Here is a 233926-nt window from a genome sequence, read left to right on the forward strand (position 1 = left end):
AAGTTGTTTTGAAAAAAAAAAAAGGAAGGTTTGCACCAGGTGGTAGAAACCTTTAATGCCCAGCTAAAGATTCGGGTTATTTTCTAGCAATTCATAATAAAATCATTGCTGATAAAACCATGTCCTTTAGTGATGCTGAGAAAGGGGACACAGCATTGCCCAGCCCTCGAGGTGGGTCTGTTCCTCTCAAGGAATAAATATGTATTTGAACCATGAATTCCTGTTTCCCAGGGAATGTCTTACAATCATGTGCGGCAATTCAGAATGCCTGAGAAGTGTTCGTGTTTTGTTTTCTTAAATCCAGCCATTTAGTATTTACTTCTTGTTTATGACTGTAATTTGAACCTTATTTTAGGAGAATGTACCTAATAAAAGCGAGGTATTTATTTACTTTTCTATCTAGGTAATGAAGCATATATGTGTATACTTTGGAGGAAGTGAAGCAGATGAGCTGGTATTTATCGAGGGCCATATACACCACCCAGTATGTAGGTAGCTTTGTTCGTGCTATCCCAGTCAGTCCTCACAAACAGCTCTTACAAACAAGCAGTGGTTATCTTCTTTTATAGGTAAGAAAATTGAGGTTTTGAGGGGTCACATCCAAGTGACATTGCTAGTAATTGTCAAGGGGGAAATCCAAACGTGCGTCTCTCTACTTGTATGAGAATTGCCAGTCATTCGTAGTATTTTTCTTTAAGCTCTCAAAAGTCGACAGTGAAGGGATTGCTGTGCTCTTCATATATAGAAACTTAAGGCCAGGAGGTAAAAAATGGTGTGGATGGAGAGCAGTTACCAGTGATATTTGCTAGCCTGCAAAAATAAGAACAGAAAATGGGCCAAGAGGAAGATTCCTTATAGCCAGGCAGAAATGTCTGCTAGAATATGTAGGAAAGAATCACAGCATCATAGGACTTGAGTAAATGTGAGCCTGAGGGAAGATTGGTAGCAATGATTTTATCAGAGTGAGTCATCTGACAGCTCTAATCAGAATCACCCCCTTTATTATAGCTTAGGTCATCCATGTGCCTATTTCTAGAAAAGACTGAATCAAGACAAGTGAAACATACCTGAAGATCCTGGCCTGAACATTGTAATTGACCTGGCAAGAAAGTGAGCTTCAGATTTGACAGCTCAGTAGTGGTGGTGGTGGTGGTGCTGTTAGAAGTACTTAACAGTCTGTGTTTTCCTTCTACAGCATTTTCCAAACTTCCACAATTCCTGGAGGGGGAGGAAATCGAAAATATGTCTTCAGGGATCTTGAGGCATGAGCTGAAGTGATTGGGAATTTTTTTTGAAATCTCTTCTTTTATCTTTAGGCAATCTTCATTTTCATATTTATTTGTTTTAATTGAAATTACTTCTTTTGCTGGGTAAATATTTCCTTACCCCCATCCTAAATCACCCAGTGGAATTGATGGTTTGGGAAAATGTGCTTATTTCACTGGCCTGGCATCTCCCGCCTCTGCACCGGGTGGGTGCCCCTTGTGAGAAGCACCACCTCCCAGGGTTTGAGCTCCCACAGAGGCTTTACCGGTAGCACACGGGGCTGCCGCACCCCTGTTGACTCCCCACCCCTGTGACTCCCTCACTTCTGGTTCCTCCCTATTTATCACACTGTCATGGTCTCTTTCTTTCACTTGGTTGGCATGACTTTATTTTAAGGGCTTTATCTCTTGATGTGTCCAACAGTTTTATTTTTAGAATTTCTTTTTTTTGTCTTACCAGGGGAATGTAACCAAATATCTATCTATCTATCTGAGTCTTGCAGGTACATATTTTTTCCTCACGATGCTGCTTGCTATTTCACTTAAGGCACAGTTGCTGCAGATATGACATGACAGAGGGCAGGCTTAGCCTGGGTGTTGTTTGTGGCCAGTCTCTTCTGGCACTGAGTCAGCATGAAGGCCCAGCTCTGTGTGTGTGGAGCTGGGGGTGGGATGGGGGAGCAAATTGTCATCTCTGTCTCTTGGATAAGAGGGAATGAGAGCAGGTCAGCACGTACGGAAACTAATTTCAGGTCGCGAGCAAGTGCCAGCTTTATGATTGTTATATATATTGTATTTTTTAGTGATTCCCAGTTGATTTCCAGCTTTTGTTACAACCTTGACAAGAGTTCAGTGCTTTTTGGTAATTTAACAGCAGCAAAGATTTCCTTTGTAAAGCATTTTTATACCTAAATGTTATATGAAAAGAATTATTGCTGATTTACTGATACTAAAGACTTGGTTCACGTTAAGCCCTCGAGTCCTTTGTTTAGGGTGTCATTTGTGTCCAACCTGCTTTCTTCTCCTGAAACTCTATTGTCTACCTTGAACTGATCTAATCTTGCTTGATCCCATGTTTCCCCACTATCCCTCTGCAGAGCACCTTTTGTACCAAATGCAATTGCATTCCTGTCTTTTGAATGACATCTGCTACAAAAATAGCTTTTTACATAGGCCTTGTAGATTTCAAAATCTTTTCTTTTTAAACTAACGGTCTTTATATCTTCGGAACTATTCTATGAGATAGACAGCTTGGGGATTGTTATTACTCACTTTTTGAATGAAAAAAGAAGATACCAGTGGTCGTGACTTGCAACTTCATGCCAAAGCCCCAGGTCTCTGGGGTTTCAATCTGCTGAACCATTCTGCTTCAGTACCCTAGTTTCTAGAAACATTTCCAGTTTTCCCAAAAGTGGGAATAATTTATTATGTAGGTTGAGTTGTCTACAGAGAAGATAGCTCTAAGATATTTCAGGTTTGTTTTTTTTTTAAGTTTTAAAATTAGGGAAGAAACAATGAGTTTTCTGAATTTCCAAATAGGACTGGTTCCTATATTAGATAGGTTAAATATGTTTACTTCCTGAGAACAAAGTGGACTGAATCAGAGAAGATAGTGTGTGGCTAAGTTTTCATTTTTCTCTTTATTTCTGGGACTAGTATTTTATCTCCTCTTTGTTGAAATATTGTGAGAAAGTCATGGGTGGAAGAGTCACACTTTGTGGTGCTTAGTAGGAATTTCTGTGTTCATGAGGTTTCTTAAAGGTAGTATTAGAGGTCCTCTAGCTATGTGAGAGTTTTTGAAAATCTAATAGAAATGGTAGATTTCCATGTGGTAAATCCATGGATCTTAAAATGTCAAGCTTCTTTACTTTCGGCTGGAATTTCATGCACCTGATTAGAATCCCTGTTTGGCAGCACATGGGCATGACTGATTAATTTTTTTGAGGGTTGTCATTTGTTTGTAGACAAGGAGTCCGTGAGGAGAGAATATAATCAAGTGACTGGTCTCCTAGTCTCCAGATAGTTGGGAGTCTGAGATTTGTGCTGCAGTGATGGAAGATGTCCACCAGGTGGCACCAAGGATTTGCTTAACTGTTGGCTCCCCAGCTAGTTAGTGACTGGACCACCTGAAGCCCATTTAAACTTCTCCCCCACCTTGTAAACTATGGCTCAGTTGCAGCTGCACCCTCAGTTCTGGTCCCTGACTTCCCCTGCACCCACCCCCTCAGCGCTGCTGCTGCTGCTCTGTATCGGCGTCTCACGACACTGTGGGTGTTGACTCTTCCCCTGGATGGGAAGCTTCTTGAGAGCAGCGCCAAATGAATTTACTTTAAAGCTTATTCCTTTCGGTATTTCCAGCAGTGCCGGGCACAGGACCTCTGAGTTGCAGTGTTGAGTTAACATCTGTTGGTGATCTGTGGGCTAGTTGTGACCCTCCATCGCGTTCACTTTCAGTATGTTTTTTTGTCTTGAAGGGCATGTTTATTTTCCCAGCCGCATAAATGACTTGCTGGAGGGGGTTGTGTAGTTTCATAAACCTTACTCTAAACTGCACCCTGACCAACCACTTTCACTAACTTCCAAGGCAGTTATAGAGATCATTCCTGTGGAATGATGGGTCTTCCCGCAGCCCTGCAGTTGGCCTTGGCGGTGGGACTTCCCTGCGTGTTAGGCAGCAGATGGCCTCGGAGTTGTTAGGCTGTGCGCCGTGTAGGTAGGAGCTTGGGAAAAGCAGAAGAGAATCCTCTGTAGCTCTCATCCCTCTGCCTTATCGGGGCTCCCAGCGGGGCCTCCCACAGCAAGCAGGTTTGGCCTGGGAGGGAGGCCTCTTGCCGAGGAAGGGCGGGCCCGGGAGGAGCAGTAGTACCACAACATATTGTAGTTGGATTGTGTCATTTTATTGGAGACCATTAAGGAAGTGGACGTTCATTTTTTTCTCTTCCAGAAAACAGATAATGGCTTCTAAGCCAATTGGAAGGAAATTTGAAAAGGTTTCATAACAGTGTTATTTCATTATTGCAGCCAACCTACACAGGCAACCAAGTTGTTTTCAGGCCTGACCCTGGCTCTGGCTTTTTCGTTGTGTGGATACCTTTCCAAAGTGTTTGATTTGATGACACATTCAGGGGTTCTGTGTTTGATAGCAGACCCAAGAGTGTGCAGAACTCTGAGCAAACAGCATTTACATTTACCTAATGTAATTTAAAAAATGAGCCACAGTCTAGGTGATACTGGAGATGGTAATACTGATGTGGTGTGTCTGGGTGCTTCTTTGTTTAGCTCCCTAGTGAATTTGATAAACCAAGGCCATATTTTTATTTCTAGAGCTGGGAGTTCCCCAAGCTGGCCGTTTTGACCTTTGAATGTTAGGAGCCCCAAAAGTTCTGATTATGAGACAAGGAAAAGGCAACAGCTTTTCTTGTCCATTAAAAAACCCAGGACCCACTCCTGGCATTCCTTTGTCCTACAAACAGAGCAGAGAATGGGACCCCTGCTCTTTGGGGTGGTGTTACTTTAAAGACAATCAGAATCTACCTGTTAAATGCTCGTCTTCTCTGTGAGTCTGTGTTTTGGTTTATTATCACCTTTGGCAGTTGAATTTAAATCCACTGGGGGTGGGGTGGGGTAGTTTGTAAGTACATTTTCAGAAATGCATCTAAAAGTCTTTTCAGGAAAAATTTGGGACCTGCTAGTGCAAATTAACATCGCTAATACAGCTGCTTTGTTTTTAGGTGATCGGCGAGGACAATGTGGCGGTGCCCTCCCACCTCTGCACGGTGATCCTGGTGCGCAGAAGCCCGAGGTCTACTGAGCCCCTGGCACTAGGGGCTTCATGGTGCCCAGCGAGGCCATTGACTTCCAGCCCCAATTAAGTGAGCTCCAGGTGAGCCTGCAGGAGCTGGAGAAGTTGTCAGGACTGGTGTTTTTCCCTCATCTGGATGGAAATAGTGACATCAGGAACATCTGCTTGGTGGACACCTGTAAGCTCCTGGATTTCAGGAAGTTCACTCTGAGCGCAAGAAAGATTCAGGGAGCCCGATCGGTACTCAGACTGGAAAATCCTTTCATGGAAAATTTGCGGAACGCAGGCATTGAACCCAATGAGGACTTCATGACTCACTGCAAAAAGAAGCTGGAAGAACTCAAAGCTCAGAGCAGTCAGGAGTCCTGGAAAGAAAGCCCTCGTAGTTCACCTCTCAGAAGTGTGATGTTGTCTGTAACGAAGCAGGTGCAGCCTCTTTGAGATACTATGTTTTAGAGGCTCTGCTTTAAAATGATGGAATCCTAAATTTCAGACTAAATTTTTCCCCAAAAGATCAAAGATGTCAAATGTTTTGGTGGGTATTTTATTTGATGTGGGAAACTAAGGAAACTGTTAACACCTGCAGATCACGGGCTGGTCTTGTGTCAAGTTAACAGGAGGGCTGTGTCTGCGGGATGACGCTGTGTGCGTGTCCCTCTGGATGTATTGTATGTGAAGGCGTTATATTTTCTGCCTCCAGATCATACAGTGTCTTTGATTTATCTGCTCAGCCTTCTTGGAACCCAATATTGTATGTGTTCTTTCCCTGGGACTTGAGCTGGTCTTAGAGATGGCTTTTAGATATCCCCTATGCATTGTCCTGACCACGTGTATCATACATTTGTTTCTTGTTCCTCCCCTTATGGGCCTGCTGTTCCTCCTCTTCCGTCAACTACATTTTCTGCTCACTTAGTATGTTCTATATACTAAGCTCAGTACTTTACATGTATTATCCTACAACTACCCCCTGAGGGAAATACCACTATCCTCATTTTACCCAAGAGGAAATTGAGGCTTAGAGAGCTGAAGTATTTTGCCCAAGGTTCATCTTGCCAAAGAATTAATCCACAAGGAATGGGCACACAACATGGGGTACATTAAAATCTTCCCTGACACAGAGGCTTTTGACTCAGAAAGACATATGTCCTGAGTGATGCAAGGGGTGTCTGTCTGTGATCCTGGGGCCTGCTTGGTAAGAGGGGTCTGGTTTCTTGTCTGCCATCAAGCCAAAGGGACTTTAATGTCCTCTGACTTGAACCCTCCTTAGTTCTTTGGGAAGAAACAGTCACAGGTATTTGAAGGTTAAAGGTCAGTGCTTTTTGGGGTTTATCAGAGTCCCTATTTGCCTTCAGAAATGCAATTCTTCTAGTGTCTGGCTGGTGCCAAATCGATGTGTTCCCTGCTTTGCAGATGGGCTTTTTGTTCTAGAGATTGAGGAACCTTAGAAGGGTCTGTGCCCACAGATTCACCAGCCTGTGGCCCACTCACCTTTGTGCCAGCTTGCCTACCTGGATGGCATACATAGGGCTGGTGGTTGGCCCAAAGACCCAAAGACAGTTACCTCTGGGGGAAACAGTGGCTGTTTTCTGAGCCAGATCTCTAGATTTGGGTTTATGTGGAATCCTTTCATGGGCTGTCATAAGTGTAGGCAGTAAAATATCTTAAAATAGGGCACAGGAAGTTGTCTGACTGTGTCCTATCACTGCTGTCTTTCCAAGTGCTGTTACTAGAACAGTTTTCATGGTGCTTTCTGTTTGTCTCTAACAGACATGCCAAGGCTTTAAGATAAAGGTAAGATAATAATGATTGACAGTATTCTGCTTTATTTGGGTAAAAAAGAAAGAAGTTGGGGGGTCAGAACACCGCAGCCCAATTAATACCTGCCTGTTTTATCCCCCTGCTCCCCATTAGCTTGTGCCAGTCTTTTTCTTCTCAGGAAGAAAGAGCCAAAATGTCAATGTGACCAAAAAATCTGTTACTTTTTCTCCTTCTTGAAGAGGTGACAGTGGGGTCTGGGTGTTTTTCCAGGAGCCCGAGGGCGGCTCTGTGGGAGAGGTCCTACCGCCCGTCTCCAGAGGTGAATCCCCGTCCGCTGTCCCCCGGGCCTGTCACTACGTTCTCCTCTGACCTGAATTTCCAGCAGCCTTGGGGTTATTCCCATGCTGTTCTCACTCCTGTGTCACCACCTCAATGGTAGAGAATCTTGATTTTTAGATCAATAAATTAAAGTGTCTTAACATGTTTTTAGTTCCTATGAAAAATGCTACCTGGTCATTGTGAAAAAAAAGAGATAACTACTTATAACAAAAAAAGAAGTCTCCCAGTCCTCATTTTTATATGTAAAAGTTTTGTTGATATACGACAAGTGATGCTTGAATTGTTGTCTCAATATTTCTACTAAGAGTCCCTCCAAAACAAACTTTGAAATGTAAACACTGGGTAGAGCTCAGGACTTTCCTCTGGATCAGGTCACTTCCGCCTCCCCCGCGGGACTGTTGAGTACTTGGACTCAGACGCGGCAGACCCCTAGGCCTCCCCCCAGCATCAGGTGTGTCCCTCTGGTCAAAGAAGCACCTCATTACTGACCTGAGCCAATCACCATCCAGCCGGGCCCTCTCCGGGTCCTGCCGCAGTCTCAGGCTGCACCTGGGACTCTGCCTTCCACTCTGTTTATGCTCAGGGAGCCCCTGGTCGGAGGGAGGCTGCCGAGGGAGAAGGACCAGGCTTCGGGGGCTCTGCTGCTGGGATCCCCCTCTGGGGACGAGGGACTCACTCTCTAATCTCTCTCCATCTGCAGTAACATCTTTATTTCAAGACTTCAGGCTCTTTGGTTCATGGATTGAGACTATTTCGCTTATATCGTATGCAGCAAAGGGGGACCTTCCACAATTGGCAAAGGTAGGATGGGTGTGCTAGCCCCTTAAATATCTGTTAGTGTTTCTGCCCTTGTGCCTCAATCTTCAAACGACTGAAAACCTCTGTCCCTCCTTCAGGACTTAGAATAGAGCCAGCAGGAGATACAGAGTCTAATCTTGAGGGAATGAATGGCTTCCTACAGAGCTGGGTTCAGCCTGCAGCCCTGCTCTTGGAGTGACTGTGAGTACTACCATGTCGCCTGTGTTGCCTGCCTTGATCGTGAGTCCATAAATGTCATTGGCTTTACCATGATGAATCTCAAATTACCCGTCAGCGACCTGTCCCTGACCCCTAGGGTCTGCTGTTCTGTTCCCTGCTAACTCCCTACCACGTCCACCCTGTGTGCCCTTCCCCTTTCTGGGCCCTCACTCTCCTCCCTGAGCCTCTAATTCATTCTGGTGGAGTTGGTCAGGGGTGGCGTCACATCGACCATGGAACCCCTGCTCTTGCCCACACCCATGCCCAGCTTCTTCGTCTGGCCTGCTTTTCTGGATGTCGTCATGGAGATGGTCTATCAGGGGATCCAGTGCTGCTTTTCCAGTCCAGCCGCACCTCCAGGGACCAACCCTCAGGTCATCAGAGGGCCGAGTGGGATGTACCACACTGTATAATTTGGGGCAAGGGGAGATGGGGTGCTTGGATGGGCTTCTCTTCCATGTTCCTGAACTTGACAATTCAGCCAAGGGCTGGTCCACCCTGAGTGCACAGCACCTCTAGGGGTCACTGTGGCCTAATGCCACACCACTGGGACCTCACCCCAACACAGAGCCTCAGTAGGCAGGCTCCAAGCTCTCAGGCTGGATGGGACAGGAGGGGTCATCTCTTCCAGTGCGCCTCATGTTTGGCTCACGTCAGAGAAGCCTAGAGAGTTTAATTTTTCCCCTCAATTTTATTTTGAATAATTTCAAGCTTTCAGAAAAGTTGAAAGTGCAACGAATGTCCTCTCCCTCCATACTGTGTCTCATTTGCATTCTTGTCTTGAACCATTTAAAAGTAATTCATTGTCTAAAAAAATGTAAGTTGTAGACACTTCACTTTTTTTTTCTGTTTATTTTTTTCTTTTTCCTTTTTTTCTTTTTGGCTGCGTTGGGTCTTCGTTGCTGCGCGCAGGCTTTCTCTAGTTGTGGCAAGTGGGGGCTACTATTCATTGCGGTGCGCAGGCTTCTCATTGTGGTGGCTTCTCTTGTTGCGGAGCACGGGCTCTAGGCACACGGGCTTCAGTAGTTGTGGCTCGCCGGCTCTAGAGCGCAGGCTTAGTAGTTGTGGCGCACAGGCTTAGTTGCTCCACGGCATGTGGGATCTTCCCAGACCAGGGCTCGAACCCATGTCCCCTGCATTGGCAGGTGGATTCTTAACCACTGTGCCACCAGAGAAGCCCTTTGCTGCTTTTTTACTTTATTTTTTTAAACTGAAGTATAGTTGACTTACAATGTTAATTTCTGCTGTAAGCAAAGTGATTCAGTTATACATATATACATTCTTTTTTAAAATATTCCTTTCCATTATGGTTTACCATAGGATATTGAACGCAGTTCTCTGTGCTATACAGTAGGACCTTGTTATTTATCCATCCTGTATATAATAGCTTACATCTGCTAACCCCAAACTCCCACTCCATCCTTCCCCCAGCCTGTGTGCCCTTGGCAACCACAAGTCTGTTCTCTATGTCTGTGAGTCTGTTTCATAGGTAGGTTCATTTGTACCATATTTTAGATTCCACATATAAATGATATCATGTGATGTTTGTCTTTCTCTGTCTGTCTTACTTCACTTACTGTGATCATCTCTAGGTCCATCTGTGTTGCTGCAAATGGCATTATTTCATTCTTTTTTATGGCTGAGTAATATTTCATTGTCTATATGTGCCACATCTTCTTTATCCATTCATCTGTCGATGGACATTTAGGTTGTTTCCATGTCTCGGCTATTGTAAATAGTGCACAGCACTTCACTTTTTCATACTTCAGCCTGAATTACCTAAGCAAAAAGACATTCCCCTATTTCCAAAGTAACTATTATCACATCTAAGAAAATTATCAAGATTTCGATATCGTCTAATAAACAATCTCAATTAGAATTTGCCTGCGTGTTCCCAAAATGTTTTTTATACTTTTTTGAAACATCCAGGCTTCAATCAAGGTTCCTATATTATATTTTGTTAATTATGTCTAGTCTCTCCATCTGGAATAGTCTGCCTGGTGAGCTTCAAAAGAATAGTAGATTCTCCAACCCCACACTTGAAGATTTTGATTCAGTAGATCTGATGTGAAGCTGGAATCTATATTTTCTAAACAAGCAACACTGGCAACCCTGAGGAGCAACCAGGATTTGGAACCAGACCATGCCCTTCTTTGCTCCCACCCTCCCCCAAGGCACACATTCCTTAGACAGACGTCTTCTGGCAAGCAGGTGGTCTTTGAGCTTGACCTTGTGACTATCAAGGGAAAACTTTCTCCTATCCCATTGGGCCCCCAGGTGCCCAATTTTCTTTACAGAAGAGCTGCATAACATTAAGCTGAAACCTTCCCCTGTAACTCCTGCTCATCAATGACAGGCCCCTAACCGCCTTTCCAGGCTACACAGAACTGGCTGGCACCTACTTTCACCTGATAGCCCTTTAGAGATAAGGTGCTCCTAATGACATCAGGGCATCTCATTTCATGCCCAGGCATTCATGGATTTCAGACCCTTCACCACGGTTTCACATGTCTTCCTGGTGTGGCGGCCACGTCTGGACAAAGCATTCAGGGTGAGGTGATAGCAGTGCTGAATGGAGGTGGGGGACTGACACCCCACTTTTCTCACTATACCACTGGTTCACGTGGGACTCGCTCCAACTAACAGCTTCGGGTCTTTTCCACATGATCTACTGTCAAATCACTTTCTCATCATGTGCTCACATAGTCAATTTTTGGAACACAAATATGGCATTTTATGTATGCCCAACTATTAAGATTCCACTTGATTATAGCTCCTACCCATCTTCAGGCGAGTTCACATTCTCGATGATCCTGATTTGGCTATCTGACATGTTAGCTATGCCTCCCAGCTTTGAGACTGTAGATTGGAAAAACAAGCCTTCAATGTGTCCGTTAAAAACATTGAAGGAGACAGAGCCAAGGAAGGTCCCTTTGGTAAAAAATTCATTTTGCATGGCAACCTGCTTCACATACCCATGCAGCAAGTTTCATATGATAATAATGGGCTCTGATATTTTCAGAACTTACGTTCAATTCTCTTCTATGTCTTTAAAAAAACCAAACACTAAATTGATTGCACAATGCAGAAATAGGTCTCCATGAAAATTTGCCTGTGAGTCACTCTGGGACAGGGAGATTGCCCACTGCACCTCTGGGTGCACACAGCACGGCTGGGCCAGTGCTTTGGACACCTGTGCTGTGCAGGGAGATGGCCCAACCCATCTTCCCACTTACACATCTAATGTTTGGCCTCCACCCTGCCAGGCTGTTGCCGTCATTTTACTTTGCTTTGTAGTTCAGTCATTCATCATTTACTTGTCTTTGCCCTCCAAGGCCTGCTAACTTCCTGGAGGCAGGCAGATTGCAGAGTTGACTCCTTTCTGGGGCCTCCAGAGGGTTCTGTAAACAGCACGTGCCCAAGACGTGTTATGGAGTTACCAGCAAGGCAGAAATGTTGAGCTCAGCCTGCTTGAGTCTCACTGTGCTCATGGTCCCTGTGAGGGAACCCAGGAAGGCTGAGGACTAGGGCCTGGCTGGGGGGCCAGTCCCCCTGCAGGGAACAGAGAGACCGGCCTCTGAGACGATGACTTCTCAGAGGAGGGAGGAAGGCATGTGCATTGTTCTGGCTGTGAGCTTGTGGGCAGGCGCTGCGTGGAGCAGGGCCCTTTGCCTGGGATGACCGCCGGCCTGCTGAGCACTGCTTCCAGCCGGCTGGAGCTCCCCGGGCGCTTTCCCCACTCACTTTTCATCAGGATCCACAGGGTCTGGTCCTGAGGCCGCCCGTCCCAGTGGGAAGATGGGAGCAAGGAGGTGCCCGTCAGAGTGTGCTGAGCAGGGCTTTTGTGTGTTTGGCCCAGAGAGAAGCGGAGTTAAATTCAGGTCTTCCAGCTGTGTGCAGGTGTGGAACCCTGCCCTCTCCCCTGCCCCCAGCCAGGATCTTGGAATTATTTCTCTCCTCTCCCTCCCCCAGCCCCAGTTCCTCGACAGGCACAGGATGAACCGCCATGCCCCTGGTGATGCCAGGGCTCATTTCTTCCCAAATGTCTTCTAAGGCTGGGGACAGTGGCAGACAGTGGCCTTGAATTTGCCAGGCCTCCCCAGCAGCTCCGAGGCCTTGGCACATCTGGGGCCCAGCTGGCTCTCTCTTAGCCCACTAGGCAGGACACATATTTTAGTTCCCACCACCTCCCATGATGGGCCCCTGACTTCTCCCCCGGCCTCCTGATTTCTGTGCTGTGTGCCCCCTCTGTCCTCTCTGCCAGCCTCCTGATTTCTGTGCTGTGTGCCCCCTCTCTCCTCTCTGCCAGCCTCCTGATTTCTGTGCTGTGTGCCCCCTCTCTCCTCTCTGCCCCTCCCTGCCCCGCACTGCAGAGGGAGCCTTCAACCTCTCGCTGTCATTGCCATTCAGACACGGGCCGAGACCTTGGATCTTCTCCAAGGTCAGTGGAGTCCAGGACAGTGTGACGTGTCTGTGTCCTCTTTCCCCATATGAGGCTGAAACTTGAATAGACTGGTATTCCTCAGGGGTAAGTGTGCCCCGACGCCTCCTTCACTGTGGCCCTGGGACCCTTCCTCCGGGGTCCCTGGCTGAGGCTCAGAGCCTTACAAGCTCTGGTCTAGGGTCAGAACCTAGCTCTGCTCCTCTGCATACTTGCAATATGATTTCAGGTAAGTGGCACCCCCTTACGCCTAGTTCCCTGTGTGCAACTTGAGGTTGGACCAGACACTCTCCAGGGTCCCTCTGCGTTCGGTGTTCTGACTGTCCAGGGCACAGCACTCCTTCTCAGAACGCAGCCTGCAGGGGTGCTTTGCGGGGAGACATGCAGGGGCAGCCTGGAGGCGCGGGGGATAGTGGGCTGAGGGGCCTCAGAGGAGGCGTGAAATGAGGGAGAGGCAGAGCAGGCCGGTGTGGACAGCCCTGTCCCAGCCCTATCTCCCGTCCGCGACACCCTCTCCACACCCCAGCCCCGATAAGCGGGTGTGAGCCACGGCCGCCTTGTGACAGGTCCTTCAGCGGGGAGGGGATGGCACGGGTCCAGGCCTCTGCTGAATCCAGACGTCAGCGCCTCCCTCCCCCACCCCCTCTTCCCTGCTGGGCTGGACAGGCCCAAGCAGCCCCATCCTCCCTGACACTCGGCCAGCGAGGTTCAGCCTCCTCAGGGGTGCAGGGAGCAGACCTCCCTCAGTCCTTTCTGGCAAAGAGCCGAGGAGGACGGCCACCCCTGCCAAGCTGCTTCTGCAGTGACCGTGGGGCTGGGGCCTGGCTGGTCCTCTCGTCTCCTGCCCTCACCCCATCTCCTCCAGTCCCTGTGGCCATCAGCTTTCAGTCATCCCCCCTCAACTCTGACTTTGGGGCCACTATTCCATCGGGGCCCACCTTCTTTCCTCCAAGGCCCCAGCCAGTGTCCACCACCAGCAGGCCAAGGCCAGAAACCCCTAATTTCTGGGTTTGTGGGCCTAGGGGTCTGAGAAGAAGAGACACTGAGCTTGGAGCTCTCAGGAAGGGGAAGGGAAAGGCAAACAGGCTGGGCTAGAGGCTGCAGGACACCCCCGGAAGGAGGGTCTTTGCCCCCAAGCCTAAGGCACTCAACTCGGAGCCTCCTTCTGCTTTCTCAGAGGCTCGTGAACGTGTTCAGAGCTGAAGATTGCTTTGATTCTCAGGCTGCCACCATTGTGCATCAGGCAGCCCATCCATGTGCATTTGGGTGTAAAGACGTGCGTGTCCTCTGTGTCTGTTCCCGTCCCCGGGTTCCGTTCTCAGCCTCTGCACAGCTTATGAGGCATCAAGGCCCACTGGCTAAGAGCACAGACTCTGGACCCAGGCAGATTGGCCTGGGGTCAGATCTCAGCTCTGCCATCTTAACTGCTCTGTGCCTCAGTTCCCCCATCTGCAAAAGGAAGATGACAATGTGGACGATAGTACCACATACCTTGTAGGACTCTTGCAAGTATCAAATGAGTTACGATAGTACTGCATACCTTGTAGGACTCTGGCAAGTATCAAATGAGTTACTACTTGTAAAGTATTTGAACAGCGCCTGCCACAGAGTAAGCACCATGGAGTTGTTGGCCATTATTATTATTTGCGTAAATTTTACTTTAATGTAATTTCACATATATCCTTTATGCAGTCACCAATTATTTATATTTTGCTCATTAATTTTATAATTCTCTCTACATATATGTATGTATAATATACTGTATATTCTATATTGTATATATACTATACATAGTATATACACATACACATTTTTTTCTCTGAATCACTTGAGAGTAAGTTGAAGACATCATGCCTTTTTACCCCTAAATACTTGAGAGTGTATTGGTGAGGACAAGGATATTCTTTTACAAAATCACAACGCAGTTAACAAAATCAGGAAATTTGTTATCTAATCCACAGACCATATTCAAATTTCATCCATTGTGTCAATCACGTCTTCTTTCTATTTATTGTTTTTTCCTTGTCCAGGGCCACCTGTTGCATTTAGTTGTCATGTCCCTTTAGTCTCCTTTAATCTGGAAGAATTCCTCGGCCTTTCCTTGTGTCTCTTGAACTTGACATTTTTGAAGAGTTTAGGCCAGTTATTTTGTAGAATGACGTTGCTCAAGTTCTGTTGCTGTTTCCTCATGATTTGTTTCAGGTTATGCATTTTTGGTAAGATTACCACAAAGGGGATGTTGTATCTCTCTCAGAGTATCACATGGGGAGGCACGCAGTATCCATTTTCCCATTTGGTAGTGATGTTGTCTCCGATCACTTGGTTTAGGAGGTGTGTGCCAAATTCCCCCGCTGTTAAATTAAGAAAATTAAAGAGCAGCTGTGGGAAGATACTTTGAGACTATGTTCCTCATCAAACTTTTATCCTAATTTTCATCCATCGATGATTTGCTACTCCCTCCCTCCTTCTAAACTTACTAACTGGACCATTCAAACTGGCTCCCATGTCTTTTGACATGTATATACCAGTCTAAGCATTCTCTTACTTTCTAGGATGGTCGGGGGCTCATCTTGTATTTTTTCTCTGCTCTAGCAATGAATCAGCCATTTCAACAAGGAGTCTGATTTCCTTTGAATGGAGAATGGTATTTAGAAACCAAGACTTGGGGCTGCGTGTGCTCATTGATACTGGTGTATTATTGCTCCTACTTGACCATTTTATCATCTGTTCACTTGGATGCGAAGGTTGGGGCAGCACCAATGAAACTGCAGCTTGGAGATGGGAGGGGCAAAGGAGCAAGGTGACCTGCATAGAGTCCTCTCTCCTCTCTGGCTCTCTGAGTCCTCCTCGCCTTCTCTTTCGTTCTTTCCCTCTTCATCATGACCTCATGTCCCCCTTCTTGGTCAGAATTCCTCTGGAGATTCCAGCTGTGGGAACCTCTGAAACCATTTCCCCAGCTACGTGTGTGATATCAGAGGCAGACAACTATGTGACCTTTGTGTGTGAACAGTCAAAGGCAAAGATAATTTACAAGAAAGTTTTTGCTTAGAACAGTCTGGTGACAGGGTGATTGGGGAAGACACATTTGGAAGATTTCCACCTGGAAATATTCCTTTTTCCGGCATGAAAAGCACACAGACCCAAACCTGTGCTGCGGTTAAGGCTGGGTGCCGTTGGAGGTCTGCTCTCCAAATAAGCTTCTGCAAGGCTCAGGGGACCCGCAGGAATGGTTACATGCCCAGTGCAGCCCACTTGCCATGTCCACAGGTAGCAGGTACAGGTGCGGCTTAAAAAGAAACTGCCTGGAGTCCGGGGAAGACCACTTGGCTGGCTTTGTTAGTTATTCAAATGTAGGGTGAGTACATATCCCTGGTCCCCCACTTGGGAGTTAGTTAACTGTTTTGAGAGTATATTCAAGGCTTCCTCTCTCTGAGATCCGGGGTATGGAAAGCTGGCCTCTGGAGGAAGTGCATCAATTTACAGAAGGACCCAGAGCCTCTGGGATGGAGGAAACAGTATCCAGCTGCTACTTCCTGAGATGAGACGGGAAGGAGGTGTATTGTGGGGGAGTGGTGTGACCACAGTAAAGGTCTTGGACCGGGAGCTTCTGAAATGAAATGATCTTGGGGAAGCAGAGGTCAGGGGTAGTGACAGGATCCCAGCAAGGGCTCCCCTGTGTTTCATGGGGAAACGCTGGCTTCAGTGTGGAGTCAGGCTACTGCTGGGAGGTGCTGAGCTGGGCTTGTGCTCTCGACTGGAGACTGTGGTTATTTATCCACAGGAGTGTCACCTAGAGATGAATTAAAGTGGGGTTCCCCCCCCGGGCTCCCCGTGACTTTGAGGAATGGTACCGCCTTCTGGCAGCCTGGGCTGGATCCTGCAAGGTGTCCAAGTGTCCTCAACAGTGACATGGCAGTGCCGTCAGACCTCAACCCCAATTTTGTTTTGTAAACAATTCAAGCAGAAGGTGAAGTTCCCTCAAGAGAGGGACTGGATATGACATGTAAATTCTTGATAGGTTGATAGAAAACATTAAAAGCTGATTGAGAGTATTCCCTGCCAGTCCAGTGGTTAGGACTCTGAAGCTCTCACCGCCGAGGGCCCAGGTTTGATCCCTGGTTGGGGAACTAGATCCCACATGCTGCAACTAAGACTTCGCATGCTGCAGCTAAGAGTTCGCATGCCACAACTGAAGATCCCATACATGGCAACTAAGACCCAGCACAGCTAAATGAATAAATAAATATTAAAAAAAAAAAAGAAACAAGGGCTAAAATCTTAAAAAATAAATAAATAAAAAGGGTGAATTTGTTATGTGTAAATTATACCCCATGGAACCTGATCTAAGTATAGAAACAGTGGCTGGAGAGGATAGAAAGTACGATGGTCATTGTTGCCTCATTGCGAAAGTGACATCCGAGGAAAGAGGGGAGCCATGCACTCTCTGGGAGAAGACTGTGTCAGAGAGGGAACAGCCACTGCTGAAGCCCTCAGGTGAGGCGTGCACGGCCTGGGCAAGAGCCAGCAAGGAGCTGGTGTGGCTGAAGTGGAGTAAGAGCCGGGGTTGTAGACGGGCTCAGACAGGCCCTGGGGAGCGGGGTGCATTGAGGGGCTGCAGAGGGCTCAGGCTGTTCTCTGAGTGTGATGGGGGACACTCGGGGGTTCTGTGCAACTTGCCTTTTAATAGACACCACTGGCTGCTGTGTTGAGAACTGTCTGGGCCAGGGACCAACCAGGAGGCCTTTGTAAGAATCCAGGCAAGAGGCGTTGGTGGCTCAGACCAGCATGGCAATGGTGGTGTTGAGGAGTGGTCGGATTTGGGATATATGTTGAAGGCAGAGCCGGCAGGATTTCCTGCTGGATTGGATGTGGGGTGTGTGAGAGAGAGGAGGTAGGGATGATGCCAGGGTTTTTGGCCTGCGCAGCTGGAGCTCCAGCTGAAAACCCCATGGGGGCTGTTACCTGTCCCTGGGGCCTGTGGCTGAAGTCAAGACAGACACGGGGGAGGGCTCGGCCCTGCTCCTGGCTCTGGGGCTCGGGATGGGCTGCCCGTACTGGGTATTCCATTACCCTTTATTTATTGGCCTTATTGGCTTTTGTCATTTCCTCGTTGTCTCCTGTCTGGAGAGAAGACTATAAATGTGATGGATTGATACAGGATACAGGAGGCCCAATTATCTCTGTCGAGCCGGCCTCTCCTCTTGGTCAAGCCCTCCCCGTTCTCTGTCTTTGCAGCACCTCCCATAGCCTTGCAGGCAGAAGCAGCCTGGTCCCTGGCTGTCCAGGAAGAGGGAGTGCAGCCCAAGAGGGTGAGTGGCAGACAGACGGTCCCCAGGAGACACAGCTCCAAGAGTAAATACAGGAGGCAAGCTCAGCCCCACGGAGGCCGGGCCGGAGGACAGCGGGGTGGGAGGGCAGGACGTACCGCCGCCGGTCAGCCCACACCCGGGGAAGGGGGCTCTGCTTCGACTTGCACGCCTTTCTGGAATCCGAGCTGGCGCCTCCCTCCACTAACGCTGGGGTGATGGGGCTTTTCTCTCCGGCAGCAGGTGCCTGGCAGCTGCCCATGGATGCCAGCCCCGTGAACTGGCCTGGGAGGAAGTGCTTGTCGGAGTGGTGATTGTACGTGCTGGGCTTGGGCTTGGGCTTGGCCTGTCCCTGTCCCCTGCCCTTCAGGCTGACTTGGGACACCCACAGGAGAGCGGCGCCTTGGGTGGGGGCCCCCAGGGTCCCTCTGGGGTCCCCCCAGGATCCCCTGAGACAGAGCTTGGCAGCTGCCAGGCTTTGAGTGTCATTTCTGGACCAAATCCCTCAGCCCCCACCTCAGGCCTGTCTGCCTGCCTCTGTCCCTGGGAATGTCCTGAGGCCCCTGGCCCAGGGCGGTGGGGACAGGAAGCCTGAGGTTCCTTCTTAGGATTTCAGGCATCTCCCTGTGGTCACGCCCTGCTCGCTCCCCAACACGGACCCTGGTTACTGTGCCTTGAGTGTGCATGTGTGTGAATCCGCACCTGCCTCTCCATGTAGGCGAGGATCTCATGTAGGTGACGTCCTTCCAGAAGAACAAAGAGTGGAAGGTGGGACTGGGGGTGAGAATAGGAGCCGGGGACCTAAGAGGACAGAAGGGCAGGAAGGATTCAAATGGAGGAGAGGATCCAGGTGAACCCAGTGGACAGTGAACGGCTGGGTTGAGGGGGTGTCTCTTGTGCCAGCATTCCGGGGCTGCTCTCTGTGCCAGGCTCGGGGCGGGGGCCAGAGAGTGTGGTGCGAGCGGGCCGGCCTGGCCTTCCCCAGCCCTCAGGCAGCGCACAGGACGGTGCGCTGGAGGGGTGTGCAAGTGGGGCAGGAGACACAGTCCTGCGGCTTCCCCAGCCCATCCGCGGTGGCCTTTGGCATCTCCTAGCTCTCGGCCGCTGCCCGCTCTGTCTCCGCCTGTAGGAGTGAGTGCCTGTGCTGTCTCCCTGCCCCTCCCAGCCTCCCGGCACTGAGTCTCGAGGCCGTCAAGGCTGAGGCGGAAGAGCGGCTGGCACGGGGCAGGGAGCAGCCAGGGCCCTGGCCCCAGGGTGAGAGCTGACGTCTGTCCGGGAGCATCTCTCTCCCTGCCAAGGGCTGAGATCCTGAGCTGCATGCCTTCCTTCTGACACAGGAGCCGGCATCCGTCCCTCACGGAACCTGGACCCCAGCCTCACCCCAGAGTGGCCGGGTGACAGCTGTGGCGGTGTGGTGACCGCAAGGGCCTCTCTTGCCTCCCTCCAGATGCGCCTGACACCTCCCAGGCCAATATTTTATATTGGGGGTATAGTTGATTTACAATGTTGTGTTAGTTTATTGTCAGTTTCAGGCGTACAGCAAAGTGATTCAGTTATACATATACATATATCCATTCTTTTCCAGGTTCTTTTCCCATATAGGTTATTACAGAGTATTGAGTAGAGTTCCCTGTGCTATAAAGTAGTCCTTGTTGATTAACTATTTTATATATATTAGTGTGTATATGTCAATCCCAACTTCCTAATTTATTACCCCCACTACCTTTCCCCTTTGGCAAACATAAGTTTGTTTTTTTTATGTCTGAGTCTGTTTCTGTTTTGTAAATAAGTTCATTTGTATCAATTTTCAGATTCCACATATAAGTGATATCATATAATATTTGTCTTTCTCTGTCTGACTTACTTCACTTAGTATGATCATCTCTAGGTCCATCCATGTTGCTACAAAAGGCATTATTTCATTCTGTTTTATGGCTGAGTAATATTCCATTGTATATATACACCACATCTTCTTAATCCATTCCTCTGTTGATGGACATTTAGGTTGCTTCCATGTGTTAACTATTGTAAACAGTGCTGCTGTGAACACTGGGGTGCACGTATCTTTTTGAATTATGGTTTTCTCAGGGTATATGCCCATGAGTGGGATTGCTGGATCATATGGTAATTCTATTTTTAATTTTTTAAGGAACCTTCATACTGTTCTCCACAGTGGCTGTTACGAATTTATATTCCCAACAATCAGTGTATAGGGGTTCCCTTTTCTCCACACCCTCTCCAGCATTTATTCTTTTTAGACTTTTTAATGATGGCCATTCTGACCCGTGTGAGGTGATACCTCATTGTAGTTTTGATTTGCATTTCTCTAAAAATTACCAATGTTGAGCACCTTTTCATGTGCGTTTTGGCTATCTGAATGTCTTCTTTGGAGAAATGTCTATTTAGATTTTCTGCCCGTTTTTTGATTGGCTTTTTGTTTTTTTGATATTGAGCTGCATAAACTCTTTGTATATTTTGGAGATTAATCCCTTGGTCGCATCATTTGCAAATATTTTCTCTCATTCTCTGGGTTGTCTTTTTGTTTTATTTATGGTTTCCTTTGCTGTGCAAAAGCTTTTGAGTTTAATTGGGTCCCATTTGTTTATTTTTGTTTTTATTTTCGTTACTCTTGGAGGTGGATCCAAAAAGATACTGCTGCAAGTTATGTCAATGAGTGTTCTGCCTATGTTTTCTTCTAAGAGTTTTATGGTATCCAGTCTTACATTTAGGTATTTAATCCATTTTGAGTTTATTTGTGTTTGATGTTAGAGAATGTTCTAATTTTATTCTTTTACATGTAGCTGTCCAGTTTTCCCAGCACTTATTAAAGAGACTGTTTTTTCTCCATTGTATATTCCTGCCTCCTTTGTCATAGATTAATTAACCACAGGTGTGTGGGCTTATTTCTGGGCTTTCTGTCCTGTACCATTAATCTATATTTCTATTTTTGTGCCAGTATCATACTGTTTTGATTACTGTAGCTTTGTAGTATAGTCTGAAATCAGGGAGCCTGATCCCTCCAGCTCTGTTTTTCTTTTTCAAGATTGCTTTGGCAATGTTTTGTGTTTCCATACAAGTTTTAAGATATTTTGTCCTAGATCTGCAAAAAATGCCATTGGTAATTTGCTAAGAATTGCATTGAATCTGTAGATTGCCTTGGGTAGTGTAGTCATTTTGACAATATTTAGTCTTCCAATCCAAGGACATGGTATATCTTTCCATCTGTTTGTGTCATCTTTGATTTCTTTCATCAGTGTCTTACAGTTTTTGGAGTATGGGTCTTCTCCTCCTTAGGTAGGTTTATTCCTAGATATTTTATTCTTTTTGATGTGATGGTAAATGGGATTGTTTCCTTAATTTCTCTTTCTGATCTTTCATTCGTAGTGTATAGAAATGCAACAGATTTCTGTGTATTAATTTTGTATCCTGCAACTTTACTGAATTCATTGATGAGCTCTAGTAGTGTTCTGGTAGCATCTTTAGGATTTTCTATGTACAGTATCATGTCATCTGCAAACAGTAAGTTTTACTTCTCCTTTTGCAATTTGAATTCCTTTTATTTCTTTTTCTTCTCTGATTGCTGTGTCTAGGACTTCCAAAACTACGTTGAATAAAAGTGGCAAGAGTGGACATCCTTGTCTTGTTCCTTATCTTGGAGGAAATGCTTTCAGCTTTTCACTATTGGGTATGATGTTAGCTGTGGGTTTGTCATATATGGCGTTTATTATGTTGAGGTAAGTTCCCTCTAGGCCCACTTTCTGGAGAGTTTTTATCATAAATGGGAGTTGAATTTTGTCAAAAGCATTTTCTGCATCTGTTGAGATGATCATACGGTTTTTGTTCTTCAATTTGTTGATGTAGTGTATCACACCGATTGATTTGTGGATATTGAAAAATCCTAACATTCCTGGGATAAATCCCACTTGATCATGGTGTATGATCCTTTTAATGTATTGCTGGATTGGTTTGCTAGTGTTTTGTTAAGGAGTTTTGCAAGCAGCTGTGGGCTCAGGAAGACTTTAAGCAGCCTGTCTGCTGATGGGTGGGGCTGTATTCCCGCCCTGTTGGTTGTTTGGTCTCAGCACTGGAGCCTGCAGGCTGTTGGGTGGGGCCAGGTCTTGGTGACAAAATGGCGGCCTCTGGGAGAGCTCACACCAATGAATACTCCCAATACCTCCTCCACCAGTGTCTTTGTCCCCAGAGTGAGCCACAGGTACTCCCGCCTCCCCAGGAGACCCTCCAAGTCCATCAGGTAGGTCTGGCCCAAGCTTCTATGAAGTCACTGCTTTTTTCCTTGGGTCCCAGTGTGCATGAGACCTTGTGTACATTCTCCAAGAGCGGAGTGTCTGTTTCCCCTGGTTCTGTGGAGTTCCTGCAATCAGGCCCTGCTGGCCTTCTAAGCCAAATGCTCTGGGGACCTGACATGGGGCTTAGAACTCTCACTCCTGTGGGAGAACCACTGCGATATAATTATTTTCCAGTTTGTGGGCCACCCACACCGCGGGTATGGGATTTCATTGTATTGTGAATGCGCCTCTTCTACCATCTCGTTGTGGCTTCTTCTTTGTCTTTGGATGTAGCGTATCTTTTTGATAGGTTCCAGTCTTTTTTGTCAATGGTTGTTCAGCAGCTAATTGTGATTTTGGTGCTTTCGTGCGAGGTGGTGAGCTGAAGTCCTTCTACTCCATTGTCTTGTCTCACATACCTCTCCTCATGTTGTTTTCACTCTTTTTGCTGGAATTTCTAATACAAAATATATTTTCTTTCACCACCCAGTGTACATACAGGCACTCACCCAAGTTTTCTATGTATATCTGAAACAATAGCTTCACAAAACAACACTTATCCTAAGCACATAGCATCCACTGCTATTTTAAATTCTGATATCATTTTTAAAGAAGCTGGTCGTGGCCCACTACACTGGGACATGGTCTGCCCTTTGAAATGCCCTGGTCTGGTTGGGGAGACAATTAAACAAGTGTCACAGGAGGTTAAAGTGGACTGTCTCTGCCCCTGTTTTGACCGAGGGACCAATACCAAGGGTTTCAGGATGCCAAACCATGTGTCTTTTGTATGCAGATGGCTTACAAGGGAAATGGAGCCAGACATGGGGACCCCATAGTCACATCAAGGATAGGAAAAGGGGTCCAAGGGAACCTGTTGTGAATGGGTTTCTTGCAGAGAACTGTCATGAGTTGTTTCCAGGACCCTGTGGCCTTCTTCTGGGGGATGGCCTGTGTGTGGAGGGTGCCACCTTCTAACCCAGGCCTGCCGAGGGGGGCTTCCTGGGCCTTCTTGGAGAGCTTTGACACGGAGGACTGGGCCTTACTGGGCCTGAGAAAGCTCAAGTGGACCAGCCCTGGGACCTGGAGGGAGGGTTGTGGGCCAGCTGCTCTGGTGGTGGCCTTGGAGCACACTGCTGCCGGGGCCTGGCCGCAGGCCAGTGTGGGTGGGGCAAGTGTGCTTAGTGCTTCCTGAGGACCAGAGGCAGCAGGCAGAGAGGGCCTGTGTGAGCCTCCACGGCAGGGCTACCGGGAGGGTCCAGGGGCTTGGCAGGAAGAGGCTGGGAGTAGACTCACAGGTGCCCACAGGCAAAGGAGAGGTCACGGGACACCCAGAAGGGTGCATTCCTAGGGCTGAGGAGAGACTACAGGGAGAAGGCCCAGTAGGGAGTCTCCAGAAAGCCAGAAGATGCCCATATGAGAGTCCCCTCTAGCCGTCCAGCCACCCCATCTCCGACTGTCATAGGACTGGACACTCTCAGGATGAGACTAAGATGGCATTTACAACAGAGTGGCTGAAGGCTGCTGTTTCACCCAAGACTGAGTGGAAAAGCCCCAGCATTGGCCTGGTTTTTGCCTGGGGCCAGGGAAGATTGTCTCCACTGAATAAAGCTGAAAGGGACAGGAAGAGGCAAAAATAAAGGCTGGATTTGATGACGCTGGGGGTCACCTTTGTTTACATACCGGCTTTGCGGGTATCTGCAAAAAAAAAAAAAAAGTATGTGTATATATATATAAAACTGAACCACTTTGCTGTATACCAGAAACTAACACAATATTGTAAATTTGTAAATCAACTATGCTTCAATTAAAAAAAAATAGAACAGAGTCCAGGCCAGGTTATGTAAGCCATTTATTGGTTTGTTTTAAAAATATGTATCTTATTTACACACAAAGTTTGGTGAGAAGTGCTTGGGTAGTTCAGACAACGGCTGGCACTTGGTGCAGCCGGCGTCGTCTGTCAGCGGCCGGCCCCAGGCACCTGCCTCAGGCTCCCGGGCTGTCCCCACACACAAAACCCCAGTTGCCTTCCGGTCAGCTGGGCCTGCAGGCCGGCCGGCCTCCCAGCCTCATCCCTGTCCATGCAGCAGGCTCTGGGTGTCAGGTGCCAGGGAGGGCACACACCTCTCCAAGCCTTAAGAGCACAGCACAGAGAGCTACAAAAATAAGATTTCCACTCAGAGAAGTGTCGCTGGGACAGTTAAAAACCACATCCCACACTGGACTCAAAGGGAACACGGGAGAAGAGAAATCACTGGGATGGAAGGGGGTGGAGGCTGGGGCTGCCACCAAGGGAACTCAGGTGACAAGAAGAAACATAATACTTGTCTCGCCGGCAGTGTCCCCTTAGCTCCCCACGGCCAGCTCCCTGACGGCTCGGCGAGGTAGGTTAGGACAGCCAGCATCTGGCTTCCCAGGCTGCCCTGAGAGGCGGCCTGAGAGGTGGCCACTGGGTGGAGGGCGGCTTTGCTGGAGAGCGGATTTGGGCAGCCGAGCCCCTGCCTGCACAGGCTCCACCAGCCACCACTGTCACTCTCAGGGTGACAGTTTTCTACATTAAAAGATTTGCATATGCTAAGTAGGATTGTCAGCAGCTGAAGAGGCCCTGGGGGGGGTAATTGGACTAGAAAAAGTATTTTTCCCTGAAAAGGCCTGCTCACAAGACCTATGGGCAGCCTGGACACTGCCCCAGGAGGTCCTGCATGCGGGTGCCACCAGGACCCTGGGCTGAGCGGGAGGGGCTGGTCCAGGGTCACACTACTCCCTTTCCCAGGGGGCCTGGGGTCCATTCCCCTCCCAGGGCACAGGGACTGGGCCTGAGCCTCCTGAGGCCCCTTCTCTGCACAGGGCCCAAACGGCCCTCCCCACTCCCATGCCACTGCATCTGGAGAGGAGCTGGAGGCCACACGGGCATCCCCTCACCCCTGGGCAGAGGCAGAAAGGTCCGGAGAGGGAGCCTGGGTGATGACAACAGACTCCCTTCTCCACATGGGCCGGGGGCCCCCGCTCTGAGGGCTGTTGAGTTTCTCAGCCCTAACCCCACGGGCTCAGCCTTCTCTTCCTCGCCTGTGGGGCAGGGCCGGCCAGGCTGGGCAGCAAGGACAAGCTGGGTGGCAGGAAGTGAGTGGGGCTCCTCCCTCAGGCCCTTCGTTTAACGTTAATATTCTATCAGAGGCCACGCTCTCCAGGGAAGAAAAGCAACGTCAGTGCCGAGGACCAGCCCTGGGACCCGGGTCACTCTCTTCTGGAAGCTTGTTGTATTTGTAGAACTGACCCCAGGGTGGCCTGCATAAAAATACACGGGGAAAATGGAACCTTGGGGACAATGGAAGGCCAGGATGAGCCCCGGCTGACAAGAATCCCACCCATGGGGGCCGGGAGGAAAGGCCTGTCTCCCTTAGGCTAGGGCAGAAGAGGCTGCCTGATGCTCACCTCGGGGAGCCCGGGCCACACGTGGCCTCTGTCTGGCCTCTGTGTGTATGAGAGTGTGCACACGCATGAAGGGGAAGGGGTTCAGCCCTCTTGGCACCTTAGCCCAACCCCTGGGCAGTGAAGGCCTGTGGGACCCACACTGGATTTCACTTTTGCTTTGACAACAGAGTCCCAGCAGCTCCATAGACACTCCTGTTCAGAGTTAAGAAGAGGCGGCGGGAATTGCTGCCGATCCGTCCATGAAAAAAAGTTAGTTCTTTGTTCAAGTAAAAAAATATCAAATATAATAAATTTATGAAAGCCCGTTCACAATACATACAGTCTCAGTTTTGTATTTTGTCTCAGCAGCTGGGATGGAGTTGCTTGTCAGAGCCCCGGGGTGTTGCCTGACCAGACCCTTCCGCCAGGACTGGTACACTTGGGGCCTCTAGGGACAGGCCACCCCGAACGGCTGGCTTAGCCAAATGCTTCCAGCTGTCAGCATGGTGCACAGGACTCTGCCTTGTCGGTCCATTGGGACGAGGCTCATCTCTCATTCCTGAAGCCCAAAGCAAGGACAGATGGCCCACTGGCTGCTGGTCTGGGGCTGCATTCGGGTTTGCCATGATGCTGTGCACTGGCCCACCGGGACCCGCTCACACGACAGATTCACGGTCCCTGTCTGGGGACGGAGCGATGTCCGCGAGATCCTCGCTGGGGCTGTAGTCAGATGCCCGCGCCTGGGGGTTATCGCTGGTGGCCCTGGTGACGCTGTCGTAGGAGGGTGGGAAGGACGTGGAGGAGATGGAGGAGCTGGAGGGCGGGACAAGGCGCTGGGAGAAGTTCTCGTTCATCATGTAGGCGATGAGGCCCTCCTGCTCGGGGGCATCCTCTTCGGAGAGGCCGCTGCCGCCCGCCTGCTGGCGGAAGAGGAAGGAGGCGTGCTTCATGGAGCGCTGCAGCAGGTGCCTGCGGAAGGCCCGCTGGATGATCGAGGCCGACACCTCCTCGTGCTTGCGCCGGAGTGTGGTGGTGATGGGCTCGTATGAGATCTTGGACGGGTTGGCCGCCATGAACTTCTCCTCCATTTGGATCTTCAGGGCGTCCATCTCCCCAGACTCACCCAGGACCCTCTTGGTGAAGGCAAAGAGGATGTCCATGCAGTGGATACGGTCCCCGCTCACCATGGGCAGGTCCATATTGATGAGGCTTATCTGGTTGGGCTTGGCGATTCGGAGCGGCTCAGACAGTGCGTCAGCAAAGTCGGACAGGGCCGAATACTCAATGAACTGGGTGGCCTCCGGGTCAAACTTCTCCCAGATCTCATAGAACATGTCGAAGTCGTCCTCGCTCAGGGGCTCCGTGCTCTCCTCCGTGGCCACACTGAAGTTCTCCAGGATGATGGCGATGTACATGTTGACCACGATGAGGAAGGAGATGATGATGTAGGTGGTGAAGAAGAGGATGCCCACGGCGGGGCTCCCGCAGTTCCCCCGGGAGCCGTTGCTATTGGGCAGGTTGGGGTCGCAGTAGGGAGGCCCCGTGTTGAGGATGGGGCTGAGGAGCCCGTCCCAGCCTGCTGACGTGGTGATCTGGAAGAGGCACAGCATGCTATTGGCGAAGGTCTGGAAGTTGAACATGTCATCAATGCCAGCCTCCCACTTGACGTAGGCGAAGTTGGCCATGCCGAAGATGGAGTAGATGAACATGACCAGGAAGAGCAGCAGCCCAATGTTGAAGAGGGCGGGCAGGGACATCATGAGCGCGAAGAGCAGTGTGCGGATGCCCTTAGCCCCGCGGATCAGCCTGAGGATGCGGCCGATCCGGGCCAGGCGGATGACTCGGAAGAGCGTTGGGGAGAAGAAGTACTTCTGGATGATGTCTGAGAGCACGGTGCCTGTGGGAAACAATGCAGACTGTGGCCACCGGTGGCATTGCTGTCCTTCCTCCAGCCCAGCATCGCTGGGAGGGGTCTCTGTACAGTGAGGAGCCAGGGAGCGGAGGCCTGGGTCACCTGGGGCCTGCAAGGACCCTGCCTCCACCCACCTCTTTGAGTCTCCATTGCTGCATCTATGGTCCAGAAAAGGAGGACCCACAGTACCTGCATCTTTTGCAAAGTGCCTTCTTAGCCCTCCGTTCCTTAGTCTCCTGAGAATACCTGCAGAGCCGTACCAGGCCCATCTTCCAGATCTTGGGTTCTGAGGCCTCAGGGGACTTTCTCAGCATCTTGGTGGCCCACCTTGGACCAGAACTCGGGAACTTTTAGCTCCTTGCTACTCAAAGTGTGGTCCAAGGACCAGAAGCCTGATCTCCTGGGCACTTATCAGAAATGCAGAATCTCAGCTCTGCCCCAGATGCACTGCGTTTTAACAAGCCCAGGTGGTTTGTGTGCACACTGAAATACAAGAGGCACTGGCCAGGCAGTCGGCCCACTCCCCGCGCCTCGCTTGTCTCATCTCAGCCTCTCTGAGGTGCTTCCTATGACCCTCCCAACTCTGCTAGCTGCCAGGCCTGCCCACCCATCTCTACTGACTACTCTGGATTTGGAGTTTCAAGAAGCAGGGATGTAAGTTATAGGAGAAAGAGTGGAATACACTTGCCTCGTATTGGCCCAAGTGACCTTTCCAGACTCCTCATATGATAATAATGTCACCAGCTGACATGTGTCCAGTGTTCACTGTCAGTAGGGCACTGGGCTGAGCAATTCATACCCATCCATTTAGCCCTTCCAACAGAAGAAAGGGCTTACCCTAGGAGGTAAGCTGATACCATCATCTTCATTTTCCGGAAGAGGAAACTTATCCAAGTTACCACCTAGTCAGTGAGAAGCTGCGATTTGACTCAGACACTCTGGCTCCAAGTCGACCTGTTAACTGTGCCTCTCTGGTACATAAGCTTTGGGATCAGTAGGTGTTCCTGAGTACAGACTGCACCTCCTGGAATCTCTGAGACTGTGCCTCAAGGGCTCTGTTCCTGCTCCTGACACCCGTATTCTCTAAAGCTTCTCTCCAGTCCCACCAGGCACAATCTCGCCCTCACCCCTGCCTGGGACCTCTCGGAGCATTTCCTGACCTAACTTCCATCTTCTAACCATCTGCCCATGACTGCAGCCATAGAAGCCCCTGCTTTTGCCTCTGAGTCACTGAAGGCAGGGTCTGAACATGGCAGAAAGATGAAAGCCAGTCACCCCAAGGCAGAGGTCTGTGGAGGCAGGGTCAAGACTGGGCCCTGGGGCTTCCCTGGTGGTGCAGTGGTTGAGAATCTGCCTGCCAATGCAGGGGTCACGGGTTCGAGCCCTGGTCTGGGAAGATCCCACATGCCGCGGAGCAACTGGGCCCGTGAGCCACAACTACTGAGCCTGCACGTCTGGAGCCTGTGCTCCGCAACAAGAGAGGCCGCGATAGTGAGAGGCCCGCACACCGCGATGAAGAGTGGCCCCCGCTTGCTGCAACTAGGGAAAGCCCTCGCACAGAAACGAAGACCCAACACAGCCATAAATAAATAAATTAAAAAAAAAAAAAAAAGACTGGGCCCTGAACACAAGTGACAAAAGAAAAAAAATATTGATAAATTGGACTTAAAAATAAAAGCTTTGTGCTTCAAGAGACAACAACCAAGAAAGTGAAAAGACAACCTACAGAATGGGAGAAAATATTTGCAAATCATATATCTGATAAGGGACTGGCCTCCAGAATATATAAAGAATTCTTACAACTCAATAAAAACATAAATAAGTCAATTAAAAAATTAAGCAAAGGATTTGAAGACATTCCTCCAAGACATTTCTCTTATTATGTACCAAGATATACCAAGGAAAATGACCAATAAACACATAAAAAGATGTTCATCGTCATTAGTCATCAAGGAAATGCAAACCAAAACCTCAATAAGATATCACTTCATACCCACTAGCGTGGCTATAATTAAAAAATAAAGAAAATGACAAGTGTTGGTAAGGATGTGGAGTAATTGGAACCCTCATACATTGAGGATGGGAATGTAAAATGGCGCAGCCACTTTGGAAAACAGTTTGGCAATCCCTCAAAATTTTAGATTAGTGGTTGCCAAGGGGCTGGGGAGAGGGAAAATGGGAACTGATCGCTAAATGGGTACAGAGTCTCTTTTGGGGATGAGGAAAATATTCTAAAATTAGAGTGTGATGATGGTTGCACAGCTATGTGAATATACTAAAAAGTACTGAAGTGTACACTTGAAAGGGTGGATTTTATGTTATGTAAATTATATCTCAATAAAACTGTTATTAAAAAAAGAACTTGGGCTCTGAGGTTAAACAGATATGGGCATGTGCTATGGTCTGAATGTTTCTGTCTCCCCCTAAATTCATATGTTGAAATCCCAACTCTCAAAGATGATGGTATTAGAAGGTGGGACCTTGGGAGGTGCTTAAGTCATGAGGGTGGAGCCCACATAAATGGGATTAGTGCCCTTATAAAAGAGGCTCATGGAGCTCCCTAGCCCCTTCCACTTTGTAAGGACATGACAAGAAGGTGCAGGTTATGAACCAGGAAAAGGACCCTCACCAGAAAACATGATTATGCTGGTGCCTTAATCTTGGACTTCCAGCATCCAGAACTGTGAGAAGTAAATTTCTGTTGTTTATAAATTACCCAGTCTGGTATTTTGTTATAGCAGACTGAGTAGACTGTGTATGAATCCTGTCTCTGCTTCTCCCTAGTTGTATGATTTCCCTGCCTCAGTGCTGACTTTATAAGGTAAACTACATGAGGCAGGTGATCTCTGAAGGAGCCTGGCACATACCTGGGTGGCTAGACTCCAGAATTTTCCATCTCTAGGGATAACTTCTACTTTAGAGGGCCACCTGCCTCCCGACTCTGGAACCTCTTCCTCCTTCAGCCTAAGGGGCAGGCTTCCCTTGGGAAGGCAGGAAATCCCCCACAGGTCCCATTCCCTTTCCCAGACTCATCCTTGAAGCTCTCCAAACAGAGAGCTGTGTTCCAGGGTTCCAGGGAGGGTGGGGCCAGGAGGGGGTGCTGGGTCCTCTACCAGGTTGGCCCCTTGGCCTGATTGGGCCCTCCCAGATGTGTGTGTGAGTGTGTGTGTGTGTGTGTGTGTGTGTGTATGAGATGGGGGGAGAGGCAAGGAATGTAGAGAGAAAAGAATGCAGGAGCCTGGTGTACTTGTTATTAAGTACAGATCCAGGGCTGGAGGAGAGGGAAAGGCCTAGCCTGGGGAGGGCTTTTCTGCCCAGCTGACTTGCATACCCACCCACGATGGAGAGGATGACAACCACGAAGTCAAAGATGTTCCAGCTGTTGGTGAAGTAATAGTGGCGCAGGGCAGCCATCTTGATGATACATTCGCCTGTGAAGATGGCTACGAAGAGCAGGTTGATCTTGGTCAAGATGTTGACCTTCTCAGGGCTCTGGTCATCTGTCTCCACCATCATAGTCACCATGTTCAAGCAGATGAGAAACATGATGGTGACATCGAAGGCCTGCTTGGTCACAATGTCGAATATGAAGCCTTGGTACTTGTTCTGAAAGGAGGGGCAAAGGACGGGCTCAGTAGGGCCCTCAGACAGGCTAGCACGCCCCCATTGCTGTCTCTCAGCCCAAGCCACCTACCCTCCTACTTCACTCTCTTGGGGGAGGCCAATGCCCCCAGACAGTCATGGGAAGAGGAAGAAGTCAGGATGCTGGCCAGCCTGGCTCTCCTGCTGAAAGCTCCCTGGGCTTCCAGGCCCAGCCCTAGGCTCTCTCTTCCCTGAGACCATCTCTGATGGCTCTTCAGAAAGGGATCTCTCTTACCCCGAGTTTCCTCAGCACATCGTTCATCATGCTTCCCTTTTTGTTCCCACTGTCTGAAGGCTCAAGGTCAGATTTAAAGTTCAGTCCTAGTAATTGTCTCAGTCCTCAGGTTAACAAATTTTCCCCACTCTTTTTATGGAATTTATTTTATTTATTCTACTTGGGACTTCCCTGGCGGTCCAGTGGATTCTACTGACTGTATTTATATGTGTCTTTAATTGTAAGATTATTTTGGGGAAGAGAGACGATTATAAATAAGTGAAAACACATGCGCGTGCACACACACACACACACACGCACACACACACACACACACACACCCCTAACTTAGAACCAAGCATGGAGAACAGGAAAGTATCAGATGAAATGGATGAATTAGATGCAAAAACTGGGGCTGCCACTTACAAGCTAGTGATTTAGGTACCATTCACCTAATTAACCTCAGTACTGCCCCCATCCTGCTCCAATACACACACACACACACACACACACACACACACTTTTTTGGCCCAAGGGAGTCAGCCTAGCAGAGAACCCATCACCCCTCTGGGCCCCACCTACCAGGGAACTCTACTGCTCAGGGAGTTGCAAGGATGAGGTTATGCACGGGGGTGGGGGCAGGCTGCCCTGCGCTCCCTGGGGAAAGCCTGAAGCCCTACAGGGGAGAAGGGGGCTCACTGAGATGTTCCTGTGGGAGGGGAGTGTCCCCTGGGCTGCCATAGCTGTCTCATGCCTTCCCCTCTATCTCCATGAGACTGAGGCCCCTGTGCGTGGTTATAGGTCCCTCCTTTCCTGGACAGGCTGAGGGCCCCAGGCTGGGCCAAAAGACTGTGAAGAGGCCCTGATTGCTGGTCTTGTGGCGTGGGGCCTTCCCAGAGTCTCCTCGGCTGATCCTCCCCACTCCCACCAAATCGACAGCCTGACTCACCAAGGGCCGTGGGATGGGCTTCTGGGGCTTCTTGGAGCCCAGCTTTTTCATGGCGTTGTAGTACTTCTTCTGCTCCTCTGTCATGAAGATGTCCTGGCCCCCTAAGTGCAGAGAGACAGGTACCAGCTTCATTTTGGGGTTCTCAGAGCCCCAGCATGGAGGGCACAGGGATCTTGCCTCCTTGATGAGGGTGCCAGGGTTGCGCTCCTCTGCATTTCCTCTCCCGGGGGAGAAGAGTGTGCCTCTATCCTGCACCAGAGATTCCCCCCACCCCCGGACCTGCTTCTCCTGGGTCCCTGTCCCCATTCTCCTTGAGCTCTCTCTGACTTTGTGACTTGAAAATCCAGTCCCTACTCCCATCCTCTTCCCTGCCCAGCTCAACCACCTTGGAAGTTCTCTCTGCCCACTTGGTTTGCCTGCCACCCAATCATGGCCCCTCTGAAGGAGCTCCCGGAAGACCCTGGCCTCTGTGCAGCCCCGCCCCCGCCATTGTCCCTGATCACGGACCAGGTAAATAGACACAACCCTCACCCCAGGTTCTCTTAGGAGCCTCATCTCTCAGACTACGGCAGGCGTGGGGCCCCTTGTTACAGGCTTACAGCCCTAAGCAGGTCAATCATGGACACACCCCTCTCCCACCCTATCCCGACAGGAGCAAGAAGAGGACCATCCCCAACAGGAAGGAAAAATGGGGCCAGGAGCCAGAAAGGCTCCCAAGTCCCTGGCATCCAGCCTTGCCCTGCAGCCTGGGGAAACTGCGCTCTACATATCTTTTTCTTCTGTTGGTTGAAGTTGTCAATGATGACACCGATGAAAAGGTTCAGGGTGAAGAAAGACCCGAAGATGATGAAAATAACGAAGTAGATGTACATGTAGAGGTTGTATTCCCACTGGGGCTGCTCTTCATACTAGAGGGGAGAAACCAGATGGGAGGTCAGACAGGCGGGAATGAGGGTGGGCTGGCTGGGTGTGTCAGAGGAAGGTCACCACACAGGGTGTATGTCTGAGTGTGTGTGATGGGTGGGTGGGGATGGAGTTGAGGAGAGTGGGTGGTGGCAGGTGAGGAGGGCAGGCATGCTGGGCTCAGGGCTGGCACAGCGTCCCTGCATGGCTCCTTCCCCTGGGCCACTGGGAGGTTTGAGTATATGGGGGCATCTCTCAGCCTGCAACTGTCAGTGTGATGGGGGTGGAGCACAAGGACAAAGGAGAAACTTGATTTATGTCTCTGTTGGTTCCACCCCATCCTCCTGGGGTAAGACTTTGATCCAACTAAATTACAGTGAATTTAATTTGAAAGATATTTGTAAATTTGGGGACTCCTTGGGAGACCACACAACCTTGCCCCAGGGCCAGGCCTGGGCATTCCAGAGAGGCTCAACTCTGGGTTGACACAAGAGACCTGGCCCTTATGGGATGTAGACCCTGATTCCCTGGTGGCCAAGCAGCTGGGAACCTCGGGTGCCTGACTCAGGCAGAGAGGCCAGTGTGACAACCTACCCCCCTGGAGTCCACAGCTGCATACATGATGTCCATCCAGCCTTTAAACGTTGCCTGGAAGGAAGAAACAAGAGTGAGGAAATCATTTAATTCTGCATCTATGGAGCTACTTAGGGCTCCTGTCTGGACAGATGAGGCCAGGAAAAACCTCCTCCAAGAAGCAAGCAGTCCATCCCACCCTTTCAGCAGTATCCAAATGGCTGGGTGGTCAGGGAAAGGCCTTCTTGTTCAGGGCTGAGGACGAGGGGAAGCCAGCCAAGCAGACACCCCAAGAAGGTCATACAGTGGGGGAATAAACTTCTTGATGTTGGCCAACAGACTGCCCTTCAGATCCACATCCATTTCAGATTCTAAAATGACACAGAAGCGCACAGCAGGTATCAGGGAGAGAGAGGTGGCTCTTGGGCTCTCAGTTCTTACTTAAGGTGGACTCCAGTGCTGACCTGGCCCCCTTTGTCATGAGCCTTATGGCTTCTGCTTCATAGCTTTTCAAAGGAAGTCCCTGAAGAATCCCAACCTTCCCTCATACTTAAGGGGGTCCTTTTGCTAGTGGTGTGTTGGCAAATGGCTAACAAATGGCTTTCCAGAAGAAAAAGAAAAGCCCTGATTGTTGTGTTTGCCAACTTCTCTGTGTAAATACTCCCATCATTGCCATCCTTAAGTTGCCAACATGTCATTACTGACCACAGAGTCGGGAAGAGATGCACAGGAGCACAGCGTTTTAATATTTCCACTGTATGGATATAATAGGTGTGAATAACCTCAAGAGCATAGATGATAATAAGTGGTAATGGTGAGTTCTGATTTCGTTTCAATATCATTGAGTTAATTACAAGTTTATAAAATCTAATTTTTAATAATGGCTTGCAAAATATTGGAAAATGTAGCAATTGGCTCTGGTGAGTCCATACATGCCGGCGCTAGCATGGCACACAAGGCAGGAAAGAGGAGGCCGAATAGGACAAGGTCCTGGCACTGGCTGCACGGACTGCCCAAGTCTGGGATGCTATGATGATTCAGAAAGAGCCTGAGGGACATGCTTGGTGGTGAGACCTATTGCCTAGCGGATCTCACTTGTGTCCTTGGCAAAATCCGATCGTGTCCTGAACCTGCTTTCAGGGTATAAGCTGATCTGCACAGACTTTCCATGTCTGAGAGTTTTTATGAGTCAGGCAGGGCAGAGGGAAACCAAGGCGGCCGCAGAGAAGGCAACTGCTTCAGCTCCCTGTGCCACGGGGCCCTCACCTGTACAGAGAGGCCTGGAGATGCTGTGGGACCTGCTGGGGACCACCCAAGGTTATGAGATGCCCGTGACCGAATTCTTCCCAGCCACTGTGCGGTTCTGTCTGCAACAGAAAGGGGGCTTTCCTTCCAAGTTCTGACATTCAGAAGGGACAGTCACAGGGATGGAAGGCGCTCTGGGTTTGGCTCTAATCCTGTTCCCCACGGTGTATTTCAGGGGAGTCGTTGGAGAAAGCTATCCCTGTGATTTAAGAGGTGGGTGGAGGTGTGAGGGGATGTGCCAAGCTTCCCTCTGGTCTGGGGACTAGAGACAGGTGTCTGGGCTTTTGGTTGGGACAGCAAGAAGAACAAGCTGCAGCTTTACATGTTATGGTTCAGATTGATTTCTGTTGTCAAGGTTATTTGTATGCTGTGCATTATAATCACTGAAGCCACTGTCCTCACAAATCAATGGAAACTTTGGAAAGACTGGGGAAGGCCATGCGTGTTTAAACATCACACATCTTGCACATTAGAGATGAAAGGAAATATATTCTTTTAACAACGCAGGAGGTATCACTACCTTTTATAACAGAGGGGTGGCCAGAGTCACAATTCTGCTAATAGTTCAGTCCCTGGGTGTCTGTGGTCATTCACTTGCAATCTGTGCCTTCGTACTGCCAAACTGACTGCTGTCTGGGGAGCTGCTTCTGCCGTAGTGCTGAAGCCCCATGCCATACTTGGAGAATGTAGCATCTTCCTTAGAATGGAAAAATCTGGGGCCTTCCCAAGCAGCCAAGAATTCCCTGGAGAATCCTAAGCCTCCTTTGGGCAACATGATCCTATCGTGAGGATCCAGAGTGGCCCCACTGTCCCTCTCCTGCCCACAGCACGGGGGAAGGTGCCTGTTGCTGGACAGCCAGTGGGAGGAAGGAAGGCCCTCCCCCCCACCCACAGGACTTACCACCTGCAGAAGGGCCAGGTACCCGGCCCCCACGTTGTCAAAGTTGACTTTCACCTTGGTCCAGTACAATTCGCCAGTCACGTTGAAAGACACACAGTCGCTCTTGTTGTTCACGATGGTGTAGTTCAAGGGCAGGTCTCCCTCAGTCTGGTTGATGCATCTCCCAAACTTTCCCGCGAAGAGGTTCACGCCCATGATGCTGAAGATGAGCCAGAAGATGAGGCAGACGAGGAGGACGTTCATGATGGAGGGGATGGCGCCCACCAGGGCATTGACCACAACCTCAAGTGGGCAGAGAAGAGGCTCAGTTCCTGGGGGTGCCCAGAACACACACCCTTTTCAAGACCCCCAACCTACTGAACCTCCTGGGTACAGGTCCCTATGGGGGTGGGGAACAGTTCCTGTCCCCAGTGAAGGGGAACCCATGGCTGGAAGCTCTGGCAGGCAGTGAGGGGAGTGAGAGAGAACACACACGCCTTTTGCTTCGCACCCTAAAGTCTGACACAGCTCAGAACATCTGCCTTTCCCTTCTTGGCTCTGCCCGGAATCCATGACCTTCCAACTTAATTTTCAGCAGGGTCTCTGCTGGATGAGTCTGCCACGAGTCTGAGGAGAAAGCGCCTCTGGAGGTACACTCTCTGAGCTAAGCTTCTGGTTTCCTTTGGGGTTGCTGCTACCGGGATGGATGGGTGTTCTCCTGTAAAGTGTGCCCAGGGGACCTCCGGGTGGCACGTCTGGAGGGTGCTCTGACAGCCCTCTCATGCTGCGGCGGGAGCAGGGCTGGCAGGGCGGGTGGTGTGCGCGCTCCCTGTGCCTCTGCCCTCCCCAGGGAGGGGCTCTCTGACCCCATGGGGCCATGGCCCCATGCTCTTCATTTAAACTCACAGCACCCAGGAGAAGTATCCTTGGCAAAAATAACTGGGGACTCCACTCCAGTGAGGGACCTAGTTCTCAGCTGTCTGTGAGCCAGGAACATGTTTGCCACACAGACTAGGAGCGGAGCTGGTGTGGGGCTGGGCAGTGGATATGGTAATGCTGACACACACAAAGGAGGGGGTCGGTCCGTGGCCCCCCAGCAGGCATGATGAACCTGGGAACAGGGTGGGAAACCAACTCTCCCGTTTGCCCTTCTCTGGCTCTGTGGCCAGCAGCCACAGCAGAGGCATTCCTGGCAACTAGTGTCTCCCCCATGTCCCCTTGTCCCAGAACAAAATGTCCTTGCTCCCAAAGAGACATTTAACTTAGGTCGGATTATTCACTTGTGAATGGCTTCCCACCAGAAATAAGCAGTTTGTTTCTCCATGGATTGGGGGTGTGAGCAAAGTTCAAAACCATCAACCAAATTGGGGCTGTGTAATGGTGCCTGCTGGGTCATTGAGAGACACACAGACGTGTCTGCTAAAGTCACAGTAGAACTGTGCACATTTTGTAAAAACAAGAAACAAAAAAACCCCCACACACAAACACATGGGTTTGTTTTCTTGCTATATAAAATTGATAATGTTTTTCTTGGTGGGCTTTTCAATATGCCTTATATGTGAGCATTCTTTGGTAAAATTTGGTGACTTGAAAAAAACACAGAGGGCTCTGCACTTAGAAAATAGTGCCAAAGAGTTTACTAAGCAAATACAAACTGCTCTCTGATGGTGAGAATACAGCTGGCTCCTTCCTTGCTTCCTTCATCCTCCCTAGCACTGCCCTACTGCCTGTCATAGACAGAGGGAAGGCAGCCTGTGATGGCCACGAGGCAGGGGACAGGGACGGACACATGGAGACGGGGCACACACAGACACGAGGCCCCGCTGGAGAGCAGAAGCCGAAGGGGCCCTGGGCCGGTGGGGCTGGCTGCAGCTGAGACACCTGTGCCCCAGGCCTCACTTCCGCTCCATTATCCAGGGCTCTCTGGCCCTCGTGGAGCCCACAGGGCTGAGGGTGGCAGGCCTCGGGGGAGGTTCTCACAGCTCTCCATCTCTGAGTGCCACCAAGCCCAGCTGTACTTCCTGGAGATCCTGCACATGCTCCCACCGGGTCAGGGCCGCCTGGACAGCAAGTGGGCCTGCGGGTCCCCTTCATGGAGCCACCTCCCACTGCCCCTGTGGGAAGACCCACCCCTCTTACCCTCATGCCCTCAAATCGTGACAGGGCTCGCAGGGGTCGGAGCGCACGCAAGGTCCGCAGTGACTTGATGGGGCCCATCTCAGCAAAGCCCAGCGCGTTGGCCACCAGGCTGATCAGCGAGACCTGTGGGAGGCAGGGTGGGAGTGGAGTCACGGGGACAACTCGAGACAGTGGCAGGGCTCCTGGCCCACCAGAAACAGGCTGGGTGCGAGAGAGCCAGCAGGCCTTCCTGTGTCCAGTCTTTCTGATTCCCAGCTGGATCGTCTTCACAGGCTGTCCTGCGTTGGGCCAGCCTTCCTGCGGCCCAAGAGGCTGGGGGCGAGCCCAAGCATGTCCCAGCTTTCAGACCTTCACTGAGGGCCTGCTGTGTGCACTTCACACACACACACACAGACACACACACACACACACTCACAGACACACACACGTCTGTAATAGCCGCACTCACCCCAGGACTTGGAATGCACCTCCCAATGCTACAGATGAGAAAACTGAGTTCCAAAGCCACCCACTAGTGTGGAGGAGCAGGGCCACAAAGCCTGGGCTTTAGGTCCCATGTGCTTTCCTTCAAGTCAGATTCTTGGGCCTGCCCCGTCCCTGCCCCAAAGTAGACTCTCTGGGGAAGAAGGACTGTCCTGAGTTGAGTATGAGCAGACAGACAATCCTGGGGCATTTCCCCAAAGCTGGACCTCACAACATTCTGCCGTCTTCAAAGAAGGGAAGCTCAGATGGAGCCCCTGAGGACTGTTCTCTGCTCTCCGCTTTCTCTGCCCCGCCCTCACCGGGGCATTTCCACCCAGCGGATTTTATCCTTCTAAAGTTCCAGGGGCATACAATCCCTTCTTATGTCACTGCTGGCCGGTGATCACAGGTTAGAAGTGGCCTCCTGCCTGACCTCGCCGGCAATCACCATTACCACCACCCTAGCTCTGAGGGCAGCCTGACGGTGGCGAGGGGCCGCAGGCGGGGCCCTGACTCCCGGACCCTCCTCCCAGGCTTGGAAGCAGCAGGTTGGGAGAAGGCTGGGCAGAGGGGCTTGGAAGAGGAAGACTCCCAGCATGGACTTCTGTGCTGCCCCCACTCGGGAGAGGATGAGGGGCGTCTCTCAGGGACTTGCTGCTGAGGGCAGCCAGGTCCAGCCAGTCTCCCCGCCTAGTTCCCAGCAGGCCAGCCTTGTCTGTTGCTTCCAAAGCTCGCCCTGTCTGCTCCACCCAATCTCAGTCGATGGCAACTCCATCCTTCCAGCTGCTCAGGCCACAAGCTTTGGCATCATCCCTGCCTTCTCTCTGTCTCTCACACCCTACATCCAACCCATCAGGATTTCCTGTTGGCTCTGCCTTCAAAATATGTCAGAAGTCCAAATATTTCTCAAGGCTTCCACTGCCACCATCCTGGCCAGGCCGCCATCATCTCTCCCCTGGATCACTTCCACAACCTCCCAACCTTCTCCCTGCCTCCACTCCCCTCCCCCACCACCCTGACAGGGTGATTCTTTCATAACATGAGTCAGATGATGTCGCTCTTCTGTCCAAAGCCCTTCAACGCCTCCCCATTTCATTCTAAATAAAGGCCCATGGTTTTCAAAGGCTGCATCCGTTCTACCGCATGCAGTCTGGCCTCATCTCCTGCACTTCCCTTCCCCACTCCTCTGCTCCAGCCACTCTGGCCTCCCTGCGGTTCCTCAAGTATCCCAGGCACCCTCCTACCATAGGACCTTGGCACTGCTGTTCCAACCTCTGTTTGGAATGTTCTGCAGACATCTGCCTGGCTAACCCCAACTTCCTTCAAATGTCACCACAGTGAGCCCACTCTGGCCAGCCTGTTTAAAGTTCTAATCTCTATCTTCCTTTCTCCCTGAGTCCTGGCCCTCCTAACCCCCTTCCCTCTCTACTTCCTTTTCTCCACGTGTATACATCACCAGCGTGATATAAAGCTGGCTCACGTATTATGTTTCTGGTTCACAGTCACCTTCCTGCGTGCAGGCAGGGGTTTTGTCTGTTTTGTTCCCCAAGATCCCCAGCATCTACAATAGCACCCACATACAGTAGATGCTCAATAGTATCGAAAAAATGCATGAATTGAACATGGAAACATCTTTTTCCAGACCTTGAGGCCTGAAGTCCACCATTTCCATGAAGTGTGGGGATGGGGGGGCATGGCCAGTGTCTGGAAAGCTGGATTCCAGCACGCACTTCCTTCTCCTTGACCTTGGGCCAGGCCCTTCTCTGCTGTGAGCCTCAGTTTCCTTCTCCACAGGCTAATTCTCCAATCTTGAAAATTCCAGGCCCTTAGGCCTGGCCTCAGCGGAATTCCCCAAGGTGGCAGGTGGTGGGAGGTGGGTGGGCTTCCCCAGAAGTCTTTGCAAACTCTATCTGGCCTGCCCTGGGGGAGTCCCAAAAAGCTGCAGGAACAGCTGGGTGAGGGGGCCTCAGGGAAGAGCTGCCAGGATCCCAGGCCTTCCCCTGGCCCTTTGGCAAGGAGGCCTCAGGGGTCCTCTCCCTCATCTCAGGGAGGCTCTGAGGGCTCCAGGCTGTAAGCGCATCCTGAGCTCCCCCTGTCTCTGCCACCCCAGAACCTCTCACCCCAGAATTAGCATCAGCCACTTGGGGTGATGAAAGAGGCCTGGGCTGGAGGCCCAGCAATGTGGATCTATGTCTCCACACATACTCTAGCCCATGGAGCCATTCAAGTTTGTCCTCCCACCCAGGCCTGGACCCTGGCCAGGCCCACTGGCAGCTAAGCCCCTCCCTTTAGCCTCTGGGCCCGAAGTGGGGACCAAGCACAGGCCTAAACTCTTCTATAACTATAGGAAGGATAGCCCCTGCTGGTGGGCAGAGCTACGAGTGTCTTCTGGAAAGCTCTTCCCAGCCTGCAGATCCTGACCCACATCCTGTTGTGCGAGACCCACCACAACCAGATGATGAGTCCTCGCCTGAGCCCTTCGCCATGTTCCCTCTGCCCTTAGGGAGCACAGATCCAAGGCTGCCCCGCATCCCGAGTCTCAATTCTCACCCCGCCGTGGCTACTCTCCCACTTGACTGTGCTCAGGAGCCCCACAAGAGCCTGCACTCACCCTGCTTGGTACCCAGCAGTGTCCCGGGGCCTGGGGAACTGTGGGGCAGGGGCCTCCCATTCCATCTGCCAACTGGGTGCTCAGGGGACATGCCAACCTCCTGCCCCAGGCCCCCTGGGCACACCGGAGGTCAGGCAAGCCCTGCCAGCTGCCTGATCACCCAGGGCAGCCACCTGGAACCCCTCAGCCAGCGTTCATGCTTTCCTCCTTCTCACAGGTGACTCCACCCCCTCTCATCCTCCCCAGGTGGTACCTTCTACCTGAGCCAGGAGGATCTCCTGCCTGCCCAGCACCCTTTCCCCAATCCCGTGCCCTCTGGCCTTTGGCTCACTCCATCTCCTATACAACACCTCCTCTGTGTGTGGACATGTAGGCTCTTAACCGGTCATCTGTGTAGTGGGCCTGACAGACACTTCACAAGGTGCCGTGGTGAGGGCTGCAATACGGGCTCATCGCTCCCCCTTCTGGACGTCCTGAGAGGGTGGGACCCCACTCCTGCCCTGGCTCACACCGCTGCCAGAACTGCATTTCACTATCCCCCATGGTGAGTATAGTTTCTCCCAGAAGCCTAGGTTTCCCTGTGTCCCCAGTCGGGGGTTCTGATGGCAGAGCCCAGGTCTCCCCTCTGTGACCCCGGACTCAGGCTTCCTGCCCCTTTGTCCACCCCGTGGCACAGCCAAGATGCTCCACTTCGTCCTGCTGACTCCCGCTTCCCTGTCCTTTTGTCCTTCTGTCCCTCGGCCTCAGCTCCTTCTCACACTGGCAACGGGTGCCCCCCTCCTCTCTTCCCTTCAGGGGCCACACTTACGTCCACAATGAGGAAATCGAGCCAGCACCAGGCATTGGTGAAGTACTTCTTGAAGCCATAGGCCACCCACTTGAGCAGCATCTCCAGCACGAAGATGTAGGTGAACATCTTGTCGGCATACTCCAGCAGGACCTTGATGGTCTTCCGCTCCTCCAGGTAGATGTCCTCGAAGGCCTGCAGACCAGGGTAGACAAGGCAGACATGATATCCTGACCCAGCCAGTCCCACCCCGCACAAGCCTTCATCTCTGACAGTATCTGCTGCCCAGGAGGGCGGGGCAGAGGGGAGCCATGTCGTGGAGGGGATTCCTGAGTGTGTCCTCTGAGCCGCGTGTGCACCATTGCTGGGTTAGGAAATGATGTTATGTGGTGTGTGGACAACAAGGCAGAATGTGTAGTGAGAATGCTTCTTCCTTCACTTTAAAGAGCAAGTCTCAGTTCAGTGCTAGTGCACTGTTAAGACCTCTCTAAAACAGCTCAAGGCATGCTGCTAGAAACAACATACACTTTCCCCACCCCCTCTACTGCACTGTGTTTTTATTCAATTTACTTTGGCAATTACCTACTTTTCATAGGAAACAATATTGGTTTCCAATGACAATGATCATTCAAAGTTGCCCTTTAAAATAAATTTATTTAAACAAACAAAAAACCAGTGAATGTTCATCTAAGGCAAAATTTTAAAGAAATGATAGTAAAGGCAGTTTGTAGATATGAAGATTAGGAAACACAGGACTAGATGAAGTCAAACCTCCTGCAATCCTCAGCATCTGGGAGTCAACGTTCCTAAAATGCTAGAAGTTGTCAGTCTTTCCCCACCTCCTCACTGCTGCCTCAACCCAAATCCCCGAGCCAACAGAGAGACTCAGATGGCCCCGGCTGCCCTCTTCTAACTCCAGGCTTCTGATCTGTACCTACCCCTCCTAAGTTACCTTCCCCTATCCAGAATGTGCTCTGAGGCTCCCAGTCTAGGCAACTGAATGCGTCACTGAGGGCCCCAGGGAGCTGCCTCCACCTGTCGCTCTGGGCCTCCCTGTCTGACTGCAGGGCATCTGTGAGCTACAGTGATCCAGGGGGCCGGTGCTGTCAGCAGTCAGATTAGCAGACCACATAGCTAATCTGGTCCATGTAGATATGACAACAGGATAATTCAGGCCCCAAAATGGACTTTGGGAGTTGTTCAAGACAGAAAGTAGGCCTGTTTTTTTCTGATTATAAAAATGTATGCCTTCTATAAAAAATGAAATAATACAGAAATTATAAAAAAGAGAATAAACAACAACAAAAAAACCAAACAACCCAATCAAAAAATGGGCAGAAGACCTAAATAGACATTTCTCTAAAGAAGACATACAGATGGCCAACAGGCATATGAAAAGATGCTCAACACTGCTAATTATTAGAGAAATGCAAATCAAAACTACAATGAGGTACCACCTCACACTGGTCAGAATAGCCGTCATTAAAAAGTCCACAAATAACAAATGCTGGAGAGGGTGTGGAGAAAAGGGAATGCTGATACACTGCTGGTGGGAATGTAAGTTGGCGCAGCCACTGCGGAAAATAATACAGAGGTTCCTCAGAAAACTAAAAATAGAATTACCATATGATTCAACAATCCCACTCCTGGGTGTATATCCAGACAAAACTATAATTCAAAAAGACATATGCATCCCCTATGTTCATAGCAGCACTATTCACAATAGCTAAGACATGGAAACAACCTAAATGTCCATCAACAGAGGAATGGATAAAGAAGATGTGGTACATATGTACAATGGAATACTACTCAGCCATAAAAAAGAATGAAATCAGTCCATTTGCAGCAACATAGACGCAACTAGAGACTATCATACCAAGTGAAGTAAGTCAGAAAGAGAAAGACAAATATACGATATCACTTTTATGTGGAAACTGAAATATGACACAAATGAACCTATCTATGAAACAGAAACAGAATCACAGACATAGAGAACAGACTGGTGGTTGCCAAGGTGGGGGGATGGGTTGGGAGAGGGAAGGAGTAGGAGGTTGGGGTTAGCAGATGTAGGCTTTTATATACAGAATAGATAAACAACAAGGTCCTACTGTACAGCATAGAGAACTATATTCAATATCCTATGATAAACCATGATGGAAAAGAATATAAAAAAAAGAATGTATATATATGTATAACTGAATCACTTTGCTGCACAGCAGAAATTAACACAACATTGTAAATCACTATACTTCAATTAAAAATATTGATTAAAAAAAAGAGAATAAAAGGCATCTCCAATTTTATGACACTAAAGTAACCTCTGCTAATATTTAGGTGAACATTCTTTCAACCCTCACTATTTGTGTGTATATATTTGAGTGCACGATTTTATAAATAGGCTAAAATATTTTGCTTTGAAATTTCTTTTTCCATGAAACAATCTTTTGTGAACATTTACCTACTAAGTAATGTGAATACATACAAGATCTATCATTCTTTTTAAAGGCTGCATAATATTTCATTATTTGCATATACTACTGTTAACTTAGCCATTGTTTCCAATTTATCCCTAGTAGAAACAACATTGCAATGAGCACAGTGTCTGATTATCTTGAGCATAAATTTCTAGAATTGAGGTGCCAGGTCAAAGTTATACTTTTGGTACAGATTAGGAACAGGACCTCCAAAATGGGACACCAATTTGAGACTTCTTCCACAGTGCATGAAGGTGGCTCTTTCCGCACCACCCACACTGGTGCAGTTTCTCCTTTGTCACATTTCCCAGCCTAATGAATGAAATTTGTTTTGTTACATTTTAATTTATCTTATTACTAGTGATACTGACATCATTTCCTTGGATATTTGCAGTGTTCTCTTTATAAATTGCCTGTTCATGTCCTTTACCTATTTTTTCACTTGATGGTCTGGTTTATTTGGGGACATTAACTCTTTGTTTTATATACTTTATCCTAGTTCTGTGCCTTTAAATCTTGTTTACTTTTGTTTACCGTACTGAAGTTCTATACTTTACTTTCACTTATTATTATATCATTTAATATATTTATATCATTTGTTATGATTTTCATTTAGTAAAACCTTTGGCATCATGTTAAGAAAGTCCTTGCCAGAGACTTCCTGAACAAAATGGCAGAGTAGAAGGACTTGAGCTCACCGCCTCTCATGAAAACACCAAAATTACAACTAACTGCTGAACAACCATCGACAAAAAAAGATGGGAAACTACCAAAAAAGATACTCTACATCCAAAGACAAAGAAGAAGCCACAACGAGATGGTAAGAAGGGCACTTTTGTGATACAATCAAATCCCATACATGCCAGGTGGATGACATACAAACTGGAAAATAATTATATTGCAGAGGTTCTCCCACAGGAGTAAGAGTTCTGAATCCCACATCAGGTTCCCCCAGCCTTGGGGTCTAGCACTGGGAGGAGGAGCCCCCAGAGCATTTGGCTTTGAAGGCCAGTGGGTCTTGAGTACAGGAGCTCCACGGGACTGGAGGAAACACAGACTCCACTCTTGGAGGGTGCACACAAGGTTTCATGTGCACTGGGACCCAGGGCAAAGCAGTGACACCATAGGAGCCTGGGCCAGACCTACCTGTGGGTCTTGGAGGGTATCCTGAGGAGGCAAGTGCTGCCTGTGGTTCACTGTGGGGGCAAGGATACTGGTGGCAGAGGCCCCAAGGAATGTTCATCAGCATGAGCTCTCCCAAAGGTCAACATTTTGGCACTGAGACCTGGCCCAGCACAGCATCCTGCAGGCTCCAGTGCTGGGACGCCTCAGGCCAAACAACCAACGGGGTGGGAACAGAGCCCCACCCATCAGCAGACAGGCTGGCTAAAGATGTCCTGAGCTAACAGCTGCCCTTGACACACCCCTGCCCACCAAAGGGACAAGACTCAGCTCCACCCACCAGTGGGCAGGCACCAGTCCCTGCCACCAGGAAGCCTGCACAAGGCCCTGGACCAACTGCACCCACCAGGGGGCAAACACTGCAAGTGAGAGGATCTACAATCCTGCAGCCTGAGCAATGGAGACCACAAACACAGAAAGTCAGACAAAATGAGATGGCAGAGAAATATCTTCCAGATGAAGGAACAAGATAAAACCCCAGAAGAACAAATAAGTGAAGTGGATATAGGAAATATACCTGAAAAAGAACTCAGAGTAATGAAAGTAAAGATGATCCAAGATCTTGGACAAAGAATGGAGGCACAGACTGAGAAGATACAAGAAATGTTCAACAAGGAGCTAGAAGATTTAAAGAACAAAGAGATGAACAATACAATAATGGAAATGAAAAATACACTAGAAGGAATCAATTGAAGAATAAATGAGGCAGAAGAACAAATAAGTGAGCTGGAAGACAGAATGGTGGAAATCACTGCTGTGGAAGAGAATAAAGAAAAAAGAATGAAAAGAAATGAAGACAGTTTAAGAGACCTCTAGGACAACATTAAACATACCAACATTACAAGGATCTCAGAAGGAGAAGAGAGAGAGAAAGTGCCTGAGAAAACATTTGAAGAGATAACAGCTGAAAACTTCCCTAACATGGGGAAGGAAACAGTCACCCACGTCCAGGAAGCACAGAGAGTCCCATACAGGATAAACCCAAGGAGGAACACTCCAAGACACATATTAATCAAACAGACAAAAATTAAATACAAAGAAAAAATATAAGAGCAACAAGGGAAAAGCAACAAATAACAAACAAGGGAATCCCCATAAGGTTATCAGCTGATTTTTCAGCAGAAACTATGCAGGCCAGAAGGGAGTGGCATGATATGTTTAAAGTGATGAAAGGGAAAAACCTACAACCAAGAATACTCTACCTAGCAAGGCTCTCATTCAGATTCAATGGAAAAATCAAAAGCTTCACAGACAAGCAAAAGCTAAGAGAATTCAGCACCACCAAACCACCTTTACAACAAATGCTAAAGGAACTTCTCTAGGTGGAAAAGAAAAGGCCACAACTAGAAACAAGAAAATTAAAAATGGGAAAGCTCACTGGTAAAAGCAAACATGCAGTAAAGGTAAGAAATCATCCACACACAAATATGACATCAAAACCAGCAATTGTGAGAAGAGGAGAGTACAAATGCAGGATATTGGAAATGCATTTGAAATTAAGAGACCAGCAACTTAAAACAACCTTGTATATATACAGACTGCTATATCAAAACCTCATGGGAACCACAAATCAAAAATCTACAATGGATACACACACGAAAAAGAAAAAGGAATCCAAACACAACATTAAAGATAGTCATCAAATCACAAGAGGAGAAAACAAAAGAGGAAGGGAAGAAAAAAGACCTAAAAAAACAAAACAAAAATAATGAACAAAATGGCAATAAGAACATACATATTAATAATTATCTTAAATGTAAAAAGATTAAACGCTCCAACTAAAAGACACAGACTGCCTGAATGGATACAAAAACAAGACCCGTATATATGCTGTCTACAAGAGACCCATTTCAGATCTAGGGACACATACAGACTGAAAGTGAGGGGATGGAAAAAGGTATTCCATGCAAAGGGAAATCAAAAGAAAGCTGGAGTAGCAATACTCATATCAGACAAAATAGACTTTAAAATAAAGACTGTTAAAAGAGACAAAGAAGGACACAAAAAAATGATCAAGGGATCAATCCAAGAAGAAGATATAACAATTGTTAAGTATATATGCGCCCAAAATATATACTTACAAAAAATAGGAGCACCCCAATATATAAGGCAAATACTAACAGCCATAAAAGGAAAAATCAACAGTAACACAACAATAGTGGGGGACTTTAACACCCTACTTTCATCAATGGACGGATCATCCAGACAGAAGATCAATAAGGAAACACAGGCCTTAAATGATACATTAGACCAGATAGACTTAACTGATATTTATAGAGCATTCCATCCAGAAGCAGCAGAATACACATTCTTCTCAAGTGTACATGGAATATTCTCCAGGATTGACCATATGCTGGGCCACAAAGTGAGTCTCAGTAAATTTAAGAAAATTGGAATCATATCAAGCATCTTTTCCAAACAAAACGCTATGAGATTAGAAATCAACTACAAGAAAAAAACTGTAAAAAACACAAACATGTGGAGGCTAAACAATATGCTACTAAACAACCAATGGATCACTGGAGAAATCAAGGAGGACATCAAAAAATACCTAGAGACAAATGAAAATGAAAGCACAATGATACAAAACCTATGGGACATGGCAAAAGCAGTTCTAAGAGGAAAGTTTATAGCAATACAATCTTACCTCAGGAAACAAGAAAAATCACAAATAAACAACCTAATCTTACACCTAAAGCAACTAGAGAAGAACAAACAAAACCCAAAGTTAGTAGAAGGAAAGAAATCATAAAGATCAGAGCAGAAATAAAATAGAAACAAAGAAAACAGTAGAAAAGATCAATGAAACTAAAAGCTGGTTCTTTGAAAAGATAAACAAAATTGATAAACCTTTAGCCAGGTTTCATCAAGGGAAAAAAAGGGAGAGGACTCAAATCAATAAAATTGTAAATAAAATGAAAAAAAAAGAGAAGTTACAATGGACACCACAGAAATACAAAGGATCATAAGCGACTACTACAAGCAACTATATGCCAATAAAATGGACAACCTGGAAAAAGTGGACAAATTCTTAGAAAGGTACAATCTTCCAAGACTGAACCAGGAAGAAATAGAAAATGTGAACAGACCAATCACAAGTAATGAAATTGAAACTGTGATTAAAAAACTTCCAACAAACAAAAGTCCAGGACCAGATGGCTTCACAGGTGAATTCTATCAAACATTTAGAGAAGAATTAACACCTATCCTACTGAGACTATTTCAAACAATTGCAGAGGATAAGACACTCCCAAACTCATTCTATGAGGCCACCATTACCCTGATATCCAAAACATATGAAGATACCACAAAAAAAGAAAATTACAGGCCAATATCACTGATGAACATAGATACAAAAATCCTCAGCAAAATATTAGCAAAGCAAATCCAACAATATATTAAAAGGATCATACCCCATGATCAAGTGGGATTTATCCCAGGGGTGCAAGGATTTTTCAATATCCACAAATCAATCAGTGTGATACACCACATCAACAAATTGAAGAATAAAAACCATATGATCATCTCAACAGATGCAGAAAACGCTTTTGACAAAATTCAACACCCGTTTATGATAAAAACTCTCCAGAACATGGGCATAGAGGGAACCTACTCAACATAATAAAGTACATATATGACAAGCCCACAGCTAACATCATACTCAGTGGTGAAAAGCTGAAAACATTCCCTCTAAGATCAGGAACAAGGCAAGGATGTCCACTCTTGCCACTTTTATTCAACATAGTTTTGGAAGTCCTAGATACAGCAATCAGAGAAGAAAAAGAAATAAAAGGAAATCAAAGTGGAAAAGGCGAAGTAAAACTGTTACTGTTTGCAGATGACATGATACTATACATAGAAAATCCTAAAAATGCTACCAGAAAACTACTAGAGCTCATCAGTGAATTTGGTAAAGTTGCAGGATCTAAAATTAATATGCAGAAATCTGTTGCATTTCTATACACTAACAATGAAAGATCAGAAAGAGAAATTAAGGAAACAATCCCATTTACTATCATCTCAAAAAGAATAAAATACCTAAGAATAAACCTACCTAAGGAGGCAAAAGACCTGTACTCCCAAAACTATAAGACACTGATGAAAGAAATCGAAGATGACACAAACAGATGGAAAGATATACCATGTCCTTGGATTGGAAGAATCAATATTGTCAAAATGACTATACCACCCAAGGTACTCTACAGATTTAATGCAATCCTTATGAAATTACCAATGTTATTTATTGCAGAACTAGAAAAAATTTTTAAAAATTTGTATAGAAACACAAAAGACGCTGAATAGCCAAAGCAATCTTGAGAAAGAAAAACGGAGCTGGAGGAATCAGGTTCCCTGACTTCAGACTATACTACAAAGCTACAGTAATCAAAGCAGTATGGTACTGGCAAAAAAATAAAAATATAGATCAATGGAACAGGATAGAAAGCCCAGAAATAAGCCCACATACCTGCAGTCAATTAATCTACGACAAAGGAGCCAATACTATACAATGGAGAAAAGACAGTCTCTTCAATAAGTGGTGATGGGAAAACTGGACAGCTACATGTAAAAGGATGAAATTGTAACATTCTTTAACAAACACCATACACAAAAATAAACTCAAAGTGGATTAAAGACCTAAATGTTAGATCAAATACTATAAACTCTTAGAAGAAAACATAGGCAGAACGCTCTTTGACATAAACTGCAACAATATCTTTCTGGATCCACCTTCTAGAGTAATGAAAATAAAAACAAACACAAGCAAATGGGACCTAACTATACTCAAAAGCTTTTGCACAGCAAAGGAAACCATAAACAAAACAAAAAAGGCAATCCACAAAATGGGAGAAAATATTTGCAAACAAAGTGACCAATAATGGATTAATCTCTAAAATACACAAACAGCTCATGCAGCTCACTATCAAAAAAATAAACTCCCCAATCAAAAATGGGCAGAAGATCTAAATAGACACTTTTCCAAAGAAGACATACAGATGGCAAAATGCACATGAAAGGATGCTCAACATTACTAATTATTAGGAAATGCAAATCAAAACTACAATGAGGTATCACCTCACACCAGTCAGAATGGCCATCATCAAAAAGTCTATGAACAGTAAGTGCTGGAGAGGGTGTGGAGGAAAGGGAACCCTCCTACACTGTTGGTGGGAATGTAAATTGGTACAACCACTATGGAGAACAGTATGGAGGTTCCTTAAAAAGTAAAAATAGAACTACCATATGATCCAGCAATCCCACTCCTGGGCATATATCTGGAGAAAACCATAATTCAAAAAGATGCATGCACCCCAGTGTTCATTGCAGCACTATTTACAACAGCCAACACATGGAAGTAACCTAAATGTCCATCGACAGAGGAATGAATAAAGAAGATGTGATACATATATACAATGGAATATTACTCAGCCATAAAAAAGAATGAAATAATGCCATTGCAGCAACATGGATGGACCTGGGGATTATCATAGTCAGTGAAATCAGACAGAGAAAGACAAATATCATATGATATCACTTATATGTGGAATCTAAAAAAAATGATATAAATGAACATATTTACAAAATAGAAACAGACTCACAGACATGAAAAAACAAACTTGTGGTTGCCAAAGGGGAAAGGTTGCGGGGGTGGGGGAGGGATAAATTAGGAGTTTGGGATTGACATATACACACTACTATCTATAAAATAGATAATCAACAAGGGCCTATTGTATAGCACAGGGAACTCTACTCAATATTCTGTAATAACCTATATGGGAAAAGAATCTGAAAAAGAATGGATATACGTATATTTATAACTGAATCACTTTGCTGTACATCTGAAATGAACACAACATTGTAAATCAACTATACTCCAATACAGCATAAAAATTTAATTAAAAAAAGACTATAGGGACTTCCCTGGTGGTCCAGTGGGCAAGACTCTGTGCTCTCAATGCAGGGGGCCTGGGTTGGATCCCTGGTCCAGGAACTAGATCCTGAATGCATACCACAACTAAGAGTCTGCATGTTGCAACTAAGAGTCCATGTGCCACAATTGAGAAGTCTGCGTGCCGCAACTAAAGATCCCGCATGCCACAACAAAGATCCTGCGTGCCACACCTAAGACCTGGTGCAGCCAAAAATAAATGAATGAATGAATGAATGAATAACATTTTTAAATGTATAAAAAAATTTAAAAGACTACAAAAAATTTAAAAATGAGGTACATATGAAAAAAAAAAGAAAAGAAAAAAGCAAAAAGAAAGCCCTTGCCTATTCCAAGGCTAGAAAATAAATGATCTTCCTTTTCCTTTTCCTTTCTTCCTTCCTTCCTTCCTTCCTCCCTCCCTCCCTTCCTTCCTTCCTTTCTCGTTTCATTGTTTTATATTACAATTTTAAAAATCTAATATATTTTGGTTGGAGCAAATATATATTTTAATATTTTTTTCATAGTGACTAGTCAAGTGCCCTAACACTTTATTAAAGAACCCACTTTAAATCCACAGAGTAGAAGTCAACACTATCATCTACCACATTTCTATATTTGCTTAAATGTATTTCCAACCTCGGTGTGGTTCTACTGCTCTCTTGGTCTATTCCTGAATTAGTGTCATATGAATTTTCCTGGCCATTTTTCATAATCTTTAAGATAAACTTAAGCAATGTTTTGTCAAATTCCCTTTAAAATGTTAGAAATTTATTACTGCCTTGAGTTTAATAACTCATTAGTTTTAGGAACTAATACAGTATTTCTGCCCAAGACCAGAGTATATTTATAGTATGTTTATCTGTTTGTCTTCTTTTACACTCCTTAGGCAAGTTTAATAGTTTTCTTCATGTACCTCTTATACATTCCATGTTATATTCATTCCCAATTATTTTATGGCTACAATGCCTGGCATGTAAGGACTATTGGAGAAATGTTACTTGTGACTAAGTGGTTTCTGTTAGTATAAAACAACAGCAACAATTATTTGTATATTTGTTTTATAATTGGCCATATAATGTTTTTAATAGGTTTTAAAATTTTTCTAAGCAATCACTATCTACAAGTAATGATATATTTCTATTATTTTAAACTCATTTTATACTTGACTATATTAACTTAAATTCTTCTGTTTTTCTGATTTTTATACTGTATGTTTAATTTTCTTGATTAATTGCACTGGCTAGTACTTCAAGATTATTATTAAATAATGAAAAACAGCTAAAAGGTAGTTAAATCATCCTTTTCTTATTCCTGACTTTAATAAAAATGTTTCTAGTGCTTTACTACTAATGATGATGGAAGAAGTTAATTTGAAAGTAAGTTTTTCATTAAGTAAAGGAAATATATTTTATTTCTATTCTTACCAAAGTTTTAAAAATCAGGCATTCATTGAGACAATTATATGGTTTTTCATCTTTGTCTGACTCATGTAAATAGATTTCCTAGTAGGGCATCATTCTGACTTTTTAGGATATACCTAGCTATGACTCATTTAGTCTTTCAAATATTTTACTGGATCCTATTTGCGTGTATTTTAAGAATTTTGCATCACTATTCACTAGTATAGAGTATGAAAACTGGTCTGTGGTTTTACTTCTGGTATACTTAAGGTTTTAAAAATCAGCACTATTTAGCTTTCATAAAAAGAATTTGTAGGTTTTCCATCTTTGTTCATACCCTAGAAGATTTTAAATAGGATTGAAATTATTTTCTTCTTTGAGAATATGAAAGAATCCACTCTTGGAGATGTAAGAGATTAGACCTAGTGGTTTATTTGATTGTTTTAATTTTTGAAGGAATCAGCTTTGGAAATTTTATCAGACCTACTATTTATTTTCTAATTCATTAATTTGTGTTTTTATTTTATTAATTACTTCCTTTGCTTTATTTAAAATTTTTTTTTACATTTGTTTATTTATTTTATTTATTTTTGGCTGTGTTGGGTCTTCGTTGCTGCACAAGGGGTTTTCTCTAGTTGCGGTGAGCGGGGGGCTACTCTTGCGGTGAGCAGGCCTCTCACTGTGGTGGCTTCTCTTGTTGCTGAGCACAGGCTCTAGGCACGTGGGCTTCAGTAGTTGTGGCACATGGGCTCAGTAGTTGTGGCTCAGGGGTTCTAGAGCACAGGCTCTGTAGCTGTGGTGCATGGGCTTTGTTGCTCCATGGCATGTGGGATCTTCCTGGACCAGGGTTCGAACCCATGTCCCTTGCATTGGCAGGCGGTTTCTTAACCACTGCACCACCAGGGAAGTCCCTCCTTTGCTTTCTTTAAGATTATTTTGTTGTTGTATTTCTAATTTCTTGAGTTAATGAATTTATTCTTTCTATTTAAAAATGAAAATGGTTAAGTCTATTAATTTTACTCATTACAGCTTTGGCTGCATCCCACATGCAGTATTACTGATATTGTTATTTTCTAGTTTCTTTCCCCCTCTCCCAAGTCAAAGTTTTTTCTATACCTCTATTTTTCCTTTCTTATTTTTCTAGATTTCAGGTGGACAAAACTGATTGAACTGTAATCTTTGATTTATGACACACTGTCATCTTTGGTCCGTGAATAGTCTCTATTTATTTGCTTACTTATTAATATAACGAACACCCATGAACCCACCATGAAACTATTTTCTGTTTGATCCAAAGTTTAAGAATAACTTTTACATTTCTAAGGGTTTTTTTTTTTTAATTTTTATTTATTATGTTTATTTTTGGCTGTGTTGGGTCTTCGTTTCTGTGCGAGGGCTTTCTCCAGTTGCGGCGAGTGGGGGCCACTCTTCATCGCAGTGCGCGGGCCTCTCACTATCGCGGCCTCTCTTGTTGCGGAGCAGAGGCTCCAGACGCTCAGGCTCAGTAGTTGTGGCTCACGGGCCCAGTTGCTCCGCGGCATGTGGGATCTTCCCAGACCACGGCTCGAACCCGTGTCCCCTGCATTGGCAGGCAGATTCTCAACCACTGTGCCACCAGGGAAGCCCTAAGGGTTTGTTTTTAATCTTTCTATTTTTGCTACACTTAGCAGTCTTCTTATCTGTAAAAACAGTGCCTATCTCACAGGGTTATTATGAGAATTAAATGTATTAATGTTTGTAAAATGTTACAACAGGGCCTGGCACATAGTCAGTACTATTTAAGTGTTAGCTATTATTTTTATTATTATGTTAGATCAAATTTATTAACTATACATATTTTTTACATATCTCATTGTCTTGTTCTTTCTACTTGATTTGTCAAGTGCTAATAGAAGTGTGGTAAAATCTCACTGTACTACTGCACTGTTGCCACTTTTTTTCTGATTTTGCTTTGTATAAGTGCTATGAAATCCCAAGCAAATATATTCATAATAGTTGTATTTTTATTATAGGTTGGACCCTCTTTGTTTTATCTCAATTTTTACCTTGAATTCAACCTTGTTTAACATTAACAAACAAAAACACTCTGATTTTTGTTGTCATTGTTTGCATTTGTCTGCTATATCTTATTATTTCCTTTTACTATTTCTGAGTCACAGTGTTTCAGATTTGTCATTTGAGAACACATAGCTGAAGATTTTTTTTCTTCAGTCCATTTAGAGTCCTTTTCTTTTAAAAGATGAATTTTATCCAGTTACATTTATTATTAAAACACATGCTTGATCTTGCCTTTGCCATATTGTTTCCTGATTTAATGTTTCCTTGTTCCTTTTTTCCACCTATCTTTTGCTGTAAAATCTCTGTGTTCTTAAAAAATTTTTCCCTTCAGCAATTTCAAAGTGATACATAATCTGCTTTCTGTTAAACAAGTTTATAACTTTAAATAACACACTCCGACTTCTTTTTCTCTGTATATCATTGATGTGTGTGTGTGTTTTTTTTTTTTTTTTACAGTGCTTGGCTCTCTACCCTGATGAGATTCACCATTCGCCTGCCAAAACTCCTCCTCACTTATGTTAGGCTGAGCTTTTCCTCCACAGCCCAGACTAAATGGCTCTGGCTGCCCTTGTTTGTGGCTGTTTAAAAACAAAACTCGTTAACATATTGTCAAATCCTCCTTCTCTGAAGCCTACAGATATTTGGCTCTAGCTGCTGATGGTAAAACAGCATGTAGCCTGCAAGCCATGGCTCCAGGCCCACTCTGGAACAGGGGCAGGGCAGTACAGGGTGGGATGGGAGGCCCAGAAGTTTAGAAGTGATAGCTGCAATGTCTCCCTATGGCCTGCCCCAACAGGAGGCAGCATGTGCTGGAGGCAAACAGCGTGGGATCAGAGTGGCCCTCTCCCTCTCTATAGTCCAAAGCATTCCTTGTTAGTTGCTCACCCATGGGGTTCTAATCTCCTCAACAATATCAGGTGCTTGCTCCCTCTGGGCTAGGAAAGTTTCTGTTTGTTCTGATCACCCCTCTCTCTGCCCACCAGCACCTTTCACAACCCTCTCCAGGGCTGTTCCATCTCCTAGAAGGGCTCTGAGAAATGAGTAAGGTGCTTGGGAACCAGAGAGGGCATCCCTGGAGGGCCTCACTGCTCCTCCCGGCCTCACCAAACCTCCCTATTTTCCATAGTCCAGTTCCATCTGCTTCCTCCAGGGAGTCTTCCTGATTGCTCCAGTTCCCCCTGACCTCCCATCACCCTGAGTCATCTACTCCATTCTTACTCGACTCTCTCTCGAGCTGATCTCTGACTATCTCAAACCTGCTGAATCTGATTTCTCCAACTAGACTGGGAGCCCCTGAGGCCAGAGCCAGAGTCTCTTCCTCCTATTGCTCCTCCATGGCTCACAGGACCAGTAGATACAAGCAGAGCTTAGTAAAGATCTATTGAACAAATGGAAAGTCAAGACAAAGGACTCGGAATCTGACTCTCTTGGCTCAAATGCCACATCTGCTGCTTGTGAGTGGTGGGGCTTTGGGTGAGTTACTTAGTGTTTCTACAAAGGGTTGCTATGGGGATTAAATGTGATAATGTGTGAACTACATAGCTTGGCCTCTAGCCCTAGAAGACATGGAATGAGTGGAGCTACCAGTGTAATATCAGCCTGCATTGTTAATTGCATTGAACCAGTCTGACGGAGTGTCTGATGCTGTGTGCAGGTGGGTGTGTCATCAGGGCTTGGGTGTAGGTGACTGGTGACCTGCGACCTATGCCAGCCGTGCACTGTGATCTGGGCAAATCACTTCCCTTTGTGGAAGAAGGAGGCTTGGAGAGATGACCTCTGTGAGCCCTTTCTGCTCTGACCTCCATATGTGCTGTGGGTGTTGACAGTTTATGAGTTGGTCCTGATCTGAGGCCCTGGGGGAATGCATTTTCAACAGAGGCTCCGCCCCAGTTTCTGACCTGGTTTTCCAGCTGGAGATCTCCTTTCTCTCCCTCCCCTCCTCCTCCATACCTCCCTGCCCAATCCCCAGGAGGGTACCAGCGCTCCACTGCTGAGCAGGATCATGAAGATGATGAACGTCTCAAACCAGCTGTGCTCCACGATGTGGTAGCAGGTCTTGCGCAGTCTCCACCAGACCTTCCCTGGGGCTTGCGTGGTGTCCATGGTGCAGCAGGGACAGCGCCGGACACAGCCTTTGGGGGAGGGAGAGGAGTCAGACCCAGTCCAGGACCTGCAAATGCCCACATCTGATGGCAGAAAGTTGAATGGTTGAAAGAATGACTGAAAGAGGTTACAATGATGGGTCATGAACTGGGCAACATGGTGGGTGGGGCCACGGCAGGGGGTGGGTGGCAGGGAGGGGTGACTGTGAGTGCTGCCCGCAGGAGCCCACACTCAGCAGGTACCCTGTGGATAGGCTGGATGGACTAGGCAACCAGTAAGTAGATGAAGGGCCTGGCAGTTCTGGGCAGGGGCAAGGCAGGGGTTGGGATGAGCTCCAGCTTGTCCTGTGCTCATCTGGGAAACTCTCCCCCTGGGGGAATGTACCAGATCCCCCTGGGGTGCTGTGTCCCTGGCCTTTCTCCATGTTTGCAGTTTCTGAGCGTTGGGATGGGCAGACTCCTCACTGATAGCCCCAAACGATGTGCCACATGGAGGGCAAACCCTCATTTTATCCCCAGCAGCCCTCCGAATATACCATGGATTCATAAAAGCTCTAGATGCCAATCACCAGCACAGCCACATGCCACACCCACCTTGAATATTTACAGAGGGCCTACTATATGCCAGGTGCCGTGCCAGGGCCTGAGGGAACAGGGGGAATTAGATCCAGTCCTTGCCGCTGTGGGGACACCTGGTCATGCTACCATCCCACAAACGCAGCCGACCCACAGCTGCCTGCCCAGCACATCACAGGCATACTTGCCATGACTCATGTCACAGGCAGGTGGAGGGGCCCCCAGGGTCTCAAAGAATGGGGGAAAAATGGCAGGCACCCAGGTCAGAGTGGGGTGCAACATGGCCCTCTACCCCCAGGAGCTGCAGGTCCTCCTGCCCTGGTGGGCAGGACTGAGGCTGGGCCAGAGGCCCACCCAGGGCAGTACCTTTAGTGAAGCAGTCCTCTGGATCCTTGATGTCCTCTCCGAGGTCGGGGATCTGCTCCAGGAGGTCAGCAGTGTTGGTCATGTCTGCTGTGCTCCCCTCAGAATAACTGTTCTCATGCGTCTGTGGGCAGGACCGTGGGGTGGGGTGGGTGAGGGCATGAGTGTGGGCCGTGTAGCAGCCTCCAGCCTCAGGCCCAGAGTCTGGGGGAGCCTGGGGCTCCCAGAGTGGAGGTGACCAGACTATATCCTCCATTGCACACCTGGGGAATCTGAGCCCGGGTGGATGGGAACCTGCCATGAAGGTCACCTAGCCTGGACCTTAGGGCTCCTGAGTTTGTGATTATGGTCTACTGGTGTCTAGGGCAGGGTACAGGGGGTCGGGGGAGGGTTCTCAGAAAACCCTGGGAATGGGGAAGGCATCCAGGTGGAAGTAAAACAGACATGGGGTGCAACAGGGACACACACTGGGACATGGACACATAGTGGCAGCTCGGCACACACAGAGGAAACAGGCATGCCACACCCAGAACAGAGTCAGAGCCAGGATCATGGGCACGCACAGGTACCAGGTCAGACATGCGAAGAACAGGCCAGCAACCCAGCCCACATTTCTCACTCAATTCATGTGGGTGCTGGTGTGATGCACAGAGCCTGGAACAAGAGTGAGAAGGTGCTGGAAGCTTTCCTGCCTGGCTGTGCAGGGTTCTGCTGCCCTGATCCCGCATAACTTGATTATAGAGAGGTGTGTGCAGGTGCCCTTATGAGTGTCTGTGTGTGTCTCATGTGGGCTGCCAGTGTATAGGGGTGTTGTAGTTCTGTCCACTTCCCCTCTTTGGGCCAGTGCACCCATCTCCAGCTGCCATGAATACTGTTTAGCCAGCCCCTTCTCCAGAAAGGTGTCTTTAGCCAGGGACCTGCAATCCCTGGAAATGGCTTGGTGGTTACATCGAAGCCAGGGGTGGCTGACGCCTAGTGACCCACTGATATGGAGGACACCAAGCTGAGGCTGGAATCCAGCCAGCATGCCGTCTGGAGCTGCTTCTTTTGCCTCATCCTGCTTCTCTCACTTCCTTATGGGTCTCTCCTGAGGGCACTCCCTCAACGAAACATTAGCACAGGAAGCCAGGCTCCAGCTCTGCTTCTAGGAGCCCACCTTAATGATAAGTATGGTGGGGAAGGGGGTTCCGTAAAGGAAGGGCAGCCTTCATTTGCTTCAGATCACGTCTACATCCCCCAGTGCAACTGGCCAGCCTCATGCCACTCAAGCTCCACTCCACTTAGGGGCGAGCTGGTTTGAGTTCTTGGGCAGCCTCTGCTCTCAAAGTTGCCTTCTTTTGCCTTCCTTCCACTACTCACTCCACCGCTGTCTCAAAGTCCTCTTTAACCTTGAGGTTTGCGATAAGGAAGGGCTGGATCCTGGTGAGAATGCAGAGAGTGCTCCTGGGTGCAGGGTGGTCTCCCGTGGCTTTGAGGGTCATGCCCTTCTCCCAGCTTCGTTGAGCGCACTGAGCTGGGAAAGGCACAGTCAGAGGTCTTCATGCAGCTTTTCTTTTCAGACACTGGAGCTGTCACGCGGGAGGACAAGTTCTCAGAATCCCGCTGCAGGTGAGATGAGGGGTCCTTCTCCCAGGAAAGCCCCAGCCCACCTCGCTCTCCCTCGTTCCCACCGTGACCTGATTTGAAGAGGTGATGAAGTTACAAAACTCGTTCAAAGGTCAATGTTCTAGTACAGGAGCCCCTTCTGTCCGTGACCTTCTGCTCCTCCTATGTCTTCCTGTTCCCACAAGCCTTGGTGTGTCAGACCCTCCAGGGGGAGAAGTGTGACCTGCACAGTCAGGATGATGATTCCACCAGGCCCTCGTGCTTGCAAACTGGCCATGATCACAAAGCCTTCAGTGGGCCCATCTCATGAAAGGAACAAGGCAAAGGATAAATATCCTGTTGGAGCAAGTCACAGCTGCCGGACTGAGGGCCGAGGTCAGGCAGCAGTTCAAGGGCCCCTGAGTGCTGTATCTGAACATATGACCTCCATCTTCCTTGGTGCTTGGCAGAGCCGGGGTGGGGTGTAGTCAGCTGTGCCACAGTCCAGTTAGCTCAGGGGCTGCAAACTCAAATGCTTACAGGGCCAGGTAGGTGATGGAATGAGGGCAGGCAGGTGGGAACTGGCAAACCGGAGCGCTCTAGCCAGTGTCAAGGAGGCGGCAGTTACCACTCGTCTCCAGCAGGGCGGCTTTTCTAGCAATTTTCTTTTTCAAGAGAAGCCAGAAATGCAGATTTTTTTACATAAAAGCTTCTGGGTTTACATGTTGGTAGCAAATTCAAATTAAAACCCTTTTGTGTCCTGAAGCCCTCCGGCAGGCCTTGTGTTTGCTGCCTCTGCTTTTGTCCAGGTGAGAAGCAGCTGGAGGCTCGTGTGCCGAGAACTTGTTCTCAGAGCGCCCCACAGTCCCCTGGGATGGGCTGATTCACAAGACAAACATGTGCCAACAGGACCAAAGCACAGGAACCGAGTGAGGAGGGGGTGAACAAGCAGAAGTTTGGGGTTAGTCCTGCATCGTGGTCCTGAGGGGCTGCTTCCAGAATTTCCCCATGGCTCTGGGCCCCAAGCCGTGTCTCCCCTATCAGGACAGGGCTGCCCATGCTCCCCTCTGCAGACGGGTCTCCCACACTGGCTGTGACGGCGGCTGTGGTTCCCAGCAGCAAATGCAGGCCTGTGCCCAGGGCCTCTCACGGCCTCCAGTCCCAGCAGCAGTGCCCCACCGGCTTCAGGGACAAAGGTGTGCATTACCTCACTGCACCCTGGGGCTGGGGCCTCTGTTCTCCGCTGCTGCCGCAAGTCTGCCTGAGCTGCACTGGCCTCGGCCCCAGAGGAGGTGGTCTCTGACACCTGGCTCCAGGGCCTGGGCTCCGGGAGGGCCTCTGGGCTGCCAGACACAGGCTGGGGTTCCTGCTGAAGAGACGCCCCAGCCCATGAGCTACCAGGTCGGAGTATTTCTAGGACCCTGGCTCTGCTTCAGGCCCTGCCCATGCAGCGGGGCACTGCCTCCTGCCCTCTTCATGAGGTCTCATCTCACTGAAGACCCCTCCCTTGGGCGTCCTGAGGCTGAAGGAGGCTCCTGATAGGTTCGGGCAAAGGGCCTAAGGCTACACAAATCTCCCCCTCCTCCCACTCCTTGAAGGGTACAGCTGGGCTATGATGCCCAGGTCCCAGATGCTGGCAACTCTACTTAGGAAGGACATGCTGACTTTCCCCAGGAGTTCCCATGGCACCCCAGCTTGCTTGCTTGCTTGCTTGTGTGCCCGCACGTGTGCGCGCGCACACACACACACACACACACACACACACAGGCCCCAGGGAGCCAGGGCCAACAGGCTCAAGAGAAGGAAAGGAGGAGGAAAAGGAGGGGCAGGCAGAATTCCACTCCTGTGCTGGGAGCCTCTTGGAGCTAATTGGAAGCTGTGGTCCTGGCAACGCCAACGCTCCCCCTCCCCCAGCCGACACTGTGGCTGTCCCGCAGCCCGACTGAAAGGGCAGAAGCTGGCCTCTGGGACCACAGGGAGGCAGGAGGATGTGGAATCAAGCCTGGAGCCTCAGATCAAATTCCATGCAAGGGAACAGCTGCTCTTCTCAGCCAGACCCACCCAGTGCAGGCCCTGAGGAAGCGGCCAAGATGGGCCCAACGAAACAGCGAGAACCAGTCCTCGCTGTTTGACCTGAGACCTAGGGTGAAGCCATCTGAGCCTGGCTCAGGCCATGAGAAAACTGAGGGAGCTGGGGTGGTGGTGAGGGGTACCATCCCGTTTGTCCAGACTCTAGTCCTAAGTGTTAAAAATAACAGGTTGGGAGATAAGATAGTGCTGTCTCTGACACCTGCCATCTTAGGGATGCTTATTTTTAAATCTCAGAATTAGCCCTGGGCCTGGGAGGAGGGGAAGGGGCAGTGGGGAGGTCTGGAGGCCACATTCCTCCCTCACCAAGACATTCCACCTTGTTAGTCCTGGAGGTGACAAGGTCAGGGCAGGGTCTGGGGGCCAGGTGTCCTAGCTCTGTCCTAGACACATGAGGAACTCCTAGCAAGTCTCTCTCTTCTCTCTCTTGCTGTGCCTCAGTTTCCCTATCTGTACAATTAGCTGCCCGTGACCAGCCAGGGGACGAATGGTGGACAGCAGTCCTTCCCAAGACGCCCTCCTGGGCTGGGCTGGGCTGGGGAGAGAGGGTTGAGAGCTGGTTTCAGCACGCCTCCATGAGGCTGGTTTTTGGGGGATGGCCTGTCTTCTCCCTCCAGGCCACACCTGCTGGGGCAGATGCTCTGAGTGAGGCTGGGTCCCCTGGACAGTAGGTGCTGCACACACGGTGCGGGGGTGGGGTAGGGGATGGGGCTCACCTGCTTGCTGGACTCTTCCTCTGTGCTCAGGCTGTTCTCCTCATCCTCCTCTTGGTCATCCGTGTCTGACTCGGCCACGGCGATGGGCACACACACGGGCTCCGGATCCCCGGGTGTGCCCTGGCCTGGCCGTTGGCCTTCCTCAAACCGTGTCTCCTTGCGGGCTGGCAGCGCCTTCTCTGTCTCTGGGGGTGGTGGGAGGCTGGAGGTGGTGATGCAGCCGGGCAACTGGCCCTGCGTGGCGAGGGCCGCAGGCTTCTGAGCCCGCCGCTGCAGAAGCCCACAGCAGAAGTCCCAGGTGGTCCGCTTGATGAAGCGCAGGCCCCGCTGGATGCGGGCCAGGGCCAGCTGGAGGTTATTCATCTCCCCGTCCTCGTCAGGGGCTGTGAGGTTGTCTGCACTGAAGGAGCTGAGCAGCAAAGCCAGGAAGAGGTTCAGGACCTGTGGAGATAATGCCGTGCCCTGGGTGCTCAGCCTTGGGGCTATGATGAGCACTGCCAGAGGCAAACAGCTCGAGGCTTAAACCCTGGGCCCTAGGCTCTCATCCTAACCCCCCATACTCCTGAATATAGAGAGTTTGGCTATAAAAGGAAAGACAAATTCTCATCCTGAGGTAGGCGATAGGCCCCAGGCTGAGCAGCTGCAGCTGGTCTCCTGCTGATGCTTCAGTTGGGATACCAGCAGGAGCACTGGGCCCTGATTGGGTGCATTCTCATGGATTTCCTGGCCCGACACATGCTCAGAGAAGGTCCTCAGTCTAGGGGAAGGACAAAAGGAGGGAGAAGAGGCCAGCTGGAATCCATCTTGGCTGAGAAATGTGTGCCCACACCAGGATCAGATCTGAAGATGATTGGCCAGAAAGAAAATCCGGAAAACTGGCCCTATTTAAGCAACCTAAGCCCCTCCCTCTGAGCTTGCCTGTGTGCTCTTCCACACATACTTTGCTTTTTCCGCACTTACTTTGTTTCTTCCACACATATTTTGTTTTTTCCACATGTACTTTGCTTCTAATAAATGCTTTTATCTTTTTCAAAATCTTGGTCTCTTTGCTGAATTCTTTCTTCAAAGAAGAACTGAGGTCCTTCTTCCAGCTTTTCACTGCCAGAATCAATCCCTCCACCCAAGGACTCAGATACAGTCTGAATTGAGGGCGTTCAAACCCAGGTTTCTTGGGTGTTGGCCCAGGTTCAATGGGAGAACCATGGGTTCATCTGATGTCAAAGCCTGCAGATGGGGCCTTGCTCTCTTGGGAGTAATGGGGGACAGTGAGGTCAGGGTGAGCACAGGACCGCTCCCTGGGAAGTGGGATCCAATCTGGGATCAGCAGGGACAAGACAGAATCCCACCCAGAAGCAACCCAGGGCATCCATTCACTCACTCACCCACCCATCCATTCATTCATTCATCCATCACCCATCTGCTCTTGGGGCTTTCCTGGGAAGAGGCCTCTGCATCTGTTGGTGAAGGAGGGGCAATGATATGCCTCTGAGTTCCCCACTGAAGCTGGGTCACCACTCAAAGATCTGGGGCTCCAGCTGTGGAGCTCTCTCCACCTGTGTCCCCAGATCCGACCATGCTTTCCAGGTGAAGGACATGGGAGACTGAACAGAGAAGAGGGCGATGGCAGGAAAAGAGGCCAGGTGGCAGCCCTTGGGCGCCTGGGACTAACTGTAGGGTCAAGCTACTGAGACGGAGTTGTGTCCAGGCAGTGAGGGGTGCTTGGATGGGTGCTGCGTGCAGGATTAGACACTTGGATAGAGTGGAGGGACCTGGGGCTGGTGCCAGGGGAGGGGCTGAGACTTCAGAGGTGCCGGAACACACAGTCTCTACTTAAGTTATTTATTAGGGGTTATGGACTTGATGTCCCTAAGGGGGGTTTGAAAAATCTCTCTGTCTTTGGATGGTTCTGGACTACTGCTTGTTGTTAAACCACCCTGCAAGTGTGAAGTTTTAGCTTTTGTTAAAAAAGAGAACTTTTACTGAGTGACAAGGGACTGGGCTTGGGTCCATTTCCGTCTCAGGGAGGGTAATTGAAGATGGTGGTGGGCTCGTTCCACACAGGGGTCAGACTGGCTCATGAGCCTCACCAGGCCAACAGGACAGAGACACAATCTCCCCACCTTGGGCCTGGGTCTCCCCTCCGCAGCCACTCCTAGAAGGGAGTCCAGCTGAATGGGGGTCCCTATAGCAGGGTGGTGTGTGAAGGTGGACACCCAGTCTGAGTCCCTGCTCTGGCTTCTTACAAGCCCCTGAGACATGCTTGTCAGCAAGCTGGGAGTGAGAATTCTGGCGAAAGCAGTGGGCAAGGTTGGAGTGCCAGGCCTCAGAAACCTGCCTTTGGTTTAAACAGTAACATTCATGTGGACAGTATGGAAAGGTTAAGAAGTAGGCTCTCCTGTCCTATCTCTACAGAGAGATGATCACTTTTGACACCTGGCAGTCTCTTTTATGTCGTCACTGGAGGGGTGACACATGTGATGTGATGCAGAGCTGCTGTCTACACTGACCTCTGGCCAGGCCCCCGGCCTCTGTCCACACTGGCCCAGGCCTGGCCTGCCTCAGTTCCTGGGAGCCCACCCTGGGTTCCCCACCGCAGCCCTCGTTCACGCCTGGCTTCACAACCCCTGACCTCCAGGCATCCGGGGCCAGGCTGGGGGCAGGGCAGGGGGTGCCTGGGCAGCCTTGTCCACCCACAGAAGACGCTAGGGCCTCCCTTGCCGCCAGCTTCAGAAGTTCGGCTGCTTCCAGTGCTTTCCCTGTCAATCACACTGCTGCTCCCCAGCCCCTGCCTGATGATCACTTCCCATTTCAATGACAATCTTGCTTCCACCCACGCCCCGAAGCAGCCCAATTCCTGAGGCAGCCAGGGAGGGGGCCTCGTGGGCTGCGCTAGCTTCCCTCCTCCAGCAGCCTCTAATCTCATCCCCAGGCAGATCTGCTAGGAAATCGCAGGCTGTGTGTGCGTGAGGGCAGCTCAGCCTGGTCCTGGGCTGAAAGCTCTGTGTACTCGCATCCTCCTTGGAACACAAAGAGTCTGGCAGCCCCAGAGCTGTGCCAGGGGCTGAGCGAGGGGCACCCTGAGGGGCGGCAGGTTTGAGGGGATGGGAGGGGGGTTGCAGGGCCCGCCAAAGAACTGGGTTCCACTGGCACTGTGCACTCTGCTTCCTCTCTGGGCTCCACCTATGGAGGCTGAGGAAGACCGACCCCAACTTGGCCTGGTTAAGTCACATGGGAGGAGAAAGCAGGCAGGTCTGGAGAAGGGCTCTGGAATCTGCAGCCCACAGTACTCACATCACCTAAAACCCCTCTATAAGCCGCTGTGAGCCTGCGCTGCCCACACCATGGGCAGTGGGAGCCAGACACTGCAGGTGTGACGTTGGAGCGTGTGTGGTCCCCCTGTGTACCCAGGAAGGTGGCTGCATGTCCACAGTGGACACTGACCTCTCCCTGAACAACTGACCCCTCTCAAACTTGCCTCTTCCAAAGGCTCCTTCTCTGGCATTTAGATTTTGATCTCTCTCCACTCCAGAATTGCCCACATTGTAAAGACACAAGGCAAGATGCACTTTCCCTGGGATAGACAGGTGGCCATGGGAGCAAAGACCTGGGCTCCTCATTACAGGACAGCAGGGACTCTCAACACAGCTATTCAGGATGACATACAAGGTTCTCTCGGGCCCCACCTCACCTGGACAACCACCACCTGCCTGTGCCTGTGTTTTGCTTACCTTGCTTCTTTCCTCTCTAGCATCACCTGTCAATCAGGTCAGCGTGAAACCCCCTCCACCAGGAAGCCTTCCTTGATTTCCCCAGCTGAAGGGGCTCAGCACCCATGGGCTCCCTCTTAATGGCTCTGACCATTCTGACCAGCTTGAGCGTTATCTCAGGCCTGTTTGAACTCTCCACCTCCTCACTCTCTCAAGGTGGTGAGCAATGTCAGAGCCACATTCATCTCTGTATGCCCAACAGCATCTGGCACAATATTCTGCATGCAATGGGAGCTCAGCAAATGTTTGTTAAGCTGAATTGAACCAGGTGATAAATCACTGACAGTGAATAACTAATAAAACAATGAGTAGATGAGAAAATAATTAATTAATGGATATAAAATGAATACATAATGAATAAATAGGTAAATAGATGGGTAAATGAAAGAATGAGCAAATGAAGAGTGATGTGCATGAATGGATAGCTAAATGAGTGAGTGAGTAGATAGCTGGATGGATAAATGAGTAGATGGATGGGACTGATGAATGAGAGAACAGATGAGTGGGTTGATAGATGGATGTAGAGGTGGATGAATGAATAGAGGGATAGATGAGTGAGTGGAAAGATGGGTGATGGATGAATGAATGGATGGATGGGTGGGTGAATGAATGGATGGGTAGATAGATGGGCAAATGGATGGATGAATAGGTGTGTGCGCATGTGTGTGAATGGGGGTTGATGGATGGATGGTTGATGGATAGATGAATGGATGGGTAAGTGAATGAGTAGATGGAGGTTGATGGATGAATGGCTGGGTGAGTGAGTGTATAAATGGGTTGGGAGATTGGTAACTGAGTAGGCAGATCGATGGAAAGGTGGACAGGTGGATAGGTGAGTTGGTGGGTGGGTTATTGATGAGTGGATGGATGGCTGGATAGGTAGATGTATGAATGAGTAGAGAGATGAAAGAGTGAATGGGTAAGTAATAGATGGATTGATGATACATGGATGGATGGGTAAGTGGGTGCACAGATGGGTGAATGAATGGGTGAGTAAATAGATGGAATGATGGGTAAATGAGTAGGTGGATGGATGGGTAAATCAATGGATGGATGAGAGATTGATGGGTGGATGGATTGTTTGATAGATGGCTGAGTGAGGGAGTGGACGGATGGAAGGAAGGGTAAGTGAATGGACAGATGGATGACTGGGTGGGTGGGTAGCTGGGTAGGTGAATGGACGGGTAGGTGAGTGAGTGTGTGTGAGGCCACTGGCCAACTTACCACAAGGTTGCCGATGACCATAACAAGCAAGAAGACCAGCAGGCACAGTGACTGCCCAGACACCTCCATGCAGTCCCACATGGTCTCGATCCACTCGCCACAGAGGATGCGGAAGATGATGAGGAAGGCATGGAAGAAGTCCATCATGTGCCAGCGGGGCAGCAGACCTGAGTCGCTGATGCGGTGCCTCAGCTCTGAGTAGTTCTTGCCAAAGAGCTGCATGCCAACCACGGCGAAGATGAACACGATGATGGCCAGCACGAGCGTCAGGTTGCCCAGTGCCCCCACTGAGTTCCCGATGATCTTGATGAGTGTGTTCAGGGTGGGCCAGGACTTCGCCAGCTTGAAGACCCGCAGCTGGGGAGGGAGGGGTCCTTGTGAGGGGCTCTGGCTCCCACTGCCCATAGACACCCTCACCCCCGACAGCTCCTGCCTGAGAACCCAGGGCACCCTTAAAGGTCACCGACACCTGTTTCTCCTCGTTTGTCCAAGAGCACACACTATTGCTTCTCTCCACAGCCTGAGGGCAGCTTCATTGGGCCCTGCTCTGGGAGTCAGGTCAACAGCTCCAGACTCCTCCCCACAACCCACCCCTTCTCTCTGTCCCTACACCAGCCTCCTACCCACCTTGGTCTCACTTCCAGGAACCACCCAGTAGATGCCCCATCATGGAATGTCCCTCTTCCAGAAACTTCCTCATCAGGTATGCTTCTGGGCGAGCTCAAACCATCCCTGACTTGCCCAGTCACCTCCACCTTTCCCTCCTCTCAGTCATCACAGAGAAAGGGAGCTGGTGTTTAGCATTTATTGAACACCCACTGTGCCAGGCCTTATGTTTAGGATGGATCAGCTCATTCAGAACTCCAAATAACTACATGAGGGTGGCACTATTATTACCTCATTTGACAGATGAAGAAGCCAACCCTTAGAGGTGGAGTATCTTGTCTAGGTCCCTTGGCTCTTGGCAGTGGAGTCGGAATTAAAACCCACAGCTAGGCTTTCTATTTTGCCCCCACCAGCCTGCCTTCCTAGCCCCAAGTGAAGCCACTTCCTCCAGGAAGCCTTCCCTGACCTACCTCTAGCCCCATGCCTGGACCTCTTAGACATTTTGAACTCAAAGCATGGTCCACAGACCCATAGCTTTGACATCATCCGAGACCTACTGAATCCACATCTGCACTTTAGCAAGATCCCCAGGCAATTTGTGTGCACATTAAAGTTTCAAAAATGCAGATTCCAAAACCAGCAGGTAGAGCCTCAGCAGACTTGGTTCTACCTGTTGCTTGCCATGTGGCTTTGGGAAATTGTTTCATCTCTCTGAGTGTGGAATGGGAATGTAGTAATACTAGCTCCTCTCCTGGGATTCTATGAGGACTAAAGGGGGCATGGTGAATCATAAACGGCTTTGCAAATCATCAGGATGGATGGGCACCCCGATTGCCCCTCTGGAGGGAGGGCTATCTCCCTCTGTCTTGCCCACCTCTGTGTCCCCCACATCACCAGCACTGGGGTACGTAGCAAACAGCTGTTGGGTAGGGCATGAAAGATCACAATAGGGGTGATTGAGTGGTGACCTCGGAGGGGGTGTGGCTCAGTACCCCAGGCCCCCACCCACTCGCCCCCTGCCGGGCCCAGCCGTGTACCAGGCGGAAGGAGCGAAGCACCGACAAGTTGCCCATGCGGGACAGGCCCAGCTCCATGAGGCTGAGGATGACAATGATGCTGTCGAAGATGTTCCAGCCCTGCTGGAAGTAGTAGTAGGGGTCCAGGGCGATGATCTTGAAGGTCATCTCTGCTGTGAAGATCCCTGTGAAGACCTGGGAAGCAGCGGGAATCAGGGGTTCCCAACATTTAGGCTGGAAAAAGCCTCTGGCAGCAGGGGCTCCCTGCCTCCTGACTCTTGCTCCTGTAGGGTCCCCCTTCTGGGCTGCCAGCTCTGACTGCACCCAGAATCCCAGTGGGTGCCTGCTCAGCCATGGCCCGGTCCCTTGGGGACACCTCCAGCCCGATGCCTCCAGCCAACTCCGCTGTTTCCCAGGCATGACCCACCAGCCTGGGCCTCAGAAACAGCCAGGCCCACTGCAGGCTCTGCAGGGACTCACAGCTCTGGGAGGCACCTGGGATCAGGGGAAGCTGGGGTGGGCCTTGACACCACCCAGCTCCAGACCCCTTCCAGCCCGTGTGGCCACAGGAAGTTTCACACACGCCAAATACACACATTCCCACAAACACGCTTTCATGGCTCATGGCTTTTGCCCATGCTGTTCCCACTTCCTCCCTGTCCACATGCTGACTCTTCTCACTGTGATAACAACCAGCCACCATCTCTTGAGGCTTGACTATGTACCAAGAGCTGGGCTAGAATGCTTTGCATACGTTGTTTCTTTTAATCTGTCCAACAACCCGACGAGAAAAGTATCATTAACCCCATTTTACAGGTACAGAAACTGAGGCACTGAGAGGTTAAGTAATATGCCTGGGGTCAAGTAGCTCATAAATTTGATAACCAGATGAACTCAGTGTAGTCCTTCAAGATTTAGAGCAACCACTCTCCCTTCTAGAAATGTTCCTGAGGTGGGCAGGGGCTGGGCTTCACCTGGTTCACTGACTCATGAGTCCTGAGCAGCCCAGCTTCAGCCGGCAGAGACTCAAGGTTAAGGAGTCCATCGTGTGATGGGCCAGGCAGCCCCGACCGTGGCCTACAGCTCTGAGCTGTGTCAACTGCTATGGCAGGAGGGCGCATGGCTCTGGGAGGAGGGGATATCCCCTGAGGGTGCGGCTAGCAGGAAGTTGGTGCCTGTGTATCAGGCCTTCCTGGAGCCAGCTGGGGTAGGGGGGTGGGGTTATCCTGAGGGTGGTGAGGAGGCTCTGCATTTTCTGCAGGGGAGGCCTGAGGTCGGAGGGCCTCAGTAGCTGTGGAGGTCAGAAGCAGGGGCATGGCTGAGGCGTCTCACTGAGATCAGCACTCAGGAGTGGGGGTTACCTTGTCCTTGGCACCTGCCCTGAGGACACTCTGTGCTGAAAGGAGAGAAGGAGAGGCATCTGCACCTGTTGGTGGTCCCAGCACCGGCCCTTTCCCTTCTGCGGAAACGAGGCCCTGTGGCAGTGGGCTGGGGGGCAGGGGATTGCTGTTGGCCCAGGGAGGGCACTAGGATGGCAGGTGGGTGGGCACTTCTGCACTACCATACAGGGCACCACCCATCAGCGCAGCCCATGTGACTTCAGTGGTCCCTTTAGTGCTTGTGCCCAGAGAGAACTGTCCCTCCACCAGCTGGGGTCTTAGGGAAGGGAGAGCCCCCGAAATCCTCCAGCCTGTGCTCAAATTCCTAGGCTGCCCTCACATGTGAAGAGGCATCCTTGGGTTCCGCCGCTTTCCCTGCACCCATAACTTTTCCATCTCTCTGACCCCATCTCCCACTACTCTTCCAGCCACGCTTGCCTCCTCGCTGTCACCTCCTCAGGGCCTCTGTACCTGCTGCTCCCTTTCCCTGGATCCTCCGCTCCCCAGCCCACAGGACTCACTCCCTTCAGGTCTCTGCTTAAAAGCCACCTAATCAACTCAACAAAACTTCTTAACACTTAAAATCGGGGCCCCGCCCACGATTGTGCTTATCCTCTTCCTTGCTTTATTTTTTGTTCCCTCATATGCCACCCTGACATACTGTACGGTAGCTGTGTGTTTGTATGTTGAGTCTCCTCTGGCTAGACTGTAAACTCCACAGTAGGAGGGACCTTTCCTGTCTTACTGTACCTGGAACAGTGCCCAGCCTATAGGCGGGCCATCAATATTGGCTGAATAAGCATGCAAGTGGTTGGGCCTTAGACCTCCTGCAGCACCCAGTTCCATGTCCCTGTCTTCCTGAGGCCTTCCCTACTCAGCAACGGCCCTCACCCAGCTGCATTCCCTGCGTTGGGCTTTGCTGAGAGCCCCTAAGGGTGGGGCCTGGATTTGCCCTTCCTTGTCCCCAGCCCTCTGGTCTCCCCAGCCACTGCCTGAGGATGCCAGGGTGAGTGTGTGCTTAAGACCCACGAGTGCTAATACTCATGTCTGGGTAAAGGAGCTCAGGAAAGATCCCCCACCTCACTTTGCCCAGGTTTGCAGCTGTTCTGGCAGCAAAATAGCAGATACGAGGTGGTGTTGGAAGTCAGCAAGAAAAAGACAGCAGAGGGAGGCTCTGGGGGATTGCCTTTGGGGAGGTGATGAGCAGAAGAACCAACAGCATCACCTGGAAGATCTTCAGAAACGCAGAATCTTGAAGGCCCCAGACCTGCTGAATCCAAATCTGCATTGTGACCAGACTCACAGGTGATGTGAAGTTTGAGAAGTGCTCTTTCTGAGCAATGGTTCTTAAACTTGGTGCACTTCGAACCCCCTAAGGAGTTTTAAAAATATTGATGCCTGGGTCCCACTTCCACAGATTCGAGTTAAGTTGGACTGGAGTACCCAAGTAGCGAGAGTTTTGTCAACTTCCCAGGTGATTCTAATGTGCAGCTAAGCTTGAGAACCACTGCTTTAGAAGTACATGAATTTTGGTGTGACTCCTTCCAAAGGATCACCACTGGCATTGTCAGGACATGAGATCGAGGCTGGATGGTTTAAGACGTGCAGAGAACGGCAGCCAGACCCGAGTTCCAAAGCAGGGTCTGCCACAGTGGGATCTTGGGCCTGTTTCCCCATCTCTCTGACCCTTGAGTGTTCCCATATGTAAAATGGGGATAATAACACCATAGGTGGTTTCTAAGAGTTAGAGCTAATGGATGTCAAGTGGATACTGCTGAAAACTCCAGGCCCAGGCAGGAGCTTCAGATACAAACAGCTCTGCATGATTTATAGGCTCACTGGGATCTAGCAGGCAGGCTGTGAGTGTGGACACCCACCTCCCCTGACTCCTGGCAGGTGGTACACAGAGCCATCAGTGCTAATGGTGGCTTCCCAGGAAGTGGGAGGACTTTTGAGAAACCCCAAACTCTCCTGACCTTGGCTAATGTCTTTAATGGGATCATCCTGTACACACTGTAAACTTGCTTTTGAAACGTAACACCTTGTGAACATCCTTCCATGCCATTTAAAACATCATCTACAGCATCATTTTCTTTTTCCTTTAAAAAAAAATAGTTGTGGGATATTCCACGGTACAGATGTGCCGTAAGTAGTTTAACCATTTCTTTGTGATGGGCATTCTTTTGTCCCTATTAAAAACATTGCCAGGATTTCCCTGGTGGTCCAATGGTTAAGAATCCTCCTTCCAATGCAGGGGACGCGGGTTCGATCCCTGATTGGGGTACTAAGATCCCACATGCCTCGGGGCAACTAAGCCCATGCACCACAACTACTGAGCCTGCATGCCGCAACGAAGAGCCCTCGCGCCAAAACGAAAGATCCTGCATGCCGCAGCTAAGACCCCGCGTGCCGCAACTAAGACCTGACGCAGCCAAATAAATAAAATAAATAAAATTTAAAAAACCATTGCCATAATAAATATCCTTTCACATACATATTTTAAAACAACTTGCCCAATTATTTTCTTAGTATAAATTTCTGGAAGTGGAATTGCATAGCCAACAAGCAATTTTAGAGACTCCGACACATAACTGCTAAAAGATCCTCAGAGATCGGTTTTAACCAATTCCACGAACCACATGGGATAACTGTTTCCCTCATAAAAATGCTAATTCCTGTCCCACTAACCCTTCCAATCCAATAGGACAAAAGCCATCTTTTACTGTTGCTTTGTTGGACATTTCTTTGATTTTTGTATTTCTCCTTTTGTGAAATTGCCTGTTCATATCCTTTACTTGTTTTCCTATTAGGGTGTTTGCCTTTTCTTGGTGTTGTTTATAAAAGTGCTTTATATATTAAGGGTATTATCCCTTTGTCTACTGTGCATTGCAATTTTCTTGGTTTGTCATTTATCTTTGTCATTGTACTTTCTAAAAATTATAAAATATTTTAAGCATATAAACAAATATAGAATAATATGATGCATCCTTTGTACCCACTACCAAACTCTACCAAATATTAACATTTTGCCATATTTGCTGCAAATCTTGTTTCATTTTTCCCTCAAAATAATAGCAAAGAATTAAATAGCATTTACTATATGCCAGGTACTGTACTAGTGCTTTACATATACTGAATCACTTAATCCTCACAATAACTCTATGAGATATTATTATCTCCATTTTACAGATAGGGAAACTGAGATACAGAGAAGTTAAGTCACTGGCCCACATGATGGAACCTGACATGAACCTAAACAGCTGGCTTCTTCTGCATAGTCTTGATCACCACCTGCCATCGCAGGTAAAACCCATAGAACTACATTCACTCCGAGGTAATCACCATCCTGAATTTGATGTTTATCATTCCCATGCATGTTTTTACAGTTTTGATGCATAGTATTTTTGCATTGTTTTAAGGTTTCTATAAATGGGCCATGCCATATGTGTTCTTTTTTGCAAGTTCCTTTTATTCTTAACATCATGTTTGTGAGATTTATCCATATTGAAAGATGTACACATATTCCTTCTAATTGTGCACAGTATTTCATTGTATGAAAACACCACAATTTATTTATCCATTTTTAAGTGGAGGGATAGACATTTAGATTGATTCCAATTTTCCCTGTGACTAACAATGCAGCAAAGAGCTTTCTTGTACATGTCTCCTTGTACAGACATGTGGGACTTTCTCAAGAATATGTATATCTGAAATTAAGTTATAGGGTATGCATATCCGTGACTTATCAGATACTGTACAACTGTTCCCTGAGATGGTTGTACCAAATTGACACTCTTACAAAGTGTGAGTTCCCACTGTTTCATATCATTGCCAACACAAAGAAGTTTATTTTTGATTCTCTAATGGGTGAGAAATAGTATCTAAATGTTGATTTAATTTGCATTCCTCTGTGTTTCTTTTCATTTGTTTATAACTATCTGAATTTCCTCTTCTGTCATTTCTTCTGTCCTTTGTTGTGGTTGTGTTTTTGCCAGTGGATTGTCCCTCTTCTCTTTATTGATGTGTAAGCATTCAATGTATATTCTGGATTCCATGTCTTTCCAGTTAAATACTTTTCATAACATCAATTTCCAGTTTGGGGTAGTGATTTCACTTTGTTTACCATATCCTTTATTGTACACATATCACAAATTTTTTAACATAGGTAAATTTAGCAACCTTTTCTTTCATGGTATAAACTTTTTGTATGTTGGAGAAAGCCTTCCTAACCTCCAAATTTTAAATATTCTTCCACATTTTTATTCTAAAAGCTTTAAAATTTTATTTTGTTGCTTTTAGGTGTTGAATCCAATTCCCTGCAACTAATTAATGAATATGGTATGGGGGAGGGATCTAATTTATTTTCTTCCATAGAGATAACCATTCTGGGGACTTCCCTGATGGTCCAGTGGTTAAGACTCCATGCTTCCAGTGCTTCCACTGCCGGGGGCGTGGGTTCGATCTCTGGTCCAGGAACTAGGATTCCGCATGCCATGCAGTGCAGCCAAAAAAAAAAAAAAAAAGGAGATAACTATTCTTCCCAATCTTATTTATTGAACAGTCTGTCATTTTCCTATTGATTTATAATGCCATCTCTGTTATTTATCAAGTCTCCAAATATGCATTTCTTATTTCTGAGTTACTGATTCTGTAGTACTGGTCCATTTCTATATTGCACCAATACTATAATGTTTCAATTACTATAGCTTTATAATATATCTTTTTTTTTTAAATAAATAAATTTATTTATTTATTCATTTTTGGCTGTGTTGGTTCTTCGTTTCTGTGCGAGGGCTTTCTCCAGTTGTGGCGAGCGGGGGTCACTCTTCATCGTGGTGCGTGGGCCTCTCACTGTCTAGGCCTCTCGTTGCGGAGCACAGCTCCAGACGCACAGGCTCAGTAGTTGTGGCGCACGGGCTTAGTTGCTCCGCGGCATGTGGGATCTTCCCGGACCAGGGCTCGAACCCGTGTCCCCTGCATCGGCAGGCAGGCTCTCAACCACTGTGCCACCAGGGAAGCCCTATAATATATCTTATACATGGTAGGGTAAGCTCCTCAGTTTATTCATTAATTTGTTTGATAGACTTTATTTTTCCATATTAAATTTAGGATTGCCTTTTCAAATCCCATGGGTAAAAAAGTGTTGGGATTTTGATCAGAATTACATTAAACATCCTGGTTAATTTAGTAAGAACTGATATCTCTACAGTATTCAGAATTTCATCCATGAAAATGGTATATCTCTTCACTAATTTATTCTTTTATATTTTTCAATGGTTTTGTAATTTTTTTCATACAAAATTTACAATCTTCTGCTACATTCATTCCTAGATTCCTCACAGTTTTTATTGCTATTGAAAGTGTTAACTTTTAGAAATTACTCTCCAAATGATCATCGATGGTGGCTAGGAGCAGAATTAATTTTAGTATGTAGAGTCTGTACCTACCAACATTGCTGAACTCTCTTACTGGTTCTAATTGTCTTTCTGTAGATTTTCTTGGATTATTTCTATAGATAAAAACATAATCTGGGAAATAACATTAGATATGTTTTCCTTCCTTCTTTCTTCTTTTTCTTCTCTTACCACACTGACAAGGGCTCCAGTATAATTTGACTCGAAGCAGGGAGACGGGAACAAAGCTAGAGCTGCAGCACAGCAGTGTAAGGCACTAGGTAAGAGGATGAGCTCTAGATACAAATGGCTTGGATTTGAATCTTGGGTCTTTCACTTCCTGGCTGTGTGACCTTGGTTAAATTATTTCACCACTCTGTGCCTCTGTTACCTTATTAGTAAAATAGGGGTAATAATAATACCATCCCCCTTACTGGTTGTTATAAAAAATTAGGTGTTCAACAAGTATTAGCTATCATTACCAGGATCACTTTGTGTGTTAATTTTTCAGACATAGGTTCCAGGAACACCCAGGTATAAATTTGAACTCCAAATCTGTATAAGGCCAAATTCATAGTCACAAACTTCTGGAGGTTACTTTCCCCACCCCCTCACCCTCCTCCAGCCCTGGCTGAGACTGACAACCTTCCTTCTTTATTGTTTCCCAGGGTCAGTGTGTGGATTTTTTTTAGTTCACCATTTTACTGAACATAGGGTCATATTCTTATGGGGCTGCTCAGTTCCAAACCCTGCCTGCACTGTCCCAAACACAAGTCCTGTCCCTGCGTGTTCACAGAAATCCAAGCCCCCAAGATTACTCAAATCAGCACCCCTCCCACCCCCTAGGGCAACTACAGAATGATTTCACACGTTTACTGCTATGGTTTTAAAGTCCCTCTTTGTTTTTGGCACTTGGGGGTTTTTGTTACTTTCTCATGAACTTTACTATGCATGTCAAAGAATGTTTGCTGTATTTTTAATTGTTTCATAGTTGGAAACATCTCAGGTTTCCTTGTCCACAGTATTGCTAGCAACAGACGTTTCATTTGCCTTTTACCTTTGTTTATATGATGGGCTAAACATTAGTGAAATCTATCAATCTTCTCCTTTATGGAATTTGTCTTTAGTGACATGCTTAGAAAGGATTTTTTTCACACCCAGATTATTTACCCATGCTTATTTTTGTGGTTTTGTTTCTTTACATTTAATATTTAAACCATCTAGAATATATTAACTGCAAGACAATCAAAACCTTACATACTAGCAATAAAGCTATCCAAACAGAACAAAACAGAGCTGTAATCCAATGACATGACCTATTACTAATAAGTGAACCACAAATTTAACACAACTGCAATTCAATCACAACTTAATGCTCCAGGGAAGCCACCAGTGCTCTTCATCACCTTGACTGCTGCTCAGTCCAACCCAACGGTCACATTCCATTAGAACTGTATTCAACTGAAATCCTACGTAACCACCCTCTGAAGACCACCCAACACAAGGCAGGCACAATTGTGCCACGAGACTCCTACAGACTGAGATCTAGCTTTTCCTTCTGTTTGTATACAGAAGAAGAAAAGAAAAGCAGAATCACAGCAAAACGGACTCACATTTGTGAAAAAATTTGAATAGACCCTGTAGAGAACTATCTAGAGTTCTGGATGTGGAAAGTAATAAGGGAAGAAAATCCTCACACTCCACAGTGTAGGAGACATGCCTATCTGTGGGGGCCACCTGTGCAGCTGGGACCAAGACAGGGCTGGGTCTGCAAGAGGAGAGAGCTTGGACTGAATGACCCCCTCCCCCAACTCAACCTCAGTGATGGTCCCAGGAGCTCCTTTCAGAGGCCAGTGGGCTCTCTGCAGCCTTGCTCTAGGATCTTCTGCAGAAGGGCCGACCCTTTGTTTACCCGGACAGAGCCAGTAGGACCCTGTCCCCCAGAGTCAGGAGACAACAGCTACATGCCCAGCTATGCCATCACTATGTCACCTCTCTGGCCTCAGTTTTCCATCTTCAGAGTGAAGAGCTAGGACTTGATTTGGTGTCAAGAAGAAAAAAATCAGAATTAGAACCCAGACATTCTGACTTCCAGGGACAGTCTCCTTAATAACAACAACAAAGATAATAACCACAGCTATCATTTATTTTGAGTGCTTATTGTTTATCAAACTCCGAGCCAAGCACATTATACACATTATCTTATTCAATCCTCATTAGCTTCCTATGAAGCTGATATTGTCATACTAATTTTACATTTATTAAATTCAACAAATACTTACTGTACCAATTACTGAAACTAAGTAATTTGCTTGAGGTCACATAGTAAGAGCTGAGTCAAAATTCAAATCTGGCTCTGCCTGATTTACTCACTCCATCCATCCATCCATCCATCTATCTCTCTATCCTTCCTTTCCTCCTTCTCTCCATCCAGCCATCCATCCATCCTTTCCCTAAGAGAACTGCCTCTTTTTGCATACACTCTCCTCCTCCATTACTAACTGCCACACCTCACGTCCCCACACATTTCAGGCTCACCCTCAACTCACTTTTGTTTTCTAGCTTTTGGGCATCTTTATCCCCAACCTCTCACTCCCAATTACATCTCTCACAAAAGCTGATCCTGAGGCTCCTTCCACAAGGTCTTCCACAGTGACTCCTATCTTCAGAAGATCCTTTCGTGTTCTGAGTCCCTCCTCCCTTACCCACAAAGGCTGTGCCATCTGGCCAAGAGCCCTTCACAACACGATGCCCATTTGAGAGTCAGCTGCCAGCAGCCCTTACCAGGTTTCCGACCTGCAGCATCTCCTCAAATTCAGTTGTCATGTTGTAATGCTCCAGTGCCATGAAGAGTGTGTTAATCACGATGCACAAGGTGATGGTGAGGTCGGCGAATGGGTCCATGACCATGAACTTCACTCTCTGCTTGATGGACATCCACAGTGGACAACACTCCCAGATCAGGTAGCGCTGGGCGAAGCGATTCCAGCATGCCGGATACTTGCGGTGAGACTCCAACTCTGGGTGGGAGGGGGCGGGGCAGAGAGCCAGTGAGCTGGTTTGTTTTTGTTGACCGACTCTTATATAACTCGTGGTATTCCAGAAAAGATGTATGACCTACCCAGGATATGACAGGGCTGCTACATGACAGGGGGACAGAGAGAGGGGCAGGGAAGACTAAGGGAAAGAGTGGCCTATGTCCTGGCTCCTTACTCTGGGAATACGGGAGAAGAGGGCCACAGGGACAGAAAACCAGGATGGATGTGGGGAAAACTGGGACAAGATAGATTAGGACAGATGTGGGCTCTCTTGAGACAACACTCCCACATAGATTTGGGGACACTCAGGGGAGGTATAGGCTGAGACAACATCTGAGACAGGCAAGTTCAGATATAAGGACACCCAGGACCCTACCGGTAGGAACAGATGTGGATATCTGGGACGTATCAGGACAGATGCGGGGGGTGGGGGGGGAATGCCTGGGACAGAAGTCATATTGGACAGGAGAGGACAAATCAGGGGGGTGCCAAGTTCAGGATGGATCGGATGTGAGGTTGCCTAAAGTGGGACAGGCTTGGACAGATGTGAGATGCTTGGAATAACCTGGGGTAGATATGGGGATGGCTGGGATAAGCTAGAACAGGCATGCTTAGGATGGGATGGCCCCAGCAGACATGGGGGTGCTTGCGAGAGGACAGGATGAGACCAATGAGCACCTAGGACAGGCCAGGACAGCTGTGGGGATGCTTGGAAGAAACACAGACATGGCTCCTGAGGATGCCCAGGACAAAACAAGCTGGAACAGACGAAAAGACACCCAGGACAGGCCACAGAGACTGAAAAGTCTGGGACAACTGTGGGGATGTCCAAGGCAGGCAAAGCAGCAGGGGTGAACTTGGCTCAGGCCCGGCTAACTGTGAGGGTGCTCAGACTAGAAGCGGGGAGTGTTTGGATGACACCGGGGCTGACCTTCCAGTACGCTGGTGAGGACGCTGACTGCACTGAGGGCTCGCTGCCGCTCTCCTGGCTCCTCGAAGCCGTCCACACACGGAGCCTGGGGGTTCAGCATCTGAGGCCTGCCTGGCTCCTCCGACGGTGTGGTCTGGGTGTAACCGGGAGATATGCGTCAGCCTGGGGACGGAGGTCTGCCTGGATCTGGGGCAGCTGCCCCAGACTCAGGTTGGGGAGGTCACAGGGGGCCAGCATGGGGGTCTTGATGGGACACTGGGCGCTGGGCTTCTTTGCTCCCAACTCCCTCCCAGCTAACAACTCCCCTCTCGCCAATCATTATCTCCTTCATTCTCTTTTTTTCCTCACCATCTCTCATTAGTGGTGATTCCTGAGTGTGGACAGGAAATTACATGTACCAGGTTCTTTTAACCAGATGCTGACATATACATTAGTACATGCAAAAACAATCTGGGAGTCTTAATTGACCCCAAGCTCCCCAGAGTCAAAAAAAGCTGAAAAAAAATCCACCATGCTCTAAGGTGACATTAATGGAAGCATAAAGCACAATGCTCAGACATAGCTGGTGGGAGCTTTTGTGGAGGCAGTTTGGCTATATCGACCAAGAAAATTTTAAATTGGCTCTGCAGTTCCTTGTCTAGTAATCAAACTTCATAAATAATTATACACGTGCACCAAAAATATGTATGCGACAATGTTCACTGCAGCATTGTTTCTAATACCATAAAAACAAAGCAACTGATCAATAGGAAGAATATTAAAATCAATTATGGATACAGTCCAACTCTGGACTCTGACGCAGACAATAAGGAGAAGGAGGCTGTTACACATATGTTCCCATGGGAGCACTTCCAAGACAAACAGTTTGATGAGAAAACAAGAAAAAGATCTGGAAGATAACACACTAAATTGTTAAAGTGGCTATATCCCGGGAATGGGATTGTGTGGGAAGGGCAAGGACTTTTACTTCTGCACTGTTGGATTTGTTTTCAACGTGCTTGCGTCATTTTTGTAAGTAAAAGAACCAGGCCTACAAATGGAGATGGGGTGTGTCCTAATGAAGGGGGTGGCAGCAGACATTCCCTAGGCTTACTCAGAGCCCCCCACAGAACCAAGAGGGGCCCGCAAAGACTTCATGTCAGCATGGCCGTGCGTGACCACAGTCCGCGAGCCCAAGCTGGGGCTGATGAAGGCACTGCGCTGTTCAGCGTGCGAGAGCGAGGCTCTATAATCTGTCAGAGGGAAGATGGGCCTAGACAACGCAGGGTGGCAGAGCCAGGGCCCGGGGTGGGTACCAAAATGATCTGGGCTCAAGTTCAGGTCAGCTTTTGCGATTGGTAGGACTGCCCTGAAGTGTTGCCTAGGGAGGGAGTGAGCTCCCAGTCATTGAAGTATTCAAGCAGAGGCACCTGAGAAAGCTGAGGTAGCTGGTGGAACAGTAGTACCCTAGGTCCAATGCAACTACAAATCTGGCCAGCTTAACTCACAAGCATGTCTTAAATTCTCCCAACTTCTCTCCTTTACCATCTGTGATAGTTTGGGTTATCATTCAGCAAATATTTACCCTTTCCTCTCCCACTGTGACTGAAGCAAAATTCCCTGTCTTATTGGTGACACACTTGCTTTGGCCAAGGGAATGTTAGTGGACATGATGTGAACAGAAGCTTTGAATGTGCTTGTGCCATCCGCCTTGCTCGTGTGCTCCAGTAATCCTCCAGGAAAAGAGCTTCCCCAAGTAGCTGCCACACTTTCAGCCTGGGACAAAGACAAGGGGAGCAGCCCTGAGCCTAACCTATAGTATGGAGCCAGACCATGTGCAGTCTGAGGCAGAGCTGCCCAGCCAAGGTCAACCTAGACCAGCCAAACCATGGTCAACTTGCAGAGAAGTGAGCGTGAGAATAAAGGCTTGTTGTTAACCATTGACTTTGGGGGTAGTTTGTTACACAGCAGCATTGTGGAAATAGCTGACTGATACACTGTCCTAGTGCAAGCTGTCATCATCTCTTTCCCAAAACTACTACAACAGCCTCCTAACTGGCCTCTTCTCTCCCCTCTATTCTCTACACAGCTGAAAGGGATTCCCTTAAAAAGTAAATCAGATCATGATAATCCTCTGATCAACAACTCCCCCCCACCTTACTCAGAGTAAATCCAAACTTTTCTATAGCTTACAAGGCCCTGCATAGCCTAAATCCTAACTCCTCAAACTCATTTTATATCCTTTTCTGTTTCCATCACACCCGGCCCTGCCTGGCCCTCTCATCCCTTAAACATGTTGAGCTTATTCCTCTTCAGCGCCTTTACACTTTCTGTCCCTTCTGCCTAAAACACTATTTTTCGTGTCTGGCGCCCTAAAATCACCTTTTGGTCAATTTTAACGTCGCCTCCACATAAAGGACTTCCCTGCCTATTCTAACTAATAGCCCCCATTCCCAGCCCTCCCCCTAGCAACTTTCTATCACATGACCCTTACTGGTCCCTAGAAATATTGATCAGTTTACTCTCTGTCTTCCTGCCTACGATGCCAACTCCATGAGGTCAGAGCTCTTGACTGTTCTGTTCACTGTTATATCCTTGGAGCCTTAAACACTGGCACTCTACGCAGAGGGCTGGCACTAGATAGATATGGGTTAAATGGATAAATACTTGGCACTCAGGGGCTTGGGTTAAGTTCTAGCTCTGTTCCTAAAATGACGGGGGCAGGGAGGGGGGGGTGGGTAAGAGGGAGAAGAATCTGTTCAAGGTGCCTCCCCCACTCCCTCTGCCTTTGGGGCCAGGCGCGCATACAGACAGCAGGCAAAGTAAACCTTCACCCTCTGCCCCAAATTAAAGTGAGCTGTCTGTTGGGGCTGCCCCCTCCTGTGTTGATGAAGAAACCACTATGTGCCCGACACTGTGCTTTGTTTTCAGACTAGAACTGGGCACAGGTGTCACCAGGGACCCAGTTGAAGCAGGGAAGGCATCCCCAGGGGTCTACAGCCTGCTAATCTCTTTAACTTTTCAACATCTCCATCTTGGTTCACTAATTCCTTTAACTTTGCAGATAACCCCCTTGGCCTGCTAATCCCTTTAAGGTTATAAATGGGCCCCACAGAAGTGAGAATGGGTGAAGTCAGAGTTCCTGGTAATGAAGTGTTTGAACTTGGATTCCTCCCGACATGTGCAGTACAATGAGATGATTTTCTCCCTAATGAGATTAGGAAATTCTATTAGCGCTCCAGCTGCTGACCTGATTCCACAAGGTTGAGGCTCCAGGGCTGGACCTGCAGCAACTGGGAATCTGTGTTCTTGGGAAGCCAGACCCCCACCCTCCAGGTAATGGCCAGGTGGGTCCCCAGACCCACCCAGAAGCTATGGTCTGCCCCCAGTGCGTTCCCAGGACCCTCTCCTTGACTCCCTGCTCCAGAGGAGCATGAGGGCCCCAAGTCTTCACTCCTTCCATCCTGCTCAATAATAACAATCATAGATAATAATAATAATTATTGAACATGAGGCAAGTACTGGTCTAAGCACCAGACAGGTATTAACACTTTTAGTCCTCACCACCACCTTCTGATGTAGATATTATTTTTATTTCCACTTAACAGATGAGGAAATTGAGGCACAGAGAGATTAATTGCCTGTGCAAAGTCCCACAGCTAGAGCAAGTGCCTGAGCTGGAGCAAAACAGGCCATCTGGCTGTGAGCCCCCTCTTCAGCCTGCTTCCACCTTCCTGATCAGGTTTCCCTGTCTTGTCCTACTTCCTCAGAAGGTCTGCCCTCCTCCACCTCCTGCAGGCCTCAGGGTCTGAGACCCACATTTGCCCTTTTCCTGGGTGGACTGCTCTGAGCCCTGTGCTGGGGGCAGGGGTCAGCAAGGGTACTCGGTGACTGGTTGGGCAGACATCAGCCTGTCATGGGATAGGCTGACTGAGTGATCAAAGCTCTGACTGGCCTCTCATGATCTGGCTCTCCCTTCCCATCACCTTTCTGACAGTTGCTCCAACTCCCCTCCCCTTTACTCCCTGGTTTCCAGCCACACTGCCCTCGTGGCATTTCCTCCAATACACTAGGCATGCTTCTGCCTCAGGGCCTTTGCACTTGCTGTTCCTTAGGCCTGGAACATGTTTCCCCCAGATGATGCAATGACAGTATGTTACTACAACATTATCACCACATCAACGTACTCATGCGTGTCCTGATTGCTTTACGCATATTAGCCCATTCATCCTGGCTTCGATCCTGAGGTGGATATTTTATTTTATTTTACTATTTTATTTTATCTTTTGGCTGCACTGCGTGGCATGCGGGATCTTAGTTCCCTGAGCAGGGATCAAACCTGCGCCCCCTGCAGTGGCAGTGTGGAGTCTTAACCACTGGACCACCAGGGAAGTCCCTGAGGTGGGTATTTTAAATCCATTTTACAGACAAGAGACCTGAGGCACAGAGAAATAAAATAACTTGCTCACAGCCATCCAGCTGGTAAGCAAACCCCGTCTGTCTCCAGAATCTGGGTGCTAACCCCTCTGCTATACCACCCCTCACCTGGTTCCCCCCTCCTTGCCTCCTTCAGGTCATTGTTTAAATGCCTTGTAATAAGGGGGTTTCCCTTTCCCTCTTCCCCACTTTTGTCCTCCCACAGTACTTAGAGCTTGGGCTAATATTACTTGACATTTATCAGTTTGTAAAGTGCTGAAATATTTTGAACTTGATGAATAACTGTTGCCCAGAAGCTCAGAAGTGTTCCCTTGCCACTCTGGCCCTTCTCCAGATTGTCCATGATCTGCAACTCTCCAGGGCTCACACCTGGCACACACAGGACCTCTAGGGCACTGGTCCTGTGTCACCACAGCGTCTCAGTGCCCATGCCTTACTAGCTGCTAAGTATTTAACTGTCATCCCTGTTTATCATCATTACATACCATATATGCATACATACACATTTTTCTTCTTTCTTTAACTTTTGTCTGTCTGGAAGCTCTAGGAAGCAGAGATTTTTTGGTAGGCTTATTCACCCCCAGAGCTCAGTACACAATAGGCACTCAGTAAATACTTGGTAAGTATTTTTAGACCTGGCTCTGGTGACCAGTCTGGGAGATGGGACCTGCCTGGCACTGCATGGCGGGGCGGACTCACCGTGTCCAGGGGGCGTTCCAGCATCATAGGGCGGAGGAGGCGGCTCCCTGGGGAAGTGGCCTCAGGGTCGCCTGCCCCCAGCAAGGAGACCACCCCGTTGCAGTCCACAGTGCTGTTCCTTTTGCCATTGAGGACGTGGCTTGGAGTTGAGCTTCCGGGACTGGGTTGTCCCTGGGCACTAGGCCGGCGCAGGGGCCAAGGCACCAGCAGTGATGTGCGGTGGCTCTCACTGTCCCCGGCTGTGCTGTTTTCATCATCTGCAAAATCTGTCTCAGAACCCATGTCCCGTCGGCGGAAGGTGAAAATGCTTCCATGGCTGGAGCGTGGCTTCAAGGAGGTCCTGCTGAGGCCGTGGGTGATGCTGAGATGATTCTGAGGGCACACAGAGAGGGGGCATGACCAAGACGGTTCTTCTCGTGCTCCCAGCTTATCACTTGTGGCTTTGGCCCCAGCTCAACTTGGGGCATTGAGGGCTTTTGTCAGCCACATAGGAACTGGATGGGTTGAGCCGGGGGTGCTCAGAGGAGGGGTGCAGCGTTAGAGGCAATCCTGCATCTTCTGGGATCTCTGCTCACCTGAAGCCTGTGCCTCTGGGGCTTTGAGATTGAAGCTTATCTGGGGGAGAAGGGGGCAGGAAGGCCCCTGCAGACAGACCTGGCCCAAGCAGGGCCTGGGGCAATCAATCACGTCCCTCACTCATTTGGGCACGTCCTTGAGCTCCTGCCAATCCACACCATGGGGAGTCCCTCAGTCCCAGCCCCAATACTGGGGACTTAGCTGAGGTTGGGGATATCCTAACACCCAAACCTACCCTATCCCTCTGCCCAGGGCTCCTCCACTCTAAGAGTGGCCATGGGAAACAGGAGGGGCTGGGAGGGGGCTCAAGGAATATTCTCCTTGGGGAGCAACCGTTGGGGCTGTGACAGCACCAGGGGCCTAGCACGATGGCCTTTTCATGCCGGATCCACCCTGAAAGGGCCAGAGCCACGGCCGGGGATTACCACTGCTCGGGGACCATCCTCCGAGTCGGACTTGGGGAACCTGTCATCCCCACACTCCTCCGACCCTGAAGACATTCGTTTTCTCCTCTTGCTCCTTCTCTCGTGAGAGGTTACTGCGGCCAAAGGGGACATCTCCAAAGAGCTGCGGGACACGGTGTCCACACCCCTGATGGCGAGGGCCTGAAAAACGGTGGATGTCTTGGTCATTGAGACATGATGCAACCTCAGGCCAAGGTAGGCCAGGCAACGCTCAGCACCTCCGTTTTCCCCAACAGTTAAGTGGACTTGCCCACTCACCCCCAAATGAGTACATCATGGAGAGGTGAGCTCAGACAGACCCAGGATGTTTTGAGAAAGATCCAGATCCAGGGATGAAGAGAGCAGTGGCTGAAGTGGGCAGTTCTTGGAAGAGTGGAGGGTTGGGGCAGGTGGGAGAGGGGGTGTTGATGAGCAGAGGTAGTGACAGAACTAGAGGGCAGGGGATCTTCGAGAAGGTTCGGCTGGTCAAAATGGGTGCTGCAGGATGTGGCATGGAGCAGTGAGAAGGAAGTGGAGGTCCTTGGCCTGGTTTCTAAAAAGTCTGCTCTGCAGTTAGCCTCTGGCACCCGCCATGTGTGGAACTGTGGGGACAGCCATGGCAGCAACGCCAGTGCCCATTTTCTGAGCCTGTTCAGGCCTCCGACCTTGGATCTTCCTCACTACCCCATCAGAAGGTATCCCTTGACTAGGATAAACTATGTCTATGGACACATGGTTCTCTTCTACCCAGCATGCACTAGGCTCACGGCGACCATCTTTAGCCAGGAGCTACCACCTTTACCCACCTGGCACCACCATCACCCAGAAGACACCATGGTCATAGGGAAGAGCGTTCCTCAGCAGGTACCATACTCACAGGACCCACCTTTACTCAGCAGGCACCACTTTTACCTAGCAGGCACCTCCCCATGAACAGCCTCTGTCTTTACCCAGCAGGTGACAAATTTTTACCCAGCAGACACCACATTCACAGGAAATACCTACACCCACCAGACACTTGCTTTACCCAGCAGGCGCCAGCTTTACCCAGCATGCATCACTTACAGCCACCAGCTTTTACCCAGCAGGCACCACACTTATAGGCATCCACAATCAGGTGAAGGCTTGTTCTGGAGGCTCCTTGGCCACACTGCTCACCCACCTCATGCTCTTTCTTGAGCATCTCCATGGCTTCCTGGAATCGCTTTTCCTTCTCCTCTGTCTCAGCGATGGTGGCTTGGTTTTGCTCCTCGTAGGCCATGGCAACCACAGCCAGGATCAAGTTCACCAGGTAGAAGGAGCCCAGGAAGATGACAAGCATGAAGAAGATCATGTAGATTTTCCCTGCAGACCTCAGGGTCTGGGGGAGCAAGGGGGCGGAGGTCATCTTCACTGGGGCCCCTTCTGGGTCAAGGTCATAAATCCCAAGTTGCCCAGCCTGGCTGTGCCAGGGGTTCAAATGGCCACAGCCTGGAGAGGGGGTAGAGCATGTCCCACCTATAGAGGGAAGTGTCCTAACCTACAGAAGAGAGTGACCTGCACACAGGGGGCAGTACCCCACCCATGGAAGGAGGCAGAACATTTCAGTTGACACAAGAAGTGTCACATAGGGTGGACCAGTGTTCCACTAACAGAGCATGGAGTATCCTATATAGAGGGCTGAGTACTTGGTCACCAGCAAAATGAAAGTTTCTTTGCTTGCTGAGTCCCCATCCCTCAAATGTCCCCTGTGCCTCCTCTCTTCTGACCAGTGGGCAAGCTGCTGGGGCGCTTGTGACTAGTCATTTGTGCAGCCTGGGCCCTGGTGCTAGACACTGAGCCCGTTCCTGGCAGCTCTCTGCTGGCCCCATGCACCCACGTACCTGCTGGTACAGGCGCTCCCAGCAGTCCTGCGTCATCAGTCGGAAGAGCGCAAGGAAGGCCCAGGCGAAGGAGTCGAAGCTGGTGTAGCCGTGGTCAGGGTTCTCGCCTGCCTTCAGGCACCTGTAGCCCTCAGGACATGTCCTACGGCCAGACACACTGACTTGTCCCATGCTGTGAGGGGTCCTCTGCCCCTGAGACGCTAGCTCCACAAACCTACTGCCACACTGCGGGGTCCTGCCGCCGTGACTTTTCATGCTGTGCCTCCCACCCGGGATATCGTCTTCCTCTTTTCTCTACCCATCTGTATGCTGCTAGGCCTAAATCCAGCTCCCTCTGCCCACGTGACACACCATCCCAGCTGCTGTCTGCATTGCCTCTCCCCTCCCAGAGGAAGTGCCAAGGGCCTGGCTCAGGTTTCTTCCCTGCCTGCCTACCCCAGGGGAGTTGGGCACAGTGCAGACACACAGGGGGAGCATGCGGCTGAGGTAAACAGGATGGAGCCCAAGGCAAAGGTCAGGTGGCCGTGGGGCTGTGGGATGATTCTAGGGTGGATGGGCTGGGGCCCGGCCATGTCTGGAGGGGACAGCCTCTCTCCCAAAGAGGGAGTGATGGTCTGGAGTCACGAGTGGAGTGAGTGTGTGAGAGAGAGGATGGGGGCAAGGGGAACTTGGCAAGTAGGAGGATGCAGCCAAGGGGCCTCTGTGCCTTGCTAATGTCCTAAATTAAGAAATTAAGACTTTTTCTTTAGAGACAGGAAGGGCTCTGGAACTCCATATTCAGAGATGCGGGACTACAGCCCCGAAGAGCACCTCCCTTAGGTGAGCCTGTGTGACCCTCCCCATAACAACCTATGACAGTCACGCTGACCCAGGCGCCGGTGTGCACAAGGCCCTGGAAGCTGCACGTGGCTACTGGGCATCTCTGGGTACCACACCCGGGCTGCAGGTCCAGGCCCTGCTTGCCCTGGAGGAGAGTCTAGGCTGCCGGTGGAGGCCATACTCACTCTTGACCTGGTGGACGGATGAGGAGGGAGGAAGTGAAGACAGGAGGAGGTGGGTGCCACCCTGGGGGGCTTTGGGAAGGGAATGGAGCCAGGGTTGGGCTAGTGTGGGGCCCTGCAGGGTTTCCTGGGCTGCCCCCCAAGTCCAGTCCCATCTTCAAGGCTCTGCTTGCCTTCCCTGAAGAGCCGAACCCCCATCTCTTTCTTCACCCCTTCCCAGCTGTCACCCTGTGGAGGTGGGGGGCAGCTGCCATGGGCCTGGCAGGGAAGGGAGGCAGGGAAAGGTCTTGTTGTCCCTGGGGTCAAGGGCATAAACTGAAAGCACAGTCAGTTGAGAAAGCACTGGGAGGAGACTCCCCCAGCTGGGTGAGGTGGCCCTGCGGGGGGTGGGTGCTACGTACCCAGCGTCAGAGCTGTTCCCACACAGTAACACATCAGAGGTGCCATTCTTGAGCAAGTAGTTTTCTGGAAGAGAAGCATCCAATGGTGAGAGGCACGTGTGGCCCAGACTCCTGGGGGTTCCAAACTGCACCCTGGGCTTTGGGGAGGTAGCCACTGCTGGGGGTCTTCCGTCCGCTCCTCTGCCCTCTGCCTGACCTCTGCCCTCTGCCTGACCAGGTCTGAGGCAACTCTGGCTGATTCCCTGGACTTCCTCTGGCTCCTCCTCCGACGTTCAGCTGCCAGTGTCCCCAGGTGGACTCAGGAAATCCCCACAGGGAGCTTCCGGACCCTGCCCCAATCACTCAGGGGGCCAACCTGGGTCAAGAGAGGCCCTGAACAGGAGGCAGGGGTTTGTTCAGACATGGCTGGGGCTGGACCAGATGAGACGTAGGACATCAGTCCTGTCACCTCCACTCTGTGACCATCCATCAGTCCCCATCACTCCCCACTACCTGCCTTAGTCTTAGGCGTCAGTTCTCCAAGTGTGGTCCCCAGACCAGCAGCATCAAGCATCAACTCTGAACTGGTTAGAAAGGTAACTTCCCAGAGTTACTGACTCAGAAACTTGCAGGGTGCGGCCCAGCAGTCTGTGTTTTCCAGAGCCTTCCAGGTGACTTTGGTGTACACAAATGTTTTAGAACAGCTGCTACGTGGCCACACTGAATCACAAGCAAATTTACTCATTGAGTTTCCGTCTATTTCTTTTTTCCAAAGTGGACTGCTGGTGTATGTTAGAGGCCTTAACTTCAGAACGGCCCTCGGGGTCCTTGTGGCCTGGAATGTGGCCTCGTACCAGCATCTACCTTTGGTCTAGACTGATGGCTCCAGTCAAGAGAGGTGCTGGTCATCAGCCCGGAGGATGGAAGTGTAACCCACGGGGCAGTGAAACAACTCGAGGGGCTCACATGGCTTTGTACAATCACCGAGCTTGTCCTGGGGTGCATGGGCATGGACTTAACATCCTGACAAGGATCACTGAAGTCAAGTGACAAAGCCCATGCCAAGCAAATGGGGCCTCTACTCTGAAGCCTCACAAACTACCCCAGCTCCGTCCCCCCACCCTTTCCCAAGCAAAACCCCTCTCCCTGCTGGCAGGCTGGTCTCCTCACCATTCCTGACCCTTCAAACGTTGTAGCTGCCGTTCTCCTACCTACATCTCCATCGTTCCCACTCTTCAAGTGTTATCTCCCCATCTAGCCCGAGAAGTCAGGAGGACAGGTGCTGAATCTGCTCCTCTCCTGTCCTCTCTCCCAGAGCCCCAAAGGGCAGGGGCTGGGATCCCTGACACGCAGCCGGGTCTCTGGGGGAGCAGATAGGGCTTGGACGTCCTCAGAAGGAGGCCTGTGTGGGAGATGCTCGGCCCTGGTGGCCCCACAAAGCCCTGCCTGGGCCACAGAGCCAGTCAGCACCTGGGTCGTTGAGGTAGAGGTCCAGCGATTCCCAGACCAGGCCGTCAGCTTCCACGGAGCCGTTGGTGCCGCTGAGCACCGTGAAGTTGCGAACGCACTTGTGCCTCAGGTTGCCCATGAAGAGCTGCAGGCCGATGAGGGCGAAGACGCTGAGGCAGAAGACCGTGAGGACCATCACATCGGCCAGCTTCCTCACAGACTGGATCAGGGCCCCCACGATGGTCTTCAGGCCTGGGGGAGGCGAGGAGGAGCTCGGAGTCACCCACGGCACCCGTGCTCCCTGCTCCAGTGGACAGCGGCCAGGCCTGAGGGGTGCCGGGCCGGGGGGGCGATCATGAGGTGGGGGCAGGGGAAGGAGGCCTCTCCTGGGCTTTTCAGACCAACACCTCCCTTTCCTCTGCTGCTGAGAGTCTGTCCTGATCCCCCTGGGGCAGGAGTCCAGTCTGGCTGTGTATTTTCAGAGGGGCCTATTTCTCTTTGCTCTCCATAGCCAAATAAATGAAATAAGTATGGAGAATGCTGTCTGCTTGCGGGAGAAAACACTCAAAGCCCATCCCCCTCTGGTTGGTCCCAAGTTATGCCAGGCCTGTCCCTTTAAATGTAGTTCCTGGAAAGGAGACAGAGGGCCAGGCCCCCTCCAGGGCAATGGACAGCCTTGGCCTTGATCCTGAGATGGGGAGTGACACAGCCATTCTTGGTAGGGGAATGTGGTGTGTGCACTGGGGAGGTTGGCGGGGGGGTCTGGCTAAGGCCATGGTGGGTGACGTCCTAAGGGACCTGCTCTGGCTCAGTCCCCACTTTTGGGAAAGGCACAGGGGTACCTGTTTTGTATTTTCCTCCTCTGCCCTGTCCCCCTGGGACCCATCCCCGTCCATCCCACCCCCCAAAGCTAAGAGGCCGTGATCTGTTAGTTGCACGGCCCAGCTCCCTGCAGAAGCCAGCGCCGCACAGAAAAGCACGTGTAGACGCCTTTGGTCTGACACTTGGCTGCGGTCCTACAGCAAGTTCACAAGTTCAAGCAGAGCATTGGGAGCGAGGGGGCTTCTCTGCCAGCAGCAGGGACTCACCTCCCATCCCTCCTCCCCACCCTTCCCCACCATCAAAGCGGCCAGATCTCAGATTAAGCTCCATCCATCCATCGTCCAGCCGGTTAATGTGTTAGGAGCACCTGTGCGGCTGTGCCCACAGCTGCTGTGCCCATGACTCAGAGACAAGGAGGCAGCGATGGGCAAACACGGGAGAGGGGAGAGGAAGTCCTCCCCACAGTGCCGCCAACGCTGCTGCCTGCCCAGGGCTGGGAGGCACTCAGTGTTCTCTGTGAAATCATCCTGGCAGATGTTGGCAACTGCCTGGGCACTGGGTGGACCTTGCAGGGGTCTGGGCCCAGAGTGGTGGAGGTGGTGATGGTGGTGGCGGGGTTCATGAGCCTTCTGTAGTCCAGAACTACGCTTCATCTCTAGCAGAGCTTCTAGGACCCTCGGTGGGCATCTGGTTCTCCTCACCACGCTTGGAGACCCACCCATAGTGTGGGGCATGGTGGGGGCAGAGTGAGGGGCCGTGGGCAGCAGCTCACATACCCAAATTAAACTCTGGCTCCAAAGTATCTGTGGCCTGAATCACTCAGTTCAAGGCTCTGAAAAGCACCTCCTGATCTGTGGAGATAGTGTCCCTGGGGACAATCAGTTGGTGACCCATTCCTTTAACCATTTCTCACATTGATGAGAGTCCACTTCTGGCAAGAATGAGTCCAACCAAGTAAAGGGATTCTTTCTGAGAAGACCCAGGAAGAGATGGGTCCTGGGGGATCAAGTGGGAAATTCTCCCTCCACTGAAGTTCTAACAGGCTGGGCGAAGAGCCCTTGGAAACTAACCATTCCGATTCATTCCCATTTTAAAGGAAAGGAGACTGAGGTCTGGAGAGGGCCACGGCTATTAAGCCTCAGCTCAGGGAACGCCTCCTCAAGGGAGACTTCGGTAATGCTGACCACAACATTTTCCTAATGACCACTTTCAGGAGCTGCTGTTTGCTGCCTCACTGGGTTGCTGGCAGCTTTGAAGAGATCCAGTGGGACTCGGTTGGGGTTTGCTGGCTCCCTCCTTTAACCCCGGACTGAGAAATATTTTCCTTTGTCAGCCTTATTTTTTTAAAGTAAAACAAACTGGAACATGATTTTTCTTAATTGTCGTGGTCAGTGTGCTTATCTATCCTTGCCGGGTGTGTGCTGTGAAGTCCCCAGGGCCCTAGAGGACAGACCCTGGCCGATGACGCCTGTCACAACGTTGGGGGGGCTCCATGGGGATAGGAACAGAGTGCCCCACTCGCTACAGGCTCTTAGCAGAGGTCTGGGCCACGTGCGGGGAGTGTGCGGGCAAGTGGCTCCTGTGCTCACCCCATGGTGGGTTCAGAGCCAGGAGGAGTATTGAGGCTCAGTGTGAAAACAGCATAAGTGGGGGTTCCTCTTATTAGATAATTAGCCCCACCGGGGGAGTCTGAACTCCTTCAGGGAGCTCACAGCAGGGTCCCTGCCTCCCTGGGGGCAGCAATAGCAAATGCAGGCCAAGGGCCCAGGATCCCCGAGCTTTCCAAGTCAGGAGTGGATACAACCATCTGGCTCACCAGCTCTGACATCTCTCCAGATCGGTGACATGCAACCCGTTTCCAGCTGCCTTCTTAAAAGAAATGCCTTCTCTAGTTCTGAGTGGGGATGCACTCAGAAAAGTTTCTGGAAGGGGCCTCTGGGCTCTGAAATCATTATAAGTCTTTGAGAGTTTTCCTAGATGGATGGGGTAGACTGGCTTTCTAGAGAGGTCGTCTGGGCCTCAGAAGGTTTCCCGGGGACAATTGCCAACATGCGTCAAGGAGAATTTCTTCCCGAGGCTACCATGCACGGTTTGCTAAACCTCTACCGCACATGCAGCAAGGGCTGTTAGACGCCAAGGCCCGGTGACACCTGTCCACAGAGTACTCTCCGTTTCACAGAATGGGGCTGCGGTGTCGGCTGTGTGTGTATGACCAAAGGGGGCTCAAGGCAGGGACCGGGCACTCAGCCATGAAAGGCCATGCCTGAGCTGTCCTTTTTTACTCTGGGTGTGGTTTCCCTCACAAACAGTACTTCTAGTTTCCTTATCGGAGGATGATGCTTCAGACTGAAGCAACTCACATACAAGCTTTTAGCTATTCCAATAGTTGAGTTCAATTTGGGAAATAAACCACTACCTTGGGAAGAATTTGGGTTCAATCCAGGACCTGCCATGGAGTACTCTGTGCCCCCGGGGGTCTATGGTGGTGGGCTTTGCTGGGGTGGGCAGTCCGAAGCCCATTCTGAGGCATGGAGGGGACAGACGTGCCCACTGAAGACAGCCCCCATACCCAAGCTCTGGGAAGGGTATTCTGGGGACAGGCATATTTGAAGGGGCCTTCCCGAGGGTCGCCTTGGCTCCCAGGTAGCTGGAAAGGCCCAAGCGTGTCCCTCCAGCCTTGGCGTTTAACCTGATTTTCACCTGAAATGACTGATATAGTTTTCAGGGCCCGGAAGACTCGGAAGGTACGTAAAGCTGAGACATTGCCCAGGTCCACAAATTCAGTGGTGTATCTGTAACAAGGGAAATTCACACACAAGACAGTGACAACACGCCAGTAGGACACACAGTCAGAGGAGGGGGGTGGGGGAGACGGAGAGAGAGTCACTTGTAGCTGAGATCTGGGAGGCAAACCTGGGCATCTTACCTGGGATAACTGAAATAGTTTTTAGAGCTCTCAGGACTCTGAAAGTTCGAAGAGCCGACAAATTGCCTAGTTTTATATTTTCTGATACATACCTGTAGAATCAAATCACAGTTATTGGGAATTACAAAGCGGCACCTCAGCCCGCCCTCCCCGACCAGCCCTCTCCCTTCTCCCCCTCCCACGGGGAGGGCTGTGCATGACCCGGGGCCTCCCCCAGGTTTTCTTCCTGATCTCATCCCTCCTGCCACGGGGAACCTCAGCGAGGGTGCCTTAAGGATGTCCACAGAGCAAGCTCCCAGGCGGCTCTCTCGGTGATGGTCCTGTGAATAACCAGCGCCACGAGGTAACGACTCTGCCACGTTCTCCATGCCACTTGGGGACTATGACACGAAGCCACATGGTCGGGTCTGAGACTGGGGACACAGCAAAGAGGGAAACTCCATTTTCCAGGAGGCTCAGGCCAGGTGATATAGGAAGCAAGCGGGTTTCTGGTCCTGGTTTTGTTCTACGTCTTCTGCAGTGTCACCAGCTCGTGCCTGGCAGCTCTGATCCGTGGGACCCTGAAGTCTAGCTGAGACCGCTGCGGAGTCATGGCTGGGTGTCCAAGGGCAGCCCACTCCCTCCTTCCAACCACAAATCTCTGCGCAAGGCGTGGCTCAGGAGTCCCTGAAGTCAGGAGGTGGAGGTGACTTGAGTACTCAAAGGGAGAAGAGTTCCCAAAATGATGCTTTGGAAGATGAGATGGGAGGTTGCCCAAATATTTAGCTCTTAACTACTCACAGGCAACGGCCAACACAAGAAAAGAAAAAAGCAGGTTGAGGGGTCCTAGGGATGTGCCAGCCCCTCTCCCATGAGTCCACCCCAGTCTTGGTGTCTTCCCACGATGGCCCTGGGTCTCCACAGGAGTAGTGACCTCGGGAGGCAAGCAGCCCTCCTCAGTGTGTGTCCTGCTTGGGCCCGAGTGGTGCTCAGCAGGGTTGAGTGGCTGTGGGGCTCCCACCTGCAACTTGGACAATCGTCCATCCATAGCTTCCACAATCACAGGAGGAAAGAGTAGGTCTCTGGCTGGCAGGGACCCACCCAAGCAGAGCGTGAAGACACGTGTGGATGGGTCACATGACCAGGATGTCTGAGAGATGAATGGATAGTGTGTGACCAGGCCTGTTGGGACAGTGGCAAGTGACTTGTGATATTTAACCAAAGGTTTCATATCCAGGGTGTCAGATTTAACCAAAGGTGTCTGATGTTTGACAAAGAACAGCAGACTCAGGATGTCTGATGTTTAACCAACCGTGTCCGACCCGGTGTCTGAGTGACGTCAGTCCAGGGACACTGGGTGAGTGTCGAGGGTGGGCTGACAGTGCTGACAGACTCACTCTGCCTATCACTGTGGACCTCCAGGCCCTTCCACTCGGCTCAGAGCTTCTGAATCTGTCTTCAAGCTCTGGGGTCTGCAGGGAGGGACTTGGCAGGCTGTGCCAAGGGACTCAATGTCCTCGGGTCAGCCGGGTCCAGCTCTGACCCTGGGCTGACACCAGCTTCCTCTCCATCCACTCATGGGGCTATTCCATCTTTATGGGGTCCTGTGGACGAGGCCTGCTGCCTCCTTACTCTCCACATCCCTTCAGAGCTGGGAAGTCAGCAGACTCATTCTCAGCAGAGCTTTCCTTCTGTCTACACCAGATCCTTTCCATGGTGTGGTTTCCATTCCTTCTGCTGGACTCACTGCAGCTTGCAAATCTTTCTTGGGCGCAACAGTCAGATGCAGCTCTGTGTTCCGGGGTGCGTAGAAGTCACCTCCCTTGTTCTGGCCCATATACATCTATTGATTTAGTCGAAGCTCCCTCTCAACTTTTGATGGCTCTTCTACTTTCTGTGAGGGCTCTGACCCTCAGGCCTCTGTCCCACACTCTCCTCTCAGGCTTGGACTCTCTGTCCAGACATGGTGTGGCCATGGGACTGCCAGGTTGAACCTGGACCGTTGCCGATGTCGCTGTTACATGGAAGCCACAGTTCCAGCTTGTGCATGGCTCTGGACCCATTTCCTGCTGCTACTCCAATGCGTGTGGCCTGGGACAAAGTTTTCTTGTTCAGGACACTGGCTTCAAGGCTGTCTCTTCTGGTTACAGGGAATGGGCAGAGAACTGTGCCAACTGGAGAGGGAACCAACCGTCCCTGCTTCAGCCTCTTCTCCCTTCCAGACCCTGCCTGGCCCCTCGTGTCTCCAGTGAAGCCCTGCCCATCTCCTGCTTGGATTTAGCCTGTCTTCACCTGTCCCAGTGTAGACCCTGCCTTCCCCACCTCCTCAGGGCCCCCAGCGCTGACAATGCTTGCCCTCTGCTCAATACCTGCTGGGCATAGGAAAGCTGAGACCCCAAGGTATGTGCTTCCGGCAGCCTTCAAGGCCAGCTGTGTGGCTGAGAACAGCGTGCAGCCAGTGGTTGATTGTGGGTGAAGTCAGGTCACACGTGGGAGAGCAATACTGAGGAGGAAGAAGCCTTGACGGTGGGGCACAGGGCAGGGTGAGGACAAGGTGTGTCTGTGACCACGTCTGTGACACGGGGGCTGCCGCCTCTTTTACTTGACCCAGAACTTAGTGCCTGGCTACTTCCCATTTTGGGGCCCTAGACCCTCACCAAAGCCTCTCTTGGGGCCCTGGAGAATGGCAAGGCAGGAGAGACCCTGTATTTAGCAAAGGGCCAGCTTCAGCAGTGGCCCAGGTCAGGGTGGAGCTCTGCTCCTGCCAAGCTGGCAAAACGCTCCTCCAAGCCATTCTACTCTTTCTGCTGTGGCCAAGTGGCTGGGCAGGGGCAGACAGCTGCAGGGGTGGATCGTGGGCCCTGGCACAGAAAAAGCAGCTGGTGGTGGGTGAGAATTCCACCCCATCACACCAGCCCCAGCGCAGGAGGGAGCCTTTCGGAGGCCGAGGAACCATGAGGAAGGCAGGCCCTGGCCTTCTTCCTGCTCTGCCCCTATCTTGCTGTGCAGCCCTCCTATTCCAGGCAGACGGCCCCTCCTGGGCTGCTAGGCAGAGGTACAGACAGCACGTTAGCTACTGCAGTGATTGCCACCCTCTCCTCTCTGCCCTCCCTCCCTTCCCCTCCATGTTTGGTTTCCATAGCAACCCCAGAAGGTGGGCGGCTGCGCTAACTAGCAGGTAATGCCCAGCTCAAAGGGGGCGACAGGAAGAGCTCTGGCTGCGGGATTGCAAGTGGAGCCTGGCAGGCTTCCTGGCACCCCCCCCAACCCTCCACAATTCTAAAGTGGGTGGGGTTGGGGATCAGGTGGAAGCCTAGCCAGAAACATCAGAATAGGGGTGCTTCTCAAGGTTACGAGTTAGGAGACTTGGTTTGAGCCCCAGCGTTGCTGCTGATTCATTCTACAATTTTAGGCAAGTGGTAGGCTCTCTTTGAGCCTCAGTTTCTCCATCTGTAAAACGGAGGGTGGGATGGGGAGTTTCACTGAATAGAACTTTGTTGCCACTTAAGACTCCTCTGATTATTCTAAGAGCCCCTCATTATTGAATCATTTTGGCTATAGCAGATCACTTTTCACAGCATTACCACGGCAGTAATTCATTGTTTTCATAAGGCAGGAGCACTGTCAATCAAAGTGCCAGGCCAATCCAGCCCAGAGCACAAACCTGACATGCCAATGGACCCAGGCAGCCCCAGGGGAAGTTAGTGGACCATTTCTGTGAGACGCTCGGAAACCTGGAAGTAGTCTGGTGGCCTCTGAGGCCCCGTTCTGCTTTTTCTCCCCTGGTTCTGGTCCAGAGTGAAGGCAGGAGGGCTTGGTGAGGAAGGTACTCCTGCTCTGTGATTCCCAGTGGAGGGAGAGGTTTTCTGCGGGATTCCACGGGGATTGACTGGCATGAGACAGGACAGGAGGACTGGCTAAGGGCTGGATGGGGAGGACTCAGAGCATTTCCCACAGTCATGGGCTGATGACAAGCCAAAGCCTGGCTCCTGCCATCAGACAAGGGGCCCGGGTTGTGGGAGAGTTGCTGCCATGACACAGTTCTGCTGAGGCTCTAGGATGGGAAGGTAGGAAAGGCTCAGGCAGATGCTCTATCCTCTTGAAACCCCTTCCTGTGACTTCGAGCCCTCAGGGGCCCGTGGATCACTGCCCACCACCCCCCACCACCCCCGCCATAGGGCACCTTGGAGCCTGGGCCCGCCTTAGCCTTAGCCATCCTACTCCATTCCCATGAGTGCAAGCCCCTGTCTCTGACAGAGAATGCTCCCTCCCTCCTCACACATCAGACTTGCCTCCCAACTCTGTGTTCTCAGCTGATGATCCTGCTTCTTACCACTGAGAAAACAGAAGCAATCAGAAGAGAAATTCCTTCTCTCACTATCGGCTCTATCAATCCACCTCCACTGCCACTTGAAATTCTGCGTTCCCTGCTCTTACGGCCAACACTCCACCCAGACCCTGGATTCTTACCCCTCAGGCCAGCTCAAGGGCTTTGCTCCTGCAATTGCCCCCTTTCCTCCATCACCAACTTCCCCTCTCTCGTGGATTGTTCCCATCAACTTGCAAAGATGCCTCCCTTCTTTAAAGGTCCTCCCTTCACCCATCCTCCCCTCTGGCCATCACCTTACTTTGGGTCCTATTTTAGAGCAAACCCCACAAAGCAGATGGGTACATTTGCCTCCCCCCCGCCCCGCCCTCTTCCCACCCTCCCTCAAGCCTTCTCTAATCAGCCATGTGTCTCCCACTCCCCTGGAAGCCATCTTGTCAAGGTCAAAATCATCAACCATTTTTATGTTGTTGACTTCAACGGTCCATCTTGGTTCTCACCTTCCTCAGCCTCCTTGTGGTTTCTTTCAAGTCGAGTCACATTCGCCCACTGGTTTTCAGGATACTGCTCTCTCCTAGTTTTCCTCAGCCGTCCCTGGCGGTTCCCTCCAGTTTCTTCGCTCCATCCTCCTTTTTCGTGACTTCAGGATGTTAGAGCGTCCCAGGGTACAGTCCCCAGGCGGCTTCCCTTCCCTGGCGACACTCCCAGATGATCTCATCCGGTCTCCTGGCTTTAAATACCATCTGTATCCCGACAGCTTCTAAATTTATACCTCTGAGTGGACCTCTTTCCTGAACTCCAGGTTGGAAGATCCAGTTGCCGACTCGATATCTTACCCTGGATGCTTTCATACCTAATACATTCCAGACCGGATGTTTGATTCTTCTCCTCCCTCTGTTTTCCAGGCCAACGAATGGTCACACCAGCCACTCAGCTGCTCAAGCCAATAGTCACCCTGAGGTCTCCTGTCAGCCCTACCTTCAAATATACTTAGAATCTGACCATGTCTCTCACCTTCTCCACTGGGACCCTGGTCCCAGACACAGTCCTCTCTCTCCTGGCTACTAAAATAGCCTCTGAGCTGCTCCATCACTTCCCCCCTTATCCCTCCACAGAGTCCTGTCCACAGAGCAGCCAGGGCGATCTTCCTAGAATGTAAATCAGACTGCGTCCCTCCCTGCTTTTAACCCCCATTGGCTCCCATCACTCTTGGCTTTTATCATGGCCTGTAAGGCTGCACAATCTGTCCCCCACACCCCACTACTCTTTCCCTTGTTCACTTAGCTCTGCCCAGGCCTTAATCTACACTGGATTCAGGGCGAGTGGTAGCCTCTCTCTGAGCCTCAGTTTCCCCACCTGTAAAACAGCAGGCTGGAGTCAGCTCACAAGTAGCGTGCCTAGAAACAGGGGTTCTGATGCATGTTCTGACCACCAGGCAGAGAGCACCCCATCAGCAGGGTCTAGCTTCCCTCTTTTCCTCTCTCCTCTACTGCATGGATGAGCTCAGAGCCGCTCACATCCAAGGGTAAATAAAGACTTTGTCATGAACTGGTGGGTTCAGTGAATCTGAGAATCCTAGGAAGTGGCAGTTGAACTGAACCTCTGATACCACCCAGCTCAACACCGACCTTTCACCAGTGGGGAAACTGAGGCTCTATAAGGGTAGGGAGTATAACCCTCGTCAGCTCTGCTCTTGTCAAGGTGTGGCGCCCAGCCCTGCACACACTGGGTTCTCCACACACATCAGGCTTTCAGAAAGGGTTTGATGGCTGAGCCCCTGACCATGACTCCTGCATGGGAGGCCTGCCCTAATCACTCATCTCCACCAGAAACCAGCATCCATTGCCTGAGACATCCAGAGTGGCATGTCTCAACCCAACCCCTAAGCAAGGGTCCCTTCCCTGGCAAGGAAGTGGGGCCTCAGCTGGCATGGCTGCAGGCCTGGGGTCACATTTGCTTACTGTGTCCCTGGCATCAGTTTTCTCATCTGTAAAATGGGAGTAAGGAACCCCCATCCAGGTGACCTCTCTGGCTGGTGTGAGGACCCACTGGATCATGTCAGTGACCAGGCGTCTCACAATGTGCCAGACATTGACTGAGTGGAGATTGCAGCCATGCTGGGGCACCTGGCATAAGCTCCTGGGGATGCCCAGCCACTTCTCCAGCTCCTTTGCTCTCTTTCCTGCAGTTTAAATCACCTTGGAATCCAGGTCACTGTTCATAGTGGTCCAGAGATTTCAGGTTGTAACATTGGTTTCCCTTGACAGAAACGGCAGAGGATGCTAAACCAGAATCTTAATGAAGTCCCTTGAGCAAAGGGCTGCCACGGAGCCACAAATGAGCCAGGGGGCCTAACCAGCATGGCCGCCTGAGCTACTCTGAACCCGTCTCTCCCCACCAGGGTGAGCCGAGGGCCTCCACGCCATCTTCCTCCTGCAGAGCTGATGTTGCCTCTGCAGGGAGGCAGAGAGGGCTGGGCAGCCCCGGGGCCAGGAGTGGCGCCACGCCTGTCAGTGTGGCCGAACCCGCACAGCACAGGGGCGAGGTACTTACGCCATGATGATCACACTGAAGTCCAGCCAGTTCCATGGGTCCCGAAGGAAGGTGAACGCATGCAGGCAGAAGCCTCGAGCCAGAATTTTGACCAGACACTCAAAGGTGTAGATGGCAGTGAAGGTGTACCTGGGGAGGAGAGACCGGTGGGCTTTCTCAGGGAGGGTGAAGCCCGCAGGCCAGGTTGGCAGGAGCCCTATGCAGCTTCCCTCTCGAGGGCTCTCAGACCAGGCTCCCTGCAGAGCCCCCATGGCAGAGCTGGAGTTGGGGGCCGGAGCTTCATTCCAAACACCTGGTCAACTACTGCATCTTCCCGTTTACTCAGCGTTGTGCATGCCCATGTGAACCCTCCATCTTCTGTCTCTCGGTTGTCTTGATGTAACAAGACCCTCCACGTATCTCCCCACCCCAGCCCTGGGGGTCCAGGTACACAGGCATACGGTGGCCACTTTGGGACAGTTAGGACACTCAGTCATGGCCCCTCACTCTTGTTTGTGGCTCCTCAGTGACGGGAGGATTCTCATCCTCAACCACCTACAGGCAGGTGGGGACAGCTGTCTACCTTGGGCCTGGAAAGGGGGGTGATGTTCTAACACTTGAGGCTGGGAGGTTGCTGTTCTCTGTGTCCGGGGCCAGCTGAGCAATCCCAAATGCTCAGATGCTGGGACTGCAGCCCACAGGGCCACAGCCATGCTTGTCTCCAGGTCTCAGCAGTTGGACGCAGACCCCAGCACCGACCGTGCTGCTGGGTCCTGTGTGAACAAGGAGCGCCACCAGGCAAGCCAATTAGGTAAGAGAGGCTGTCCCCAACATTTCGCTGGTCCCCTAAAAACAGGGCCTGTTGGGTTCCACTTAGAACCTATGGGTCAGGTACGTTCATTTGGGAAGAAAGAACCAGGTACGGTTTTCTAAAACTGTGCAAATGGTTTATAGGAAGCAGGACTTAGGGAAAAGAGGCAGCAGAGTGTGGTGTTGAGGTCGGAATAGTCCTGGGCCTTTTCCCAGCAGCCACACCCCCTAGCTGCAAGGTCTGGGGTGGTTACTTCTCCAGTTCTGTCTCTCATCTCTCAAATGGGCATAGTGTCTGTACCTGCCCTATTGGGTTGTCACGAGGGTTACATGATGCTTATTGTTCCAGGATAGTGCCTGGCAGGCACTAAGTGCTCAATCAATTATTAGTAGTATTGTCTCAGAGCCTTCTCCAATACCATCAGTCCTCTTTAGGGTGGGTCAGGGAGAAACCCTCACTTGGCCAACCTGGAGAGCTTCCTCTCCTGAGGACATAACTCAAAGCATGAATTTGGCAGGACTGGAAGCAGAGAAAGAGGGAAGGGCTAGGGCAAGGACCACCCCCCCCCACCAGGTGGGTGAGTCCCTGGGCCTCTGCTGGGGTAACTTTGAGGCCAAGAGTCTGGAATGGAAAAGGCAGGGTGGGAGGGGCTGGCTGGAGAGGCCCTGAAGATACTCACTCGACATATTTGGTCCAGGGTGGAGGCTCGTGCTGGGCCATGAACACGCAGTTGGTCAGGATGGTACACATGATGAGCATGCTGAAGAGCATGGCGCAGGGTCAAGGAAAGCCGCCTGCAGGGGGCCAGACGGGCTGCCACCGCCAGGGGGTCCCGCCCCAGGTGTCGGCACCACCAGGCCAGGGCTGCCAGATCAACGAGACAGGGGCTCCCAGGGGACGCACCGGGGCTCTGCCCAGTCCTTGCCAACCCCTCCCCACTGAGGCTGGACACCTGCCCTGCTCCACAGCCCCCAACAGGGACCAGACACCTGAATTCAAACAGCAGAGTCCCTTGTAGGGCCCATGCTGGACAGAAGGTGGGTGGGGCCGGCCCCCACACCTCAGAGGTTTTTACCCATGGCCTAGTGGGAGCCCTGTCCTTGGCCACATGAGAGGGAGATGGGCGTTTATAAACAGCTCCTCAGGGGCCACAGTTTCGGGCAGAGGAAAGCCACGGTGGCAGGGCCCCGAGTTCCCTCCTCCACTTCTATGGGAGCAGCCCACGCTGACCTTTGAACTAGGACATCCGCCAAAACGTTCATGCCTTGTCCGGACACAGTGACCCGGGGGGAGGCAGGGGACCACATCTCTGGCTGCTTCCTCCTTTGCACATGCTCTTCATTCGTGGCCTCTGCTCCGCCTAGTACACTGCTTCCCTCCTTCAAGGAGTGCCTCCTCCGAGCAGCCTGCCTTGACTCCTTGCTTGCTGCACCCCCATGGCACCAGGCATCCCTCTTTTAGCACGTCTGGCTCCCTGAATGGCAGTGCCCATCTGTCCCCACCAGAAGGGGAGCTCTTCAAATGCTGGGATTGCGTCTCGGGCATCCTCTGGGCCCTTGGCCTCACACCGAACTGCTCCAGGCTTTGTCTGATCCCTGAGTCTTTTTTTTTTTTTTAATATATTTATTTATTTGTGGCTGTGTTGGGTCTTTGTTGCTGCAGGTGGGCTTTCTCTATTTCCGGTGAGCGGGGGCTACTCTTCATTGCGGTGCGCAGGCTTCTCATTGCGGTGGCTTTTCTTGTGCAGCACGGGCTCTAGGCGCACGGGTTTCAGTAGTTGTGGCACGCGATCTCAGTAGTTGTGGCTCGTGGGCTCTAGAGCTCAGGCTCAGTAGTTGTGGCGCATGGGCTTAGCTGCTCCGCCGCATGTGGGATCTTCCCAGACCAGGGCTCGAACCCGTGTCCCCTACACTGGCAGGCAGATTCTTAACCACTGCGCCACCATGATCCCTGACTCTTTGGCTCCAAGTCCCAGACACTGCTTCAGGCTGGACAAAGCTCTGACTGACCGCCATGGCCTCCCTTACCTCTACCGGACCTACAGAGGAACAAGGGCCAGACCCTGGGCCTCTTGTGGGTAGGGGCACCCCCGAGAGGCCCAGCCCAGAACAGGGACACTCTGCTGCCCCACAAATCCTCTCCCCGGCCCGAGAGAGGAAACTGGGCCTCCCTTCCCTGCAGCTGCCCCCAGGCTCACCACCTTGTCCCGGCCTCAGCCCTGCGGGCAGCAGCAGCTGCCAGCCAGGCGATTCCCACGGGAAGCCCAGGAGCTGCAGTAATTGAGCTCCGGGGGCCTGCCTTTTCCCTCCCCATTACAGTTCCACCCTTTCCCATGGCTTCGCCCAGCCTCGGGCCCGATGGGGAGCCCAATGCAGTCAGACTGGAGATGGGGCTGAGCTGGGGTACTGACTTTGGTGGGGGGCCTGCCCAGCTGGGGAGAGAGGTGGGATATCTCAAGGAATCTAGGTGAATGCCCTCCACACCTCCAGCACTCCTTCTAGGGAATCCAGGGAATCAGGCAATAGCATGTCAGACCTGGCCCCCAGTTCATAACGAATTCTCCAATTTCTCATCTGAGATCAGAGGGGTCAGGTTTTGGGACACCCACCCCAGGGTTTGGATGCTCAAACCAGAGTTGCTCAGCTCAGCGGCCAGGGCCTCAGGGAACCTCGATTCCTCCCCGGCCAGAGGGTGTCTCTCCAGACACTGAGGTCCCTCCCTCAGCTTGGTATCTGTGCATCCCTCTGCCTGGGGGAGGGTCTCCATGGCCAGGCCTAGTTCCTCTCTAGCTTTCAAGGGCAGGATCAGATACCCATCTCAGTAGCCCTTCTCCCCTACGCAGGTGCGCGTGTGCACACACACATTCCCGTTCTTCACACCCCGGCTCCCTGCCAAGGCTTTCCTCACTGGGCAGGCAGTTAACAAGCCCCTCAACCAGACTTTATTCATCCCCACAGATCCATTGCTAAACCAACTGAGGATCAGATGATTCCTGAAATATGAAAGTAATGATGCTAAGAGCAAGTATTTATTGAGCCCTTCCTAGGTGCCAGGCTCTATTCTCTGCATCTGTTAACTAATTCAATTCTCCCAAGAACGCAGGAGGTGTTCCATTTTGTCTCCATTTTGGAGATGAGGAGACTGAGGCACAGAGGTTATCTTGAAGGATGCTCTAGTAGGCAGAATAATGCCCCACCCCCCGTCAAAGACAACTACATCCTAATCCCTGGAAACTATAAACGTTAATTTATACAGCAAAAGGGACTGTGCAGATGTGATTAAATTAAGGATCTGGAGATTATCCTGGATTATCTGGGTGGGCCCAATGTCATCACAGGGTCCTTATAAGAGAAAGAGGGAGGCGTCACCATGATGCTTATGAGAAAGACTCCACCAGCTGTTGTTGACTTTGGAAATGGAAGGGGGCCAGAGCCGAGGATTTCCCGTAGCCCCCAGAAAACAGAAAAACCTAGAAAACAGACTCTCCCCTAGAGCCTCCAAAAAGGATTGCAGCCCTGCCGATACCTTGCTTTTTAGCCCAGTGAGAACTTTTTTGGACTTCTGACCCCCAGAACTATAAGGTGGTAAGTCGTGTTGTTTCAAGTGGTGAAGTTTGTGGTAGTTTGTTACCGCAGTCACAGAAAACGACTGTGGGTACAAACCACAGGGTGAAGGGCTCTGTAAAGTGTGAGCAGACGGCCATCCAGGAAGAGGAATAGAATTATTTGTCATTTTTAAGAACAAACCTCATGTGAGCACATGTGCGTGGCTCTGTGTGGGAGACAGGGAGGCCTCTTAGCCATTGAACTGCTCCAAGATAGGATATTATGAGAAACCAGACCCGCCTCTGGCTAGGCTGGCCAGGAAGGCTTCCTGGAGGAGGCATTTAGACAGGCACTGGAGGCTGGTTAGGGTTCCTCCAGCCGTCAGTCAGCTCAGCTGGTCCTGGTGAGGCTCAGAACTGGGGAGACCCCTGTCTGGGGAGCCAAGCCTCTCCCAAGCCCTCTCTCAGTGCACACACCACTCACAGCTCTCATTAGAGTAGAGAAAAGGTCACTTGGCAGACAGCAGCAGTGCAGACAGGCCGCCTTGGACCAGAGGACTTGGCAGGACACAGACAGAGGCGAATCAAGGTCTAGCATCAAGACTTAGGGAAGAACCAGAGTAGACAGCTCTTCTGAGCCCGGCTAGCCAGGGCCTAGGTCACACGGTGGGAAAAGACAAGTGCTCCCTGAATGAATTTTGGCTCTTCCAGACACAGCAATGGAGGGTGAGGTGCGCAGATTCTGGTCTCTGCCACTTGACTGCTCAAAACCCTGCCTGGCTCTCCTATCCTTGAGGACAGCCCTTCCACTATTCTCAGTCTTTCTTGTGTATGTGATCTTTTCCTACCTAGACTGAGCCTTTAGTCCATGTGACTCCACCCAAGCATCCCTGGGTCCCCCATGGAGCCACCCACACAGCCAATACCAGAGAGATAAGTCAAGTGTACTCCCGGCCAGGGCACACCTGTTTGCACTGCCTGGTGGTTTCAGGCCGATGATTGAGCTGGTTTCATGTGTGGGCAGAGGCAAAGGCCAGCTCTCCAGGGCTGAGCTCAGCTGAACATCTTCAATCCTGCCGTGTCATTGTCCCCAAACACCCACTCCCAGCCTCATAATTAAAATGCCAGCAAGGACTGCCAGCCTGGGTTGTGGGGAAAGCCTGAAACTGGGGCTGCCTGTCTTCAGATCCTAAGGAGTCAAAAAACTCCCAAAGAGAAGGGAATTAATGGTCGGGGTATTTTCATATATTTGTGCTATTAAATTAACACACACACACAAACACACACACAAGCATGTGGTTTGATTGCCCATTTGAATCTTCTAGGGGAATGTGGGAGGATTTTGTGAACAGATCCTATGCACCCAGGAAGGCAAAATGCTGCTTGCCATGAACGTGCGGCCTCTCTGAATGTGACTGCAGTGGAATTTGGCGTTCTGTTGGTTTCTTTTATTTAATCCTGGCAGGAACACACTCTGCAGGATTATAACAAAAATACTTCAGAAAAAAAATTCTACATGCCCATATTTACTTTTTAGGCAACTTCCCAGGGACGCGCTGCAAGCGTGGAGCCCAGAGCAAAGCTGAACTGAGTTATCGCGCAATCACCAGCATGTCACTGGGAATGCCTGGATTGTCGCAAGTGAGCGGGATTTCTTTCTGGAGAGCAGTGACTGCATTCCTGCCCCCTTGTAAGTTAGTCTTTGCCCCTACCACCCTGTCCAAAGGGCCTGGCACAGAACTTTGCACACTGGGGACTGAGATGTTTGAATGGCTATAGAAATGTAAGCCAACAATCAGTTTCGGTTTTGCCACATGAAGAAGTTCTAGAGATCTATGGTACAACAATGTGCCTATAGTTAATATGACTATACTGGACACTTAAAAATGATTAAGATGGTCAATTTTATGTTACATGTTTTCTACCACAATAAAAAAAAAATGTAAATGGAGAGAAAGCTCATAATTCAAAACCTGAAATCTGTGGGCATTAGAAATGCATGGTGACTGCCAATGGGCATGGGGTTTCTTTTGGGGGTGATAAAAATGTTTTGGAATTAGAAAGTGGTGATGGTTGCACAACCTTATGAATATACTAAAGTCCACTGAATGGTACACTTTAAATGGTAAATTTTATGGTATGCGAACTGTATCTTGATTGAAAAAAAGAGAAATGCATGAAGAGCTTGTAGATTTCTAGGCCTCACACTGGTGATTCTGGTCTGGAAGGGGCTAGGAATCTGCATTTTTAACAAACTTCCCAGGTGCCACTGGCAGACTGACATTTGGAAATGACTGCCTTAGAGCAGTGTGTGCAAAAATCATGGAGACCTTCCTAAAATGCGGGTTCTGGGCCCAAGTTTCAGCAATTCCTATAAGATCCTTGTGATACTGCTGCTGCTGGTTGGTGTACCACACTTTGATGGCAAGACTCAAGGACACAGAGGGGCTGCTCCCAAACCCCACAATCCAGGCCCCTCTTCTCCCTCAGTGCCCCCCAAGCCCGCTAAGGGGCGCTATTGGAGGCCAGCAGTGCGCTCCCATCCCCAGGCAGTGGAGCATCAAGGTAGCTGCTCAGAGCCCAGCACAGGGTCTCCCAGATGCTGAGCTACTTCCCTGGGGCAGCTGCCCTGGGAGACAAGGTCCACCTCAGTGACCTCAGGGCCGGCCCTGCCGGGCGGAACCAGCCCCGCACAGCCTCAATGCCACCGCTCGGTGGACCCTCTGGCCAGGCTGGGGACTGCATTGCCCCTACCGCCTCCCTGGCCTCAGCTGCCCCATGGCCCAGCTTTGCAGGAACCCTGGGACTGCAGCTGCATCCCTAGGGGCTGCGGTGGCTGCCAAACAGAGCTGGGTTGGTTAGATACCTGGAGGAGAAGCCCCAGGTGGGAGCCGGAGCGTGCTTTCAGGGACGCCACGCCCTTGGAGTGAGGCCGGAGACAGGCTCCGAGCAAGAAGGCGGCTGGCCTTTCCTCCCGCTGCACTGCTCTCTCCAGGCTATGCCCACATGCCAGCAGAAATGACAACTCCTCGTGTGGTTGTCTAATCACTCTGAGGGGACTATAAAATTCCCAAGGGGGCAAGGACAGGGTCTTATTCAGCTTGACAACCCCAGGGTGCCGGGCAAAGTGCCTGGCACCTACAGGGAGCTTGGGAACGGTTGCAGAATGGCTCAAAATTAAACCCAGGACCACCCTTGCCTCATAAAGTAGGAGGCAGCTGTGAATGGTAGGCTGCCCCTGAATATAGTCTCTCCCCACAGTGTCTGTCCACCCTAGAGATCACCTTGCTGATGCCACAGCCATGGCCTGCATGGGCTGGGAGCGGGGGGTGGTCCCTGGACATACATGTGTCTCAGGATCTCCATGAGAAAGGCAGGAGCCAGTTGGAGGGGGCTGGGGAGCGTCTGCATGCAGAAAACAAACGGGGCCCTGAGGCCCTCCGACTGGTCCCTGGGTTTGGGATCAGGCACCGGGGCACAGGTGGGCAGACAGTGGAGCCAGGAAAGAGCTACTCTCATCCCTGCCTGGACAGGAAAGGCCCCCCCGAGCAGTCAGCCTCTGTCTCGGTTACTCAGTCCCCCACTGAGCAGCTGTTTTCCTGAAGCCTCCTGCCCTGACCAGAGGTTAATGGGTAAGACCTTCGCCTTCACCTCAGAAAAGGTCCATCCGGAGGGGGAACTGAGGGGGGACCTTGGGGAGCTCTCGGGCCAACCTGCCAACCCCAAAACTAATCACACCACTGAGCCCAGCATCATTGATTCAATTAACAGGCAAGTCAGCTGCAGCTAAAGCAAAGCTGCCCAGGCCCTCACGGTGAAACACAGATGCCTCTGACTCCACAGCCAGACACCTGCCCCGCCGCCCCGAGAGGCTCCATGTGTAGGGCCCCTTTTCTGAAGTCCAGAGAACAGCCGTTTCCCTGTCCCATGCTTGGCCCGAATGGGGTCCTTCTAGGGCCCAAAGACCAGTACCCATCCCTTACCACACTGCAGCCATCCCGTAGCTCTCCTCCACAGCCTGAAGATTTTTTAGGTTGTGGTTTATATAACTTAACGCTAACTAGAGTTCTTTGAGATCCTCGGAAACTGCAAACATTTTGTCAACACCTAATCAAAAAGCAAGCGATGCCTCCCTCGAAAGAGGCCCACGTGTGAATAAACCAGAGGCCTCTTTACTGGCAAGCGTTTTTTCCTTGGCTGAGCCCCCGTGACCTGCTTGAGGTCCCAGCCGGTAGGCGGGGAGGTGCAGGCCCAGGGGGTGCAGTGGGGGAGGGGACATGTGGAGCCAAGACCAGAACCAGGGGACACTGATTGGCCTCATTTCTTCTGGGATCCTCAGTAGCTGAGCTGCTAGGATGTTTCTCTCCTGAAGAATCAGAGCCGAATCTCCCAAACTCTCATGTGCCCACGATCCCCCGGAATCTTGTTAAAATGCAGATGCAGATTCGGGGTGGGGTCCGAGAGACTGATGTCCAACCGCCCCCAGGTGACAACTGTGTGCTCATCTGAGGACCGACCGGGAATCAGCACCACCCTCAGCCCTAAACGCCCCTTCCACCACCCGCCCCCCTCCCTGTTTGGGGCCCACACAGCGGGGACAGACTGCCAAGGATATGAATGAACCAGGATCTTCATGGCCGCTCTCCGGATGGGGTGGAAGGGGCTGAGGACATACAAGGCGTTGGTGGCACTGAACCGGAAGATGGTCTTGCCTTTGTTCAGGACGATGAAGGTCTGTGGATGGAGAGCTGCTTTAGGTCGGGTGGCGGCCCCTAGGCCCTTATGGAGAGAGGCTTTTGGGGGGCAGCTGTTGGCTCAGAGCCCTAGAACTCTGGAGAAAGTGTAGGGTGAGAGGAAGAGGAGAGGGCCTGAGGGAGAGGTGGGGGGTAGGGGCAGTTGGCACATTTGGCAGGTGAGTGGACCCTTGCTGTGTCACCCACGGCTGGGGTGGGACGAGATCAAGTTTAAGGGATTGTCAGGTTGGGTGGATTTAGTTTCGTTTGAAAATTACAGTCCCAGCCAGAAGAGGCCTTTCATGATCCTAGCCGAGCTGTTATCATAGCGGAGGCCAGGACCCAGCTGATGCCCCCTCCTTCCCCTCTCCCTTCTGACCCCTCTGTGCTTCCCCACAAGGCCCACTGAGGAGTGAGGGTCTGATAAGGGAGCTGGGTCAGCAGGGAGGACTAATGGGTGAGAGTAGGGATGAGGAAAATGCAGAGCCCAGCCCAGGAGAGAGAAGCTTTCCCGGGGACCGTGTCTCCTGGAGTCCAGACACATGGCAGCCCCACCTGACCCCAGAGGACACGACCTAGTGTCTTCCTCGGGGGATCATGTGCAGCCCAGGGTAAACCCGCTCCCCACGCTTCCAGAAGATTCTATCTACACAGCACAACGGGGCATGGGAGTGGACAATGGGTGCTGGAGGCTGAGCCACGAGCACATCGAGTGGGCATTTGAGCCAGATGCCGCCCTTGAGGACAGCAGTCCATTGTCCCTGCCCTGGCTCAGCGGGTGCAGCTGAGGTGGCATAGCCTGGGGCTGTGCTTCTCCAAGGGCTGAGCTGTTGAGATAAGGTTCTATTTACTCGGGGCTGGGGAGACAAGTTGACCAGATAGATGAGGACTGAAAGTTCTGCTGTGGTGCCTGCATCACCCGGTGGGGCTGCAGGCAATGTGACTGGGGGTCAGCAAGGAGAGACGGGAGGTTAGAGACCAGAATCCTACCTGGGGCCACCACTCAAGTGTCCCCGATCACAGGGACAGGAGAGTGTCCCTGACTCCTACCAGGCTCAACTGCCACCTGCCCCCCAAAGCCCAGCCCAGCCTTGGCCTACTCTCAGCTGGGTCCCCGTGCCATGACTCCTGCCTGTCCCAGCTAACTTCAACCCCATCGCCACTTTGATGCACCACTCAAACCTTGACTCGTCCCCAGATGCAGCCTTAACCCGACCCTAATTCTCACTTCCAGCTCTGACCAACCAGGACCTAGGCCCACCCAACCTGACTAATCCCAATGTCTAGTCTAACTCTGACCCCAACCGTGGCCCCAGGCCCCCACCTTAACCCAGCTTGAGTCACTCGAACTCGGGGTGGCGGGGGGAATCGAGACCAGGTTCAAGGTCTCTTTTCCCACCTGTGCATATAGCCTGGGTGGGCTTTCCTTCCACCTACCCACTCACATGTGCCTGCACACACGGAGACAATCGGCACCTCTCCCACCCTCAGACTCCTGGTCTCCTGAATGCAGTCTCAATGCACAGTGGCACACAACTCAGACGCCTGGTGACACTGACACGCAACACTCATACCCGCCAGGTGCTCACATTCACTTCCTCAGTGCTTCCTAAGCCCTGGACCAACTGCAGTGATGTGGGCAGGAACCATCCTCCTCGGCACCCAGCCTTTTGGGGAAAGGCCTCCCCCAAATTCAAACCCGCCTTCTTCCGGCAGTGAGGCCCGAAGTGTGGGCAGCTGGGGTGGGGAGCAGGCCTCTGCAGGAGCCCTGCGTGCCTGTGGTCTGGCTGGGTGCAGGGCTGAGGCCAGGGCAGGGGACCCAGATGGGGGAATTGACCTCCTGGGTAGAAATCCACGCCTGAGGCAGCCTGAGTTACCCTGCCCTAGTGGACAAAAGCCCCTTCCTCTCCCTATACTCAGGAGGGACAAGGGCAGAACCACCCCTCCCTACCCCTCTCAGATTTCCCACTGGCCGTCATGGCCCCATCACCAGCCCACAAGGCCCAGGATGCTGCTGCCGTGGCCCCCAGCCTAAGCTGTCATTACACAGCCAGTGCCTAGCAAATTCCGTGGGGCGGGGGATGGGGGCTACATGCTGTCTCTGGTTAGGAGAGGGATCACATGCTGTGCTCCAGGGCCCAAATTGGACTCAGGGCCCGACTCCAATTCACACATACCACGGGACCGGGAGGAGTCCTCCAGGGGTGAGAATCTAACCACAGATGATTCCCAAAGTAGATACTCCACAGGGAGGCAAGATTTCAAGTGTGGCTGCCTGGTCTTTCTTTCATAGCACCAAACCATCTCAGGCTGCATGATTCTGGCCTTTTATTCCGGAACTCTAACATTAAGGTGATTGGAATATAGATCACTAATGACTCACCCTCCCAAGGCCCAGGGAAGCCAACCCCAAACAGAGCCCCGTATGGAGGCGAGGCCCTCTCGCTGCCTGCTGCGTTGACAGGGATGCTGCAGGGAGGTGGGGCGGGGGTGGGCAGCAGTCACCTTTTGGGTGCTATAGAAGGGGTCCAGGTCCTCCAGGGGCTCCCCAATGAGCTCTCGGGGTGGGTTGCCATAGAGATCCGGCAGCTTTTTGGAGGCCTGCAGGTCCAGCTGGGGCTGGGGAGCCTCCTCCTCGGGCAGCCTGTCTCGGCTCTCCTGCGAGGCGGCCGAACCTCGGGCCTGCTTCTCCGCCATGCGCTTCTCGATGGCCGCCAGAGACTCCCGGGTGAACCTGCGGAAGCTGCTGGTGCCCCGAGGTAACAGGAAGTCTGCCATCTTCTCATCCTGCTTCTGGGGCACAGGCTGTCCTCACGCTGCCTGCAGGGAAGCTGAAAGACACAGACATGGGGCTGATGCTGCGCCCACGGCCAGGGGGCAGGGTGGCCAGACCTGGGGGGAGTGGCTGGGCTGGTGGAGGGAAGGACCAGCATCTTGGCAAAGATGCTCCCCACCTCTCCACAGGCACACTTGGCGGATGCCGGCCTGGGCAAACCCAGAGCCCTCCAGGCTGCAGGGAATGCGTGGGGACCCGCAGGAGGGTCACTCCTCCCTTTCCCATCCCAGTGAGCACGTGTGAATGCAAGTAGGCACGAGTGACTGGGTCACTGGGGACCCTTCATTCTCCCCCACTCGATACAAAAGGGCACACTCACACCTGTTGGTTCCTTAACCAAGCCCACTTTGAGACACTTCTCACAACTGATGCCGACACACCCTGGGCTGAGGGGGACACTCCATGGGGCAGGAAGGGGGCCTGTCACCTTTTTATTTCAGATCTCTGGCCGGCTTGGTCCTGAACAAATGAAGGACGGAATGAAGGACGAATACGTAGAGGAGGGGCAAGGGCGTTAGGAGGTACCCACTGCTGCCCTTCCTCTCAGCTTGTCTCCTCTATAGGAAACCCTGGGACCCTAGGAGGGTGATCAGAGCCCTCCTGGGCCAAGGTCCCAACTCTGGGCTTCTTTTCCAGGCAGATCCTCGGCCTGAGTGGTGGGACCAGAGGGTGGGGGACATTCTGTCTGGTCTTCCCACAGCACCACGCACCTGCGTGGGGGAGGGTGCCCAGACTTCACCTGGGGCACGGAGGTTCCAACATCTGGCCACTGAGGGGGTATCTGGATCTGCTCACCGAGGCCCAGGCAAGTCCTGCAGGTTTTTGGAAACAGCTGGGTAACAACTTGGCAGCTGCCATCCAGATGTTGGCACCGCAGAGCTGTGTACACAACTGCCACAGAGCCCCCTGAGAGGATCTCAAAGAAATCCCCAGAGTGAGGCATCCTTCCAGAGATGGGAAACGCTGACAGAGCATCCCAGACTCCTCATGCCTCCACTCACTCCCCTCCTCCTGAGTCTGAACAAACCAGGGCCCATCTCGAGTAATAGCAGAACCAGAAAATGGTGACCGCGCTTCCGCTAGGACGTCCAGCCGGCAGCCGCATGTGACGCCAAACCGGGAGAATGTGGCCCCCGGTGGCCTCAGATGATCCAGGACCTGGTGTGAACAGGCTCTGACTCTGATACGGAGGCCAGAGAATGTGTACCCGACTGCCCCACCAAAACAGGATGTGGTCAGCGTAGCTCCTGACTGGGACGCCACTGCCACCGGGAGGGGGAGGCCGTGTCACTAATTACATCAAACCTGGGCAGGGCCAGGCACCTGTTGGAGATCTCTGCCAGGACAGAATCCCTTTCCGTCAATGACCAGCTCTGCCTTGATCTGACTCCTGGGATACATGTCACCAATGACCCCAATGAGCGGCTGCCACCCCGACCCCTGCACACACTCCGCCAAGGGCCCAGGCTCCAATCACCGTGAAGTAGGCACATGGCTAGGTAACAGGTAAACAGTGAGCAAACACAACACAGCCAGGTCTCAAAAGGGCGCCTCTGGTCCCCAGGGAGATGCAGCACGGAATGTGTGAAGGGAAGCCAGAGGAGAGAGGCCCCAGGACAGACACCGTCAGAACTACCCCATTCTTCAGCCTCTTGTTCTTCTGGTTCACTCCAGTAAAGTTAAAGGAACATCTTTGTTGAAAACAGCAGGTTGGGGCTTCCCTGGTGGCACAGTGGTTGAGAATCTGCCTGCCAATGCAGGGGACACGGGTTCGAGCCCTGGTCTGGGAAGATCCCACATGCCACGGAGCAACTGGGCCCGTGAGCCACAATTACTGAGCCTGCGTGTCTGGAGCCTCTGCTCCGCAACAAGAGAGGTCGCTATGGTGAGAGGCCGGCGCACCGCGATGAAGAGTGGTCCCCACTTGCCACAACTAGAGAAAGCCCTCGCACAGAAACGAAGACCCAACACAGTCATAAATAAATAAATAAATAAAAAGAACGTGAATTTCTAAAAAAAAAAGAAAACAGCAGGTGAAGGAGTAGGTCCCTATTTAATAAAAGCCTGTCCCTGTCTACCTCCATCTTTGCGTGAACAAAGAGAGGCGTCTGTAATACTCATCACCAAACGTGAATGGTGACTTTTTTTCCTTGGCTGGTGGAAGTTTAGGTAATTTTAAACTTTTTTCTTCGTGCTTTTCTTCAGTTTTGAATTGTTTATGATGATCTTATTTTTTCAAAAACAATAAAGTCATTATTATTTTTATTGAAAAACAAAAAACAAGGCAGCCTGGATGACAGCAGCCCCTTCCTTGCAGGGCAATCCTCTCCACTGTGAGCAATCACTAGTCCTGTAAACCAGGAAGCCTCCTCTTTTACTTGGAATTATTTCCTAAAAATAGTGTTCTCTGTCTCACTGTATCCATCTGTGTCCACATGCCTGCTAGGGTTCTGGAGACACGTGGACACCCATGGACCTAGGGCCCCTGATACATAGCGGCGTGTGTGTGTGTGTGTGTGTGGATGTGTGGGTGGGTGGTGTGTGTGTGTGTGTGTGTGTGTGTGTGTGCACGCAAGCTTGCACCTGCATATACATCTGTTCTGGTAGAGTTGCTTTTAAAATTTGTATTGAAGTCAACTGTTCATACAGATTGGTGCCCAAATCCTAAGTGTACACACAGGTGGATGAATTTCCACAATCTGAACTCAGCCAGTCACTAGCACCCAGGTCAAGAAGTAGATAATTTCCAGTCCCTCTGACTGGGGTTCCCCTCTAGTCAGCAACTGGATAACCACTCCCCCGACTGCTAACAGTCAGGAGACTAGCTTTGTTTGTCTCTGCAGCTCAGAGGAACCTAACAGACCTCTTGGAGTGATGCGGAAAAAATTCGGGGGGAACTGCATCTCATTCTCATTAACCTCTACCTGAAATTTAACATTTCCTTCCATTATGAATGTAGGCAGCAAGATGGAAGTGTTAGCGATACCTGTGACCAGTAGAAATGCAGCTATTTCCCTGTTCCATTACAGGGGCTGCAGTATCTCAAATATCATTAATGCCATGGCTACTTCAAAATTACAACACTTATTAGATATTATTATTTAATATAGTAATAACGAAGCCCCAGTGACGGGGCCCTGGGTCCTCGGAAGGGTCTTGCCCCAGCTGGTCTCCAGCAGGGCACCAGAAGCCCTGGGACTCGGCAGTTTGTGAAACCAGATTCCAGATGAAGTTCCCTGCTCCCCAGCAGCCAGGCAGCTTCAGCTTCCAAAGTAAACCTGCCAAGAGCGTCCTTTGTCTCTGGGTTCCCACAGGTGGCTCACTGTGGGTGGGTGGGATCCGTTTTCTCCCTTGTTCTCTCGATGCCTGCACCTGGCTCTGGCCCTGCCCTTCCTTCAGCAGCTCAGGGCCCACGCCCTGTTGAGGCTGAGACGGGCTGAGCCCTGGCTGCAAGCTTTCCGGTGATGCCAGGGTAAGGAGAGATCGGGGTAGATCTGAGGACACTCCAGGCTCAGGCCCAGCCATACCCCTCAGGCCTGGGAGGGCAGGCCCCCAGCTTTGCAGGGAGGACCCACTTCTGGCTGGGGAAGTGCAAGGAGCCTCTATCTCACACAGCTCCATCATGTAGGGGAGCCTGGATGAGACTTGATTCAAAGATCACACAAAGATCATACTCTTCTAGATGCCGGCACCCCATGACTCTCACCCTCACGCAGGACAGCCTCTCCACCTGCACCAGCTTCTCCACCAGAAACAGTCTCTCCATCTGTACCAGCATCTCCATCTGTACCAGCTTTTCCACCTGCACCAGCTTCTCCATCTGCAACAGTCTCTCCACCTGTAGCAGCTTCTCCACCTGCACCAGCTTCTCCACCTTCACCAGCTTCTCCACCTGCACCAGCTTCTCCATCTGCACCAGCTTCTCCATCTGTACCAGCCCTACACCTGCTCCCCAGGCTAGGACAGCTTCTTCCAGATGATCCCTCTTCTTGGGCCAGTTTCCCCTGTCCTATCAGTGTCCCTTGAGCTCTAGGGACCCCCTACTCCATCTTGTCTCAAGTTCATCAGCTTCTGTTACTGGGTGCATCTCTCCCTCAGTTCTGCTGGCTCCTGAGAGTTACTGGGAGCAAACTGTGAACCCTCCTTTTCAAACTGGCTCCTCCTGACACCGTTTCCTCTGACACTGGCCACAATTCCCCAGGTCCACCAAACATCAGGCCTCCTTCCCCAAGGCCAGGGCCCTGGGATGAGCCTCCTGGCCCCAGCTGGGACCAGTCTGATCCCATTGCCACCGGCCTCCTCCCTCTTTCCCTCCACCCACCATGTGCAGCTCCCACCACTCCTTAGTTCAGACATTGCCAAACACTGTCCATGCGCTGTGCAACGGCAGAGCCACCTCATGCTCCCCTCACTACGCCACCTCCTCCAGGACGCCCTCTCTGATTGCCCACCCACACTGACCTCCCTCCTCTGGGTCAGAAGGCTGAGCCCCACATCCAGCCCTGGATCTCTTCCTGGCCTCGGCTGCTCTCTGACACTTGGTAGCGTGGGTCTGGTGTCCCCAAACATCTTGGAAACCTGATCTTAGGGCAAGGCTGGGTCCCCCCCTCCTCTGAGTCACTGGCCTGTAGGTGTGGGAATTCACATCAGGGCGGAAATGCTGTGGGGGGAGAATATGGACTGTTCACACCAGAAACTGGACCCCCCTAGACTGTCTCATCTTTTTGTCTCCTCCTGAAAGACGATCTCCTGAATGCACAGGGCACACAGCTGGTGCTCAGTCAATGGTGGTTACAATGCCGTGACACGGGACACGACAGCCCGGCAGCCTGCAGTGCAGCCATGCGGTGCTGGGGTGGAGGAGGGACGCGCAGGGCTTCCCTGGTTTTAGCACTAAAATTCCTGCATCCCAGATGCCCTTCAGGCCTGGACAAACCAGGCCAGTTGGCCATCCCTGGGGTGAGGAGGGACCAGACTCCAGCCTAACCCCTCCTTGCAGCCCCTTCCTGCCCACTCCCCTCCCGGCTCCTGAAGGCAGTTCCTGAGTCACGTCTGGCATTTTGGTCGCCTTGGAATCAGAGCCTCTGGAACACAACAGGCGAAGAATATTCTTTGCCATGTAAATTTATTCAAAGAGGTCTGTGGAAGTGATTCCCTGGCTTCCTAGAAAATCTCTGCCGGCTTCCTCTGCTCTGGGCACCTCCTTCCCGCCCTGCAGTCCAGGTGACCTCGGGCTGGAGCACCCACCACCCTGGGCACTAGTTCCACCTGTACCCTTCCACTGCCCCTCAGTCCTGAGGGCTCAGGGAGAGGGTGTGGGTGGCCCTGAAGCAGGGGCTCACTCCCCACAGGTGTGAGGAGTATCAGGAGCCATTTCATTTCTCCCTTGAGGAGAACCCGTTGAAACTAATCAACACCCCAACCCATAGACTCATTTTAATGACTCAGTGAACATTTAATCAGCACCCACTGTGTACATGGCCCTACAAATGACTTCTTAGGATACTTTTCTTCCCTAGGTGATGGGTGCCAAATCAACAGGTGTGATGACAAGAAAAGGGGAAAAGTCATCATCAAAGGGAGTACGGTAGATTTTAAGGAAATTTCTACTCGGTCTTGTTGAGATTGGCAATGAGGAAAGGCCCTGGGCCAGAGAACCCAGCCCTGTGACCAGGTCTGCTCACCCCTCTATCTCTGGAAGACTTCCTAGTCCTATGCGGGATAGGGGCATGGTTAGGGCTGTGGCTTGGAAGCAAGACTGCCTGTGTGAACCTGGGTCCTGGCCACTTGTATGTTCTTGGGCAAGTTAACCAATGGTTCTCTACCTCAGTTTTCCCATAGGTAAAATGGGGTTAATTATAGTACCTATTTCACAGGGATGTTCTGAGGCATAAGTGTATTATTACTTGCACATGCTCGGCACACAGAAAGTGTTCAATGAGTGTCATTTGCGATAATCATTGTGGCTATTGTTGCCATTCTTTTTCTCCTAAGAAATCCAGCTCAGAAGACCCTTCTCTGAAAAACCTTGTCGCTGCCCACACCAGTCCTCCCCACCTGGCTGGCCCTTCCCTTCTCTGCGTTGCTGGCACACTGCATTCCTATACTGGCTTCATCACAGGGTAGAGTAATTTGCTTCCACATCTGCCTCTCCCTCTGGCTGTGTCCTGAGCTCCCAAAGCACAGTCTGGCCCCAAAGAGGTGCCTATAAGGACCTGGTGAATGAAGGAATTAATACATGAATGAATGAGTGCCAGATTAACCTTCCTACTGCCCAGCCACTAACCCACACTGTGACCTTGGGACAACGTTATTACCGCTCTCCCTCCCCCCCTTCTGGACCTCCGTTTCCTCAACCATGAGCTGGGGTGGGTCATCCCAGCAGCATCACTTGCTCATTATGTGCCTGGGACTGCGCTTATTCCATCCTTGTAACAATCCTAGGAAGAGGGGATGTTATTATCCCCATTGTACAGATGGGAAATCTGATGCTTCAGTCTGTCTGAAGCCAGGCCTTAAGCCTAACCACTGCATGACATTGCCTCCCACCTCTGAGGACATGGAGAGCAGGGAGGAAGGGTCAGGGCTATCTGTGGCCTGCCCACCTGGGCTGAGTATGTCTGTGATCCTCGCTCCAAAGCTAAGAGCCGGCCCATCAGCCTCCTCTGAGGCTGGTCCTCCCTCTTCGCAGCCTGTATGGCCAGATGGTCCCAGGGAGACCTGGCCAATTTCTGTCCTTGCCCGGAGTCAGCATTTTCTCTGACAGCGGTTTTCTCTCCAGCTCTCCACACCAGGTAGAGCTGCCCAGTCCCATAGGAAAGCCACTCTGCACCTGTGGCTAGCGAGCACCTGGCAGGTGGCTAGTGCCCATCCAGATGTGCTGTTGTTACATCCACACTGGTTTGGAAGGCTTAGCATGATAAAGAATGTCACCTATTTCATTATTAACTTTTAAATATCGATTAAAATTTAAACTGATCATATTTTGGATATATGTACTGGGTGAAATAAAATATATTAAAATTAGTTTCACCTGTTTCTTTTTACTTTTTAAAATGCAGCTAGTAGAAAATTTTAAATTGCATATGTGACTTGCATTTGTAACTCAAATTATATCTCTGTTGGATGGCACTGTCGTAGAGTTCCAGCTACGGGGCCCTAAACCCTTACAGAACTCCACCTGCTTTGGGGCTGGGCCTCAGGCTAGCCTGGGGGTGGGGGAGGGGAAGGAGCAGAAAACGGAGGCGAGGAGGGCTGGAAGGTGGGGATGGGTGGAAGGAGGGTTGGAGGGTGGGGATGGGTGGAGGAGAGCCACCCTGGTTTCTGGCCTTTGCTGTGGGTGGCTGTGCTGGCTCCAGCCACAGGTTGGGATGGTAGGGGGTGGGGGGAAGGGGAGGGGTCGACAGTGTGTTTCAGGCCATCCCTCCTGCCCAGGCAATTACATGCACAGTCCTGGCTCTCCCGGGGTAACCGCTTGGACAAAGGCTCAGCGGGGGTGCCAGCTGGTGCTCGCCGGCCTGTGCATTCAGGTCCCTGCTCCCAGATCAAAGGCACATTGGCACGTCCCTGTTTGTGCAGGGCCTCAGCTAACCGGCTCCCTGCAGGCTCCTCTCCTTTGAGGCTGCACAGGCATTAACCCTGTCCAGTCTGGACCCCAGAACTCGGGAAGGGGGAGAGGCATCATGAAGGGGCTTTCCTTCTCTAGTTGCCATCCCAGCCCCCAGCAATCCCGGGAAGTCCTGCAGAATCATCCCCATCCCTCCCAGAGGTGAACACACCCACCCCAGAAGCCGGGAATGCCCTCATTTACATGCATTTGCATCTCATTTATTCCAACAGTCAGGCTGAAGCCGAGGCTAATTCAGCTGACAGTAAAACCTCACCCTCTTGCTCTGCTGAAGTGATTCTCCAGGCAGGGGTGAAAAGGGGGTCCCTGAGACCAGGCCCCCTTCTGGACTGGGAGCTGATGGAAGAGCTGTATGGAGGAAGGGGCACTTTTGACCTGAGCCCTGAACTCAGCCCAAGCCTCCTTCCTGCCTTTTCATCCCCCTTCCCCATTGTAAGGATGGGGACCTGGGGGCTGGGAAGTGGCAGTTCACCCCATCATCTCATCTGAGTGTTCAGTGGTGTTTTGGTGCCAGGCCAGGGGAAACACAAATTCCCCAGGTCATGTAGGGCCCCTTCCACCCAGCACACAGCACCCCCTTCCCCCAAGCCTGAGTCTTCCTCCAAATGCCCTGTACCGCTCCATGACTAAGGGAGGTATAATGTGTTGAGCAGCTCTGAGCTGTCAGAGCTGCTTGGGCCCTGGGTCTCCTGGGTGGAGACCTGGATGATCTACTATTCTGAGACCACAGAGCCCAGAAGTTGAAGAGCTGGCTCAGTCAGCCTGGGGCACTTCTGCCCCAGACCCTGTAGAGCTACACCCACACAATACATACAGTCGGGCCAGAAAGGTGTCCACTTGTGGCCCAGGAAACACCCTCCTGGAACAGAGGTGCCTCTGAGACAGCAATCAGCATCCCAAGTCTCTCTCCAGCCCAGTTCCTTCCAAATCACCTTCCCTGGGCTGAAAAAAGGTTCCGCAGCGGAACTGCACAGACACCACGGCAACCTAGGCATTTTTGGGGCACCTACTGCGTGCACTGAAGGAGACAGAAATGCGCCCAGAGAAACCTAGGCGCCCTATGCTACAGGGTCATTTAGCCCCCAGAGGGAAAAGCCAATCCACTAATCCACAAAGTCCACATGGCAGAAGTGTCCATGACACAGTATAGCCAAATGTGCAACCCTTGTGCCCTGATACTCTTTTAAACTGAGGTATAATACATATACAAGAAAATGCACAGATTTTAGGTGTACAGCTGGATGAGTTTTAATAAATGTACACGCCTATGTAACTACCACGCCAATTAAGATGGTTACCCGCTGTCCCTTTCCAGTCAACTTTTCTGCCTTCTATCACCATAGATTAGTTTTGCCTGTTCTGGAACTTCTTATACATGGAATCATACCGTATGGGCTCTTGTGTGTCAGCTGTTCTTACTTAACATAAGGCTTTTGAGAATTTTACTTTTTATTTGTCAGTGAGTGCCATTTAAGTTACTTGTGCAATACACTGGGAACACAAGTGAACCATCTGGGGACAAGTCCTTAATTCAATCATAAAACTTGAGGGCTGGAAGGGACCTGAAGTCCAGCAGTCTCTGGGGACACTCAGCCCCAGGGGATCCTTAGGGAGTTTTTTTCTCTCCTTCCCTCAGACATTTCCTGAAATGGAAGCTCAGCAATTACACACCTAATAAGCACCCAGGCCCAGCAAGTGAGTGGGGGCTTTCCTTACGTTTCCAGTTTTGTTATCAACTAGCTGTCGCTTTATTTCACTGGCAGTCTGTGCTGCTTGTGACCCAGCACGGTGGCAGGGTCGGCGCCGCAAATGGCCGGCTGAGCTCCTGTGTCTTCTACTGCTCAAGTCTGGCCGTGGTGCGCAGGCCTCTGTCGCTCAGCCTCCCTGCACCCACACACCAGTAGGGTGTCCCTTGGGTGGGGCCCTGGGCCCAGCAGGGAATGGACCCAGGGCTGGGATTCTTCCCAGGAAAAGACCCAGAGGCAGGCAGCAGAGGGAGGGCACCTGGGCTCTGAGGGGATCTTTGGACCACTTCTGTGCTATTGGCCCAGGTTGATGAGGCTGGGACTTTGATGGCCAGGCAGGAGGTATTGATTGCGCTGGGCTGGTCCCTCTCATGGTCTGATCTCCCCCTGCCCCTCATCTTAGATCCTCCCGGGCACCTCCCAGGCCAGCCCAGAGGGAGGGATGCTAAGGTAGCCTGAGAACTGAGTTGGTACTTCAAGCCAGATTACCCTCCCTGCTCTGCTGTCTCTCTGAGAACTGCCTCTTGAGCCAGGTCCTTCCTTCACACAGGCCTTCAAGGAATCAATACCCGCCAGAAAGGTGTTTACCACCCTCCTGATGCCACGAAGAGCCTTTCTACTCTTCAAGATCCATTCCCAGAAAGCACGGGGACTACCTGGGCAAGGCCTGGGTGGGGCAGGGAGTCACTGGCTCTGGGCTTAGTGCCACTTGCATGCCTGTGTGACCTTGAGCCTATGGGGTGACCAGTACCAGCCCTTGGCCTCTCAGGGCTGTAAGGAGGGGAGTGAAAACCCTTGCAGATGACGACAGCGGGATCTCCAAGGGGGTGAGGCATCTTCTTGGGCCCACACAGACTCCGTGAGAGCAGCTTCGTCCTTCCACTCAGCTAATACCTCTGTGGGGACGTGACTTTCCACTGTCTCCCTGGGAGATTTAATCAGAAGAAAAACTGAAGGGGAGGGGCTTCCTTGGTGGCGCAGTGGTTGAGAATCTGCCTGCCAATGCAGGGGACACAGGTTCGAGCCCTGGTCTGGGAAGATCCCACATGCCGCGGTGCAACTAGGTCCGTGAGCCACAATTGCTGAGCCTTCGCGTCTGGAGCCTGTGCTCCGCAACAAGAGAGGCCGTGACAGTGAGAGGCCCGCGCACCGCGATGAAGAGTGGCCCCCACTTGCCGCAACTAGAGAAAGCCCTCACGCAGAAACGAAGACCCAACACAGCCATAAATAAATAAATAAATAAAATTAAAAAAAAAAAAAAAAAACTGAAGGGGAGAGAAAGAGAAAGAACTCCAGCCTCGGAGCATAAACATTCTTCCGAAAACAGGCCTGAAAACTTGATCTGATCCCTTTCACCTCTCCAAATGCTGTGCATCTTCCATGGCTGGGCTCCAATCCCACCTCCTCCAGGCAGCCTCCCCTGGCTGCTCTGGGCCACACTGACCTCCCACTGGGACGGCTAAGCTTCCAATGCCAACCTCACATTTACTCCTGGGCAGACCTCTCTCTGGCCTGTGGGGTAAACCTGGGAGGCTCTGAGAGTCCTCTTCTGCCAGTAAACAGAGCGAAGAATGAACAAGAGATTGACAAACTGTCCCATCAGACTCTGGTTTTAACAATCACAAGGAAATTTTCTGCTGGGCTTGGGGCACACTGGATAGCCCTCCAGGAAACAGAGTTGGAGATGGGTGGACTATGGGCATCCAAGCTCCCCAGCCCACAGCTGTGGTAACTCTGCAGGGATGGGATGAAGCAGGCATGGCAAGGGAGGTGATACGAGTTTCAGAGTCCGTAAATCAGATGGCTCCAATGCTCTGCCAGATGCAGTGGCTGCCCCCGAAAAGCCCGGTCCTGGATTTCCTCCACTATTTGAGGGCCCCAGGTCCCAGGAATTCACTTGGGGTCTCTATAAATAGCACCCATCTCATATTGATCATCATAAAAATACACAGGATGTTCCAGGACCACAGAGAGGAGAAGTGTCTAAATATAGTGTCACCCTCAGGAACCGCGGGCAGCCCGAGGTGAGTGGTGTAAGCCGTGCATAAGCAAAGGGGCAGTCCGAAGGGGCTAACGACTGAGGCGGGGAGGTGGAATGGAGGCAAGGGACCTCCCTATCTCCACCCCAGTCCCTTTGCTCCAGCACAGCAGCCAACCCTGCTCAGGAGCTTGGCCCTGCCTCAGGGCCTTTGTACTGGCATTCCCCTCTTTACAAGACATTCTTGCCCCAGATCTCCTCAGGATTGCTTCTTTCTTGTTATTCAGGTCTCAGTTTAGTCTCCTCCTTCAAGATGCCTTCCATGACCAGCCAGTCTAGCGTCACTGCCATCTCTCCATCACATCATCCTGTTTTATTTCCTTCATAGTACCGGTCACAATCTAAAATTATCTTCTGTATTTAATTGTTTCGTGGTACCCAGCCTGTCTTTCCCAACAGTATGTAAACTTCATGAGAGCAGTTATTGTATCTGAATTGTACAGCTTCTAGAATGTTCCATGACAGAGATTAGGTGCTGGATGTCCTGTCCAGGCTCTCTCTGACCACCTGAGGCTGAACTCAGCCTCAGACCTCTGCCGCAGGTCAGTCTGGGCTGGAAGAGGGCAGTGGGCATCAAATCCTGGGCTCACTTAGAAGCCTCACCACCCCTGTGACCCCTCCCTGCATCGTCCAGCCTCTCTCCACAGGCTGTCCCCTGGCTTCACCTTCTCTTCTCTGTCTCCTTTGTGGATTTAGCCACAGGACTTTTAGCCCAGGCCCTCTACTCCTGAAAACCTGCTCTAGACGACCTCATCTTATCCTCAGACACTGGCTTTCTGGAACACTTTTCTCTCCTCAGAGCAAATCTCCCTCTCCTTCCTACTCCCTGCCCCCAGCAGGAATCACAGCTCCTGCCGTCAAAATCACCCTCTCAGAGCTTCATAGGAAGAGTCATTTCACCCCAGGCCTTCCTGACCGGCCCACTGGACAAACCAGAGCAACTGAGACCCCACGGGCACACTTTCAACTCACAGACCTCTGGCCCTCCCTGTGAGGGAAAGCATCTTCCCCACAATCTCACGCACATGGACGCACTGCACGACGCACACGCCTGCAGTGTCCACTCCAGGCTCTTCCTACAGCCCTCCCTCGACCCCACCCTGCCCCCAGCTCCCCTCTATCTCCCTCTTCCCTCTTAAACCATCAAACTCTTTGAAAGAGCTGTCTACACATGCTCTCTCCACATCCTCACCTTCTGCTCACTCCTCAACCCACTCCAAACTGGATTCCATTCTCACCAATTCATTCATTCATTCATTCATTCATCAAAATCCATCTCTACCCAGCACCACGTTCTGTGGGTGCCAAGAGGAAAATTTCTGTTGTCAAGGTCACCAGCACCCTCACGGTCGCTCAGTCTAATGGACACTCTTTTTTAAATTATGCATTCTTTTTCATCTTCCCATGAACTTCTCAAAACGTATCTTCTTAACTCTCCCAGCACAAACAGGAGACTCCCGGGACGCGCACCCTCTGTGTTTCTGTGACACCTCCCACTGCTGGCTGTCCTCCTACCTCTCTGACTGCTCCTTCCCAGCCTCCGTTGCAGACTTCTCCAGCCTCAAGTGTTGGAGTGCCTCAGGGCTCCAGGCTGAACTCTCTTCTCTCCCACCCTCTTCTCCACATTAGGATCACCTGGGTGCCTTCAAGACTACTGATGCCTGGGCCTCACCTCAGAGTCAAATGAATTAGAATTTCTGGGGGTGGAGCCTGGGCATAGGTTGGTTTTGTTTAAAAAGCTTTCCCTGTGTGCCTGCAGCCTGTGCTCTGCAACAAGAGAAGCCACCGCAATGAGAAGCCCACGCACCACAACAAAGAGTGGCCCCTGCTCTCCGCAACTAGAGAAAGCCTGCGCGCAGCAACAAGGACCCAGCGCAGCCAAAAATAAATAAATAATAAATAAATAAATAAATACATTTATTTAAAAAAAGAAGCTTTCCAAGTGATGCTAATATCGCCAGGGTTGAGAACCACTAGTCTGCATTCTCACTGGAAAATCTAATTCACTGCCATGGCTCCAACAACCAGCCTCTGCGGACGATTCCAAGTTTCTACCTCCAGCCCAGATCTCCTTCCTGGAACCTGGACCCTTCCCTCCAACTGACTGCTAGATGTCGGCATCTCCCTGGAAGCACTACATGTTCAGATCAGGACCCTGAAACATCCATCACCTTCTCCTCTGTTCTGCATCAAGCTTGCCAGCGCAAACTCCACTTGCCCATCCCCCCCCACTCCCCACCGTGTGATACGGCAGCAGTGAATCTCACTTAGTGAGCAACCGATGTTGGGGATGGGAGAGTGCCATATCCCTTAACAGGGAAGGAAGTTGTATCACCTGTGTTCACCTGCCTGTCCCTCTCCTTCAACTGAAAAACTTTGGACGGCACCCATGGTCTGCCCTGGAGAGGTAGCACAGTGCAAAGCAGATATACTGACACCTGGGCTCAAACTGAAGTCCCGCTACTTAGTAGATGTGTGGCAGTGAGCAAGTTACTTAACCTTTCTGGGCCTTCAGTTTCACCACCTGCAAATTGGTCATTATTATGGTGTCTGCCTCCAGGGTTGATTCAAGGATTCAGCGAGATGAGTCTTATAAAGTGCTTAGTGCCGTGCCTGGCTGGCAGAAAGCACTCAGTGAATGTTACCTATTTTTAGTACCATTACTGAGGATAAATTCCCAATTCCTGAGCGGAGCTCCAAGGGCCCCCGTGACTGTGACCTTGGCTTTAGCTTTTGCTCTTCTCTTCCTCACACCATGGGACCCAACGGGTCACTGAACGATTGTACTGTTTCACATCTCTGTGATTTTGTACGTGATAGTCCTGATGGCTAGACTGTACATTCTCTACCTAGAAAACTCCTATTCATCCTTCAAAATCCAGCTGGAAAGTTATTTTTGTTAGATAGATACCCTTGACTCTCCTGGCCAAAGGCAATCACTCCTCTTTTGAGTGGGCTATGGGCACACACTTCTATCGTTGTACACTTTTCCAATAAGCTTCCCAAGGGTCAGCAGAAACCAGCCTCCTATGAACAGAACAGAGACTGCTATTTACCATTGTCCCAGGCTGCCCCCAGGACTCCCTTCTCCTTGGATTCCCTGAGCACCAGCCTCTTATTCTCCCCAACTCCCAGTTGTCTCTGGTACTTCCTACCACTCCTCCGAGCTCCATCTTCATGTTGAGTGAGTCAATCCTGGAAATCTTCCAGAGGGGCTTCAATCACCACTGAGTTGGGACCAAGCACCCCAAAGGCACAGCAGCTGCCCGTGCCACACTGGGCTGAATGCTAGTTTTCGGCACCCCAGGGCCACTTCCCTTTCTGCTCAGATTCTCTTTCATCAGTCCTAGGTCAATTTGGCTCTCAGAAAGTAGATCTCAAGGCATCTTCACCCCGAATGGGGCCCCCAATCCACTGACTCTCTAGGTGACCTTGGATTAGTCCTTGACCCACTCTCAGCCTCAGTTTCCCCCTGCCCCCGCACGATGTGGTGGTGATGATAGTGTTACTGAGGCTCATTTCAGCATGGGGCTGAACATCCTAGTGTAAAATCTGTGTTCCGCACTCTGGCTGTTCCCTGACCCTCCCCTCCCCTCGCTCCTGTGACTGCAGCAGGGCTTGAGCTATCAGCCCGTGCCAGCCTCATTCCACCTTCCAGCTCCATTACCACCCACTCACATGCACCTGCCCAATTCTAACTGGGAGAGGCTGAGGGCAGCAGCAGGGGCCTGGCCTCCTGATGACCTGGGCCTCTGCCGCTCAGGGTCCCTCTGGATCCTGAAGGGATGGTGGGAATCAGGGAGAGAGCGGATGTGCTGTGGCAAGCACGGTGGGGTCATGTGGAGTGCCTGTCTCCACGGGGCAGTCTGGCCTCCCAGTGGAGGTGCCTGCGTTCTCAGCAGGATGGGAGGAGACAGCTGGGGAAATGGAATGGCAGCCCAGAACCCCGAGAGGAGACTGATCCCATCACCCGCGCTGGTCTCAAAGCACTAAGGAGAGAAGATCGACTCCTGCCACAACCTCAGCCATGGCTTCCTGATTCGGGGCTGTGCACTGGCCTCCAACAGGTGTTTGCAAGGCGGGCCTAAGGCCAGGGCCTTGTGCCCAGCATCCCACCACCACCAGCACTCTCCACACCCCCATCCCCCACAAGGCTAGGCACCTCTACTTCCTTCCAGGGCGCCACCAAAGACGATCAAAAAACAAGTAGAAAACGGCCTCCAGCCTCCCGGGTCAGAGCTAGGAGGGCAAAGAACTCTCCCCATCCCAGAGCACAGATATCTCCCCTGTTGAGAGCACACGGAGATCTCTCCACTTAAGGGCTCACAGAGACCAGATGTGTCCCCGTTAGGGAGTCAAGAGGGCACAGAGATCTCTTTACGGTCGGAGCGCGCAGAGACAGGGCACACAACATAGGTCTCTCCCCCGTCAGGGTGCACATAGATCTGTCCCCGGTCAGGACCGGCAGAGATCTCACCCCAGAGAGGACACCCCCAGCGGACTGCTCCGCGGGGCCCAGAGAAAGGGGGGGGGCATAGCCCCTTCCTCCATTCCCAGCCCTGCCCGGTCAGTTCCCCCGCTCTCTACGCGCCTAGTCGCTGTTCTGACCTCGGGGTCTCTGGCCTCGGGAATCCGGGTGCCAATCCCAGACCTTCCCCGAGCTTGCGCCAGGATCGGCCGGGAAGCCGGAGCCGCAGCTCCCCCTCCCCCGGGCCCTCGACAGCGCACTGGGAAACCCGGAAGGAAAGGGAAGGGGAGGGGGCGTGCGCCGATTAGCAGACGCCCCCCGCTCCCGGGGATCCCCTCCAGCCAGGCTGCTCTGCGCCCCTTCTTCTCCCCTTCCCACCCTCGGGGGCAGAGATGGGGGAGGGAGCCTGCCTGCGGACCCGGGGCAGGGGAGGGGCGCGCAGCGGTTGGAAGCTCCAACCCTCGGGGAGGAAAGTTGGGCGGCGGCAGGCAGAGGGGGTTCCGGCCGGGCCGGGGCTGCCGGGCGCGGGGGTGCTCGCTCACCTGCTGGTCCCCCGGCGGGGGCCCCGGAACGGGCGGCTGCGGCTCGGCGCGGACTCGGCTCGGCGCGGGGCTCCGGGCACTGGGCGCAGGCTCAGCGGCCCCGGGGGCGCGATCCCCGCATCCCACGGGCGCCGCCGCCGTCGTCTCGGCTCCGCGGCTGGGCTCGGGCTCCTGGGCTCCGCGGGCGGCGCGGGCTCGAGCTGGGGGCGGGGTCGGGGGCGGGCCCCGCCTGGGCTCGGCCTGGGGCTTGGGGCCCCGGGCTGGCTCCGCCCCAGAGCAGCGCGCCCCGGGTTCCGCACGTGGCGCTCCGCCCGCTCTGAGGGTGAAGCCCTGGGCACCCGCTGGGGCGCACACCCCCGCGCTGACCCGGGGGCGCCCCGCCACAGAAAGCGGCCCACGCGGACACGGACAGACGTGCGCAGACCCGGTACACGCGGGGTACACACACAGCGACCTGGCGACGCTTCGCCACAGTTAGCCGCCTACGGCCGACGCGGACAGGCACACACCCCGGCACACGCGGAGTACGCACGCACACATCCTCACTGACTTGGGGACCTTACCCAAGCCACCCACCCCTGTGGACACAGACATAACCTGACACTCGGAGACACCCGCTGTCACTGGCACACACAGACTCCCACACGGGCACAAGCAGACACATCATTGACACACACCGACACTGAGGCAGTCATACTCTGACAAACTCAGGGACACCTGCATGACTCAGAGACACACATCCACTGACACACTGACACAGAGACACACACATAGAACCACAGTCTCCTAGAGACACACACACAGAGCACACAAGTCTGCACAATGGTAGACACATACTGACACATAGGCACTGACAGAAACACACACCCAGACCAGAAACAACCAACAGACACAACCAACTAACACAGACACACCCACACTGAAACACATGCACTCACTTCACCCTGATGAGCTACAGAAAACCTACACCTTGACACACACGGAGGCACTTACATGCTGACGAGATAGACTGTCTCTCACACATGGATGCAGAGACCCATACACTGACAAGCACAGTCGCTCACACACGCAGGCTGACCCACAGGGAGATGTACCCAGGAACACACATCCTTGTTTAAAAGAAACAGGCCACCAGGTTTTGCCCACAGGCCAGTAACATCATTGGAAGGGACTGGCTATTGCCCAGAGTCAACACAGGAGCACACACGTAAACACACGTACACACACACACACACAGCCTTTGTCTTCTTCCCCAGCAGCCTTCTAATCTCTCCTGACACACTTTCAAGGCTCCTAAATCGTTCTCAGAGGGCACCCAGGTGCTGTGTTTGGGAGTTCAAAGGCTATGACCTGCCTCTCCAGTTTTTCGATCTTGGAGAGGTCACCAGGGGGTCATCCTCCGTTTGGGACTTGGGCGTGGTGCTCCTGGGGTCACTGGGTGCCTTACGTATATACTGAGGAGCTACCGGTGCCTGCAGGAGGGGGCGGGTCAGCCATCCCAGAGTGCGGGAATCAGTAAGAAAGCCAGTCTACAGAAAAGATCCGACACAGGACCCTTTCTGGCCCTCGGTCTGGTAGGGTGGCTGGCGACGGACAGATAAACCACGTTCTGGCCCCCTGCTTCTAGCCCCATGGTGGGCCTCAGGTTGGCCAGCATCTCCCACTAGCGGCCAGAGAGGGAAGTGCAGACAATGTCAATTTTTCAGCCCGGTGTGGCACCATCTGAGCCCACCCCTCCTAGGTGGGAGGAGCGGGCAGCAGAACCCGGGTCCTCCCTGAGGTTTTCCACCAGGCTTCTGGGGCCCCAGAATGAAGATTCAAACTTGAAGACGAACATTGGGCCAAGCTGGAGACTGAGATAGAACGGAGACTGCTGGGGGTGGGCTTAGAGAGACCCCCTGCTTCATCTACATCTAGCAGAGGTGGGGTTCTCACATTCCTCCTTGGTGTTGGGCACTTGGATGATGCCCGCAGGAGAGGCACGCACCCCGGATTTAAGCGAGGGGAGAGAAGCTCATGAGAAGGAGGAAATAGAGCTCTGATTCGGTTCTAATTCGGAGATTCAGCCAACGTATCTGGTGGCCTGAGAGCGGCGGCAGAGGGCAAGAGAGGTCAACGGGCCAGAGACAGGGCACCTCCTACAAGGAGCCCTTGCCAAGATCTTGGAGACTCCCTTCTCTTCACCAGACCCCATTTAATTAAAGCAGAAACCTGCAGTCGGCAGTCAGAGAACAATCCAAGGTTTTTAAAACTCCTGTTGCTTTTATTCCGCCCTTCCCCTTAGCTCAGGTTCAAAGTTGGGTTAAGCACTTTGTTGTTGTGCATCCACACAGGATTCCTCTCTGGTATTACTTCCTTTTATTTCTGCTCCCTGCTACTACTGTCATCTACTCCCTCGCTGTCCTCTCTCTCCCCACACGGGCACCCATTCTTATAGCTAGGTCTTTAAATATGTACACATCTTTGTAAAATATGCAGTATTGTTGTTTGTGCCTATGGATTTTCTTATGCGTTTTTACTGCCCCAGGCTTTTCTTTTTATGTTTTACTTCTATTGAACCTACATATAGAAATGTGCACAAACCCGAAGTGCTCAGCGCGAGACGTGTCGCTAGTTGAACCCATCCCTGTAACCAGCACACAGGTCAAGAAACTAAACAGTACCAGCACCCCAGACATCCCCTTCCTGCCCTCTTCCCGTTACCACCACTTTAACCCCAGGGTTAACTACTATATTCACATCGAATTCCCTAAGTTAGTTTTGCCCACTTCTTATATTTATTTAAATAGCGTCATATAGTACAGACTCTTGTATGTGATTCTTTTGATTAGATTTGGGTTTGTGAGCTTCATCCCTGCTGCTGCTTGTAGCCGTATATATAGTTTGTTTGTTCTCATTGTATAGAATTCCACTGTGTGAATATCCCACACTTTATTTATCCACTCTTCGGCTGATGGGCGTTTGGTGGTTCTAGCTGGAGTTACTATGAATAGCACTGCTATGAACATCCTAGGGTGTGAATTTTGGTGACCATCTGTGTGCATTTCTGCCAGGTGCCTGCCTGGGAGTGGCATTGCTGGGCCATGGGAGGGAGTATGCTCGCTTTTAGGAGACACGGCCAAACAGTTTTCCAAAGTGGTTCTACCAACACACACTCTACCAGCAGTGAATGTAAGAGAATTCTGGTTCATCTACATCCTCTAGCACTTGGTATTTTTATCTTTTTCATTTTAGCCACTTGAGTGGGTGTGAAGAGGTTTCATATTGTGGCTTTAATTGGCATTTCCCTGATGAGTAATGAAATGGAGCACTTTTTCACGGTTTATTGGCCATTTGTGTGTATGTGCTTTCCATTTATATAAATGCACATTGTTCTAACTTTCATCCTTTTTCTTATGTTTCTCCCTCAACACTTTGCTTTTGAGTTCTATCCATGTTTTGGTGTGGGCAGCTAATTCTTTGCTTCTGACAGCTGCAGAGTGTTCTGCATTATGCACCCACCGAATTTTATTTATCCATTCCCCTAGAGATGGATGCTAGGTAGGATTGAAGATGTAAGAGTAGTAACTGGCTTGTGTTTCTGTTGGCTTCACTCTGCTGATGACTGAAGCAGGGGTAGGTGAAGAAGCAAGCTGATTAGGGGTTCAGAACCCATAAGCACTCAGGACTAGGCACCTTAGAAGGTAGAGGTGCAAGTTGGGGCTAAAATCAGGAGGCGTGGTGGAAAGCTCACACAAAAGCCCGTAGACCCAGAGATGCCTCCTCCCTACCCCCTAAGACAGAGGCTGGTCGTCGCCCATCCAGCCGACTACCTCTGGCTCTGGGAGGGGGCATCTGGCAGGAGTGAGGAGCTTTCCTGAGACTAAGGGGATCTAGTGAGATCCCTGGTTCCCTCTGCTAGGTGCCAGAACTCTGGCAAAGGATTGGGGAATTCCACATTGAGAAAATGACCAGCCCAAGAGAGAAGACCTCTGATCCTGGGCACCCACCCAATCTCCCCCACTGGAAGCCCTCCTGTCCGGGAGCTCTGCTCGCTCCACATTCATTCCCATCTTATTTCTCCTTGCCTGTCTCTCCTATGAAGGCTGGACAAGCTAAGTATTTGCCTGTCCAATTTTCCCTGTACCCGGTGCTGGCCACGTGACTCTATAACGGCCTCGAGTCATAAGCAAAGCTTTGCTGGGGAAGGGTGGTTTCTGGGAAAGCATTTCCTCTCCTGATAAAAGAGGACAGGAGCAGTGGAATGAGCTGTCTTCCCTCTTCCCCTTCCTCCTGCCTTGAACAAGGGCACAATGCTTGGAGCTGACGAAGGCATCACACAACCACGGAGGTAAGGCCAGGAGATTTGCAGCTGTTGGCCACAATGACCGTGAACCGCAGAGCCCACACCTTCATATTTTCTTTGAATCTTTGTGTAAACAAATGAGACTGGACTCTCTGTGATTTGCAGCCAGATTGTGTTGGGTGGGGAGGGATCTGGAAGCTCAGGTGCTCTTAATACTGTTCTCCAGCTCTCTTATTTTTGGTCCCACCTCCCTCCCCACTTCCAGAGGTACCCGATGTCTGAGTCCCAGAAACGTCCCAGGGTTTCGAGGCAGAGGAGTCCTTTGCTCTCCTTGGCACCCCTCCCTCCGAAGGCTCTTTGAATTCAGCCTTCCCCGCTCTGCTAAGTCAGTTACCATTCAAACTTCCAAAAAGTTGTTGTCGCATCCGCTATTACTTCCACTTCTGGATTTTCTGTCCTTGTAGCGTTTATGCCTTTTAAAATTATTTCACTATAATTTTAGTGAAATTTTAAGAGATGTCTTCAATCCACTATATTTTGAAGACAGTCCTCCATTTCAGTGTCTACCCCAGATAAGTTTAAGTAGTAATAAGATGGTACCCTTGTGGGTTGTCAGCATTCACCTTGGAAGAGACTTTGCTCACGGTCAAGGGCAAGAACATGACTTGCTTCCAAAGGGATGGTGACCTGATGCCCCCTTTATACCCAGATGGTGGGCAGGCTAACGCTCTTATTGAGGGACCATCGCCAGGTGGGATCTGCTGTATCCTACATCTACCTTCTGCCCTAGTCAGACACCCACCCCCTTACCTCTGTCAGGTCTCCACCAGCCCAAATGATGCTGGCCTTCGAATGGTCCCCTTCCTCCAGACAGTCGACTGCCATCTGCTGGAGAGCTGAGAGAAAATAGACGTAAATCTCTGATGTCTAGGAATGCACATTTCGCCCCCAAAATGTGTGAAGCACAACTGTACATGGCAGCCTGCTCCTGCCTCCACCTAGCCCATCTCCTCCTTGTAAAATGCTGTCCCTCACCCATCAGCTCTGGCCAGTGTACTGAACTAGAGAGCAGGGCTTGGAGGGTCAGAAGTTCAGATCAGATCAATTACTATTGTCCACGTGACCTTGGATTACCCATATAACCTTTCCAGACCTTACTTTACTCATATACAAAATGGAATAATTATACACCCACCTGATTGAGTTATTGAGAGAGTCAAATGAAACAACACGTGAGAAACAGAATAAATATTTTACAGGGTGAGCTTGGCATTCGTACTAACTAAAGCCTATTCACTCTTTGCCTTCAGTTGGGTTCCCTGGAAACACTCTGAGATGGAGATTTGCGTGCAGGAGGTTTCTAGGGAGCGCATTGGGGAAAACGTACGTAAGGATGTGAGGGAGACAGGGTTAGGCACAGGGAGACGTTGATCTCCATCGCAGCTGCAACAAAGTCTTCAGCCAAAGCCCACAGGAAGCTCTGGAGCTGGGTGACCCCGTGGAGTTGTCCCCAGTTGAGACCAGAGGAGTGGGAGCAAGCTTTTCTACCTGCACTTCAATCAGTCATTGGCCGTGGGCCGGCGAGGCAGCTCCCGCAAGGCAAGGGCGGTGCTCAGAAGCGGGTGCAGCTGCGAGCTGTCAGCAGCCACACTCCTGGCAGCTGGAGGGACAATAGTACCTCAGCCCTAAGAGGGGCTCTGGGCAGCTTGCCGCAGCACCCCCCTACCCTGTGTCGTATATGTGGGGCGGTGTGTTTGTCTCGGTGGGTGCGATGTGGCAGGTATCAGAAAAGAGCCAAAGATTGATTCTGTGCACAGAAGAACCTTCCTGGGTTTGGTTTTGTGGAGTAAGAAGCACTAGACTGCTGTGGCCAGGGTGGGGTCTCCTGGGCTTCATCCCTTCCATTCAGCTGCCCTTTTCCCCGGCTTTACCGGCGCAAAGCATATTCCACAGAAGCACCCCAAGTCCACATAGGGCAACCTGCTTCCTGTTCCATCGCACTCCACGGAGGACACGTGGTCACCCTGAGTCCCGCCACCTTCATAACGGTGACGTGGTTGCCCTGTGTCATAGTTCGTGTCAACACAATGGTGGATTTGAGGAAGAGGTTCAATGTGAGAGATTCAGAGGCTGTGAACCAGAGTCTGGGCACCTGAATGCAGCCCACAGATGTGTTTTTCAGGGGCGAGGGTGTTGGGGGGCAGCTACAGTGTACCTAACACTTTATAGTGCTACGAATGTCTTTAGGGAGGACACGCACTGCCCTGTTCTCTTTGGTTCCCACCATTTCTTGTTGTATTATGTTTATTAACATTACCTGCGTGGCCCTGCAAGCGTTTGAGTTTTCCTCTCCTGGATGAGGGCCCAGCAGCCCCATGAGGACTCCGGAGCACCCTATGTGGTCATGTGAACGAGGATCAGAAGTAGGTGGGTGCTGATGGGAGGGCTGGGAATTCCAGGGTCTGGGTAGGCTGTGTGTTTGTGGGAGCCAGCAGTTCGGGGCAGGAATGGATTTGAGGCTGATTGAGGATGGTGCTGGTTACAGGGGAGCTGGGGAGCCGTGCTCAGAGCTGGAGACCCCCGCCAGACGGGCATTGTGCTTGGGCACGGAGTTACCACCACAGTTTTATTTTTCTACCTTAACAAAGCATTCTTATTGATACACATAACATGGATGAATCTCAAATGTGTTATGCTGGGTGAAGGAAGCCAGCCTCAAGAGGTTACATATATCGGAAGATTCCATTTATACCACGTTCCAGAGAAGGCAAAATTAAAGGAACAGGAGAGAGATCAGTGGTTGCCAGGGGTTGGGGGTGGAGGGAGGTGTGGGATTGGAGGGGCAGCCTGAGGGAGGGAACGTTTTAAGATCTGGATCGTGACCGTGGTGGTGGTTACATGACCCTGCACTTGACAAAACTCACAGAACTGTACACTAAAAAGGATGAATTTGCCTGAATATAAATTAAAATATAAATAGAAAATTTAAAAATAAAAAAGGAGGCACCTTTACCTTTTTGAACAGAAGTAGTACTTCCTTCAGCAATGTGTGAGCATGCAGGTGTGTGTTTGGAAGAGAAAGAAAAGGTGTGTGTGGTTCTCGAAGAGATCATGGTCAAAGCCACTATTCTGAGCCCCAGAGAGCTGGAACGGGGTCTCTGGGCTTCAGGTATTTGATCTCCACTGCTCTGTACATGAGCTTGAACTGAAGGCTCTGGTTGCCCAGAAACAGGGGTTGTGGACTTTGAAACGGAAGACTGGATGTTTTTTTTTTTCTTTTGTCAGACATTTCCTCCCCAGTGCTGCCATGGTAGAGAACAGGGGAGCAAGCCAGCGAGTGAGTCCATGTCCCACACCTAGGGAACCTCTGAGCCTCCCCAGCTCCTGCCCCTGTCCGACATCCACAACTTCCTAAAAATAAAAACATCACAGATACAGAAAGAGGATGTGGGGTCAGCAGCCCCCATCGACTCAAGCCCCAGCGCTGTGCAAACCAACTACCAGACTCCTCTGGGCCTCAGTTTTCCCATCTCTAAGAGGAAAGCCTGGGGATTACGAAATCCCCTAACATTCCGCAAGAATGGAAGCCCACAAGCCCACAGGTCCACAGGCACCCAAGGAGGGACTCTGTCCAAATGCTGACCTGAGTCCTGGGGCACCACAGCTGGCAGAGCACCCGGCACCCCAGCCCCACCCCCAGCCCTGCCACCTCCACACTCCCGAGAGAAGAGGGTGAGTCGAGGGGCCCAGGCCTGATGAGAGACTTCAGAAAACTTCGTAGGGAAACGGGTTTTTTCACTGGCAGTCAATGCTTTGGGCCAGAAAATGCTCAGAACTGGCAGCGGCTGACAAAAGCTGCCTCTAGTCTGTGAGTGTATCAGCTTTTGAAGAGATAGGAGGCAGGGCTGGAGCGCAGTCTTCTCGAGTGAAGGCTGACAGGAGAACAGAAGAGCTGCCTCCCACTCTCACGGCTCGGCTCAGAGCATCCAGGCCGCCGGGGCGGGGACATCAACCACGCCATCCCCTCACTGTCTCACCATAGGAGACGGGCCCGGGACAAGGAGAGACCTGCCTGGGACCTGGAAGTGGCAGTGGCTGTTGCTGGGGTCCCTGGGGGTGAGTCCGGGGCCCTGGTATCTTGAGCGTGCACCGTGGGAGAGTGGAGCTGCTCCGGACTCAGGCAGCCTTATAATTTCTGAGAGGTGCAGAGAACGGGAGCCCTGAGGCCCCCATACTGGAAAGGAGTGTTGGGGACCAGATCAGCTGTACTTCCCAGGGAGCTTGGCTTCAGCCTGGGCCAATACCCAGGCCTCAGGACCTTCACAGGGGACAGTGAGAACACTGGCGTGCCTTTTGTTCTTTCAGAAGTCCCTACTGAGTAGCTCTCACCATCTCCAGAGTCCAGACCTCAGCTGTAAGTCCTTTATCTATAACTCTAGGGCCCCAGATGGGATGCCCCTCCCAGGCAAACAAATATCCAATAGGAATGCCTTCTCCTAGGGTTGTATCCAGGTCTCTGGGAGTGGGCAGCACCTCCATCCACCTCTAGCTCACATGCATGGTCCATACCTGTTGGACCACACCAAGGAGCAAAATAGAGCTGTTGATGCTTCTGACTCCATTCAGTCCCTGCTGTGATGGACGCAGTGGGTCAGGCACTCAGCTGCCACTTAATATCTTCTAGTGTGCCTTTCTGTACCCAAGCCAGAAGGTTGGTGACTAGATTTCCCAGGCTCCTTTGTAGATAGGGTTCTGAATTTGAATTTAGGTTCCACCAATTAGATGTGCTGGCATGACATTTGGATAGCAGAAACCACCTTCCTAGTGCTTTGGATGTTACTACTGGCTAGCATGGTCAGGGAGATGTTGGGCTTTCCTAGATCAGTATCCCAGTGAACCTGGGACTATATTTATGGATATAAAGAGGCAATCTGCAGCCATTGCAGTGGCTCCCGACTGTGGTGGATTAAAATGGCTGCAAATACTTTGTGAAACCCCATCATGAGATTGAGTATGTGTTACTTCCTCCGCAGTATGGGTTGTCCAGTGACTTGCTTTAACCTATAGAATGTAGCAAAAGTGATGCTGTGTAACTTCTGAGGTTGCACCTTAAGAGGTCTGCAGCTTCTCCCTTCATTTTTTGGAGCACTCTCTTGGAAACCAAACACCATGTACAAAGTCTGACCACCATGCAATGAGGAAGTCCAAGGTTGCCAAGTGGTGAGAAATAGTCCATGAAAAGCAGCACTAAGATGCCAACATGTGAGTAAAGGCTTCTTGCATTTTCCAGTTCACCCCAACCACCAGCTGAATGTAGCGGAGTGAATCACCCCACCAATGGCGCATGGAACAAAAGAACCACCCAGCTGAGCCCTGTCCAGATTCCTGATCCACACACTTAAGAGCAAACTAGATCGTAATTCTTTTAAGCCCATAAGTTTTGGAGTATGTTGTTACATATCAGTAGACAACCAAAACACTGATCCTTGGATCACAGCTTCTGATGAGCTCTGTTTTTTAAAATAAGATATATAAAAAATAATAAAATAAGATATAATTTATATAGAGTAAAATTTAAAGTGTAAAATTTGATAAGTTTTGACATATGGATACATCCATGAAAGTATTACCACAATCAACATAGTGAATATATCCATTACCTTCAAAAATTTCTTTGTGCCCCTTTGCAATCCTTCCTTCTTGTCCTTTCCTACACCCACCCCCCTGTCACCAGGCAACCACTGATCTGCTGCTTTCTGCCACGACAGATTAGTTGCATCTTTCTAGAGTTTTATAAAAATTCCCTATGGGGGCCTGTCTTTCTCCAGATATTGAGTTAGTTGTTTGCCCTATAACCTCAGTTCTCTCAGGGATTTAACAAAAGTAATTAATTTCCAACTTTTCTCTTGTAAGGAGGAAAGCAGTGCTTTCTTTAGCTTTCTGCATCTCCAAGCTGAAGTTAGAAGTCCCCATCACTTATTTTGATAGAGGGAATTTAATATAAAGAATTGTTAATGAGGTATTAAGCTGTTAACTAGGTAACTGAAAAGGTAGAAAGAGAACCCTTTCCATTGTGGATGGTGTGCCATTTCCTGAGGGTGCAACCAAAGCTGGTCTCCTGTGCTGAATAGTTATAAAGGAGGACCAGAACTAGAAGAGATTGTGTTCTTGTTAGAACTTAGTTATGTGGCAACACCTAGCCATGAGGAGGGCTATGAGAAAAGAAATGTGGGCAACTTCCAATCATGCCTTTAGAAAGAGAGAAAGTGCCCTCCCCTTTCCCACTTCCCATTGGCTGGAATGTGGGTATAACTGTAGGAGCCAGGGCAGCCCTCTTGGACCAGGAGATAAAAGCTTCATGATGAAGATGTCAGAGCAGCATGATAGAAGGCTGGTTCTGGAGCTGCTTTTCAGTCCTAGACTTCTCATCTGGACTTTTATGTGACAGAGCAATGAACCTCTCACTGTTCATTCATTAAGCCTCCGTTATTTTGGGTCTCTCTGTTATAGCAGCCAAGACTATATTCTGACTAACACAGACCTATACCTCATATACCAAAGAATAAAATTCCAGGTGAACTGAAGACTGAAACATAGAAACAAAGTAAACACACAGAATTTTAAATCTTTAGAAGAATCATGGAATAATATCTTTATATTCTCTAATACATAAGGAATGGTTTCTTAGTCAAATTAAAAAAGGGAAGAGATTGACAAATATGACTATATTTGGATTAAAATCCTCTTTTTATAAAAATCATCAAAAGTAAAGAAATAGTAACTAACATATATGGTGAGGGCTCACTCTTTGCAAGTGATGTTTCTAAATTTCTTTTCAGTAGTTACATATTTATAGTCAAAAAAATGCTCTGAGGTCTGTGCTCTTACCATCTCCATGTTGCCAACAATGAAATGAAAGGCACAGAGAGGTTATATCATTTACCCAAGGTCACAGGCTTAGTAAGTATTAGAAGTGGGGCTTAAACCTTGGCAGTCATGTGCCAGAGGCCACACACATGCCCACCACATTTTACGGCCATCAACTGATTTCTAAATGGACCAGAAAGAGAGGGGATAGGCTGGAAGAAGACATATTTAATCCATGTAGCCGATAAAGAATTTATATCTGAAATATGTAAAGAACTCTTAGAATTTATAAGAAAAAGACAATGCAATAGACAAGTGGACAAAAAAATACAGGCAGACCATAGAGAGGTAATCCAAATGGGCAAAAAAAATTTCTACAGGAATCGTATTTACACACTCTTCCAGAAAATAGAAAAAGGGAGAACGCTTCCCGACTCATTTTATGAATCTAGCATTTCCTCGATACCAAAATCAGACAAAGACAGCACAAAAAAGAAAAAAAGGCTAATATCACTCATGATCTTAGACACAAAAATCCTCAACAAAATGTGAATAAATTTAATTCAACAATGTATAAAAATCATTATTCACCACAACCAAGTGGGATTTACTCCAGATATTCAAGGATGGTTTGAAAATAATTTGAGTCTTTGAAAATCAATTAATGTAATCACCCTATTAACAGACTAAAAAAGAAAAATGATATGACCATATTTTCTGATACAAAAAAAAGCATTTGACAAAACCCAACACCTGTTCATAATAAAAACTCTCACTCAGTTAGGAATAGAAGGAAACTTCCTCAACTTGATAAAGAACATCTACAAAAAACCTACAGCTAACATCATATTTAATGGTGAAAAACTGAATGCTTTTCCTCTAAGACTGGGAAACAAGGCAAGGATGGCCATTCTCATCAGTCTTATTCACCATAGTACTGGAAGTTCTAACCAGCGCAATAAGGCAAGAAAAAGAAGTAAAAGCATACATATTAGAAAGAAAGAAAAACCCCTATTTGCCGGTAACATTATTACTAACCAGAAAATCCCAAGGAATCTACAAAAACAAACTCCTATAACTAACCAATGAGTTAAGCAAGATCACAGGATACAAGATCAACACACAAAATACAATCACATTTCTATATATTAACAACGAGCACATGGATATCAAAATTAAAACACAATTATCATTATAATTACTCCAAAGGAAATGAAATACTTATATGTAAATCTAGTAAAACATGTATAGGATCTATATGCTGAAAATTATAAAATGTGGATTTAAAAATATTCAAGAAGACCTAAATAAATGGAGATACATACCATATTAATGAATCGTAAGACTCAATATAGTAAAGATGTCAATTCCCCCAAATTAACCTATAGATTCACTGCAATTACTCAAAATCTCAGCAATAGTTTTTGTAGACATTGACAAGTTTATTCTAAATTCTACATGGAAAGGCCCAGGATTTACAATAGCTAAAATAATTTTGAAAAATAAATGGGAGGAACCACTCTCCTCAATGTTCACGCTTACTACATAGCCATATTAATCAAGACAGTGTAGCACTGGTGAAGGGGTAAGCACAAAAATCCCTGGAATGGAATACAGAACTCGGAAAAAAAAAAAACCCCACAAAATGTCCAACTGATTTTTGACAAAGGTGCAAAAGCAATTCAATGGCCTTTTGAATAAATGGTGTTGGAGCAATTGGACATCTGCAGGCAAAAATATGAACCTAAGCCAAATCTTCAAAATTAACTCAAAATAGATCGCACACTTAAATGTAAATATAAGACTAAAAAACTTTTAGAAAAATATGTAAGTGAAAAATTTCAGGATTTCAAGACTTAGACTTGACATCAAAAATATGGTCCATAAAAGGAAAACTTGGTAAATTGCATCTCATCAAAATTAAAAATTTGTGCTCTGCAAAAGACACTGTTAAGAGGATAAAAAGACAAGCTACAGTCAAGGACAAAATACTTGCAGCCCACATATCTGACACAGGGCTCCTATCTAGAATATATACAAAATTCTCTAATCTCAACAGTAACACTAACCCAGACAATCAAATTGAAAAATGGACAAAAGACATGAACAGATGTTTCACTGAAGAGGATTTACACATGGCAAATAAGGACATGAAAAGATGTTCAATACCATCAACCATTAGATAATGGGTAAATGAGAGAGTGTTTGTGGAATTGTCCTTTGTACTTTTCTCTATATATATTTTTTGACTTTTATTTCATTTATTTTTTATACAGCAGGTTCTTATTAGTTATCTATTTTATACATATTAGTGTATATATGTCAATCCTAATTTCCCAATTATTCCCACCACCACCACCACCACCACCCCCGCCAATTTCCCCCATTGGTGTCCATACATTTGTTCTCTACATCTGTGTCTCTACTTCTGCCCTGCAAACCGGTTCATCTGTACCATTTTTCTAGATTCCACATATGTGTGTTAATATACGATATTTGTTTTTCTCTTTCTGACTTACTTCACTCTGTATGACAGTCTCTAGATCCAACCACGTCTCTACAAATGACCCAATTTCGTTCCTTTTTATGGCTGAGTAATATTCCATTGTATATATGTACCACATCTTCTTTATCCATTCATCTGTCGATGGGCATTTAGGTTGCTTCCATGACCTGGCTATTGTAAATAATGCTGCCATGAACATTGGAGCGCATGTGTCTTTTTGAATTACGGTTTTCTCTGGGATTGCTGGGTCATATGGTAATTCTATTTTTAGTTTTTTAAGGAACCTCTATACTGTTCTCCATAGTGGCTGTATCAATTTACATTCCCACCAACAGTGCAAGAGGGTTCCCTTTTCTCCACACCCTCTCCAGCATTTGTTGTCTGTAGATTTTCTGATGATGCCCATTCTGGTGTGAGGTGATGCCTCATTGTAGTTTTGATTTGCATTTCTCTAATAATTAGTGATGTTGAGCAGCTTTTCATGGGCTTCCTGGCCATCTGTATGTCTTCTTTGGAGAAATGTCTATTTAGGTCTTCTGCCCATTTTTGGATTGAGTTGTTTGTTTTTTTAATATTGAGCTGCATGAGCTGTCTATATATTTTGGAGATTAATCCTTTGTCTGTTGATTCGTTTGCAAATATTTTCTCCCATTCTGAGGGTTGTCTTTTCGTCCTGTTTGTAGTTACCTTTGCTTTGCAAAAGCTTTTAAGTTTCATTAGGTCCCATTTGTTTATTTTTGGTTTTATTTACATTAGGAGGTGGATCAAAAAAGATCTTGCTGTGATTTATGTCAAAGAGTGTTCTTCCTATGCTTTCCTCTAAGAGTTTTATAGTGTCCGTTCTTACATTTCGGTCTCTAATCCATTTTGAGTTTATTTTTGGGTATGGTGTTAGGGAGTGTTCTAATTTCATTCTTTTATATGTAGCTGTCCAGTATTTCCAGCACCACTTATTGAAGAGACTGTCTTTTCTCCATTGTATATCCTTGCTTCCTTTGTTATAGATTAGTTGACCATAGGTGCATGGGTTTATCTCTGTGCTTTCTATCCTGTTCCATTGATCTATATTTCTGTTTTTGTGCCAGTACCATATTGTCTTGATGACTGTAGCTTTGTAGTATAGTCTGAAGTCAGGGAGTCTGATTCCTCCAGCTCCCTTTTTTTCCCTCAAGACTGCCTTGGCTATTCGGGATCTTTTGTGTCTCCATACAAATTTTAAGATTTTTTTGTTCTAGTTCTGTAAAAAAATGCCACTGGTAATTTGATAGTGATTGCACTGAAACTGTAGATTGCTTTGGGTAGTATAGTCATTTTCACAATATTGATTCTTCCAATCCAAGAACATGGTATATCTCTCCATCTGTTTGTGTCATCTTTGATTTCTTTCATCAGTGTCTTACAGTTTTCTGAGTACAGGTCTTTTATCTCCTTAGATAGGTTTATTCCTACGTATTTTATTCTTTTTGTTGCAATGGTGTATGGGACTGTTTCCTTAATTTCTCTTTCTGATCTTTCGTTGTTAGTGTATAGAAATGCAAGAGATTTCTGTGCATTAATTTTGTAACCTGCAACTTTACCAAATTCATTGATTAGCTCTAGTAGTTTTCTGGTGGCATTTTTAGGATTCTCTATGTATAGTATCATGTCATCTGCAAACAGTGACAGTTTTACTTCTTTTTCCAATTTGTATACCTTTTATTTCTTTTTCTTCTCTGATTGCTGTGGCTAGGACTTCCAAAACTATGTTGAATAATAGTGGGGAGAGTGGACATCCTTTTCTTGTTCCTGATCTTAGAGGAAATGCTTTCAGTTTTTCACCATTGAGAATGATGTTTGCTGTGGTTTGTCGTATATGGCCTTTATTATGTTGAGGTAGGTTCCCTCTATGCCTACTTTCTGGAGAGTTTTTATCATAAGTGGGTGTTGAATTTTGTCAAAAGCTTTTTCTACATCTATTGAGATGATCATATGGTTTTTATTCTTCAATTTGTTAATATGGTGTATCACATTGATTGGATTGCGTATATTGAAGAATCCTTGCATCCCTGGGATAAATCCCACTTGATCATGGTGTATGATCCTTTTTATGTGTTGTTGGATTCTGTTTGCTAGTATTTTGTTGAGGATTTTTGCATCATATTCATCAGTGATATTGGTCTGTAATTTTCTTTTTTTGTAGTATCTTTGTCTGGTTTTGGTATCAGGGTGATGGTGGCCTCATAGAATGAGTTTGGGAGTGTTCCTTCCTCTGCAATTTTTTGGAAGAGTTTGAGAAGGATGGGTGTTAGCTCTTCTCTAAAGGTTTGATGGAATTCACCTGTGAAGCCATCTGGTCCTGGACTTTTGTTTGTTGGAAGATTTTTAATCACAGTTTCAATATCATTACCTGTGATTGGTCTGTTCATATTTTCTATTTCTTCCTGGTTCAGTCTTGGAAGGTTATACCTTTCTAAGAATTTGTCCATTTCTTCCAAGTTGTCCGTTTTATTGGCATAGAGTTGCTTGTAGTAGTCTCTTAGGATGCTTTGTATTTCTGTGGTGTCCAGTGTAACTTCTCCTTTTTCATTTCTAACTTTATTGATTTGAGTCCTCTCCCTGTTTTTCTTGATGAGTCTGGCTAACAGTTTATCAATTTTGTTTATCTTCTCAAAGAACCAGCTTTTAGTTTTATTGACCTTTGCTATTGTTTTCTTTGTTTCTATTTCATGTATTTCTGCTCTGATCTTTATGATTTCTTTTCTTCTGCTAACTTTGGGTTTTGTTTGTTCTTCTTTCTCAAGTTCCTTTAGGTGTAAGGTTAGACTGTGTATTTGAGATTTTTCTTGTTTCTTGGGGTAGGTTTGTATTGCTATAAACTTCCCTCTTAGAACTTTTTTGCTGCATCCCATAGGTTTTGGATCATCGTGTTTTTGTTGTAATTTGTCTCTAGGTATTTTTTGATTTCCTCTTTGATTTCTTCAGTGATCTCTTGGTTATTTAGTAATGTATTGTCTAGTCTCCATGTGTTTGTGTTTTTTACATTTTTTTCCCTTTAATTGATTTCTAATCTCATAGAGTTGTGGTCCAAAAAGATGCTTGATATGATTTCAATTTTCTTAAATTTACCGAGGCTTGACTTGTGACCCAAGATGTGATCTATCCTGGAGAATGTTCTGTGTGCACTTGAGAAGAAAGTGTAATCTGCTGTTCTTGGATGGAATGTCCTATAAATATCAATTAAATCTATCTGGTCTATTGTGTCATTTAAAGCTTGTGTTTCCTTATTAATTTTCAGTCTGGATGATCTGTCCATTGGTGTAAGTGAGGTGTTAAAGTCCCCCACTATTATTGTGTCACTGTCAATTTCCTCTTTTATAGCTGTTAGCAGTTTCCTTGTGTATTGAGGTGCTCCTATGTTGGGTGCATATATATTTATAATTGTTATATCTTCTTCTTGGATTGATCCCTTGATCATTATGTAGTGTCCTTCCTTGTCTCTTGTAACATTCTTTATTTTAAAGTCTATTTTATCTGATATGAGTATTGCTACTCCAGCTTTCTTTTGATTGCCATTTTCATGGAATATCTTTTTCTATCCCCTCACTTTCAGTCTGTATGTGTCCCAAGTCTGAAGTGGGTCTCTTGTAGACAGCATATAGATGGGTCTTGTTTTTGTATCCATTCAGCGAGCCTTTGTCTTTTGGTTGGAGCATTTAATCCATTCACATTCAAGGTAATTATCGATATGTATATTCCTATTACCATTTTCTTAATTGTTATGGGTTTGTTTTTGTAGGTCCTTTTCTTCTCTTGTGTTTCCCACTTAGAGAAGTTCCTTTAGCATTTGTTGTAGAACTGTTTTGGTGGTGCTGAATTCTCTTAGCTTTTGCTTGTCTGTAAAGCTTTTGATTTCTCCATTGAATCTGAATGAGATCCTTGCCGGGTAGAGTAATCTTGGTTGTAGGTTCTTCCCTTTCATCACTTTAAATATATCATGCCACTCCCTTCTGGCTTGCAGAGTTTCTGCTGAGAAATCAGCTGTTAACCTTATGGGAGTTCCCTTGTATGTTATTTGTCATTTTTCCCTTGCTGTTTTCAATAATTTTTCTCTGTCTTTAATTTTGGTCAGTTTGATTACTATGTGTCTCGGCATCTTTCTCTTTGGGTTTATCCTGCCTGGGACTCTCTGTGCTTCCTGGACTTGGGTGGCTATTTCCTTTCCCATTTTAGGGAAGTTTTTGACTATAATCTCTGAAAATATTTTCTTGGGTCCTTTCTCTCTCTCTTCTCCTTCTGGGACCCCTATAATGTGAAGGTTGTTGCATTTAATGTTGTCCCAGAGGTCTCTTAGGCTGTCTTCATTTCTTTTCATTCTTTTTTGTTTATTCTGTTCCACAGCAGTGAATTCCACCATTCTGTCTTCCAGGTCACTTATCCGTTCTTCTGCCTCAGTTATTCTGCTATTGATTCCTTCTAGTGTAGTTTTCATTTTAGTTATTGTATTGTTCATCTCTGTTTGTTTGTTCTTTAATTCTTCCAGGTGTCTGTTCTTTCATTCTTCTAGGTCTTTGTTAAACATTTCTTGCATCTTCTCGATCTTTGCTTCCATTCTTTTTCTGAGGTCCTGGATCATCTTCACTATCAATATTCTGAATTATTTTTCTGGAAGGGTGCCTATCTCCACTTCATTTAGTTGTTTTTCTGGGGTTTCATCTTGTTCCTTCATCTGGTACAAGGTCCTCTGCCTTTTCATTTTGTCTGTCTTTCTGTGAATGTGGTTTTCCTTCCACAGGCTGCAGAATTGTAGTTCTTCTTGCTTCTGCTGTCTGCCCTCTGGTGGATGAGGTTATCTACTTTTCTCTATATTTTAAAGTTAGAATAAAAATCAGAAAAAAAGAAATTCTATCCCAACCAAACAAACCAACAAACAAGCGTTAAGTGAGTGGAGAGAGTGAGTCTGAATCACTGTTCAGTCAAGTTTTGCTGTGAAGGAGAGCAGTGAGATGGGATGGGAGTGAGATGTGGGGAGAAAGGGGAAGGGAGTATGTGTGTTTTAAGATGAGGGACACAGAACCTATTTGAAGGATGATGGGAATGATGACATTGATGATGAAGGAAGAGGGATAGGATAACTATAGGGTGGATGAGGATGTTATGTGATCCAGGGCACAGACTGACTTTCAATTTGAGCAGAAACTCTTTTTCCATTTTAGGAGGAGGGAGCACAGAGAATATTCTCATAGAGGCAGGTGGATTCATCTATTTGCTGGTGGGAAGATGTCTGATCATTTTATTCCTTCAATGAAGGGTAACAGGATGTTAAATTGTAAGTGTTGATTGAGCCACCAAAATATAATAAATCTGACATGCTAAAGTGAGGTGCTAGACCAAGATACAAATTTTTGAAGAAGTAGTTATATGACTCTTAATCTCCACCTGCATTGAGGGATAAAGAAGTCAGGCTGTCAGGAGGAAGGTGGAAGAATTTTTCGAGGTCCAGGTGAGGAAGGGCCACCTGAGTCCTGCGTGAGAATCTTCTGGGGTTCTTTGGAACTAGAGGAATCCAAAAATTATGGATCACCTATATATGCCATGAGGCATGCTTTAGATGTTATTTTTTTTTTCCTGGAAGTCCTGCAACTACCCTAAAAATTGAATGTATTGTTGAACAGACCTATGCCAACACTTCAGAGACGGCAGGAGACAAGATGGCAGAGCAGAAGGATTTGAGCTTACCTTCTCTCACGAAAATACCAAAATCACAACTAACTGCTGAACAACCATCGACAAAAAAGACTCAAACCTACCAAAAAAGATATTCTACATCCAAAGACAAAGAAGAAGCCATAATGAGATGATAGGAGAGGTGCTTTCGATATATAATCAAGTCCCATACCCACCATTTCCCACACACTGGTAAATAATTCTGTCGCAGAGGTTCTCCCACAGGAGTGAGAGTTCTGAGCCCCACTTCAGGCTCCCCAGCCTGGGTGTCTGGCATCGGGAGGAGGAGCCCCCGGGGCATTTGGCTTTGAAGACCAGCGGGGCTTGAGTGCAGGAGCTCCACATGACTGGGGGAAACAGAGACTCCACTCTTGGAGGGTGCACACGAGGTGTCACGTGCACTGGGACCCAGGGCAAAGCAGTGACTCCATAGGAACCTAGGCCAGACCTACCTGTGGGTCTTGGAGGATCTCTTGGGGAGGCAGGGGGTGGCTGTGGCTCTCTGTGTGGGCAAGGACACTGGTGGTGGAAGCCCCAGTGAATATTCCTCGGCGTGGGCTCGCCCACAGGCTGCCATTTTGGAGGCAAGACTTGGTCCCACCCAACAGCCTGCAGGATCCAGTGCTGGGACCCCTCAGGCCAAACAACCAACAGGGCAGGAACACAGGCCCACCCATCAGCAAACAGGCTGCCAAAAGTCATCCTGACCCCACAGCTGCCTCTAAACAAACACACACCTTGACATGGCCCTGCCTAGCAGAGGGACAAGACCCAGCTCTACCCTCCAGTGGACAGGCACCCACCCCTCCCACCAGGAAGCCTGCACCAGCCCCTGGACCAACCCCACCTACCAGGAGGCAGACATCAGAAGCAAGAGGAGCTACAATCCTGCAGCTTGCAGAATGGAGAGCACAAATATAGAAAGTTAGACAACATGAGATGGCAGAGAAATATATTCCATATGAAGGAACAAGATAAAACCCCAGAAGAACAACTAAATGAAATGGAGACAGGCAATCTGACTGAAGGTGGAAGGATTTTTCAGGATTATTCTTTGATGGGAGGGGCTAGAGTGGGCTGAGACAGTGCACAGAAACCCATCCCCGCCTCCACTGGAGATGTATTGTGGGTCAGGTGCCTGCCTTTTATCTGAACCCTGTGAGGAGGATTTCAAGAGGCCAACTCTGGGACCTCTGCAACTGGGAGATGCACTGGCTAGTGTTTGACTCCTGCCTGGGACATGAAACAGCTAAAGATAGGCTGCCCTAGTTGTTGGCAGGGATGCTGAAGGAGAGGTGACTCTATTGTGACAGAGAGGCCCTCCCAGAATTTGTCAGAGTATTTGTCAGACCTGCAACTGTTCCCATGCATCAGATGTGGGTTATGAGAGAGAGAGAAAGAGAGTGAGTTTATGAATCTATCAGGGGCCCTCAGCAGACAGAACCTGGAAGTGGACTACCTCAGGGTTTCTCAGGGCTGTGGAAGGAAGTGAGTAGGCAGATGAGCTGGAGGAGAGCATATTATTCCAGGCAAAGGAACTGCAGGTGAGAGATCTCCAGGAACCAGAGCTTTTAGCTGAATTCATAAAAGCTCCCAGGGAGTCATCTTTAAATGTTGGCCAGGCTCAGAAAGCAGGAGAATTTTCCAGTTCCCTTCTCTCTCCAACCCCCAAACCCTGTTGGAGTCAGAGACAGCATCCAGGAAGCAGGAGCAGGCAAGTGAGTGAGAAAGCAATCAACTCCCCTTCCCGGCAGCTGGCAGCCTGCTGCAGCCCATCTCAGCTGAGGGAGGGGGAGGAGCAAAAATCTGAATGAAGTTGGAAACTGTGGCTATTACACAGGACTGACATGCTAAATATCATATCAAGTGTGTTTTGGGACTTAAAGACCAACGGATTTCTTATTACATTGAGTAGTCAGAAAAGTTCTGGGACAATCCAAGATTTCATTCAGAAGTGTTACAACTTCTGTCCCAAAGAGGAAATGCAGATGGCTAACAGGCACACGAAAAGATGTTCAACATTGCTAATCATCAAGGAAATGCAAATCAAAACCACAATGAGATATCACCTCACGCCTATCAGAACAGCTGTCATCAAAAAGAACACAAATAAAAAACATTGGCAAGGATGTGGAGAAAAGGGTACCCTCGTCCGTTGTTGGTGGGAATGTAAATTGGTGCAGCCACTGTGGAAAACAATATGGAGGTTTCTCAGAAAACTAAAAACAGAACTACCATATGACCCAGCAATTCTACTCCTAGGTATGTATCTGAAAAAAACAAAAACACAAGTTCAAAAACATACATGTACTAATGTTCATAGCAACATTATTTACAAATGGAAGATATGGAAGCAACCTAAGTGTCCACCAACAGATGAATGGATAAAGAAGCTGTGGTATATACATATATGCATATGGTTGGCCAAAAAGTTTGTTCAGGTTTTTCTGTAAGATCTTACACAATGGAATACTACTCAGCCATAAAAAAGGAATGAAATTTTGTCATTTGCAGCAACATGGATGGTCTTGGAGGATATTATGCTATGTGAAATAAGTAAGACAGAGAAAGACAAATACTGTACAATATCACTTATATGTGGAGTCTAAGAATTACAACAAACTAGTGAATATAACAAAAAGGAAGCAGACTCACTGATATAGAGAACAAACTAGTGGTTACCAGTGGGGAGAGGGAAGGGAGGAGGGGCAATATGAGGGTGGGGGATTAAGAGGTACAAACTACTATGTATAAAATAAACTACAAGGATATATTGTACAACACAGGGGATATAGCCAAAATTTTATAATAACTATAAATGGAGTATAACCTTTAAATTTTTTGAACCACTATAGTGTACACCTATAACATATAATATTGTGCATCAACTATACTTCAATAAAAAAAAATAATTTAAGGAATGGTGAATGACAAAAATTAAGTTGCATCATTGAATAGAGAAGTAAGAATTGGGGGCATAGACTGAGAATGAAGGAGGGGGAGAAGTCAGGGGTTAGGAGGGTTGGAGGTTTGAGAAGAGAGAAGGAGGCACAAAAATATCATTTTGGTGGGTAGGAAAATGAACTTTCTAGGGAAATACATTAGGATCATTGGACAGTATTTAGAGTCCATCTAAATACTAAATACAGTTATGAAACTGAAGTGAGACCAGCAACTCTCTGGAGCAGGATCAGAAAGGGTAGAAATTTGGGTTTAACTGGAGTAGTTAAGGTTTCACTGGACAAGTAGGATGCAGGAGAAAGTGACAAAAGATTTGAAAGTGTTCAGAAGCATGTGATTATCAAGATAGACCATGACATCAGAGTGGGTAAGGAGAGAATGGGAGTGATGGAAAGGCAAAGGATGGAAGACCTACAGCATTTGGAGAATTATTTCGGTGGAGATAATAAGGTAAGCGTACTGGAGAGGGGATAGTTGGCAAAATTATACGACTGGTGTTGCTGATAGTGATGACAAGGTCCGGGATATGACCACCGAATAGGTAGCGAATGTAGGGTGGAGGATATGATCATTGAATCTGAGAAACGGGTGTATTGGACAAACCATTCAGAAACTGAGGACAGGAATAGGGTTGTGGACAGTGAGCCAGTAGCCGTCACATTGACGAATGGTGGAGAATATCCTCAGGCTGTTACTGCTGATGAGACTTCAGAGATCAGTAGGTAGGTTAGAAGCAGCGGTCATGGGGTGAACCAGGGTGAGGCAAAAAGGTGTCAGAGGGCTTCCCTGGTGGCGCAGTGGTTGAGAATCTGCCTGCTAATGCAGGGGACACGGGTTCGAGCCCTGGTCTGGGAAGATCCCACATGCCGCGGAGCAACTACGCCCATGAGCCACAACTACTGAGCCTGCGCGTCTGGAGCCTGTGCTCCACAACAAGAGAGGCCGCGACAGTGAGAGGCCCGCGCACCGCGATGAAGAGTGGCCCCCGCTTGCCGCAACTAGAGAAAGCCCTAGCACAGAAACGAAGACCTAACATAGCAATCAATCAATGAATGAATCAATAAATAAATCTTAAAAAAAAAAAAAAGGTGTCAGGGTGCGAAATTTAATTCTCAGGTTTATGCAAGTGCAAGATCAGCACTTGAGAATGAGCACTTTCCCTAAATTTTGTGCCCAGGCCACCTTGCTTGCCTCACTCTAGTCCTCACCCTGGTGAACAGTACTAGAAGAGAAGGCACAGTCCCTGCAAGAGGGGAGGAGGTAAGCCTACTTCTCTGTACTGATCTGGGAAAATATCAGAATTATTGTGTGGGGGCTTCTTGAATGGCGCCTCTGCTTCAGGGCAATCCATGATGACTGTGGGCACTAAGGGAGGAGGTGTTGCTAGATCTAAACAGAAAACATCTTTTCTGGTCCAAGAGGGCTCAGGATTCTCAGACAATATATTCTGAGTATCTGCTCTGGTGACCTCCAACTGTGGCACCTTCAGGTTCTACTGTAACATTTATGCAGAAGCTATGTTCTCCCTGTCCTGCTCCCATCCATGACCAAAGATGGTGGGGAAACAAGAGCTGGGCCATTCTTGCCTAACGAAGAATCCTTCACTGGGCAGTCTTTTTTCTGGGACTGCCCACCAACTTGGCTGCGACTTTCTCAGAGGTGCACTGCAGTCTGAGGTTCTTCCTGTCTCATCTTCCTTCCTTCCTTCTCTCCTTTCACAGTGGCAGACCTGCATCGTAGTCTGAGGCTCTCTCTGCCAACTCCTGCTCCTTCCCTTTTATTCTTTATAAATGTTTCTCCCAGTAAATCTCTTGCACATCTAGTTCTGACCTGACATCAGCTCTTGGAGGACCAGGATGGACACAGCAGTCCTCTCCACACCATGGCAGGGTGTTGTGGGATAAGTTTGTCTTAGTCTATAGATTCTCTTTGGGAGAGATCCAGGGAGGGATTTTGAGAACTGGTTGCTGCAGGAAATGTTTCAACTGGCAGGATAAGGACATCTAGAAGTGCTTGGTATTGTCCTCGAAGAGATCCCTATCCAGAGAGATTTACAACAACGTAAAACATGGTGCAGGCTCTGTCCAAAGAAGGGACAGTGGGTGACTTAGGTGGCATCACAGTCCACACATAATGATGCCACTGGAATGAAGCCACCAGTTTGACCCCTTATTTTTCAGTGGTCAGGAGAGAGCTTTGGCTGCTCATTGATTTCTTTTATGGGGTGGACACCAAGGCGGGAGCCAGGGAGTTTCTCCCATAGTCCTCTGCTGCTCTGAGTGGCACAAGCCAAGCTCCTTGTTAACTGATGGTCACGTAGTGTTGGGTTGGCCAAAAAGTTCATTTGGTTTTAAGTAAAACTAAAAGACACATTTTGCATTTTCACCAAGAATTTTATTGAATGATGTATTCACTAACCGAACAAACTTTTTGGCCAACCCAATATAATGCTGTATGCCAGAAAAAGGCACCATGACAATTTCTGGGTAAAGGCCCAGTTTGGAGAGTCTTGTTGCAAGTTGTGGAACGTCAAAGTAGCCCAATACAATAAACTGATGGAAAAGGGGGCCATAAGAGGTTGTGGACTTGTCAAGAATCTTGTCAGTTTACAAGACGTGGTGAGAAACTGAAACTCAAGCTTGTAATTAAACTTTGATTCATCATAGAACAGTTTTGAAGGGAAGGCAAGGATCTACTTGCTCCCAAGGCAGTTATCACCAAAATCAAATCTTCAGTAGTGCTTGAGAAGGTGGGGAGAGGAGCCTTAACTGTCTCATCAGTCAGAAGCAGTTGGGTGATGGGTAGGGAGCTAGGAGGAGAGATGACAGTGTCACTTCTGGGTGGGACCCTTTGCACACCCCGTGTAACCTAGGGGAAATGATTCCTTTCCTGCAGACCTTTGTCCAGGAGCCATATACAGCAAGCCTGCAGATGGGATGATGGATGTGTGGACGGCATGAGAAAACAGTTTCCTAATACTGAGCAGGGGACTATCTTGGAGTTTGTCTTAATTTGTCTTCCCCCAAATCAGGAGCTGAGACAAGGATTTGGGGGCAGGTTTATTTCAGAGGTGAATCCAGGAGGCAAACGTGAAGAAGCAGAGAGAGAATTATCTAAGGAAGGGAGAAACTCCCCCCAAAGATGGTTAGTGCTGTGAGCAATTGGGCAGGGCAGGGGTAGGGTGAGCCTAGAGAGTTAAAAGTTAAGGGGGCACTTACTCTCAGGATTGTGAAAGACTGGCCCTACAACGAGGGCTCAGACTTTCTATGGATTCTCTGAGAAACTTGACTCAGAATTGTTCCTCTCTGATATGGGAGGCTAGGATATTAATTTATCGTCCAACTCTTGTCTTGCATTGGTTAAGGACTGTCCTCAAGGTTGTCAACATCTCCCCTTCACCCTGCACTTCTGGGTTGCGATGCCTGTGTGGGGAAAAGCCCAGTGGCTTTGGAGAAAGCCCTGAGACAAAAAGTTGCATAGGTCTATTCAAAATCAGACGAGGCAAGGAATGTGGTGTGGGGCACCAATAGTACCTGCTACAGCGTCGAAACAGTAGGATCCAAGCATGGCTTCCCATAGTGGATTTTGGAGGAGCTACTTTCTATCCTGACCACCAACATGCTGGTTTTGTCCAGGGAGGACCCTGCGTGTGGTTAGATGTTCCTTTGCACGTGAAGCACAGTGTTTCCCACCCAACACCCCTATACGTACTCAGTGGGGGAGGGGTGCAGCATTGCCCTATGTGAGGACCACCCTGGGACACAGTGTGGCAGGATGGGCTCTCTTATTTCTCCCCCTTTATCTTTCTGCTTCTTTCAGTGGGCAGAGAAGGCATTTTTTATCTCCATTAAACCTCCTTGGTAAGTTCAGCGTGGCAGGAATCTTTATTCCCATTGTACAGATAAAGAAGGTTTTCAGAGAAGTTGTGACATGTGAGCAAGAGAAGGTCTGGAATCTAAGTGGGACTTTCTGCCCTCATCCAGAGCTTGGTCCAGAGCACCAAATTGCTTAGCCGATGAGTTGAGTATTTCTGTATGGATCATTTGTAGACATCTTCAGCTTCCAAGTGGTTCTGGGCTCCCTGTTCTAACTACAAGAAACATCATTATTCGACAGGCACACACACACACACATACCTTTATATTACTTTGTAATATGATTAAATCTGTAAGCAAGAGCAGCCACATTTCTAATAATCAATTAACTCAGTTCTGCTCAGGAAAAAAAAAAAAAATGAGTCCTCTTCACGCATACCCCTTTAGAATTTGTTATCTTCGTACAATGAATCATCTTGACCAAGTTTTGTTGTGGTTGTTGGTTCTACTGTCAGAACTGGTGTTTTAAAGGGTCAACAGTAGACACAAGTTTTCTTGGTATAGATTTGATGCCCACAGGCAAATCTGGGCTTTCTCTGCCTGAACTCACTTGGATGATGATTCATCTGGGGCTTCTCAGGAGAACACACCTCAAACATATTTCCACTTCAGACAATATATGAGTGGTTTTCCAGAGCCAGAGTACATGACTGATATTTGGGTCCTAGGGAGCATTTATCTGGAGGAAAAGGCCTTGGACCTGTCACCAGAGGTGAAGATGGAAGCTGGCACCCCAGTCCATGCTGTGGGGCTTCTATCTGAGCAGACTTGGTGACTTTTAGTCAATGTGCATGAGAAACTCAAAAATCCATTTGGCATACCTCCTCCTTAATCTCTCTGCTTCCAACTTCAACTTCTCTGTAATTTGTCACTGTTGCCAGAGGGATCTTTACAAAACATGAATTTAACTCGAAGTTTGTAACACTCATCAGGCATTTTTGTCTGCCTAGCCTCCTTCTTCCATTTGGTAACAGTGCCTTAACTTTTTGGGGGGGAAGGTGGGCATAAGGGGTGGGAAGAGATAATTGACTGCAGTCTTGCTGGAGCTGTCAATCAAAATGCCCCTCCCTTTTCTTGCTGGAGCTGGGCCAATCAGATGTTCTCTCCTTGGAATCTGAATCCTATCTGGACACTGGCGGCGGGGGTGTTGGGGGGGCGAGGCGGGAAGTAGGAACTGATTGGTCCTGGCCCCATGAAGAGATTGTCTATTGGTGCCTAATACCCAGAAACCTGACCAACCTTTGCTGCTATATTTGCTGAGTGTTCAGTGTTTAGTTTCTTTCTGAACTTCCCCATAGCCTTCCAGTACATTTCTTTTTTTTAAAAAATAAATTTATTTATTATTCATTTTTGGCTGCGTTGGGTCTTTGTTGCTGCACGAGGGCTTTCTCTAGTTGCAGCGAGAGGGGGCTTCTCTTGTTGCAGAGCACGGGCTTTAGGCACACAGGCTTCAGTAGTTGTGGCACGCAGGCTCAGTATTTGTGGCTCGCGGGCTCTAGAGCGCAGGCTCAGTAGTTGTGGCACACAGGCTTAGTTGCTCCGCGGCATGTGGGATCTTCCCGGACCAGGGCTCAAACCCATGTCCCCTGCACTGGCAGGCGGATTCTTAACCACTTCGCCACCAGGGAAGTCCCAGTACATTTCTTTTATGCTAGAATGGGTTGTTGCTTGTAACCGAATAACTCTTACCAACATAGAAATTGATACATGGAAACTGGTGTTACTATTAATAGACCTTAAAGTGCGACATTGGCCAAGATGAAATGGGGTGGGACACTGGAAATTTCTATTATGCTTTTTAGCTGTAGCTTGTTATATCTGGAGATTCAGACCACCTACCTCTCACAGCAGGAGTTGAAGGACCTTGATAGAAAAATCTACAGAATTTGGAAAGGTGTGGGCTACTTCTTGCAGGCTTAGTAAAGGCACACAAAAAAAGAGTTGTCAAAACTGGCTCATATGAAAGCGGAAAGGGAGGCCTTTTCTAACTATGGCCAGCAACCCAAGATCTTATAATCATGCCTTGGAGAGTAGAAGAAACAGGTTTCTGTCTCAAGCTAATAATGGTGGAGGAAAAGCAGGGAGGTTGGAAACAGTGGTGTGCTGGAGCCGGCTTATACTGACCCAGGTCGACATCTCTTTCCAAATCTGCCTTCAGGGATGTCACGTCGGTAGCTTGACATGGGCCATGGTGGGAGTATTTACATCAGATAAATCAGAATATGCTACAAATAAGGGATTTCTTTTTTCTTGTGAAGAGCTAACTGTTAAATTATTTGCCAGCATACTGATGATTGGAAATATAGAGATAGAGGTAAGAATGGGAGCTGGGAGAAGCCTGACACTCTCCCCTCCTCCCACGCTCCCTCAAGGGATCATGTCCCTGTACTCTTACAGGGCAAAGGAGATATTACTCCAATTTAAAGAGCTGTCCAGTGGAATACAGACTGGGGTAGGGGCAGTTTTCTTTTTTAAACAATATTTCTGTACGGTGGCTGCCTGAGGCCAGGATGCAGGCAATTCAGCTAAGGGGTGAAGGAGGGCAAATCATCTATTGCTAAAAGGCAGTAATATCCAGTCCTGATTCTAGATTGAAGGACCATAACCTGACAAGATCTAATGAGTTGGTAAAATGCGAGAGATAGAAATCATACTAGTGTTTCAAGGGAGTTGTATTGCCACAGAAACTTCAGTCCAGGGAAATAACAGCCCAAGATTGCTCAAACCTGAAAACAGTTTCCAGGGCTCACTGGTAACCAACAGAGAATACAATAAGCTGTTCATCCCATAGAAGAAATTGCTTCCCAGTGCTCCTGTCTCATGAGGGAGTAAGACAGTGGATGAGGAATGCTCCCAGAAGCAGGACCAAGAAATCCTTCCACTGTCAAGGCCAGAAGTACATACTCCCAGGTATACTGTGGACTGGCACTTCTGGATGTGGTTTCTCTTTTTCTAAATGTTTTTGTTGTTTTGGCCATGCCACGCAGCTCGTGGGATTTTAATTCCCTGACCAGGGATTGAACCCAGGTCCTTGGTAGTGAGAGCTCAGAGTCCTAACCACTAGACCGCCAGGAATTCCTCTTTTTCTAAATAGAGATTTTTATTGAAGTTAACATGTTTATCCTATGCTATTGTCTATGTGATGGCTGGCCTTTGGGTACTGGGCCATGAGGAGCTAACTTTGGACAGATTAAGAAGAAAAAATTAGCCAAATATCGTGAACTTACTTTGACATTGTTTTTGGTGCTGGGGATACCTCCGTGAGCAAGTAGAGTCCATGCTCTCGCAGGGCTTACATTCTAGTGGGGAAGACAGGCAATGAGCAAGTACATATATAACATATCAGAGCGCGGTAAGTGCTGGATGGGGCTGGTAATTAGATAGGTTGGTAAGGGAAGAACTGAAGAAAATGTGGAAGTGACCTATGTGGATATAATGGCTGAAGGAAAAGCAAGTTCCAAGGGCCTTTGCCCTGAGGCAAGAGCATGCCTGGTGTGTGTAAGGAACAGCAAGGAAGACAGTGTGGCTGAAGCACAGAGAGTTGGGGTGAAGATGAGGTCAGAGAGGAGTAAGGGCTAAATTATGTAAAACCATGGTAATAACGTCTACTTGGAGTACATAGAAGCCACAGGTGGATTTTGAGCTCTGGCTGCTATTTGAGAATAGACTGCTGGGGACAAGAGTAGAAATGGGGGCAAGCTGTAAGGCTACTGAAATAATACTTGTGAGAGACGATGGTTATTGAATAAGGTTGATAGTCGAAAGTTCCCTTTCTCTAGAATTTCCTTTTCTGTTATCTATGACAGAACTCCTAATCCTTTTACAACTCAGCTCAGATAATCCAAATCCAAGACAGAAACACCACAATTCAAAGCAGCAGATAGTAACTACTTCTGTGAAGAGGGAGGAGAATCTAACCTAAGCTATTCAAAAATTTTAACTTGTGAGCTATAACACACACACAGAAAACTGCAATTAGACATATATGCTTAGCTTAACACATGATTATAAAGACAGCACTTATAAAGAGAACCATCTAGGTGGGAAATTAGAACATTGCCAAAGACCTAGTCACAATGCCTCCTTCCGCCTATTACTAACCTCTACCCTGCCTTTAATGGACTAATCCCTGCTTTTCTTTATGCATCCCTAAACAGTGTATTTAATTTTGCCTGATTTTGAACCTCATAAAATCGTATAGTATAGTTTGGTGACTGGCTTCTTTCACTCAATATTATGTTTTTAAGATTCATCCATAAACTTGTACAAGGCTATATCTCATTCTCATTACCGCATAAAATTACATTTTAAAAATGTACCACAATTTATTAATTTATTCTACTGCTGATGGACATTAGGTTGTTCTAATTTGAGTCTATTTGGTTGTATTACAATGATAATAAGAAACCTTGTTCACGTCTCCTAGAGCATGTGTGCATGGATTTCTCTAGGTTTCATACCTACCAGTGGAAAACCCAAGTCATGAGTATATGTAAAGAGTTTAAGTAAAGTTAAACTGTTTTGCAAAATGGTTGTACCAATTTACACGCGCCAGCAGTGCATTAAACTTCCTGTTGCTCTACATCTTTGCCAGCAGTTGATATTTGTTAGATTCTAAAACTTTTACAAATCTGATAGGTGTGTAGGGATATTTCACTCTGGTTTTAATTTGAATTTCCCTGATTACTAATTAGGTTGTGTGCTCTTTCATATGCCTATTGATTATTCAGGTTTCCTCCTTTGTGATGTGCCTTTTCAAATCTCTTGCCATTTTTCCTACTGTGTTGTCTATTTTGTATTGATTTATAGATGTTAATAAAAATCTCCTCTGAATATTAGACTTCTGTTGGATGTAAGTGTTTTATATATTTTATCCACTTGACAGCTTGCCTTTTCATTCTTTTTAATGATCTATTTTCATGAATTTATGTTCTAAATTTTAATGTAGTCAAGTTTATCAGCCTTTTTAAAATTTCATGGTCACATAGATAGTTCCCTGTATTATCTTCTAAAACGTTTATAGATTTGCCTTTCAAATATAGATACACCTGGAACTGATTTTAAGTACAAATAAGGTCAGATTCCTAGGTACCATACAGTTTTAGGTAGGGGTCCATATCTTTTGGGGGGGGACACGATTGAACTCACAACCTGGGACAAAATATGTAACAAGAATATCTCTGAGAATAATATCATCTACTTAATAAAACTAGTCTGATGGTTGGGTACATTTAATTCTTCCACAAAACACTGTAAAAGTAAGCCAGTCCCCAAGCTCTCTGTCCACCCAGCTGTCTTATAAACACTTGGTCAAGCATCCTCTCCGAGGGCATTTTCATCGGCTGCATGAGATTTAGCTGTTGAAGTAGCTGCACGGTGAATATGTGTGCTCTCTGGTCCAGTGCCATTTGGTTGAACTCATCTTTTAGAAACAAACCAAGCATCCAGAGAACAGCTGATCTGTACTGGGTCAGCCTGTGCCCTCAGCTATTCCATCATCATCTTATTAACCTGCTTCTGTGGGTGCTTGCAAACCCCAACAAGCATTTTGAAAGCCTCTTTGGCCTCTGCTGGGCCAACTGTGATAGAGAAAGGATAGATTTTTCTGTGAGGCCCCAGAAAAATCTGTGTCCATGAAGCCTGTAAGGGGGACCGGTCTTTAGTCTTTGTAATTGAATAAATGGGAAATCTTATGAAGCGATAAAATACATATCAATGAATTGACCTGATCCTTGTCATCATGGCAGGGAATGTCCCAAGAGTTAATAGACGATCATGGCTCTCATTAAGACCCTTTATGTCTTATGCTATCACGCAAACTTCTTAATCTCCTTCATCTCAAGACCTGCCATGTGACTTTGGCCTGAATATCATCCCTTGACAACTCTTCCTCCATTCACTGCATAAATCCAGTGAATCTTTTGGGGCTTAACTCTCATTATGTCTTGTGCTTACAGCAGTGCCTGTCATACAATAGGTACTTAATAACATTTGTAGGATGAATTAAAGAAAGTATTAGCCTTACCTTTTGTCTCCCAGATCATCTTTCTCAAAATGTCCCTTTATTTTTGATTATACTAATTATGGAGTCCTGGTCCGAGAGGAATGTGAAAACCTCCATCCTTAAAAGTCTGTGAGATGTGAAACAGGCTCTAGAATATATTCAAAAGCTGTCTTTTGGCCATACAGCAGAAAGGTCTGGCCATTGCCGCTTCAGGGGAGAGTATTTTCGTCATCTAAATTGGGACAGGGCATCATTGAGTTCTACAACATGAAATGCAAAGGCTGCAAAGACTGTCCATTCTGCCCCCTGCCACCATGGGGAAGAGGTTCAGAGGGGAATGAGTTTGGCCCAGGTCAGCCAGGCAAGCAGTGGGAGAGTCAGTTAGGATGAGAACAGGCTCCCAGGACAGTGCTCCTTCCTGCCTACCCAGCCTGAACCCAAACTGCAAAATATCAGGAACCCTGAAAAGTGAAGGATAAGTGATTTATGATGTGTCAGTGTCACATAATTTTTTAAAATGATGCCTTAGGATATAACATTGGTTTTGACATACCTTTAAAAATATTAATTTTAATGGGTTTCTCAGAGGCCTTTCATGACATAGACCACAGGTATTACCCTGGGCTGGAGCAGCTGTCTGGCAGCGCTCAGCATGCAGTCATGCAAAATCCTAAATAACACTGCCAATCTGTATGTGGTGTTTCACAGAGGATGACCTTGGACCTTTAGCAACATCCTTGCCATATATCTTTGGAAGTTCTGGTCCTGAGGTGTTTGTCTTGGTAAATATAAGCTCTGGTCACCATCAAAATAAAAGGACCAGGGACATTTTCTGGAAAGTAAGGGAACACATCATCTGATATTGAAAATTAAAAGGGAAGTCACGTGGAGATGTCCTTTGCTTCTGACTCCTGTTGGTGTGTGAGGGTTTCTCCAAAGGTGGGTACCAACTGTATTCCCTGACCCATTCTGACATTGTGACCAGTGGCATGCGTTGGGGAGGCAGTGGTGGTAAGTTGTCACAGAGCAGAAGGACACATCAGAGCTGGACATGCCCATGCTGGAGGGTCCTCACTAGGGCCCAGTGGCTTCCTTAGTGGCAGCCTCCCCTTCGTTTTGTATCGAGCTAGATGTGCTTAAGTTGACTTGATCACTAAGGCCTCTAGTGACACTGTCGTAGGATGGTGGGAAAGATGTGGCAGAGGCAGTTTCAGATTTGCCTGGGAGCACACAGTTTTCATTTGCCACGAATGCAACAAAGCCTTCATCTGGGAGTGACACAGCCACCTCCTCAGCCCTGGGCACAGGCGGGGGATTGGCGATCGTCATGGAGCGGTGCAGCACGTAGCTCCGATAGGCCTTTTGGATGACAGTGGCTGAAATGTCTTCTTGCTTCCACCGGAGGGTGGTTGCTATTGGCTCATAGGATGCTTTTGAAAGATTAGTTGCCATAAATTTCTCCTCCATATTTGCCTTCAGAGAATCCAACTCCCCAGATTCTCCCAGAACATTCTTGGTGAAGGCAAACAGGATGTCCAAACAGTGGATCTTATCTCCAGGGACCAAGGGCAAGTCCATGTGGATTAATATATTCCCATTGGGTTTTGGGATTCGCAGGGGGCCAGAGAGCGTGTCTGCAAAGTCTGAGAGGGCAGAGAAGGTAATGAACTGGGTGGCCTCCGGGTCGAACTTTTCCCAAGTCTCGTAGAACATGTCAAAGTCATCTTCGCTCAGGGGCTCCGTACTCTCCTCCGTGGCCACATTGAAGTTTTCCAGAATCACCGCGATGTACATGTTGACCACGATGAGGAAGGAGATGATGATGTAGGTAGTGAAGAAGAGGATGCCCACGATGGGGTTCCCACAGTCCCCTCTGGTGCTGTTGCTGTTGGGAAGGCTGGGGTCGCAGTAGGGAGGCCCCGTGTTGAGGATGGGGCTGAGGAGCCCATCCCAGCCTGCCGACGTGGTGATCTGGAAGAGGCACAGCATGCTGTTGGCGAAGGTCTGGAAGTTGAACATGTCATCAATGCCAGCCTCCCACTTGACGTAGGCGAAGTTGGCCATGCCGAAGATGGAGTAGATGAACATGACCAGGAAGAGCAGCAGCCCAATGTTGAAGAGGGCGGGCAGGGACATCATGAGCGCGAAGAGCAGTGTGCGGATGCCCTTGGCCCCGCGGATCAGCCTGAGGATGCGGCCGATCCGGGCCAGGCGGATGACTCGGAAAAGCGTTGGGGAGAATAAATTTCCAAGTGATGTAAGAACTGCAGAAAACACCAGGCCTTCAAAAGTGAGGGGAAATGATCTAATTAGTACTTCCAATCACGAGCCCTGACAAAGTTGGCTGGATCACATCCCCTCTTCTCTGCCTGGTATGGACCTCCAAGTGAGCATCCATATTCAGGGACTCTGGACCCTCTGAGCCTGGCACAGTGGATGGCATAAAGTAGGGGCTCAGTAAGTGTCCATTGCATAAACCCTGTCTCCCTCGAGTAAGTCTCACCTTTCCCACCATGTTCTTATCTTTCCCTCCATCCAGATACATTCTTAGTCAACCTACATGGTCAAAACCCAACTTCTGCAGCCTAGTTCAGCTGCAAGTGATTGCACCCTGTTCCACATGCTCACAGTCCTTTGTCTGTTTCCGTCTGTAACACAGACCTGGCTCTTCCCTGAGAATTCAGCCTTTGGGTCATGCCTTTACTTCCACCCTGGTCCTGTGCTCTGTGAAGGCTGGGACGCACTATGATTCATCTCCCTATCTCCTACTGCGAAGATTGACTCAGTTCCTGGCACATGGTCCTGTGGATAATTGTACAGGGCCTAGTATTAATTATAAGGGGCCTGAGGACTTGGGCAACTTGCTGACAGCTAAAACAGAATGGTTTTGAATGGCCACCTGTCTGCATAATAGATTTTATTTGTTTCTTTCATTTCCAGCTGTGTTTGAACTCTGTGTTAGGGCCTAGAGATGGGCTGGTTTAAGGTCATTTATAGCCCCCTAACACGAAATATGAACAAGAGTGTGTATGTCTCCCTACGTTATATCTAACTTGAAGATTTGTGAAGCTTGGTCCTGGGGACCTGTGGAGGCCTGTTAAGACCACCAAAGATTAGGCAAGGCCTTTAGGTCAAACAGGATTCAAAACCTCTCAGGAGAAATGGTGAGGGGTATGATAGAACTCTCTCTCCTTGCCAGGGTGCCCTTGATCCCATTCTCCTACTCGCCTTTTGTCCTATGAATATGGGTGGTCACAGTATTGTGTTGGAAGGAGGAAGGAAATGGAGGAGAAATGGGATAATTATAATTTTGTATTATGAAATATTTATGAAAGCCCCTCTCTTAAAGTCCAGTTTAACTGGGGCATTTTCCCATAGTGTGAGATACATATGTGTTTTTATAATCTACTAGGATTCTGCCAGCCAACTAGCCTACCTTTACTAGGGAGAATGAGTCTTCATACTTGTAACAATTAGACAATCAATACATGTCTTACAGGTGGAAAGGAAGAAAGGGGGAGAGGGAGGGAGGGTGGAAGAATGGCTAGTGGGTTCTTGCACTTGTTTTCGAGCTGTTGTTATGAGTGATTTCTGTCCAGTGACAGGTGTTGCTGTGTAGGTCATAGGAATTGGTAGTTAAGGTGTCCCCATGAAAGAATGGAGTACTCTGAGTATATTTTATTTCTATAGTACTGATATGGGAAGTCACATAAGCAAGCTCCCTTCTCTAATATAAAATAAAAAATGGTCTTTAGAGTCTCTCACTTTGGAAGGCAAACAAACAAACAAAACAAACCTCCCCTGCCCCGCCCCTGGAAAACCCAGCAGCAATAGGAAAATAAAACAAAACAAAAAACAAAAATAAATTTAAACTCCCCAAACAAACACAACCCAAGGCTGTGTTTCAGCACCAGGATAGAGAGATTAAGTGTCGCTGAGTTGTATTCAGATGCTATTAGCTCTTGATGGTAAATCAATGGAAAATAAAATCTACAGCTATGCCCTGACATGAAAAGTAAGCAGGTCATGATATAATAGGTCAGGATATATTTACAATGCAAAGTAAACCTGGCGTGCTGGGATTTGGCCTTTATAGGATCCAACTTTGGCTAAACCACACGAAGGCCAGGGACGGTATCTTGATCGTTGGTAGGAGGCTATTCGTTTATTAAAAAGAACATTAGCATGGTCTAAATTCAGCTCCACCCTTTACAAACTATATGACCTTGCATAACTTTCTTAATCTCTGAGGCTCCATATTAAATGTATAAAATGAGTATAGTAACACTCCTTCCCAGGGCTGTTGTGGAGATCCGTGGATCCCAGCCCAGTGCTCAGAACTCAGCAAGCACTCAATTATGGTGGCTCCAATCCCCACTTTAACCTCTGACTCCATTCATTTTCTCTAAACACCGTTGGCCCCCAAATACTGAGCCTGTCATTCAGCAACACCCAGACTAGGTCATAATAGCATTGATCTCTTGGCATTGGTCCCTTGACTTTTCTGTCACTCATATTTCCTAAGTGGACAGTTATACAGAGATTTAATTCCAGACCCTTGACTTAAGAATCTCCTTTGAACAATCTCCTCCTAGTCTTTCCTCACTCTTCTGGCAACCACCTCCTTTTCCAGAAAGTATTTTATGACTCACCTCACACCACACCACCCACTCTCTGCTTTGAAGGCCATAAAGATAAGACCCATTGGAAACTCCATCATCTTAGGTTTTCTTGTGAGTGATTGTTCCCGATAGGCTCCCAAATTTCTGGCGATGGCTGCGCACACAGTAGGTGCCTGAATACCCTTCATGGCAGCATGGAGAAGGCTAGTGAAACCTCTGCATTTCACTGAGAGGCCCGGGGCATTTTAAATCTGCTGCTCTTGCAAAGCAGCAAATACTGGGCTCCTCTAACATACAACGTAGGTTTTTAAAAGTTTGTTAGCTGTCCCCTTGGTTTTGAAAGAGCAGCCAAAACAAGCCCAAGCAGAGGCTGGGTGTCCCCACCACATGCGATGCCCACTTACTTCCAATGGAGAGGACCACGACAATAAGGTCAAACACATTCCAGCCATTGGTGAAGTAGTAATGCCTCAAGGCGAACATCTTCATGACACACTCGCCTGTGAAGACGGCCACAAAGAACTGGTTGATTTTGTTTAGGATTTTTGTCTTTTCTTCACTCTGCTCATCAGTCTCCACCATCATGGTGATCATGTTGAGGCAGATGAGGACCATGATGATGATGTCGAAAGTTTGCCTGGTCACGATGTCAAAGACAAAGCCCTGGTACTTGTTCTGAGAAAACAAGGGATGGTACATCAGGCCTTTTGGCCACATAAACCACGCATCTGGAGAGGCTGTGTTCTTCACAGATGGGTTTTTAAAGTCTGTCTCTTTTGTCTCCCTCACACTCCACATCCCAACAGAAGCAGAGTCCTAACCCTCCAAAATCTCACTCTTAGTTGTTTCTACCTCATTGCTTCTCCTGGCCCCATGAAGTCACTAGGCACTTTGTCCTTGTCCATGCTCTTCCCTCCACTTGCAGTGCCCCTCCAGTCCTTTCTCTTGGCCATCTAAATCCCCACAGCCTTGAAGCTGCTGCATATCACAGGGAGATAAGCTCAGTGCTTTGTGATGACCTAGAGGGGTGGGATAGGGAGGATGGGAGGGAGGCTCAAGATGGAGGGGATATGGGGATATATGTATACATATAGCTGATTCACTTTGTTGCCCAGCAGAAACTAACACAACATTGTAAAGCAAGTATACTCCAATTAAGATGTAAAATCAATCAATCAATCAATCCCCATAGCGTTGAGTGATCCATCTCTCTTAAGCCCCACTTCCTCCAGGGAATCTTCCTCAATCCCATCCTCCAGGGAATCTGCCTCAATCACCTCACACCGCATTGCTCTGTCCCTTCTTTGGGCTCCCACAACCTTTACAGTCTTGAGTTCTAGCGTTTCATGTATACTTCTCTTTTCTGCTAGACAACAAGCTCTTTGAGGATAGAGCCATGTCTTATTTAATTTTGTGTTCCTGTAGTGCCCTGCATAGAGTGAGAGTTCAAGAACTGCTTGAAAAAGTATTTATTTGAGGGTAAAGTCAAGTGTAGTGGTGCAACTGATTCCTGCAAATGTTCTTTTTATTTCTGGGCTGTGCAGATGTCTAAGCAGGTCTTGGTTGTTTGCATTCTTGGAGAGAGGCAGAGTGGCCTGGACAACCAAGAGATCATTTTTAGGGGGATATTTTTACAGTGTTTAAAATTTTTTTCCTGGTGTGGCCCTCTAGACTTTCCTGTGCTGTTAACATCTTACTGGTCTGTGAGCTCTTGATTCCAACCTCATCCTCCACCCTCACCTTCTCAGACATTTCTGAGCTCTGTGGAACTCACCTGCCTTGATCTGCAAACTTCTCCTCCTACTCAGTGGCTGCTCAATCTCCTCACGCCATGGACCCCAGGGCTGGGGGCAGAGTGGAGGTCCCTCTTGTTCCCTATTGTCACTCCCAGACCTTTGTTCCTCCTGTGTCTTGTAAAACCCTTCCTCCTCTGATGCCTGTGTCATCAAGTTAGCCTTCCTTTGCCCCCTCTTCATTGCTACCACTTACTGACCTCCTTGGTCCCTCTGCTTCATTACTGATGAGTGAGACTCTTGGCCACACTTGGCCACTCTTGGCTATTAGCTCTCGGTTCCTTACCTAAATCTCTAATGACCTAGTTTTTCCTAACTTAAGAGAAAAATCTTCCTGAATCTCACATCTCTCTCCAGCTACCAGCCTACTTCTCTCTTCACTTTCACAGTTAAATTTCTTGAAGGAGTTGTGTGCAATCACTGTTTCCCATTCACGCCTCAGCCTACTCCAACATAGCTTTTGTCCCCATCCTGCCATTGAAATGGTTCTTGTTAAGATCACTCGTAACGTCCAAAATACTGGTTTGGCATTGCTTACCGCCCCCTCTGCCTTGAAACTCTCTTTTCTTGGTTCCCAGAGGGCTTACTTCCCTGGTTCTTTTCTTGCCTTTCTGTCTGCTCTTTTTTGAGTCTTCTTTACTCAACCTTTAGATATTAGCATTCCTCAAGGCTTAGTCCTATGTACCCTTTGCTCTTCACCCCATTCTTTCTCCCTTGGCAATTTCTCCAGCCTGTGAATTAATATGTGTGTGATTTTTACTAATTGTTTTCCTGTGTCACTGGACTGTCACCTCTGTGAGGGCAGGAACATCTCACTGCTCTATCCCCAGTGTCTGCATAGTATCTGGAATGCAATAGATGATCAATAGGCAGATGAATGAATGGATGACAGAACGGACAGCTCTGAATTACACACACTTCAAACAGAATTATAAAGCCACTCCACTAGGTTGATTACATTTAATTCTGTGCAACAGGCACTTCCCGAATGTGTACTATGTGCAGGGCTCTGCATGAGTGGCTGTGAGGGAGAAAGGAACCTGTCGTGAGTCTCACCAGGGAGCTCCCAGGAGCCACAAAGGGGAGAAGGGCTGTGACAGAGGCTGGTTCCTGCTTTCTGCTTCATGGTGGGGATGGGTTGCTACCCTGCAGAGTCTGAGCAAAGAATCAGAGTGGGTCTGGCTCCAGGCATAGCTGCTGGCTCATGTCTTTTCTGGGATGCTGAGCCACTAATAGCTTTCATTTCATCACTGAAAATGGCAAAAGAAAAAAAAAAAAAAAAAAAAAGAGGCCCATTCATGACTTCTAATTAAACAGAGCAGGCAACATTACTAAGTTCTGGGCATCAAGTTTGCCCTGGATATTCAGCTGCTGGGGAGTGGAGCAGCTTTCTAGCTGCTCTTGGCTTAGCTTGTGGGCAGGGATCACTTCTTTGCAACCCTCGGGGCTCTCAGAGATGATGAAGCGGGTGACTGATGATGTGATATTCTGGAGCCTATTATTTTCCTATAAAGTGGAGTATGCGAAACCTGCTTTTAGTGATTTCTATAGTAGGGAATGTTATAGAATAAAATTTCCCAGTCTTGTGGAAGCCTTAGTCTCTGCTATGGATGAAGCATAAGATTTAGAACTTGGGCTTCACGTGTGGCAAGGAGTAGTATGTACATGCCTGTGTTGGAGGTCCCTATGTCATCCGAGGCTGGCCCTGCCATGAACTGGCACCCATGCACCTGTGGAGCAGAGTCCTGTGCCAATGCTCAGCTTACCTGACCAGCTCAACCTGTTGGGACCCCTCAGGGAAGAAGATGGCCTTTCCAGTGCCAATAATCTAGTGAGGAGGAAACTGGAGCTGGGAAGGTGAGTCTTAGGTGGGAGTGGGCATTTCTCTTATTGCTTGGGCTTCTTTCTTGGCTCTGGACTTTGTGGAGGGCAGATGATCAGGCTTGTCTCACTGTGGGGTGGGTGCCAAGACGTTGCCTGCCATATGGATGCCGGCCAGGAGCTAGGATGGGCCAAGGCTCGTGGGCCCTGGAGAGCAGCCAGATGCAATTGCTGCCTGGGCCCTGATCTGCTAGTTTCCCTTTTGGTATCCCTAAACCTCAAAGTCTTGTTTAAATGTTCCAGCCTTGCCTCAGCTATGCTAAAGGGAACAAAGGAAATAATGTTTGTCGTGCCTGGACCAGAATATTAAGGAGAAAGCCATGTTCCTCCAATAAAGCTATTATAGTGTGGATAGTTAGTTAGTAATATACACCCCCTCCCATCCAAAGGGATGGCTAATGTCAGGAACACAGCTGGGCTATGAGGTCTCACTTTGCTTATCCGTATGGAAGACCTCCTCCAGTGCCAACCTTGGAGGACCTTGGGGATGGCTTGATTAAGAGACATGATGATTTTGTTGTAGGTCTTCCTGCCCAACCACTGACTTCCACTCCTACTGCAGTGCCTGGAATTTCAGCATTAGGTTCCTACCTCTGTATTAAGATAGTGTCCTTTCCAGGGTCCCTTTTGGAAATGCAGCTCACCCTGTCCCAAGGAAATTGTCTTCCTTGAGAGGAGGAAGCTATGGTGGCCTGTGGGATTGGCTGATAAGAGGGGAGAAGCTGAGATGTTATAGAGAGAAGGATCAAGTATGTAGGGAAGGGTACCCAAAACTGTCATGATTTTGCCAAGGGTTGACCCCAGCACAGAACACCTTGGTGTCTGTTCAAATGTGGATTCAACCTCAGTCCAGCCAGCAGAAAAGGTCAGCAGGGATCTAACTGCTCGCTTCTCATTAGGTCTTAGGATCCTTCTCCCATAACCCTTGCTTGACTCTGATTGGCTGGGCTCAGCCTTTCACCTACATCTTCTAATTTTGAGCCTGTTCCTGCCCACTGGACATTGGAGGGATACTCCCTGAGCCTTAGGGACTCTCCCTCAGGCTAACTCAACCCCAGTTATCTTGATCTTATGAGGTATTTGGAAGGACACCTCTGCCCCTACAGAGGTCTGAACATCTTATCACTCCCCATTGTAACACTTCTTATCAGAATGGAGAATAGTAATACATTTGTGACCACTGTTTCCAAGTAAAGCATGTGAAAGGTCATAGCATTTTCTTTCCTTCCTGTAAATGTTTTTAAGACTTTGTGCTCATGAAGTTTTTAGTACCTTATGCAAACCCCATGCCTTGATTTAGAAATTCTAATGTCTTGGTCAACAGAATGTATGTCTCCCTGATTCATTTAGGGAAAGGCCTGTACCTTTGCTGAAGGTCCTTAGGTTTTGCCCTTGTGTGGGGAAGGGCTAATGGGATTGTGTCATGGATCTTTGTGAATAAAGGAATCACAGGGGAGTATGCCTCTAAGTTTTGGTCAATCTTTCAACACTAGAGTAGGATAATTTTTGGTTCCTATTGTGTCACCTGACCATGACCATGACTGGGCCCAGGATCCCAGGGTGGTTGGGTTTGGCCATTTCCTCTCTTCCTGTAGGCATGGGGTAGAATGTGGGGTGAGGCTGCCAATCCATTGCAACCTACATCAAAATGCGTAACAACAAATGTTTCATCTCAGGGCTCTAACCATCTTTACTATCATTTAGCCTAATCTGTTCCTGATCTGGTGCTGGAACCTTAAGCCTGTTAGGCAACTCAAGTACTTCCCTAAACAGGTCTATTTGGAACACCTGCAGGAGTATGTTCACTCCAGAAGATCAGAGTTGCTTCTTGTAGACTTTTCTTCCTTGAGCCTGGGAACTCTCATTACCTTATCCTCAAACTCAACCCAGATCTCCTCCTCCACAGAGAGCATTGGCCAGACGCCTACCAGCACAGGCATGGACTGTCAGGTTGGATTTCCAGACACTCTCTGCTAGAGAGGCGAGCTCTGGGGCTTACCAGGGGCCGTGGGATGGGCTTCTGGGGCTTCTTGGAGCCCAGTTTCTTCATGGCATTGTAGTACTTCTTCTGCTCCTCTGTCATAAAGATGTCCTGGCCCCCTAAGTGCAGAGAGATAGCATAACACACACCACTGTTATTGCCCCCAGATGGCAGCCTTCAGCCCTCTCTGGGCCCAGACCCCAGACAGGGGTGAAGCCTGCAATCAGGGGGCAAAGGTCGGTGTTGGTGCTAAAGGCCAAGATTGGGCTCCTGGTCAGGCATGGGGGCTGTGACTAGTGTTGCTTCAGTCACGAGGCCCGGGGACCGACGGTAAGTCTAAGACTCATCACTACCACAGAAACACCTGAGCCCCACTTATCTTTTTTTTCTGTTGGTTGAAGTTGTCAATGATGACCCCAACGAAGAGATTGAGTGTGAAGAAGCCACCAAAAATGATGAAGATGATGAAGTACAAGTACATGTACACGTTGTCCTCCCACTTGGGCTGCATGTTCACCTGTGAGCAGACAAGTGGGGGCATGGGGACGAGGGGGCATCTTAGTTTGTGTTTACCCCAAAGAACCCTGAGACAAGGACCTGGCTGCAGGTGGCTTATTTGGGAGGTGATCCCAGGAAGCAGAAGTGAGAGAGGGGAAGGCAGGAACAGGATAAAGGCAGCACCACTACCATGGGCAACAGGCACTCCATGCTCTAAGGATTGTAGAACACACTTCAGAATTGTACCTCCAAGGGACAGGGAAGTGAGAGCTTTTATCTACAGACTCCCAGAGCTTATCTGTGAGGGTTGCCCCTGTGGACTCGCAGTCCTCTGCCCTTGGGGGAAGAGGTGCTGAGCCAGCTCCGAGGCACTGAAGAAAATCAAATCTCAGACAGAATAAGAAACAAAGGATGAGAGTGAACTTAGAGGTGGGTTGAGGGGATATGGGGCAGGGCATCAGCGGTGTCTTGTGCCCCAGCAGGAAAGGGTCCTTCCCCAACAGCACCCATCTCTTCCACCTGGCTGCCGTGGCAGTACCTGAAATTCCACTGTTCTAGCTAGCCACTGCCCTCGCCCCCGCCTCTGCCCAGGGAGTGCCCTCATGCACAGTCCTTTAGAGGTTATCTGATAATTTCCTCAATGGTGAACAGAGGAAGAACTTGAGAAGCCTAGGAGACTAGGTCAGCTTAAATATCCAACAGAAGGCCAGCTGGACACTGCTCCGTGGGGGGATAGTGCCAGACTGCTGGGTGATCGCCTCTTCCAGCACCAAGGCCACCTTCACCCCATTTCAAATAGACTAATGTGGGCGGGAGGCACAGAGGGGGAGGCGGTAGGCACCACGGGCTGAGACTCACTTCCCGGGAATCGACAGCTGCATACATGATGTCCATCCAGCCTTTAAAGGTTGCCTGGAAACAAGGAACAGAGGCCACTCAGTGTCTGCCCATCCACCTACATTGGGCTCTGTTTTGATTCACTTATTTGTCTGTTTTTCTCATAGAGCATTGGCCCCCCTGGAGTCAGTTCTGACATGTCTCTGATTTCAGTGCCTGGCACACCATAGCTACTCAGGGACTAGTTGTTGAACGAATGCATGAACAAAGGGTGGAGTGCAGGAAGTTGTGGGTAACTGCATGACAAATGTATAAGCAATTGCATCAACACTGAATGAACAAGTGGATGAAGTCAAAGGATGAATGAATGAATGGAGGCATGAATGTTATTGACTGTTATCATCACAAGCATTATCTATCATTACAATAGACTGGAACATAATTTATTACCCTCTAGGAGACGATTTGCAATAGAAGACTGTGCAGTCTGTGTGGCTATACCAGGTCTATTTTGTACAAGTAGTGAATTCTAAGTCATCACCTGATATAGCCCCATGGCAGGCCTATCGCTTTATTCTATTCTATTAGCCCAAATTGGTCTAATTGCACTACTGGGAGATCACACTCATTGGTAGGGCCCTCTAACCTCATGGTGCAGTCTGTAGGAACAGGGAATAATCTCACTTCACACTGAGTGCTACCCCTTGCAAAGTCTCCACATAGCATCTTCTGGGAGACCCCAGGCCCTCCACTTTATCGAGCAGCCAAAGGAAGAGACATGGTTGATCTCAGGACTCACCACCTGCAGAAGTGCGAGGTAGCCCATTGCAACATTATCAAAGTTGACCTTCACATTGACCCAAAAGAAGCTTCCAGTGTGGTTTTGACGTTCACAGTCAGACATGTTATTCACAGTAGTCCAAGGCACAAGAAGAAAGCCTTCACTGGTCTTGTTGATGCATTTCTGAAACTTCCCTGCAAAGAGGTTCACACCCATGATGCTGAAGATGAGCCAGAAGATGAGGCAGACGAGGAGGACGTTCATGATGGAGGGGATGGCGCCCACCAGGGCATCTACCACCACCTAGGGGGAAAGGCAGAAAGACCTGGAACCCCACCGATGCCACACACTTCTTGCCCGATCCCAGTTCTTTCTACCCTCACTCGGGCTGCTTCATGAGCCAGTGGAAGCAAGAGAAGTGGGTTAAATAGAGCCATAATTCAGACTCAGAAGACAGAGACACTGGGCAGTGAGGATGGGTTTATACATTCTCTCTGAAGTTCATTCAGGGCAGGTTTCAGTGTCTCTCCTTAGGATTGAGGAGATGGACACATTTACAAGCACATACGTACTCATTTAGGGGTGCGAGTGTGTGTTTTGTACTTTCACATACAGACTTCTAGAACTTTGCTTTATTTTATAAACTATATGTTTATAAAATACAGTTTATAGTGTGCTTTGGTCAAGAATCAGTGAAAACCCAAATCCATATTCACAAACTTGCTTATTTGTAAATTAGCAACCTGGAGATAAAATAAACAGCAAAGTATTCAATCATAAGCTCCTAGCATTTGTAAAGATACAAGTTAATTTTAAAAGTCCACTTTTGTTTTGAAGGTACGATGTCTTCTTTGAGGCAGTGGTGGAGGAAGAAAGCAAACGTTGCTTTCTATACCAGAAGACTTTCATAATTATGTGGAAGGGGAGGGGAGAAAATGAGCAGTCCCTCATCCCCCATAAGACAAGGGCCAGACTTGTGAGCATTCCATCCTGAGGAAGACAGTGAGGGCGAGGTGGCAGCTGAAAGCCTTGGATGAGGAGAGGGATGGATGAAAGGAGAGAATCCATAGGACCCAATGACTGTGCTGGGTTGGAGAGAAGATGCATTCCAGTGGGTGGTGACTGAGCTGCTGAGTTGCTAATGTCACTGCATTTAAATGGAGTGCCAGAGGCAAGGCTCATTTGTCATGGAAAGATGAAGAGCTTAGGGTGTTCCGGAGATTTTGGCAATCAGGACAAAAGGCAGGGTGGGGAGATTGAGGTAAGAGATGCTTGTGATGCCGTGAAGCAGGATTGCCTCACTAAGAGCAGGAGAGAGTGAGGTCTGAGTCCTGGTAGATGTGATGTTTGAGGTGAGAAGGGAAGAGGGCTTACAGAGGGACTTGAAGGAGAACTAGGAGAGTTAGGATACTGCAGCACCACCAACGTGACAGCAGAGAGTGAGGACCCCTGAGCTGACCTGTGGGGGTAGGGCCTGGAGCTCAGGGTCAGTAGTATGGAGGGCGTAAAGGGGGAATGGGTACCAAATGCTGCAGACCAGAGCAGTTAGGAGATAGGTCTTACCCGCATGCCTTCAAATCGAGACAGGGCCCGCAGTGGCCGCAGGGCACGGAGGGTCCGAAGGGCTTTGATGGATGCCATATCAGAATACTGCAGCACCTTCGCTATAAGGCTTGTCAGTGAGATCTGAGTGCAGGCAGAGAGCAAAAGCATCACCCTAGGGTCCCAGAAAGTTGACCCTGGTGGATGGAGACAGGAAATCCCTCCCACTCCCTACTCTGTCAGAGCCATCATCCTGGCTCCCACCTTATTCTGAACTCCAACGAGAGGTACAGTGAGAGTCCAATCTCTTCTCTTTCATTAAAGATTTCATTCATCATTTATCTGAACTTTTGGCCAAGAAAATCTCAGTCTCCCACATCGCCACCCCCTTGTATGTAGGTGATCAAGCTCCCAGTGTAGTAAATCAGCCTTCCCTTTCCTCTCTAGAGGCACCAGCCAGGTCCCAACAGCCTTTAAAATTTGATTGACTTTCAGAGACTTGGAGAGATGCTGGCCCTTCATGGGGGTTATGCAGAAAGTCTATCTTGAGGAATATAAGGTGAGTCTCAATTGTACATGCTGAGAAAAGTGGGAAAGAAAGAGTCCTGGGCTGGGTGGGGTCTAGTTCCCTCTCAACCCTGATATTTTTGTGACCTTGGGTCAGTGCCTTGTTAGTGCAGGTTGTACTTTCAACCTTTGTAAAATGAGGAATCAGACTAAGAGAACTCCGAGGCCCTCACAGCTCTGCAGTTTTTCAGGAAGAGTGACTGGCATGGGGCCAGGAGATTCAGCTTTGACAGACAGCTGAGATATAATGACTGAGTTGTGAGTCCCTCTTGGTTGGTCAGTTTTGCATTTTTTAAAGTGTTGGACCAAGGACTGCAAAGGCACAAACTTACATGGAAAAATGGTCACACCTTCCAGGAACTTTGAAGGTTCCAGGGAGATACCCTATGCATTGGCTTGAGCTTGCCAGAGACTGTGACCCAATCCTGGGAGACCCCCAACTGCACCACGACTGGTGGGCTGAATTCAGGCTAAGCTTATCTTGACAGCTACGAGGGGATGTCAGAAAGGGAAGGGTTTACACTTGGATGCTAGAGCCCCAAACAATGCCTGTTCTCTGAATGGTGGCTTATTCCACCAGGACAGAAAACTGGAATGCAAACGACCCCCTTCCTCCAACCAGGCAAGGCTCCAGACACCAGCAGGTGGCACCCAGCTGCCTGGCTAAGTGAGAGCAGGAGGTTTGGGGCCAGTTCCATGCTGGACCCTGTTCAGTCTTTTGCTCAGCCCCTGGGAAGGCTGCCTCATGAGCAAAATCTGCAGTTGGGGCAATTAGGAGCTGGGGCCTCTCCATCAAAGCCCTCCCATCCAAGCCCAGCTCCATTCCCACTGCTCAGGCCACAAGCCTCCCAACTGGTCTCTAGGCTTCCGTATTGCATCCATCCCATCCATTCTCCTCTGCAAATTTGATTATGATCATGTTTCTCTCTTACTCCCAACCTTCATTGATGCTTTATCATCTCAGGATAAGCTCCAGACTCCTTAGCCTGTATTATATGGCCACAGCCTGCTTTTCCAGTCATATTTCACCCACGTATCCTACCCAAATCAAGTTGTTCCCTAAATGTACCTGTGTCTGTGCCTTTGCCCAGGGTCATTCTTTAATTAAGACTGACCACCCCCAGTCCTTTTTGCACCTTGTTGCTCCTGCTCATTTTAAGCCTTATATCTAATGCCACCTCCTATATGAAGCCTGCCCAGCTACCCCACCCCCAGAGTGGAAGCAGGTTCATGTCTCTGTGTCCCTAAGACACTATTTCCAGCCGTGCTCACCACATCTTCCCTCATCATATGCTTATTTCTCTCTGTTGTCCTATCTACTGGAAGAGTAAAGTAAATAAACTCCTGGAGATAGGGAATTTTTATTTCTTGGCTTCTATCCCCCCCAGAGCACTTCATAAAACAATCCTATATGCAGTAGTTATTGATATAAATAAGCACTTGATAAATTGAAAAAATAGAGAGAGGCATGTTGGGATGGATGGATGGAAGGAAGGAAAGAAAGAAGGACGAAATCTTGATGGAAAGTTGAATGATGGTTGGATAGAAGAATGGACTAAATGATACAAAGATGGATATGAGAGTTGAAAGGAAGAATGGAAGAAAGAAAGCAAAGAAGAAAGATAAAATATAAAATCATGGATAGTGGATGAATGGGATGGATGAATTGGGGAAGGTTGGATGGCTGGATAAATGATGGATGAATGAAAAGATAGAGAGATGGGCAGAGGAATGGAAGATATTAGAGAATGATGAAGGTTGACTGGATGGAAGAATGGGTGCGTGGATGGATGAATGGAAGAAAAAGAGGTGAGTGGACAGATGGGTGGAAGAAAGGAAGGATAGATGGATGAGGTAAAGGAAGAATAGAAAGATGGAAAATGTGTGAACAGAAGGAAAATTGGATGAAAGGTGCTTGAATGAGTGAATAGAAGGTTAGATGACTGGATAGTTCAATAGAAAGACAAATCAAAAGATAGAAAGAAGGGTTAAGGACAAATTGATAGAGGGATGGAAGGAAGGTTAGGATGAATAGATGGGCAGAAGGGAGGAGGGAAAGAAGAGTGAGAATAGATGGATGGAAGGAGAGGACTGACAGGATAAACAGAAGAAGTAAACATGAATGGATGTTTGGAAGGAAGGAAAAAGGAAGGGTGAATGGTTGGATAGATAGAAGGAGGGATGGATGGTCAGAAGGAAGGATTAGTAGGCGGATGGATGGATGGATGAGTGGGTGACCACATCAGGGGATCAGGACTGAAACTAGTGAGACCTACTTAGGAGTGACTGCCCCTAACAAGAGTGGGTAGCTGGAATAAAATTTTCCTTTCATTTATGAATAATTATATGATACGCACAAAATTATCACCTGTGACTCAGATTGCAGGCCTCACAGCTAATCCCTGTGGTACGGTGGCCTGATGCTGCTAGCGCATTGGTATCAGGAAAGAAGAGAATTGGGTGCACAGATCTGCTGTGGAGGACCTGCCAACACAGGAGACTGGACAGAATGTTCTGAACTGGACCCCATCCAGCTTCAGGAGGCAAGCACCAAATACAGACACATTTTCTAACACCTCTGATGTGCAGACCTTGGCACCAGTGGCTGTGGGAGTGTGGGAAGCAGAGGCAAACATAGCACGTGCCTCCCCCACCTGCAGGGATCCTCAGACGTGCAGCAGTGAACAAATAGCTCAGGCAGCCATCCTGAAAAGCCAAGACTGCAAGGGCCTGGATAGATAGAGGGCTGTGTGGTTAAGAGGAGGAGGAGCTCACTCCGGGCTTTGGGGGCTAGGAGAGCTCTTAAGAGAGTTTATTGAGGACGGTCTCCTCACACCTTTGAGGAATCTCAAGTTTAATGTGTGGGAGGCACTTGGTAAATCCCCTAATGCAGGGCTAGTGGCCACAGGTTCATCTGAACACATGAGCTCCAGCTCATCATCTCTCCAAAGGGACCCTTTGCCCCTTTTAGTGCCACTGGGGAGACACCAGTGGTTTAAGCTCAGTGGTTCTCAATCCTGTCTACACATTGGACATGCCCAGGGGCTTTTACAAAATACTGATGCATGGACTCCACCCAGGACCAGTAAGACCCCAATCTCTGGGAAGAGTAGTGCTTGTTCACTGTGTTCTTAAGAGCTTTCCAAGTAATTCTAAAGTGCAGCCAGGGCTGGGAATCATTGAGTCAGTGGGAGGGCAGGTTCTCTGTGCCAGGAAGTCCTCAGCATCCCTAGGTCTAGAAGCCTTGACAATGGACGCAAGGTCATGTGCCATCTTGCTTTGGATGTAAAATACAGAGGTAGTAAGTGGTCTTTCTGGATGGAGACCTAGGAACTGAAGACTCACCTGAGTGTCACTGTTGTGTTGGAATCATGTACTGCGTGGACCTTACCTGGATCACAGGTATGCAGGGTTATTCTCAGACCCCTTGCTAAGACTCCTCTTTGGAGTCACCCTTGAAGGCCAGGTCTCCAAGCTTCCTTTGCATTAAGTGCAGCCATCAGCCAGGGGAAAGGACCCCAAACCCCACAAGTGCCCACTGGGACACTCACATTCACGATGAGGAAGTCCAGCCAGCACCAGGCATTGGTGAAGTAATTTTTAAAGCCATAGGCCACCCATTTGAGCAGCATCTCAAACACAAAGATAAACGTGAACACCCTGTCGGTGTACTCCAGCAAGGCCTTCACCGTGGGCTTCTGGTCAAGGTAAAAATCTTCAAAGGCCTGGAAGGAAAGGAGCAAAATGGTAGGCGGCCTAGACCCAAAGCACTGGGGCCCAGGGACAGGGAAGGACCCAGTCAGCCCCTGAGAGAGCGTTGGTAACCAGTTTGCCTGCATCATTTTTTTTCTCTGCTCTGGGAGGTAGGGTCGGGTAGTGGAGGAGGCCCTGCGAGATACAAACGAGGACTTCCTCGGAGCCAACAGGGACACACAGCCCTGCTTATACTTTGCAGGGGAGCTGAACACAAGTGAGAAAGGAAACCTTCTCTAATTGGATTTTGGAAGTGAACCAAAGGGATTGCTAACAGTGACTTAGTTTAAAAATAAAAGCAACAAAGGATGTTCGTGAAAATGAAAATAAGACTCACCAGTGAACTCTGAAAAAGAATGCTGCATTTCATTGGTAATCAAGGAAATTCAAATGAAGAGAAGATGCCGTTTTTCTTTTATCAGATTGATGAAGAGGAAAAGGCATGGGTGGGAGTGGATGGTGGGGGGAAACCCTGCAGTCGATTTGGCTGTGGGGAAGCAGCTACTCTCATATACAGCTGGGCGGAGTGAAAACTGGTTCAGTTTTTGGGACCCCAACTTGGTAATATGACTCAAAGCTTTTAGAAATCCAGCAATTCTGCCTTCAAGAGTGTATCCTAAGGACACTAGATGTTGTTCGTGTCCCACCTAGATCCTGTTTAAGGAGCCAGTATGACCATCCCCAGCTGCTGTGAATGTTGGTTGCTAAAGGCTGGTGAATGCCCCTGTTGCCTGAGGACATGTCCCTGGGCTGAAGGGAAGTGTCTCCGCCTTAGCAGACTATATCACCCCTCTGGGGGCAACCGCAGCCAGTATCTGACCATCCCCTTGCCTCAAGGTGGGACAGTCCCGTGAGGCCCTTTATGCTTCAGAGTTCCTGTGGGATCAGGCTGAGGCTGGGCTTCATGGGAACCCATGTCTTTTCCCAGCTCCATTCCCTGTTCTGTCCTACTTCCTTCACATGCTCCAGCTCAGAGTACACCCTCCACAAACTGCACAAGAATTCCTGCTTCTGGTTCTACTTCTAAAGCTAGACCTAAGACGGGAAATAAGCCAACGTTTCCAAAGGAGTGTGCATAGGATATTCAATGCTTATTAGGAGTGAGCTGGGGGTTAGTTACATTGCAGCCATTTAATGAGGTAGGAGGACCATATTACTGAGAAAATTTACTGAGAAATTACAGAATGCACAAATATGGTTTCCGTTTTGTAATATTTATGTATTACGTGCATAAGAAAGATGGGAAGGAAATGCACCAAAATGTTTTCAAAGTGAGATTCTCTTTGAGTGATAGGTAAATGGGTGATATTTTTTCTTTGCATTTTCCCATAATTTCCAAGTATTTTTTTTTTCTCTTTACTTTGTCAGATAAAAACTCATGCTATTTTTTTTAAAATGTACTCAAAGTAAAAGCATAAGGAAGACTAAATTTGGTGCCAGCCAGTTCAGTCCCTTGGGGAAGGAGATGGGGAGGGGAGGGAGAGCACTGGGGTGGGGCCAGCAGCTGGTTTAGGATGTGAGCTCCCTGCCGGGAGGGGAGGGCAGGAGAGCAGCAGGGGTGTGTGGAGAAGGGGAGTAGAGAGATAAGGGAAGGCGGTGATGAAGAAAGCACTTAGTCCTCATCAAATGATTGAGGTTATCATTTGCAGGATAGAGGGAAGGGCAGGTGTGGAGAATGCACTGCCCAGCCTCCCTTTGCCCTGCAGTGTGGCCTCTGCACTCAGGACTGTGCTGAGACTGCTATTCTAGGGGGGCCGTCACCACCCTGTGCCAGGGCAGTGGGCACCATCAGATGCTGCCACCCCCTCTCCAAGATGGCAGGCCAGTCTGCTCCGTGAGACTCTTCTCCCTCAGCTTTGTGCCCTTGCTGGCCTAGCTCTCCTTCCACCTCTCAGATCAAACCTTCTCACCTGCCTTTGCTCCTCCCTAAGGCTGAGACAACACCCTGAGCAGTTTGGGCTCCCTTCCTGGGAAATATGGCATTTAAGTGGGTGCCCAGATGGTCAGTAGATTGTTTTCTGGGAGTAAATGGCACACAGGGAGCAAGACAAGTGGAAACACTGGGAACCATGAATCAAGAGAGTGGGGTGCTAGTCCTCCCTTTAACTAATGAGCTGGGAGCCTGGGCAAGTCCCTCCGTGTCTTTGGGCTGTGACATCCTCATCCATAAAATGTGGACAGCCAAGGATGAGTCCCTTCCTGTGTCTACGTCTACCTTGGTTCATTGGGAAGATTAGTTGAGACTGTGTAGTGAGCCTACGCCATGGTGCAGAGAGAACATCCTTCCTTGTCCTACAAAGCTCGACACCCAGCAAGGGGCTTAGGAAGTGTGTCTTAACTCAGAATCTAGAGGACCGTAAGGCCTTGTTATTCAAAGTGTGGCCTGTGGACCAGTGTCAGCATCACGTGGGAGCTTGTTGGAAATGCAAATTCTCAGGTCCCACCCTAGATCTACTGAATCAGAATCTGCATTTTAACAAGTTCCCCGGCTGATTAAATTTTGAGAAGTGCTGTTGTAATGATTTGCCATGCACTTTGAGTGAGTGATAGCAGTACTTGCAAGTGGCTTGATAGGGCAGGGAAGGATGGTCCTCTTCGTACTGGGCCCTCAGAAAAGGGCAGTGTGTTGGGAGGTCCGAAGGTGGAAAATCAAGGACTTTGGGATCAAATGAAGGCAAAGTTAGGTTTTCCTACTGACAAGCTGGGTAACCTTGGACAAGCCCCATAAACCCTTTGAGTGTCAGTTTCCCCAACAATAAAGTGGGATGTACACACTCACTGCTTGAAATCCAAGCAGCCAGGTGTAACAGGCCATGACATGGGCCCCTCAAGCACCTACCATGCCCTCCTGCTAAGAGGAGTCCTCGTGCTGGGCTGCAGCTCGCCTTCCAGCCACAGGTTGGGGACTTTCAGCCCAGGAATCAGGGGAGCCCACTGCTGCAGCTCCAGGGCCTTTGGATGGTGGAGACCCCACCTGGAGGGCTTTGTGGCATGGAACCCCTACCTCCACTTACCAGCGCTCCACTGCTGAGCAGGATCATGAAGACGATAAAGCTCTCGAACCAGCTGTGCTCCACAATGAGGTAGCAGATCTTGCGCACCTTCCAGCCCATGGCCCATGGAAACTTGGAGCTGTTCACTTTGCAGAAGGGACACTGGCGAATGCAGCCTGTGGGGAGAGGGGACTGATGGTGAGTGATGTCCCACTGGTAAAGGAGGCGTGTTTTGACTCCAGCCCTGAAGGGAAACCACTCTGCAGGGAAACCCACTTGCCGCTATTTTGGAAAAGAATTCTTTCCTGGAATATGAGAGAAGTGGGGTCCCTTTCAGGCGGCCTCCCCATCGTGTCCTTCAGCTGTCCCTCTCCACCCCTGGTCTTGCCCACTCTCACCTCCTCCCAAGCATCTTCCTCCCTACAGATGATAGCATAGTCCTTATCCTTAGCCCACCCTCTCTGGAGCTTTGACAAGACATGGGGCCTGAGCCTGGGGGTGTCTGAGGGGCTATGCCTTGAGCCTGTGCTGAACTGGGAGGTCTCCACATGGCTGGAATGGGGCCTGGGGGCAGCCCAGCCCAGGGTCACGTGAAAGTGGAAACTCAATTAAGTGGTTTGTTTGTTTGTTTAATTATTTAGGCCACACTTACTTTCATAGTATGAACTATACGTTTATTCACTTATTGCACAAATATCTATTGAGAATATAACAGGCTTCACTGTTCTAAACATTGAGGAAAAAGAAGAGTAAGATGCAGGTTCTGCCTTTAAGAGTCACATAGGAGATGCAGGGACACAGATGCATAATGGCCCTCCTCTGGGTCCTTTTATGTCCCAAGTCAAGAGTTTATGGTGGTGGCTACCTTTTCCCTTTCAACCTCAAGGGGGCTGGTTTATAACTCAGTGAGGTGTTTTCGAGGGTGATGAGGAAGGCAGAGCATCTGTTTGCCATGTCTGACGTGGCATGAGATGCAGATCCCACCACTCAGCTACTGCGAGTCTGGCATTTGTGTTTGATGCTGGGCCCTCAAGCTTGGGAGTGAGGAGCAAGGGGCACTGCTTGCCTGTATCCCCTGGACCCCAGGCCAGAACCCTGGACACAGAGGTGACCAGATGAGTGCTTGTTGAGCTGGGTTCTGGCCCTAATGAATGTCAAATGGAGGAGGTCTGTGGCTGCCACTCTACCTTCTGTGAAGCAGTCATCTGGCTCATCGAGGTCATCCGCCAGCTCAGGGATCTTCCTCAGGATCTCCTCAGGATCCAGGCAGTCCACGGTGCTGCCTTCTGAGGAGCTCGTGTCGTCCACTCCCTGCAGGGCAGAAGCCCCGGCAGTGAACCCAGCTCTCTGAGGGGCCCAGTGAATCTGCACACTGTCACCACAGGTCCAACTGGCACAGAGCTCCGAGATGCAGAGAGAGCCCCTCAGGGCTGGACCCACCACGGCGTCCCTTCTGTTTCGGTGCCTTGCCAGCTGAGCCCCAGAACAGTGATGCTCTCTGAAGAGCCCCAGAGGTTCAGCTGTGTGAGGCTTTAAACCTCCAGGCCCCTGAGGGAGGGCTGGCGATGGCCCGAGACACGGTAATTACACCCATAAAGACTCTCAGCCTTCACTGGGCTTGAATATTTAATCATGGAGCAATGCTGCAGGGGCCCTGCTGCCCTCCTGGCAGCTTCAGCCCTATAATGTCTCCAGATGAATTCAATTAGGAGCTGAAGCTGCTCTCATATTAGTAAACCTGATCGCTTGGCTAATGGACCCAAATGGTGGGGTGGGTCCCCATCTGTCACTGTCAGACCCTCCCTGCCTGGCCAGGGTCATGGACAAAATCAAAACAAAAACAAAAACAATCCCCAGCGGTAGTGTACTGAAAACACCGAGTAGAGAAAACTCGCCAGGGGAGTCCTTAGAATGCTCAGCAGAAACATGTCCTCCACGTGTAGAAGATGGCAACCCTCACCCAACTGGAACCAAGAGGGTGGTGTTCACCCAGAGCCGTCAAATCCCTTCTCATCCCACCCTCTTCTCTCACCCCACTGGGTCAGCCTTGGCCAAAGGCACAGAGTCAGTGGCTGGCACTCCTCAAGCTGATGGGCTTGATAACTTTGGGATGAATTATGTCTTCCTTATCTTTGCTTACCCGGTGCCTGTCACCATCGGCACTCAGTGGCTAGGTGTCAAGTTAAATTCTTGCATTTAATACAGTGCTATTACAGATGCTAAATCTTTAGAGATACCTCTTTCAATGTAGCTTGTTTTCTTTAAAGATTTGTAATGAAACCACCAAGTTTATTTTTACCTCTTATAAGATCTTCTTCCTGCTCAGTCTATGTAAGTCTGTCAGTACAGCACTCAGTACAGATAGCCTCTCCCCGGCACCAGTCTGCTTTTGGCCCGAGAAGACGGTGTGGACAACAGAAAGTGGGGTGGGAGGTGGGAGATGGTCACAGGGAAGACTTCCTCACCCACAGCAACTCCGACTTTTATCTGCTGGCTCTGAAAGATACTTAACTTTCTCTGTGCACTGTCTTTTGTTTCCTTTTTTCTTGGCTGTCATTTTCTGGGCACTTATTCCATTTCAGGCAGGAGCTAAACATTTGACAAGCAGCATCTCATTGAAGTTTCAAAAGAATCCTACCAAGTAGCCATTACCACTCAGCTTCCCAGATGGAGACACGGAGGCTCAGAGAGGTTGAGGAACAGGTCCTCGGTCCCCCAGTCTATGGAACCTCATTCTTCCTGGTGAAATCATGCTGATTAGCCCAGAGGTTTGGAAGGACTTTAAAAATTCCCAAGATGAGACATGAGGCTCCGTGGTTGAGTGTAGTCTGGAATACCCCACGCCCAGCCCTATCCTCCAGTCCCCTCCATCCCACTGGTCATTGTCCGGCTGGCTGTTTAACCTCTCCAGGAAGCTCACATACCTACCTCTGTAGGGCCCTGAGCAGGAGCCTCATCTTTCCACTTCTCACCTAGGTATGGAGCCAGGTCCTCAGAGGACATTCCAGAACCTGAGCTCCTGGGTGGCAGGTGGTCCTCATCTCTCCCGACTTGTTGCAGCTCCTCCTGCTAGTGAGAGAAAGTCCCAACTTGGGTACCTGGGCCCACCCTCAGCTAACCAATTCTAACTTTGAAGAGATATTGCAAATCATCATCTGCCAGAGCCAAGGACCTAATATATGCAACGAACATACATACATACAGCCAGATAGATCTGTGTGTAATATGTGGCGTCATTACTTACAAGTTGTGTGACATTAGGCAAGTTATTTAACCTCTCTTATTTTCATTTTTCCTATCTGCAAACTTGAGAAGGCAAGATCTACTTCATTTGGTTACTTTTATGACTAAATATGTTCATACTTGTGAAGCACTTCGCAAGCAGTGCTTGGCTCCACAGATGTTAACCATGACCATTATCACTTGTCCAGGGGTCAGAGTGGTAGTGAACTTGGCCCTCTGGAGACCCCAAGAACCTCCAAAGTAATTGAAAATGACTCTGAGTGGAGACAGCGTCACAGAGTTCATGTCCTTTACTCTGGGGATGGTGACGCCCTGCCCTCGGCTGTCACCCAGACAAAGGCATGTAAAATATGGCAGCTGATAACAGCAGCTGCTGGAACACAAGAGCAGTGACAGCTGCAAGGGACGGAGGCTAGGGAAGAGCTACAGACTCAAAGCACAGCTGTCTGAGGCCACTTAGTGGCCTGGCCAGCAGCGCTCTGTCTCTGGGTCCCACAGGGACCCCTGCCTTCCTACATTGTGGAGACGTGCATGCCCTGAGTTGTTGAGAAGAGGTTAACAAGGGTTGATTTATCAGCTTAAGGTAGAAAGGAACTGTGCAAAGCATTTAAAAATATATATATTACCCAAAAATATGCTTCAAATTCTTTGGTGCAAAAGGAACAAGAGTCATTTCCCTGTGACATCCCCTGTCGGGAAAAGCTGGATGAATGAGTCACATAATGATCAGGACTTTTTAGGCTGCTGGTGAAGATGAGACGAGCCCTGCTCTTGGACAACATCCTGTTCTTAGAGCAATCTTATTAGCACCTCCTGCGCAGAGCCTGGGTTGGGTGGAGCAAATGGGGCAGCTATATGAAAGACAATTTCAAGCAACTCCAAGTGGCCTGGGGCTCAAGCAGTGAGTGCCCCTGCTCCCTGCTTGCCTGGTGAATTCTGACCCTTTCTTCCAGGCCCTGATTAAATGTCACCTCCTCCAGAAAGCTTGGCATGGCCTGTGCTTCCTTATGTGAAGGGGTCTCATGCCGGGCTTGCCCAGGGCTCTTCAAGGCTGCGCCAGTCCTGAGGTTGGAAAACCTCTTCATCAAAATTTCCCTACTGCCCCTTGTCACTCCAGCCCTAAGTCCCCTCCCTGCTTCCTGTGGCTGTCCCGTGGGAGAACTCTCACCTGCCCTTGGGGGATCACTTCCCGCTGGGTGCTCTGCGCATCCTCCTCACCATCATCCTCCAAGTCATCGAGGTCAGACTCGCCCTCAGCAATGGGCACAGAGACCCATATGTTAGGATTGGTGATGAAGTCACTGTGGTCATCACTGCGGCCTCTGGGAGCCAGGAGCCCTCCAGGGCTCCCCGCAGCCGTGTCAGCAGTAATGTGGTTCTCAGCTTTGGAGGTGGAGAGTGGGAGTTTCACCACCAGCTGGGGCTCCGCCTTGGGGTGGGGGAGCAAGAAGGGCCAGTTGAGGAAGCTGCAAAGGGCCTTCTTGGTGCGCCGGCCTAACACTTGGATCCTCGCTAGGGCCACCTGCAGGTTGTTCACCTCCCCGTCGTCCTCTGGGGCTGTGAGGTTGTCGGTGCTGAAGGAGTTCAGCAGCAGGGCAATGAACAGGTTAAGCACCTGGAGAGAAGGCGTGGAAAGGAAGATCACTCAATCGATGAGCTGACCCCCTCCGTGGCCCACCAGGTCAGCAGCTGGGTGGCAGGACAGCCACACTGGGGCCTCTCCCTGCCCACCCAAGATGCTTTCCTTCTTGGGGGAACAGACATTCTGACAGCAACTGAGAGGAGTCTCGGGGATGCCCTAAGCAACTTGCTTCACGTGGACAAGGCTTGGAAGCACATTCACCATAGAGAAGGGTCACCCCTGCTGAGCAAAGGGACATTCAGGGACAACAGAGAGGAGCAGGCATGGGCCTGCCCAGGACCACCCTCATCAGCCATACCCTGGGTTCTATTGGTCACTCTGGAATCCTGGGCACATCTTCTCGCTGCTTCCAACTTCATGTCCTTCCCCCTTAAGCAGGGAGTGGGGACCCCCTACCTGCCAGAGTGGTTGTGAAGAGGAAATGGCACGAGGATGTAAAAGTGCTCAGAGAGGCAAACTTCCTGCCTCAGGGTCAGGGGCCTCTGTGACACTGCAGGGATGGGGAGCTCAGCCTGGAAGAAAGGAGTTTTGTCCAGCCCCCTACTTGGGAGAGCAGGCAGAGGGTACCTCTGGCTCAGGGACCCTGTTGGGAAAGACTTTGAAGAGTCTGGATTTGTTTTTCATCCCCTCTCTTGATTTAGCTTTCTCTTATCTGTAAAACTCTTATGGGAAAAGAATTCAAGTTGGTTGACTTCCAGGGCAATAAGAAAGGGGCTCCTGCAAGACATGGAAGCAACCCAAGTGCCCATCAGTAGATGACTGGCTTAAGAAGATGTGGTCTATATATACAATGGAATATTACTCAGCCATAAAAAAGAATGAAATACTGCCATTTGCAACAACATGGATGGACCTAGAGAATATAATGCTGAAATAAGTCAGACAGAGAAAGAAAATTACTATATGATATCACTTATATGTGGAATCTAAAAAATAATACAAATGAATTTATATACAAAGCAGAAACAGACTCATAGACATAGAAAACAAACTTATGGTTACCAAAGGGGAAAGGTAGGGGGGAGGGATAAGTTAGGAGTATGGGATTAACAGATACAAACTACTATACATAAAATAGATAAGCAACAAGGATTTACAGTATAGCACATGGAATTATACTCAACATCTTGTAATCATCTATAATGGAAAAAATCTAAATCGCTATTCTGTACATCTGAAACTAACACAATATTGTAAATCAACTATACTTCAATTAAAAAAAAAAGAAAGGGGTTCCTAAAAATAACACCCTCCCCTCACCCTGGTCAAGGCTGGGAGAGCAAAGGCACCCAGAACTTGAGGGAGTGGAGACAAGCTGAGGACAAGGAGCCAGACTGGGCCAGCGAAGGGGTGCTGGGGCCAATTGGGAGAAAGGCCTCCAGAGGGGCTCCCCCCAAACCTGAGAGTGGATTTTGTTATTGTCATGGCATTGGATGTTGTCCATGATCCAGCTCCTCTCCTTCCTCTTGTCCCATTGTGCCTCCCCTCCTGCTCTTAGCTAGAACCCATGTAACTCTGCTTCCCCCCCCAAAAGAAGTATCTTCTGAGAACCCTAGAATGGGGAAGGGAAATTTTCCTTCAACAACTAACAGCTACCATTTATTGACTTCCTGCCATGGCCCAGAAACTGCACTAGGCAATTTGTGTGTGTTGTTCCTGTAATTTAGTTCCCCCAGTAAGCCCATGAGTAAGCACTATTTTCTTGATTTTAAGGAAATTAAAGCTTGGGAGATTGTCTCTTGGGCTGGGTCACCCAACTTTACTAGAGGTGGAGCTGGGATTCTACATCAGGTCTTTCCTGCTCTGTCATATGGGCTTATTCCAGCTGCTTCCCAACAGATAGTTCTTATGTGTCCCACACAACTTGGAAAAGTGTGAAGATTTTTCAGTCAGGGAGGTACAATGTGGGCAAGACATGTGCAATGTCAAACTTTCTAGGATAACATGGAAGTCTCCTGCATTGCCCACGCACTCACCACCAGGTTGCCCAGCACCATAACCGTCAAGAAAAGGATGAGGCAGATGGACTTCTGGCCGACTTCCATGCAGGCCCACATGTTCTCAATCCACTCTCCACAGAGGATCCGGAAGACGATGAGGAAGGAGTGGAAGAAGTCGTGCATGTGCCAGCGTGGCCATTCTTCGTTGGGTGCCGAGATTTTGCGCCGGTTGTCACGGTAGTTGTCCCCGAGGAGCTGCTTGCCAACCAGAGCAAAGATGAAGACAATGATGGCCAGGATGATGGTGAGGTTCCCCAGAGCCCCCATTGAGTTGCCGATGATCTTGATGAGCGTGTTTAAGGTCGGCCATGACTTGGCCAGCTTGAAGACCCGCAGCTGCAGAGAAACAGAGATCGTGTCAGGTCCTGATGGCTGCTTCCATCACCTTTCATCTCAAGTCTTGGCCAGAAACAAAAAAAGCACAAGGTAGCTCATTCCACTAACATGGGTTGATCCCGGGAAGTTACTTTCAAAGACCTTTCTTCGTATGTCACCAGTTACTCAAAAATATGACCAACCCTCTATGGTCCCTATGTACTATTAATGTGCTCCAATGACTGTGGCAAAGTCAGGGGTCTCATATTGGGGTGTTGGTCGTGTGACGTGTACTCTGTTCTATAGCCACAGGCCTCCTGAATGTAGATCTATTCTATGGGGTGGAGTGGGGTATGATGGAGCTCGTAAATGTGTGAGAAGAGCCCACCTTTGACCTGAAGAGAGGCTAGCTTCCTGCAGGTAGGGCACAACCCACTGCATTTGAGAGGTATTGGCTACCCATCCTGTTGGGGCATTTCTCATCCTGAGGCCTTGGACAACATCTTTTGCCCCCACCATCTCTGAAATGGTAAGTATCTGTGATTTCATGAACCTGGGATTCATATGTTTATTTAATTGACCAACCAATCTACCTACTTTGTTGGACGCCAGCCACGCACATACATAGCACTGAACTAGCCTGTGAGGTATATGAAGAGAAGTCTGTGGACTCCTGTCCTCATGGAACTAATGGTTTAGTTGCAGAGGTAAGGCAAAGACCCAGAAAGTCTTCACTGTAAACCCAAATGTGCTAAGTCCCACAGGAGAACAAAAGCACCATGCATAAAGATGTCTAAACATTTAAAAACTACATTTGTGTGGTTCTCTAATTTGTTAGAAAGAAATATGTGAGCTCAGCTGTCATGGGGTATTTATGGAGCCCTTACTAAGAGCCAGGCTCTGGCCAAGGAGCTGGGATGCTGTGCTGGACACAGTAGCAGCAGTTTTATCACCCAACACAGCAATAACTCCCAAGGTTTAATCCTCTTATGCAGGAAGCTCCATACGTATTTTTCTTTGTGATGGGGGCGGTCTGTGTTCACCTTAGATCTAATCTGGAACTTATTTTAATGAGGATGCTTTACTTTTGGAATAGAATGCAAGGTAAGTCTAATATCTGCCCTCTACTGAGGAGGTCACCACTTGGTGATGAAATGGGCCTTGAACTTGTGAAGAATATCAGAAGATGGAGTAATATGGTAGACTATATTGGGTCCCCCTTGGGTTCCCCCTTCCATCAAAAAGTTACTTAAAATGCTAGATAATAAAATCTTACGTGCATTAATGATCTGTCAATAAAGTAAGTAATTCTTTAGCCAAAAATTAAATAATTATGGGAATTCAGAGATATAAACAGATTGCTGAAGTCAGCTTTTCTCTGAAGACATTTGCAAAAGTGATGAATCTGAGCATAAGTTTTAATGGTCTCATGAGGCATAGCAAGCAGGAAACACAACACAGGGCTGCCTAAGGTAGACAGTATAACAGGAATTTCTCCCACCATTAAGGCAAGATCCCATAAGAAATATCTCTCAAGACAAGGGCATGGGACTTCCCTGGTGGCGCAGTGGTTAAGACTCTGTGCTCCCAATGCAGGGGGCCCGGGTTCGATCCTCAGTCAAGGAACCAGATCCCACATGCATGCCACAACTAAGAGTTTGCATGCCACAACCAAGGAGCCAGCGAGCCGCAACTAAGGAGCCCTCCTGCTGCAACTAAGACCCAGCACAACCAAATTAAAAAGAAAAAAAAAAAGACAAGGGCAAACTGAACGGCAAATTTTAGATAAAACTGAGAGAGGTTACTGCCAGAAGGCACCCATTGAAAGAAATTCTAAATGATGTACTTCAGGCGGAAAGAAAGTGATCCCAGAAGGAACGTATTATGTGCAAGAATGGATAAACAGCAAGGAAACGCTAAGTATGAGAGTGAATCTAAACAAACACTGAATGGACACAACAGTAAAGTTTCACGGGGTAGGGCAGAGACTGGCTATATGGTCACCATTCACTTTTACTCCTCTCAGACACAAAGGAAGACTGTTTGCCCGCTTTACTTGCAAATAGTTGAGGTCATATTATTGGGTTCTGGCTGATGGAATGGAGATGGAGACAGAAGTAATGTACACTACTTTCAGGCAGAGCCATAAAACATCATGCACTTTCTCTTCCCCTCCCATGGCCACCATGGAGGCCACCCATTGAAGATGGTGGTGACATCACACCATCCTGAGTCACTGAGTCACTACTTGGAGCAGACAAACCAGGAGAGATTCCCAACCAGCACTGAATATGCTGTAAACATAAACCTCTATTATGTTAACTCACAGATTTAGAGATTGTCATTACAACTAGTTGTACTTCTCTTGAGTAATGTAGAAATTGGTATATTGTAGAGAGCCATTTCAACACATCGGATATGTGGCACTGGCTTAGTGATCACGTGGTGTACAACAAGGAAACTGATAGAAGAATCCTTGGAAAGTGTTGATCTGTGTTGCAGGGGCAAAATGATTGTCTGCAATAATTCTGGGGCAGATCATGAGCCAGTAGCACTAGGCAAAGGGTCTGTAAAACAGAACCTTAGTATCATGTGTCAGTTGTAGTTGGTTACGTTTGTCAAGACATTACAAGAAAGAGATGAGTTCAGGGAATATTTGGTTGATTGATAAGAAATAAAAGGAAATAGAATCCAGAAGTTTAATGTATAACTGAGTCACTTTGCTGTACAGCAGTTATTAACACAACATTGCAAATCAACTATACTTAAATAAAATAAGATAATCCAGAAGTTTAGAGTCTTGAAGGTTTAGGGAAGTAGATTGCTTTAGATCTCAAAGAGTGAGCAATGGGATTAAGTCTTTATGTGTTCAAGACCAGTTAAACTTTTCAATGAAATGAAGCACAGCTTAGCAAAGATCCTATTAATGGTGTAGCCACCATTTGAGGCAGAGAGAGGCAGGGGGACAAGAGAGCAAAGAAACAAAGCAGAACTGAGAACTTTGTCAAAGAAAGCACTCTGGATATATAACACACACAGAGGTCTGAAACCATCTAAGTTTTGAAGGAATTGTATTGCAAAAGAAACCACGAGCCCTGACTAAAAAAGCCCTTGACTGTGTAAACTTTGCCATCTTTCCACAAGCAGGAGGCAAGCTTTGAAGGTTGTACAGGCCTTCAGATATGGCACAGTCACTTCTAGAAGGAGTCCCACCTAGAGCTGACTGTCTTGCATCAGACTATGACATGAGTGAGGAATAAACCTTTATTGGGCTAAGCTACTGAATTTTCAGTATTGTTTGTGCAAATCTGGAATTATTTATCATCAATTAAGTCATATAGCTTTTTAAAAACAAGATGAAATTAAAATAATTAACACGATAGTAAGTTGGGAAGGGGTAACTGGAATAAAAAGTTGTCCTGAAAAGTAAAGATTTTAGCTAACTTTTGGCTTTAAGTTAACAACACATGCTGTCATTTCTAAGGTAACCACTCAAAGAATAAAAACAGAGTATTTAGTTTCCAAACCAATAAAGGAGGAAAATGGAACAAGGAAAAACAAACAGTCCAAAATAAATCAAGAAGAGAGAGAACAAAAATGCTAGAACAGAGGAAACAAATAGAAAACTGAGAATATAATGATAGACACACATCCAAATATATCAGTATTCACAATAAAATAAGTGGACTAAATGCTTTGGTTAGAAGACAAAGAGTGGATTGAATAAGAATCCAAAATCTGACTGCATACTATTTGCAGTAGACATATAACAACCTTAAAGATACGCAAAGGCTGGAAGTAAAAGGATAGATAAAGATATATCAGGCAAATTCCAAACTAAAAAAAAACAGAGTTTTTTAATTACTATCAGGCAAAAGAGATTTTTAAGGCAAAAAGCATTTCTAGGGATAAACAAGGTCAATTCTCACTGATAAAAGTTTCGCTCCACTGGGAAGATATAACTTAAAATATGTATGCATTTAATAACATAGCCTCCAGATAGAACCGTAAGGAGAAACATCATGCCGTAATCATAGTGAAAGATATTTTTATACACTACCATCTCAGTAATTGCTAAAACAAGCAGATAAAAATAAGCAGGGATATAGAATATCTGGACTACACAATGAACTTTCTCTACCCAGTGGATATATATGCAGAGTATTGCACCCTGCAACTGTAGAAAACGCATTCTTTTCAAGTGCATAAGGAACATTTTCACTATACTGAGCCAAAATGAGATTATCAATAAATTTCAAAGCATTAAAATCATACAGTGTATGTTTTCTGAGTATAATACAATTAAGCTAGAACTCAATGGCGTAAAGATAACTAGAAATACCACGTACATTTCAAAATTAAGAACCATGCTTCTAATTAGCCTTTGAGTCAAAGAATAAATCAAATTTGAAATTAGGAAATATTTAGAACCAAACAATAAGGAAAATTCTGGGGCTTCCCTGGTGGCACAGTGGTTAAGAAACCGCTGTCAATGCAGGGAACACGGGCTCGAGCCCTGGTCCGGGAGGATCCCACATGCCGCGGAGCAACTAAGCCTGTGCACCACAGCTACTGAGCCTGCGCTCTAGAGCCCACGAGCCACAACTACTGAAGCCCGCACGCCTAGAGCCTGTGCTCTGAAACAAGAGAAGCCACCGCAATGAGAAGCCCGCGCACCACGACGAAGAGTAGTCCCCACTCGCTGCAACTAGAGAAAGCCCGCGCCCAGCAACAAAGACCCAATTCAGCCGAAAATAAATAAATAAATTTATTTAAAAAATAAATAAATAAAATAAGGAAAATTCTACATATTAAAGCAGTTCTTAGAAGGAAATTGAAGTCTTCAATGAATATATTGGAAAAGGAAATAGGCTGAAAATTCCATCCTAAGAAGTTAGTAAAGAATAAAATATGTGGAATGGAAGCTGCAATTAAGATAAGATGCAGGACTAATTGAAATAGAAAACATCAGTGAGGTAGAGAGGATCAACAAGCTAATAGATGGTTCTTTGAAAAGACATTAAATTGACGATCTTTGGCGAGACCAATAAAAATAGATAAAAGAAAGCACAAATCACTATATTTAAAGAAAGAAAAAGATAACATAAGTACATGTGATATGGAGCATTAAAATGTAACAGCATAGCATATACAACTTAATGTCAATAAAATTAAAAATTTAGATAAGAAGGAAAGTTTTTTAGAAAAATATAACTTACCAAAACCAATTTGAGAAATTGAAAATCTGAGTAGTTTCACAGCCATTAAGAAAATTAAATCAGTAATGAAAAATCTTGACTTCCAGATGGCTTAATTAGTGAACTCTACCAAACTTACAAGAAACAATAACTCCAGTCTTCCCCAAAGATTGGGTGTAGAAGAAGAGGAATATTCCTCACTTCTTTTTATGGAGATTAGCATGACCTTGATGCCTAGATACTAAAACCTAGCAAGGACAGTGCAAATAAGGAAAATTACAGGCCAAATATTACTCATCAATATGGAGGCAAAAATTTTTTTAAATTATTAGCAAACTGAATCTTCCAATGTATAAAAAATGTATCACGATCAAGTTGGGTTTATCCCAGGAATGCAAAGTTTATTTAACATTAGAAAATCAATTAGTATAATTCACTGCTTTAACAGATTAGAGAAAATCATGTGATTATCTTAATCATGCAGAACAATTGTCTGATAAAATTAAACATCCATTCATGATTAATATTCTTAACAAAAGAGAACTTCCTAAACTGATAAAGGAGTTTTTTAAAAAATCTTCTTAAAAAACCTGCCACAAATATCAGACTTGCTGAAATACTGAAAGCATTTTCTTTGAGATCAGGAAAACAGCAAAAATGTGTGCTATTAACACATCTTTTCTACAGTGTACTGGATGTCCTAACCAGCACAGAAATGTAATAAAAAGAACCAAATGGTATAAGGATTAGAAAAGAAGAAACAAAACTCATCATTTGCATATGATATGATTCTGTTAACAAGTTTAAAAGATTGCATAGATAAATCATGAGAATTAATAACAGAGCTATCTGGATCCAAAAATATTAAATAGCAAAATACTAGCAAAAAACCCCCAAAAAAACAACCCAAACCCCAGAAAAGAACATTTAAAAAGAGGTTTCATCTGAAATAGCGTAATGAACTAGGGAATATCTAGGAATAAATCTAGCAAAAGATATGCAGGAAGTCCCTTATGGAGAAATTATAAAACTATTGAAAGACTGAAATAAATAGATTGTGTGCCATTTTTATGGATCAGAAGACTACATAACATAAAGGTTATATTTCTTCCCAAACTGATCTATAAATTACTGCAGTCCTAATAGAAAAAAAAACCCCAAACCCAACAATTTTGTGTGTATGTGGGTATGTAACTTGGCAAATTGATTCTAAAATGAAGTGCAGGGGCCACGATATTCTTGAAGAAATAAAACAAGGTGGGTGACTTGCCTTACAGACACAGACATCAGGGGGACATCTCTTTTGTTAAGAATAAGGGAACCCCTCCTGCAGAAGGCGTCCTGGAGCTTAGTTGGGAGAAGAGCCAGGACGGAAGGCTAGTAGGAGGCAGTTTTTGAGGTGGGTGAGACATTGGGGCTGTGATTTGGGGACCAAGGGGATCAGAGGATGATCAGAGCTGGGGCTCTGGAGTCAGGCAGCCTGGCTTTGAAATGCAGGTCTGAGGCTCACTCAGCAGCGGGGAGACTTTGGGCCATCATTTAACCACTCTGTCTCAGTTTCCCTCATCTATCTGTGGGGATAGTAAAAGCAACTCTCTCAGGGTGATGTAAGCATAAAATGAGATGTGTTATGTCAAGGGTTTAGCTCTGCGCTTCATGCATTGTCAGAACTCAAGAAACAGTAGTTGCTATGATTATCATTTACTGTTATTTGGTAAGAGAACAAGAGGGTGCTAGGAAGTCTCCTCTTAGTGCAGATGAGGGGACCCAGGCCCAGAGAGGAAAGGGCACACCCCCACTTTGAGTAAGTGCAAAGCACCACGTCTCTGGCTCCCAGGAGCCATGCCCTGCCTCCTCCCACAGGGAATGAAGAGGAAGAGGGAGCTGGCTGGTGGGGTCCCCAAAGGACAGAGTCCGTTTCCAGCGGGGAGCCTCCTTGGATGTCCACGTGGAGGTTCCCCAAGTTGCCAAGAGAGTACATTACCAGGCGGAAGGTCCGCAGCACCGTCAGGCTCCCCTTCCTGACCGCACCCAGCTCTATCAGGCTCACTGTGACGATGAGGCAGTCAAAGATGTTCCAGTTCTTCTGGAAGTAATAGTAGGGGTCGAACGCTAAGATTTTGAAGACCATTTCAGCAGTAAAAAACACAGTAAAGACCTGCGGACAGAAACAGGGAGCCATCTCAGCAGGGTCTGTGGGGTCGGGGGACAATGACAAATAGAGCAGGGGGAAAATGTCGTGTTTATAAAGTGGCAAATCCCTTCACCTCGTTTTTATTCCGTTTCTATATTATCTGCAGGCTCCTGACGGATTGGGGATGGGAACACTAAGTGTGGCAGCAGAGAGAAATCTCTGGACCAGTGCTCAGGGAATACATGTTAGTGTTTCCATGCTTCAGTGTTTCCATTTGAATGGTGTTGGACATGGAGTAAGTGGATAATCATTAGGATAATAATTATTATATAATTATGTAAATGAGAAGTCAATCTGGTTCAGTAGTTTAAAAGCAGGGATCGTGGGGCAACACAGACCCAGAGAAAAATGCCAACTCAGCCATTCCTAGCTTGTATAAGCTTGGACAAGGAGTGCATCCTCTCTACCTCAATTTCCTCATCTGTATAATGGGCTTTAAGTGAGATAATGCGTATGCAATTCTTAGCAAAGGTCCTGGCAGACAGTACTTCATTAATCAATAAAAGCTATTAGTAAGAACAATAATAATACATTGTCTCTAAGATTCTTTCAGCTCTGAGTATCTTTAATGGTCTTAAACAGAATAGAATTCTGACATTGAGAGAGGTCAGGGCCAGGCTTGGGTCACACAACAACCAGCAGGGAAGGGTGACAGGTAAGGAAGAAACCAAAGACCAGAGTCAGGTGTTTTTCCCTCATTTGTTTTCATCAGAGCTTCTCGCCAGCCTGGGAAACAGAGGTAGTTATATCCCTTTTACAGAGAAGGAAGTGGCTGAGAGTTTAAGGGACTTGACTGATGCCACAAGACGGCAACTGTGAGATGCAAAGAGCATCTACTGAGTGCCCTTTGTAGGCAAGTCAGCGTGGTGTGGGGGTGGGGCGGTGAGGTCCTGTGCCCTAGAGAGACCTGGGTCACCTCTGGCTCCACCTTCCCCACCTGTGCTACCTTGGGCAGGATACTGAACCTCTCTGAGTCTTAAGGCTCTCTTTTGTGCTGCGAGGGTGGTGATAACCTCATAGCGCATTGTGACGCTGAGATAACACTTATAAAGCACCTGACTCATCATAAGCACCACACAGTGCCTGCCTTTCTTTCTTTTTAAAAAATGGCACTGGGCTCTGTCACAGTGGTAAAGGCCTTTGGTCTTTCTTGCCTCAACTTCTCCAACTGTAAAACAAGGTGCGGGCTCAGAGGTCTCTTCCATCCGACCCTTTGGGGTCTATGATGACTTCTTGGCAATAAGCTCTCCCTTCTCTTTCCAGTTCCCCTTTTCGTATCAACTTTACATAGAATATGTCTTCTTAGCCTAGGTGCTGCTGAAACGTAAGGCATGCTGGCTCCACAGTATCCCAGAACCTACTGGCATCATTTTCACATCCCTGGATTCTGGGAAAGGAGGAGATTTCTAGAGAAGAGTAGTCACATTTCCTCTGGGACCCCTCTTTCCACCTAAGTCTGCAGCCTACAAGGAGTTAGAAGAGCTGTATGGTCCTGGTGGACCTAGTAAGCCACCTGCAGTGGAGTGGACAGTGGTGTGGACATGGAGGCAGGACCCTGACCTTCGCAGCTTCTGCTTTTCTTGTGTGCATGTGTGCACACACACACACGCACACACAGACACACACGCGTGCACACACACACACACACACACACACTAGCAGGTCCTGTGATGGGGTTTAGCACCCAAGAGTTGAGAGGTGTGAGCTTCAGAGCCAGTTGGCCTGGGTTCAAATCTTGATGCTGTCACTTACTCACCTCTAGGACCCTGGGCAAATTAGTTAACCTCCTGTGCCTCCGTTTTTCCATCTGTGAAAGGGCATAATAATAGTACCTACCATATCGGGGTTTTGTGACAATAACATGAGATAACCCATGAGAAGCATCTGAGGCCATGTCTGGTCTTGAGTAGGTGATCAAATACAGTTGGCTATTGTTACTGTTCCTGTGGGGCACAGGCTGAGGACAGTTCTCCTCTGAGTCTGACACTTTACTCAGCATGTAGGGAAATCCAGTATGGACTTTGTCTTGTTCAAAGAAAATGATACTACAAAGTTATGGAGGAAAATTTAAAGGAAAGTCCTGTCTGAACCAGATTTTAAAAAAGGTTCTGACTCCCTGACACTTCTGTGACAACAGCAAGCATGATCCCAGGTTCCCTCTCTCTCATTATCTTCCCCTCCCTCCCCCACCCTTCTGTACTTAAATGACAGCATTGAAAACCCATAGACACTGTGCTTTGCAGTCACAAAAGCAATAAAACTGGAAGGAAATTTGCAAGTCCATAGGTTGTCTTTAGATGGGAAAGTGGCATTTATCATCATTTCGAGGTAGTGGCAGCTGCAATGCTGAGAATTCAGGTGGCTGTCCTAAGTTCTGTAAAGGGGGGACTAGCTGCCCCTAGGTCAGGGCTGTCTCTGTCCACTTCCCTGTGCTCGTTCATCCCAAAGCAATTCCCAGCAGCTCAGCCTGGTCCTCCAGACTTGACTTCCTGCACTCAGGGTCTACACATCTCCCACACTGCTCTCAGCCAGCAAGATCAACACTCCAGTGAATGAGGGCATGCTGCCACCCCACCCAGAGCCCCACAGCTCTGACAGCACAGGCAGTGGCTGCCAGGGCACTCACAATGTTGCCAATCTGGAGCATGGCTTCGAAAGCGGGACTCATGCCGTAGTGCTCCATGGCCATGAAGATGGTGTTCACCACAATGCACAGGGTGATTGTGAGCTCTGCAAAGGGGTCCGTCACAATCGTGAAGAGAAGGGTCTTAAGCTTCACCCACGTGGGGCAGCAATCCCAGATCAGATACTTCTGAGCCAAGCTGGTCAAGCAGGGTGGGCACCTCTGTTTAGACTCCTCGAGTTCTGCATCACAGGTGTGGTCAATGACAGCTGTCAGCCGGGCATGGACTCAGACCCCCACCCCATGGCCAGCCTCTAGACCTTGTCATTACTTATAACTACCACCTCCCATCTCCACTTCAGCACTCACCCTTTTCCTCCTTTTTGAGCCCCTGAGCCCAACCAACTGAACCTGGTTGGAAAAAATCCACAACCATGCTGACTGGTCCCAGCTTGTCACTGCCCAGAAATCCTGCCGTGTTTCTCCATTTCATTCCTTCAATCTTCCAGACCAGTATTTCTCTCTGTCTTCCCTCTCCTCCAACCTCTCCCTCCTCCTCCTCCTCCTCTCTAACCCTCACTCTCTGCTGATGAGTAATTATTAAATAGTTATCCATGAGGAAAAATGACAACAACACTGTTGTTACTAGAATAGGTACACATTTCTCAAAACACAAACTCAGTTATGCAAGAAATGTAGCTTATCGGGTTTTTTCTCCCGTAACTGAATTCAATTTATACTTCAAGTCTCCAACCAGGGGACTTTGTTTTGGTTAATTCAACGTCTGTTACTACTTCGTTATCTGAAGTTGTGCCTGAGTTCTGGGGAGCTGAAGGTTGGTGGAGGGTTGAGCTGGTCCTAAGTCATTGCCAAGTGTATTTCACTTGAGTCATCAATGTTCCCATCTGGTTGCCGCTGGTGGGAGAGCCATAGAGACGGCTGTTCCCTCTTTGCCTCTCACTCATCTCCTTCTGCAGCCTTCAATGGGAACAAGGTGATCATCCAGATACTTTCCTGTCATGCTGGGGTCACAGGGCACCCTTTGAGGCTGCCTCAGTTCTTCTCTACCCAGGTACGTTACCGGCCCATTCTACCCTATGGTTTCTGTGTCATGCTAGGCATGAGGGTCTCTGTCTAAGACTTGCTGCCTCCAGCTTCACCTAGAAAGTAAGGTACAGATTGGCTCTGTTTTCAAATCCCTCAAACATTTTGTTGTTGTTGTTGTCTGTTGTCCACCATGCCCTCCCCTGCAGTTAGAATTCAGCCCAGGGCCGGGAGGAAAGCACACAGGGCCCCTTCTCAGGGACACACCAACATCCAAGCTCCTTTCTCCATCCTTCAGCGCAGGACATTTTAAATTTGTCCAGAGGAGATGAATAACTGGATATGACTACGGCCATGTTTTCCATACCCTGAGGCAAAAGAAAGGCTGGATAAGAAGACAGGTCTTATACTCAGGGTGAGAAGGATATAGCCGTGCTCTTTGGTACTTGAGTGCCAGGTGGCCATCGCTTCCTCCACCCCGTGGCTTGGTGTAAGCAGTTAGAATTTAGATCCATCCCTGGGGAGGCTGAGTGGATTCCCACCTGATTGATAGAACCCTGAATTGACAAGGATTTAGTTAAACTGAAGGATTAATTTACTTAAATTGCCTTCTAATGTTCAGCATGAGCTTGAGACAGAAATTAAGTTATAACCGTAAAAGTCACGGCCATGAAACACATGGGAACAATTTTCCCATGTTTGAAAATTAAAGACTGTTAAATTTCTTGCATGCCTGAGTGGTAGCTTGAAATTCTCTGTGCCTGCTGGATCACTTTTTAAAATCTAGTTTTGTGAATACATATGAAGCAGATGTTAATTTGAACAAGAAATGAACTAGAGCATTTCATTCATTGGAGTCTATTGTTTTTGAAAATTTATCCACATTTTAAAAACCACACTGATAAAGCGTAATGGGAACAAGGGCATAAAAAAGAGGAGTATCCCAGGACACAGAGATGGGTGCCCTTTGACACAGGTTTGGGGCATCCCATCTTCTGCTCATATGGGGACTCCTCATGGCACAGTGAATGGAAGTTCCAATGAGCAATACTTACCCTCGAGGACAGAGGTCATGATACTGACAACACTCATTGCCCTTTGGGCTCGGAAAGGTTCATTCAAGTAGTCTGCTGTCAAGTAAGTCTTCTGTCCTGCATCAAATGCCTGCTGGGACACAAACAGAGTCAAGACATTCCCCTAAAGTCTTCAGTGGCAAAAACAGATCACTCAGCCTCTTATTGGCCTGTCTCGGGTGGTTGCAAGCGGCCCAGTGAAGCTACGGTCCTCTGCAGTCATGCTTGGAGTAAAGGGGCTACTCCATGAACATGGGGTAAGAGCTCAGATGTGAGGAACAGGACACGGAGCTGGGGTGCAACCAGAGACTGAGTTCGTAGCTAACAGATGACCTGGCCTCACCTGAGGCTTTGCAGAGTCCTTCCCTAAGACAGGTTCCTGGGCACCAGGGTGGGGAGGGGGCTGTCTCAAGGGTCTCTGAGGTTTCTACCAAAGGGTGGTGGGAGTTGCAGGGGCCTCAGGCCAGGCAATCATTATTGGACTTCTGCCAGGCCGCGCATATGACATTTACAGAGAATTCCTACTCCACGATTAAGCTTCCTTGACCTCCCTCCTAAGAGGCCTATTTCTCTGCCCAACATATGACCCAGTTCCAATTCCACATGGTCTCTCTCTTTCTGAGGGAATATTTGTGTGTCTTGATTGTTCAATTCTTAGTTTCTGACACAATCCTTTTGACTCTTCTCTCTCTGGGCCTTTATTGGAAGTTCTGTCTGGGTTCCGTGCCAGGGCCCTAACTCTAGTCACACACTTACCCTGGATGTGGGGAGTCCCAGGCCCATTGTAGCTGACTCAGCACTGCACAAACCATTCAGAATCCAAATTCAACAAGCATTTATTGAGCATTTGCTGTAGATGAAGCTCATAGGTATATAGTACATATAAAGAAAGTTTAGAAATTTCTCAACCATGAGGACTCAACAAAAGGTTCTAGCATCTACTGCTGTTAGTGATCAGACGTGTACATAAATGAAGGCACTTTGTGATTCCATTTAACCCTTCAGCCATTTAGAAACCTTTTTATAAGGTCTTTATAAGGGGAGACATGGAGGCTTGAAGAATTTAAGGGACTTGCTAAAGGTGACTCACTTGGTAAATGGCACAGCTGTGACTGATGTTCAGGTCCATGTGACATGGAAGGGCTTAAACAGTTAATCTTGCACTAGCCAGATAATTTCACTAAAATGAATCAAGGCTGGAATATCCAGGAAAGTGGTAATCCACAGAGCAATAACACGGTTCCCTGAATGAGGCATTTTCTAGAGAGTTAAAGTACCTCCAAGAGGACCCTGCAGCCTGGCTTTGACTTGAGGACTTTGGGTTGGTGATTCTCTTGGTAGGTCTTGAAGACCTACCCTCTACCATCTCTGCTCTGCTCTGTACCCACGGAGGGTGACCTGGGCAAACTGCATCACCCTCACCGTCTGGTTCTGGTCAGGTTTGGCCAGTGGGAGGCACAGGCAAGAGATCAGAGGCTGGGAAGAGAGAGGAGCTGGCTATCTGTCAGCTGGCTTCTTCCCTGCTGGGCTGTGGCTGGGCCACCTTCCATCAGGCCGCCTCTCACATAAAGGGGCAGGTCTTGCTGGGCTCTGGTCCTTCCCCTCACCCCTTCAGCCTAGGCTTATTACAGCTTCCCACTGTGGCTAGTTCCTCAGTGCCTCACTGCCCCTTTTTAGTTCCTGAGCCCAGCGCACATCTCTGTAAATACTTCTATAAACCCTCTCCACTTGCCCACTGCAGTGGTTCATCTGTTTCTTGCTGGGACCCTGAACCCCATGCATCCAGTCAGAGATGGAGCTAAGGTAACTCTGTAAGACTTATCCAAGTCACTAGAGCCATATAATGGTCAGCTCACAAGTCGGTTTGTAAACCACTGTGTGTCCTGGGCTGGCCAGGGGCAAAAAACAACAACAACAACAAAAAACAAAATGAAAAAACACTAGAAGCATAATTACTGAAGCTGGAGGGAGAGATTAAATTAAATCACAGCTCCAATCCAATGAGGAGTCCCTGATTTGCCATTACACTCTGTTATTATTCTATTCAGAGTGCTGGCCAGTTAGTCACTGTTGCCTAATTTGTGCATTTTGGCAAGTTATTGCTTCTCCAAGTAAAGTTAGGGATACTTTGCTTCTGCTAAGATCTGTCCAGGGCCCCTCCCAGGATTTCTCTGAGTCTTAATTGTCAAGCCCAAGGTAGTTTGCGCAGAGTTACAGGCAAGAAGAGAACAACCTTTAATTTTTTTTTCATACTCGTCCAGGAAGCAAACAGGCCTATTTCTAAAGCAGTGATAGTGAGTAGGGACAGAGAAACTCTGGGGGAAAAAAATGATATCAACTGGAAAATAGTCTGTATCACCGTCCTGCAGAGTAAACCAGAAAACCTGTTTGATCTCAGTTAAACCCAATCTCTCCCTCTGGATCTCACCTGCCTTGTCTGTAAAATGGGGGTAGATGGGAGGTGCTGGGCAGAGTGATGTCTAAAGGGTCCTTCCATGGGTGACACTCAGGGCTTCTTGGCCTGAGGCCTCTAGCTGGAGAGCAGCCCCAAAGAATCTGGAGCATTCACAAACTCACCGAGACTTCGATGGCTCCAGGGGCAAGCTCACCAGTGGGCAATGTGGGGGGTCCATCTTCTCCACGCCCTAAGCCAGGGTTGGGAGTTTGAGGCAGTGGACTCCTAGGGAGGGGGCCTTGCTGGCTTGCATCCCTACCCAGCAGCAGAGAGCCCCGAAGGCTTTCACGGTCTCCAGGAAAGACTCCATCATCTGTGACCCCATCAGGGAATGAGATGTCTCGGCCAGGGGCCTGGAAATGGAACACACTGCCATGGCTAGCCTGGTGTCTCCCAGAGGTGAGGCCTAGGAAAGACTGGGCATTGCCCCAAAAGAGCAAGAAAGAAGGCAGGCTGGAAGATCATCCTGCAGGCAAATCTGGAACCCAGCACTTCCCCCCCACCCACCCCCACTCCCACCTCCCTGCCCTCAGCCTCATGACCTTCCCATGGAAAATTAAAGACACAGACCTATGGGGTATTCTAGGTATACATGGGGAGAGAAGAGAGGAAAAGAATATTCTTGACACAGCCTGGGAAAGGGCCAAGATCAAAAAGAGATTGCAAGGTGCTCAAGATCAGCAAATAGGTCATCATGGCCAAGGATGTGTCAGAGGACAACCTTGTCACCCAGATGGGTCAGTTGTTTGCCAACCTTTGGCCATGGTGCTGGACAAAGGTATCTTAAGTTCCCTGCTTCAATGCAAAGTTGTGACTTCAGTAGATAGTTATGTATACCAGTACAGGAACAAGCTTAGTAAAGGGTTGTTGAACAAACGAGTGCTCTTACTTTCTGAAAATTAGGTTTGACAATTCATTAGATCCAGCCTATATTGGTGTGAGAGTTTGTTTTGCAAAGGAGGAGATAAGAGCTTTGTAATATAATGAGCTTCTAGGATCCCTCGAGGCAAACATTGAGCAGTCAACAATGGGGAGATTGAAGGCAGAGTTGCAGTCTAATTTCCTGGAAGAATAGTGCCATTCCTCCAAATCAATAAACATTTCCCATCAAAATCTTCCTCCGAGGGAACTGTGTGGCGTACAGTTGCCAGAGGAAAGGAGCTAATTCAGAGGCCCAGAGCCCCTGGAGAGTTAGTGTGCTGGGTTGGCTAGTTCCCACGACCACGATCTTGACCAGACAAGTTATCAATTCTGACCTCAGCTCATAGAAAGTGTTTCTAAAATCTAAATACTGATTTCCTATCAAACTCTGATCATAATGCTGAATTTTCCCCCCTTCCTTAATTCCTTTTATTTACTAAATTACTAAAGTTGGGGCACTTTATCAATTAAAGCTCTCCTGACCTACCCCCTCTCCCACAGAAGTGAAATTTGCTTTCTTGATCATTTGGAGCCCAGTCCTGTTCAACAACCATCATTGTGATTCGGTATTAAAGTCCCCCACAGCACTAGGGACTTCCCTGGTGGCACAGTGGTTAAGAATCCGCCTGCCAATGCAGGGGACACGGGTTCCATCCCTGGTCCGGGAAGATCCCAGATGCCACGGGGCAACTAAGCCCATGCACCACAACTACTGAGCCTGCACTCTGGAGCCTGCGAGCCACAACTACTGAAGCCCGCGCGCCTAGAGCCCATGCTCCGCAACAAGAGAAGCCCGCGCACCGCAATGAAGAGTAGCCCCTGCTCACCGCAACTAGAGAAAGTCCGTGCGCAGCAACGAAGACCCAACACAGCCAAAAATAAATTAATTAATTAATTAATTTAAAAAACACAGCGCTTTTTGCCTAGAATATATGTCCAAGGACATTGAACTCATAAAAATCCACGAATCCTTCCCACTTTTGAAGCAAAGGAACAGAATTGGCAGATCCTTATTAAAGATGGGACAACTGAGTTATATGCACTTGGGCACTAAGCAAACCAAGAAACTAAGAAGAAAATTTTGGTCCCGTATTTGACAAGAAGTGCCTCCTTGGCCACCAACTAATATTTCACAATTAACCTATTTGACAAATGGTGGACAATGAGCTCTGAATCTAAAAATCGGACGTGCCTTAAAAATGCAACCTCCAAGCAAACCAACTGGTTTTCTGTGTGTTCCCTGAAACCCCTGCTGTGTCTCTCTGCTAAGTGCTACCCCCAACCTCTCTCTCATCACTGCTGGTCAGAAAATGGCTTTTTATTAAAACTTCCTATGGTCTATTTACTACAATAACACACCCGGGAAAGAAGGAAGAGGATGCCTTATTGAATGGACTCCAGTCAATCAGTTAGCATTAAGGAAGTACCCAAACAATGCCTCCCTGTCTTTGCACAAACATGATCTCCTTTCTGCCTGGAAAATATTCCTCCCCAAACCCTCCCAGTCCTCAATTACTGGAGGACCCCCCTACTCACTATTTACTATTCACGTAAATTATCCCTTCCTCCATGAAGCCTTTCCTGATACACCCTCGCCCTCATAAGAGTAGATGTTTCCTCTTCTATTCCCCAAACACCATCTATGTGTCCCTAATAAAGCACTCAACACACAGCTATTTTTATATCTTCCTCCTCCACCCAAATGGAAGTCCTTGGGAAGTGGACTGTGTTTTAGTCAACTCTAAAACACCAAGCACCTAGTGTTGTTGAATTAACAAAACATGGTTCCTCTTTTTCCTTTTAAAGGTAAACCTAGCTGGAGACACAAGCACACAGACACACACCAGGCAACTATTGGACATCCAAGTGCTAATCTGTGTGAGGCTGACTGAATAGGAGAAATTCAAGCCCAATTCAGAGTGTCACTGACATGTCCACGGAAGCTGTGATTCATCCTGTTCCATGGTTGTCAGAGCCCTAGTCAAATCCCCTTTGAAACAGCTTCTGAACTGTGCCCTGTCCATATCAGGTGCTGCTCAAAAGAGGCAGAGCAAGAAAGGGAAGGGCACAGACTCTGATAAATGTTGAAGTGTCGGTGTCACTGAGGTCAGTGTGCATGGGAGTGTGTCTGTGTATGTCCATGCACACAGAAGTCTGGGGGTTGTAGAGATCCTATTCCAGAAAGTAGAACATCCTTCAGAGGAGCACAAGCAAAAGAGATCGGGAGGGAAGTGAGTGTCAGCAGTCTTGAAAAATAGCCATGTTGATCCCCTTTCCCGTACTGTTATGGTGGGATCTACTCTACCACAAAGGGCCTGTGGAAAGGGTATATTTGGGGTACATAGGACTTTCAAGGGAGAAGGAGCTGGTGGGAGGAAACTTGGTGAGTACAGGGAATCTTGGAGTAGGAGGTAGCGGGTTATGATGGTGGGGAGAATTGCTACAGGGTCTGAAGTGAGGTACTGTAGTTATTCCCAGGTTGGATTGTTATCACAGAGACAGGTGCTGGGATCTCCTGTGCCAACAGTAGGTGAGAATTTGAGCTGCAGGGGCTGAGGCATGAGGTCAGAAAGAAGCTTGTAAATGATTTCAGCACCACGAACAAGGACCCCACTCCTGCTCCAGAATTGCAGATCAGAGTGTCAGAAGGAAGCTGACCCTTGATGTCCACAGGTCCACAGACATCTCAAGGTCATCATGTTCAAGGTCACCTACAATCCAGGGTTCTTCTCCAGTGCTACTGCCTTAGAATCATCACCTACCTAACTGCCCAATCTGGAAACCTGGGAGGCATTTTGGACTTCTCCCTTCTTTTTCAACATTCCACAGCCCCAATCTTGTTGATTCCCTCGAGTCCCCATAAAAGTCTTTATAATCCACCCTCTTCCCCATCCATAATGCCCCTGTCCTAGTTTAGGCCACCATTGGTTGGGGGGCGTGGCGGGCAGGGTCTGGATTATCAAAACATCCTCCTAGTCTCTGTGCCTCCAGATATCTCTCTGCTACAAACCTCTTCCCACTTCAGCATACTGTCCATGGCAGCTGGAAAGGTGGGTCACGTTTAAGGCACAAACCTGAGCCCCTTACCATTCTGTGCTCGTTGTAAGACTCAGACTGGAGTGACTTGTTGTCGTCTGTGGAGCCCTCTGCCACCCTTGGCTTCATTCTGTGCCTTCTCACACTGGCATTTTTGGAGGCCAAAGGGGATCCATTGTGGGAGTGGAGAGAGGTTGTGTCAACCCCCAGGGCTGCCAGCACCTGAAAGGAGAGAACAGCAGTATCTGGATGAGCTTAGCATAAATGTATGTCCCCCAGACATGGGGTGTCACAGAGGAGATGGCATCTAAACCAGAGGAGATCAGGATTAGGACCTGGGTGGTGGTTGGATTGAGACATGGCAAGAAGAGTCACCTCTGGGTCACCTCCCTCATTCACACCCTGTAGTAAACTCTGTTGATGCCCTGTCCAGATCTCTTTTACCAGGTCAGTACCCTCATCTCAGGCTGCTTGAATGTTAGTTACTAATGGGTTACAGCTGCAGAATTTGCAGGAAACTTTCTTTGACTATACATTTGGCTGGAGCAAGTATGGAGGTACAAAGGGCCAGCGTTTTTGCCTCCAGGTAGGGATAACCCTGTGGAACAAGTCATGCCCTGGAGCTCCCCATGAGATCAGGCCAAAGGTAGTATCTAGCTGAGGCCACTTCCTTGTTTAATTCTTCCCCTGTCCCATCCTGCTTCCTTCAGTCTCCTCCTAAGAGCACCCCTCAGTGAGTCACTTGCACAGGCTCTTCATTCATTTTTTTTTGTGAAAATCTAACCTAAGATGGTCCCTGAGATAAGATGAATCTTCCTATGGTTCCCTGAAGTGACAGTCTTACTCTAAGAGGCTAGTCCAGATATCTGCCCAACAGTGTACAACCTGCAACAGATTTCACAAAGATCCACCCCTCACTGACCTCCTGCTCCGTCCGGAGCACCTCAAGGGCCTCCTGGAACTTCTTCTCCTTGGCTTCAATTTCATCAATGGTTGCCTGGTTCTGCTCCTCATATGCCATGGTGACCACAGCCAAGATCAAATTGACCAGGTAGAAAGATCCCAGGAAGATAACAAGCACGAAAAAAAACATATAGATTTTCCCAGAAGCCCTCAGGGTCTGCAGATTCAAAAGAAAGAAGAGAGACTTGTACCTAGAGAACTTGGGCCCCTGACATGGTCAGGGTCCTCCAGGAAGAATGTAGCCATGCAGCCAATGCCCCAGCCTCCAACCGTCTGTATGGGGACATGCAGATCAATACCTGCTGGTAGAGGCGTTCCCAGGAATCCTGTGTCATGAGGCGGAACAGTGAGAGGAAAGCCCAAGCAAAGGAGTCAAAGCTGGTATAGTTAAAATCTGGGTTGTCAGATGTTTTAAGGCAGAAATAACCTTCAGGGCAGTGGCTGCAGCAAGAACAGAGAAGGTTGTCAATTGCACAGCCTCCCACTTACTGGGGGCAAGACAGTCCAGGGCTGTGGGAAGACCTGAGGGTTTGAAGTCAAAGACTGGAGTTCAAGGCCTAGCCTACCTCTTATTAGCTGAGTGACCTTGGACATTCAGTCTCTTTAGGTCTCAGTTTCTCTTGCCCATTAAATGGGGACGATAATGTTAGGGAATTACTGACTCAAACCACCCATCCTGGCCAGGTTAGAACCGCTTACATGAGTTGTCTCACAACAAGAGGTCTCAATAAGGAACACAGAACCGACAAGCTGCCGCCAAAACCAACCAGAAGAATTTGGGAGGGGAAAAAAGGACGGAGGAGGCGCCAACCCATAATAGTCCTGCAAACCTCCCAGAAACCCTCGTGATGGAAACTGTCTTGACTGAGAGATGTGTGTGCAGCCAGGAAGGGCCCTGAGTCAGACCAAATATGGGCACAAGCAAAATGATTGGCCAGAGACAACCCAGAAAGCTAACCCCACCTCCATAAATCCTGAGACCGCGAGCCACAAGGCAGAGCAGTTCTCCTGGGTTCCCTACCCAGCTGCTGTCTGCTCAAGCACTCATTTACGAAAAAGTCTTTTGTCAATATGCACATGTTTCCTCAGACGATTCTTTTTTTTTTTTTTGGCTGCGTTGGGTCTTCGTCGCTGCACACGGGCTTTTCTCTAGTGGCGAGCAGGGGCTACTCTTCGTTGCGGTGCACAGGCTTCTCATTGCGGTGGCTTCTCTTGTTGTGGAGCATGGTCTCTAGGTGCATGGGCTTCAGTAGTTGTGGTACATGGGCTCAGCAGTTGTGGCTTGCGGGCTCTAGAGCGCAGGCTCAGTAGTTGTGGCACACGGGATTAGTTGCCCCGTAGCATCTGGGATCTTCCCGGACCAGGGATGGAACCCGTGCCCCCTGCATTGGCAGGCGGATTCTTAACCACTGTGCCACCAGGGAAGTTCCTATGATTCATTTCTGAGTGTTAGACAAGAGCTCATCTAGGGCCCTAGAAGAGGTACCACCCCCTCCCCGCCCCACCCTACCCTGGTAACATAATACCTTCACGTCAGTTTCATGCAAAGGGAAATTGCCTGGAGAAGGCTAGCTGGCTGCCCAGACATGACCCCATAAGATGGTGAGCTCTTTGCAAATTGACACCAGGGGAGGCAGAGTCAGTAAAACCTGAGCCAGTTGGCATCACCTGCAGAGTTGTCTTTCAAAGGAGGACTCACAATTAGCCAAGTTCACTGACCAATTACATGCAACAATCAAAACACCACTTTCCAATAACTGAGCACGTACTGTGTGCCTCTCTCTCTCCTAAGTGCTTTACAAATGCTATAATTTAATCATCTCAATAATCCTTTTTTTAAAAACAGATGTGGAAGCCGGGGTTCAGAGAGAAGAAGTCAGCTGTCTAAAAGCACACAGATGCCAATGGATTTATTTAAAAGGAGAAATATAACTGTCAAGTAGTTTATGAAGACTGACCTATGAAGGAAGGCCAAATTGAAGATGACTGCCTGGTGAGCACTGGTATGGGGAGGGCTGCACTGCCCTCTCTCTCATAATAAGAGGGTGAGTTGGTATTGGGAAGCATCTCTAAGCTTGAGGCATGTGAGTGCTCCCCTGCACCCCAGTGAGATGGCCTGGTTGAGGAGACAGTAACGCCTTTTTTGTAGTTCGGGATTCTACTTCAGGATTCCTCCACCAACACCAACCCTGGGGGGTCTTCTTATTCCAGACATCCATACAAACACACATCCAGGAACCCACACAATTGACTAGGGCCTGACAACTTCATTATAACTAAATCCCAATTCTGTCTCCAACCTTGGTTGGAGATTTGCGAGTTTCCAGACTCTGTAGACCCACATATAAAGAAAGTCTCTTGGTTCTGCTCTCCCAAGGAGCTAGTTAACCCATTACCTGTAGGTTTGCTAGTTAATACTAAGGGCAACCTATTTCTATGTCTGCCGTAGAACACCACTATAGCTGCTACACATCAACAGCTAACTGCTCAGAGAATTAAATGAGACCACAGTGCAAAGGCTCTTGCAAGGTGCCTTCAGCATAGCAAACATTGTATGTAAAATGCAGAAATAAATTTCTTGGTGTTTTTAATCTGAAGCTACCAAAAAGATGGACTAGAATAATGTATGTGAAAGAATGCTGAAAATCATCAAGTATTTCCTGGTACTTGCTCTCCACTTTGAGACCCTGGACTTTCTCCCTGCAGTGTCACTGGTCAGTGAGGGCTTTTGCTCAGGGCTCTGGCTTCTCTGCAGCTCAGCACAGAACCCAGGTTCGGTGTTCACAGCATGCCTGTCAGGGCTCATTCTGCCCATCATCTAAGCTGGCCTCTACTTAACATCCCAGCCCTATCCACTCCTTCCCCGCCTGGCCAGGACCTATGCAGCAGGATAGCTGGTCTCTCTCGGAGTTGGAGGGGGGCCCCGTGGATGGACCCCACAGCTTTACCACAGTCAGTGCATGGGCTACTGTGGAACCATCCTCATGAGAAATGCCATTGTCCAGACAGGAGGAGGACACTGACGGGTCCTCGGTTTCAATTTAAGTCAAAGGCAAATGAAAACTGACATCAGAACAACCCTCTTCCTGACCTCAAGAACCAAATGCTACGTGCATTCGTGAAGAAAGAGGCCAAGGGGCCTGTGTTGCTCAAATTCTCCTGTTAGTCCCACCCTTCAGCTCTAGCTGAGATTGTTTTCCTGGGGAGCTGATGAAGGCAGAACTCCATAAAGTTCCCACCCAACTCCACGTGTGCAATATAGGGCTGTTAGCCACTCAGGGAGGGGGTTGTGTGGGCTCGGGGTTCCAGACCCCCTCGCCATGGAGATGGGAGGGATGAGTCTTTCTGATCTGTTGCCTGATCTCTTTCTTCTCACACCTGTTCTCGTGGTCAAAGCAGCAGGCAGACCTGAGGGGCCCCCTACCCCTTTGCTTTGTCTCACATTCTGTTCTGCCACCTAAAGGCTCCATCCAAACCATCTCTTGTTCATCCAGCCTGGAGACATCCTGTTTGCCCTTCAATCTCACCTCAGTTACCACCTCTAGGAAACCTTCCCTGACATCCTCCCTGCCTCACAGCATCACCTCACTGTGTTTCCCCAGCCCAGGGAGCCCCTAGGACAGCACTGGTACTTCACAGCATAGCATCTTTATGTATATGCATCAGAGCTCACAAACTGGCAGATTGCTAGCTAGAATTTGCATTGCTAGAATTTGCATTGCTGAAATATTTTGCTTGGCCCACAATATGTAGACATTTTCTGAGATTGGTAGCCAATGTTTATAGTTAAGAGAGTTTACATAAAAATTGAAATTTCCTGTCTCTCTTTTAAAATCTTGGACGATCTGGAAACAGTGGACCCACATTTCCACATGACAACCAATAGCTGAACTGAGAAGTGGCTACCCCTTTAGATGGGGCATGAACTCTCACAATCATGGTTCCCACCCAGCCTACTCCTCACATTTGTTGTTATGTGTCTAGCTCCTGTAAGAATTTGAAACTGCAAAGTCTGACGCATGTGTTTCTTCCTCTGCTATGTGAGGATAATGAATCCCATGTGATACAGTTGTAACTAAATGTAGAGCATTTGATACAAAACATATTTAATAAATATTGGTTCCTTCCTGGGGCAGATTGTTTGCAAAAATGACCACAATTATTCCCATCCCTGTCTCCACACCCCTTTTAATATGATGTTGCAGGTTCTCCCAGCAACAGGTGGAGTCTATTCCCCCATTCCTTGGATTTGGACTGGCCTGTGCCTTGCTTTAGTCAATAGGACGCAACAGAAGTGACATTATGCCAGTTCTAAGCCTAGGCCTCAAGAGACCTGGAACACTTCCACTCTTTCTCTTGGAATCCTGCCTCCACTAGAAGAATAAGCCTGGGCTAGTCTGCTGGGGGGTGAGAGATCACACGGAGCAGAGACAAAACACCCCAGCTGAGGCCATCCTAGATCAGCCAGACCCCTGCTAATCTGTCCACTGTCTGCAGATGCATGAATGAGCCCAGTCAATATCAGAAGAACAGCAGGCTGATCTCAGCTCAGTGTGCAGATCTGCAGAATCCTGAGCTAAGTAAATGGCTGGTGTTTTAGGCCACAAAATCTTGGGGTTGTTTGTTACACAGCAAGAGCTAACTCATACACTCCCTCCTCATGAGCCTAGGATGGCAGAGGCCATGACTTATTAATTTCTACATCTTCCTCAGGACTTGCAACCCAGGCTTCACCCAGAAAAAGCTGATGACAAGAAGGAGAAAGGGCTGCTGGGCATTGGTGCTATGTCATGGCTTGGGCACTCACCCTGAATCAGATCCATTGCCACACAGTAAGGGATCAGAAGTGCCTGGTTTGTTGGTGTAGAAATCTGCAAAATAAAAGAAGAAGTGAAAGCCTCACATGGTTCTCAACCCTCAGCTCAAGCCTTGAGTGGTGAAAGCAACTCCTGAGTCTTCTGCCGGAGTGAGGAGAAAGCCCTTGGCCACCTGCCCTCATTGGATATGCTGGGACACCTGGAAGGGAAATGTCTCATCTGGGAAGAGAAAAGCTGAGCAGTGGCTTCAGCTTTGAGCCTCCTCCAGCAGAGGAAGAATGACCTGCCTCTGGATTTATAGCTCATTTCCTTGTAGAAGGAAATTTGGCAACAGAGAATGGGGAGCCCAAAAGTAAAACACAACTCATGAGAAGCATTTCAGCAGAAAAGAGGTATCAAAATATATGTCTATACAGGTATGCAGGGGCTTCACACCCCCTGCCAACCAGACCTGGGTCCCTATGACAGAAATTCCACTCCCATTTTTCATGAGAAGAGTAATTGGCCGTCTCGTTGACAACTGTGCAATTCTTGACACATTTGTTCTTGAGGTTGCCCTTGAAGAGCTGCAGGCCCACCAGGGCAAAGACACTCAGGCAGAAGATGGTGAGGATGGTCACGTCAGCCAGCTTCCTCACCGAGTGGATCAGGGCTCCCACGATGACCTTCAGCCCTGTGGGAAGATGACACTGATACTCTCATGTGGATGAGGTGCCACACGCAGAACACACACGTGTGCCTGGCACGCTTGCATCTTAGCCATCCTACCCTCTCACTACACACAGGTGTGAGGTATTTTACAAACTCTAGGGCAGTTCCAAGCCCAGTTTCTCATCTGAACCTTGCAATAAGCCTGAGAGGCAGGCAGGCAGAGATTATTGTCCCATTGTAAAGATGAAGCAACTGAGATCCAGGCAATGCATTTCATCTTAAAGCTAATAAATTCTGGAGAGTAGCAATTTAATTTAAAAAATAATTGATGAGTACCTGCTATGTTTCAAGCACTACACTAGGCATGAGGCTACTAACTTCATTCCAGTCACTTGGTATCTGTTTTTCTCTCCTTATCTCAGTCCTGGGAGGCAGCTCAAGGCTGGGGACACACATACCTCAGTGTGTGTGAGTGTGTGTGTGTGAGTGTGTGTGTGAGTGAGTGAAAGAGAGAGAGAAAAGGAGGAGGAGGAGGAGGAAGAAGGAAGGAGGGAGGGAGGGAGGGGGAGAGAGAGACATGCAAGGGAGATAGAATGAGAAAGAGATGCAAGACACAGAGATGAACATAACAGTGTGAAGCCATGAGAGACACTGAGAGTCACTTAGGAAGAAACAGAGAATCTGAGAAGGAGCACAGCTAGCAGCAAAGATGGGGCCCCTGCTTGTTTAAGGAAAGATGATTTTCTGCTCTGGCAAAGGAAATCACCTTCTTCGGGAAAGCAGCTTCCCAAGTAACAGAAAGAGCTCTGACCAGGGAAGCAGACTGCGATCTAGCCTTGCATTGTCATTTTGGTCAACAAATAACCCACTGAGCACCCCCTGCCCCATGTGGCCCCCTCTGGGAGCCGAGCAATGGTTAAGGCACTGGCCTGTGGTGGGGCTGTCTGATGAGTGAGGGGAAACTCCATAGCATTATTGAGCAGGTGGGCACACAGAGGAACAGCCCCTCACAGAAGCCTGGGAGTGGGGGTAGGATGGGGTGGAGGGTGGGGAAGATGGAAAGGACCAGGGAGTCTCCTTGAGGAGGTCAGAGTGTGGCAGAGCCCTGAGGATGCATATGAGTTGAGTGAAGAGAGGAGGAGGGATTTCCTGACAGAGGAGCAGCATGGCCCAGGGCTGGGCAATGAGCAAAAGCTTTGAGTGTCTGTGGAACCACAGGCAGATTCTGGAATGTGGTGTGAGGTGGGTACAGGAGAGAGGTGAGGCAGGGAGAGGAGGAGGGTCAGGACAGGCCAGGTCCTGTAAACAAGACTCAGGGTCTTCCTGGCTGGAAGTAGGTGAGAGAGGTACCAAGCAGCAGAACTGACTACTTATTGCTGTGATTTTCTTCATGAAGAAGCTTGTCCAGTGGAAGTTGGCAAAGACTTTTCATTCGTTCCCTGCAGAACTAGTCACAGAACCGTGGAAAGGGACTTCCACTCTAGCGTGAGTATTTCTGTTTCCCAGATGAGGGCATGGGTTCTCAGGGGTGAGGGAGGGGAGATAACCCATCAGGCCACAAGGGAGAAGCACTGAGTCCCATCTCAGCACTGTTACCTGGTCTCTGGCCTCACTATCCCCTCCATCAACCCAGTGGGAGATGAGGAGTATCACTGGGCTACTTATCGGAGGCCCGGTAAGATGAGCCCTGGTACACTATTTTTGTTTGTGAATTGTCTGTAATCAAGAATTGTCTAATTATTTTCTCTTCTGTGGGTCCAAAGACAGGGCTGAGGCCCAAATTTTCAGATCCATGGAAATGGGGAAGATCTCACCAGAGCCTAGGACTGCCTTTTTCCTTCTTCACTGTTTCCAAGTTTACATTTTGGTTTAAAGTATAAATGAGAATCTGACTGGAGGCTTGCCTGAACCCCACAATGAGAACATAAAATGAGGACTTGACCTTCTTGTCCTTTATGGACACCATGGGGTACTGTGGACAGAGTGTTGGCTGAGAATCAGGACATGAGGTTTCCAAGTCACAAATGCCTCTAGTGATGAGGATTTGGTATTGTGTTTTCTACTCTCTGGGCCTCAGTTTCTTTGTCTCTTAAATGGGGACAGTAGTCCATGTCCCGGAAATTTATAGGGCTCTTGTGAAAATCAAAGTGGGACATTAGGCTTTGGAAACCAACATAAGCTCTATGAGTAAATGTGCTGGTTAAAGCGGCTCACCTGGGATCACAGACACTGTTTTTAAAGCTCTAAGGACTCTGAACGTCCGCAGGCCTGAGATCCCTCGGAGATCTATGGCTTCACCAACATACCTGTAGGACCAGAAGTCAGTCAGCATCTCTGCAAGAAGAGGTACTTGGGAATTAATGCAGCATAAATAAAGACAATTTTGGGTAACACCAGCCTAGGAAGGACCCAGAACAGACACTGAGAATCTACTAGCACTTCCACTTATAGACTGACATGAACACTGATTTAATTAAGGCAATATTTTCCAGAATGGCCCCTTTGAGAAGATGCATTGTGATCTAGAAGGCTCCATGTGCTACATGTATGGATGGATATTCAAGCATGTGGGCGTGGCCAACCAGTCTTCTCAGGCACTGGTTCTCAGGTAAAGACCTTCATATCTGGTAGGTACAAAGCTGAGCCTTGTCTGATCCACTTAGGCCAGTTATCAGCTCAGATCTGAGGTCTCCAACTTCTCCCTGAGTGTATGGGACTAACCCTAGAAAATGACTCCCAAAGCAACAGTCTTTGGCAAAGAAACCCTAAGCCACACAGTCCCGAATGAGGAAGCTGGACAGAGATAAGGAAACACCCCCAGAATGGCAGCCTGGACACACCTACAAGCCCTACACAGATGCACATACACGTCAGTGTGGAGAAATACTCACGCCAGGGTGATGACACTAAAATCCAGCCAGTTCCAAGGATCTCGCAGGTAAGTGAACTCATTTAGACAAAATCCTCTTGCCAGTATCTTTATCAAGGCTTCAAAGGTGTAAATGACAGTGAAGACATACCTGGGAGGGAAGGTGGAGAGGGAGTATTAACTGTGCCTTGGAGAGAGCTCAGAGGGACAGCGGCTGTGATTGTTCCAAAGGAGAACGTGCAAAGATCATCTCCAAGGTGGGGAAGGGGAAGCAGGGAAGGTAGGGAGATGAGACGCAGGCGGAGGAACTCAGAGTCACACATACGGGTGGGGTGGGATGATCGGCAGCCTCTGCTGCTCTGAAGGTAGGCAGAGGGCGATGGCAGGTGAGAACCTCTGGCACCATGAGGTTCAGAACAAAGTTCCTCCTGTTCCATGAGGTTCCCCGAGGCTTTCTGCCCTGAGGGAAGCTGGCAACTCCTCTCTCAACTTGTTGATGGCTGAAAATATGGAAGAGGGAGGAGGCCCAACTACATCTCTCCTCTCCAAACTTCTCTACTTCTGACTCTTTTCTTCTCATACCGTGCCTGGTGTGCCAGCATTTCTGGCCTCAGGGATCCTGGTCTGTTTACTGTCTAAGGCAGTAAACAACTAGGTGTCATGGAAGAAAAAAGCATCGGAGTTCACACACATTTTCTCAGGAGGATGGATCCTGTTAGAGGAAGTCATCTGAAAACAGCCACTCTGCCGGGCACTTTGTGGGTTTGGATTTGAAGAGATGGATCTGAAGCTTAGGTTGAGAGTAGGGTAGTGTTTCTCAAGTGTTCAGAATCCCTCCATCACCAACAGCAGTGGTTCTCAGACTCTAGCACACATCTGACCCCCTGGAGAGCTTGTTCAAGCATCTGATTTCTGGGCTGCACGTCCAGAGTTTCTGACTCGGTAAGTCTGGGGTAGGGCCCAAGAATTTGCATTTCTCACAAGTTCCCAGCAGAGCCTAATGCTGATGGCCTGAGGAACTACCCTTTTGGAACCCCCGACCAAAGAGATTCAGATGCATGCATAAATCACACCTAATTTTGGATACATCACATTTTTAAAATTATAAAATTCTAAATGTAAACCCTGGTATGAAAAATGAAAAGACTTTTGATTAAATATGGCAGATTGAAGACATGTATTTACCTCCAACCTTTTGGAAATCCTTCTTAAATGATAGTAAAAAGAATTTTTTAAAAAGCATAAATTCACTAGGGCAATGATAATGGAGAACATAACAGCACTCTGGAAATTAGAGTGAACACGAATGAGTGTTAACTGACAGAGCAGACCCTAGAAAGCTGAAACCTTAGCTGGAAGTAGGGAGTTTCCAGAAGCAAGCCAACCCACATGGCAGAGCTGCTTAGGACTTAGGGATGCTAAATACCTCTGAAAGTGGGGCCTGGGGAGACAGTGGCAAGAGGGGCTGAAAGGGCAGTTTGAAAATCTTTACAAGAAGCAGTTGGGCTTTCTAAATCCCACTCCACACCAACCATTCAGGGAGGCACTGCCTCCTCTGATCTGGAAATAGACTGGATTGAACAAGAGGGAGAGAGTTGCATCCTGAAACAGGGGTATAAAGGAAAAACTTACATATGTACTAAAAGGCAGACAACCTTCCCACCCACCCACTTCTTCCCCTCAGTAAGTTCCTAGAAGACTGTGAGTCAGGTTAACAGCTCAAGAAGTTGCTGCTCTTTTAATATGGACAGCCAGCCAATGAGCATCAGGAATCTGAAGGCTACTTCTAACACCAAAGACTAAAAGAACTAAACAGGAAAGAAAGAAAAAGAAAAAAAGACAATGCAGATCGAAGAAGAAGAGTCAGGAAAAAACCCTTATCATTAATATTTTTAGAGAGTTAAGAGATGAGAAGATACTGGATACATATAGAAGGCTATAACAAGAATATTCAAAGAACAAAAGAGAACTTTTGAAAACAAAAATATGATAACAAAAGTAAAACATTAATAGAAGGGCTAGAAATAAAGTTGAGGAAATCTCACAGAAAGTGGAACAAAAAGAAATAAATAAGATGTGATTAAAAATATGAAAATTAGAGAATTAGACTAATAGGTACAATGTCTGATTAATAGGAGATCTAGGGATTTCCCTGGCAGTCCAGTGGTTAAGACTCCACTCTCTCAATGCAGCGGGCATGGGTTCAATCCATGGTCAGGGGACTAAGATCCCACATGCTGTGCAGTGGCAAAAAAAAAAAAAAAAAAAATAGGAGATCTAGAAAGAAATAGAGAAGGAAACAGGAGAAAATTACCAAAGAAATAATATAAGAAAATTTCCCTAAACTGAAGGATCTAAATATTCAGCTCAAATACCCATGAGTGTTCAGGAAAATGAATGAAAAAGGTTCATATCAAGGCACAACATCACAAAATTTGAGAACACTGTACACAAAGAGAAGAGCCTAACTTTTTCTGAAGGAGTGAAAATCACAGGTCACATACAAAAGATTGAGAATCAAAATACCGTCAGATTTCTTACTAGCAAAATTGGAGGTTATAAGACAGTAGAACAATGTCTTCAAAATTTTGAGGAAAATAATTTCTAATTTATAGTTGCTTCCCCAGCTAAACTGTTTAGATGAGGATAGAATAAAGATATGCCAAGTCTCAGAAAATTTATTTCCCATCTACCCAACTAAGAAAGTTACCAGAGGATATGTTCCACCAAAACAAGGAAGTAAACAATAACGAGGAAGATATGGGATGCAGGGGAGTGACAAATGGAATCCAAAAGAGGATGGAGAAGGAAAAATCTCTGGAAAAGAGCTGTGCATCAGGCCTAGGGAATATCTAGACCAGATTGAGGCAGGAGTTGTGGGACTCTAAGAAGGATTTCCCCAAGAAAAATGGAAACTGATGGATAATCTGATACGTTCAAGTAAATTTAAGCAATAATTAAACCTCTGGAGAAGAGTTTAGTGATAAAAATACAGAAATTAGTGATAAATATACAGAAAACTGAGCAATTTAAGAAATGAAATCCTTATTAACTCCAGAGAAAGCAAAAACATTGTGCAAAAAGTATACTGCATGATACAGCTGTGAATAGTATTTGCTTAGCAATACTATTATATAATCATATATGTAGTCAGACAATGTACATATTGTCTGATTATCTAACCAAAAATTATGATATAACTATAATGGGAAGAGGAGTGTGAGAGAAAATGAGTGTTTGTATGTGGACCTAATCCCTTTTTTTTTCCATAACAGAAAGCTAACAGATAATATCTAATGAGGAAAAATTAAAAAAAAATAGTAGTCTGAGTATATTTTTAGAGCTAGAGAGGTATCAGAAGAAAGCAGTAAACAAATGGTGAGAGTGGTTCCCTCTGGAAATATGGGATTAGGTGTGAGGAGATGAGAAACATGAAATTGCTGTTTTTGTTATAATCTTTATGGAGCTATGTGACCTTTTAAACCATGGATCTGTGTATCTTAAATAAAAGTAAAAATCAAATTTAAAAGTGCATAGCAGTAATGTTTCTTTCCTATCTGTGAGAGGAGAAATAGTGTTTGAAATCATTCACAAAGAAATCTATATCTGGCTGGGTAGCTGCTTGAGCTGTCAGCTGCCATAGTTTGTCGGGTTTCCCCCCACTCTTTATGTTTTCTAAATTAGAAAATCTTAACTCAGAATTATAGGTTGTTGGGAAGCTTTGACAGATATTTTGGCCTTTCAGGTCAAATGCAGATCCAGAAATTATGGAGAGAGTTCCCTCCAAAGACTATTTTCAGTGTTTCACCAGAGGACAAGTGTCCCAGCTTAGTGCCGCTGAAAGCTAGAAGGTTAAAGGTCTCAGCTTGGGAGACAGCAGCTGATGGAGTCACATCCTCTCTCTGGTGACATTTGGCTCACAAGGTATTTCTGCATGTTCAGTTGTAGCATTTGGATGTGATTTTTAATATGCAAAGGCATATCTTAAGTGTTTTTCCTGATGAATGAAGAAAATCATTGGTACCGGGGAAAAGTCAAACTCTCAGCCTCTGAGCCATTTGCACCACTGTTCAGTTTTAAGAAGTCATGATGTCTAATCACTTAAAAATTCTGATATTTAGGCCCTGAAGTCAAAGATCCAGACTATTCAAAATCCTAAATGTATTACTGAGACATGCCATGTGTATTCACAGAAATAGTCATTTTAAAAGATTTAATTCCTTGCTGGAAAACACTGCAAACCTTTTCTTGCTTGCCAGCCAGAGCAATTCAGTGTAGAAAAGCATCCTGTACTCACTTGTTTCAGCCCTGTAGGCTGAAGAAACATACACTAAGTGGCCACAATCAGTTTGTCATCACAACTTCCATGATGTCCCTCAACAGCGAATCAGGGTCTGGAAGTATGCTATGGACCCTCGCTATTTTCACAAATAATGTACATACCACATTGGAAGCAACATCTTCCATTGGTATAGCGATGCCCTTCCTTGCTGACCATCTAGCTGGAGCTTCTTCAATATCAATTCAACTATCTTTTCTTTTTAATTGTGGTAAAATACATATAAAATGTACTACTTTGACCCACCTTTAAGTATACGATTCAGTGGCAATAAGTGCATTCACAAAATTGTGCAACCATAACCACTATCCATCTCCAGAACTTTTTCATCATCCCAAACAGAAACTCTGTACTCATTAAACAACTACTCCCCATTCCTCCCTCCCCTGCTCCCTGGCAACCTCTGTTCTACTTTCTGTCTCCATAAATTTGCCTATTCTAGGTACCTCACATAAGTGGAATCATACAATATTAGTCCTTTTTGTGTCTGGCTAATTTTACTTAGCATAATATTTTAAAGGTTCATCCATGTTGTGGCATATATCAGAATCTCATTCATTTTTCAAGCTGAATATTCTGTTGTATGCACATACCACATTTTGTTTATCCATTTATCTGTTGATGGACATTTACCCATTTATCTGTTGATGGGACATTTGGAAACAACCTTTTGACTACAGTGAATAATACTGCTGTGAACATTGGTATAGAAGCTAACATCCCTTTTTAACTCTGTTTCATAGTTTACAAACTAATCTTTAATTAAATCAGAAATCTCATCTTTTAAAATCAGCTTCATGATAAATAGGACAAAAAGTCATTGACCACTTCTCTCACATATATGGTGAAACTATACTGACAACTGATTTATTCACAATTTTATTCAACTATAAAGTACAATGTCTGCTTGTTTACATACATAACAGTCATTGATTTTTAAATGCCAGTCACATTATAAGAAATCCAATATTTCTGAGGAAGGAATTCTATTGATTATTTCTCGCTTTTTTTCCAACTACAATATTTGTCATTGATTTTGAAGCTGGTTTCATATCTTACTGGCAAGGGTATAATTGTGCTTGTTTTTGCTATGAGGGCAAATGATGACTCTATGGTTTTCATGTCTTTCAACTTTAACATCGAATTTTGACAATTTTGTACTGGAAATCCTTATTTTATATTTGTACTAGAGATAGTCAGTTGGTTTAAAAGTGAGGTTGATAAACTTTATTAGAAAATAATATGGAAGTTTTGGTAGCTTTCTATTATTACTTGATAAAATGTTGAGATAATAACTTAGGTACTAGAACAAAAGGCTCATTGATCCAATAAAATTTAATTATCATTATTCATTGTCATGCTCCCTGTTTTTTAATTTATTTTTGATCTGCTTTTGTGAGATTATCCACATCCATTGCCCACCTGTCTCATGACATACAGATTCAAGCTTTATGTTTGTGACAGGGTCCATTCATTACTTATAGGATTTATTTTTCTATTTTCATCACTATTGTTATATTTCTGCAAACCACTTTTGAAATGATGGTTCATTTTCTGAATTGTAATATTATGTAATGGTAAAGATGAGAAATGCAAGTTTAACAAATGTAAATGTAATGTCATAGGACAATAAAATACATTAGTTAAGATAAAGTACCCATGATTAACTCCATGTTAACCAGTATGAACTGTCAGTCCTTGAAGTTCATACACTGCTCTAAAGAACATGAAAAGTCAGAAATTCTATGTAAATTACAAATAATCTTACATTTCAGATTTTTAAATTATCTGTGCATAAAATGATTGCATTGCTTTTTCTTCTGAATCTGTCAAATGTTTTAGAGGCTACTGAGAGACTTCTAGTGACCAATAGAGATCCTTCTATCACTTATCGAGAAACGCTGCAGGGGATAGAGAGCTGAATTGCTCTGCAGAACAGAGTGAGAATTTGGAGTTCTCAGGGACAATACAGAAAGAAGACAGTGAGGCAGAGAGATGGAAAAGCAACCCAAAGGGACAGCTTATGAGAGAAGATTATAAGTCAGCCTCATTTACCAAGATAGGTCAAATGAAATGCTGGCAAACTGAATCTAGCATTGATTAAGCTAGAACCATTAAAAGAGATTAGCAAATTTATTAATGTAACCTACTATATTAACAGATAAAACACTATTTGATAATCTTAATAAATACAGAAATATTGATAAAAACCAACACTCATTCAAAATGAAGCTCTTAAACTAGAAGTGAAAAGAAATTCCCATAACTTGATAAGGAGTAATTATGAGAATCCCATAGTTATCATGATAATAGTGAAATATTAGATGCATATTATTTAGAATCAAGAACAAAAGAAATATGCTCACTATTATAGCTTCAGTTCAGCACTGTGATGAAAGTCCTGGCCAGTTCAATAAGACAGGAAAAATAAACAAGTGGTAAAAGAATCATAAAGGAAGAAACAAGTTCATCATTATTTGCAGATGATACACTTGTTTAAATAAGAATTGTTAAAGAGTTCTGCAACATTGCTGAATGTAAAACCAATGTACAGAAATTTAATAACATTAATTTATTTTAGCAATAAAAATAAATATTCAAAAGGGCAAGCAAAATGATAATGTACCTAGAGACAGGATATGTAAGAACTTTATAGAAGATGTCAAATGTTATGGAGGAATATAAAAGAAGGCATATATATATTGGGAGATACAATTATATATGTCAATGTGGCAGTTCTCCCTGTGGTAATAGATAAATTCAATGCATTTACAATCAAAGTTTCAACAGAGTTGTAAGACAAGAACTTGAAAATCTGACCCTTAAATTGATATGGAAAAGTAAAGAAACAGGAAGAACCAAGATAATTTTAAAGACAAATAAGGAGGGGTGTTATGATCAACCAGGTCAAATCTTACTATAAAGCTTTTAGATTGTATGGTGTTGACTCAAGGAGTGACAAATAGCTTACTAGGAAAACAGACTTGAGTATGCATGGGAATCTGGTGCATGACAGAGGCAGTAGAAGGAATCACTAGAGAAATGATAATCTATTAAAATTGGTGTTGGAATAATCTTTATGGAAAAATATGAGAAGCCTATCACATATCATACACATACACACAAAAGTCTGGGAGGATGAATTATCTAAATGTAGAAAGAAATATTATGACTTTTAGAAGGAAATACAGGAGAATATATTATGGAATGTTAGATAGCAGTAAAATATATATGAAATGGATACATACATACATAGTGTTTTTAAAAATGTTTTTCTTCCCTAGAAATTCTATAATTTTAGTTTGGTTTTTTTCTTTCCATCTAAGAGTTCTCTAAAAGAGGTTTTAAAAATTATCAAGTGGAAAGGTCTCTTTTTTTTTCTAATTTTGTTATTATTTTCTCATTTTATTGTAGTGTGATCAGAGAATATTTTCTTTATTATTTTACCTTTTGGATCTTGTTAAGGTTTTGTTGTTTAATATTGGTCAATTTGTACAGTTATTTTTCAGGGAATATAGTTTGAAAGATATTAATTAGATCTATCTTACTATGTTACTCCAGTTATCTGTATCTTTACTTACTTTTTTATACATTTGATCTGTCATAGGGCTGAAAGAAATTAATTACATTTCACTATCCCTACAATATTCTTGTCTATTTTTGTCTATTTTATTCTTGTCTTGTATATAATTTTTGGTTTATAAACACTGTTGCCACATTATTTGTTGCAAAAATATACATTACTGTTTATGGATTATTTAGCATTACAAAGTGTCATTTTTGTCCTGTTTAATAATTTTTGGCCTAAATTCTACCTTCTCTGATGTTAAGATCATGCCTCCTGCTCTGTTTGTCTTTGCCTATATCCTTGCTCATTCTTTAATTTTGACCTTTCTGTATCACTTTGAGTGGTATATTTTTTAGTCAACGTAGAGTTCAATACTGCTTTGTTATATAACATGACTTTTTTTTTAAACAGATGAGTCAAATCCATTTATATTTATTGACATGATAGATTTATTTGGTCTTTGTTTATATTACTTTGTGTTATGTTTTTTAAAATTTATTTATTTATTTTTGGCTGCATTGGCTCTTCATTGCTGCGTGCAGGCTTTCTCTAGTTGTGGCAAGCGGGAGCTACTCTTCGTTGCGGTGCACGGGCTTCTCATTGCGGTGGCTTCTCTTGTTGCGGAGCACGGGCTCTAGGCAAGCGGGCTTCAGTAGTTGCGGCTCGCGGGCTCTAGAGCGCAGGCTCAGTAGCTGTGGCGCACGAGCTTATAGTTGCTCCGTGGCATGTGGGATCTTCTCAGATGAGGGTTCGAACCTGTGTCTCCTGCATTGGCAGGCGGATTCTTAACCACTGTGCCACCAGGGAAGTCCTTGTGTTATGTTTTTAATAGTTTTTAAAATATTTCATTGTCTGATATTTTTTATTTGCTTTATTTTTTTCTGTATGATTCTGAATTTAGAAGAGTTTTTATTTTAGTTCTGGTATTGCCTTAAAATATACATTTATAATTATAATCAAAACCATGTAATACATTGCCTTTACTATGCTATCTCTTTAAATAATATCTCTTATTTCCATTAATTCTCTTTCCTTTTCCCTCTGTTTTATCCATCATCTGATTGTATTAATAATATCTTTTTCCTGCTTACCTTTGTACTGTTAAATGTAATTATTTTTCATTCCTTGATGTATCAACTTTAAAGAATACTCTTTAATTTCTTGCTACTATAGAAGAGACAATAAGTGAACATCCTCTGCTCCCATGCTCTTCCCTCTTTCTAGTCCCAGTTTTTGCTATTTGTACCATGTCAACATTTTCAGGGCCTCTGGAGTTTTAGGGGGTAAAATGCCTTGATCCTCATTTTTATCCCTCTCTGCAGGCACTGTCATTTAACAAGCCCCCGTCTGCTGAGTCATTTACCGTCCTCTACCCAATTTCGGTCTTCTGAGATTGTTTTGACATCTTTTGTCCTCTGTGCTTTCCTTTCTACTTCTCTTTGTTCTTGTATATTTATACTGTTCTTATTCCCATGCTGTCATTTCATTGGCATTTTGAGAGGGTTGGGGTAAAACATATTCATGCTATCTTCCATATTTAACCAGAATCCCCAAATAACTCTTACTTTTGATAGAAAATGTTTTGCATTAGAAGTTAAAAAGGATAGAAATTTTACATGCTATATCATCTTAGTATATATATGTGTGTGTGTATATATATATATAGAGAGAGAGAGAGAGAGAATAAACTACAATTCTAACAGCAATTTATCTACATAGTTACTGTCTTCTGACATATTTTTCAGTATTCTGTATTTAATGCAATGGTCATTTATTTTAAATTTACTTTGTTTTAAAGCTTTTCATTATGATATGTAACATACATAATGAAAATACACATGAAACAAAAATCAGTTGTAAAATGAATGCTTGTGTATTTGTCAGCTTAGGCTGCCATAACAAAATACCATAGATTGAGTAGTTAAACAACAAATATTTATTTTCTCACAGTTCTAGGGGCTGGTGCCAGTGTGGTCAGGTTCTGGTGAGAGCCCTCTTCCTGGCTTGCTAACAGCTATTTCTGGCTGTGTCCTCACATGGTAGAGAGAGAGTTCTGGTGTCCACTCCTCTCTTATAAAGGTATCAGGTCTACTGGGTCACAGCTCTGCCCTTATGACCTTATTTAACCTTTATCACTTCCTTAAAGGCCCTTTCTCCTGTACAGTCACATGGGGGGCAATTAGGGCTTCAACACATGAATTTGGGGGGACACTATTCAGTCCAGAGTAGCTGTGTGACAACTAGTCATGTCACAAAATGGAACATTTTGAACACCCATAACCTCCTGCCCTAGAGGTTACTACTATCCTAATTTTTGGTATTTTTTTCTTGCCTTTTTAATTTATATTTTTACCTCCTGAGTATGCATTCCTAAACAAAATAGTTAAGTTTTGCTTGTTTTTGAATTTTCATATAAATGGAATTATATTTTTGTAATCTTTTGTGTCTGGCTTTTTTTGTTCAATATTATGTTCTTAAGACTCATTCTTGGTGTTGTGTGGAGGTATAGTTTATTCATATTCATTGCTATACATTATCCCCCTTTAAGAATATAACAGATATTTAATATATTCAAAAATGTATGGACATTTTGGTTGTTTCCCATTTTTGACTTTTATGGGGAATGTTCATGAACTTTTTGGAGCTGTATCCTGGTGCCCATAAGTACATATTTCTGTTGAGTGTATGTACCTAACAGTAAAATTAAAAGATCACAGTGCATGTGTGTTTTCACCTTTATTTGATAATATTCACTGCTTTCCAAAGAGGTTGTACAAATTTACATTCCCACCAGCAAGATATGAGTTTCTGTTGCTCCATATCTTTCTCAATATTTGGTACTGTCACGATTTAGAATTTTCCTCATCTGATGAGGGTATAATAATCTCTCAGTGTGATTTTATTCACATCTCCTTGATTAAGAAAAAGGTTAAGAATATTTTCCTATGTTTATTGACTATTTGGATTTCTACTTTTATGAAATATCTATTTAATTTTTTGCTCGTTTTCCAGTTGGTTGCTCTGACACATTTCTAATCGATTTGTAGGGGCTCATTATTCCGGATGTAAACACTTTTGAGGTATATGTGTTGCAAATATCTTCTACTCAGTAGGCTTACTTTTTCACTCTCATAAAGTTGTCTTCTGATGAACAGAAATTCTTAATTTTAACATCCTAAAATGTATCAGTGTTTTCCTCTGTGGTTAGTGCTTCTTATATCATATGTAATAAATCTTTCCCTAACCTGAGGTCATGAGACTTCTCTGTGGTTTTTGTTGTTTTTGCTTTTTTAGTTTTTTTTTTTTTAAACCTTCAAAAAGCTTGATGTCTTTGTCTTTCACAAAGAAATTTAGATCTTAATCCACCTAGAACTGATTTTTGTGTTTGGTGTAAAGTTGGATGTTCAATGTAATTTTTCTGTTGGGATTCCTAATTCTTCAGCATCATTTACTGAAGACTGCCCTTTCCCTGCTGTTTTGCAGTGCCACTCTTGTCACCAATTCAAGGTCTGTATGTGCATTGGCTTGTTTATGGGCCAACTATTCTGTTCCACTGGTCTGACTAATCTTACGCCAATGGCATACTGTTTCAATCATTAGAGCTTATAGTAAATCTTGATATCCAGTAGAGCACATTATTTTCTCCTACCTTGTTTTTCTGTCTCAAAAGTGTCTTGGCTATAATTGGCTCTTCGCATTTTCATATAAATCTTGGAGTCAGTTTGTCAAGTTATATAAAAAAAGCCTGTTGGGATTTTGATTGGAATCACGTTAAATTTATTAGTCATTTTGGGGAGCCTTACAATATTGTGACTTTGAATCTAAGAATACAATATATCTCTCCATTTATTGGGTTTTCTGTAATATTACTTAATATTTTTATAATTTTCTTTGTAGGGATTTTGCTCATACTTTAATAGTCTTATTTCTAGAAACTTGATATTTTTAACTGCCAGTGTAAATGGTATTCTTAAAAACTATTTTATTTTCTGTTTGTTGCTAGTATATATACAATTGATTTATGTATATTAATTTGTACCTAGCTACTTTTCTATACTCTCTTATTAATTCTAATAGTTTACCTCTAGATTACATTGGCTATTTTATGTACACAATTATATTATCTATAAATCACGGCATCTTTGGTACTTCTTTTCTTATTTTTTTCTTTGAATTTTATTTATTTATTTTTTTATACAGCAGGTTCTTATTACTTATCTATTTTATACATATTTCTTTTCTTATTCTTATACCTTTTATTTCTTTTCCTTGCTTTACTACACTGGCTAGGATCTCCTTTACAAAGCTGAATACAACTGATGTAACAGAGATCTTTGCTGTTTTTCCTTCTGATCTCAAAGAGAAAGCTTGCTGTGTTTCACAATTAAGTATGATGTTTACTCCTTTCTTTAAAGTGGTTACCCTTTATCAGAGTACAGCAATTCCCTTCTACTTCTACTTTTCTAAGAATTTTTAATCATAAACAGATATCAAACTTTATCAAATGACTTTTCAGCATCAATTAATATGACCACTTGATTTTTCTTCTTTAAGTTATTAATAGAAATGGAACATATTTTCTATTGTAGCATGTATTAATTTATAGTCAGCAAAAGACAAAAATTAAAAAGTTGGAAAAAGAGAAAGCTCTACAAAGCTCCTGTTATTATACCAAAAATATGCCCTGCTTGAGCTGGGCAGGGGGCAACCGTCCCAGATGGGTTGGTGAAGAATGTTTTTGGAAAGGCCTCACAGTCTGAAACTACAGAGATTCTATCATTAACCCAGGGAGATAGAATAATCTCAGGAGTTTTATGGTCACTTTGAGGTATACAAGCCAACAGCTTCATTCATGGGTTATTTTCGTAATATGTTCCAGGACCATTTGTTCTTAGTTCTGCATCTCTTTCTCTTTCTGAGTAGGACTTCCCTCAACTGCATTCAGGTGTGCACCTAACAGGTGAGTGTGTGGGGTGGGGGAGGCAGGGGGTTCATCTGCCCTGGCCACCCCAGACCAATGAAATCAGACCCTCTGGGGCTGTGACCCAGGCATCAATATTTTTTAAATCTCCCCAGGGGATTCCAATGGGCAGCCAAGGTTGAGAACCACTCATCTATAGCTCTTTGAAGCTGAATATCATATGTGTGTTTATGAAATGAAGTCCACAGAGAAGATATCTAAGCATTGCAAAGTCAGATAGGCAATAGGATTCTACATTACCCAAATGAGACCCAGCAGGATGAATAAGAGAAAAAAGTCACCCAGTGAAGGAATAGAAGGAGAGGACAGAAAGGAAAGGCACAAGAATGACGGCAAATCTACTCACTCCATTCTCTCTGGAAGTTCGGTTTGGGTCATGCCCACACAATTGACCAAAATAGTGATGGTTATAAATAAACTGAACCACCTGAGAGGCCTGTGTTAAGGAAAAGCTGAGAGTCACCACGTTTTCCTGAGGTCACCTGTGATCACCTTGATGCTGAATTGATTAAATCCATAACTCTTTAGCTGGGATCAACTTTATGTTCTTGTCACATAATAACAGCTGACACTGAGTGCCTACCCTCGGCTGAATACTTCATCCACATTATTTCTAATACAACTAACCTACAGGTGGATATTATTACCTACACTTTGGAGCTAAGCAAACAGGCTGACAAAGCTTAAATATTTTTCCAAGGTCATATAGCTAGTCAACCATGGCGCTGAGATGTGGACTCAGATTGTCTGAAAATAGAACCCTGAGCAAGATGAAAGGACACAGAATCCCTTTTCCAAAATGTCCTTCTGCCCTCACACCTGTATTTCACTATACAATACGGCCTGAAATTTCATCCTGCAAATGTCTCTTTCTTCCTAAAAGACAAGGAGAATGCAGTCGCGCCTCCCTTATCCATGGTTTCATTTTCTGCAGTTTCAGTTACCCGTGGTCAATGGTGGTCTGAAAATAAGCTTTAAATTATCCACCATTCTGAGTTAATGTGATGACATCTCAGCCTTCCCACTCCCTCCCACCAGGGATCCCCAACCATCAACATTGTTTGCTTCTGACACCCAACCATCGACATTATCATGGCTCCATGATCCGGGGTCACCCAAAGCACATGCGCCTCCCTCTGACTTATCATCAGGAGGTCAATAGCAGCCTAATGTCCTGTCACAATGGCTACATCATTCACCTCACTTCATCTCATCACGTGGGCATTTTATCATGTCACATCATCACAAGAAGAAGAAGAGTGAATACAGTACAAAAAAGAGAGAGACCACATTCACCTAACTTTCATTACAGTATTTTGTTATAATTGTTCTATTTTATTATTGTTGTTGTTAATCTCATACCTAATTTAATCTCTTGCTTAATTTATAAATCAAATTTTATCATAGGTAGGTATGTATAGGGAAAAACATATAGGGTTCAGTACTGTCTGTAGTTTCAGGCATCCACTGGGGGTCTTGGAACTTATCTCCCATGGATAAGGGGGGACTACTATACTCCTAGGAAGTTAGAGATAAGGGGAGGGCTACACGCTTTCATGGCAATCAGGTTCGTCAGATTGTTTTTCCAATTTAGCTGAGATCAGGCACACTAAGGAAATGGACATCTGGTTAGGAATGGAGGCAGGCACAGTGGAGTAAAATGCCGGCTCAAGGAGAAGATTCCAAACAGGATTAGGCTGTTGAGGAGAACTCTGAATAGCAAGAGGGGAGAATCTTAAAGGAGAGGTTGGGGGCAAATGGATTACAAGAAGGGGATAGAGACACTGAAAAGTAAGGTGAGTGGAAGGGGGTAAATAGGTGGGGCAGAAATGTTGGTGGCTAAGTCCAAAGATAGATTTCCCCCATTGGACACTTTTCTGAATTCCTAACAATTACTTCCTAAAGAAAACGCCTGAAGATATAAGCTTGACCTACAGAGTGAACCACTCATCTTTCGTAATTTCAGTTTGAGCAGAAGTATCTAAATCTATTTTAGTTTTCTGTAAACGCCTTTAATGTGCCCTGTTTTACAGTTACTTAGGAACCCATCTATTTTGAAAAGGGAAATTCTACTAATTAAACCATATTTTCCTGTTGACTTGCAATTAAATTAAGAAATGTGTTCAGGTGGGGGGGAAATGTTAACCCAAGTATTAAATTAAAATCATATCTCCAACTCCCAAACCTTTAAAAGAATTATGATATATTCTGATAATATTACCTGTGAAAACATTCAGAGCAAATTTGATTAGAATTATAATTTTGGTGAAATATTAATAATAGAAGATTGAGAATTCCATACCTTGAATAATATTTGGGGGGCTGGAGCTACCAAGTTCATGAGATTTAAATATATAAATGCAGACTTTTGTGAGAAGGAGACCCTTAACAGTTTTTCTGTCCAGCTGTGACTCCACCCAGCAATTATTTATTCATCAAATCTCAAGATAAAAAGAATATTTACTGGTTACTTGGTTCTTTAAAGGGATTTTATTTCTAATTAGTTGTTTCTTACTTAACTAGATGTAATTCAACCAGGATGGATGAAAAGGAGTTTGTATATTTGCTGTTTTTCCTTATTTATAATTTTTATGTAATTGTATATTTAAAAAAAAAACCTATGTAGAGATGACATACTTAGAGAAAAAATTACCCTAATTCATTTCCATTAACTGCCTACTTCCTTATTGCTGATACTGCCCTAAGCAGGACACAGGCTGGACCTTTTAACTAGCTGTGTGACCTTGGGCAATTAATTTAATGCCTCTGAGTAACAGTTTCATCATATGTAAGATGGAGGTGCTAATCCCTTCTTCAAGGGTTTCTGTACCTATGACAGTGTTGATGCTTAGGAGGTATTTAGCAAATAGGAGCCTATTATTATTATTAAATACTCTTCTATAGCATTAGGAAAGCCGAGATTGAATTAAGAAAATATGATTCCCACTGGTTAGCCATAAAGGT

At 47.9% G+C, this 233926-nt stretch overlaps 2 protein-coding genes and 1 long non-coding RNA gene across 10 annotated transcripts; 1 reads left to right on the forward strand and 2 right to left on the reverse strand.

Moving 5' to 3' along the window:
• Positions 1-13293: 13293 nt before the first annotated feature.
• On the forward strand, positions 13294-23920 carry LOC309608545. Its single transcript, XR_014232952.1, has 3 exons — positions 13294-17116; positions 17858-17931; positions 18169-23920. It is a non-coding gene; the product is annotated as an uncharacterized lncRNA (long non-coding RNA).
• A 125-nt stretch (positions 23921-24045) lies between these two features.
• On the reverse strand, positions 24046-114852 carry SCN5A (sodium voltage-gated channel alpha subunit 5). 3 transcript variants are annotated; one of them, XM_082348285.1, is made up of 28 exons: positions 113872-114852; positions 112831-113156; positions 110208-110326; positions 102728-102817; positions 101259-101387; positions 94174-94265; positions 90673-90903; positions 89224-89287; positions 87822-87963; positions 87122-87319; positions 85942-86121; positions 84941-85312; positions 79826-79958; positions 78641-78876; positions 69106-69279; positions 67463-67819; positions 62472-62912; positions 60875-61036; positions 58087-58207; positions 57020-57174; positions 42021-42194; positions 38140-38262; positions 36022-36303; positions 33837-33890; positions 33106-33247; positions 32340-32440; positions 30870-31140; positions 24046-27519 (listed from the first exon to the last, which is right to left on the reverse strand). In XM_082348285.1, the coding sequence occupies exons 2-28, from the start codon at positions 113101-113103 to the stop codon at positions 26279-26281; spliced, it is 6057 nt and encodes a 2018-aa protein (XP_082204411.1). In that variant the 5' UTR covers positions 113104-113156; positions 113872-114852; the 3' UTR covers positions 24046-26278. The 3 variants fall into 3 exon arrangements, with proteins under 3 accessions (XP_082204411.1, XP_082204413.1, XP_082204412.1); XM_082348287.1 differs by lacking the exons at positions 102728-102817; positions 110208-110326; positions 112831-113156; positions 113872-114852 and adding an exon at positions 94400-94491 and having other exon boundaries at positions 101259-101377; XM_082348286.1 differs by lacking the exons at positions 101259-101387; positions 102728-102817; positions 110208-110326; positions 112831-113156; positions 113872-114852 and adding an exon at positions 94400-98924.
• Positions 114853-132351: 17499 nt separating this feature from the next.
• On the reverse strand, positions 132352-231383 carry SCN10A (sodium voltage-gated channel alpha subunit 10). 6 transcript variants are annotated; one of them, XR_014232869.1, is made up of 26 exons: positions 231309-231383; positions 218097-218225; positions 217420-217511; positions 215006-215227; positions 214545-214608; positions 210037-210178; positions 209697-209894; positions 208826-208996; positions 204940-205233; positions 202345-202453; positions 200249-200487; positions 197413-197586; positions 189892-190251; positions 187442-187888; positions 185959-186099; positions 184218-184341; positions 183052-183206; positions 179836-180009; positions 175739-175861; positions 174194-174478; positions 173416-173469; positions 172439-172576; positions 172078-172182; positions 166809-167079; positions 161804-164064; positions 132352-134762 (listed from the first exon to the last, which is right to left on the reverse strand). XR_014232869.1 is itself a non-coding variant. In XM_082348293.1 (25 exons), the coding sequence occupies exons 1-25, from the start codon at positions 231338-231340 to the stop codon at positions 162857-162859; spliced, it is 5451 nt and encodes a 1816-aa protein (XP_082204419.1). In that variant the 5' UTR covers positions 231341-231383; the 3' UTR covers positions 157265-162856. The 6 variants fall into 6 exon arrangements, 2 of the variants coding, with proteins under 2 accessions (XP_082204419.1, XP_082204420.1); XR_014232870.1 differs by lacking the exon at positions 132352-134762 and adding an exon at positions 137567-155993; XR_014232871.1 differs by lacking the exon at positions 132352-134762 and adding an exon at positions 137567-155993 and having other exon boundaries at positions 159006-164064.
• Between the last annotated feature and the right edge of the window lie 2543 nt (positions 231384-233926).

Source organism: Balaenoptera borealis (genome assembly GCF_965194805.1).
Source record: "Balaenoptera borealis genome assembly, chromosome: 12".
Lineage (NCBI taxonomy): Eukaryota > Metazoa > Chordata > Mammalia > Artiodactyla > Balaenopteridae > Balaenoptera > Balaenoptera borealis.

What these genes read in the sequence shown, in the direction of transcription:
- SCN5A (XM_082348285.1), bottom strand. Translation starts at nt 113,103, where the DNA reads ATGGCAGACTTCCTGTTACCTCGGGGCACCAGCAGCTTCCGCAGGTTC. An exon ending in CCTTCTATAGCACCCAAAAG is followed by an intron (nt 110,327 to 112,830) that starts GTGACTGCTGCC and finishes CTCCATCCACAG; the next exon opens with ACCTTCATCGTCCTGAACAA. An exon ending in AGAGGACTGCTTCACTAAAG is followed by an intron (nt 57,175 to 58,086) that starts GTACTGCCCTGG and finishes CCTCCCCCAAAG; the next exon opens with GCTGTGTCCGGCGCTGTCCC.
- SCN10A (XM_082348293.1), bottom strand. Translation starts at nt 231,340, where the DNA reads ATGACCCAAACCGAACTTCCAGAGAGAATGGA. An exon ending in GGGAACGCCTCTACCAGCAG is followed by an intron (nt 209,895 to 210,036) that starts GTATTGATCTGC and finishes TTGAATCTGCAG; the next exon opens with ACCCTGAGGGCTTCTGGGAA. An exon ending in CAGCTGTCGATTCCCGGGAA is followed by an intron (nt 172,577 to 173,415) that starts GTGAGTCTCAGC and finishes GTCTGCTCACAG; the next exon opens with GTGAACATGCAGCCCAAGTG.